This window comes from Monodelphis domestica, chromosome 3 (assembly GCF_027887165.1).
Source record: "Monodelphis domestica isolate mMonDom1 chromosome 3, mMonDom1.pri, whole genome shotgun sequence".
Taxonomy (NCBI): domain Eukaryota; kingdom Metazoa; phylum Chordata; class Mammalia; order Didelphimorphia; family Didelphidae; genus Monodelphis; species Monodelphis domestica.
Window position 1 is genome coordinate 73,948,925 of NC_077229.1, and position 272,870 is coordinate 74,221,794.

At 44.3% G+C, this 272,870-nt stretch overlaps 3 protein-coding genes across 15 annotated transcripts; 2 read left to right on the forward strand and 1 right to left on the reverse strand.

Moving 5' to 3' along the window:
* The first annotated feature begins 2,765 nt into the window (after window positions 1-2,765).
* KLHL26 (kelch like family member 26) lies at window positions 2,766-56,345 on the forward strand. Of its 5 annotated transcripts, XM_007489252.2 has the most exons (4): window positions 3,295-3,406; window positions 4,336-4,406; window positions 48,941-49,123; window positions 52,941-56,345. In XM_007489252.2, the coding sequence occupies exons 3-4, from the start codon at window positions 48,942-48,944 to the stop codon at window positions 54,523-54,525; spliced, it is 1,767 nt and encodes a 588-aa protein (XP_007489314.1). In that variant the 5' UTR covers window positions 3,295-3,406; window positions 4,336-4,406; window position 48,941; the 3' UTR covers window positions 54,526-56,345. The 5 variants fall into 5 exon arrangements, with proteins under 5 accessions (XP_007489313.2, XP_007489314.1, XP_056678128.1 ...); XM_007489251.2 differs by lacking the exon at window positions 4,336-4,406 and having other exon boundaries at window positions 2,766-3,406; XM_056822150.1 differs by lacking the exon at window positions 3,295-3,406 and having other exon boundaries at window positions 3,699-4,406.
* Window positions 56,346-67,238: 10,893 nt separating this feature from the next.
* CRTC1 (CREB regulated transcription coactivator 1) lies at window positions 67,239-205,269 on the forward strand. Of its 9 annotated transcripts, none has more exons than XM_007489256.3 (15): window positions 67,239-67,497; window positions 147,471-147,587; window positions 149,125-149,172; window positions 151,586-151,723; window positions 152,797-152,858; window positions 156,382-156,476; window positions 162,818-162,903; window positions 169,935-169,978; window positions 171,025-171,245; window positions 176,436-176,572; window positions 179,052-179,348; window positions 182,716-182,817; window positions 190,421-190,507; window positions 192,232-192,412; window positions 193,509-205,269. In XM_007489256.3, the coding sequence occupies exons 1-15, from the start codon at window positions 67,372-67,374 to the stop codon at window positions 193,718-193,720; spliced, it is 1,953 nt and encodes a 650-aa protein (XP_007489318.1). In that variant the 5' UTR covers window positions 67,239-67,371; the 3' UTR covers window positions 193,721-205,269. The 9 variants fall into 9 exon arrangements, with proteins under 9 accessions (XP_007489318.1, XP_007489319.1, XP_056678129.1 ...); XM_016432191.2 differs by lacking the exon at window positions 67,239-67,497 and adding an exon at window positions 144,277-145,639; XM_007489257.3 differs by lacking the exon at window positions 149,125-149,172.
* Window positions 205,270-205,454: 185 nt separating this feature from the next.
* On the reverse strand, window positions 205,455-218,927 carry COMP (cartilage oligomeric matrix protein). The gene is made up of 19 exons (XM_001370057.4): window positions 218,814-218,927; window positions 217,869-217,954; window positions 217,617-217,668; window positions 216,775-216,947; window positions 216,525-216,662; window positions 214,295-214,369; window positions 213,943-214,101; window positions 213,759-213,863; window positions 212,346-212,453; window positions 212,065-212,224; window positions 209,357-209,475; window positions 208,850-208,902; window positions 208,533-208,726; window positions 208,136-208,314; window positions 207,941-207,989; window positions 207,651-207,847; window positions 206,349-206,521; window positions 205,981-206,120; window positions 205,455-205,792 (listed from the first exon to the last, which is right to left on the reverse strand). Exons 1-19 carry the CDS (start codon window positions 218,893-218,895, stop codon window positions 205,746-205,748), a joined length of 2,289 nt encoding a protein of 762 aa, XP_001370094.2. The 5' UTR covers window positions 218,896-218,927; the 3' UTR covers window positions 205,455-205,745.
* Window positions 218,928-272,870: the final 53,943 nt, after the last annotated feature.

Consider the following 272,870-nt stretch of genomic DNA (forward strand, 5'->3'; position numbering starts at 1 on the left):
GCTGTGAGAAACACCTAGTATATTCATGATCCAAAAAGTCTCTATGGGGTAGAATGATGGGTCCAACCTAATCAAATAAAATGTAAAAGGGATAAATGTAAACTTTTACCCTTGGGTTCAAAAAATCAACTGTACAAGTACAGGATGTGAAGGTATAGTTAGTCATAGAAGCTCAGTGAAAGTCAGCAGTGGGATATATCATCCCCCAAAGCTATTGTAATTGTGGGCTGAATTAAGAAAGACATTATGTCCCTAATAAGAGAGTTGCTCTGGATAGAACATATCTTTGTTTTCAGTTTTGGAAGCCACATTTTAGGAGGGACCTTGACAAGCTGGAGTATATCCAGAGGATGTTGGCTGGGATGGCAACAGGACTGGAGGAAGAAGCCTGGGAGGAATTAGTTTGAGAAACTAGAGATCATTAGTTTGGAGAAGAAAGAACATGGGGAGGATCTGATAACTGCCTTCATGTCATATGGAAGAAGGATTAAATTGTTCTGCTTGGCCCTGGAGAGCAGAACTAGGAGCCATGGGTGGAAGTTAGTTGGAGGCAGATTTTGGCCCCAGGGAAGGAAAAAAAATTGGAAACTGAGGGAATGAAGAATTTCATGACTGAGGGGCCTGAACAGGGACTTTGGGGGACTGAGGGGACATTGAGGGATTGATTGGTCTGCGGGGGTCTCAGAAACTGAAGGGATAATGTAGCTGAGAGAGATGAGGATAAGGAATTGAGAAGATGGAAGGGTTAAGGAGAACAACCAAGACAGAGGGGACTGAGGCAGTGGATATGACAGATAGGAACCAAGGGTCTTTAGAAATATCGTAGATTGAAAACTGGAGGGGATTGTAGAAGTCATTTGATAATAAAAGTGAGCATTAATTAGCATTTTTAGGTTTGCAAAGCCTTATCTTTTTTGATCCTTACAACTATCTAGTGTAGAGGGTGCCATTACTCCCATTTTACAGATTAGACAACATCAATTGTTCAGGGTCATATTGCAAGCATTCTTCTAAGGTAGGATGTGAATCTAGGTCTTCTTGACTTTCAAGACCACCATGTCCATTGGGACAGGTTGCCTTGGGTCAAGTACAACACCTTGATTTCACAGATAAGGAGCAATGTTGGGCCAGAGAGATTGTGATTTGCCCAAGGCTACAGGGATGCTAAGTGGCAAGATGTGATTCCAGATCTTCCAACTCCAGAGTTTTTGCTTTTCCACTGAATCAGGATTGTGAGTAGATGATGAGAACTAAAAGCACAAGGAGAATAGGGTTATTGGGGAGAAGGAGAGGAGAGAGGGGCAGCCTACAGGAATGAAGGGTTGAGGGACTCTGGGACTGAGCCACCTCGCTGCCCCTCAACTTAGATTTTAAAAAGGCATAAAGTATTAACAGGGCAGCTAGGAGGTATAGTGGATAGAGTGCTAGGCCTTGAGTCAGGAAGACCTGAGTTCAAATCTACTCTTAGACACTAGCTGTGTAACCCTGAGCAAGTTACCTAACCTTGTTTTGTCTCAGTTCCTCATCTATAAAATGAACCAGAGAAAGAAATGGCAAAGCACTCCAGTATCTTTGCCAAAGGAAAAAACAAAACAAAACGACAACAAAAGGGTCAGGAAGAGTTGGACAGGACTGAACAAGATATTAACACCTTATCATGTATGATTACATCTAGTGATGGAATCCAAATTTCTCTCCACTCCATAGAAGAGGGAAACAAGAATGCAAAGGTAGGGCACAGAGGAGGAATACAAAAGCTTGGCACAGTTCTGTAAGAAGAGTGTCAGGAGAATTGAACCTCAAAATTAGCTAAGGCTGGCTATGAAGGCAAAGAGTAAAAAAAAACAAACCTTCTGAAGTTTTATTGTGAGAAAGAAAAGAAAAAGAAAAGATCCAAACACTGCCCTGCCTCTAGTTCCTCTCATTTCTTTCCTGGCTTCATCAACTTTGGTGACACTGGTTCCCTTTTCATCAAAGCATCCCTCAGGCACCTTTGCTTTATCCACACTCATAGTGGGCCCCCTAATTGTGGGTGTTTCCCAAAGGCTCTCAGCTCTCTGGTTCTCTCTCGGTGACCTTAGCAGCATGCATAGATTTGATTTTCTTCTAGAGATAGCTGACTGAGCTCTGATTATCCATTCTTCAACTGCCTACCTAACACTTCAAACCCAAAGTCCCCAAAGTAACTGTCACAACAGGTCATTGTTCCTTCCTTCTTTCCCTCCTCTCCAAAACGGCTCTCCTTTGCTCCTCTTATCCAATCAGTTCTGACTATTCCATTGGTCCATGGATCTTGTCAATGCTATATCCACAGAATGTTTTTACTTTATTCACGGAGACCCCTCCCTAGTTGAGGCTCTCATTACATTTTCCCCGGACTCTACACACGTCTCTCTTCCCCACATCTTCTACTCCAATCCATCCTCCACAGAGCTGCCAAAGGAGGCTCTTCCTAAAGCACAGGGCCTGCCACATCACTGTCTCACTCCACAAAACTTCAGTGACTCCCTATAACCTTCTGGGTCCAAATACAAACTCCTTTGTTTGCCATTTAAGGACCTTCAGGACTTGGCTCCAACCTACCTTGTCCTACATTCCTCCTGTCCAGGCATTCTTCCGCCTAGCCAGATTGGCCTTCTCTCTGTTCTTCCCATAGGTCACTCCATCCCTCCTCTCCGTGCCTTGCCATTGGCTGTCCCCATGACTGGAATGCTTAGGATCTCTAGCTAGCCTTGCTCGGTCAAAGCTCAGCTCCCACGAAGCCTTTCCTCCCGACTGCTAGAGGGATGTATCCCACCCAGGTTACTGTGTATCCACTTTGTATCGGTTTCTTTGTGTACGTGTTGTCTCCCCATCACATGCAAGTTTTCTGAGGACAGAGGCCATTTCCTTTTGGGTTTGTCTCCCCAGAGTCCTGCATATAATAAATGTTAAATGGAGAGAATATGAGGGGATCAAGGAGGAATAGCTGGGGGCCTCGGGGGCCAGCTGATTCAACCACCCTGTTTTTACTAATGGGTAAACTGAGGCTCAGAGAGGCGAAGCTACTGGCCTCAGGTCCCAGGACAAGTGAGCGGCGAAGACAGGATGAAGGGATCCATCGCCGGACGCTCGGCCGGGGCTGCGCACGGTGGGGGCTGCGCCCCATGCTGCGCTCCGCGCGTCCCTGCCCGTGCCAAGGCCGCTGGCTGCGCGCGGAGCAGCCGACCGGCCGCCGGGCGTCGGAGGCGGGACGCGCCGTCACTGAGCGCGGCGGCGGCGGCGGCAGCAGAAGAGGAGGCGGCGGCGGGAAGATGGCGGAGTCCGGCGGCGGCGGCGGCGGCAGTAGTGGCGGCGGCGGCAGCAGCGGCGGAGGAGGAGGCGGGGGCGGAGGAGGCGCCGAGCCCGGCCCAGAGCGGCCCCGCAGGTGGGTGCGCGGCGGCGGCGGTGGCCACAGTGTAGGCGGCTCGGGGCCTGGCCGCCCTCGCCCCCCTCCTCTCCGGCCGCCCCGTGCCGGCTCCTCTCGGACCGGGGCGGCGGGGAAGAGCCCCTCAGGTCCTGTGAGGACTCCTCCAATTGCGGCGCTCCCCCCCCACCCCCCCCACTCCCCACCTGGTAGGACCCTCCCAACCCCCCGCCCCCGGAGGCAGAACCCTCCCCTCTCCCCAGGACCGAACCCTTCCCCCGAAGCCTCCGCCCCCGACCCTTCCCTCCCTCCCCCGAACCACCAACCAGCAGGACCCTCCCCACCCCCCTATATGGAACAGGATCCTTGACTTTTCCTTACGGGACAGGACCCTTCAACCCTCTCCCCAAAGCCCAACTGCCATCAGGAAGAACCGTACCCTCTTTCCTTTCCCACTCCCTCCCCCTTTCCCCCACCAACCAGCAGGACTGCCTTCTCCACCCCTTCCTCTCATGCAGGCTGGGGTGCACCCTTTTCTCACCTCCTCCCCTTGGAGCAAGACCTTTCCAACCTTTTCCCACCTGCCCTCCAACTGCCAACAGGCAGGACCCTCTTCCTTTATTCTCTGGACCAGGGCCTTGGGAAGGGAGCATCCTCCTCTCCAGATCCCTCCCCCTCCCCCTCCTCACCTCAGTCTACAGGCCGGGCCTTCCCAGCCCTAATCAGCGATATCTTCTCTAATTCTCGGCCCTAACCCAAGAGTCTTCTTCCACTCCCTCCACCTTCACTTTCCCCTCGTCCCTCTTGGAGTGAGACCCCTTCCCCCTCAGGTGAGCCGGGACCCTCCTAGGCGGTGCCTTCCTTCATCATCAGGTCCACTCCTCTTCCTCCCCATCCCAACCCCGGGACCTCTGGGGCTGGAGGAGACACAGCAGCTTCTTTTCTTTAAGGTAATTCAAGGAGGACCTGGGACACTTTTTTGGACTGTTTCTCCCCTCCCCAACCACCTACTGTGAGGAAGGTAAACACTTGGTGTCCCTGCACTGGTCATTCAACACCTTCCGGGAACCTAGGTCCCATGTTGGCCTGGGGAATCTATGGGAACTTTGAATAAATTTGCAAATCTGATCACATAAAGTCCCTGTCTTCATGGAGCTCCCTCTCTGGGAGGGGGAGAAGACACCAACACAGCTCACTAATCTACAGCATTGTCTGATGAAGGGAGATGGGGCATCCTGAGTGATGAGGGGCATGTTGGGCTTCTTGGCTCAGGGAGCATTTACTTTGGGCCCAAAGGGATGCATCTTAAATAATGTTTGTTTGTTTGTTTTTTAAATAATTGGTAAATAAATTTAATTGGTATAGGGACCTGCCTCTCCAGATGCACTTGGGTAATTCTTGAAATTTGTAGCCTCTGAGAATTGCCTGGGCCACCCAGAGGTTAAGGGACTTGCCCAAGGCCATGGAGCCAGTATGTGTTGTTAGAAGCAACACCTGTGCCCTTAACTCTGAGGTCAGCTCTCTGTCTCCCTCTTCCTCTCTCTGTCTCTCCCTCCCTCCTCCTCCATGGCATGCATGCTGGAGAGGGCTGCTCTCCTCCCCCTCTCCACACTTACCTGAGGATATTTCTCCCATGTCCTGCCCCTTTGCCCAGCAGCCCAATGGGAGAGCTTCCTCCCTCCCCTGTCTGGGGAAAGGGGGGGCAGCTCATATGCAGTGGGAGGTGCAGTTTGGGCACTCGCTCTCAAAAGGTTCACCATCACTGGTCTAGGTAGTCTCTGGCCATAGTAAGCTTCCAAGAAGTGTTGATTTATTTGGGGGAGAGGGCTGTCTGCTAAGAATGGTCATCTTGTTTAGGCCTGTGTTTGGGTGGAGCACTCTACTGCTATTGCTAATTTGTTGAATGAATAGTGGTATCATGGTTAGCCAACAATTATTTATTAATTACTGTATTCCCAGCTGGATACAAGTGAAGTCAAAATGGCCCCTGTCCTCAAGGAGTCCTTCTTTTAATGGGGGAGAAAAGTGTAAATAATTTTCTATACACAAGATATATAGGGTATGTGGGAGGATCAAAGGTGATCCCTGAGGGAAGGTGGGGGGGTATTTTTGGAGGGGGAGAATAGGAAAGGTAGTTTAAAGAAGGGATTCAAGCTTTGAGCTGAGTCTTGAGGAAAGGAGGGGAGAGGGAGAGGGAGAGTGAGGGAGAGGGAGGGAAAGAGAAACAGAGAGAGGGGGAGAGGGAGAGAGGAGAAGAAGGGAGAGGTAGAGAGAGGAGGGAGGGAGAGGAAGAGAAGGAAGGAGAGAAGGAGAAAGAGAGAGACAAACAGAGACAGACAGACATCCCAGGCCTGGTGAATTGTCTGGTGTGACTGTGGAGTCTTCTTGTGAGAGGAGGCCATAGTTGCTGGATCTTAAAAGTGTGTGGAGGGAGGGACATCTAGGTGGTTCAATGGACAGAGACACAGACCTGGAGATGGGAAGTCCTGGGTTCAAATTTAGCCTCAGAAGCTTCCTAGCTATGTGACCCTGGGTAAGTCACTTAGTCCCAGTTGCCTAGCCCTTATCCTTCTTCTGTCTTAGAAATGATTGATACTCAATATCAATTCCAAGACAGAAGGTAAGATTAAAAAAAAAAGGGTGAAGGGGAATAAAATGTAAGAATACCGGAAAGGTAGGAAGGGACCAGGTAGTGAAGGACTTTAAATATTAGAACATTTAATATTGGCTTCCAGAGGCAATAGGGAGCCACTGGAGTTTTAAGGAGGATTGTGACCCCACGTTTTAGAGAATTCATTTTGGCAGCTGAATGGAGGATGGAGTGGAAGAGGGAGAGTGGCTTACCCCTTCTTAGCTGCCAGTGGCATCACAAACCCTTAAGTTTCTGTAGCAGTTTACAATGTGCAAAGCACCTTCCTCAGCATTCTTAGATGCTTTGGTTCTTTCAAAGATTTGATCTCTACCTTTCCATACCAGAGATGGCTTTTTGGCTTTGTAGGGCCAAAAACAATCATCAGTAGAGTTTTTTAGATAATTGTACTTCCTTTTTTGGAATGGGCAAGGGAAAAGGGGGAGAAATAGGAAAGATTGGTCTTTTTTTAAACAAAAGATTCGAGATTGCTTAATTTTTATGCCATTGCTGCACAACATTTGGTGAAATAAATTTCCCCACTGTAAAAGGGCCTCATGGCGCAGTGACTAGCCAGCCTTTTGTGATGAGTGTCTCTGCTTAGCTAGGCTCTTCTTTGGATGACAAGCAGTGGGGTTAGAAGCCAGGCCTGTGGAAGTCATTTAGTGGAAAGAGCACTGGTTTGAGTGAGAATCCCTGCCTGTGAGTGGCCAAAGTCTCTTAAGCTCTCTGGGCCTCAGTTTCCTTGTCTATAAAATGAGGGTGGGGTGGGTCTGATGGGCCCTCTCTAAATCTATAATCTTGTGACTAAGCCCAAGATTTTTATATGAGGCAGCTGAGTGATACAGGCTTGGAGTCAGGAAGACCCGAGTTTAACTCTAACTGACCCTGGTTAAGTCACTTAACCTCTTTTTGCTTCAGTTTGCTCAACTCTGAAGTGGAGATAATAGCATCTATGTCCCAGGGTTGTTGAGGGGATCAAATGGGATAATACTTGTAAAGCATTTAGCACAGTGCCTGGCACGTAGTGGGTGTTTAGTAAATACTCCTTTCTTTCCTCCCTTTCTCACTGTACTCGCTGCCTTTTCTCAAGGGACTACTTTAATTCCATCAGTAGCAATAACCATTTACTAACCACCTACTGTGTGCAAAGCACTTTTTTCCAAGAGTGAATGCATTCTCTAGCCCACTCCCCCAAAAGGTTATATAACTTGTTTGTTTTAACTTTTTTTTTTTTCCAACTGAAGGGGGAAAAAAGAAAAGAGCTCATTTTCCTCCCCATCTCTAGGGAACAACAAAAATCGGTTGCCTAGTAGAACAGTCGTTAATGGTTGAACCAAACCCTGCTGGAAACCTTGGGGAGAGTTTGAATGTAGCTGCTTGAACTGGGGGTTTTCGTAAGGGAGGTGGAGGCCCCAGTGCAGGTTTCCAGTCCTCCCCCTCTGCCCCGTGGGTCTTAGAGAATTCCGCACAAAAGACACTTGTTCTCCAGTGAACCTCCCCCTCCTTGGACCAGGAGGCGTTGATTGTGGCCAATGCTTCTCCAAAGGAAAGAGGATGTTTGCTTCGAAGACGGAGAAGGGGGTTTGTGGAAGGGAAGGAGAAATTCCCGGTGGAGTCACACCTCCTGAGCTGAAATACCATCTGAGTGAGGTACGGCAGGCAGCCGAGTGTCAAGCGCTCCTCTGGGTCTTTCTCGACATTAAGGCCTTTCAGATGTTCTCCGGCACTGGTGGCTGGAGGGGGCCCAGTTGGGCTGAATCAGACTATTCCTGGGTGGTGAGGAGAGTCAGGGGGCAAGCTAGGCCTGGCAGGCTGAGGAGATGCTCCTACTGAAGATGATCAGATGAAATGCCTTGGGCAGGGGGTGGTGAGAGAGGATAAAAGTGGTCTCGACGTCACTGATTGACTCTTCTTAAAACACAAGGAGAGACTGTGTTGGGATAGAAAGAGCTTCATCCTCGAATACCTCAGTCTCTGTGGGCAAATAACTCTCTCTTTCCAGACTCAGTTTCCTCATTCCTCATAAACCAGACCTTGTGATGCTGGTTCTACTTCCCTCTGGCCTGAGGGCTTAGGAATGTGCATAGCAGCACAGGGTTGCCAGCTGAGCTCATACAACCTGGGAAAAGGGCTCACCTGTATCTTAGGAAGCATCCTGGGACAAGGGAGAAAACCTGAACTTTGAAGTTGGAGAACCTGGCTTAAAATTCCACTTCTGTCCACCCTTTGTTGGGTGACCTTGGACAAGTCATTGTGGGTCTGAGTTTTCTTCTGTAAGGCTTGGACCTAATGGCTTCTTCCAGATTGGTCCAGCTCTATCTTTAAGCCTGTGAATCAGAACCAAGATAATATTGCTTTCTCTTCCCTTGCCTTCCCTTTGTAATAAGGGACTGCTTTGAATGGTAATTGATAATTAAAGATCAGGCTGTTAATCATCTTTCTTTCTCCCTACCTCCCTCTTCCTCCCTTCTTGCCTCCCCCTTTCCTGTTGATTCTCCTATTTGTCTCTCTAATCAACTCAAGGATGAGTTTATGATGTCTCAAATGAAATACTCTTACTCTTCTCTATCTTAAGTAAGGGATTTATTGGGGAAGACAGGGAAGGATGAGAAATGGAGGTAAGAGGGTTGGGGATTTCCCTAATACTACAATGAGTCTTAGATTAGAGGATGATGGAGTATTTCAATTTGGAGAAATGGGCTGATAGGTCTGGTAGTTCAGTCACTATCACAACAAAGCAAATCAGAGAGAGAGAGCTGGACTTTGTCCTTCTTTCTTCTGTCTTCAAAGCCAAAGACAACCTTCAGGCTTCAGTTCCTAAGTCAAGAGAACAACCTTTTTCCCTCTTTCAAGCCAAAAGGGTCCAGCCGTCAGTTGGTCTGCCTCCAACTGCTTCTCCCAGTCACATTCTAAATCAGAATGCTCTCATTTGAATGACAGATCATTAATCCCAGCTATTCCTGTCTTGTTGCATGCTTTCCCAATTTCTCTCTTCCACACCTTGTCTACCCTTCCTTTTTTCTTTCTCTTCTTTTCTCTTCTCTTCTCTTCTCTTCTTTCCTCTCCTCTCCTCTCCTCTCCTGTCCTCTCCTGTCCTCTCCTCTCCTGTCCTCTCCTGTCCTGTCCTGTCCTCTCCTCTCCTCTCCTCTCCTCTCCTCTCCTCTCCTCTCCTCTCCTCTCCTCTCCTCTCCTCTCCTCTCCTCTCCTGTCCTCTCCTGTCCTGTCCTGTCCTGTCCTGTCCTGTCCTGTCCTGTCCTGTCCTGCCCTCTCCTCTCCTCTCCTCTCCTTTCCCTCTCCCTCTCCCTCTCCCTCTCCCTCTCCCTCTCCTTCTCCCTCTCCTTCTCCCTCTCCCTCTCCCTCTCCCTCTCCCTCTCCCTCTCCCTCTCCCTCTCCTTCTCCCTCTCCCTCTCCCTCTCCCTCTCCCTCTCCCTCTCCCTCTCCCTCTCCCTCTCCCTCTCCCTCTCCCTCTCCCTCTCCCTCTCCCTCTCCCTCTCCCTCTCCCTCTCCCTTTTCCCTCTCCCTTTTCCCTTTTCCCTCTCCCTTTTTCCTTTTCCTTTTTTCTTTTTCTCTTATGTCTTTATATCAGTTCTAAGACAGAACAGCAGCAAGGACTAGGCAGTCTGGGGTTAAGTGACTTGCCCAGGGTCACACAGTGAGGAAGTATCTGAGGTCAGATTTGGACCAGGTCCTCCTGACAAGATAAGGTTCCTGATCACCTTCCCTCCCACTCAGCCCTGCTTCATAGACTCTTTGGTGTCACAGTTCACCTCAAATATTTATTAAGCACTTATTATATACAGAGCCAGGGGTAGAAAGATGAACTAGTAGGAGAGCAAACCATGCCTGGACAAAGAATTTATAGTAGAAAAATGTATAGGGGAGATCTAAACCAAATGTTCTGACAGGTCTGGGAGGGTGAGCAGGAGGGAAGGAATTGAAGAAGGCTCCCTTGGGGAGGTAGCACCACAGCTGGACCTTGGAGGAAGGGAGGGACCTCCTAGGGGCAGTATGGCACATTGTCAATAATTATCTATTAAGTGCCTGCTGTGCACTGGGGACTGAATTAAAGTGCTAGGGAAGCCAAGAGAGGCAAAAGGCAGCCTCTGCCCTCCAGGAGCTCATCTAATGGGAGAAGGATAAATTGGAGATGATCAATAGGGGGAAGCCATCAGAGTTAGGAGGGATTGGGAAAGGCTTCTTGCAGAAAGTGGGGTTTTATCTGGGACTTGAAGGAAACCAGGGAGAACATGCCAGGCATGAGGAACAGCCAGAGAAAATACTGGGAATCATCAGACAGAGTGCTCATGCAACCAACAGCATCACTGGGTGGTAGACTATATCAAAGGGGCAGGCAGAAAGGTTTAAGAAGTCTGGGAAGGTGCTGGTGAGGTCTAGGGTATGGAGGAACAGTGGAAAGAGCACTGACTTTCAAAGTAGGAGACCTGGATTCAAATCCTGTTTGCAATGCCTGCCATCCATATGACTTTGGGCAAGTCACTTCTCTTGGGTGGTCTTAGTTTCCTTATCTGTAATTGAGGGTTTGGACTCAGTGGCCTCCAAAGGCCCCTCCAGTTCAGGATGGTGACGTCTGTGGTCCAAGAGGGCTGGAGAGATGACAGGGTAGTGGGGAGAGGAAGCAGCTCCCAAACATGGGAGGATGTTGTGAGTAGAGAGAAGGGAAGGGCCGGAAGAGAACAGGGACATGGAGTCCTCCAGCTCTGGCTGGGTCTTAGAGTTCGGGAGAGAGGCTGTGAAAGGAGAAGGCCACAGAGTCAGGGGGGGAGACGGATTGACTCTGTGAGTGTCTACGCATGTCTCTGCTTCTGTGTGTGTGTGGGCACTTTCTCCCTGTCCCCTTAAGTTGCAGGGAGGCTCCATCCCTCCCAGGCCCCTTCTCGAACACTGGCAGGCACTGGAACCTTGGAGGGATGAGCAGGGGCTGGGTGAAGAGGGTGGGGACATGGGTGAGTGGAGGCCGGGCCCCTGAGCCGGCCCCAGGAGCGCGGTGGGCCCGTCGGCAAGGGCGTTGAGGACGTCCATGACAGCTGAACCTTGGGGATCTGGCAGTCTGACCTTCCCTCTTAGTGGGTAGCTCGGTGACCTTCTGCCAGGCATTTCCCCTTTCTGGGGCACAGCTTCTTTGTGAAAGGGAGGGCTTGGCTGGGAGGGTCTCTGTGAAGCCGTGTTCTGTAGTTGAAGGTCCAGGCTGGCACTGCCATTCGGTGTTCGAAGGGCCATCGAGCCGTGACGGCTGCTGTTCTGTGCTCCGAGAGCCCTTCCGGGCCTGCTGCTCTGCACTCTCTGTTCTCGGGGTCTCCCGGCCCGCTGTGAGGAGACGGCCAGGGGGGTAGCATGGAAAGAGCCCCGAGCCCCTGACTGAGAAGCCGCCTTGGTCCTGGGCCCAGACCTCAGGCTCCTCATTCACACAACGAGGGAGGTGGGAATGGGTGGGCTCCAAGGTCTCAGTCACTCGCTGGGCTGCGTTTTGGCCCTTTTGGCTCCAGCTTTTTTGTTTGTTTTGTTTTGTTCTGACGTGCCATGTAGCATAATTGAACCCGTATCATCTTAGTCTTGGTATCCGTTCTAAGACAGAAGAGTGCCAAGGGCTAAATGACTTATCTGGCAGTGGCATTAAGTGGCTTGCCCAAGTTCACTCCACTAGGAAGTAGCTGAGGCTAGATTGGAACTCAGGTCACTCTGTGCTACCTAGCTGCCCCCTAGGCAAGAACCATTCTGCTTCGTCCTGTCAGCCCCTTTCCCTATCTTCTCCTCAACAAATATCCTCAGTTCCTTCTGTCCATCCTCACCAAGATGCCTTGTCAGTGGGAGGAGGTGCAGAGGCAGGTGGAGGGGCCTCTAAAGGAAAGCTTTCTGCCAGTCGTCCTAGGAGATCTCCAGACAGCCGAAGTTGCTTTGGCTTGGGGGGGCTCAAGGAGGGCGATGCTCGGCCCGTTGGCAGGCTTCCTTTTCATTCTTTTGACTCAGCGGCCACGGTTTTCCGGATGGGAGTCGTCGTGACTGGAGGCCGAGGCTTTTAGGAGCCGCTCGCTGTCTCCAGGCAGCTGGCCAGGCGGTCTGGTGTGTTCCCCTGCCTTGATTCCCTGCCCTCGGTGGCATTCCCAGTCTCCCCCGGGCACGCTCCCAGGATCCCCGGTTTTGCAGGTGTGAGCACCCGCTCCCTGAGCTCAGACCTCAACGCCTTTCGAGCTTCAGGAGATTTTTTTGGTCCGTTGATTGGGCCATTTTTTTTCTCCCTTGATGGGTCGGCCTAGGATCGGGCCTTTCTGGGCTTTGCTGGGAGGGTCCTTGGATGACAGTCTGCGGCTGACAGGCATGCCTTCTCTCCGGGGCTGATCCTTGGAGCCTTTCTCACTTGGTGGGACCTGCCAGGGCTTGTCCTTGGCTGGCACAGCTTTCAGAAGCTCCGGGTTAGGGCCGTGTCGTGACGCGCTATTGGTAGATGTTGACAGAGTTGGTACATACGCACGTACAGCCCTCAAAGTAAAAGAAGTCGACAGAGCCCGTGAGCTCTCGAAGATATGGCTGTGATGCGAGGTGTCCCGCTCTCGCGCCTCTGTGACTGACTAGAAGAAGGGCATTGATAAAGTTGCTTTAAAAAACCAAAACGCCTTCTAGCTTAAAATCAGTACTAATTCCTAGCTGTGTGACCCTGGGCAAGTCACTTGACCCCCATTTCCAAGACAGAATTGATACTTAGTACTGATTTTTTTTTTTAAACCCTTACCTTCTGTCTTGGAGTCAATACTATGTATTGGCTCCAAGGCAGAAGAGTGGTAAGGGCTAGGCAATGGGGGTCAAGTGACTTGCCCAGGGTCACACAGCTGTGTCTGTGTGAAAAAGCTACGGTCTCAGGTCTCCCTAATTCTTCCCCTTTGTTTGGAACTTTTGACTGCCAGTGAGGTAAAGCCTATGGATTCCCCAGAATCATGTTTAACGACTCCTAAAATGATAAAGGATTACAAAGGAAGCCACTTATATTGGAATACAGTTATCAAAAATGTTAAAAACTGAACCATGGGCCACAGGTTAGGAGCCAAGACCCTCGACTGTACCATCAGATTTAAAGCCCATCCCTTGTGCGAGTTATTCCTACCGAAGGTCAGTAGACTGGTTGAACTACAGGCTCAGACTAGTGAAATCATTTTGGAATTGAAATGATAGCCGTAAGTGACCCTCCGGGGACTCCAACATCGTGTTGCTCTCTGGCTGGATCAGAGGACCCAGACTCACCCAGCAGGAAGCTTCAGGGTGGGGCATCAGATGTCCAGAGAGAAGCAGCTGTGGGTTAGACCCAGACGGCCATTCCCAGCAGTCCTAGACACATGCATGGGAAGAGGAAGAAGGGTGACATCATCCACCTGCCCCTAGAAGCAAAAGTCATTCAGCAAACAATTAAGAGGCTGTTTTGGACAGGGACAAATAAGGCCTTAGGGATGTGGGGACTCATGTACCCAGTGAAGTATGATAGAAGGGAAAATTCCAGGTGGGGATGGTGAGGAGGAGGGGTTGGGATCAGGAAAGTTCACTAGGAAGCAATGTCTGACCTAAACCTCTATAGGGCCTAAGAATTCTTAAAGGCAGGCATGAAGGGGAAGGCACGGGAAGGGCCTGGACAAAGGCAGAGAGATGGGAGATGGCATATTGAGTTCAGGGAATAGGTTCAAGAAACACTTTGGCTGGAATATCTTGTCTTTGAAGGGTAATGATATCAATAAGATAGGTCAAAACTTGCCTTTCCACATAACCTGTCCTGGGCTCTCTTCTCTTCTTCCTCTATGTTCTTGCAGTTGGCAATGTCATCAGCTCCTGTGGATTAATTTCCCACCTCTGCAGATGATTCTCTTGTTTGTCCAGCACTAGCTCCTCTCCTGTCCTCCAGGCTTAGATCTCCAACTGCTTGTTGGGTATCTCCAGCAGGATGTCTTAGAAACCTCTTAAACTCATGGCATGGCTAAAACTAAACTTATTATTTCCCCCAAACCTTCCCCTTTTCCTAACTTCCATATTACTTCCCAGTCACCCAAGTGTCATCTTAGACTCATCACCTTCCCAATCTGATCATTGCCATTCCTTCCTTCCTTCCTTCCTTCCTTCCTTCCTTCCTTCCTTCCTTCCTTCCTTCCTTCCTTCCTTCCTTCCTTCCTTCCTTCCTTCCTTCCTTCCTTCCTTCCTTCCTTCCTTCCTTCCTTCCTTCCTTCCTTCCTTCCTTCCTTCCTTCCTTCCTTCCTTCCTTCCTTCCTTCCTTCCTTCCTTCCTTCCTCTCCCCCTCCCTCCTCCCTTCCCTCCCTCTCCCTTACATTTTTATCTTCTCTCTTAGTATGGCTTCTAAGACAGAAGATTGTCAAAGGCTAGGCAATTGGGGTTAAGTGACTTGCCCAGGATCACCTAGCTAGGAAATGTCTGAGGCCAGATTTGAATCCAGGTCCTCCTGACTCCAGGTCTGCTACCCTATCACTGTGCTGCCTAGCTGTCCCCAAATCTTGCCCTTTCCATCTTCACTTCTCTGGCATGCAGCCCCTTCTTCTCTGATCCTGCCACCACTCTGGTGCAAGCCTTCATTATCCCATACCAATAGCCTGCTGGTGGTTCTCTTCCCACTGCAGTCTACTACTCAGCTGTCAAATATGCTTCCTTAAACTGTAGTTTCGACTCCTTTCTTTAGTGCATTCCAGTGGCCTCCTGTTAACTTATGTTCAAATAAAAAATGTTCTGGCTTTTAAAGTTCTTTATGACCGGGTCCCTTCCTACCTTTCCAGTCTCCTCTCCACATTCCCTCTGAGCAATGACACTGTCCTTGCTATTTTTTGAACAAGACACTTGTCTCTAGACTCCAGCTACTTTTCCTGGCCCTTCTTGTCTCTGCCTCCTTGATTCCCTGACTTTCTTCAAATCTCAGCTTAGGTTTCACCTTATTTTTGCACCCAAGGGGTCCTTAATGCTAGTGCCTTTCCTTTGGGGTTATCCCCAGTTGATTGTCTCTGTTAGAGCTCCACGAGAGCAGGGAAGGCTTTTTGCCTTTTTCAAAATATGCCCAGCACTTAATATAGTGCCTGCCTGCATGTAGTAGGGCCTTAATAAATGCATGTTGCCTTGACTTCAAATTAGATTGTGAGGAAACTTAAATGCCAAGCTAAAGAGTTTGTATTTTATCCTGTAAGCATTAGGGAGCCATTAAAAGTTGTCAGAGGAAGACGTGATATGGCCAGGTATTAGGAAAATGATTTTGGCAGTTTTGTGAAGGAGAAATTGAAGAAGGTAGAGATTGATGATGTGAAATCAGTTAGACTGGTGCAGTAGTTTAAGTGAAAGGTGTTGGATAGCCTGTTCTAAGGTAGTGGTTATGTGATTGGAAAAGGAAGTAGGTGAGAGATGATGAACTTGGCAACTGATTGGATGTGAGAGGGGAGAGAGGAAAGAAACAAAGATAGATGGACTCCAATTTTTTTCTTTAAAAAAAAATTAAACCCTTACCTTCTGTCTTATTATTACTAAGTAATAATAGTTCCAACGCTGAAGAGAGGTAAGGACTAGGCAATTGGTGTTAAGTGACTTGCCCAGGGTCACACAACTGGGAAGAGCCTGAGACTTGATTTGACCTGGCTTTCCATCCACTGAGCCACCTATTTGCTCCTCAAATTTTAACCCTAGATGACGGGGAAGATGTTAATGCCATTAATAGAAAAAAGTCTGTTGTTGTTTTTTTGAAAATTTTATTTAGTCAATTTAGATCATTGTTCCTTGGTTACAAGAATCATATTGTTTCCCTCGCCTCCCCCCACCCCTTCTTGTAGCCGATGTGCAATCACACTGGTTATTACATGTATCCTTGATCAGAACCTATTTCCATGTTGTTGGTGTTTGCACTAGGATGATCATTCAGAGTCTACATCCCCAGTCATAGCCCCACCGACCCATGTGATCAAGCAGGTGTTTCTCTTCTGCATTTCTACTCCCACAGTTCTTCCTCTGGATGTGGATAGTGTTCTTTCTCATAAGTCCCTCAGGATTGCTCTGGATCATTGCATTGCTGCTAGTAAAGAAGTCTGTTACATTTGATGTACCACAGTGTATCAGTCTCTGTGTATAATGTGCCCCCTGGTTCTGCTCCTTTCACTCTGCATCACTTCCTGGAGGTCCTTCCAGTCCCCATGGAATTCCTCCAGTTCATTATTCCTTTGAGCACAATAGTATTCCATCAGCAACAGATACCACAAGTTGTTCAGCCATTCCCCAATCGAAGGGCATCCCCTCATTTTCCAATTTTTTGCTACCACAAAGAGCGCAGCTATGAATATTCTTGTACCGATCAGAAAAAAATCCTTTGGGAAGAGGGGCAGATATTTTGGGGGAAAAGATGACCTTTGTTGTATAAATGTATTTAAGAAACCCTTTGAAATAAAGCGGAATTGCCTTGCAGTTCTTGGAGAGATGGGTCTTTAGTTCAAGGCAAAGGTCATGACTAGATACAGAGATTTGGGAGTCATCTGTGCAGAGGCTATAGTTGAATCCATGGGAGCAAATGAAATCACCAAGGTATAGATCTCAGAAAAGAACCTGGGAGGAAAAAGAAGATAGAGAGCCAAAATGGAGACTGAGAGTGATGACAATAGCTAGGGGGCGGCATAATGCTGGGCCTGGAGTTAAGAATACTCCTCTTCAAGAGTTCAAATCCAGCCTCAGGCACTCACTAGCTGTGTGATCTGGGCAAGTCACTCAAGCCTGTTTGCCTCAGTTTCCTCATCTGTCAAATGAGCCGGAGAAGGAAATGGCAAACTACCCCAATTTCTTTGTGAAGAAAACCCCAAATTAGGATCCCTAAAGGTCAGACACTACTGAAATAGAACTGAACAACAAGGATAAGTAAGGCAGGTCCTGAGCAGCACAGGAAACAGCAGCTGTAGAAGCTCCTTTAACATCTTCATTGTTGGACATCTTCTTTGAAGACTTCTGATAGTGGCAACTAATGAAGCAGTCTGTTTCATTATTGGATAGCTTGGATTATTAACAGGTTCTTTATATGGCACCCAGACCTGCTTCTTTATGACTTCTAACCAGGCTAGGCTGGAACCACACAGAACAAATCTGCCTTCTTACATGACTTCCAGTATTCGAAGATAGGAATCGTGCCCTCTCCAATTTCCTTCTCCACGCCAACATTCCCAGTTCCTTCAAGAGAATCATAAGAAGTCATAGTTTCCAGACTGTTTACCATCTCTCCCTGGGGTGCCCATGCCCATCCTAAAATGTAGACCCAGAATGGAGCCCAATGTTCCATACAGTTTTTGACCAGGGCAGAAAACAAGGGCACTGTCACCTCCCTTCCTAGGGGTGGGGAGGAGGGGGCTACTAGATTTCTATTCATGTAGTCCAAGGCTAAAGCCAACTGAGTTGGAATACAAGCTCCTTGAGGGCAGCCCTCTTGTTTTTGTCTTTGTATCCCCTCATCCCCTAGTTTAGTGCCTGCACACTTCGTAGATGATTCATGATTGTTTATTGAATTGAATGTTGGCTGTAGCCTGGATATAACCTTGGGATTTAAAAAATGAGTTATGCAGGCTGAAACTCCCTTAGACTCATGAACTCAAGCCCCCCTTCCTCCCCCTACATCTCCAGATTTCTGAAGAATGAGTAACTTTTGATAGTATCAGCCTCAGTGTCTGAATCACCTCCTTTTACAGTCGTAGAATTAGAAGAGACCTCAGAGGGTGTCAAGTCAAATTCCAGCCCAGATCGTGAATCCTGTCTAAATCTCCATAAGTTGGCATTGCCCTCCTCTCAGTGCCTTAGATTTTGCACCTGCACCCATCTATACCTCTTTGGACTTATTAAACTGCTATATTGGGGACCTTAGCCTGCCACCCCCTTGCACTTCTTCATAAAGAGAAGATTGCTTAAAACTGAGTGCCGATAAATAATTTATTGTCTGTACTAGCTTTTCTCTCTCTGTAGCATGGAAAACAGTAGGTATGTGTGGTTTTTTTCTTCGTTTTGTGGCCCTGGGAGGGAGAGCAGTATTACTGGTACTGCACATCCTTCTTGTAATGTCAGCCCCTAATTGTCCAGTGCCATACCCCAGCTAGTAAAGGCAGTGATTTCAGAGGCAGTAACTGGCACCTGAGGGAATTGAAGACCTTTCCCGTCAGAAAAGGCTTCTGCAATCGAACATGCTCAGACTGGAGAGAATCCTGAGGCAGGGGCCTTGCCAGCCCTTAACAGCCGGGGGTGGGGGGAGACAGAGCTGCGGAGACTCCAGGTCATCTGAGGATCTAGGAGGAAGATGGCTTCCAAGAGGAAGGATGCTGGACTCCACAGGGTTGGAGATGGGCGTGATATAGACAATATCCTGCTGCTCTTTTCTTTCCAAGGGATGTTGGGATTTGGAACAGCTGGCCAAAAAGGGCAGGTGGCAAAATGGCATTGAATCACCTAGAATCCCATTATTGGAATGGGAGTGTGGGGTTTGGGAAGGACTGTTCCTTCCTCCACCCACCATTATCCTAAAAATCTTCAAAGTATTCCATTTTTTTTTTTTATCAAGAGAAAGCAAAATTGGGCACCAGATCTTGGAGCCACCTCTCCCAGGATTGGGGGGGGGGTAGATCTCACTCAGCTGAAAAATTTCAGGGCTGGAGTTCAAGATATAACCCTGTATTTTAGTTAATGAGGTCTGGTTAGTGGCAGGAGCAGTCCCCCTCCATCCTCCCAGGCTGCCCTCATTCATGTACCCTGTGTCATGCTAGGGGCATGATGTTAAAGTTGGCCCTGCCTGCCAATTCGGGGAGACAGAAAATGTACAAATGTTTATTCTACAATTGAGTCACCCGCACAAATGATTGTGTGTTGTGTTTTTTTTTCCCCACTTTTTTTTTGCCAAGGCAGAAACTGAATGCCTTCTGAGCTGGAGGAGGCTTCAGACCCTGTAGTTTAAACTTTACTCATGCTTCTTCCAGGATTTTAACATTTACAACTGCTGAACTTTCACAGTCGGGAGCATAGGAAGTAAAATGACCTTTTCTCTGGAAAGTCTAAGTAACCCAATTGTGGCTCCTTGCGACCCCTTCATTGTTAACCAGGAGCAGACAGGGTTCAGTCTGGGGATAGTCATCTACCACACATGGCCATTTGGGAATTGATGATGAGTGCTCTTTAGAAGAGAGTTTAGAATGTAGACCGTTGAATGGTGGAGATGAAAGGAACCTTTGAACTTAGAACCTGAGAACTGGAAAGGACCCTTAGAATCTGCACAGGATTTCAAAGTGAGGGACCTCAGAAATCTAGCTAGTCTTTTCTTTTTTAATTTAAAAACCTTTCCCTTCTGTCTTTAGAATCCATACTTAGTCTCAGTTCCAAGACAGAAGAGTGGTAAGTGCTAGGCATTTGGGGTTAAGTGACATGCTCAGGGTCACATAGCTAGGAAGTATGAGATTTAAAGACCAGATTTGAATCCAAGACTTCCCATCTCTAGATCTGGTGCTCTAGCCACTGAGCTAATCTTTTCTTGAAGAACTCTAGGAGACAGCCTATTCTGCTTGGATAATAGTTGTATTTGTTACTTTTTTTTTTCACATTATGCCTAAATTGTCTCAGGGCAGAGACTATCAGAGCCAGGAGAGCCCTTGGAACAGGGATACATAAGGATCACTGCATATAGAAAGCCACATATTAACATTATGTTCTAGTGTATATTTTGTTTGGACATCCTGTTGCTATTTTGTTATATTTTAATCTAGTTCCCATGTTTGTCATCTCTGCTTTAGAACATAGTATGTCAGAGCTGGAAAGGCCTTTAGAACTCAGAATATCAGAACTGGGGGGAGACCCTTAGAACTCAGAATGTCAGAGCTGGGAAGGAGCTTAGAGCAGAGAATGTCAGAACTGGGAAGGAGCTTAGAACAGAGACTGTCAGAGCTGGGAGGGAGCTTAGAACAGAGAATGTCAGAGCTGGGAGGGAGCTTAGAACAGAGACTGTCAGAGCTGGGAGGGAGCTTAGAACAGAGAATGTCAGAGCTGGGAGGGAGCTTAGAACAGAGAATGTCAGAGCTGGGAGGGAGCTTAGAGCAGAGAATGTCAGAACTGGGAAGGAGCTTAGAATAGAGAATGTCAGAGCTGGGAGGGAGCTTAGAGCAGAGACTGTCAGAGCTGGGAGAGACCTTAGAATAGAGAATGTCAGAGCTGGGAGAGAGCTTAGAACAGAGAATGTCAGAGCTGGGAAAGACCTTAGAGCAGAGACTGTCAGAGCTGGGAGAGACCTTAGAACAGAGACTGTCAGAGCTGGGAGGGAGCTTAGAACAGAGAATGTCAGAGCTGGGAGGGAGCTTAGAGCAGAGACTGTCAGAGCTGGGAGAGACCTTAGAACAGAGAATGTCAGAGCTGGGAGAGTCCTTAGAACAGAGAATGTCAGAGCTGGGAGAGCCCTTAGAACAGAGAATGTCAGAGCTGGGAGAGAGCTTAGAACAGAGAATGTCAGAGCTGGGAGAGACCTTAGAACAGAGAATGTCAGAGCTGGGAGGGAGCTTAGAACAGAGAATGTCAGAACTGGGAGAGTCCTTAGAACAGAGAATGTCAGAGCTGGGAGGGAGCTTAGAACAGAGAATGTCAGAACTGGGAGAGTCCTTAGAACAGAGAATGTCAGAGCTGGGAGGGAGCTTAGAGCAGAGACTATCAGAGCTGGGAGGGAGCTTAGAACAGAGAATGTCAGAACTGGGAGAGTCCTTAGAACAGAGAATGTCAGAGCTGGGAGGGAGCTTAGAGCAGAGACTGTCAGAGCTGGGAGGACCCTTAGAAAAGAGAATGTCAGAGCTGGGAGGGAGCTTAGAACAGAGAATGTCAGAGCTGGGAGAGACCTTAGAACAGAATGTCAGAGCTGGGAGGGAGCTTAGAGCAGAGAATGTCAGAACTGGGAAGGAGCTTAGAATAGAGAATGTCAGAGCTGGGAGGGAGCTTAGAGCAGAGACTGTCAGAGCTGGGAGAGACCTTAGAATAGAGAATGTCAGAGCTGGGAGAGAGCTTAGAACAGAGAATGTCAGAGCTGGGAAAGACCTTAGAGCAGAGACTGTCAGAGCTGGGAAAGACCTTAGAGCAGAGACTGTCAGAGCTGGGAGAGACCTTAGAATAGAGAATGTCAGAGCTGGGAGGGAGTTTAGAGCAGAGACTGTCAGAGCTGGGAGAGACCTTAGAACAGAGAATGTCAGAGCTGGGAGAGACCTTAGAACAGAGAATGTCAGAGCTGGGAGAGCCCTTAGAACAGAGAATGTCAGAGCTGGGAGAGAGCTTAGAACAGAGAATGTCAGAGCTGGGAGAGACCTTAGAACAGAGAATGTCAGAGCTGGGAGGGAGCTTAGAACAGAGAATGTCAGAACTGGGAGAGTCCTTAGAACAGAGAATGTCAGAGCTGGGAGGGAGCTTAGAACAGAGAATGTCAGAACTGGGAGAGTCCTTAGAACAGAGAATGTCAGAGCTGGGAGGGAGCTTAGAGCAGAGACTATCAGAGCTGGGAGGGAGCTTAGAACAGAGAATGTCAGAACTGGGAGAGTCCTTAGAACAGAGAATGTCAGAGCTGGGAGGGAGCTTAGAGCAGAGACTGTCAGAGCTGGGAGGACCCTTAGAAAAGAGAATGTCAGAGCTGGGAGGGAGCTTAGAACAGAGAATGTCAGAGCTGGGAGAGACCTTAGAACAGAATGTCAGAGCTGGGAGGGAGCTTAGAGCAGAGAATGTCAGAACTGGGAAGGAGCTTAGAATAGAGAATGTCAGAGCTGGGAGGGAGCTTAGAGCAGAGACTGTCAGAGCTGGGAGAGACCTTAGAATAGAGAATGTCAGAGCTGGGAGAGAGCTTAGAACAGAGAATGTCAGAGCTGGGAAAGACCTTAGAGCAGAGACTGTCAGAGCTGGGAGAGACCTTAGAATAGAGAATGTCAGAGCTGGGAGGGAGCTTAGAGCAGAGACTGTCAGAGCTGGGAGAGACCTTAGAACAGAGAATGTCAGAGCTGGGAGAGACCTTAGAACAGAGAATGTCAGAGCTGGGAGAGCCCTTAGAACAGAGAATGTCAGAGCTGGGAGAGAGCTTAGAACAGAGAATGTCAGAGCTGGGAGAGACCTTAGAACAGAGAATGTCAGAGCTGGGAGGGAGCTTAGAACAGAGAATGTCAGAACTGGGAGAGTCCTTAGAACAGAGAATGTCAGAGCTGGGAGGGAGCTTAGAACAGAGAATGTCAGAACTGGGAGAGTCCTTAGAACAGAGAATGTCAGAGCTGGGAGGGAGCTTAGAGCAGAGACTGTCAGAGCTGGGAGGACCCTTAGAAAAGAGAATGTCAGAGCTGGGAGGGAGCTTAGAACAGAGAATGTCAGAGCTGGGAGAGACCTTAGAACAGAATGTCAGAGCTGGGAGGGAGCTTAGAACCTAGGATATGAGAGCTAGGAGAGTCCTTGAATTATAGAATGTCAGAGTTTGGAGTGTTCTTAGAATAGAGAACATCAGAGGTGAAAGTGAACTTGGTATTCAATGCCAGAATTTTAAGAGAACTTAAAATACTATGTCTAGATTAAGGGGAACCTTAGAATGAAACGTCCGAGTTGGAAGCAGGGTTCCAAAGAGACCACTTTAGGCCAAACCCCTTCGCTAATAAATCTGGGGAAAGAGGCAGAAAGGGGAAAGTCCTCTACCAAGTTATGACTGAGCCAAGACTAGGATTCAGACTTTTCTTGGCCTTGTCCAGAACCCTTCTATGTCTTGGAGCCTTAGCCTAAATCTTAGCTACAGAGTTTACCTGAGGAAGGAAGGGAGGGAAAGGAGAGCAGGATTTCCTGGTACTCACCACCAGCCTTTCACTGCCTGCTGCATGCTCATGTAGCTACTTGCCCATGCTGTAAAAAATGAAGAGATTTTACTTACGAAAGTGGCAGCATTTTCAAATCATTTTGGGGGTAAAGTGGAGGAATTTACAAGCCCCAGGGGAAGTGTTACAAAGAACAAAATCCTTATTCCTTGGCTTGGCTGGCATTCGGGGTCTTGCCTGGGCCAATTGCAGATGTGGAAGCCAAGGGCTGGGAAGGCGGGGATGGGGGGGATGGGGAGGGATAGGAGGTGTCTTGTGTCCTTGCAGGGCAGAATACAAAGGACTCTTGACGAGGAGTCAGGAGACCTGGGTTCTAGGTCTGGCTTTACCCCAACTTTTTGTGTGACCTAGCACTTAACAAAGTGTCTGACACATAGTAGATGCCTAATAAATGCTAGTCAACTGAGTGACTGACCTTGGCTGAGGCATTTTCCCTCTTCCCTGGGCCCCATGTTTTCTTCTTTATATAATGAAGAGGAAGAGGAGAGGATAACTGATACTTGAGTCATAGAATTGTAGCTCTAGGGTTGGAAGAGGCCTTAAAGACCACGGAGTCTAGCCCCTATTTGTTTATGGTTCTTTAACTGAAACACACAGAGTTGTTAAGTGACTTCCCTAGGGGTCACCCAGTTACAGTCTGAGTTAGGATTTGAACCACCATCTTCTTAGCTTCGAGTCCAGTATTCTGTTGACTATTCCATGTTTCTTCTCTTTTAGTTCTCATATCTGCATTCTGATATTGCTTCTGCCTTTGAAATTCTGTTTTCTGATTTCCTCTCCACCTCTGATGCCCCATGTTCTAAGCTCCCTCCCAGCTCTGACATTCCCTGTTCTAAGCTCCCTCCCAGCTCTGACATTCTCTGTTCTAAGCTCCCTCCCAGCTCTGACATCCTCTGTTCTAAGGACTCTCCCAGCTCTGACATTCTCTGTTCTAAGCTCCCTCCCAGCTCTGACATTCTCTGTTCTAAGCTCCCTCCCAGCTCTGACATTCTCTGTTCTAAGCTCCCTCCCAGCTCTGACATTCTCTGTTCTAAGCTCCCTCCCAGCTCTGACATTCTCTGTTCTAAGTTCCCTTCCAGCTCTGACATTCTCTGTTCTAAACTCCCTCCCAGCTCTGACAGTCTCTGTTCTAAGCTCCCTCCCAGCTCTGACATTCTCTGTTCTAAGGTCTCTCCCATCTCTGACATTCTCTGTTCTAAGAGTCCTCCCAGCTCTGACATTCTCTGTTCTAAACTCCCTCCCAGCTCTGACAGTCTCTGTTCTAAGCTCCCTCCCAGCTCTGACATTCTCTGTTCTAAGGTCTCTCCCATCTCTGACATTCTCTGTTCTAAGAGTCCTCCCAGCTCTGACATTCTCTGTTCTAAGCTCCCTCCCAGCTCTGACATTCTCTGTTCTAAGGACTCTCCCAGCTCTGACATTCTCTGTTCTAAGGTCTCTCCCAGCTCTGACATTCCCTTTTCTAAGGACTTTTCCAGATCTGATATTCCCTGTTCTAAGCTCCCTCCCAGCTCTGACATCCTATGTTCTAAGCTTTCCCCAGCTTTGACATCCCATGTCCTGAAGGCCCTCTCAGATTTGACGCTAGTTCAGTTCCATTCAGTGATTTCCTGCCTTCCCCAAGGGGCAGAAGCCGGACATCAGTGTTGCCCCCAGAGGTCTGAATTTGTTCCAGATCTTTTGGAGAAGGGAAGTGATACAGTGATATCTTCAGGGACATGGGGAGTAGGCATCAATCTGTGGGTGCCCTCCTAGTTGTGTGAAGTTACTACTGCCCCAGGGGTCTTTACTGCGCTTAGAATCTCTTGTCTCTGTCTTTTTGCCTCCCTCGTCTTTAACAGTACCTGCTTCTTAACAGCAAAAATTTCCAATACACCCACATGTTGTCTTGAGTTGCTATAACACTTGGTTTTCTGTTTTAAATTATCACTGGAGATTTAGGAAAATAACCGTTGTGATGAAAAAGCAGCAGAATAAGGAGCAAAATCGTTTACGCCCAATTGGAAAGAGCAGCTGCCCCTGGGCTGGGAATGGGATTCTCAGTGGGCTCAGAGGTTCTCTGCCCTGGTTTATTTTAGGGTACTTGCCATGGAGTCTGGCACCACTGGTACCTCATAGCTCTTGCCCAGTAGTATGAGAGTAGCTGGCAGTTCATTCTTCATCAATGTACAGAAGAGACCAAAAGAATCACAAGAGACCAAAGTGTGACCAATCTCTTGTGCTGTTAAATTCATAGAATGTCAGAGCTGAGAGATTCCTTAGAACCCAGGATGTCAGAACTGGCAGCGGGGGGCTTCTTAGAACCCAGGGTGTTAGAACTGGCAGTGGGGGGCTTCTTAGAACCCAGGATGTCAGAACTGGCAGTGGGAGGCTTCTTAGAACCCAGGAGGTCAGAACTGGCAGTGGGGGGCTTCTTAGAACCCAGGATGTCAGAACTGGCAGTGGGGGGCTTCTTAGAACCCAGGATGTCAGAACTGGCAGTGGGGGGCTTCTTAGAACCCAGGATGTCAGAACTGGCAGTGGGGGGCTTCTTAGAACCCAGGATGTCAGAACTGGCAGTGGGGGGCTTCTTAGAACCCAGGATGTCAGAACTGGCAGTGGGGGGCTTCTTAGAACCCAGGATGTCAGAACTGGCAGTGGGGGGCTTCTTAGAACCCAGGATGTCAGAACTGAGAAGGTCCTTAAGACATAGAGCTGGGAGCTTTGCCTCCAGACTATTGGGATTGTCCCCTTTCTTTTCTTCAATCTGGAAGAAGAACCCAATTTTTCTTGCTCCCACCAGCCTTTGGGGGTCAACAGCTGAATCTTGAGCTCCTTGGCAATTAGGTTTTTTTAAAAATGTCTTGCAGAATGTCAACATAGAGGTTTTCATTTTTCCTCCCTTCTCTCTTATGGCCACACAACCTCTGTGCAAGGTAGACAGAGTAAGTATTCTTCGCCCCACTCTATAGAGGAGGCAGCTCAAGGCCAGGCTCCCCAGTTGGTAGGTGGCAGGGCTGGACCTGGACCCCAGGGAGCCAGTCCCCTGTTTTCTGTCTCCCACTCTCTCTTTTGTCTCCCAGGCAGACTCTCTATGGAGCCTTCTTTTCATCCTACTTTAAGTTCCAGATAGAGGCAGTTTGGCTTGAGAAGGATGCTCTGCATTTGCTTTCCTTTGGCCCGAGGGTGGGAGGAGGAGAGGGGGAACGGAGCCCAGGGAACAGTTCAGAAATGGAAGAGTGTTGACATGACCTCAGCCACTCCAGCGTTCGTCAGAGCCATGTTTAACCTTCTTGCTCTCAAGTAGCATGCAGCAGTGATAGCAAGGTGCCAAAAATATGGTGATTTTATCATTTTGGGCTCGGAGCACAAAACCCAGAGCTGTAAAATATTATGGTAACCATGGTGATGGAGACTTATACGAGGGCGGCTGACTTTGTTTGGGGAGTCTAATTGTAGTGTCGGAATCAGACTTCTAATGTACCTCTTACACACGGCAATGCAAAGCACCGAAGGAGAAGGCTGCAGATGTACTTTTTTTTCCCTTTCTTTCAGCTTTCAAGGACTTGAAAGAAAGCAGTTTCTGATCAAGCTCTGGGTTGGGAATAAAGTTCTCGATTCTTCTTTGGGGATGTTCCCATTTTATCATGAAAGGCAGGATTATGCTCATGCACTCTGTATGCTGTAAGAAAGGATAAGACCCCAGGGTGCTTTTACTCCCAATTCTCTGGGCTTGGGAGCCATGAAACCCAAGTTCTCATCTTGAGATGGGTGGCTTTGAGCAAGTCCTCTTCCCCTTGGGCTTTACTTCTCTCTTTGTTAAATCATAGAACCCAGGGATGGCCAGGCAACATGGCACCATGAACCGTTAGATCTGAGAAGGACCTCAGAGACCACATGAAGAAGATGGTATAATAGAAAGTACTTGTACTTGGAATCCAGACCTGGGTTCAATTTCTCCCTCTTTTTTTTTAAACCCTTACTTTCTGCCCTAGCAACAACTCTAAGACATAAAGACAAGGGCCAGGCAAATGAGATTAAGTGACTTGCCCAGAGTCACAAGAACTAGAAAGTGAGGCAAGATTTGAACTCCCAACCTCTTAGCTCCAGACTTGGTGCTCTATCCAGTAGGGGCGCATAGCTGCTCCTAAATTATTCTTTTTCTGCTTACTCCAGGTAACCTTGGACAAGTTATTTCACTTACCTAGCTTGCAAAATGAGCGGCTGGATTAGATGTCCCAAGACTCTTCCGGTTCAAGAGCTCTGTCCCTGTCAAATAGTATTTCAATACAGTGACCTTGAACCCAGCTCTCTTGCACCTCTTCCCATTGTCCATCCTGGACAATCTCTGGGACTTCCAATTATGGAAGCAGCAACTTGTTATAAAGGAAAGAGTGTTGGTTTTAGAGTTCAGAGATCTGAATTCTAATCTTATCTAGCTGTGTGATTTAGGATGAATTATTTTAGTGTTTGGTGCCTTAGTTTCTCTATCTGAAAATCAGGGACATTTCTATTACCTCCTAGAATTGTAAGGAAGAGCTCCACACAAATGTGAATTATATGTAAGCTGTTGGTTCAGCCCCTGTAGGAGCTGTGATTTGATGCTCTCTGATACTTTCTTTAGCATCAGGGGCCAAGGTGGGGGGTGGGGGTGAGTAGCTGCAGCCCCTGGGAATTTCTTGCTGGCAGAAAGAGTGGCGAGTTTTAGGGGAAGCCAGGCCTGGCCCACGTTTCCAACTAGAGCTGTCCATCCCTCTGCATCACATTGATGCCCGCCATGATTCTTTTGGGAGAGAGGATACAGGAAGACTCAGTGGTACACAGTCAGTCTTGGGACAGTGCCACCCAGCTGCAGCCTCTTTCCGTCTTCCATGAGAGCCACATGGACAATAAAAACCAGAATTGGCTTTGGAAGTGGAAGTACTCGCAGTTTGGAGGGGAAGTAAGGGAATTTGAATGTAGGACAATATTTTAAAGGGGCAACACTGTCAAACTTCCCTCTGGCCCCTTGCGTTAGGCCTTCTGTGGGGGTGGGAAAGGATTTTTATAACCCCCCGAGGACCTGTTTTCTGTGAATTTTTCTGACATTTTAATGAAAAGAAGGGCTGGGGGAACAGCTTTTCAAAACCAAACATGACCGGAGGCTGGAGATATCTTGGGGAAAACCAAGGATAGCCACTTGGGCCAGGGAGTAGGCTGCGTGAGTCTAAGAGGTGGACATTTCAAAAATCAAAACAGATAGTTACAAATAAGGAGATTTGTGGGGTAAGGAAGAAGAGGGGTGCACGCGTGTGCGTGTGCGTGTGTGTGCGCATGTGTGCGTGTGTGTGTGTGTGTGTGAAGCAAGGATGTGTCAGGAACAGTGTGATATAATGAAAGGAGCCCTGGCTGAGTCCTGCTAGTGATGTGACTTTAGTGGAGTCATTCCTCCATTGTGATCCTCAGTCTCTTCATCTGTAAAATAGGTACTGTCAACTCTTTTTTACCTATTACAAACATGTAGTGATATAAAATGCTTTGTCAGCAGACAGTGCCATGCAGGTGTGAGATTATTATCAGCCAGTCCCCTCAGAGTTGAAGTTGTGGGTGGGGATGAGTAGGGAGGAGAAATGGTGAAAACATGATCAGGGAAACATGTTTGGTGCAGAAGATGGATCAGTCCCAGAACGAGAGTGATTGGTGTTCATCCCCTGTATTTTATTCCCTGAGATACATCTCTCTTTTTTTTTTTTTTTAAGGCAAGCAGGTCACACACCTAAGAGGTGTCTGAAGGCAGATTTGAACCCAGGACTTCCCAGCTCCAGGCCTGGTGCTCTATCCACTGTGCTGCCTAACTGCCCCTGTTCCATAGGTTCTAATCATCCTGGTTGCCCCTCTGTGGATGCTCTCCATTTTATGAATGCCCCCAAAATGTGGCGCCTAGAAGGGAAATCAGAATTCTCTGCGGGGTCTGACCACAGCAGAGTAGAATGGACCGCTCACCTCCTTGTTCCTGGAAGCTGTGTGCTTCAGTGTTAACTAAGCCAGCATCAGCTCTCCTGGCTAGCATCATCCCACAATATCTACTCCCTGAGCTTGCTAGCCACCAGACTTCCCAGGCGCAGTCCCCCTTCCCATCTTGTAAAGATCCACTATGTAGGCCCCAGTTTGAGAGTTAAAAGTCAATTGTGAAGTTGATTTTCTTAAACCAAAGTATAAGATTTTTCATTTATCCTTCTTAGTTTTTATCTTGTTGAATTTGGCCGTGGGTTTTATCCCATCAAGCGCTTTTTCAATCCTGATTCTGTCATCTTTTCTATCTTTCTCTTTTCCCTTTTTTTCCCCCTTCCAGATCTGATAAAGCTGACATCTGTGTCAGACCTGCCACCTTCAAGTTTGGGTTTCTTTGCTCAAGAGCTGTGTGAATCTGGGCAAGTCACCTCCCCCTCCTTAGACCTCAGTTTCCCCCGTTATAAAATGGAGATAGCAATACTTGTGTTGACTTCCTCCCAAGGCTACGATGAAAGAGTTTTGTTAAAACTCTTTATATAAATATAAAATGTTTATACAATAAAATAGAAATATAAAATAAAATAAATATAAAAGTGTAAACTGCTATTATAGTAGGAGCACCGCAATAATACGACTAAAGGGGACATCTGTGCTGGCAAGACATTAGTTTTCTGTGGGGGCCCTCAGTCAGGTTCCCTCCATGACCTCAAGTGCCACTTAGTAAATATTCGGGGATCGTACCAAATTGATTTTTCCTGACTCACGGGGGGATGACTTAACCAGGCACTTCATAATGACCAGGGGCAGAGCAGGACTGAGTGGGCTGACTTATGTTGGGAATACCGAGGCTCCTTCCTGTCCTCTTCCCCAGACTCTTTGACCAGCTTCCTGTGTGACCTTAGACACATCACTCACCCTCCCACTCCGGACCCAGGGTGTGGTCATCCCGTCTCCCAAGCATGCGGAGTGAGTGAGCGAATGGGCTACTGTGAGTAATGAGCCTTGGACTGTCCGAGGGCAGGCGGAAGCTAGAGATAAGCGTCCTAGACCAGAACTGAGCCCTGTTAGTCATCATGCCCTGGATGAAGCCAGAAATGTCACGGAATTAGAGAGGCTCAGTGGGAAGTGACCCCCGAGGTCATGGAATCCCAGAGCTGGAAGAGCTCAGAACAAGTGGGTTCCCTCCAGAGTGTTCTGTCAGCCTCCCCTCCAGCTACTCAGCTGCTCTGGAGCTTGCTGCCTCCTTGAATTTCTGAGCCGGAGGAGACCCTAGAGACCATCTTTACTCCCCGTGTTTTTTCCATGTGAGGGGGCCGAGAACTCAAGCGTGAACCCCAGAGGCTCCACCGGGCCACGTTCAGCCCCCTGACCTGATTTCCCTCTTGGAACGAGTTCAGGCTTAATTTCCGTGTCTGCTGTGTGTCTGGCACTGTGCTAAGTTGCAGGAGATAGGCCCTGCTCTCAAGGAGCTTACAGTCTAATGCGGGGACCAGACACAACTAGGCACAGTCAGGATCTTTATAGGAACAGCTGGGATCAATGACCTGTCTTAGGGGGAAGGCACTGGCTGGAAGGATGCCAGGGAAAGGCTTCCTGCAGGAGATGGGATTTTGGCTGGGACTTGAAGGAAGCCGGGAGGTACAGAGGAGGTGGCGCACATTCCGCAGATGGGGGCGAGCGGAGAAGTGCCCTGAACTGGGGGGATGGAGTGTCTGATGTGAGCCAGGGTCATGGAGTGTGTCGGGGCACTGAGGTGGGAGAAAACTGGAAATACGCAGGAAGGGGCCCGATGTTTCGGCCAATAGAGAGCTCCTCAGGAAAATGGCTTTGACGGCTCAGTGGAGGATGGACTGGAGTGAGGAGACACCCCATCCCTCAACAGAGTATTGCAGTGACCCAGGGGTGAGGGGATGAGGGCCTGCACCAGAGAGGGAAGGCAGTGTCAGAGCAGAAGGGGGGGCTTATGGGAGAGATGCAGCCAAGGTGGAATGGAAAGGCCTTGGCAATAGCTTGGATATGGGGGGTCAGAGAGAGTGGGAACCACAGCGATTGGGAGATTAGGAAAGTTTGGAAGGGGCCAGGGTGTGGGCGAGATATATGGAGTCTAGTCTGGGGCGCTTTGAGTTGAAGATAGCTACAGGATTTCCTATGTCTAACTGATCTCACATTTCTTGCCTTCACAATGGGGTGGGGGAAGGATGGAAGGGAGGGAGAGAGGTCGGAACTCAAAATTGAAACAAAATATCAAAAATAAATTAGATTAAGAAATATCTACCAGACTTCTGGTTCAAGATGTTGGAAGTGCAGGTCTAAAAGCCCAGGGAAGTTAGAGTTGGACAGATAGATCCGAATTTCAAATACATACCTAGAGATGATCATTGAATCTGTTGGGGCTGATGAGATCACGTGAACTAGTGTAGACAGAGGAGAGAAGAGGGCGCAGGAGAAAAGTTAGGGGGATACCCATGGGCAGTGGGGCTTAAGGCCTGTAGGAGTTTAGGGTCTCCCCTGCCTTGCTCCTTGGTCCTTTCTCTGAGTTGCTTCTGCTTTTTCTTCCTTTACCTTATGTCTTAGTATTGATACTAAGGCAGAAGGCCACATGGGCTAGGCATTTGGGGTTAAATGACTTGCCCAGGGTCACATAGCTGGAAAGTGTTTCAGGCCACATTGACCCTCCTTTCTCCAGGCCCTGCTCCATCCACTGCCTCTCTCTGAGTTTCTGACCTCCTCTCCCTATCTTCTCTACCTGTGCTCGTCTTGTGGGTCGAACATGCCAAGGGCCCTTTCACCCGTCAGAGCCTGGGAAATAGGCATTTTTAATCTGTTTGGTTTTTCCTGTGAGGCCTATTAGACTGATCTCTTTGAAGAAGTCATGGGTCTAATTGGGCTTCTGGAGCATGAGGTAATCAACACTGTAATCATCTGAGAATGGGCACATCTGACTGTCTCTCCATTTTTAGGGAATTCCTTCAGTGTGGTGTAATGGAAAGAGCACCAGATCTGGACCGAGGGCCTGAGGACCTGCGATGCATTCCCTCCCACTTCTCCTCCTCACTCCTTGTTGAACCGTGGCCAATTCCCAGAACCTCTCCGTGCCTCCCGTTCCTTATCTAGCAACTTCAGAAGTTGTATTAGATGATCCCTGCGAGGCCCTTTTAATAGCCATCCTTCCAAGCCTAATTCAAATGCCTCCTCCAGAAAGTTCTCCGAGACGCTTGCTTGTGCTAATAGCTTTGTCCCTCGCCCTTCATACACCACCCTGTTCTCTACCTCTTCAATGACGGTGAGGGAAATAAACAGATGGAAGTCCTTCTCTATCTAGTTGGGACTCACACCAAGACATGACCCAAGATGAGAACATGAGCTCGAACCAGAGTCATTAGAGAAGGTGAATCTTATTTCCCCCAAACATTATTTCAGTTTGAAATATTCATTATTCAGACTGTCATTGCTATGCCTGAAAACTCAGTTCATTTTCCTAAACTCTTAGGGGCAGCTGGGGGGTTCAGTGGATAGAGAACCAGGCCTGGAAATGGAAGTTCCTGGGTTTAGATCTGACTCATACTTCCTTCCTGTGTGACCCTGGGCAAGTCACTCGACCCCAGTTGCCCAGCCCTTACCACCCTTCTGCCTTGGAACTGAAACGGATTCTGAGAGAGAAGGTAGGGGTTTAAAACAGTTCGTTTTTCCTAAACACTTACGGGTGTGCTATGGGTACAGCACCGGGCTTGATGCTGGGGACTACAAATGCCTCAATGCAACAGGCAGCCCTTGCCGTCCGGGATGGAATCGGCCCTCGGGTAAGTCAGTAACAAGGTGCCTGGAGCCGAGAGCGAGCCTGCGCCGTGTTGTAGGGATATATGGAGGGATGAACCACAGGCAGGGAGGAGCCTGGGCTCAGGTGCATCCGTGACAGGCGGCAAAGCCAAGTGTGGGAAATGGCTAACAGCCCAATCTGCCTGGAGTGGAGAGTACGTGAAATTACGTAGTAAGACATGTATGGAAAGTTTGAATGGAGATAGTGGATGCCTTTTAAAATGCCAGAGTGTTACCCAAGTGGCATTTGGGAGCTACTGAGGATTGTTGAGTTAGAGAATGATGTGGTCAGGCCTGGCCATCAAGAAGAACATTTTGGCACCTGTGTGGACAATGGATTGGAGAAGGGAGAGACTGGACTCTGGGAGGCCAATTAGAAGGCTGTTGGGAGGGCAACTGAGTAGCTCAGGAGATCCAGGCCTAGAGATGGGAGGTCCTGGGTTCAAATCTGGCCTCAGACACTTCCCAGCTGTGTCACCCTGGGCAAGTCCCTTGACCCCCATTGCCTAGCCCTTACCACTCTTCTGCCTTGGAGCCAGTACACAGAATTGATTCTGAGACAGAAGGTAAGTAAGGCTTAAAAAAAAAAAAAGAAGGCGGCGGCTGTTGTAATCATCTGAGTAACTGAGGTATGGCCACGTGAGCCTAGAGAGAAGAGAATAGATGGAAGAGAGTATATTGATAGAATCAAGAAGATTTGACTTCTAGTTTTGGGGGATGAAGGGATAAAAATTCAAGAGTAACTGGAAAAAAGTGGGTTACTGAACCCAGGGCAGTTCCCTCAGGGCAGGGACGGTTTGTTTTTTCTCGCTATCCCTAGTACCTCTCAGAACAGAAGATCCTGCCTTTAGGAATCCAGAGGGGAGAGACCATCCAGCAAAGGAGACCAAAAAGCAGTGGGCAGTCAGGTAGTAGAAGACCCAGGAGAGGGCAGTGTCACAGAAGCCAAAGGAAGAGAGCATTTAGGAGGAGAGGATGGTCAACAGGGTTAAAGGCTGCAGAGAAGTGAGGTAGGAGGAGAATGGATAAAAGGTTAGAGAGTTTAATAGTTGAGAAATTATTAATGGGCCACCATGGAAAGAGTCATTTTCATTGTATGTTGGGGTCAGATGCCAGATTGCAAGGGATTGAAAAGCGATGAGAGGTGAGAAAATGATATTAATCGTTTGTTGATAAAGGAGAGAAGGAAGCCTTCAAGTACCTCCTAGCTTTACCTCTTTACCTGGTGTCCATGAATTTGTTTTTAAAAATATGTTGATGACTATATTGAAATATAATTGGTTTCTTTTGTAATACTACATATTTTATTTTCTAAATTTAAAAACATGAATTTGAAAAGGAACCCATAGGCTTCACAAGACTGTCAAAGGGGTTCTAGACAGAAAAAAAGAATGAATGTCTGACCTAAAAAGGATGCCACGGTCACATTAATGAATGAATGAATGAACAAAAAATAATTTATTAAGCCATTATTATGAGGTGGAAGAGTAAATCACTCCTCCCCACCCCCACCCCAAAATAGGGCTCTAGAAGAGAAATTTTGGAACAGCTTTTGTGGAGGGATCAATCAGGAATGTAAGAATTGTGTTGGGGCAGTGAGGGACTGGTTGAAATTAGATAACATCATAACATCTAAGGGTAACTGGCCCACTTGACGTGACTTTGTGACTTTCTCCAACAGTATTCAGTAGCATTTTTGTAAGTGTACAAAAAGGTGAATAATGTGAGTAACCCAACCCAAGGTTTAGGTTTGCAAGATGTGAGCAGTGATAATATGGAAGGAAGCGTGGGATTTGATGGTCAAGAATGATCAGTTATCATTGGATCCATGAATTAGAGGGTTAAACTATGAAGGGAGAAAGGTGGGAAGAGAAGGAGGCATATCAAGATTCAGTGAAGGCATATCCATGATTCAGCAAATCATGGAGTTGAGAATGTTTATGAATTTGGAGACCAAGGAGATGGGGCAGGGCATCAATACTGTCTTTTGGTTTTTTTAATTCTTAAATTTCTTCCCCCAGGTTACATGTTGATTCTGTTTTTAGTAACCGTTTTCTCACATTTTACAATCTATGTTCTCTCCCTCCCATGTCTCTCCTTTCCCCAAGAGGGCAGGTAATATGATATAGGTTGTACATGTGCTATTTGTACAATGCACATTTCCATGTCCATCATGTGAAAAAAGATGTATGTTGCTTACACTAGAGATAAAATTTTCATGGAGGAAATAAATTGAAGAATGGCATACTTTAGTCGGCATTCAGACTCCATCAGGCTTTTTCATCATGAGTCCCTTTGGAGTTGATGTAGATCCTTGATAATAGTTAATAATAATAATAATAGTTACATCATTCACTGTTGATCATCATACTTTATTGCCGTTACTGTGTACAACCTTCTTTTGGTTCCACTCACTTCACTTTGCATCACTTCATGTAAGACTTTCCAGGTTTTTTGTGATCATCTTGTTTGTCATTTCTTATGGCACTATCATATTCTATTAGAATCATATACCATAACTTGTTCAGCCATTCTCTAATTAATGGACATCCCTTGTTTCCAGTTTTTGCCACCACAAAAAGAGCTGCTATAAATATTTTTGTACAAGTATGCCCTTTCCCCCATCTTGATCTTTTTGGAATACAGAGTTAGTAGTGGTATTGCTGGGTCAAAGGATATACACAATTTTAAGGACCTTTGGTTTGGGTTCCAAATTGCTTTCTAGAATGGTTGTATCGGTTCACAGCTCCACTGACAGTGTGTTGTCATCCCAATTTTGCCACATTCCCTCCAACATTTATCATTTTCCTTTTTTGTCATATTAGCCAGTCTGATAGGTGTGAGGCAGTACCTCAAAGTTGTTTTAATTTGCATTTCTCTAATGAATAGTGATTTGGACCATTTTTATATAAGTAAAGATAGTTTTAATTTCTTCATCTGATAATTGCCTTTTTATATCCTTTGACTTCTTGTCAATTGGGGGAATGGCTTATATTCTTATGAATTTGACTCGGTTCTCTATGTAGTTGAGAAATGAGGCTATTGCCAGAAATACTTGCTATAAAATTCATCCTTCCAGTTTATTGTTTCCCTCCCAATCTTTGTTGCATTGGTTTTGTTTGTGCAAAACTTTAAAAATTTAATATAGTAAATCTTATCTGTTTTATATTTTGTACTGTTCTCTTTACCTTGTTTGGAAATAAAATTTTCTTTTAACCATAGATCTGACAGGTAAACTATTCTATGTTCCTTTCATTTGTTTATGACTTCACCCTTTATTTCTAAATCATGTCTCCATTTTGACTTTACCTTGGTATATGGTGTGAAGTGCTGGTTGGTGCCTAGTTTTCTGTCATACTGTTTTCAAGTTTTCCTAGTAGTTTGTGTTGAATAGTGTAAGGATAATTTTAGTGTTTTGACTTAAATCTAAATAATTGGTCACCAGGGATGATTCCCAAATAATAAAATACCCAAGTCAGCTGGGAATTATGGAGATTTTAATTAATATAGAGAGAAGGGATTAAGGAAAGGAGAGAGAGAGAATTAATTTAAACTGCTCTGGCTCAGGCTGAGCCAGGCAGTAGATAAAGGCCTTAGCCAAAGTGGCCTCCCTGAGTCTAAAGGAAAGGGAGTCAGTCTTATCACTCATCACGCGACTGTCTCCAAGGAAGCTCCAGTCCTCCACTGAGGACTCAATCTCCTGAACTGAGTTCAGAATCCAATTCTACTCCAAACTGAATTGCCTTGAACTGACTTTTTACCGCTCCTTTTAAAGAAATTTTCTCTTATGTCATCTCCCCTAAATTTTCACGCCTACCAATCACAGTAGACGTTTTTGTTTTTTTTTTTCCCCCAGGACTGCCCATTCTTAGTTCTCACCACTCTTTAGTTCTCACCTTTTCTGGATAGATTATATCTTTTGAGTACTTCACATTTCTTTGTTAAGCTTGCTTTTTGTGAGTTACTTGACCTTTTTGTGATTAATTTAACCTTTATAGATACTTAACACCCTTTTGTATTAGATCTAAAAAATAGATTTAGCTTAAGATTCTAGCTTCACTATAAGGTATGAGTTAAGTACCTTCATTGTTCAATCAGGAGTTTACAACTTTATCTTCTGCTAAAGTATGTCTAAGTATGGGTGGAGTAATGTAAAGTTCCCAAGACATTCCTGATTCTTGTTAGACCAAGTAAAATAAAATCTTCTAAAGTACAGTCTGAGTAGTTTTTAAGATTCACAATAGTGAGTTCTTCCAAAAGTTTGAGTCTTTGGGGTTATGGGCATTTACTACTGTGTTTTGAGCACCTAATCTACTTCATTGAACCTATTTCTTAGCCAGTACCAGATTATTTTGATGGTGGCTGCTTTATAATACAGTATGAGGTCCAGTACGACTAAACCAACCTTCTTATATTTAAAAAATTAGTTCCCTTGATATTCTTGGCCGTTTTCATCTTCAGATGAATTTTATTATAAATTTTCCTAGTTCTATTATTTTTGGGCAATTCCATTGGTATGACATTGAATAGGTAAATTAATTTAAGTAGAATAGTCATTTTTATTATATTGGCTTGGCCTATCCATGAACAACTAATGTTTTTCTAGTTGTTTAGATTTGACTTTATTTGTGTGAAAAGTGTTGTGTGGTTGGGATCACAGAGTTCCTGGGTTTGTCTTAGCAGGTGGACTTCCAGATATTTTATATTGTTTATAATTATTTTATTTATTTTTTGGTGTGATTTATCTAGAACTGAGAGAGGAAGGTTCAGGTCTTCCATTAGTATAGTTTTACTGTCTATGTAATCCATGAACTTTTACTAGTTCTCCTTTAGAAATTTGGATGCTATACCATTTGGTATATACATGTACTGATATTTCTTCATTGTCTATACTACCTTTTATCAGGATATACTTACCTTTCCTATCTCTTTTATTTTCTTTAAAACCCTTAACCTTCTGTCTTGGAATCGATACTGTATATTGGTTCCAAGGCAGAAGAGTGGTAAGGGCTAGGAAATGGGGTTTAAGTGACTTGCCCAGGGTCACACAGCTGGGAAGTGTCTGAGGTCAGATTTGAACCTAGGACCTCCCATCTCTAGGCATGGCTCTCAATCCACTAAGCTACCCATCTTCCCCCTCCCTATCTCTTTTAACTAGATCTATTTTTATTTTGGCTTTGTCATATATCATGATTGCAACTCCTGTCTTCTTTTTCTCAATTGATACCCAATAGATTTTGCTCCATATGCTTACCTTTATCCTGTGTGTGTGTCTACTGCCTCATGTGTGTAGGATTTTGGTTTCTAAACCACTCTGCTATTTGCTTCTGTTTTATGGGTGAGTTCATTCCATTCACATTCAGAGTTATGTTTACTAGCTGTGTATTTCCCAACATTTTGATTTCCACTCCTAGTCCTGCACTTTCTTCTTTCACTATTTCCTTCTACACCAGTCTTTTGTTTTTAATCAGTCCCCCTAATTCCCACCCTTATTTTGCTACCCCTTCTTATTCTCCTCTTATTTTTCTTTAGGGTCTTTTTAAACTACCCCCACACTCTCCCTCCCTTGTATTGCTTCCCTCCCCACCAATCTATTTCTTACCCTTCTACTTCTCTATAGGGTGCAAATCCATTCTCTGCCCCAATGGATCTGATTGTTCTTCCCTCTTTGAGTCAATTTCAATCTACATAAGTATTAAGTATTTCCTGTCTCCAACCTCTTTACCTTTCCAATGTATTGGTGTTCTCCCCCACTCCCGCCATGTGCTTCTTTATGAAATATAAATTTACCCCATTTTGTCTCTTTTCCCATGTCTCTTAGTATTAACCTCTTTTTTACCTTTAGCTTTATATATATATATATATATACATACTATATATCTTGACATTTTGTCCTATATTGTTTGTCACTGTTACCTCTAAGTATAATTCTTCTAGCTACCCAGGTGATGATAATTTTTAAGAGTAACCAATATCATCTTTTCTTATAGGACTACAAATCATTTTAACTTATTAGATTCCATAAAAAAGCCCCCCCCCCCCCCTTTACCTTTTGGTGATTCTCTTGAATTCTGTGTTTGGGCATCAAATTTTCTGTTTGTCAGGTCTTTTCTTTATGAATGCTTGGAAGTCTTCTATTTTATTAAATGACCATACTTTCCCCTGCAAAAATATAGTCAGTTTTGCTGGGTAGTTGATTCTTGGTTGTAGACCTAGTTCCCTTGCTTTCTGGAATATCATATTCCATGCCTTTTGGTCCTTCAGTGTAGATGCAGCCAGAGCCTGTGTTATCCTAACTGTGGTTCCATGGTATCTGAATGACTTCTTAACAGCTTGTAATATTTTTGCCTTGGTCTGGTAGTTCTTGAATTTGGCTCTAACATTCCTGGGCATTGTCAATTGAGGATTAAGTACAGGAGTTGATCTGTGGATTCTTTCAATCTCCACTTTTCCCTCTTGCTCTAGAATGTTGGGGTTGTTTTCTTAGATAATTTCCTGTAGAATAATGTCTAGGTTTTCTCTTTTGTCATGATTTTCCAGTAGTCTGATAGTTTTTAAATTGTTTCTCCTAGATCAGTTTTCAAGGTCTGTGGTTTTGTCAATGAGGTGTTTCATATTTTCCTCAAATTTTTCATTCTTTTGATTTTGTTTTATAGATTCTTGCTGCCTTGTGAAGTAATTTGCTTCTAGTTGTTGGATTCTAGTTTTTAAAGACTGAATCTCACCCCTGACTTTTTGGTCATCCTTCTCCTTCTGGTCTGATTTTCTTTGTAAGTCATCTTTTACCTTCTTTGCCTCATCTTTCATCTTCTTTGCTTCATTTACAGCTGGTTAATTTTGGCTTTCAAGACACTATTTTCTGTTTCCAGATGACTTATTTTGCTTTTTAAGTTTTTTCCAGTTGTCTTCAGCTTCTCTTAATTTTTTTTTTTTTTTGAATTATATTTTGAGTTCTTCCACAGCCTGTATCCAGTTCGCTGGAGTTTCTGTGTTTTTGCTTGGTGTTCCTTGGTCCTCCTCTGTTCCATTTGCTCTTTGTTCATTACCTGAATAGAAGCTGTTGATTGTAATTTCTTTTTTCTTTTTCTGTTGTTTACTCATATTTTTTCCTTATATCCCCCGTAATTGCCTGTAATCTTACTCCTTTGATTATATGCTGGATCTGTGGGTTTGGGCTCTTCTGTCCTAAAGGGGCTTCTTCTCTGCTCTGCTGATTGATCATGTTAGGCTGATGGTTTTGATAATCCCTGAGGTCAGATCTTCCTCACCTGGCAGCAGAAGCTGAAAAGGAGCTGGGCTTCCCACCCTGTTAACAAGGTTGTAGCCTGTAGTGGTTGTAGCCTTCACCATTGGAGCTTAATCAGCGAGGCTCTCAGAGAAGACTATGGAGGGGAGGGGTGTTGGAACTTGAGCTTTCCAGCCCTCTGAAGGCTTTTTATCTGCCCTGTTGATAAGATTAAGCCAATGCAGAGTTGATCTGCAGAGTTGGTTCCCTGAGGCCAAAACCTTGAGAAGGGGGTGGGGCAATATGGAGTATCTTGGCTGTGACTAGGCTGCTTTCTCTGCACTTCTTGTCCAGCACCCCCCCCCCCCCCCCCCCCCGTGTTCAATGCCTTGAGCCTGGCACAACTGTGCCAGCAAGGTACTCCCTCTGGACTAGCACAGAGATTCCAGTCATTGCTGGAGGCTCAGCACTATAGGTGGGTGAGAGGTCCTGGGACCTTCCTTCTTCCTTCCACTTAAACCTGTGTGTTCTAGAATTCAGGCTTTTTTGGAGCGTGCCTTTTAAGTTGGGTCCAACAGGAGGGTTCCCTAGCTCTGTTCTGTTGTTAGATTTGGTTTTCTCTCCCCTCTAAGCATTGTGTTTTTGATTGGTGTGGAAGGGTTTTCAGAGGTCTGGACTTTTGCTGCTTCTAAGCTACCATCTTGATTCTGCCTGTTTATAATTACTTTAAATGAGATTTCCCTGGGGGCAACAGGGTGGCTCAGTGGATTGAGAGCCAGGCCTAGAGATGTGAAGGTCCTGGGTTCAAATGTGGCCTCAGATACTTCCTAGCTGTGTGACCCTGGGCAAGTCACTTAACCCCCATTGCCTAGCCCTTACCACTCTTTGGCCTTGTAACCAATACACAGTATTGATTCTAAGATGGGAGGTAAGGGTTTAAATTAAAAGGATTTCCCTTTCTAATTCTTGATGCTGGACTTTTTTTGATAGTCTAGAGAAGTGCTGCTGATTTATGTGGGTTTATTTTATATCCTGCACCTTTGCTAAAGTTATTAGAGGTTTATAAGTTTTTTGATTGATTCTCTAGGATTCACAGCATTCTTTTGAGCCTTTGAAGTATAAGAGCAGGAGTTGAGGTGAAATGCAAGGCTGTGATTCAGGTTTTAAAAGGAGGAAGAGTGATCTGGGAGCCAGTTAGTGGCTGCTTTGTTGAGTGGCCTGGGGCAATGTTGATGGATAATAATGATGGTATTACTGTACTATTAGCATATGGTTGATCATGTTAATAACTACTAAGTACTCTCCTTACAGTAACCCTGTGAAACAAGGCAGCAAAGTAATATTACACCCATTTTACAGCTAGGGAAAGTAAGGTAGTATTATCTCTTACAATTCTAGCACCTGGGACAACCCCCACCAAATGTACCCAAGGGAGAAGCATAAAAAGTGCTGTCAAATCAGCTTCTTAAGACAACTTCTTTTTAGTGAGGGAAAGAACTAAAGGAGATTTTTTTTTTCAGCCTCCAGAAACAAGGCCCAGAGGCAGGGAGGGAGAATTGGAGACAGACTTTGGGATTTCTAGGGAGGTCACTGCTGGGTAAGGGAAGTGCCTGAGAGGTAGGTCAGAGATCAGCTCACTGGGAGTTCAGATTCTTCATCGTCTTCTTTTTTAACCTTTACTTTGTCTTAGTAACAACTTTAAGACAGAAGGGCAAGGGTCAGGCAATTGGGGCTAAGTGCCTTGCTCATGGTCATTCAACTAGGAATTAGACAAATCTGTCTGAGGCCAGATTTGAACCTAGGACCTCCCGACTCAAGGCCTCGGTGCTCAACCCTCTGAGCCACCTCTTTGGCCCTGGATGGCTTTTTCTCAGTCCTCATCCTTCTTGACTTCTCTGCAGTCTTTGATACTGATTATCTTCCTCTCTTTCTGTATACTTTCCCCTCTCCTGTAACTAATTCTTCTTCCCACCTGGTGGAAGATCCCAGGTGCTTCGGTAGCTTCTAAACTTCAGTGTCCAGGGATGAAGCCCTTGGTGCCCCACCCTATACCAATCAGTCAGCAAACATTAAGAGCCTGCTGTGTGCTGGGCTTGAGAAATTTTGACCCGAGTCAGACTTTGGCTCAAGCCTGGCCTCTGAGATATCCTGGCTCTGGAACCTTCCTTGTGTTCTAGGCAGCTCTGAGATTGGGAGAGGAAGAGAAGGAGCTGCCCTGCAGAGGTAAAGGGAGTTCCCTGATGGGCCAGGCAGCCGCAGGAGATGCCCACTGCTTCTGGAGTTAGAGGGCAGAAGAGGAGAGGGACTGAGGGATCAGGGAGGGAGAGCAGTGCCCGCCTTGGCACTGTCTGTGGATTCAGTAGGATGAGGGAAGGAGGAGGAAGATGGACTGAGTACCATTTAAAGAGGACCTTCTGCTCTTGGAGGTCCTGTGATGAGGGGAAAAGGGAGGAATCAGCCTATTTTCTCCCCAGGCCCCTTTCCTAGGACACAGTTGTTGCTCTAGCAAGTTACCAATGTTTCTCTTTTTCAAATAAAAATCCTTTGAAAATAGGATTAAATTACTTTTCCCCATCAACAGAGACAGCACAATGGCATAAGTGGACAGAGTAATGGAGTCCAAGACAGGGGACATGGGTTCAAATCCTACCTTATATATTCCTAACATAACTGTAGGCAAGTCGTTTCACCTTTCTCTATGCCTCAGTTTCTGCCACATAAAGTACTTTTTTGCAAACTTTTAGACTCAGAGCATTGGGTGTCAGTGATGATGGCTGCTACTATTTACTTCTCAGTCCCTGCTCTTACTATTCATGATCTTTTTTTAATCCTTCCAGCTGGGGTGTGCTTGTAAATATTTAGCAACCAGTTTGGGTGGGGGATATGCCAAGGACATTTTATTTTATTTTATTTCTAACATTTATTTCTTTGCCTTTGGTCTTAGAATTGATACTAAGTAGCAGTTTCAAGGCATCCATACAGTAAAGGCCAGGCAATTGGGGTCAAGCAACTTGCCGCGGGTCACACAGCCAGGAAGTGTCGGAGGCCGGATTTGTCAGACATTTTAAAGTTTAACATTATTAATGTTTCTTCCTTCACTTTCTTAAAATAAACAAATTTTAAAAAGTAAACTAAGCCCTCATCTTCAGTTTGCCAATTTCTGTGGAGTAGATGATGCTCACACTGAAAATTTAACAATTGTTCTTATCGTTGTTCAGTCTTCAATCATGACCCACTCTTCACAATTCCATCTGGTGTTTTCTTAGCAGAGATCCTGGAGTCGTTTGCCATTTCCTTCTCCAATTCATCTTATACAGATAAGGAGGCCAACAGGGATAGGGGTCACTACTAGTCAGTGTCTGAGGCCAGGTTTGAACTCAGGAAAAGAAGTCTTCCTGATTCCAGGTCCAGTACTCTATCCTCGCTGCCCTGCCTGGCATATAGGAACGTGTTATAGAAATGTTATTATTATTATTATTATTATTTGAAGTACATTTCAAGGAAGATACCAGACCTTTTGCTGGTGCCCCATCAGCGATAAGATACTGGGCTGGACAGACTGGACATCTCTCCCATATAGGAATGTCGATTGCTTTTTAAGCTGGTAGCTGGTGCCCTGACCCAGTATCAGAGACTCATAGGACCCCAAGCACTGCTGAAAGAAGTCTCAGAAGCTACCTGGGTCTGTCTTGGCTTCAGTCTACCACATCCGTGGCAGTCATCCGGCCTCTCAGAGAAGATCTCCAGCAGTGGCTCGGCCCACTTTTGGACAGCTCAGAATGTTAGTGAAGTTTTTCCTTAGCGACCTCTGGCCCCTTTGCTATCTTTCTGCCTTCTGTTCCTTGTTCTGGCCTCTGGGGCCTCCCAGAGCAAGCTTAATCCCGCTTCTGAATGGCTGTCCCCTAAAGTGATTTTGCTAAAGTTCAGATCTGCTCCCGGCCCCCCACCCAGTGAATTTTAGTGGCTTCCTTTCGTCCTGTCGAATACCAGGTTCTCTGTTTGGTATTCCAAGCCCTTCCTAACCTAGCCCCCTCCCAACTGTCCAGCCTTCTTCTGCCTTACTCCCATCACGCGCTCTTTGGCCTTCTGGTTATTCTGCGAACAAGACCTGCATCTCCACTGTAGGCAATTTCTCTGGCCGTCTTCCATGCCTGGGACACCCTCCCTCCTCTGCTCCAATAACTGACCTCTCTGGTTTCTTTTCAGTCCCAACTTTTTACTGGAAACCTTTCCCAAACCCTCATAATCCTGGTGCCTTCCTGCTTCTATTTCCTATTTCTTCTGAACGCAGCTCATTTGTACATGTGTTTTTGTTGTCAGGAGCTCCATGAGGCTGAATAAATGCTGACTGACTGCTTGAACTGCACGAAGACAGTGCTCTTATCACCAGGATAGTAGAACCATAGCATACCCATGCTGTCTGTGGGGTTCCCTGGGCAGAGGTATTAGAGTGGTTTGCCAATTTCTTCTCCAGCGAATTAGGCCAAACAGAGGTTAAATAACTTGCCCAGGATTACACAGCTTGTAAGGATTGGAGGTCAGATTTGAACTCAGGTCTTTCTGACTCCAGGTCCAGCACTAGGAGGCTTTTTATGAGCCTTCCAGCTCCAGGCCTGTGATGGCCTGTGTTCTGACCAGGCCAGAAGACAATAGGACTGTCCCCCGTGCCTCTTCAAGGCTACTAAAGGGCTCCTTAGCGTACCACTCCTTGTAGTCAGCCGCAGTCCGTTAAACTGCCAAACCTCCTTCAGACAAACTATTGGTCCGTCTGGCCACTCTTCCGCCATCTTGTACTTCTGACATTGATCTTTTGGGGCCAGGTGTAGAATTTCACATTTATTTCTATTAAATGTCATCTGATTTAATGCACTTCAGTGTTCTGGCCTGTTGAGCTCAATTGATCCTGACTCCTCTCAAGTGACAGCTATCCTTGCCAGCTTCTTGTGACATGCAAACTTGAAAAGAATGTTTTTATCTATGTCTTTTGATAAACAACAATAATAGCTAGAAAAATGATAACTAGCAGGATGGAGCTAGGAACAGATCCCTGGGAGACTACTCCAGAGACTTCCTTCCACATCACATTGAGCCTTTTGGACTCCTCTTTGGGGCTGGCTGCTCTGGGCTAAATTGTATTTTCATCTAGTCCATATCTCTGCGTCCTTCCCCCCAAGGATGGCCTGAAAGACCATCAAATACTTTGTTGAAATTTAGGTAAACTGTAACTCCAGGATTCCCCTGATTTTTCTCTCAAGTAGCTCTGCCCCAAAAAGGAAGTGGCTTAGTCTGGGGTGACATGTTCCTGAGAAAGCCATCCTGGCTTTTTGTGAGCGATTTTCCCTTTTTTAATTGGCCACAAACCTTCCTTTTAATAACACGGCCCTAGAATTTTGCCAGGAATTAGAAGCCAGACACTCAGACTTTGAACTAAAGAGTGTTTGATGATTCTGTTCTCTTCCAGTTTGTGAAGATTCTGTATCCCTAGTGGTCTCCAAGGCGTGTCAGAAGCTCCTGACTGTGGCTTAGGAATCACATCTGCCAGGGCTTTGAGCAGATTAGGAGACAGTTTGTCTGGACCTGGTGACTTTAATTCATCACTCAAACTACCCATTTTCTAATTAACATTATAGTTATTTTTATATATAATTCACGCCCTCCCTACCCCAGATTATAAGTGCCTTGAGGGAAGGGACAAGGCTGTTTTGTCTCAGAATATCTCCCATTGATGCACAATAGCAGGGCCTTAGTTGAGCACTCCCAGAGTTCAGAAAAGTTCTGAGGATCAGAGATCGAGAGGCAATAACAGAGTACATTTCTGGCCTCTTGGGAGAGGCTCCTGTGAGTGTTCAAGAAAGGAAATGATAAACTGATCTTTAAAGATGTCCAGAAGAGAATAGGCAGAAGGTCAGGAAGAAACACTGATGACTCAGGATAGCTCTGAAAAGAACATGTTGAATTTGTTATGGGCTTGGAGAGAGAAGTATATTGTATGTTGGTGCTGGGTGCTGTCCTCTTTTTCTTTTCTTTGTACATAGTAATGCTTATCTTTTATTGGGTATCTATTAAGTTCAGGATTTTATTTTATTTTATTTTTTGTCAATCCACAATCATTTAATTAAGATCTACAATGTGTCAGGTGCCCTGGGAATATCAAGAAAAAGCACAACCAGTCCCTGCCCTCCAAGAGCTGACATTTGAATGGAGATGTCCCCATGTACATGAACAGTTACTATAAAATCCATACCGAGCAGATGGAAGGTAACTCTAGAGGGGAAAGCACTAGAAGATAAACTCCCTGAGAGTAGAGCTTGCTTTCTCTCTCTCTTCTTTATTGTTCTAATAATTTTGACTTCTGCTTTTATTGTAATTTTACCTTATTTTCTTTTTTTCAACCCGTACCTTCCATCTTGTACTCAATACTGTGTATTGGTTCAAAGACAGAAGAGTGGCAAGGGCTAGGCAATGGGGAGTTAAGTGACTTGCCCAGGGTCACATAGCTAGGAAGAGTTTGAAGCTGGATTTGTAAATTTGAAATGAAAAAGAAAAAACTTTTTAAACACTAAAGAAAGGAAGAAATGGTATGTCAAGTTCAAAAGCAACTAGAGAACATTTTTTGCTTTTGTGTAAGGTATATAAAGGCGATTAATATGAAATAAGGCTGGAAATGGGTATTAGAATAGCTAAATGGTGAAGAATCTGAAATGCCAGGAGGCAAAGCTTACATTTTAGACAAGAGGCAATAGGGAACAAGAGAGTAACAAGTTATTCTTAGGAAGGATAATCTGGTCACTGTGTATAGGATAGATTGGAAAAGGGAGAGATGGGAACAGGGGAGTCCCTACTTTTTAAAAAATGTTGTTTTAAAAATCAAATGTAGAGAAAAGAGGGGGAATTACATTTTTAAGAATACATTTTTCGTTTTTATTTTTATTGTCACACAAAACACACTTCCATATTGGTTATTGTTGCAAAAGTAAACTCATATATAACCAAAACCCCAAAATAAAATCATAAATACACTGATGTGAAAGATGACTCCCAACAGTCCTTTCTCTGGATTTAAGAATACATTTTCAATAGGTCTTGATCAAGGAAGGATACATGTAAAACCCAGTTGAATTGCTCATTGGCTACGGGAGGGGGGGATAGAAGAAGGAAGGGAAAGAACATGAACCATGTTCTTTCATGGAAAAATATTCTAAATTAATTAAATAAATAACATTTTTAAAAAAGAATACATTTTCAAGCAGCTACTTTCTTCCTTGATTTCTGGGAGGTCCACTCAGGACTAAAGATCTTTTCTGGCAGATGGGATTGATTTAATTATTTTTCAAAGGGAAAGAAAATCTTTCCTCTAACTCTAAGGCTTCAGAATTCCATTCAATATTAAATGAGGTAGCTACCATAATACTCTCTCTCTCTGAAGATGACCACTTTTCCTACCCTACATTTGTTTGTGAAAATACTTGTCCATAGAGGCTGCCTGATTTGAGGTGAGCTCATTGGGAATCGTTAATCTTGGATTTGAGTCTCCAGCTTTGGGGTGACTCTTTAGGCCTGGTTCTGCCATGAACTTGCTGTATAACTTTGGGCAAGGCATTTTTCTTCTCCTCTCTCAATTTTCTCATCTCTTAACTGGGGTGCTCCAGCACTTTTCAGAGGTAAGGCACTCTCTTGGGTATATGTGTACCTTCTTATTGACTGTGGGTGCTGTTGCTATTATTATTTTGTTCAGTTGTTTTCAGTCATGTCTGACTCTTCATGACTCCATTTTGGGGTTTTCTTGGCAAAGATACTGGAGTAGTTTGCCATTTCTTTCTCAAACTCAGACGGAGGCAGACTGGTTAAGTTACTTGTTCAGGGTTGCACAGCTAGGAAGTACCTGAGGCTGGTTTTGAACTCAGGTCTCCTGGAGGTGGTATTCCATCAACTGTGCTGCCTTTATTATATATTATTTTTATTAATTTATTGTTTAATAGCTATAATGATTATTATTAGAAAATACATTGATCCCTCCTCTCTGGGAGGGCCTGGTCCTAGCTGTTGACAAGCTCCTTCTGCTGTCCCTTCCAAGGCACGTGGTGGATAGGACAGTCTTGCCAATTTAATTCTCTTGAAAAGACACTGGGGTGATTTATATCTTTTGGTCAAATGCAGTTGGAGGTGGTAACTGCCATGTGAAATGCTCAGCCTTAATGGAAATCTCACCACATCAGGGAAATTAATTTGGGAATTATTGGCCAAAGTGCAAAGAGCAGCCTAATGGAGAAAATTCATTTGTGTAGGCAGCTACCATGGCATAAGGGGGTGGGGGGAAGCGGGCTAATTTAGACACACTCTGATGGAGGGCTCCCCATGGATAAAATTATGGTTGCCTAGAGCTCCTAGCATGGGAAGTTGTTCAAGTTCTTCTAAGAATCCCAAGATTTCTGATCTGGAAGGAACTTTCAAAGCTAGGAAAGACTGAGCTAGAGAAGACTTTAGAGCAGAAAACATGGAATGTCAGGGCTAAGAGGCCCCTTAGAACATAGGACAGAGTATTAGAGCCAGAAGAGTCCAGAATATAGAATGCCAAGTGTGGGTCAAAGCCTGAAGAGCCCTTAGAACAGCAGATGTCAGAGCTAGATGGGATCTTGTATCCTGGAGCCTTACATGTGGGCAAGAGATCACTTCGTCCATTTTTCTCATTTCAGAGATGAGGAAGATCAGGCCCATACAGTGCAAGGGATTGCCCAAGGCCACATTCTTTGCTGACAGCCTAGAGAGTTCCACATTTCTAAAACCCCCGAGAGATCCCCCTCTTAGTCTGTCTCCTGAGCAGGCAGTAAAGGCAGGAGCTGTAGGTGGATGTACAGGTGAGGGGTGGCGATGACTTCCAGGGCAGTTTGAGAGTCCATGGAGTGTAGGTGGCCATACTAGCCAAGGGGAAGACAGGCCTTCCACATGGGACGTTCTGGAGAGCTCAACGTGACTTTAGTGCTACCTTTGGGAGTTCCTTAGGCTGTGAGGTTCCAGAAAGCTTGGGCAGGACCTCTGAAAGCTTTTACCTGTTCTCTCTGCAGCATGGCTGACAAAAATGGGGCCCTCAAATGCACCTTCTCTGCTCCTGGCCACAGCACAACCCTCCTGCAGGGACTCGCCACGCTCCGAGCCCAGGGCCAGCTCCTCGATGTCATTCTCACCATCAACAATGAAGCGTTTCAAGTCCACAAGGTGGTCTTGGCGGCCTGCAGTGACTATTTCAGGTGAGACCCAGCACAGCAGAAAAGACAGATTCCCTCCTCCTCCAGGACAGATTTTGTCTGCCTTGTTTTTGTTTTTTAATTAATTAATTTAGTCAATTTAGAACATTATTAAAATCATATTCTATTCCTCCCTCCCCTTTCCCCAAGCCCCCCCCATAGCCAACGTGCAATTTCATTGGGTATTGCATGTGTCCTTGATCAGAACCCATTTCCATGTTGTTGCTTGCACTAGGATATTCATTTAGGGTCTACATCTCCAGCCATATCCCTTCAACCCATGTACTCAAGGAGTTGTTTTTCTTCTGTGTTTCTGCTCCCACAGTGTTTCCCCTGAATGTGGATAATCGGCCTTGTTTTTGTGACCATTCCTGGCTCAACCCTTTTCAGCTAAGTCTTCTTGGCTGTTAGAGCACAAATCCAAAATGGCCTGGTGGCTGTGAGGATTTGGGGGCCTTTTTGTAGCCCCCTGCTCTCCCTGAGTGCTGGGGATGGCTCTCTAGAGGGCGAATCTCACGCCTCCTGCCAGTAACCTCGTCCACTGGCGTGGGTGAGAAGAGGTTGGCCTCTCTTTTTACTTCTTTGCCCAGTTTGCCCGATTTTGGTGCTCTAGGAGCATTGGAGTTTGGCGTTTGGTCTGGGCCCGCTTAGCCCTGTTGCTGGAGCCTAAAGCCCTCCAAATCTCCCTTATTTCTTTGTGCCCAGTCACTGGTGTACGTGGCTTCCTTCTCTCTAGACCAGGAGCAGCTTAGGAAGCTTGGAGATGTTCACTCCAGTACATTTTTGTTTGTGTGGTAGGTGTCTACACTAGGGGCCTCCTGGGAACACAGATGCTACAGGCGTTCATGAAACACCTTCTGTGTGCAGGGTGCTCTACCAGCTCTTTGAGCATGGACTCGTAGTAGTCTGTGCCCTTGGGAGCTTCATACACAGCATTACCTCCCAAGGGTATTAGAGTGTCTACTCAAGTGTGTCCTGGAAAGACTAAAGAGGCAGGTAGGTACTTCTTGGGTGGATCAGGGGAGATTTCCTTGATAAAGTGGACTTGGAGCCAGTGACTTCTGTGGCTTGCTGGGCTGCAGAGGCAGAGCTCGCCCCTGGAGGGCAGGAGGAGCATTCCCTGTTGCTCTGCTGAGCCGAAGGGAGCAGAACTGGGAGAGTCCCTGGGACTGGCCTGACAGTGGCTTCCTTCATTTTCTCCTCACAGGAATGCTGGAGAGGAGACAGAGGCAGGAAACTATTCTTCAGGGCTTATGCTTTGACTTTCTTTTTTTAAACTCATACCTTCTGTCTTAGAATTAATGCTGAGGTTTTATTGATTCCAAGGCAATGGGGGTTAAGTGACTTGCCCAGGTCATGCAGCTAGGAAGTGTCTGCGGCTGCGTTGGAACCCAGGACCTCCCAGCTCTGGGCCTGGCTGTCTATCCCCGGAGCCACCTCACTGCCCCAGGCCTTAATTTTGGAGAGGTGCTACACTATAAAGCTTAAGAAGGGAGCCTAATGGTTGTCCCTTAGACAAAGGGGTGATCAAAGAAGGAACAGAGTCGGAGTCCCTACTGCATTCCCCCTGTCTTGATGCTGGCTTTCCAGAAAGCTTCCAAATGCATCCAAACAAGAGCAGAAGTCACAGAGTGCGTTTGGTTGTATTCTGGTCCAGATCCAGCCCTCTGTGACCTTCGAGGGTAGGGAAGGGTCTGCCCCGTTCTCCTGGCACGAGCTGCTTATCGCTTTGGCTAAGAGGCTTAGGCCATCGATTCTGTTTGGCTGCATAAATCCCCGTGCCAGCCTGCTGCTGGGGCCCTCTTCAGGCTGGCTCCAGCTGCCTGCTCTATCTCTCTTGCCACGTTCCCACTGTTCTCAGAACAATGGCAGCCCAGCCAGTCTCAGATCCTGCTCTCTTTTCATTCTGGGTTGGGCCTTGGGAGAGTGGCACGTGACAGGGAGAAGTTAGAGATGCTTGGTCAGTGGCCAGTCTTTTGAAATAGGTCTGGCTCTCAAATTGATAGCCTAGCTCCTTTCTCTGCTGCCTGCCAGGACCACTGTGCCCAGCCAAAGACTGAAGGAGGAATCCTAATAATAGTCATTCCAATAGTAATGACAGTCACTGTTCACATGTTCCAAGGCCTTCTCTTCCAACTGCCCTTGGAGGGATGTCATACAGGTACCATTATCCCATCCTTACAGGGGAGGAAACTGAGGCTTGCAGTGGCTGTGGCCTGAGAAAATGTGCATTTATGGCACTGTAAAACCGGGCACCAAGGATACAAAGAGAAACAAAAACAGGTTCTGCCTTCAAGTTCCTTACATCCTGCTGACTGATTCCATGGTCACAAGACATTGTGTCAGAAGCAAGGCTTGAACTCGGCTCTCTCAGGTCTGGGCTCAGGGCTCACTCTTCTGTACCATACTGCCTTTAATTGAATTGATCATGAAGGATGGAGGGTGAGCCATGAGACAGCCATGGCGTCCTTGTCCTCTGGTTCGCCTGGGATGCTTTCACTCTGGTGTACGGTTCTTTAGACATCCCCTAGTAAAGGGGTCAGAGGTAAGAGGACCACTGAGAACCTGGCGCTTCCCTCAGAGCCTGGATGGGACCCAAGGGCCAGGGCTTCCTGGCATGGTCTTTTCCCTCATCCTACATCCTGAAGGATGCTCTCTGGGTCATGGAAGGCCCATTCTTCCATCAGGCAGCCTGGGGCCTCTGGTTAGTCCATAGAGTGGCTGTGGGAATGTTGCCCAAAATTGCTAGGAAGGACCTCAGAGGTTATTTAGTCCAAAGCCATACCTGAAACACAAACTGCCTCTCTGACAGTCCTGAGGCAGCACAGAGGAACTCTGACCTGGGAGTTCAAGGCCCTGGGTTTGAAGACCAGCTACTTTGTAGTGTGGCGGTTAGACAAATCTCAGAAGCTCTTGGAACTCCAATCTCTGCATCTGTTAAGTGGGTATTCTGATGGACTACCTCATGGGGTTGTGATAAGTAAGGTTCTTTGTAGCCCTTAAAGCACATTAAAAAAAGTGAGGCTTGATTGTTGTTCTCAATAACTTCTGCAAATGGTCCTTCAGCACATTCAGCATCTCCTCATCCACCTCCTGTATCAGGGAGCTTCCTCTCTCCAGAGGTCTGCTGGGGTGGGAGCTGGTGGGAGGAAATCATTGGCAACAGGGCTAAGAGGGCTTTTCCTTCTTTGACTCCTTCCTGATAATCCAGTCCAGTTCATCCGAAGTGTATGTAGTGCCCGCTCCCAAAAGGCCCCTAATGCCTGAGGCTGTCAGATGAAAGAATGACCAAGTCCCTGCTTTGGGGGCATTGGCTACTGGTGACCCTGGATGAATGAGAGTGATATGTTGGGGTGGCTGCTAGGCTCCCCACCCTTGCAGGTAGCAGCCTCCCTAAGCACTGGGGTTCTGGTGAGCCCAGGCCGTCCCCAGGCTGGGCTGCCCATGGGGCCACTTTTCCTGACCACAGGTCCCTGGATCTCGGGCTGACTTGGATTGGCTGGTTCCGGTGGATGGTTGGAAGCCTCTGTCTCCAGCTGCAGCTGAGTAACTGGAGTGGCCATTTAATAATTAACAGGCCAAGCAATGGAGTGTATCAAGCAGCAGGGCAGGACTGAGAGTTGCTGTTTCTAGGAAGATGCATGATTTGGGTGGAGTTTTTCTTCCTTTTTCACCAGACTGATGTTTCTGTGCTCTGCCTGGGCTTTCTCGGGCCACTGGTCCAAGTGACCAGCCTCTTCCCCACACCGCCGGGTCTCTCCTCTCTTATCCATGTGACTGGCAGCCGACCAAAACCCAAATTTTTGTTTTTGACCTTCAGGGCGATGTTCACTGGAGGGATGAGAGAAGCCAGCCAGGACATCATTGAGCTCAAGGGTGTGTCCGCCAAAGGCCTGAAACACATCATTGACTTTGCTTACAGTGCCGAAGTGACCCTCGATCTTGACTGCATCCAGGATGTTCTGGGAGCTGCGGTTTTCCTCCAGATGGTTCCCGTGGTTGAGCTCTGTGAGGAGTTCCTCAAGTCCGCCATGAGCGTGGAGACGTGTCTCAACATCGGCCAGATGGCCACCACCTTCAGCCTGGCCTCCCTGAAGGAGTCGGTGGACGCCTTCACGTTCCGGCACTTCCTGCAGATCTCGGAGGAGGAGGACTTCTTGCATCTGCCCCTGGAACGCTTGGTCTTCTTCCTGCAGAGCAATAAGCTGAAGAGCTGCAGTGAGATCGACCTCTTCCGGGCGGCCATCCGCTGGCTGCAGTACGACCCCACGCGCCGGCCCGGTGCCAGCCAGGTGCTCTGCCACATCCGCTTTCCCCTCATGAAGTCGTCGGAGCTAGTGGACAGCGTCCAGACCCTGGACATCATGGTGGAGGATGTGCTTTGCCGGCAGTACCTGCTCGAGGCCTTTAATTACCAAATCTTGCCCTTCCGCCAGCACGAGATGCAGTCTCCACGGACCACCATCCGCTCGGACGTGCTCTCCCTCATCACGTTTGGGGGCACGCCCTACACGGACAATGACCGCACCGTCAGCGGGAAGGTCTACCACCTGCCCGACCCCGGCTCCCGCCAGTTCAAGGAGCTGACCGAGATGGAGGTGGGCTGCAGCCACACATGCGTGGCGGTCCTGGACAATTTTGTGTATGTGGTCGGGGGCCAGCACCTGCAGTACCGGAGCGGCGAGGGGGCGGTGGACATCTGCTACCGCTACGACCCTCACCTGAACCAGTGGCTGCGCATCCAGGCCATGCAAGAGAGCCGCATCCAGTTCCAGCTGAACGTGCTGTGTGGGATGATGTATGCCACTGGCGGGCGCAACCGGGCAGGGAGCCTGGCGTCCGTGGAGAAGTACTGCCCCAAGAAGAACGAGTGGTCCTACGTGTGCTCCCTGAAGCGCCGGACGTGGGGGCACGCGGGGGCCGCCATGCACGGCCGGCTCTACATCTCTGGAGGCTACGGCATCTCGGTGGAGGACAAGAAGGCGCTGCACTGCTACGACCCGTCTGTGGACCAGTGGGAGTTCAAGGCCCCCATGAATGAGCCCCGCGTCCTGCATTCCATGGTTAGCACCAGTAGCCGCATTTACGCCCTCGGGGGCCGCATGGACCACGTGGACCGCTGCTTCGACGTGCTCGCCGTGGAGTACTACATCCCTGAGGCCGACCAGTGGACCATGGTGAGCCCCATGCGGGCAGGCCAGTCGGAAGCTGGCTGCTGCCTGCTGGAGAGGAAGATCTACATCGTGGGGGGCTACAACTGGCATTTGAACAATGTGACCAGCATCGTTCAGGTGTATAACACAGAGACGGACGAGTGGGAGAGGGACATGCACTTTCCAGAGTCTTTTGCGGGCATTGCTTGTGCGCCCGTCCTCCTGCCCCAGATTGCTGCCGTGCAGAGATAGCCCTGGAGGCTCCCCTAGCGCTGGCCGCCCTGGGTGCTCGTTGCCATCTGCACGGGGCTTCAAGTTCATGCAGTGGATGCTTTTATCTTGTCTTTGTTTGCCAATAGCAGCGCGCTGTGCCAAAGGCTGGGGGAAAGTCAGGGTCTGGGTCAGGAGTGTTGAGATCCAGTCCCTGGGGTCCCTCCTCTTCCTCTTGTCTGAGATTCTGGCAGCCAGGGTTGCTGAGAGCCCTTGCCAGGGCACTGGGCCGAACGTGTCATGGCTGAAAATCGCATTGTGGGCTGTTCCTCTCCCCCCATTGCCCTTCATTTCACAACACTATCTCAAATGAGAGAGAACCCATCAGACTTTTGTTTTAAGTTGTTGCTTTTGTTTTGCTTTTCGTCCTTTCTCTCAGTCCTGTGGTTTCCGAACGAGTCCAGACGTGATTTCATTAGTGTTGAGTGGCTCCCCAAAGTTAGTGGGATGCCTTTTCCCCCCATTCCAAGTTGCTTTGTGCGTGTGTTTCTAAAATAAATTTAACCAAAACTTTTATAACATACGGACCTCCAGGAGCAGAAAGAGACGACTGGAGACTGAAATAGTTGAGGTTTACGGATGATGAAAGCGCATTCTTGCCTCTCAATAAGTGATTTTTCCCCCTGATGCCTGAGATGCATGAAGATGTCTTTCTGCATAGTGTGGTGATGAGCGGAGGGGCCAGCCCAGTTCCCCTGGGCCCTCACTTCCCTCTCTTGAGGGCTTCATTCCGTAGCCTGCACCTGGCTCCCTGCCTGCTTTCAGAGCCAGCCAGACCTCCTCACCCACTTTCCTCAGTGCAAAATTCACAACCAAAGAAACCTCTGGAGATAACCACAGTCCTCAAAGGCCATTGGTGTCTGCTTGTTTTTAAATTTCATCCATAAATGCTGGATGGGGCCTTAGTGGGGGGAGAGAAAATGGGATCCATGGAAAAGCCCAAACCCTGGGCCCATTGTTCTCCTGGGAAAGCATGTCTGATTTTCTTTTAGTTACCTTCTCAGGTTCCCTTTTTCATCATCATCCTCATCCTCAACAACCTCGTAGAGCCCATCATTCACACTTGATAGCTCCCTAAGGTTTATAAAACACTGTCTTGGCAGCCACTGGGTAAGTACAGATATTTTATCCCCATTTTATAGATGGGGAAATGGAGGTTCAGAAACAAAGAAGTAGCCTGTTCAGAGTCAGGTAGGCAGTGAGTTGCAGAGTCAGGACTTGAACTTGGGACTGTAGGCTCCAAGCCCAGAGCTCACTCCTCTGGCTTGCAATCTCCTGTGGTGCAGCGGACAGGAATCCTTGGTATTTGGGGTCTTTTCCACAAAGATTCCGGCCCCCTTCTCAGCCACTGCAGTTTTGTTGTTTGAAACTCCACAGGATGGACGCTGATGTCTTATAAATAAAGATTTGTATCCTCTTGAGGCCATGTCGGCTGTCTCCTTTGCTACTAACACTGGTGGGCCAAGTTCTTCCTGTGACCAGGTACCATAGAAAGAAGAAACCTCCTTCTGGGCTAACTGTTTCCCCCAGGGTGTGTCCTCCTGCTCTCCTTGCTCCCTGGGGAGGAGGGACAAAGCAGAATTTGTGCCGTCCCAACGACGACCTCGGAAAGGTTCGCCGGTGCTTGGCCAGCCCTCTCAGCATGTCGGGGATCCTTGTCGCCTGTGTCCCGGAATGAGAACTGGGGTGGGGGGAGCCTCTGCCTGGCTAGGGGGCACTACTCATGCAGCTGCAGCCACCATAGCAATCCTTGCCAACTTTTGGAAAATGCAGTCAAATAAAATTCTTATCCAAGGGTGAAATCTCTGGCGGCAATATTATTTTCAGACTTTTGTTTTGGGAGGTTCATCTAGTGTCGGTTATGCTCTGTTGTTAAAATTCCTCTCCCCATTTTCGCACTGATCCTTTCTAGTCCCCACTCTACCCCCCTTTCTTCCTTGCCACCGGACCCAGAGAGGGGTGCCCCACGTGGCGCCACATGCCGATCGATGGGTGTCTGGGGGGCACGACTCCCTCCCTCCCAGTCCCAGAGCTGCCTTGGTTCTGGTTGCAGAGGCCTGGCGGGGTGGGGGTGTGAGTTCAGATTGGGGTGGCTGAAGAGGGGGAGGAGGCGGGGGACTGGCCCTGTCCCAGGAGGTTGAGGTTGGAGAAACTGGGCAGGCCCCAAACCAAGCATGAAGTCATTTGTCCTTCCATATGGACCGAAGGGATATACTGTGCAAGAGAGAAACAACCCCCCTTTTATGATCTGCCTCTTTCCTCCCTGATCTGCAGAGAACACGCAACTTATTGGTTACATGTTTTTCGAGAATGTTTGACATTCATGGACATTCTTCCAAGACCAATGCTTCTGGGATCATCCTCTGAAGCATGCATCCGCGCACGAGTCCCCGTGCCAGCAGGCTGGGCCCTCCCAGGCAGTGGGCCCAGTGCCCCAGCGGGGCCACGGGCAAGGGCCCAGAAAAGGGGAGAGGTGCCGGAGGGGGAGCGTAGCCTCCGGGTCCTGACCTTGGGCTCCCCGGAAACATTTGGGGTGTAGCTGGAGAGTCCCCTCCCCTCGAGCCACCCTTCTGGGGGGGAGCGGAGGAGGGCCGAGGGGGGACGGACCCCTGGTAAAGGGCGCCGGTAGCTTCGGCGCTGGGGCCTCCTTGCCAGGGCTGAGTCCCCCGGCTCAGCTCGCACCTCCGAACATCTTGTTCCCGAACAGCTGGCAGAGGTGTGGGGGCGGGGCCTTCCTATCTAGGGGCAGATCCATTACCCAGGGATTGTGCAGAACAGTCTTGCCTGGTTGGTGGAATGCCTTTCCCCCCTGGAAGAGAAGGGAAAATTATTTTTTGTACTGTAAACTTTAAAAGCTAAAAAGCTGTTTTCAATTTACCAGAAACTGGCTTAGAACTTCAACTTTGCAAACGTTTGTGTCCTTCAAAAAAAAACCCCCCAACCCACCCCAAACCACCAGCAATTGTTTTTCAAAGCCTTTCTCTCCATGTTGGTACACTGGGAGGATCTGGAGGCTGCTAGCCTCCTGACTGCCCCTGACCGCCGGTGCCGGGCCCAGGAATGGACGGCGCATTCTGAGTGGGGACGGAGGCTGCAAGAACGTTTCCAGTTCCAGATGTCCTGTTCCCGTGCAGCTCTGGGCTCAGCGAGAGCAGAAGCTTCCCCCTGCACCTGGGCTCTGGCTGTGGGAAAATGCAGGGTGTCCCTGGGCCAGCTTGTTGCAGAGAGAGCTCCCCTCCCACTCCCTTCCACCATCACCCCTCAAGCTGGCGCCAAATGTGGCCCTGCCTCTGCCGCGGCCTGGGAGCCCCCGTGCTGGGCGAGGGAGGCCACGTGAGCCTCTCTGGCCAGTCGGGGCCTTGGGGCCACAGGGCAGGGAGGAGAAGGGTGGCCGTGCCCCGGGGGGCCGGGCTGGGCCCTAGGGACAGCCTAGAGACCTGCACATTCCATCCCCCTCAGCGACGGGGTGAACAGACCTGGCCTCGACACTGGGCGGCTTCCCTTTCCCATTACCCATCATGCCCGAGAGCCTGCCTGCCAGCCTGTCACTATTAAAATAACAATCCAGGGCCATTATTGCTCGCAAACCTCCCTTCTCAGCCCTCCCATGAGGCAGCTGTTATCACCCCTGCTTTACCGATGGAGGACACAGGCTTGGGCAAGGAACTTCATGCCGGTGAGTTCAAGGAGGCCTAGAACTGGAAAGGGTCCTTAGAGGCTATCTAATAGAAGCCATAGCATAGAGGGAGAAACTGAGGCCCAGAGAAGTCCAGGTGACGTGTACAAGGTCATAAATGGCAGAGGCAGGATTTGAACCCAAACCCTCTGAATCCAGCACCAGGTCTCTGGATGGTATGGAATTAATAGGCCAGGCAGCCCAGGTCGGAGGTCCCATTCTGCCACTCACTGAGTCAGAAGATGGGAGTTGAGTCCTAGGTCTTGATGTTTCCAAGCTTCAAGGGCCTACGCAAATTTGTGCACACTTTTTATCTACCTTAACTTCCTCATCTGTACAATGGGGATACTAATATATTACTCACCCGGAGACGCTGTTAGTGAGCCTTAAAATGCTACATCAATGTGAATCCTTGTTTGACCCGAGCAGGTGGCTGTGGGCCGGGAGTCAGGAAGACCTGACTTCACATTCAGCCTCGGATACTTCTTTAGTTGCATGACCCTGAGCAAGTCACTTAACCCGTTTGCCTCAGTTTCCTCAATTGGAAAATAGGCGTAATAATAGCATCTGGCTCTAGAGGCATGTTGTGAAGATCAAATGAGATAAGAATTGTAAAGCTCTTAGCACAGGGCCTGGCACATAGTAGATGTTTAATAAATGCTTGTTCTCTTTCCTTCCTTCCTCCCACCCCAATGGTATAGACCTAGTGAGGGGCAAAGCTAAAACTCAAACTTGTTAGAGACAGCTTGGTAGGTGCCTCAGTGGGTTGAGAGCCAGGCCTGGAGACGGGAGGTCCTGGGTTCCAATCTGGCCTCAGACACTTCCCAGCTGTGTGACCCTGGGTAAGTCACTCAACCCCCATTGCCTAGCCCTGACCACTCTTCTGCCTTGGAGCCAATATCAATTCTAAGACAGAAAGAAGGTAAGAGGTTTTGGGTTTTTTTTTAAGAGACTCGAAGCACTCCAAGTGCTGCTCTTTTTGCTATATCCCAGCAGACTCCCTAGAGAAAGAGCTCCAGTTGTTGCTTGGTGTCTCCTTCATCCTCTAGTCCATCACCTTTTTCTGAGGTTGGGAACAGATTACTAGACACTTGGTCCCCAAGCCTTTAGTGTAATTGTCCCTTCTCTGATGTTCCCAGCATCCTCAAGGAGCCCAAACTGATGGGGGGAGAGAGAGACAGGCAGAGAGACAGAGACAGAGAGAAACAGAGAGAGAGACCGACAGAGAATAAGACAGAGACAGGCAGAGAGACAGAGACAGACAGAGAGACAGAGAGACACAGAGAGAGACAGAGACAGACAGAGACAGAGATAGGCAGAGACAGGCAGAGAGACAGACAGAGACAGAGACAGAGAGAGACAGAGACAGAGAGACAGAGACAGGCAGAGAGACAGAGAGAGAGAGGGAGAGAGAGGAGAGAAAATGGAAGTTCAGGGCTGGAGAAGGAGCTCAGGCATTCTGCCTCCTCAGCCCTTGCTCAGTTCTGATGACAGCACCAGCGACCCGGGCATCCCAGTGGTCAGTAGGCTTGGGTTCTGGGCTTCTCTTCCCCCTCTCCCTCCCTCCCTCCCTCCCACTGTCGAGGAAAAAAATCAGGCCTAGTGTCTGCTGCTGACAGCTTACTCTGAGTCATGGCAGCATTGCTGAGCAGAAATTGTGTTCCAGGCCTGGGAAGTACCTGGGCTGGCACAGGGAAGCCCACTAGAACAGATGGAACAGCCGTTCTGTGGACCCACGGACCGCCCACACTGCCCACCCGCCATTTGCTGCCACCGGGGAGCTGTCAGCTTTGGCAAAGGTGCTTTGGGTGCCTGGAAATGTCTGTAAAACAAGCTGAAAGTGAAGAAAAGGAAGGCCTTGCCTCTTTGTCCAGGGGGTAGGGGGGTGGGAGTTGGGGGGCTTCTTCCTTCTAGTTTTAGAGAGCATAACATTGTGACCTTTGGTGAGTCACCTCCCTTGAATCTATAATCTGTAGGATCTCATCAATCACAGATTATTAAGAGTTCAAAAGGAGTCTGTAACACAGAATGTCAGAGCTGAGAGAGCTCTTCTAACAAGAAGTGCCAGAGCTGGGAAATCCCTTAAAAACAGAGAATGTCAGGGCTGAGAGGGTCCTCAGAACAGAGAATGTCAGAGCTGGGAGGGAGCTTAGAACAGAGAGTGTCAGAGCTGGGAGGGAGCTTAGAACAGAGAGTGTCAGAGCTGGGAGGGAGCTTAGAACAGAGAATGTCAGAGCTGGGAAGGAGCTTAGAACAGAGAATGTCAGAGCTGGGAGGGAGCTTAGAACAGAGAATGTCAGAGCTAGGAGGGAGCTTAGAACAGAGAATGTCAGAGCTGGAGAGACCTTAGAACAGAGAATGTCAGAGCTGGGAAGGTCCTTAGAACAGAGGATGTCAGAGCTGGGAGGGAGCTTAGAACGGAGAATGTCAGAGCTGGGAGGGAGCTTAGAACAGAGAGTGTCAGAGCTGGGAGGATCCTCAGAACAGAGAGTGTCAGAGCTGGGAGAGACCTTAGAACAGAGACTGTCAGAGCTGGGAGGGAGCTTAGAACAGAGGATGTCAGAGCTGGGAGGGAGCTTAGAACAGAGAATGTCAGAGCTGGGAGGGAGCTTAGAACAGAGAATGTCAGAGCTGGGAGAGTCCTTAGAACAGAGAATGTCAGAGCTGGGAGGGAGCTTAGAACAGAGACTGTCAGAGCTGGGAGGGAGCTTAGAACAGAGGGTGTCAGAGCTGGGAGGGAGCTTAGAACAGAGAATGTCAGAGCTGGGAGGGATCTTAGAACAGAGAATGTTAGAGCTGGGAGGATCCTCAGAACAGAGAATGTCAGAGCTGGGAGGGAGCTTAGAACAGAGACTGTCAGAGCTGGGAGGGAGCTTAGAACAGAGAATGTCAGAGCTGGGAGGGAGCTTAGAACGGAGAATGTCAGAGCTGGGAGGGAGCTTAGAACAGAGAGTGTCAGAGCTGGGAGGGAGCTTAGAGCAGAGAATGTCAGGGCTGAGAGGGTCCTCAGAACAGAGAATGTCAGAGCTGGGAGGGAGCTTAGAACAGAGAGTGTCAGAGCTGGGAGGGAGCTTAGAACAGAGAATGTCAGAGCTGGGAGGGAGCTTAGAACAGAGACTGTCAGAGCTGGGAGGGAGCTTAGAACAGAGAATGTCAGAGCTGGGAGGGAGCTTAGAACGGAGAGTGTCAGAGCTGGGAGGGAGCTTAGAACAGAGAGTGTCAGAGCTGGGAGGATCCTCAGAACAGAGAGTGTCAGAGCTGGGAGGGAGCTTAGAACAGAGACTGTCAGAGCTGGGAGGGAGCTTAGAACAGAGGATGTCAGAGCTGGGAGGGAGCTTAGAACAGAGAATGTCAGAGCTGGGAGGGAGCTTAGAACAGAGAATGTCAGAGCTGGGAGGGAGCTTAGAACAGAGACTGTCAGAGCTGGGAGGATCCTCAGAACAGAGAGTGTCAGAGCTGGGAGGGAGCTTAGAACAGAGACTGTCAGAGCTGGGAGGGAGCTTAGAACAGAGGATGTCAGAGCTGGGAGGGAGCTTAGAACAGAGAATGTCAGAGCTGGGAGGGATCTTAGAACAGAGAATGTTAGAGCTGGGAGGATCCTCAGAACAGAGAATGTCAGAGCTGGGAGGGAGCTTAGAACAGAGACTGTCAGAGCTGGGAGGGAGCTTAGAACAGAGAATGTCAGAGCTGGGAGGGAGCTTAGAACGGAGAATGTCAGAGCTGGGAGGGAGCTTAGAACAGAGAGTGTCAGAGCTGGGAGGGAGCTTAGAGCAGAGAATGTCAGAGCTGGGAGAGTCCTTAGAACAGAGAATGTCAGGGCTGGGAGAGTCCTTAGAACAGAGAATGTCAGGGCTGGAGGGTCCTTAGGCCACAGGATGCCAGGGCTAGGAGGGCTCCATTCAACAGATCAGGCAAGCTTTTATGATGAGTGCACACTTAGAGTACAGGGATAGGTCTATGGCTTGTTGATGCAGGGAGCTCTCAGATGACGAAGCTCCCTTAACCCATCAATTAAAGTCTGTGCCTTCTAAACATCTCCCTGGATATTCTCAAGGTCGTGGTGCCCACCACCTGCCAGTAGGTTAGCAGTGCAAGCCTGGTGCCACCTGGTCTTTGTCCTCTTGCCTTCCCTTCTGGGTGGTAGTGGTCAGGCCAGCCTCACTGATGGTCCCAAGGGTTGGTTCCATTCCTTGTACCAGTTTGTAATTCCTGGGGCTAGGAGGAGAGAAGGGTCTGGCATGGTGAGTATAGACATATGCATGCGAGTGTAGATACCACCAGGCACTTTTTTGTGTGCAAATACCAGGCCAACGCTTATTACATCTGTGAATAGGATAGGGATTAGTCCTGTGACTCTTTTGGTGGAGGGAACTTCTAGTGAAGCTTATCAGCATCTTCTCTGCAACTCACAGGCTTAGAGAGCTGCCTGAAGCATTGCCAGGCTGAGTGACTTGTCAGCTTCACTCAGGGACCATGTGTCAGAGGTGGGACTTGAGCCCGGGTCTTCTCAATTTAAGCTAGCTCTCTCCCCACCCTGCCTCTCTTTAATGTATACAAACTAAATATGGGCAGCTAGGTGGGGCAATGGATGGAGTCAGGAAGACTCATCTTCACAAGTTCAAATCTGGCTTCTGACACGTACTGGCTGTGTGACCCTGAGCAAGTCACTTAACCCTGCTGGCCTCAGTTTCCTTGTCTATAAAATGGTTCGAGAAGGAAATGGCAAACCACTCCAGTATCTTTGTCCAAAACACCCTAAATGGGATCACGAAGAATCACCCACAATTGAAAAACTAGTGAACAATTGTGGAGAGGATTGTAGGGCAAAGGAGACAGGGTGTGAGGTGCTGGCCACTAGGAAGGAGGTGGAACTTCAGCTGAGCTGTGGAGGAGGTAGGGATGAGGAGGGAAATCATTTCAGGCCTGGAGGACAGACAGCCTGTGCAAAAGAACAGAGGAGATAGCATGCGGAGGGACAATGGTTTGGCCCCACTGAAGGGTGAATGAAAGGGAGAAAAATGTTACAGGGCTGAAGCCAGGCTGTCAGAGCCTACAGAGAACCGGGAGTCCAAAGCCCTTGGTTTGTGGATGAAGACTGAGGCCAAGAGACGGGGGAGTAACATCCTTGCCCAAGGTCACCGAGCTCTAAGTCAGAGGCAGGATGGAAACCAAGATTTCCCCAGGCCAAGTCTAGAGTTTACCCCCATGTTTTGCCTCACTTCTAGGGCTTTCTGGGTCTCGAATCTCCCTGGACTTTGCCCCTGGGGAGTATCCCAGAGCCAGATCCTCCGTGCTGGGGGCCCAGGTCTGGGCCCAATCTCCAAGGTCAGGCCCAAGGAACTGGCTGGACATTCACCCTTCTCAGGCTCTCAGCCCCCAGGGAGCTCCATTCAAGGACTATTTAGAATTAAAGGCTCAACATATTTTGAAGTTGGAAGAGCCTTTAGAGTCTAGTCCAAGCGTTCTTTGCAGATGGGGGGAACAGATCCAGAGAAGGATGACTTGACCCTGAACACCCACCCTGGTCCCTCTGGGCCACTCTCTTTCATTCCTTTTAACAAAGTCCCCGTCACCCCTTTTGGCCCCTCTTTCAGATCCTCAGCAAAAGGAGGAGGAAGTGATGGAGCCTTCCCGGCTCTGGCCTTGAAAGGAAGGAAATGCATCTTTTTCCTGGCCTCGTTACTTACTTGTGGGGCTGAGATGGTTTTAATTAGGTCTCCCTGGGCCCCTGTCTGGAAAGGAGCCTCCATCCAGCAGGGGATTCAAAGCCTAGTTCATGAACCTCTCACGTGTATGGATTTTAGCTCCAGGGGTTCAGTTCCTGGGTGACCCGAGGTGCAGCCCATCCATCCTGGACGGAAGATGTTTTGGTACATCCTGTTTCTATGCCTGTTCCTGGGCCAGAGTAAGGTGGAGATGGCCAAGAAGTGAGGATGCCTGAGATAGGTGGGGAATGGAGGGGGTGGGTGAGGAGAGAAGATTTCCACTCCTACCTATGCAGGCTGAGCTGGGTCCTCTCTGGATACTTCTCTCTCCACCTTCTGGCAGCTGTGGCTTCAAGTCAACAAACATTTTTTTTAGCCTGTGAAGAGAGCTCTGTGCTTGGTGCTGGGTGAGATACAAAGATATGAAGATGAATAGACCAGGATTCCTGCTCCCAAGGAAATTACAGTTTACTAATAATCCCCACTCTGGGGGCAGGTAGGTGGCACAGTGGATAAAGTCTGGTAGTCTTGGAGTTGAGAGGACCTGGGTTCAAATCTGGCCTAAAACTCTCCTGAGCTGGGTGAACTGGAGCAAGACACAACCCCAATTGCCTAGCTCTTACTGCTCCTCTGCCTTAGGATTGATACTAAGACAGAGGATAAGAGTTTTAAAAATAAAAATAAAAATTTCCCCCTGTGCATCTGCTGAATTTCTGCTCATCCTTTAAATTCATCTGAAAAGGCTTCAACTCATTGATTCAATTAGCTTTTATTAGGCACCTCCTTTGTGATGTGAAGTCAGCCAATCAGTCAAGAAGCATTTATTAAACTCATTTGTGCCAGGCTCTTTTCAAATATTATCTGATTTGATCCTTACAACACGCCTAAGAAAGCAGATGCTGTGATCATCCCCATTTTACAGTTGAGGAAAGTGCAGCAAATAGACAATAAGTGATTGTTCAGGGTCCTGAAGCTAGTAAGTATCTGAGATGACATCCTTCCTGTCACTAGGCCCAGTGCTCTCTCTACTCTACAACTGGCTGCCATCTTGTCCAATCATCTTATTTTATTGAGATCCAAATGTGAATAGGTGATTTGGATAAGGTCACACATGTAGTGTTAGAGGCCAGAATTGAACCCAAGATCGCTGACTCTCCTGTATCTCACTGCCTCCTTACTATATTGCAGGGGGGGACAATATGGTCATATTTTTTTCCTAGTTGGTAATGGCCATTCCCACTGGAGCTCTCATAGCACTCTGATTATACTTCTCATGGATGGTTTTGTATGGTAATAATTATTTGTGGATGTGCCCTTTCTTTCTGATGGACCTCAGTATAGGACTTTAGATAGTACTTCAGTAGGTAGTTCATAAATGTGCTGAACTGAAATATTATCAAGGGGATTGCCAGGTAGTACAGTGGATAAAGCACCAGGTTTAGAGATGGGAGGTCCTAATCTGGTCTCAGACACTTCCCAGCTGTGGGACTCTGAGCAAGTGACTTAATCTCTTTTGATGGCCCTTTCTGTCTTAAGAATAGTTACTAAGACTGGAATTAGGAGTTATATCTCTATTTCATGATGAATAATTATAACTTTGGCCTCTCCTTCCCCAAATGGGATGTGAGGGTGAGGGAACGAGCACTTATTAGAAGCCTACTATGTCCCAGGCACTGTATTAAGCCCTTTAACGATATGATCTTTATGGAAAGAAAAGGGGAGAGAGCAGCTTGCCTATCTCTGACCTTGAAAGAGAAGCAACATTTCCCTTTCCTGGACTTTTTACTTCTGGGACTGTGATGGTTTTAATTAGGTCCCCTTGGGTTTCTGACTGGCAAGGACAATTTTTGATCCTTGCAACAGCCCTGAGAAGAAAGTAGTGAGAACGGACTGTTATTTCTGTTTTGCTGCTGATGGAACTCAGAGAGGATCCTAACTTGCTCATAGCCACACAGCCACCCCTTCCCAGGGTGCTTTGAACTCCATGTGTTGAGAAATCTTTTCACTGGGCTAGATCATTTTAAAGATAAGGAAACTAAAGTGACTTTCAGCAGGGCTGACATTGGCTCAGGGTTTCTTGAGCTCTTTTTTTTTTTGCCTTCAAAGTCAGTCTATAAAAGAAATGCACACCAGAGGATAGAAGTTGTGTCTTAATCAACAGTTTACTCTTCTCTGAGGAACAGGGGCTTCACAGAATGGGCAGTGGTTTAGTTAAATTCTGGTTGAAAGATTGAGTTAATCCATCACTTGAGGAGCACACATTATTTTTTAACATTAACCTCCCCCCCCCCAACAAAAACCCTTTATCTTTAGTCTTCCAAGGCAGAAGAGTGTTAAAGGTTGGGCAATAGGGATTAAATGCCTTGTCCTTGGTCACATAGTTAAGAAGTATCTGAGGCCTTATTTGAAAACACTTAAAAAAAATTATTATTTCTCAGCTTTAGGTCCTATCAGACATTAGAGCTGGAAGGGACCTTAGGCTATAGAATGTCAGAGCTGGGAGGGACTTTAGGACAATTTCAAAGCTATAGGAAGAAACCTTTAGGCATAGAACGTTAGAGCTGGAAGGAACCCTAGACTATCAGAGCTTGGAGGGGGCCTTAGAATACAAGCCTGAATGATAACCTAGAATGTCAGTGCTGGGAGGGAATGCAGAGAGCATTCATCTTGAGCCCTAGTGGAGAAAGGTGTTAGAGGAAGAGTGGGGTTGTAGGGAGCCTGGAATGCTGATTCAGTAGGTAATGGGGAGCCCCTGGAGGTTTAGGAGCAAAGGAGTGACTCCACGATTGCTCAAGATGAGTGGGGAGCAATGAGGGATTGGAGACAGGCAGGGTCACCTGCTATGGGGCTGGCTGGAGGGAAGAGATGAGGATGTGAATTAGGGAGGTGGTGGGCTGTGGTGGGGTGTCAGAAAAGAACGAACAGATTTGAGAGCAGCAGCACAACGAGGAGGGGGTGGGGGTGGGCGCGAGAGCGCAGGTGGTCCAAAGAGAAGGACAGGAAGGCGCGTGCCCAAGCCCCCCGCGCTCCCCGCCCCAGTCAGGGTCTCCGGAGCCCGGGAGTACGCACTCGCGCACTCAGCCCTAGCTGCTGCCCCCAGCCGACAGACCCTGCAGGTCGCTGCCAACGAGCTCGATCCCGATCCCGATCCCGATCCCGAGGCCGAGTCCGTAGCGCCTGCGCCTTCGCGCCTAGTGCCCTCTTCCCCACCCCCCTTCTCTTGTAGCCTTTCCCCAGCCGCGCAGGCGTCTGGCCTCCAGCTCTGCGCGCGGCCTGGTGCGCTTGCGTTGGGGGTTCCCGCCGGTAGCGCCTGCGCGCTGTGGCCGCCAGCGGCCCGGCCCGGCGCCTGCGCGGTGGCCCTCGCAAGAGGAGGAGGAGGAGGAGGAGGTGGAGGAGGAGGAGGAAGGGGAGGAGGAGGAGGAGGAGGAGACGGGAGGGGAGGAGAAGATGGCGACTTCGAACAATCCGCGGAAATTCAGCGAGAAGATCGCTCTGCACAACCAGAAGCAGGCAGAGGAGACAGCGGCCTTCGAGGAGGTGATGAAGGACCTGAGCCTGACGCGGGCAGCCCGGGTAAGAGAAGCCCCCTCCTCACCCCCGCTTATCCCTCCCCTGCTCATCCTCATCCTCCCCCTCCCCGCCCCCCGGCGGAGGCGCGCATGGGAGGCGCGCGGGCACGAGACGGGAGCGCGCGCGGCCCCGACGGCCGCGGGGATGGGGGCGGGGGGCGCCGGGCCAGTGACCCACTCCGGGCTTGGGGAGCAGGTGGCCCCTCCCCCATGGGGTCCTGGGGGTGTGTGTGAACACTTGGCCCCTCCCCCATGGGGAGCTTCGGGGAAGCAGGTGGCCCCTCCTCCGTGGGGGTCTTGGAGGATTAGCGGGTGGCTCCTCCCCCATGTGAGTCTTGAGGGCGAAGCAGGTGGTCCCGCCCCTACGGATTTTTTTTTTTGAGGGGGCCAGCAGGTGGCCCCTCCCCCAGGGAATCGTAGAGTGGAAGCAGGTGGCCCTCTTCGAGTTTTTTTGGGGGGATGGCAGATGGCCCCTTTTTCCAGGGGGATTTGATTGGGAGAAGCTCCCCCCCCCATTCCTATTAGCATCCTGAGGTGACAGGTGTCCCCACTCCGGAGTTCTAAAGCTGAGCCTGGGCTAGGCTGAGTCAAGTTCAACAGCTACCCTAAGGGCACAACTGGCAGAAAAGCGCTAGTCAGGACATTTAAAAAATGTAACTTTTAATTGATGTACATATTTTGGTTACCAGAAAATTCTACTTTTTAGTCTATAGGTATGTGTTTTGTGCGAAGTCAAGTTCCCTGTGAAGGCTGCAAGCCTCTGGTGGACGTTACAACACTTGGGTTGCACCAGTGCTCTCTCTCCCATTCTGGGGGGAGAGGAGCAGGTAGCTCTGCCCCACCTGAGCTTTTGGGGGGCAAGTGCTTTCCCCTCCACGACTACACTGGCCCTAGAGAGGAAGCTCTAAGGAATTCCTGCAGCCTAGATCCCGATGGGTAGTTGTTGGGGTGAGGAAGAGGGCACAGATGCCTTCATTGGGTCTCATTCCAGAGTGTACCCTGTTTCCTGGGGCCAGGAGAGCCACCTTTGGTGAGTGCAGAGGTTCTTAATGCTTTTGAGTATGAGGACTCTTTTTAACATCAAAAATTTTCTCAGACCTCTCCACAAATTATATGATTTGTATCCAGTGATTTGAGAAAACAATGACAAAAATCCATTAATGACTATGTATTTTAATCACAACAGCAGCCAACATATTTGAAAAGAAGTAATACATATGTATGAAATATTTTTTCAATCTCTAGAAGTTGTGTTTGCTTGTTTATGGATTTGAAGACTGCCTTACATACCCTTCCTCTCAAGTCTGTTGTTCACAGGTTGGGAACTACTGGACTAGTTTTGAGTGAGGAAATCTGGTTGCTTCTCTCCCACCCACCCCTTTTGTTAATTGTATGTTTAGCCTTTTGGCAAACCTATACCTCAGTTCTTTCACCTGCCAAATTACAATATCTTCTCTGCTGCTGGCTCAGTGGGATTTTGAAGATAAAATTAGATGAGAGACTTTTGAAAGATTAGAAGTGATATAATAGAATAAGGTAATATTGTAAATCACTGTGTGCCTTTTACAGAGCATTGGGGGTTTCATGTGTTCTGTAGCTGGAAGGCTTGGAAGCTTAGGTTCATCCAAGCAGGGTCTGCATCTGGTTCATTTTATGGGCTATGGTAGCCCTCATCCCCTTAGTTTTGCCCTTTAGGATCTCCAGAGAGAAGCAGGAGTTTGCTGGTTACCTAGGGAAAGAAGAAGTTGTGGTGGAAAGAATGTTGGACCTGGAGTCTAGAGACTTGAGTTTGAGCCCCTTTTCAGAAGCAATTATCAAGCATTTATTAAGCTCTAACTGCTAGTCTGGCACAATGCTAAATACTAGGGGATACAAAGAAAGGTGATAAAAAAATTCATGCCCTCAAGGAGCTTATTTTCCAATATAAAGAAATTAACTCTGAATCCTTCCACCTTTGGATCCTTAGTTTCCTTGTTTGTAAAATGAAGACAGTATTTCTCCTACCTGCCTCATAGGGTTGTTCCATGAAAAATTAAAAAATGAATATAAAGTACTACAATTTAAAGTGTTATGTAAATACTTGTTATTGAAGTGGCTCCCCCTCCTCTCCCTTTCTCTTTGGATGCTTGAGCTGTGGATGAAGATGAGCTATTTGTATTATAGGAAAGGTATACAAATACCACTTTATATGTCTATATTCTGATGTTACTCCTGGGCTCAAAAGGAGGCTTAGTGCCTAGAGGCTAAAATGCAAAGGCCTCAACCTAGCACATACAGGGCCTATCTCCTGTGGCTTCTTTCATCTGACTGAACTAGCCTTGTTTCACATTCGTCCTCATGTACTCTGTATTTCCAGTCTACCCACTCACACTATTTCAGGGCCTGTAAACCTTTTGCCTGCTTTATTGAAATAGGCTCCTAATTGGCCTCCAATTCATTGCCCAAGTTCCTTACTCTAGTCCATCCTCCAGTTGCTGCCCAAGTGGTCTTCTCCAAGCATAGGTCTGACATGGTTCCTCCCCTTCTCAGTGAACTCCAGGGGCTCCTGATCCGTTGAGAAGAGAATGGAAACTCTTATGTTGGCCATTTGGAACTTTACTACCTGGCCACACTTGACTTTCCAGCCTTATTAAATCTTTCCCCTCCCATTCTGTTTTGGGCTACACCAGTGGCACATCCAACCTGGTGCCCTATCCCTCCTCAGTTGCTGTTGAACTGGTCCATTCTAGTTGTTGGCATCCTCTTCTTCCTCCCATTGGACTCTTGGAGTACCCACCCAGAGCAGCTCATGAACCGCTTTCTCTTGGAAGCCTTTTCCTGCTCCCTTTATGCCACTCCCCTCAAATTATCTAATTTTTATATTGTCTTGGCTTATTTAGGGGTATAGCTGTTTCATTAGAAAGTAAGCTTCCTGAAGGCAGAGATTATTTATTTTTATTTGTAACCCTAGTGTTTGGCAATAACAAGCACTTAATAAAGGAACATTCATTGATGATGATCATCTCCCACCTCCATGCTTTTGTGCAGGCTGTCTCCCATCTCAGTCAGTCAACAAACATTTACCAAGCACCTACTATATGCCAAGTATTGCGCTAAGTACCTGGAATACCAAGAAAGATGGAAGATAGTCCTTGTCCTCTAGGAGCTCCCAGTCCAATAGAGGAGACAATATGTATATAGACCAACTAGATAATTTGGAGATAATCAATATTATCAATAGATGGAAGGCAGTAACATTAAGAGGAGTCAGGAAGATCTTCTTATAGAAGGTGAGGGTTCATCTGGAACTTGAAGGAATCCAGGAGGCAGAGATGGGGAAGGAGAGCATTCTAAGCCATGAGGGTCAGCAGGAGAAAGTACCTGGAGTATCTTATTTGTCGAGACAGGAGGAGGCTAATGGCCCCGGGTGGCAGGGAATGTTCTTTTGAATCTCACCTGTTGAGGGCTTTCTTTTCAAGGGGCAGTTTATGTTCCTCCTCCTCCTCCTCCCTGAAAGCTCCCTTTCCTCCCTCTCAAACCCTTACCTTCTGGCTTAATATCAGTTCTAAGACAGAAGAGTGGCAAGAGTTAGGCAATGAGGTTTAAGTGATTTGCCCAAGGTCAGACAGCCAGGAGATATCTGAAGCCAGATTTGAACCAAAGCCCTTCAACTTCATGACCTGGCTCTGTCTATTGTGCCACTTAACCTAGCCCTTCTGAAACCTTCCTTGATCCCCTTTCATTTGGAAGTGATCTCTTGCTCCTCAGATTTGTTTTGACTAGATCTGTGATTTAATTGGTGTAGAGATTTCCAGGTGAGGAGCTCTCTCCTCCAGGGCTGATAGGAACCTCTTGTAATCTGTAATCTTTGAATGTTGTTTGGGGCCACTGAGAGGTAAAGTCTCAGAGTCCCAACCAGTGTATGTCAGAGGTGGGTCTTGTTTCCTGTGCCAAGCTGCCTTTCTTCCTCAGGTTTTCTTAGAGCACTTTGCATCTTTCTTCAAACTCCCATCCTTGTAGTATATCTGTTTGTGTGTATGCCCTAATCCTGTCCTCCTCCTATATTGTAAACTCTTTGGGGTGCAGGAGGGCAGAAGTATTTCTTTTCATCTTTATATCTCCAGGGCCCCATGTTGAATCTTATACCAAGAAGGTGCTTAATTAACTTTGTTGGATTTTTTATTTACAGCCATTTCCACGTCTTTCATATGCTCTGTGCTACCCTTTGCTGAAAGGAGAAACAGGCATTTTTGAAAAGCTGGCATGGCTAGATTGGGTCAGCAGAATGAGTGTTAGAATTTAGGGACTCTTGATTCACCTTGGATCCTGATCCAAGAGGATTGTGGATAGGATTTGAGAGCTGGGGCCAGTGGAGAGAGATTTTCAACCTCTAGCCCTCCCACTTTGGCCATGTGGGATGAACAATGTCTGTCTGTCTACTTAGAACAGGCATAAACTAAGTGAAGTCATGAGGCTGGAGTCAATAATATTGTTACTTTTATGTTCTACTAATTGTTATCTGTGGTAATTGGCACACTTTTAGATCTTTCTAGCCTTAGGGAACACCCTAATTAGACATTGTAATGTAATGAGTAAGACCACACCTCTATCTCTGTCATTTCTTTGTAGGGGCATCAGACCAGTTTTTTTTTTTTTAGCCTGTGTTTGTATGTGTGTGAATGGGAATGGTCAGAAAGGATAGATAAAGATAAGTAAGACTTCTTGACCATCTGCTGGTGTTCTCAGGGGCTAGGAGAGATTTTGTTTCAGCAGCTAGCTCAACTCTGAAAGAGATTGTCAGCATTTGTCTTATTATTGCATTAATAATGCCTTGCACATGATAGGGATTTAATTGAATTAACTTGAAAAGAAAATATAGGCTAGTTGATAGCTCTACATAGGAACAACAAACCTTAATGATGAATTGAATAGAAAGATGTTCTTGTATCCTTGTACTGAAAGCTTAGACTCATTGGATGCTGGTGAAAAGAATAGACCTTAGAACAGTGACAGTGAACCTATGGAACAGGTGCCAAACAGGGCACGAAGAGAGCTCTCTGTGGGCATGTGGCTGCCCCCTCTCTCCCCAGTTTGTTACTAGAAAGGCAGAGGGACTCTAGCGGAGCTTCTTCCTTCCCCCTCTCCATTGCACCTGTCGACATTTCTTCACATCCCCCACCCCTCTGCCTAACAGCCTAGTAGGAGCACAAAGGGGGTAAGGTGGGCAGCTCACAGGCGGCAGAGCTGGAGGGAAGCAGAGCATTCAGGCCACTCCCTTCCCCCTGTCTTCCCTTGCTGAGGACATTCCTCACTTTACCCACCCTTCCATCCAGCAGCCCAATGGGAGTGCTTCCTCCCTCCCCTTTGTGGGGTAAGGCGGAGGCAGGATGTGGCACTCAGTCTCTGGGGGTGAGGTGGGTATGGCACTGAGTCTAGGGGTGTGGAGGCAGGGCCTAGCACTGTCTCCAAAAGGTGTGCCATCACTGCCTTAGAACATAAAGATCCTGCCTTCCATGGGCAAGACTCCCTGGATGGAGAGTTAGGAGACCTGGGTCCCAGTTTCAGTTCTTGTCACTAACTAGCTGTGTGACCTGAGACACCGAAAGTGAACAGATTGGCCCTTGGGAACAGAACTCCAAAGTAGATTTAATGATAGCCAGCATTTATAAGGGCTGCAAGGTGGTATAGTGGATAGAGTTCTGGAAACACTCTTCTGCCTGAGTTCAAATCTGGTCTCAGACACATAGTAGCTATGTGACCTTGGGCAAATCACTTAACCCCATTTGCCTCAGTTTCCTCATATATAAAATGAGTTGGAGAACAAAATGGCAAGCCATTCCTGCATTTTTGCCAAGAAAACCCCAAATGGATCATGAAGAGTAAGACTTGACTGAAGTGACTGAACAACAACAACAAAATATTTATATGGTGCTTTAGAATTTGCAGTGTGCTTTATGTGGATCCTTATTGAATCCTGGAATTTGAACTTGGGTCATTCTGACACCAATTTTACTACTTAATCTGTATGTTTGTACTGCTTCTCTAAGATTTCAGTGCATTTTCACTGCTGACCTTGTCTATCTGTGTCCTCTGGGCCCTTTTAGATCTTACATTTTTTATTCTAAGGTCTCTCAGCTCTGAAGTTTTCTATTCTTTGTTCAAGGTCTCTTCCCAACTTGGACATCCCATCTTAGTGATTTCTTTAGCTTCTCTGGTTTCAATGGCTATCTTTATGCAGATAAACCAGAGCTATCTATCCAGTCCTAATCTTTACTAACTCCTGAGCTGACTAATCTTTTCACTAACTGCCAACTGCCTTTTGGACATCTAGAATTGGATATCTCTTATCCATCTCAAACTCAGCATATTCAAAGCAGATCTTTTCCCATAAATTCTCTCTTTCCCCCATCTTTCTGATCCAAAGACTTGTCAGACCTTGTTATTTCTATTATTATCTCTTCATTTTTGAAATTTATTTTTAATTTATCTTACTCTCTGTCAATTAAGTATCAATTCTAAGGCAGAAGGGCAGTAAGGGCTCTATAAATAGGGTTAGGTGACTTGCCCAGGGTTACCTAGCTGGAACGTGTCTGAGGCCATATTTGAACCTAGATCCTTCTGCGCCCAGGCCTAGTTCTCTATCCACTTGTCTTTACCCAGGTGCCCCTTCCCTCATCTTTTTTTACCTGAACTCCTACACTGGCCTGCTAGTGGGTCTCTGTCTCCAGTCTTTCCCTACTCTAGGCCATCTTCCACTCAGGTGCCAAAGAAGTTTTCCCAAGTCTCAGGTCTAACCATGTCACTCCCCTACTCGGTAAGCTTCAGAGGCTCTCTCTTCCCTCTAGGATCAAAAAGAAAAGTCTCTGTTTGGCATGGATAGCCTTTTCCAATTTGGCCCCTTTCCATCTTTCCTGGCTTTTTTTTCACTCCCTCTGTTCTACCTACACTGGTTTGCCTGCTAGTTCTTGCAGGTGATACTCATTTCCCAACTCTGTGTCTTCATGTTGGCTGTTCCTCCTGTCTGGAATATTCTCTCTCCTCTCTCCACATTCCTTCAACACTCAACTCAAATCCTACTATTTGGAGAAGCCCTTCTCTTTCTCCTTTTCTCCCTTTTTCAAATTCCTTACACCTTTCCTCTGAGATTATCTTCTGTTTATACTGGAGGTGGTTTGTATTTATGGAGTTATTTGTATGTTTTCTCTCCAAGTAGGTTGTGAGTTCCTTAAGGGCAAGGACAGTATTTTTGTCTTTCTTTGTGTCATCAGTGCTTAGATTAGTACCTGGCACATAGTAGGGGCTTAATAAATGCTTTTATTGATAGACTGTTCTGAGTTCTCAATACCTTTTTACCTCTGACATTCTGTGTTTTCTGTTCTAAGGTTCCTCGTCATTTTTACACTTATGTTCTGTATTTAAAAGTTACTTACAACTCTGATATTCTATGGCCCTATGACATATTTGTAAGGAGTGCTTTAGTTGAAGTCCTTAGAATTCCTTTGGGCCTGTGTTTGCTAAGTTGCTGTTAGAATGATTGGATGAGCCAGGATTGTGCCTTCTTTTAAATCACAGACTATTTAATAACTAACAGTTTGTGGAACACTTGTTCTAATGCATTCTGGGACTTTGAGTTTGTTAGTCTGGACATTTGTTTATTTTTTAAACCTTTAATTTCTGTCTTAGTAACAACACCAAGACAAAAAGGCAAGAACTAGGCAAATGGGGTTAAATGAGTTGCCTAGGACCATATAACTAGGAAGTGTCCGAGGTCAAATTTGAATCCAGGTCTTCCTGATTCCCAGCCTGATGCTCTGTCTACTGTGGCACTTTGCTGCCCCAGACACTTCTTACATGTTAAAGATTACAATTTCTTCTTGACTTTGGAGGGAATATAAGAAGAGACTGGTGTTGAAAACTTTGTCACCCTATAGCCAACCTATTGTTTGATCTTCTCTGGATTTAGCTAGATGATTTTGAGGTAAAGGTTATGGTTGCCACAAACCCAAAACATCAGAAGCCCAATTCCTTTTCTCTCCTGGTGAATTACTTCCCTTCTTTTCTCCATTGATGGCACTGTCATTTTTTGGTTACCCAACTTCACAGTCAGCTTTGCTCTTTACTTTCACCCCTCAAGGTCAATCAGTTCTTTTACTTTCTCAGGCTCTCTAGTGGCTATCCTTATTCTCTCTACATTTTTCACCTGGACTATTGCAATGGCCTTGACTTTCCAATCCTTCCTTTACACAGATGCCAAACTGATATTCCTAAAGTCAAGGTCTGATCATGTAATTTTCTATTTAAGAACCATCTGTGGCTCCCCATTGCCTTAGAATCATACAAACTTCTGTATTTGGCATTTCAAGCCTGCCTTTCCACTTCTCTATCTTTGCTTGCCCACCATCCATTTTCTACTCTAGCCTCACTAGACTGCTTGCTATCTCCTAAACATGAACTTCCATCTCCTTTGAAAAGATCATTCTCCATGCACAGAGTGATTTCCTTCTTTACTCAATCCCCTTAAAACTCTTAAAGTCTTTCTAGGGTCAGCTTAGTTCTCCTTCTTTTAAGGGGCCTTTCTTGGTTCCTGTAGTTTTTAATGCCCTCCCCTATACATCACTTTGCATTTATTTCATATATTTACCTTAATTGATTTATCTGTGAACATGGTGCATCTTCCATAGAATGTAAGGTCTTTGAGGACATGGACTGTCCCATTTTTCCATTTGTATGACCAGCTCCTAGCACAGTGCCTGGTATTCAGTAGGCACTTAATGTTAATTGATAGATTTTCCAGCTTGGTCATAGATCATAGATTTAGCTCTGGAAGACACCTTAAAAGCCTCTAGACCAGCCCTCTCATTTTGCAGATGAGAAAACAAAGTCACTTGCCCAAGTTGGCAGAAATGAGATTTGTACCTGCATCCTTTGACTCCAGAACTAATGCTCTTTTTGCTGTCCTGTGTGTTCTTGAGAATCTAAAGTCATTTTCACACTTCTATATGGCACCAGAACACTTTAATAAAGCTACTTGGTAGCATTCATAATACCCATCAAAATGAATTCTCCCTTTGATTAAGCCTTTGTTGAACAATACACTTGCAGTTTACATGGCCATCTAATGAGACTCTTCTCTCCAGAAATATTTGTGTTCTGTGAATTCTCTCTGACTACAGGTGAATTGGCACCTGGATGCTGGGTACCAGCATATGAGCAGGAGAGGCAAAGTAGGAAGTTTTAGCTCTGGACAGTTAGAAATGAGTTTAGATGTCTTTTGAACTTATTTAAAATTACAGTCTAAAAGCAAGATTCAGCTACAAACTAGAACTTTCTAAGTGTTGAACATTCTGCTTGGCTACCTGTTTTTTGATTTGGTAATATTTTGTTTTCACAAAAACAGTATTATAAGCCAAGTCCAAAAGCTCTCCTCCTTCACAGTAGTGGGCTGAACATTTTCAGTGTTTATTCTGGGGTCTACTGTATTCTTGGAGTCTTCAGATTAGAGGTGAGGTAGTATATCCCTTCTCTTACAGGCAGTTATATTCAAACTTTGAAGCCCAAAACTATGCAATGGTGATTTTCTAATCTTTGTCTTTCTTTGAGTTCAATTTAGTTCAACAAATACTAATTGTGAGGCCTTAGACTGTGTGCTAACATTAAATACCAAGAGGAAATAATACCACCTCCCCTCCTAGGAGCTTACAGTCTAGTGGGGGAGATAGGAATTATTCTTCAGTATGGCAGGGATCTGTGTTTTTCTGAGTTCATTCACTGATGCAGACTGCAACCCCTTTTTAATTTAATAGAGAGCAGCTCTTTGAGAGTTGCTGTTACTGAAAAATTTATCTTCCTGTAATCATACTGCTGATAGTAATGGGTAGAAGTTGTGGGAAGGCATGTTTTTTGGCTCTGTGTAAGGAAAAACTTCCTAATAACTGGAACTGTTCCAGAGTTGAATTGGTTGCCTCAGGAGGGTAGCATCTTCCTCTTCAGTGAAGGTCTTCAAGCACAGGTTGAATGATCACTTGTTCGGAATGTTGTATGGGATTTCCTGTACAGGTGTGGGTGGGACTGAGAACCCTTCCAGCTGAGTCTGTGACCCTATGATGGGAAGTGATGGGGAAAAGAATGATTCAGGAAAACCTTCATGGAAAAAGTGGTGCTTGGGCAGGGCCAAGAAGGGATGGATGATGGAGATGGGAGTAGGGGAGCTAATAGGTGGAAATCCACTCTAAACAGGGAAGGGATATTTTAAAGTAAGTGAGAAAGGGTTAACAGGGGAAAAGAGGATGGTGAGGAAGCTGGGTTATCATGTGTGAAGAGGAGCTGTATAAATAAGGGATTTGAAAATAATAACACTAATAGGAAACTGTAACATCTTACATAGTGGACCCTGCCTCTAACATACTGGCAAGTTGTTAAGTACCTACTGTGTTCCCAGTTCTGTGCTAAGTGCTGGAAATACAAAGAAAGGGATAAGAGAGCTCCTGCCCTTAAGGAATTCAGAATTGATTGGTGGAGACTACATATAAAATCAAAGCAAAAAAAAAAAGGAGGGGGAGATACTCTTGGGGGCATGAGGAAGCCCTGTAATAGGGACAGGAAATGATCTGAAGAGGTAGAAGAAATAGAGTTCATTTCATCTTGCAGGATGAGGAGTTTCTGGAGATCAAGAAATCCAGGAGAGCATATGGTTAGGAAGTGATGAGGTGAATGCCCTAGCTGCCCTCCTCAAGTGGAGGCTCTAGGGAAGCTCCCAGATGTTCACCTCCAGCCTCTCCCCCACAGCAGGGGAGGTAAGTAGCCCCAGGCACAGGGGTGCTGAGGAGGAATGAGTTTATGAGAGGATTTCATGCTCCAGAATGATAGATTTCTAGAGGTCAAGAAGTCTAGCAGAAAAGCCAGATGGAAAACAAACAGTTTTCTAGGCAAATTCTCTGAGTAATTTGCTGGAAGGTGCCTACCTACTTTGGTAAACTGTATATTTGGTAAAATATATCTGTAGTGCTTTGCAGTTTACCAAGCTCTTTCTTTGTAGTGTCAACATGGAATCTAGAAACCCCCAAACTTGTAGCCTAGTAAGATCTGATGAACTCTAAGTTTTAGGACTAGCTTGTAAGTTGGAGACCCTAAAGCTTGTCCTAAAACTTGGGCTTCATCGAATTTTACTAGGGTACAAGTTTGGGGGTTTCTAGATTCCATGTTGACAGTACCAAGGCAGGACCCCCTCACTTCTGGCTCTGAAAGACTCAACTAAAGTTCCCCCTTTCTCTGAAGTCTTTTTTTGACCTATCTCCTCCCCAAGCCAGTCATATCTTTCCTCCCAGCTCACCTTAAATCTCTTTGGTCTCTTTTGTCTGTTAATACCCATATGTGAACACATTGTCTCCTGTGGCTAGATTGTGAGCTCCTGGAGGGTAGGGACTCTTTGATTTGGCTTGATTGCCCCAGTGCCTTCCATAGTGCCTACATGCTCACTAAAGGTTTATTCATCGACTGATTGGAAAAAATCCGCCCATGTCAGTAGGATTATTATTATCCCTTTTTACAAATGAGCAAACTCACACCCTGAGTGGGTTGGAAATCAACTTGCCATTAGTCAGTCACACAACAAACCAGGCCTTCTGACTCAGAGGCCACTGCTCATTTGGAGGAGTCAGATGGTAGAGGCCTTGAGTGCCAGGCTAAGGAGCATCCTAGCCAAGGGAGAGAATCCTCTTACATGAATCTCAGATAAAAGGGAACTTGGGCATCTCCAGAAGAGCCAGGCTCACCCTCTCCTGACTTTTCCCCAGAGCAGCCCAGGACAGAGGTGGGATAGAGGGTTTTTATTAAAGGAATTTTAAAATGACAAACTTAGTAATTCAACAAAAACATTTAAAAAGAGACAACACTTAAAAAATGAAATAAAACTCTATAACTATAAATTGCAAACTGCTTGTGGTGTGTTTTAAACCATTGCATATTAACTTTAACTCAGTAACAAATAGGTCATTTGCTTCTATGCCTCCTTCCAACATCTTTTATTTATGTGCATTTAAAGAAAATCTGGTGCTGTGATGATTATTATTTATTTCTCTGTAGTCATAGACCATGTGGATCCTGTTCTGATTCTGCATTCTTTGCTCTCTGTGCCACTATTCCTCTGTAATCTTCATTTGTAATTTCTCACAGTGCAATAATATTTCATTATGTGGAAACATTGGTTTCTTTGGCCATCCCCCAGTTGTTGGACACATAGGTTACTTTCGTTTTTTGGTTATTAAAAATAAACTGTGATGAATACTTTACAGAGAGGCTTTTTAAAAATAGCATTCTTAGGGTCTAATCCTAATAGCAGTATCTTGTCATCTATCGATTTCCCTACTGCTTTTGGAATGGGTACATATTGTGCAAATTTCTCTTTTGGGACAAATTGTCAATCAGTGAATCAACAGGCATTATTGGGTGTCTGTCATGGGCCGGGCGCACAAGACTGGGTTTAGGGATACAAAGACAAAACAAAAAACCATCTAGCTCATTGGGGGAGATTACATGTATACATATATAAGCAGATGCAGATTAAATTATGAGGTAATTTGAGGGGAGGGGCACTAAGAGCTACATAAATCACAAGGGTCAATTTGGAGGTGGATTTGAGCTGAGCTTTGAAAAAAAATAAGGGATTTTAAGAGGCAGAGGGGAAGAGGGAGGGAGTGCATTCTAGGTAAGGCCTGAGAAAAGGGAGGCACTTCCTTTCTCCAGGGTGGAGTTCCTTTTTATGACCTTTGTGGGGCAAGAGGGGAGACACTGGTCAAGAAGAAAAGGTCTGAAGGTGTTTTTTTTTTTCATATTGCTAACATGGTGATGGCAGATTTCAGCTAAGATGTGCTTTTAATGAAAGACCTGTTGGAAAGTTAAGAGTATTACACAGTATATTCAGGGTGGTATGGAAAATCATCCAGTCAGCAAAATGGCATTGAATGCTTGCTGTGTGGTGTGCAGATGTATATGAGATTTCTTGCCCGCCAGGAGTTTAATATTTAGTTTGGGGGCCATGAGATACTGACAGAAATAATCATATTACAAGGCAGTGTCCTAAAAACCATTTGACATTTGGTGTCCACATAGTGTAGGGGGAAAAATCTTGGCCTGGCAGGCAGGAGACCTAAATTTTAGCCCTGGCTCTACTATTAATTCACTATGGTCAAGCGGAAATCAGTTAATCTCTGTGATTCCCAGGTTCCCCATCTATAAAATCATGGTTTGGGGTTCCGATGGCATTTTGTGTTGCTAAGTCCCCTCCAGCTCTAATATTTTGTTCTTCTGTGTTTCTACAAGAGATAGTGACTACAGGAAAAGGCTAGGGCATGGGCTCAGATCCGACTCCCTCTTTTGTTGTTCTCAGCTTTGGTTCCCATTCCAAAGTCTACCGGATGTGATTTCCAACAGTTGACCAGCTGTTTGAGGACCAGGCAGAAGTTGAGTATCTGGCTTCCCATATTGATTCCACCTTCCTCTGGAGCTGTCACACCTCAAGCTGGGTGGGTGATCCAGGTGCACAAACAGGGAAGCTAATAAAAGGCTCTGCCCAGGGGAGGTGTGGAGAAAGTCAATATTTATCATTTGCCGGATGTAAAGGAAGGGCTACCAGGGCAACATCTTTAGGTACTTCTGTTGACATATGAGAAGACTGATCCAACAGAGATTCCAGAACATTGAGGACATTTAGGCAAAATAAGAGGGCTACTTTTCTCCTGAAAATCTTCTAGGAGCTTTAGGTCTTATGGGACTGAACTTGAAAAATTGCTAGCCTGACTTTTAAGAGACAGATGACTTTCTCAGCTTTCTAGAAAAGAAAAATAGAGGCTAAAAGGCCATCTGTGGCTGGAAGACATCAATTCCCAGGGCCAGGTAAGGCTTCTAATAGATTAGGGTCCCAGAGGCTTCAAAACCCATCTGAAGCCATCACATCTCTGGAATGACTCCAGGAGTGCTAACTGACCTGGGCAGTGTAGTGTACTGGGAAGAGCCCTGACCTAGGAATGAGAAAAACTAGGTTCAGATCCCTTCTCTGATACTTATTTGCCATGTCATTTTAGACACATCTCTTTACCTTTTTAAGTTTCAGTTTCTTCATGTGTAAATTAAAAATGAGCACTTACTTATCTCCCCCACTTCCTAGGGTTTTGTATGAGAGAATAGTCTGGGCTCACAGTCCTTAAAGAACTGTAGATGCACACAGTTCTTATGGGATAGGCAAGAATCCCAGAGAATCAAGTGTGAAGAAATTGGAGCCTAAACTGGAGGAGATACCATGGTGGCTGAGGAGATGTAATACAAAGGAAAGGAGCCTCTGTTTAGGAGACAGGAGATCGAGCTTAAAATCATGACTTTGTTTTAGGCTAGCTGCATGACCTAGATCACTGGCATTCACTAAAATCTTGCCATGTAAAATTATGGATAATTCTTTAAGATCTCTTCCAACTCTGGGATTCTGTGATTTTGAGCCTTACATGTCCCAAGTGGGGCTTTTTCTCTCTTCCCACCAAGTGATGCTGCCAGACACTCAGAATTCTTTTCATTTAAAGTTATCCTGAGAATAAAAAGGGAATGTGCTTGAGTGGGAAGAAAGGAGTACCCTTCTGTATTCTTGGGTGGGATTATTTGAAAATACGATGACATTTCTATGTCATTATTCCAGAAATGTCTACCCATGGACTATTCTTGGATTAAGAAAAAAAAAAAGCACCAGAAAGCCCAAACAATTGGGAAAAACAAATGTTTCATGTATACATATATGTATATCAGTTGCTTTAATTAGTATATATTTTTATTTTTTAAAACCCTTACCTTGCATCTTATAGTCAATACTGTATATTGGTTCCAAGGCAGAAGAATGGTAAGGGCTAGGTAATGGGGGTTAAGTGACTTGCCCAGGGTCACACAACTAGGAAGTATCTGAAGCCACATTTGAACCTAGGACTTCTCAGCTCTAGTCCTGGATCTCAATTTATTAAACCACCTACCTGCCCTCAATTTATATTTTTAAAATGACATTTGAGTTTAAGTATAGTGTCCCTATCAGCTTGGAGTATCGTCCTCTGGATGGATGCTCTTATTGTTAATCTGAGACAGTTGTCGAATCATTGTGGATTGGGAAATGTTGTTCTAAGTAATCCAGTGCTGTGGAAAAGAAAAAAAAAAGCATTGGTTTTAGAAGCCTTGGAATTAAGTCCTGGTATCATGTACTCTTACTACCTTTAGGACCATCATGGACTCATTACCCTTTGTGAACATTAATTTCTCATTTTTTTTAACCTTACCTTCCATATTAGAATCAATACTATATATTGTTTCCAAGGCAGAAGAGTAGTAAGGACTAGGCAATGGGGGTCAAGAGACTTGCCCAGGGTCACACAGCTAGGAAGTGTTTTGAGACCAGATTTGAACCTAGGACCTCCCATCCCTAGGCCTGGCTCTCAATTCACTGAGCTACCTAGTTTCTTATTTTTAAGTAGAGCTGTTAATCTTGTACTGCCTTCCCCACAGAGATGTGAGGAAAGCACTTGGTAAAAGATCAAATGAGATAAAATATATATGGTGCTCTTCAGACCTTAACATCTTATATTTAACATGAGTTATTATTAAACTCCAGAGGCATCTAGGTGGCTCAGTGGATAGAGCTTTGGGCCTAGAGTCAGGAAGTCCTGAGTTCAAATGTGGCCTCAGACACATATTAGCCGTGTGACCCTGGGCAAGTCATTTAACTTCTGTTGCCTTAATCCACTAGAGAAGGAAATGGCAAACCACTTCAATATCTTTGCCAAGAAAACCCTGTGGGCATTATGGTCCACAAGGTCACGACGAGTTGGACACAACTGAACAATAGCATTATTAAACTATAAAGCATTATAGAAAAATGGACAATTATTCTTCCTATTATATTGACAGTCCAAAATGCCTCAGAGGCATTTAATAGTAATAAGAATGACAGTCCAGAACCATAAAATATTGAGTGTTAGCATGGTATAATGGAAAGAGCTCATGATTCAGAGTTTGTAGACCTGAGTTCAGATCCTGGCTCTGCCACTTACCTCTGGGACTTTGGACAAGTCATTGGGGGGAGTATCCTCTTCCCTCTACCTCTTTAGTTTCCTTGTTTGTAAAATGAGAAGGTTGGACTAGATAACTTATAAGGGCCCTTCCAGGTCTAATTTATGATACCATGAATTAGTATTATTAATTGTTCTAAATGAAACTGATTATCTCTTTATTATCAGCTGAGACCCTCGTTGTTTTCATTGAATGGATTGGGCTGGAAGCCAGCAAAAGTTGTCTGAATAAGCTTTGTAATGATTTTGATGACCTAGAGCACAGTATGTAACTTAGAGTGAGAGAGAAAAATACTCTTATTAAATGCCTTATTCTCTGATTTAGCAACTTGATAAGTGCTTTCAGTCTTTTGTGGAACCTAAAAGAGAATTTAGGTTCTAATTTCATAAACAAAATTATTGTTTTAGTTGTCTAGATTGTTATCCAGCTAATAATTGTAATTGTACCTAAAAGAGTGGCATGGTGCAGTCTGAGGCTGAATGTACCATGTTTTCCATCATAGCAGTGAACTCGTTGGAGTCAATTCCCATTTTGCCAGTCACTGAATAATTGTAGGGTATCCCTTAGTCTCATGCACTTTTTAATTGTTTTTGAATGTATTATTAACATTTGCAGAGATTTACTTGTGTGTGAAGTGATTTTGAGGACTTTTTGGTATCTTGTTTACACAGGAGGAAAAGAGAGGTTAGGAAAAAGTACTGGATATTTAGGGTTTCCTCATTCTGATCCATTTAAGTGTAAACATCCAGTTTGACTAATGTTCCAGGAAAGTTCTCTTTTTTGCCCAATTGGAAAAATACATAATTTATTTGAAAATTCAAAAAAGAATGTTGGGCTTCCTCCTCCTGATTGCCCTTCTTTCATTGGGTACCTGAGGCTACGTGCATGAGTAAGTCCTATTGCGGCAGAAAGCTTTGAGGAGAAGCGTCTGGGGAGCCAGTGTGCCTGGCACCAGGGGGTTGGTTTTGTAGGATCCCTGCCCTTCTGGTGTTGAGGATGTGGTGGGGCTGAAAGTGAAAGGGTTACTTATGTTCTAGGATCCTAGGAATTCACCATGGCATCAGATCACATGAAAATGAATTTCCCACAAGAGTTAAGTTACTGTTCCGGTACCTCTTTCAGAGAGAGTGTGAGTTTTGGAAGGGAAGTGGGCCATATGACCATGTCTCGTAGTGCTTCGTTCAGCTCAACAACAAGTAGACTTAGCCAGGAGTCTGTGAAGCACCCACCATGCACAGAACTCTGCACTGGGTGTTGAGACCGGGGGGAGGGGGGTCGAGAGGGGGAAATGGAGAGAGAGAGAGAATGAGGAGAGGGAGAGAGGCAATGGAGGGAGATGGGGGAAGGGAGGGAGAAAGAGCAAGGAGAGAGACAAGAGAGAGGGAGAAAGGGGAGGAGAGAGAGAAGGAGGAGGATGAAGACTAGGATAAGGAGGAAGAGGAAGAACTTGAGACAGAGGGTGCTATAGCAATACACCAATATTTTAACACAAAGTATATTGAGAGAAGTGCAGAAGAGGTTTAAATGAGTGCTTTGCCAGGTCAGGTAGGATTCCTAATTTATACCTGGGGGAATCAAGGAAGGATCTAAATTTTCTGCCATGAATGAAAGTATTTTGGAGCTGAGGCAGATCCTCATTTTCACAAAAGAAGAAATTGTGTTTTGTAATGTCATAGTTAGGAAGTGGCAGAGCTGGGACTTGAATTCAGGTCCTCAGACTCCCAGTTCAGTGCTCCTTCCTTGAAACCATTATATTTCTCCCTTCTACCAATTTACATCTATGCATAAAACAAGTCAGGTTCCCTGGGTGTTTAAGCTGCCTGAGTGAAGCCCTTTCTCAGAGCCCTAAAGTAGCTCCCAATTATCCCTTGAATGAGATGGGAACTATGTTTTTTTTTATTTATTCGTTCATTCGTTTTGCTTTAAGCTTTGTTGGTCACTTGTCACTCATCAATTACTTATTCTTGCTGTCTTACTCTCCTAGTCTGCACTTAATAACTGACATTTATATAACATGTTAAGGTTTGCAGAGAATCTTACATACTTTCTCATTTGATCCTCACAACCTTTATAGTTCTTGGACTCAGGTGTAAATTATTTCACTTTGCTGATCTTCAGATTCCTCATTGGCAAAATGGAGACAACAGTCTTTGTACTACCTACCTCACAGGATTGTTGTGAAGAAAGCACTTTGTAAATGTAAGGGGTTGTAGAAAAGTGAGTTGATATTCTTATTTGAGAAAATAAGAAAATGAATGCAGAGTTCTGCTTTTAAAAGTTGGCTAGGAGACTGGAAGTAGAATAATATTAATCTTTCTGTTTACAAATAGCTGAACTGGTGACTTCCCCTACTTTGCTTTTTCTTGGAAAAACATGGTTCCTGAGCCGTGGGAGAGGGCCGGCTTCACCTGCCCAGGAAGGTTTTCATCATGCACGGGAGTGAAATCCCATCTTGTCCAGATGTTGCCATTGGACCGGAACATGGAATTCAGAATGTGGGACAGGGATCGTGCTTATTCTCCTCAGGCTGTTCCTGTTACAGCTCCCTTCCACCCGCCCAGTGGAAATCCAGCTCATCCTTTAACACTCAGCTCAGCCTTCTCTGGCCTTCAGAGTCTAAATGAGCTTTCCCCCCACATAGCATTCTGTTTGCCATCTCCCATATGCATTTCTCATGTATCATTTTTACTATGGTTATTTATCATATCATAGTGTAACAGAAGGAGACTGGATTTGTTGGCTTATAAGGCTTGGATTTGAATCCTGACTTGGCTACTCCTAAATATGTCATTTTGGACAAGTGACTCAAGTTTTTTGAGACTTAGATTCATCATCTATAAGATGGAGATAATTTTCTTGCTTTTTGGCTCACAGAACATTTGTGAGGAAAGCACTTTTTAAACCTTAAAATTCCATGTGGACATGAATTGTTGTTGTTTGTCATCAGTGTAAAGAATATTATTCTTAGCCAACTATAAGATTTCAGGAGGCCCTAGGCTGGGCATTTGGCATCAATGAAGGGTAAGAGAGAGTGGTGCACCTCTTGTATCCAATCACTGAAGGTCATGGGATGAATGAATACATATGGAAGCACTTGAACAAGAGTCAGTCAGTGGCAGTTTGCAGCCTATTGTGCTAGGCAGCATACATGCCAGGCACTGAGCTGGGGCTACACAGACAAAAAAATGTAGTCATTTTCACTCTTAAAGAGGTTACATTCTGGGGGCGGCTGGGTAGCTCAGTGGATTGAGAGTCAGGCCTAGAGACGGGAGGTCCTAGGTTCATATCTGGCCTCAGATACTTCCCAGCTGTGTGAGCCTGGGCAAGTCACTTCACTGCCCCATTGCCTAGCCGTTACTACTCTTCTGCCTTGGAGCCAATACACAGTATTGACTCCAAGATGGAAGGTGAGGGTTTAAAAAAAAAAAAGAGTTTACATTCTGTCAAAGAGGACACAACAGGTATATCTAGCAGCATATACAGATGAGATATAAGATAGTTAAAAGTGAGATAATTATGAAAGGAGAGTATTGACATTAGGGTGGATCAGGAAAGGCTTTGTGTAAAAGTAGTGTTTTAATTACATCTTTAAGGAAGAGGGATTCTCTCAATTGGGTGACAGTAAGAAGGGAAAGCATTCTAGGCATGGAGTCAGGTTTAGCATGCCATATTAGTGGAAGAGAGAAGTTAGTGTGGTTTAGGGTACAAAAAGGAATCTTGTACAGTAATATCTGGAGGATAGGATGGGAGTAGGCTGTGAAGAGTGTTTATATAGGATCTTAGAAGTAATATAGAATTGCTGAGGTTTTTCAAGTAATCGAGAGTGACATGATCAGATTGATAGTTAAGGGAAAAAGCAGCCATATGGAGAATGGATAGGAGTGAGGAAAGATGCTGGGAGACCAGTAAGGAAGCTGTTGCAATAATTTAGGCAAGAAGGAATAACAGTGGCTAACATTTGTATTTATATAGTCCTGTAAAGTTTGCAAAGAGGTAATGAGGGCCAGAATGAAGGTGATGGCTATGTGAGTAGAGAAAAAGGGGTTAGAAATTTGTAAGAGATGTTGTGGAAGAAAAAAATGGCAAGATTTGGCAACTGATTTGTTATGTAAGGTTAGGGAAAATGAGGAGTTTGCAAAACTGGAAGAATGGTGATGCTTTTGACAGAAATAAGAAAGTTTGGAATAGGAATGGATTAGGTGGGAGGAGATAATGAATTCTGTATTGGATATGTTAAATTCGAGATCCACTTTGAAAAGTCCAATAGGGGATGTAGGACTGAAACTCAGAGGAGAGACTAGGGCTGGATATATAAATCTAGGAGTCATCTGCAGACAGATGATAATTAAATGAATGGAAGCAGACGAGGTCCCAGAGAGAAAGGAGAGGCAACCAGGATCAAGACTTGTGGAACACACATAATTAGGGAGTGTGATAAGAATGACTAGCCAGTAAAGGAGACTAAGGAGGAGGAGTCAGACAGGAAGAGAACCATGAGGAAAGTCTTATCTTAAAAGGTTGGAGAGGGGAAGAGAGTAGTCAGTAGAGAGATCAAGAATGATGAGGAGTCAGACAGGACCTTCCAATTTGGCCAGTAAGTGATCATTGTTGACTTTGGAGAGAGCAGTTTCAGTGGAGTGATGAAGAAATTAAAACAAGGACCTTACTTGTCTTGGAGTTTGGTTGAATAAAGGATATATAGGATGAGAACTTGAGGGGATAGTAGGGTTCAGGCAAGATTTTTTAAGCATAGAGAAGACGGAGGCATGTTTGAAGGCAGTAGGGAAGGAATTAGAAGGTAAGGAAAGCCTGGAAATTAGGGCTTGAGGAGAGAAGAGGAAGTTTAGAATAATTTTTATGGGGAATGAGATAAGGAATGAACTCGGAAAAGGGTAAAAGGATTGACTGAATTTCATGAAGGCATTGCTGAGGTTGTGACTTCCTTAGCTGTTTGTCAGTCTGAGTAGAAACATAGTTACACAGGATGAGGAGCCATGAATGGTGATCTATACTGTTGGAGGAAATTTCCCACATTGGTGGGATCACAGATCCATCAGTGTATCAAAATATCATTTTGTCACCCAGCTAGACTGTAGGCACCCTGAGGGTGAGAGACTGTGCCTCATTGTACCCACCCCAGCACTGAGCCTAGTACTTCTCATAAAGAAGGTACCTATTAAATGTTTGTTGAATTTTTAAATGAAACTTTAGTTTACCTATTTAGTTTAATTATTGTCAATGAATGTCCCAGATGATTTACAGTTCAGCCATCTCATTGGTCTGTACTGATAACTATGGATGGGAGAGTAGGAGATGGCCCTGGGTGACAGCTTCAGGTTGTTTTGGTAGAGGGGATGGGTATATCTTTGGGGATGCTGAAAAGAAGAGAAGGGCCAGTCCACCTGCTCCACCCCCAGCAACGGGTGGCGGCGGCTATGTTTAGTTGTTCCCCAAACTGTGTGGGGGCTGTTGGAGCATGGCGGAGGTGGTCACAGTTCCACCAGAAGTTGATTCTTCAAAGGAGAACAGCAGCCAGATGGCATGGTGGCTTTGCTGGGAGGTCCCTTCCTTAGTGCAAATACCTGCTCAGTTCTTCTGCCCTCCTGTGGGTATGTTATCCAAACCTTAGCCTCACCACTTCCTCCTCTGATAGCCAGCTTCAGCAATGAACGACTCATTGAATCATAGACTATCAACTTGAAAGCTCCTTAGAACATAGAATATCAGAGCTGGAAGGAACCTTAGACCATATTAAATAGAATGTCAGAGCTGGCAGAGATCAGTGAAAATAACACAGAATATCAAGTAAAATTAGATTCTTGACAGGTCACCTAGTGATCATGGGATCTTTCATTTTACAGAGGAAGGAACTGAGGCTGAGAGAAGAAACATTGACTGGCCCACTGAGTTAGTAGCAGAGCCAGGACCCAGAACTCAGATCTCCCTCCTGTTAACCTGATGCCTTCTGGAGGGGAAAAAAGGACTCTAAGGAGTTCTAATAGTTAAGTGTCTGGAGGAAGTACAGTAAACTTTGGGAATTTGGCTAGGGCCAGACCCATGTGCTATTTGGCCCATATGGATACTTTCTCTGTGCATTGTTCCTTATCCCTTGGATCCATTCCTGGTGCTGCATTCACACCTACATCCTTTCTTATCCTCAGGCTCATGCTAGAGATATTGTTTTAGTCTTTATGGTCTCCTGTGTAGGGAACTGGGTCAGGAGGCAGGAGATCTTGGCATGGGTTTCTATTTTGTCACTGTGGGGCAGCTCAGTTAGCTTTCCTTCTGTTATGCTTGGGTTAAATCATACTTGTCATTTTAGTACCTCCAGGGAATATTGGGAGGATTCATTTGAATATCTTGGGGTGGATTATTGGACTGAGGCCTGGTTTTGGAGCCAGAAGCTGGGCTAAGATGGCCTCCTCCCTCACTAGTCATGGCATTTGTGGGCTGGGCCTGAGCCCCTTCCCTCAGCTGCTGTTTCCTTCTTGGTACTGGGGGAATATTAATTTGGGTTCTATTCCTCCCAATAACCTTCCAGGGTTCTGGTGAGGAAAATACTCTGCAAATGAACTAAATTGATATAATTGTTGTTACTTCATGTAGGGTAGATTATGGGCCTTGTCCCTTTGGTTATTTATCTTCTAATATATGTATCTGTGTTAATGTTACATTTTTGACTTTTGATTTTAGAAAATGGGTTAATTAAGGTCAGGAACTGTGGTCATCCCTATTGCCTTTTCCAAGACAGTTTTAGTATGTATTTAAAAATTTTAAAATTTCTTAAAAAAAAACAAACCCTTACCTTCTGTCTTAGAATCAGTATTGTGTGTTGATTCCAAGACAGAAGAGTGGTAAGGACTGGGCAATGGGGGTTAAATGACTTGCTCAGGGTTACACAGTTAGGAAGTGTCTGAGGCCAGATTTGAACCTAGCACCTCCCATTTATGGCCCTGGCCCATTGAGCCACCTAGCTGCCGCCAAATTTAAAAATTTCTACAAACCTCTACCTTCTGTTTTAGTATCAATTCTAAGACAGAAAAGCAGCAAGGGCTAGGCAGTAGGAGTTAAGTAACTTGCCCAGGGTCATATGGCTAGGAAGTATCTGAGGCCAGAGTTGAATTTGAGTCTTCCTGACTCTGGACCTGGTACTTTATCCACTGTGCTACCTAGCTACCCTAGATTTGGTACATATTAACTGTATTACAAAATGGTGGAATGGAAATAAAGGCTGATGGTCAGATGAGGACATACAATTTCTAGTTGTATCTCTGCCCCCAAATCTGGCATTTTGTAACTCATTTCCTTCCCCTGTAGTTCAGGTCAGCTCATTCAGTTCAGTTTGATTCAATTGGACAAATACTAGGTACCTCCTTAGTAGAAAGCAATATGCCAGGCTCCCAGGGTACAAAGATGGTAAAGATATCCATAAGGAACTTGTTTCTCTCATCTGTGAAATGAGCAGTGTGTTCTTCCCCTCATTCTGGGAATTGGACTCACCCTTGTCCATCTCAATATCATCTAGTTCTCTCTGCTCTCTCTCCAACAACCTCTTACTCCTAATCAATAAAAACAAAAAAATCCTTGTATCTTGTGTATCTCTTGTAGTTCTCATGTGTTTAATTATGTTTACTTTTGCATTAAGATTCTGAGTGTATGTGTGTATTTTATTGTCTCTATTAGACTAAAGGCAAGGGCTGTTTCTTTGTATTTTCCTCTTGGAACCCCTTAGATGGATGTTCTGTCATGGGGCTCAGTAACATGTTCATTGTAGCATAGAGTTCTGCACATAGTAAAGGCTTAATGTATATTTGTTGAATTGAATTCAATCGGATTGAATTAGATGATTCCTTGAAGTCCCTTTTTAATCTCCCAAATCTGTGACTTGATGTGTGGTGACAATACTGAAGCCTTAATATTTATTGAATGTCAACAATGGAAATACCAACTGCCATCTTCTTTGGCTGGTGAAGCTCTCCCAAATGGGGATATTGTTTTCCTTCCTGAATAGCCCTTCAAAGAGAAATTTGGAAGAAACACCAGCCCAGAGTTACTTCCTAACTTATAGAAAGGGCAGGCCTACATTTGAACTTTCTTGATTTCAAGTGCTTTGAATAGTAGCTCTCATCTATCTAGCATTTTATGAAGTCCCAGGCAAGGACCAGCATCACTGTTTTTCAGGATAAGGAAATGGAGGCTCGGGGAAGTAAAATTACTTGTCCAAGGTCAGAGTTAGTGGAAAAAATCCAGGCTCAAAGCCAGAATCACTGGCTCCAAGGCCAATGCCATCTCTTCTGTGTTCTGTCTCCTATTTGAAGATAATTGGAATTCAAGCATTTAGTATGTCTGGTCCTAGAATGCCACCCTGGGGAGATTCTTTATTTCCTTTCCCTGTGTTAAATCTTTTTCTTCCTTCCTTCCTTCCTTCCTTCCTTCCTTCCTTCCTTCCTTCCTTCCTTCCTTCCTGCCTTCCTGCCTTCCTGCCTTCCTGCCTTCCTGCCTTCCTGCCTTCCTTCCTTCCTTCCTTCCTTCCTTCCTTCCTTCCTTCCTTCCTTCCTTCCTTCCTTCCTTCCTTCCTTCCTTCCTTCCTCCCTCCCTCCCTCCCTCCCTCCCTCCCTTCCTTCCCTTCCTTCCCTTCCTTCCCTTCCTTCCCTTCCTTCCCTTCCTTAGCTTATCTTTTTCTGTTTCTATCAGGTTTGGTTTTGAAAAATCAAGCACTGAGGATGTTGGTACCAAGCCAAATTGGAGCAGCTTGGGAGAGAGGGTTTGTTGCATCATGGTCTACTCTTGCTCCTTTGCTCGTGAACACAATCCCAGAAAAGGCATTGCTGTTGTTCACACAGTTCCCTGTGCCCAGAAAGCCCTCTTTCTCTTCTCTCCTCTCCTCACCCATATCCACCTGTTGAATTCTTGCCTATCATCTTTCAAGGCCTTGCTCTAATGCCACACTCTTAAGAAGCTTTCCTAAATGCCCCCAGACAGAAATAATCTGTTCTTCCTTAGGTTTGGCAACAGTGGACTTCCCTAATTATTTTGTCCATTTCCAAATCATAGTTCTGGTATAAAGATCTCATGTTTATGTAGATATTGCATCCCTATTGCTATGCTGGAAGTGACATGAGGTCAAGAACTGTGAGGTGCTACTGATGGTAATTAGATTTTTGAACATGAAAGGCAGAGATAGGATATAGTGTGCAGTCAGTGTAAATAAGGCTGCAGTTAACATATGGCATTTTGTGGTCAGGTGGGGAGGTTTAGGTTTGCTTTTGGTGAGCCTGTGGATGGTGAGCTTACTGAAGAGAGTTTGCCATATGATTTTAGAGTTCAAAGGAACCTTAAGACACAGGCATTTAGAGCTCAAGGAAGCCTTAGAACAAGACTGGTTTGAGTTGGAGAACTTAGAATATAGAAATCTAAGCACAAAATATGTGGGTCTTTCAAGGTTTAGTGCTGGCAGGAATGTTGGGGAAGGTATGCTAGAAAGGGATTGAAACTTAGATTCAGAATACTTGGTTTTGAATTCTGGTTCTCTTGCATGCTAGCTCTGCAACTGGAGAGCCTGTTTTCCTGAACTTGGATAACATGGGGGGAGATTTGCCCAATATCACCTATGTCTCAGGGTTGTAACCATTGAAGCAGCAGGTAGTTTTACCCAGTGGTTAACATGGACTAAGTTATCATCTGATGTTTGGGACTTGACAAATGCCTGATTTCCCTGGGCCTCAGTAGTACAATCAACAAAAGGGGAATTCAATTTCCTGCAACATGTGTCTGGTTATGACAACAAGAAAAAAGCTGATCTAATTATGATCTAAAGTGCCTAAGGGCTGCAGGGAGAGATTCTGTGCAAATACCAAGTAGGAGGATTTGTGTTCCCCTGGTGGCCCAGTATTGTTCATAACCTGTTGTCAATTTGCCTCTGTCACACACTTTTGGTTTTGTTGAATTAAAAAGATCAACCCCCTAAGGGCTTGAGAGCAAATTGACAATTAATCACAGGTGATGGTGGCCAGAAGTACTTTGGGTCTGGTTGAGGTGTATTTAACCTGGGTGAAAGGAAATTTTTCTGTCTATCTGGGAAACTAGCTCTTGGAATCTGCAGTATCTGGTAAAAGCTTTGTGTGAAGCTGGGTGCGTAAAGTATCAATCAATATTTTTGAGCACACACTCGGTGTTATGTGTTCCTGAATTTGAATGGCTGTAAGCCCTGATGAGAGTAGATTTTTTAAAGAGCCAGTCATGCTGGGGGAGCTAGGCAGCACAGTGGATAGAGTGCCAGGTCTAGAGTTGTGAGGTCCTGGGTTCGAATTTGGCCTTAGACACTTCCTAGTTGTGTGATCCTGGGCAAGTCACTTAACCCCCATTATCCGGTCCTTGCCACTCTTCTGTCTTGAAAATGATACTTAGCATCAAATCTTAAGTTAGAAGGTTAGGGTTAAAAAAGAAAAAGCCAGTGATGCTTGTTCTGTTCTCTTGTAGTAGGTTGGACTTGATAAGAAGGATTCCAAGTGTGAAAACAAGGTTTACAGTACATATCTTGTGCTGTTTTCAGGAAATGGACAGATACCTCTTTTTTCTTATAAAGGCTGCCCCCAGCTCACTAAATGGTAGAATCCAAAAAGTTCATCTGGAAAGAAGTTGGTTGTTTAGAACCTGAAAAGCACTTTCTTATAGAAATAATAACCATCAACAGCATGTTTAGTTTATATAGTCCTCAAAGGTTGACAAAATACTGTTTGCCTTATCTACTTGGAGCTTAATAAATAGGCTGGGAGACAGGTATGATTGTCCCCCTCTTACAGATGAAGAAACTGGGACTCAGACGCTAACATGAAATGATTGGCTGGGCAGAGCTGAAACTTAAATTCAGGCCCAAATCCTGCAGGTTGAGTTTCATTTCTATTAGGCTGAGGGACAGCCAGCTGTGGGCTGATTTAGAATGGCAAAATTTTGGAGCTAGACACATCCCTAGAGTTCAGTTAGTCTGAACTCTGCATCAAACAGGAATTGACTCATGTTTGGCATTACTGCAGTATGGAGACTCCTCTTGAACATCCCCAGAGATGGGGAACTCACTGCTTCATGAGACTGTTTTTAAACATCTCTAAATTTTTAGGATGCTCTCCTTTGTGTTGAGAGAAAACTGCCTCCTTGTAACTTTCTACCCAGTGGTTCTAGTTCTTTCCTTTGGGGTTAAGTAGAACAAATCTAATAATTCTTCCCCATGACATTTGAAATCATTTCCCCTTATCCTTTTCACCAGTCTTAAAAATCATGGGTTACTTCAACTCTCACCACCCTAAAGCATGGGGTTTTAAGTTTTTATAATGTTCCTTTGATAGGCTTCCTCTGATTACCTGCTAGTTTGTCATTGTTCCACTCTGAAATATATTATCTTGACCTGAACAGCCCAGAACATGAAGGGGAATAATTAGCAGCTAGGTGGCACATGGAACATGGTAGGCATATAATAATAGCTAGCATTTATATAGTGCCTACTATATCCTAAGCACTGTGCTAAACATTTTACAATTGCTATCTCATTTGATCCTCACAGCAGCTATAGGTAGGTGCTGTTATTAGTCCCATTTTATAGTAGAGGAAAGTGAGGCAGATAAAGGTTAAATGTCTTTACAGGGTCACATAGTTAATAAGTGTCTATAGCTGAATTTAAACTCTTTAAACTCAGGTCTTCCTGACTCCAAGCCCAGCACCCTCTCTACTGCATTATCCAGCTATATTTAATAAATGCTTGTTGATTGATTGATTCTTCATAATGAAATCACAGAGTACAAAATTTGAGAGTTGGAAGGAAATTTAGAGGCCCTCTGGTCAACCCATTCTGAATAGGAGTCCTTTCTATCATATGCCTAACCAGTAGTCATCTCACTTTGCTCAGAGGCCTGGCTCTCAAGGCAGTTCCACTTTTGGGGAGCTCTCATTTTTAGAAAGTTTTCATCTCTCTCATGGACGAGTGCATTTTCCTGCTGGGGGGTCTGCCTGTCTCAGATCCCTACCCATTCCAGTCCATCATCTGTTCAGCTACCAAAATGATTTTCCTTAAATGAGGGCTCAGAAAACTCTAGGAGCCCCCTCTTAACTCCACAATTAAATCTCCAGACCTTTTTATTTTTCCTATTATTCCCTCTAAGTTTAATTTCTCTTAAAAACAAAACAAAAACAAACAAACAAAAACAACAACAACAACAAAAAGCCACTTGAGGACAAGCCACAGTGGGGGTACAGAAGGGAAGGCTGAAGGTGGGGGTCATGCAGCAGAGCACCAGTGGATGACAAAGAGTCTACATTGAAGCTGTCCCAGGTAGATCCTCATCTTTGTGCTGTCACTTGTCTTCTGCACCCAGATCTCATTGTCACCAATAGAGCTGATCACACAGCTGATCTTAATGTTCTCTTTTGACTCTAGATAGATAGTTTGGCTCTTATGGTACCATCTTTTATCATAGTAGAGTTTGTCATCTTCTATCCAAGCTTCAAACCTTTGGGCAGGAGACTCTGTAGGTATAGAAGGGAGATGCTCTGGAGAAGAGGGAGATACTGGTCTCTTGGGTGATTTTAGCTTATTTAACACCCTGAGGTCCTCCAAGATTTGTTCATCTGTAGAGAAATTTATTAATTTGGAAGATCATGTTGAATTTGGCCAAGAGGGCAGCATAGGCGGAAGCCTGCCTCCTGAGTGGAACAGCATGAATGAAAAGCTGTTCCTTGGGAGGACAGTATGGATGGAAAAGCTGTCCCCCCCTATTCTTTTTTTTTTTTAAGGCAATGGAGGTTAAGTGACTTTCCCAGGGTCACACAGCTAGGAAGTGTCTGAGGTCACATTTGAACCCAGGACCTCCCATCTCTGGGCCTGGCTCTCAATCCACTGAACCACCCAGCTGCCCTCAATCTTCAGAGCTTTTGAAGCCCTTTATAACCTGGCCCCTTCCTGTTTTCTCAGTTGGCTCACACCTCACTACCTTCCTATTTCTGAGACAAAATCCTCTATCTTCGGACTAGTTCATACATTTTCTCTGGCTGTCCTTTGTGCCTGTAATGTTCTCTCTCCTCCTCTTCCTCTCTTGGCTTCCCTGGCTTCCTTCCAGTCTCAGTTAAATGCTACCTGGAGGTCTGCCTGCCTCAGATCCCTCCCCAGTTCTTGCTCTTGATCTTTAATGGGGGAGCAACATGCAGACAACTATGTAGAAACAAGATAGGACAGGATAATGTGGAGGTGGTCTCAGAGGGAGAGGACGAACATTAAGAAGGACTTGTAGTAGGCAGGAGGTATATGAGGAGCAAGAGAATTCTAGGCAAGAGGAACAGCCTTTGAAAATGCCCAGAGTCAGGAGATGGATGGTCTTGTGCAAGTAATAGCAAGGAGGCCAGTGTCACTGGAGTGCAGAGTGCATGGGAGAGAGTAAGATAAGCCTGAATGAAAGGCTTTGAATGTTAAACAGAGGATTAAAAAAAAGAAACTCCTCACTTTCCATTTTAGGATTAATACTGTGTATTGGTTGCTAGGCAGAAGAGCAGTAAGGGCTAGGCAATGGGGGTTAAGTATCTTGCCCAGGGTCACAGAGCTGGGAAGTGTCTGAGGTCATATTTGAACCCAGGACCTCCTGTCTCTGGACCTGACTCTCAATCCACTGAGCCACCCAGCTTCTACCAGAGGATTTTTAATTTAATGGTGGAGGTGATAAGGAGCCACTGGAGTTGATTGAATGGAGGTGGGCAGTAAAACTTAGTTAGATTTTTGCTTTAGGAAGATTAATGTGTGAATTTAGGAAGATTAATTATTAAGATTAAGAATGGAGGCTGAACTAGAGAAGGGAGACTTTTGGCAGGCAGACGTACCAGCAGGCTATCAAAGTGGACCAGGTATGAGGTGATAAAAACCTGTACTAGGGTAGTAGTATTGTCAGAGCTGAGAAGGGGCTATATTTGAGAGATTTTAAAAGATAGATTGGACATGGAAAGTGACAGAGAGTGAGGAGGTAAGGGTTACACCTAGGATGTAAGCCTGAGTGCCTGGGAGGATGATGCTGCCCTTGACTCTAATAGAAGATTTTGGAAGAAGAGAAAATTTAGAAGGGAAGATTATAAGTTCAGTTCTGGCATATTGAGTTTAAGGTATTGTATTGACTGTGCATCTACTTTTTAATGTCCTATAGACAGTTGGAGATTTGAATCTGGAGGTGAGGAGAGAAGTGAGGCCTGAATAAGTAGATCTAAGGATCATTATTATAGAGAAAATTAAATCTGAGGGAACTCTTGAGATCACCTAGTAAAATGGTATAGAGCGAGAAGAGAAGATTGACTAGAACAGATCCCTGAGGCACACTCATGGTTAGTGGGTGTGACCTGAATGAAGGAAGCAAAGGAAACTGAGAAGGAATGATAAGATAGGAGGAGAACCAGGATAGAGTAGGACCACAGCACTCAAGAGATGAGTATCAAGAAGGTCAAGGACAGTGTCAGAGGCTGCTGAGACTTTAAGATTGAGAAAAGACCATTGGATTTAACAAAATTAAGAGAACACTGGTAGCTTTAAATAAATCAATGTTGGTAGAACGATGAGGTCTGAGGCCACATTGTATGGAACCAAGTGAGAGGAAAGATAGTGTAGCACTGTTTTGTGATCTACTCCAGTTTTCCTTCAGCAGCCAGTAGGAACAAATTCAGGGAATGGTGGGAGGGAACCAAGGCTGGGACTTGTTGGGACAAGATCCTCGGTAGAGTAAAAAGGCAGAGGATGCCAAAGTAAAGGACAGTATAGAGTTGAACTGGTTCATCCAGGGGTTGAGATAGGGAGAGGATGAGTGACCTGTGCAAAGCCACGGCCTAGTTAAGAACCAAAGGGTTGAGAAAGTGGAGGTCATGGTGAGGAGGAAGAAGAGGAGGAAGAATAGGTAGATGGATTTTATTTTTTTTTATTTTTATTTTTTTATTTTTTTTTAAATTTTTTTTAAAATATATTTTATTTGATCATTTCCAAGCATTATTCGTTAAAGATCATTTTCTTTTCCTCCCCCCCACCCCCCATAGCCAACGCGTAAGTCCACTGGGCATTAGATGTTTTCTTGATTTGAACCCATTGCTTTGTTGATAGTATTTGCACTAGAGTGTTCATTTAGAGTCTGTCCTCTGTCATGTCCCCTCAACCTCTGTATTCAGGCAGTTGCTTTTCCTCGGTTTTTCCACTCCCATAGTTTATCCTTTGCTTATGAATGGTGTTTTTTTCTCCTGGATCCCTGCAAGTTGTTCAGGGACATTACACCGCCACTAATGGAGAAGTCCATTACGTTCGATTATACCACAGTGTATTAGTCTCTGTGTACAATGTTCTCCTGGTTCTGCTCCTCTCGCTCTGCATCACTTCCTGGAGGTTGTTCCAGTCTCCATGGAACTCCTCCACTTTATTATTCCTTTTAGCACAATAGTACTCCATCACCAACATATACCACAGTTTGTTCAGCCATTCCCCAATTGATGGGCATCCCCTCGTTTTCCAGTTTTGGGCCACCACAAAGAGCGCAGCTATGAATATTTTTGTACAAGTCTTTTTGTCCATTATCTCTTTGGGGTACAGACCCAGCAGTGCTATGGCTGAGTCAAAGGGTAGATATTCTTTTGTCGACCTTTGGGCATAGCTCCAAATTGCCCTCCAGAATGGTTGGATCAATTCACAACTCCACCAGCAATGAATCAATGTCCCTACTTTGCCACATCCCCTCCAGCATTCATTACTTTCCTTTGCTGTAATGTTAGCCAATCTGCTAGGTGTGAGGTGATACCTCAGAGTTGTTTTGATTAAGAATAGGTAGATGGAGAAGTGATTTCAGAACTCATGGGTTTGGAAGTTGTGCATTAGTGTGTGATGGCAAGATCGAGGGTATGGCCAACCCTGTGTGTAGCTGATGTGGAACGGAGGAGCAGGACATGGGAAATTAGTTATAATGTTGAGGCTGGTTGTTACGGTGTTTGAGAGCATATCAGTATGTATGTTGAAGTTCCCTACTATGAGAGGGACAAGTATTCTAACTTCCTCACCCAGTCCAGTGAGTTGGGGAAGTGAGTGAAAGTGCTGCCAGAGCTGGAAAAGGAGTCTTGGAAGGCTTTGTCATCAGCAGGGGCTGGGTTTGAGAACCAGAAGGCCTTACTCTGGCATTCAGGACTGCTTGCTTCACTTTATTTCGTGTAATGCTCCCCTTTTTACTCTCTGTGTCAGACTTTGTTTTTCCTTGGTCTCATCCCACCTTCTTCTGTGTGTTTGTGCCAGACCTCTACCTAGGTAGAGTCTCCTATTCCCTGGCTCTGTTGAAGTCCTTTCTTCCTTTCCTTCTAGATGCATTCAGGTTCCTTCCACCTCCTCCATGATGTCTTCTCTAATCCCTCCTAGCTGGAAAGTATCTGACTCCTCAAATTTCTCATTGTATTTTGTTTGGATTTCTCCTTCACATTCCATACTTAATTTAGAGACTTGTATTTGTTGATAAAACTCATTATAGGGTTCTCTGCACATAATAGTTACTTAATATATACTTAATATGTTTGTTTAAATGAATTAATGAATTTTACCTCCCCCCCATAAACACTTCCTCAGTTTTACTATCTTCTTATGTTGACTTGGCATTAAGGAAGGAACTAGTTCTCTGAAGTTAGAGTTATTGTTATAATCATTAATAATAATATTTATATAATGTTTTCATGTTTGCAAAACACTTTAAAAACATTCTCATTTGATTCCCATAACAACACTGAGACACAAGGTGCTATTATTAGCCTCATTTTACAGATGAGAAAATTTCAGCTGAGAAGGATAAATGACTTGCCCAAGGTCACACAACTAGTAAGTATCAGTAAGTAAGGCAGGATTTGAATGTAGGACTTCCCAACACCCACTCTAGTACTCTATCTGCTATGCCACCCAGCTAGAGAAGGGTAGACAAGACTATGGAGGAGTCTGTGGGAGTTCATCAAGCATCCTGCTTTTGCTAGGAGGAATTCTAAGTGGGGTTAGCTAGGTGACTCATTGGATAGAGAGCCAGGCCTAGAGACAGGAGGTCTAGGTTCAAATCTGATTTCAGACACATTCTTACTGTGTGTCTCTGGGCAAGTCAATTAACCCCCATTGCCTAGACCTTACCACTCTTCTGCCTTGGAGCCAATACATAACATTGATTCTAAGATAGAAAGTAAAGTTAAAAAAAAAAAAGAAGTGTAAGACGAAGGAATTCTAAGCAGACTTCCTTAACTTACAGACTTGTGGTTGGAGACAGAAAAGTTGGTTGGCATAATCCTAGTCTTTCTTGTTCTATTGGGTTATTGGGTGTAGTGGCGCTCTGAGAGTAGCTTATGTACCAGGGTTCCTCATGGTGAATGTAAGAAGGTTAGATGGAAAGCCACTATGTCAGTAATATTTTCACTAATGGAAAGGTTTTAATGCTGAAACACTTCACCTACTTCTAGAGATTCCTCGCCCCACACTCCCTGCTGGGGACATCAGCTGTCAGCATGGGGAAAAAAGCCTTAGAATAGCTAGGCCATGATAACTTGGTGATGTGCTTCCTGATTGTGAGACAGCTTGTTTGTTCTGTGCCTCACTGTATGTGGCATTGACTGAGAGTTGAAGAGTTTGCTCCATTTCTTGACTATCAGAACCATTGAACTCCTCTCCCTTCCAGCTCTTGTCAGACATTCAGTGCTTACTTTATAGAATCCCTCCCAGCTCTGGCATCCATTCTGAGGTCTCTGTAACTCTGATCTTCATGGATTTTAAGTCTAGTCCTGACCTTTAATTTCTAAGGCCCCTTCCAGCTCTGATGCTCTTTCTATGTGTGCAATTCAAAGGTTTCTCTCAGATCTGTCATTCTGTTTCAGGATCAAATGAGATTGTGTATACACACACAGAGTATATGTGTACATATATAAAAAATTACTTTGCTGTTTAGTTGAATTGAACTTTAAAGCATTATGTAGATATCAGCTATGACACTGGTGATGCCTCTTTTTGCCCCAACTTTCTCTGTTCTGTATTTCTAAGGCCCCTCACAGCTTTAATATTTTGTGTCCTAAGATTCCTTCCAATTCTGACATTCTGTGTTCTAAGGGCCCTTCTGGTTTTGACATTGTCCCATATTCTAAGATACTCTTTCAGCTCAAATATTCAGTAAAGTCATGAAAAGCATAGTTTTAAGCATGAGCTCTGAATATGAAGAGCAGGTGACATTTGGGGGCCTGGCCTGCTGTCTCAGTGACACTAGAAGACAGTATGCCATGTGAAGAGTTTGGAGGAATGTGTCTCGGTGTACATTGAGCTTCACTTGGACTAAGGTTATTCTTTGCTATTTTGTTTTTTAAAAAGCCAGTGTTAGTAGATTTGCCACCTGGAGGACTTGGGGGGGGGGAGTATTACTCTAGGAGCACAGGTTGCACCCAAGTCAGCCAAGGAGCAGCCTCCATGATTATGAAACATTTTTAATGTTGTTATATAACAGAATCGTCATTCTGTATCTAAAAATAACAAAATGGAGCATAAAAGCTATTTTGGTCTTGTTTAATGAGGGCATCTCCACTTTTGTTTCATCTTTCCTTAGGCTCTTCCATCTTAAGAGCAAGACAGGGTAGAAAGAGCAGGTATTTGAAAGCCATATGTCATCCTAGAATGCAAGAAAGGCTTTTTTTTTTAGTGAGCTTCATTTAAAAACTCATTTGTTTTATTTAGTCAAAAGTAACTTCTGGTCCGTGGTTCTAGAGCACTTTGCATTATCCCAGACTGGCCCGCTGGCCCCACCTCCAGGTACCCAGAAATTCTGTAACTTCTGAAGTCCAGTTTTAGGTTCTCCGTTTCATTATTAGTGGACAAACATTTTCCAGTTTGGTTGGCCACCTGTCAGAAACAAAGGCTGACATTTGCAAGACTGGCACTGGATCTGTGTGTGTTCCAAACACCGCACAAATCAGGTTTGGTTTGTATTGGAGGCTGGCTTCATGCCCAGGGCTAGAACAGCAGGCTAAGGATCAGTCCCTATTTAAAGGGGCTGGTTGGAGTAAATTTTGGTTTTGCTCTACTTTGTGTTATTCAATTGTGACTGAGTTTAAAATTAAACTTTAAATCATGTGTTCCTCTTTCCTGCTAAAAACATTAGTAATGTGGTTAAACAGTAGAAAAAAAACAATTTGTGAATTTAATGGCAGCATTTTTGAAATAAAGATGAAAAGATTTGATTTTGTGAATTTAAGGTGTATAGCAATAGTAATGTTTCTGTTTGTAGAGGATATTGTCACCAGTATTGGAAAGCTTCCTAAGGCACTTAAAAGTGTTCAGCCTTACTGACCACCCCAGAAAAACCAAGTGGATAAAGAATCTCTGTTGTCTGGACTATGACAGGCAATTGACTGGAAGTATCAACATGTAGTTGGTGATTAAACTTTCTACTTTGTTAGCAACGGAGAAACTTGGGGATGTTATAGTCATGATACTGTTTAAAAATGCCATAGGAGCAACAATAGAATCATGATTTTTATACTTGGAAGGTAGGAAGTTGAGGCCCAGAAAGAAGAAGGTCACAGACATAGCAAGAGGCAGAATTGAGCGTCTGCCTTTTTCCCATCCTGTCAGACTGGGCCTTATAGTGTAGGCAGGAAGTCTTGGGTTCAAATCCTGCCTCAAACATTTATTAGCTCTATGACCTTGGCCAAGTCATTTAATTTCTGTCTGCCTTAGTTTCCTTATTTTTAATATGGGAATAATAATACCATCTATCTCTCATTATTGTTGTATGGATAAAGTGAGATAATACTTGTAAAGCACTTTAAAATAAATGATAACTATTATTGTTGTTGTTATCATGTGTGGTCTCCCGGCCTGCGAGAGGCTGCACAAGGGGGAAAGATAGGATAGAGATAGAGAAGAAGTTTTTAACCCGCGAAGGGCGTGAACGAGCCGACTTTAGAGATGTGAGTAACTGAGTCAGTAGACGAATATTATTTGTATGAGCCACAGCTAAGCTCCGACCACTGGGTGTGATTATTCAGGCTGAAACCACCCAATGATCTCCTTTTAACACCGTACTGGTCAGAGGATAAAGCTAGTGCAGATGGAAAGGAGACTAGGAACTACAAGAGGTAGATAATGCTAGATAGCATTAGGAGAAAGAGAGGAAGTAAGGCAGGCCTGGACTAAGGACCAGGCCTTAGTAAGGCAGGCCTGGACTAAGGACCAGGCCTTAGTAAGAAAGATAGAGAAGAGAGACAGGGGAGAAGTTGCTACTTGCCAGACCCGGGGATCCTGAACCAGTGGGCGGAGCTTAGTGGAGCTGGTTTATTTATAGTCTTGCCAGCTCAATACATATTGAACAGTTACATGATACCTCAATACATATGGATGAGTTATCTGGGGTACCCCTATTGGATAATACAACCTATGACAAGGTGAAGGTGGGGTTATACTCCTCAGGTGAGTGGGACACAGGAAAGCAAGGTTTCGCGCCTAAACTTCAGCCATGCTGGCAATAAAGTTCATTGCCATGCACATAATGGCCATGTGCTCACTCACATTCCTGGTTTCCCCATAATGTCTATGGGCTGGGCTGCTACATCATGATTATTCTTATATACCACATCTAGAAGGGACTTCATGAAAATGCAGAATTTTAGAGTTGGAAGGGACCACAAAACTAAATTGTTAGCATTGGAAGGGACCTCAGAGATCACCTAATCAAGCCTCCTAATTTTACTGATGAAGTAAGGGAGACCCAGGAAGGAGAAGGGATTTTGCTTGGCATCACCACAGATTGAGTGTGTGACTGAGGCTCTCTCTGCCACACTTCACTGTTCTTATCAGAAATATGACATCCCAGTACGCTTAACAGTCTTATTCACATCCTGTAGATCATGATGTGATGATACCAATGAAAGCAGTGAAGTCTGGTTTACACAGCACTGTGCTTGCTGTGAGAATGTGGCATTTTGTTGCAGATGCTTAGAAGGTTTTACTTCAGTTTCATCTTGTTTCTCTTTCAAGTTCACCTGCACCAGATCAATGCTTCAGTGTTTAGGCTATAAGCAAAATATTTCCATTCAAAGAGCCAGTGAAATAAATCTGTTTCTGTTTCGTTGCTTAATGTATAAAGGATGGAGATCTAGGTGAAAAAAGATCAGTGTTAAACTGCAACCAGGAAGTGGCCTGGAATTCCATTTCTATGGGGCATGTGGGAAGAACCAAAAGACATCGAATAGTCTGATAAATATTTAACTCAGAAGCCGTAGAATAAATGTCTTAATGAGAGGTAGGTGCACAGTGGCTAGAGTCCACTAGTTTTTGGGTTGAAGGGTGGGTACTCCTTAACTTCCCAACTCCCCATACCATTTGAAAAAAAATTTAACTTTTTTTTTTTTGATGAGCCAAGAATGATTGTTCCATTTAAAATAAAATTTGAATGTAGACCAGTATTGTGAGATTGAAATAAAATTGAAGGAGCAGGTAGTTCTCAGTGGGTAGAGAACCAGACCTGGGTTTGAGAGGACCTGGGTTCAAATTTGACCTCAGACATTTCCTAGGTGTTTTCTCTGGGCAAGTCACAGCTCCAGTTGCCTAGCCCATACATTTCTTTTGCCTTGGAACCAATTTCAAGACAGAAGGTAATGGTTAAAAAAAAATTAACTTAGAAAGCCACAAATTAACATTATGTTATATTGTATTTTTATTTCATTAAAAAGTTCCCCAATACATTTTAGGGGTTTTGTTAGCTATCAGTCAGACTTCTGCAGGTTGCAGAGATGGTGGGGATCTGCATTGGTAGAAGGCATTTCCTCTTCAGGGAGTTCAACTATCAATGAAATCACAGTTACAGATCATCCTTATCTTAGTCACTCACCATCCCTAACTCTTAATGGCTGTGGTGGAAGGGAGGAGTAGGCAGGGGCACCAGATCTCTGCTTTCACTTTCTTCTCCTTCTTATGTCTGTGGAGTTGTCTTGTAGAATGAGAGTTAATCTTCTTGGTCTCAGGACAGAACTTCTCCGAATGGGTGGAAGTTACAAGAAGGCATTTTTTAGGGCCTGGAGAACTTCCTAACCCTCAGCCCTGTGGCATGATGGAAGGCAAAGACAGCACATTTTCCTTCCTTTAGAGATCTTGAGCAGTGTCTGGATGACTGATCACATTTCTTTTCAGGCATTTTGTAGTTGGGGATTTGACATTGTGACCTTAGAGAGAGCCTCTGACTCAATGAACACAGGAGAGCAGCCTGATTTATAGCGTCCTAAGATCATAAATCAGGGCTAGAAGGGAACTTGGAGAGACTCTAAGGCAGTTCTCTCATTTTATAGATGAAGAATCTGAAATCCAGACCTTGAGTGACTTGCCTAAGGCTATACTGCTAGTAAGGGAAAGAGCCTAGGGTTGAACTCCAGTGTGCTTTCCACTGTATCAGAGACAGGTTGGAAACATTGTGGATTACATTCTTGAATGTCATGGTCTAACAGGTCACTGGCATTTTGATAGTAGTTTACAGCTTATAAAATGCTTTTTATCACAAAAGCTCTGTGAACTAAGATGTATAAGTATATTATCCTAAAGAGTGAAGGGACTATTGAAATTGGGGCTGGAATCCAAGTTCTCATGGTTGTTGCTGGAGCTGGAAGGGATGGACCTTAGACATCATCTCTTTTATCCCCCTCATCTTAAAGAAGAGGAAACTTAGGCTTAGCAAAGGACAGGTAATTCCCTCCAAATCATAGAGTAATAAGGATAAAGTCAATACTCAAATGCAAATTCTTTGATGTAAAGTCTAGCTTTGTTTTTGTCATCTATTGTAGATTTAGCTAAGTGGAAAGGATCTTAGGGGCTGTCTATTTTAAACCCTTTCCCAGATCTCCAACATCAAGCCTCTTGGCTTGAATGACAGGGAACTAATTTTTTTCTGGAGGCAACCTTTTCTGTTGTGGGATAGATTCCCTATAATTAATTGAAATGTTTTCCTTTAATTCCCTGAACTTACAAACCCTAGTAATCTGTGGAGATCTGCTCTCTGAGTTCAGGAACAAGTCATTATTGGAGAGGATTGGCATAGGCTTAAATGTAAAATTCTCCACTCACTTTCAAAAACTCAGCTTCGAAAGTATAACATCAGAGGAGTAGGAGACTAGGCAGGTGTTTGTGTGTAAAGAAGCTAGAGGTTTTCATAGACTAGTCAGATCAATGAGTTGTTAATGTAATTCGGCAGCCAGAAAAGTAAGTTTGATCTTACTCTTTGTGAATGTAAAAGAACAGGAGAGGTTGGGTTCTGTTGTCCTCAGCCTTGGTCAGACCCCATTGGAAATATTGTTTGTTTTTAGGCCCACCTTTATGGAGAGACATTGACAAACTAGAAGGCTCAGGATTTGGGGGATGGGGAGAAGACCAGAAAACCTCCTGTAGGAGGATCATTGAATTGGAGATTTTTAGCTTGGAGAAGAAAAGATGTGGAGGCATATTTTCCTGCTTTTAGAGTTTGAAGGGCACTCTTGTGGAAGGTAGAAGGGAGTTAGGACTTCATTCTCTTTGGTCCCCAGAACTAGGGGCATTTGGTGGAAGTTTTAGGGACAGATTTTAATTGGCTGTAAGGAGACAATTTAAAAATCAAAGCAAACTCAAAGACAGTGGCCCACCAAAAGAGGTGGTAGATTTCCCCTTACTGGAGGGCTTTCGATGGAGACCAGATGATTGCTTGTTGATGTTACAGAAGAGATTTCCTGTTAAGGTATAGACAGGGCTTGGTGCCCTTTCCTTCCAGCTCTAAGATTCCAGGATTCTGAGATAGCCTCAGCTCTTATGAACAGTACCTACCTTCAGTTACTCACTTTTCAAAGTTTCACCTAAGTAGCATATGGATGTCCAAAGAACTCTAAGGATTTAGGAACAAGTAGGTAGATTTGTGGGATTAGTGTGGAAATTTTGACACCACTACTTCGCAAAATATGGTCATAGGGGTAGGTAATAGAAGTGGGGGAGTTGTACTGTCTCTCTATAGCCCTGAAATAGCTGTCTTTAGTCCTGGCCAATGTCAACTGGCTCAGCTGGATTAAGGGAGCCTGTGAGCAATCATCGTGAAAAGCCTAGCCTGGGGGAAACTGGGAGGCTGTGGGCTGCTGCTGTTGTGGCTGCTGCTGCTGTTGGAGCTGCTACTCAGGTAGATGAGAAATCTTCCAGAGGCTCAAAACACTTAGTTCCGCCCTTCTGAGAATGGCCTGAAGGACAGCTTGTCAATTGCAGCAGAACACACCCTCTCCCTCTCACTCCAGGGGAGGAGAATACCTCCATCCAGTCCATTTTTCAATCCAAGAGGCTCCAGTTAATAGAACTAGACCACTTATGGTCACTCTGGAAGCAGGAACATCAGAGATCATAAAACCAGCTCATGAGCATTCTTCACCTTTACTTAGAGAGTGATTATTCTGACAAAGGAAAAGAACTAAATCTCCAATGACTTTATTCTTCTTTTTGAATGATAGCATATAGTACAATGGACTCAAAATTAATAGAGCTGGTTCTAATCTTGGCCCCTTCACCTTCTAGTCTTTTTTCCGGAGGGCAAATCGCTTAGTGATCTATAAACTAGAGGTAGTAATACCTGCATTGCCCATCTCCCTGGGCTGCTTGAGAAGCAAATGTGATCATGACTATGAAAACAAGCTATAGGAGAACCTTCTCTTATACAGCAAAAAAGAATAAAGAAGGGGAAAAAAACATAGCAAAACTAATCAATATAGTGAAAAAGTCTTGACATTACATGCAGCAGTCTATACTCACAGCCCCCACACATCTGCAAAGGAGTCCTCGAGTTCCAAAGGAAGATTTTATTTGGTGCCCACCTTGTTTATTATAGTTTATCAGCATTGAGTTTAGATTATTTTGTTGTTCTTGCCATTTACATTGTTGTAGCCATTTTGTATATGTTGTTTTCTGGTTCTGTTTATTTCATTTTGCAACAGTTCACATGAGGTTTGCCCTGGTTCATTAAAATTAAAATTATTCATAATTTTTTATAAGAGTAATATTTCATTACATCGATATACCACAATTTGTTTAGTCATTCTCTAAACAGTGGTTATCTACTTTGCATCTAGTTCATAGCCCAGCCACAAGTAATTAGTATCTTTCTAGTTATCTAAATTGTTTCTTTAAGCAATATTTTATAATCATATCCATACAGGTATTGGGTTTGCTTTGGTAGACTGAGTTCCAAATATTCATGTATTTTGTTGTTGTTTTAAATGACACTTTCATTTTTATTATTGCCTCCTGGATTTTGTTATTACTATAAAAATACAGCTGATTTTCATGGGTTTACTTTGTAGCCTGAAACTTGATGGAAGCTATAATTTTCTCAGTTTCTTTGTTGGTTCCCTAGGATTTTGAAGATAAATTATTATGCCATTAGCAAATAGAGATTTGTCTCTTTTTGGCCCATCTTTATATTTTTAATTTTTCTGTCGTATTATTGCTATTGCTAGCAGTTTTAGAATTATACCAAGTACCAATGGAGAAAAGGGTGTACTCCTGTATTTCTAGGAAAGCTTCTAGTTGTTCCCTATTGCATATAATACTAGCTTTTTTTTTTAGTTTTAGATGGATATTTTAGAAAATACTTCTGTTTGCTTTATGCTTTGTAAGGGTTTTAGCATAAATGAGTGTTGTATTTTGTTGAAGACTTTCTTCATTTATTGATAGAACTAGGCCCATTTTAAGAAGGACCCTAGTTCAAATCCAGCTTTAGACACTTAGTAACTTTATGACTCTGGGCAAATTGTTTAACCTCTCTTTGTCATAGTATCTGTAAAATAGGGATAATAATAGCATCAATCTCTCAGGGTTGTGAGGATCAAGTGAGATAGTATTTATAAAGCACATAGCACAGTGCTTTGCACATTTAAGTGCTATATTAATATTAGCTATTATTATTATGTGATTTTAGATTTTTTGTTTTTAATATGATTGATTATGTTAAATGTTTACTCATTAGTCAGCCATCATTGAAATCTGATTTAAATAATTTTTTTGACAAGTTGCTGTAATTTTTTTTTGCCAGTTTTACTTTTAAATTGTTTAATTGGTACTCATTAATGACATTGGGGTTATAGTTTTCATTCTTTGCTTTATCCTTTCCAGGCATAGGTATTTAGAATAGTTCAGAAGAGTTCTTTTTTCCCCTCAGTTTTGTATGTGTAGCATAAATATTAATTATCCTTTAAAGATTTGACAGATTTATCCAGTAAATTCATCTGAACCCAGGTTTTTTGCCCTGTTCCCTCTTTGATAATTCTTTTCCAGCTAATTCAGGTTCATTTTCTGAGATTAGATTATTAAAGATCTCTTGTATTCTGATAATTTGAATATTATATATTTTTGTAGATAATCTTATTTCTTTTTAATTTACCCTGTATATGATTGCACATGTGAAATCTATATCAGATTGTTTGCTGTCTCAGAGTGGGAAGGAGGGAGAGAATTTGGAACTCCAAAACTTTAAAAATGAATGTTACAATTTTTTACATGTATTTGAGGGAAAAATATAAAGCATAAAGAAGAATTTACTATGTATGTAGTAGGTTCTGATAATTCTTTTAATTTCTCCTTGGTTTGTTTTGATTTTCATCGTGTTTACTTGAATTTTCTTTTTCAGTCAAGTGGTTAAGGATTTATCTCTTTTGTTAATCTTTAAAAAATAGGTCTTATTTTTATTTATCATTTTTATTGTTACTTTGTTTCCAGTTTATCTGCCCTCTAATTTTAAAGATTTCTTTTCTTCTTCTTTTGAGTTTATTTGATGGCTTTCTAATAAACTATATATTCAATTTAGTTTAATTCTCTCTTTTTCTATGTTCTTAACATATTTTAGAGGTATAATTATTTTTTTAAAGAGTTAGCTGCATCTTGGAAATTTTGGTATGTTGTCACCTAATTATTATTGTCTTACTTGAAGTTATTCATTATTCTAGTATTGTTCTTTGACCCATTTGTTATTTAGGATTCATTATTAAGTCTCTAATAATAACAACAACAATTAGAATAGCTAACATTTATATAACACTTTAAGGTTTGAAGAGCACTTTACACATATCTCATTTTATCCTTACTAATACCCTGTGAGACAAGTATTTATTTTTTAAATTTTCCTCATTTTGCAGATAAGAAAATTGAGATACAGAGAGGTGAAATGACTTGTCACATAGCTAGTGAGTCTATGGCAGGATTTAAAATCAGGTATGCCTGACTTCAAGTACATTATTACTCTTATCAGATGTACTATCTTTTTTTAATGGCATTATGGTCCATAGAAGAAATGCTTAGTATTTCTTCTTTTTAACATTTATTTTCAGTTTGTTCCTAAAGATATGGTCTATTTTGGGAAAGTACCATGGTTTTAAGAAATATGCATATTCTTCAGCGATCCCATTCAGATTTTCCAATTGAGCTTGAAAAATTTTAATTTTTTTAAATGAACAAAAATCTACTTTCTATTCATACTACCTCCTCCTTCCCACATTGGGAAAAAAAGAAAACGAAAACAGAAAATCTTCTAACAAGTATGCATAGTCAAGCAAAATAAGTTCCCACATTTACTGTGTCCTAAAATCTGTGTCTCAATTTGTACCTGAGCCCAGAAGATGGGCAATGTGCTTCATCATCAGTCCTTGGGGATTGCTGTTGGTCAGTATTTTGATTAGTGTTCTTAGTCTTTGAAGTTTGACTTATATTGACTTATATCAATCAATACCAACAATTTTGTTGTTATTCTACAAATTATCCTACTGGTTCTTTTAACTTCATCTTGTATCATTTCATACAAGTCTTTTCAGGTCTTTTTGAAACTACCCCTTTCATCATTTCTTATAGCACAATAGTATTGCATTCCATTCATGTGCCAGAAATTGTTCATCTGTTCATTCCTCTCTTGATGGTTTACTTTCTCTTGAGATTATATCTTATTTATCCTCTATATTTATTATATGTACACAATTGTTCGCATTTTGTCTTCACCATTAGAATATGATCTCCTTGATGCCTTGAGCTGTTTTTTGCCTTTCTTTTATCTCTATCCCTTAGCAAGGTACCTGGCACATAGGAAGCACTGCTATCTATGGTCTTTTTTAATTCAGTTAATTTTTTCTTCATGAATTTAGATGGTATGCCACTTGTACATATAGACCGAATAATGATATTGATTCATTAGCAATGGTTCCTTTAAAACAAAATATAATTTCCATGTTTCTTCTATTGATTTTATAAATTTTTAGTTTTCTTTGTCTGATAGCATGATTGTAATTTCAGCTTTAAAAAATTCATTTGCTATATAATAAATTTCAACATTTCATTTTGATTCTATTTGTTTCTTTTCTTTTTTAAATGTAGTTTTTATAAGCAATAGTTGTGAAGGGTTTGTTTCTTATCCACTCTCCCACTCCCTTTTGCTTTATTTGATTAGTCATATTTAAAGTTCTGATGCTGATAAGAGCTAGCACTTAAATAGTACTTTAAAGTTTGCAAAGTGCTTTATGTATATTCTCATTTATTCATCACAGTCACTCAGTTAAGTGCTATTATTATCCCCAGGATAAAACTGAGATTGAGAGGAGGTGAAATGACTTGCCCAGGGCCAAGTTTGAAGCAAGATTTGAACTCAGGGTTTCCTTAATTTCAGTTCATTGCTGTAGTCACTGTCACCTGTCTCAAAATTTATGAGTTAGACTTATGTTTTTATTCATTTGTGTCTCTTGTATAGTTTAAGTTTTTTTTTTTAAACTTCTTACGCTGGTAAATCAATTCTTTTCCCTAAAATTAGTCTTCCTTAAAGTACTTTGATGCAGCCCTTTTCCCACAGGCTCCTCTTTCCCTTACTCTTAACTCACATTTGTTATCTGTTTTTCTTCTAATTTTTGGAATTTTGGAATTTACATAAATTATTAATTTTTTCTTTTAAAAAGTCATTTGTCAGAGCAGCTAGGCTCAGATTCAAATATGACCTCAGATACTTCCTAACTTTGTAACCCTGGGCAAGTCACTTAACCCTCATTGCCTACCCCTTGCCATTCTTCTGTCTTGGAACCAATACACAGTATTGATTCTAAGATGGAAGGTAAGGATTTGTAAATATAAAAAATAAAAAAGTCATCTTAAAAATCTATTTCTTCCTTTTATTTTCCTCTCTAAGTCAAGTAGTTAGTTCAGATAGCTCACCTCTTTCCTTTCAACCGCTTTTTTTTGCTAGAAGTTTTTCTGTGCTTTTTCCTAAAAATTTCTTTTTCTTCAGCAATTCAATAATTAATTAAGAAATTTTATTCTCCTATTTGTAGCCTCTATTCTTATTTTATTCCTTCTAGTGATCCCCTCATTCCCCCAGTTTCAATCTCCTTTCTATTATTTCTTTCATGTTTTTATAGTCCTTCTTTTTTAAAGTAAAATTTTATTTTTTAATAAGTGAAAACCTGCCTTCTCTCCTATCTTCTTCCCCCCTAATGCCCACTGAGAAAGAAAGAAAAACAAAGCCTCTGTTACAAATATGAATAGGCAAGCAAAAATTTCTGCATTTGTTGTGTTAATCTGCTACCTGAGTCCATTCTGTCTGGAGTGGGTGTTGTTCTCCAACACCATGGTTTGTCTTTGCATTAATGAGAGTTACTACAATTTTCAAAGTTGTTTGCTTTTATTTTTTGTTGTTATTGTATATATTTTTCTCCTAGTTCTCCTACTTTACTCTGTATCAGTTCATATAAGTTTTCCCAGTTTTCTTTAAACTCAAGCCCTTCATTATTTCTTACAGAAATATAGTATTCTACCACATTTGTGTATCATAACTTGTTCAGCCATTCTCCAGCTGATGGGTACCTCCCAAATTCCAATTCCTTAACAGTAAAAAAAGAGATAAATTTTTTACATCAGGATCCTTTTCTTTCTTTGATCTCCCTGGAGTTTGGATATTGCTAAGTCAAAGAATAGGCACAGTTTAAAAGCTTTTTGGTTATACCTTTGAGTTGCTTTCCAGATCTGAGGGAGCTGTTCACAGTTCTACCAGTGATGAGTTAATGTACAAGAGAGTTCTGTGTAGTAATGCTAATTTGTGGTTTTCTAAATCAGTATTTAGTGCCAGGCATCTGTTTCTATTTGAGTTCGACACCGCTGATTTAGAGCATTTTTTCATGTTTATTGTTAGTTTAGTTTTCTTCCTCTGAATACTGCTTATTCATAGCCTTTGACCATTTATCCACTGGGGAATGGCTCTTATTCTTTTTTCAATTAAAAAAATTTATTATCATGTAAAACACCCTATCATATTGGTCATTGTTGTAAGAACATACTCATACAAAACCAAAACCTCAAAATAAAACTATAAATACACTGATGTGAAAGGTAGTATGCTTTGATCCACATCCAACTCCAACAGTTCTTTCTTTGGAGGTAGGTAGCATTCCCCATCCTGTCTTTTAGGATTGTCTCAAATTATTGCATTGCTTTGAGTAGCCAAGTTTTCAGTTGAACCTCATATAATATTGCTGTTACTGTATACAATGGTCTCAATGTTTTGCTTATTTTGTTCTGCATCTATTCATATAGATATTTGCTAGCTTTTTCTGAAATCATTTTGCTTATCATTTCTTATAGCGCAATAGTATTGCATCACTAACATTACCACAGTTTGTTTAGCCATTTCCAGTTGATGGACATCCCTTCAGTTTCTAATTCTTTGCCATTGCAAAAAGAGCTGCCATAAATATTTTTGTACAAGTAGTACATTTCTCATTTTTTGGATCTGTTTGGGATAAAGACCCAGTAATTGTATTATAGCCCTTTGGGCATAATTCCAAGTTACCCTCTAGAATGGTTGGATCAGTTCACAACTCCACCAACAATGTTTCAATTTTGCCACATCCCCTACAACATTTCTCACTTTCCTTTACTGTCATATTGGCCAATATGATAGGTGTGAGGTGGTACCTCAGCATTATTTTAATTTGCATTTCTTTAATCAAGAGTGATTTAGAATATATTTTTTTCATATGAATATAGATGGCATTGATTTCTTCATCTGAAAATTGCTGATTCATGTCTTTTGGCCATTTGTCAATTGGGGTGTAGCTTGTATTCTTATAAATATGACTTAGTTCTCTATAAATGTGAGAAATTAGGTCTTTATCTTTATTTGTTATAAAAGTTTTCCCCCCAGTTTGTTATTTACTTTCTAATCTTGGTTGTATTAGTTTTATTTGTAAATATTTTATTTGCCTTCTAATTTAATGTAATCAAAATTATTCATTTTACATCTTCTAATGCTTTCTCATTTGGTCATAAATTCTTCCCTTTTCCAAAGACATGCCAGGTATTCTGTGTTTCCCTAATTTAGTTATCTATCTAAATTATCTATCTAAGTCATATATCCATTTTGACCATATCTTAATGTAGGGCTGTGATGGTGAACCCTTGGCATGCATGCTAAAGAGGGCACATTGAGCCCTCTCTGTGGGTATGTGCACCATTGTCCACCAGAGTTTGTTATGAGAAAGGCAGAGGGACTTGGGCAGAGCTGCTCCCTTCCCCTTCTCTACCAGACCTGAAGACATTTTTTTTCATATCATTCACCTCTCTGTCCAGTAGCCCACTGGGATTACTTACTCCCTTCCCCTTCTCTACCTGGGCTGAAGAGATTTCTCATTTCATCTGCCCAGAAGCCCAAAGGGAGTGCTTTCTTCCTCCCCTGTTTAGGCTAAGGTCGGGGGGCACATGAGACACTTGGTGGGAATGGAGGGGGCACAATAGTGGTCTCTGGAGGGGGGCAGGAGGTGGAACACAGCATGTGGTATCTAAAAGGTTTGCCATCACTGGTATAGGATGTGGAGATACTGGTCTATACCTAGTTTCTACCAATTTTCCCAGAAGTTTTTATTAAGTAGTGAGTTCTTATTCCAAAAGCTGGAGTCTTTGGGTTTATCAAACACTAGGTTGCTAAAGTCATTTACCCCTATATATTGTTTATCTAATAATATAGTCCAATGATCTTCCATCTATTTCTTAGCCAGTACCAGATTATTTTGATGATTACTGTGTTATGGTACAGTTTGAGATCTGGTACTGCTAGGCTACCTTCCTTCACATTTTTTTCAATAGTTACCTTGATATTCCTTTTTTTTAATTGAAAAATTTTATTTAATTATTTAATTTAGAATATTCTTCCATGGTTACATGATTCATGTTCTTCCCCTTCCCCCCCAGCCAACATGCAATTCCACTGGGTTTTACATGTGTCATTGATCAGAACCCATTTCCATATTATTGATAATTGTACTAGGGTATTCGTTTAGAGTCTACATCCCCAGTTATATCCCCATCGACCCATGTGATCAAGCAGTTGTTTTTCTTCTGTGTTTCTGCTCCCACAGTTCTTCCTCTGAATGTGGATTTCTCCCAAGTTCCTCTGGATTATCCTGGGTCATTGCATTGCTGCTAGTAGAAAATTCTATTACATTCAATTGTGCCATAATATATCAGTCTCTGTGTACAATGTTCTCCTGGTTCTGCACCTTTCACTTTGCATCAATTCCTGGAGGTCTTTTCAGTTCACATGGAATTCCTCCAGTTAATTATTCCTTTGCACACAGTAGTATTCCATCACCAACAGATACCACAATTTGTTCAGCCATTCCCCAATTGAAGGGCATCCCCTCATTTTCCAATTTTTTTGACACCACAAAGAGCACGGCTATAAATATTTTTGTATAAGTCTTTTCCCCTATGATCTCTTTGAGGTATAAACCCAGCAGTACTATGACTGGATCAAAGGGCAGACAATCTTTTAAAACCTTTTGGACATAGTTCCAAATTGCCCTCCAGAATGGTTGGATCAGTTAATAACTCCACCAACAATGCATTAATGTTCCAATTTTGCCACACCCCCTCCAACATTTATTATTATGTCATGTTAGCTAATCTGCTAGGTGTGAGGTGATACCTCAGAGTTGTTTTGATTTGCATTTCTCTAATTATAAGAGATTTAGAACATTTTTTTCATGTGTTTATTGATAGTTTTGATTTCTTCATCTGAAAATTGCCTATTCATGTCCCTTGCCCATTTGTCATTTGGGGAATGTGAGTTTTTGTACAATTTATTTAGCTCCTTATATATCTGAGTAATTAGTCATTGTCAGAGTTTTTTTGTTATAGAGATTTTTTTTTTCAGAATTTGATGCTTCCCTTCTAATTTTGGTTGCATTGGTTTTGTTTGTACAAAACCTTTTTAATTTAATGTAATCAAAATTATTTATTTTACATTTTGTAATTTTTTTCTAACTCTTGCTTGGTCTTAAAATCTTTCTTTTCCCAAAGATCTGACAAGTATACTATTCTGTGTTCACCTAATTTACTTATGGTTTCCTTCTTTATATTCAAGTTGTTCACCTATTCTGAATTTATCTTGGTGTAGGGTGTGAGATGCTGATCTAAACCTAATCTTTCCCACACTGTCTCCCAATTTTCCCAGCAGTTTTTGTCAAATAGTGGATTTTTGTCCCCAAAGCTGAGATCTTTAGGTTTATCATAGACTGTCTTGCTGAAGTCACTTACCCCAAGTCTATTCTACTGATCCTCCTTCTGTCTCTTAGCCAGTACTATATTGTTTTGATGACCACTGCTTTATAGTACAGTTTAAGATCTGGTACTGCTAGGCCACTTTCCTTCACCTTTTTTTTCCATTATTTCCCCCGATATTCTAGATCTTTTGTTCTTCCAAATGAACTTTGTTATAGTTTTTTCTAATTCGGTAAAAAAATATTCTTGGTAGTTTGATAGGTATGGCATTAAATAAGTAAATTAATTTCCGTAGGATGGTCATTTTTATTATGTTACCATGGCCTACCCATGAGCAATTAATGTTTTTCCAATTGTTTAGATCTAGTTTTAGTTGTGTGTTGTGTGGAAAGTGTTTTGTAGTTATATTCGTATAATTCCTGTGTTTGTCTTGGCAGATAGATTCCTAAGTATTTTATATTGTCTAGGGTGATTTTAAATGTAATTTCTCTTTCTAACTCCTGCTGCCTGGATGTGTTGGAAATATATCCCTTGACATTCTTGATCTTTTGTTTTTCCAGTTGAATTTTGTTATTTTTTTTTTTAGTTCTAGAAAATAATTATTTGGTAGTTTGACCGGTATGGCACTGAATAAGTAAATTAACTTGGATAGAATTGCCATTTTAATTATATTAGCTCTGCCTACCCATGGGCAATTAATATTTTCCCTGACTTTATCTGTGTGATCTGACTTTATTTGTGTGAAAAGTATTTTGTAATTGTAATTCTAATTGTAAAAATCATATAATTCCTACATTTGTCTTGGCAAGTAGATTTCTAAGTATTTTATATTGTCTAGAGTAATTTTAAATGGAATTTCTCTTTCTATATATCTTATTGCTGAACTTTGTTGGTAATATATGGAAATGCTGATGATTCATTTGTATCCTGACTTTACTGTAATTGTTAATTATTTCAATTAGTTTTTTAGTTGGTTCTTTTAGTATACTCATCAACTGCAAAGAATGATAGTTTAGTTTCCTCTCTGCCTACTTTAATACCTTCATTTTCTTTTTCTTTTCTTATTGCTAAAGCTAGCATGTCTAATATAATATTAAATAATAGTAGTAATAATATTCATCCTTGCTTCACTCCTGATCTTACTGGGAAGGCTTCTAATTTATCCCCATTGCAGATTTAGATAGATAGTACTTATCATTTTAAGGAATGGTCTATTTATTTCTATATTTTTTAGCAGGGGCCCCCAAACTTTTTACATAGGGAGTCAGTTCACTATCCCTCAGACCGTTGGAGGGCCAGACTATAAAAAAAACAAAAACAAAACTATGAACAAATCTGTAGACCACTGTCTGGGATAGTGGAGGCTGCAGTGCTGGATGTGATGGGCCTTGTCACACCTTGCACAGGCCCAGCACTGCCACCACTATACAGGGCAGCAGTATACACAGTGTGGAATCCCCTCCTCCACATTGCCACTCACCATGCTGACGTCTTCCATTGTGCAGCCACATAATCCTTTGCACGGTGCCTCATTCTCATTCAGAACAAGGTGCCATGAAAAGAATTATGTCACCGGAAATAGTACTGTATGTGAGCAACTCCCCACTTTGCCACACTGCCACATACAGTGCTCCTCTCACTGACCAACAATGAATGAAGAGGTGCCCCTTTCAAAAGTGCGGTGGGGGCCGGATAAATGGGGGGGCATATAGCCTGAGGGCCATAGTTTGGGGACCCCTGCTTTTTAGTATTTTAAATAAGAATGGGTGTTGTATTTTATAAAAAACTTTTTTCTGCATCTATTGAGATAATCATGTGATTTCTGTTAGTTTGGTTATTGATATAGTCAGTTATGCTAATAGTTTTCTCAATAGTAAACCAACCCTGCATTCCTAGTATAAATCCCACCTTATCATAGTGAATGATCCTTGTAATATATTGCTGTAGTTTCCTTGCTAGTATTTTATTTAAAAGTTTTGCATCTATATTCATTAATAAAATTGGCTTATAATTTTCTCTCTGTTTTTGCTCTTCTTGATGTAGGTAATAGTACCATATTTGTGTCATAAAAATAATTTGGTAAGATTCCTCTATTTTTCCAAATAAGTTTATATGATATTGGGATTAATTGTCCTTTAAATGCTAGAATTCACTTCTGAATCCCTCTGTTGCTGGGGATTTTTTCCTGGGAGTTCATTGATTGTTCAATTTCTTTTTCTGAGATGGGATTATTTAAGTGTTTTATTTCCTCTTTGGTTAATTGGGGCAATTTATATTTATGTAACTAACATCCATTTCACTTAGATTGCCAGATTTATTGGCATATGATTGGGCAAAATAGCTCGATGATTGCTTTAATTTCCTCTTCTTTGGTGGTGAGTTCATCCTTTTCATTTTTGATACTGGTTATTTGATTTTTTTTCTTTTTAAAATCAAAGTAACCAATGGTCTTTATATTTTATTTTTTCATATAACCAGCTCTGAGTGTTATTTATTAGTTCAGTAGTTCTCTTACTTTCAATTTCATTAATTTCTCCTTTAATTTTTAGAATTTCCAGTTAGGTCTTTAATTGGGGATTTTTAATTTGTTCTTTTTCTAGTTGTTTTTTTTTTAGTTGCATGCCTAGTTCATTAATTTGCAACTGAATCTTTTTGTTTGTTTATTTTTGTGATTTTTGGTTTTGAACCCTTGCCTTCTGTCTTAGAATCAATACTAAGTGTTAGTTTCAAAGCAGAAGAGTGGTAAGGGCTAGGTAATGGGGGCTAAGTGACTTGCTCAGGGTCACATAGCTAGGAAGTGTCTGAGGCTAGATTTGAACCCTGGACCACCTTTGCCCCTGCTTAGCTCTCAATTCATTGAACCATCTGACTGCCCTGTCTTATCTTTATAAATTTGAATCAGTTCTATTTATATCTTAGAATCTTAGAAATGTTTTGGGAGACTGTACACCTGGGATTTTTAAGTTGTCTTTTGTTGTTCCTTCTTCAAAGTAAATGGCTTCAGATATATATATATATATATATATATATATATATATATATAGAGAGAGAGAGAGAGAGAGAGAGATCATGTGTTCTCTTAATGTCTTGCTTCTTTCTTTTCCTAGGTTATCCTCTACTTTAATCATCCAGTTTTTCATTTCTTTTTTTCCTTCTTTGGATAAATTCTCTACTCTAGATTAATTTTTTTTCTAATTTAGTTTTGTATTATTGCCCTGAATTATATAACTCATGATGTACACTCATATGTATTAGTTCACTCTTACAAATTTGAAATCTCTTTTAAACCATTCTGGAAGTTCTTGTTCCATGCTCTCTTGGAATTCTACAAGATTATGTGTTTGAATTGCTTAATTTTCCTTTGTCTTTTTTAAATTTAAAATAGTTTTGCATTATCTTTTAGGGCTTAGGGGTCATTCTTTCTTCTATTTTTAGAATTGTCTTTGTTGATTTATTTCCTTGTGCTCTGAGCTTTATTGCATTTTCTACTTCTAGAAATGTTGTTCTTTCAACTTTTTTTCCCCTTGTATTTTCTCATCACTTACTTTCTGACTCCTCTCCCTTTGCTGGTTTAGGATTAGGTTGAAGAGCTTAGTCTCCTGCTATATTGGGGGATTTCGTGTTCACCAATCTGGTCCCTGTCCTAAATATACTCTATGGAGACAGGACTGGCCCCAGCTGGTTTTCAGTCCCCTTTCTTTTAGGCTTAGTATAGCCAGGCATGCTGGCCTCCTGCCCCAGTTCCTCCCTTGGCTCTCCTCCTTTCCTTCTGTGGCTAGGCTGAATCAGCATCTGCTGTTTTGTTGTTGTTGTTGTTGTTTTTCTTCTCTTCTAGAACAGTATCCATAGACCTAGAGTTTTCTAACCTGTGAGCTGCCCCAGGCAGAAGGCAGCATATTTTCCTGTGTCCGTTCCTAGTCATATGGCCAGACAGGATCAATATCTGCTGCTTATTGTATAGTAAGGTGGTCAGGGCGGGAGGCTTATGGGCAAAGTCTCTGCTGCAAAGATGGGGCTCCCAATATGACTTCCAGGTATAATCTGGTAGGCTTGTTTGCATGTCTCTGCAGTAACATGGAGGCCTATTCTTAGTTAATGTTTTAAGAATTAGCTTCTCTTGTGTTAATTCACAAGGATTTTACAGTAGTGAGGGCCTTTCTTTTTTTGTCCCATAGATTCATCTATACTACTTCTGCCCTATATCCGATTGCTCTAAAAATAAGTGAGGACTAAAGAAAAGTGTCTAATTTGCCATCTTGTGGATGGGAACTATTATTATTATTAATGATATTAGAATCCTTTAAAAAGTCCTACACTCTTACTCCATGACGGAGTTAAAGCGGCTTTGAATTCTTTCTATCTCTCTCACTCCTTCCTTCCTTAATAATTTAAAATGATTTTGTAGAGAAACAAATCCATTGCAGAGACAGAAACATAAAAGTCCTAACTCCTGTGGGATATCCTGTAGCTCATGCTTGAATATCAAATTAAGAAATTCCTTTAAGTAACCAACTCTTTTCTAGCTCTTCATATGACCACCTGGTCTTGAGGTCCAGACTAGCTTTTGGGGGCAGACCAGGACTGGCTTGTAATTCTAAGCACAAACTGTCCTTGAGCGAGGTGGCAGTGGTCTAGGAGCAGAGCTGGGACTCAGGGAATCAACCAAGTTCAACTGGGAAGTATTGTACCTGGCATGTTGGAATGGTAACATGACTGTGGTTATCAAATCTATTCAGTTGATTGATAGGATAGGAGATGTGGTGGCATCTTTTCTGGCTCCTGACATTGTTCCTCTTTTGGAACTGTGCATGTCATTGTTTTTATACATCCAGAGGGCATCTTCCTTTACATCTGACTCAAATTGAACTGTTTTTTTCCCCTAGTATCATTCCCCTTACCGGTGCTGTGCAATCTGTCCACTTTGCTGGGAAGTAATCATCACACTTTCACTTAAGTAAGCTGGTGACTCTGAATTCTCAGTGACTATGCCGGCAAACTTTGGTTCCAGAGTTCCAACATGGTTTTATCATGTTGGAAAGGCTTTGAATAGGCTCCTCTAGGAGTCATTCATCAAAGGACTAACTCAGTTAAGCAAATAGAGGGTCATTATTAGCAGATTAGTTTTTGGATGGTAAAAATTCTCTGGTCACTCTAACTCACAAAATAGCAACATATAAAAATTTGGTTCTAGAACTTTGTGATTCTCTCCCACTGCAGCCTGTTTTTTGTTTTTACTTTTTAGTAAAATTTTATTGATATTTAAAATTTTTGTATTATCTAGAGTTCCCCCTGCTTCCCTCCTTTTCCCAGAGAGCCATTTTTAGAGACAAATAATTTTTTTTTAAAAGAGGAAAGACAGGGGGCAGCTGGGTAGCTCAGTGGATTGAGAACCAGGCCTAGAGACGGGAGGTCCTAGGTTCAAACCCGGCCTCAACCACTTCCTAGCTGTGTGACCCTGGGCAAGTCACTTGACCCCCATTGCCTAGCCCTTACCACTCTTCTGCCTTGGAGCCAATACACAGTATTGACTCCAAGATGGAAGGTAAGGGTTTAAAAAAAAAAGAGGAAAGAAAAAAAACTCAACCCAACTTAGTGAACCAGTCATCACATTGAAAAAAAGCTATTGGATTGCTCCACATTTGTGCTACCCAATCTAGATAGAGGTACAGGGGGAGGGTCTTCACTTCTCTTCCTTGGGACCAAGATTCTTTGTAATTCCATAAAATACAGTTTTGGTTGTTCTATTTATGTTGTTGCTGTTACTGTGTATATTAGTGGTATCAAACTCAAATAGAAATAGTGGGCCATATTGACTTAGAAAACCACAAATTAACATTATCAATGCTGAATTGTATTTTTATTTATTTTGTTAAACATTTCCTATTTGGGTGGAGAATTTTGTATCCCAAATTTGACATCTCTGGTATCTATTATTTTCCTGAATTAGTTAATGTGAATCTTTCCATGCTTCTCTATATCTGTCATGCTTATCATTTCTTAAAACACTGTAATATTTTATTGCATATACAAGACAAATACAAAACAAATTGAAGGTAGTTAGAGAGGGAGGACAAGGACATAGAAAACTCTGGAAAGGTTTTTTGTAAAAGATGCTGGTTGATATTTTTGCCCCAAGGCCTCCTTAATGGAAGGCAGACTGCCCAACTCACATAGACCTTCTCTAGCAAAAACCTGAAGTTGATACCTGACCAAATCATGATAAAGAAAAACCAGTGAGAGGTATTCTACTTGAGACTCCTGGAAAATCCCAACTTCTAGCCTTTCACCTCATACCATTAGCCAAAACCATTCCAACATCTTCATTTTAGTTTTAGGAAGCTTTTCAGCTAATAGCCTTGAGCTCTTGAAGCCCTGAAAGGGAAAGTCCCACTAAGCCTTTGGAATTAGCCACTGGAGATTAAATTTTCTTGAAATTTGGACTCAGAGCTTTAAAAACAAACTCCCTATCACAAAGATAAAGGTCTTGCCCTTTAAAAACTTCTACCAGGGACGAAAATTTGAAATCCCAAGTTATTGAAAGAACATTCCTAGAAATCCTTACTAGAACCATGAAAATTACTTGAAGGGAACCATCTTATGGCTACAGTTGCCTTGTCCTTTACCACCAGGGACTCCTGGGTAGTGTTCATGTACCAAGTGTCCATTCACGTAGGCTGGACATTCTCTAGAATTCTGTGGGACTTTGAAGACAGAGAGCAATAGCAGCATCTGCAGACTCCCCCCCCCACCCTGCTTTCCTCCCATTGGGACTGTGCTATGCTGTGCCAGCTATTGACAACTGCTTCAGACTCAGATTTAGAGGCAGTTGAACCTGAAGAATAGCTATTGCCAATTGCTTGGGAAATTGGGAGAACTTTCTTATTTGGGCAGAGGTTAGAAGAACTCCTGGAAGGCTTAGAATGAATGGTAGCATAAATACAGGGAAAAGCAAACATGATACTCTTCTAGCTACTAAAGCCTAGAACAGCATTGGTGCCCAAACTGCAACTTCAAGCTGCCTGTGAGCCTCCCCACCCCCTCATTACCCCAGATAGTGGAGGTAGGAAGTGCTCCAATTGGGTGGCTGGACAGAGGGGCAGGACATGCAAAAATGGCCTTGGGTGCCATGAAGAGGGAGAACAGAGCAGCTTCCTCTGGCACTCTGCTGTATATAGTGTGCCACACCTTTGCCAACATATGTCTAGAATCTTATTCTGAATGTCAAGAAGATACAGAAATCAACTGTGATGGAAGAAGGCATTCCTAGGAGTCTACAAGGTGTGTTAGGAATGTTGACTACCCAATACTCTCTCCTCTATTAAAGTCTCAAGTTTTCCTTTGGATGGAAAGATTGTCCAATATCTTCTAGAGTAGGGAAAATTCTGTGAGACTAGAGAGCTCATCAGCATGCTCTTCTGGGAGAAATATGGGTTCTTGACCCTGACTTTTCTAATGAGGATTTAATAGAGAAACTCTGAATTGTTTGATGACCCAGGCCTTTTACAACTACAAACTTAATATTAGTTTAGTTTAGTAATATATTTTTATTCCTCAAGAAAACCTCCAGGAGCCACCTAGGGAAAAAAGATGAATTACCAACTGACTCCTTTTGTGCAAGAGGGCTGCTATGAGCTCTCTTGATACCTGCCCTCATAATTTCAATATCAATGATCTCTATATTATTTATATTTTATGAAGCCTAAATCAGTAAATTATTAGTGGATAACATAAAAAAGAAATTTATTGAGAATTTGCTCATCTGCTAAATTAAAAAAAATAATAGCACCCAACCTCTCCTTTGGAGGGTCAAATGAGATAACATTTGTGGAGTTTTGCAAACTTTAAGTACCATACCTAAATGCTATTATTAGCTATTATTCTTGCGAAAGGGTGGTAGATTTTGGTTTTTTCCTCCTTACTTTCGTTTGCTCTTCAGAGAAGCTTACCCACATTACCAGCTTCTGAAACCAGAGGATACCTTTGAACAGAGGCATTTGGTGCCCAGACTGCTGGACAGCTAGCACAGTGCTAAAATATTTGGCATAGCAACAGCCCCATCAGCCCCAAAAGAAGATGGCCATAGTCTGTCTACTACATGCAGGTAAAGATAATTTATATTATCTTTAATACGTTCATACACACATTCATACATCCATAATACATGATATTAATCCATTTGTACATATAGCCAGGGCCCCAAGAATTCTAGTCAGTCAACAAGTACTTATTAAGGGTTAATAATATGTCAGACTCTGTGCCAAGTGCTGGGATACCAAAGATCTCTGCCCTCAGGGAACTCACATTCTAATGAGGAAGACAACATATAAACATAAATATATGTCTTAGGCAGTATATATATATATATAGTATATATTTAATAAATGTTTATTGGATTATCTTGGAAAAGGCATCATTGTTCAAGTTCATGTTCCTTTACTTTCTCTCTATCTCCTCTAATTTGCTTGTAAACACTCTGGAATCTGGCTTCTAATGTCATCATTCAACTGAAACTGCCCTCTCCAAAGTTACCAATGATCTAATTGTGAAATCTAATGGCCTCTTTTCAATTCTTATCGTTCTTGACCTCTCTGCAGCCTTTGACACTATTGCTCACTGAATCTACCCGGACACTTTCTTTCTGTTTTTGTGACACAGCTGCCTTCTGGAGATATTTCTAGCTGACTTCTCATTTCCTCCTCCTGGTTTCATGTTCCTCTCCTCCTTCAACACTTATCTTAAATCCCATAGTCTACAAGAGGGCTTTCCTAGCCCTTGGCCCCACCCCATTTCCTTCCTTTGATGTGACTTCTTTACTCTAATCTGTATAGATATTCCACATACATGTGAGCTCCATGAAGACAGGGACCTTTGGTATCCCCAGCACTTGGCACAGGACCTAGCTTATTAGTAACCCTTAATAAATGCTTGTTGACAAACTGGAAATCTTGGGGCCCTGTCAATTTGAACAGATGGGCAGATATATCTTTACCTGGATGTAGCAAACAAATTATGGCCATCTTCCTTTTTGACTTTAGTGGTGCTGCTGCCATGCCAAATGTTTTAGTATTGAGAATATTGTACTATCAAAGGCCATGGGTTAAGTGGCATGTTTTTTCAGCTTCCCCTTTTTATGAGCACAAAAAAGAAAACACTCAATTTAGAGGAAAAGTTCAATTGTTACAAAGTGTTTCAGTCTATGGATGGGGTGGGAGTGGGAAACATAATGTGTTATATCCCCAGATTGCCCTGGAGGGAGCAGCTGCTGTCACTGCAGGTTAGAGCTACGCTCTGTACTTCAGGATTTCATTTCCTGTGCCAGCCCCATTGGAGGAACAGCTGTGCATTTGGAGCCTGACCCTGCTGTCTGATCAGTGTTAGGACTGCAGCACAATCATTGACTTTAGAAATCTTGGCTTGTATGAGCCACTTCCTGCCAGTGACAGGGAAAAAACAGGGGAGAAGAAGAAGAGAGTACTTGTAGTTAGTGTCTTCTCCTCTCTCCAACCACTACCTCCCTTATTTTCTCCCTCCATCCTTCCTTCAGACCTCTGAGATAATGACAGAGATTTTTCCTGTGTGTTTCTTGCCTACCTTATCAGAAACTGGTGGCACTGCTGCTCTTTCTGCCCTACTATTGGGGCTCAGGATATGTCAGTCTCCACCACTAAATGAGATTCATTCAAACTGAAGAACTGTTATCACAGAGAGACAGCTATTCTTTGGGAGACAATTATTCTGTCCCTTTGTCCCTTCTAGAGGTAAGACTCTACAACAATTTGGTTTTCTCCACATCCTGGAAAACTTACTTTTTGAAAGATCATCTCAACCAACATTGACTTGTAGTCATGACATTAATATAGCATAACTGGATACTCCCCCACCAAAACCTTGTGAAACTATTGTAGTATTTATTGGTTAGTTCATACCTGAGGCTCAAAGGGCAAGGTCAGTGCTTGAGCCCAGACTGAACATCTGTCTACTCTCCTATAATATTGTTTTGCTGAAAATAATTCTTTTGCAGAACCACTTAATGATGTTAGTTGAAGTATTCTTGTGTAAGGTGAAAATACCTTCTTTGCTTAGATACTGCTGATATTTTCAGAACTGTACAAGGCTCCAGTGGAGTTTGAGATGGATGCTTTGCATCCATATGTAGCAATGTACAGACAACTTCTAAAGAATAATTCAAACTCTGGCTACTCAGGGTACTACTTGCTTTAAGTATCTGAATTAATTCCATCTTTTTAGAAGAAAGTCATTATGTCCAGTATATGGAACCTAATACAAATGTGGACCTTACCTGCATATAGATGGTGTAGGATTTAAATTAATATCAATAACTCCAAGTATTATATTTTATAAAGTTTATTAATAATCACTTGAAGTAGGAAGAAAATAAAACTAAAAGAAATAAAAGTTCAAACCTAATTATCTAATAAAAAGTAAACCCATGTATATAGATTCTCCTGCCTGGCATAATGCTACTTTCTCAGCCCAATCAGGGGAAAAGAGAGAGAGGGGTGGAGCTATGCAAAACTTATATCTTCCCTACATTAGAATGTAACATGAGAGGGAACATGGGAAGCTGGGATTTAGAGTTCTGGGGAGCAAATCCTCAATTTACAGTGGTATTCCTAAAAGTAAATCTCAGGGGGCAGTTAGGTGGCTTATTGGATAGAGAACCAAGCCTAGAGGCAAGAGGCCCTGGATTTAAATCTGGCCTTAGATATTTCTTAGCTGTATGATCATAAGCAAGTCATTTATCCCCAATTGCCTAACCTTTTACTCCTCTTCTTTCTTTGAACCAATACTTAGTATTGATTCTAAGCCAAAAGGTAAAGGTTTAATTGAAAAACCAACAAATCTTAGAATGTACAAAAAAAAAAACCTCAAACAAGATCATTTAAAAAAATCTTTGATTTTATTAATCCTATAATGTTGCATATTGTATCCTCTCCCATGCCTTGGTGATGATTTTCATGAATTCCTATAGCTATACAATTTCTTTATTTGGTGTTCAACTTTCTAGTAATGAGACTCCCTGAATCTTAGCTGATCCTTGATCGGCAGATATGAAATTTTTCAGTGTGGCCTTGGTTCTGTCAGAATGGTTGCTTTGTTTGCAGAGCTTTGGAGAAGACTTTCATTTCTATTTCACAAGAAAGCATCAGCACTTATATAGAGATAGAGAATTATGATTTAAAAATCATTACTGCAAAAGAGCTTTAAAATGTTTCTTTTCATTTAAATAAAGATGCTTTATCTCCTTATTACTGTTGTCTTTGTCATGAAGAGAACAGTTATAACAAAAATGAATGAAATTAAATGCATGGCTATTAGGTGTACTGAGTTTTGTGGGGAAAGCACCTAATTTGTGGGGAAAGCACAGCTTATGTTTCATCCAAAATGTTGACTAAAACAAAATGTTGACTAAATCCAAATCAGCAAGAATTTTTATTTTGCTTAGAATTAGGATGTGGGTGTGAAATTCATGAGCTACAGTCACTGCTTTCTAGAATTTCCCCCATTTTTCTCTTTGTTATTTGATATATGCTGAGAAAGTCCAAATAGCATTACATTGAACTGAAAGAGGGTAGTGGTGGTGGTGTATATATTAAATTGAAAAAGACTGATCCAGAATCCAGGGGTCACCTCTAGGACACATTGGATTATTGCTGGAAATGGAACTCTATTACTCTGAACTCAGATGTGCTGATTGAATTTATAGGGGAAGATTTTTATCCATGTTCTTTTGTGACCCCTACAAATCATCAGACCTCACTCCCTATTCTTCACTTAGGCTTTGGAAGAAAAGCTTGCAATTCAGGCTTTCTCTCGACCGTCTTCTCAGCCATCCCCAGAGGGCTCTCTGAAAGCCAGGGGAAAGGGGAGTTTACTTGATCTCAAAGACTGGGCCATGTGTCCACCTTACCATGTTATTCTGGCTCATGGAAACTACAAGAATGATCAGACATTTGCTGATTATTTCCTACTTAATTTTAATTAAAGTCATTAAATATTAATTAATATTATTATTATTATATACTAAATAAATTCATTTAAATGGCTCTTTGTACTGGTGTGGTTGGCTTAGGAGTAAGAGTAGCATGAAAAGATGTAATGAGCTTTATCAACTGAGGAATGCTTAGTTATAGTTGACCTCTCCTTTCTAGTAGTACCTTTTCTTCATCCTCAGGTCAGATACAAAGCATGTTCTAGTGAGATTTTGTTTTTCTGAGCTGCATCTCCTTCATTAAAATCTTTTTTTCCTTACCACATTATAGGATAGAGATGGCTGAGCTTTTAGAAGCTCTAAAAAGTCCTAGAAGACTGAACAAGTATCAAGGTGTGACTTTCTCTTGTCCAAGGAGCAGCCTAGCTGATTAAGCCTGGCTTATTACGAGGTTAGCCCACAGGAGATACATTTTTTTGACTACAACAATTTATAAATTAAGGTATAGAGAGATTGTACTCTTTTAAAACCAAACCAGTGTAATCACGTTGATTAAGCTCCTGCTGCATATGAGGCCCTATGTTAAGTACTGGGTATACAAAGTTTGCAATGTAATGGGGGAAGACACATAAGAGGAAGCTGGAAAGAAAGGGGGCAGGCCTGGGAGGGGAAACCACCAGGGAGCACCTGTTGTTGTCCAGGTCTGTTCATGTTCTGTCCTCTGTAAAGTAAGGCTTTGGGTGGTGCTCTACCCTTTAGACTTCCGATTAGAGGGGAGTGGAAGCTGAAGGAGATAGGAAGGTGCTGAATATAAACAGCTTCAGGAAGAGATTTCTGGTGATCAGTTTATCCTGGGAAGGCCATATTGTTCTATTGAACTGCAGCAGAGCTGCAGATGCACAGTGGGTTTTTTGAGGTTAAAGAAGAGGCAATATTAAATATTAATTATTTATGAATAATTTAAATATTATATACAACATAATATCTAATGACAATATATAATATAAACATTATAATAATTGTGACACTAGATTAGCCACAAAATGATTAGGGTCTTAGTTCTGGTTCCACCTATAACTAGCTGTGTGACCTTGAAGTAGTTTCAACTTGTTAATTTTAGCCCTTTGTTTCCTGATGTAATAAGAAAACTGGACTGAATGATCACCAAGACCCTTCTAATCATGATATACCATGATTCACCTATAACATATACTCTATGGAGAAGTTTGTTTCACATAACCATTTATTAAATGATTCTTTTTGTTTTTTTCCTTCAATAAAGCTATGATCATAATCTTTTTCTGTAGATTATTGAATTGCTCTGTATGAAATCTCTAGAATGCTAAAACTTCAGAGCTAGAGTCTAGAAAATGATTAAGAACATAGAATATCCTAGCAGGAATATTCTAAAGGATTCTAAAGATGAAAAAGAAACAGATTTGACAAAAGCAATATAGTAGACTAACTATGTGATATTTTAGAAAGAGGGCTGGATTTGGAGTCAAGAGGGACCTGGGTTCAAGTTCCACCTCTTATTTTCCTCACTTTCATGACCCTTTTTTTTTTTAAATCTTACCTTCCATCTTGGAGTCAATACTGTGTATCGGCTCCAAGGCAGAGGAGTGGTAAGGGCTAGGCAATGGGGGTTAAGTGACTTGCCCAGGGTCACACAGCTAGGAAGTGTCTGAGGCCAGATTTGAACCTGGGACCTCCCATCTCTAGGCCTGACTTTCAGTCCACTGAGCCACCCAACTGCCCCCACTTTCATGACTTTTTAAAAGTCATTTGACCTCTCTGAACCATAATTTCTGTATCTTTAAAATAGGGATAATGATCACTGTATTACCTGTCACAAGGTGGTAAAGATTAAATGGGATGCTATATCTTACAGTGCGTTGCAAATCTTTACACACATATGTTACATACATCTCTCTCTCTCTCTCTCTCTCTCTCTCTCTCTCTCTCTCTCTCAGGGACAATACTCTAGGTTTATAGGATAGCCAATGCAAAGGTCAGGAGATGGGAGTATCATTATGTGTGAAGGAAAACAGGAAAGCCAGTTAATCTCTACTGGAGAGTACCTGGAATAGAATAGTGTGGCTAGAAAGGCAGGATGGCAGGTTGTAAAGAGCTTTAAATGCTAAACAGAGGAGTTGATAGTTGATCCTCAAGGCCTGGAGTTGAGTTCAGGAGAATGACACTTGGAATGTCTTTACTTGGTTCGTGTGTGGAGGATAGAGTGGAACAGGGAGAGACTGGAGCTAAGTGCTTTGGGGAGTAGTGAGTTCTTTATTATTGAATATTGGAGATTCCAACTCAAGTACAGGTTGGACTTGATATTTTCTGAAAGCCCTATCCAAATTTGAATTTCTCTGAGCCTTGGATAAGAAAGGAGCTCAGCACATGGAATATGAGAGGGAAAGCCCAGAGAGGGAGGGAGTGGAAGTGACTAGCTTAGGTCTGCAAGTATAGTTAGTGGCAGAATCAATAGAAGAACCCAAGTGGCCGGACCTTGAGTCCAGTGCACTTCCACTGTGTCTGTCTGCCTCTTTCAGAAAGTTGAAGGAGATTCCTAAGAAAACTCAGCAAATGGAACTTGGAAATCCTACTAGGATGACAATCCTAGTAGCATTTTTCAAATGGTAGAACTTTCAACTTCTAGTTTGGTCATCTTCTTTAGAGTTTGTGCTCTTCCTTAACCTCCAAAAGTCTTATTTTCTTCACCTGTGAAATGAGAGGCTTGAACTTGACCTCTTAGGCCCTTTCTAGCTCTCACATTCTATGTTCAGAGGTCCTCTTGCTCTGATTTTCTACCTGCTAGCAACCTTTTTTTACTCTAAAAGCTGATATTCCTGTGGTTTTCCCCACTCTTGATTAGCAAGTGGCCAGGCCTACCTTGTGCAGCTGCCTGATATGATGTTACCATTTACATATCTAGAGAATAATAAAAAGAAAAAAAAGAAAAACCAACTCTGCTTCTTTCAGGGAAGTTTGTAATTTTCCTCTGAGGGGAGGGAATGAGTGGGTGGTTTGACTGCTGAGATTTTGTGATTCTGAGGATGCCATTGTGATCACAGCTGAAGTAGGCAAAATTTGTTTTTCATCTGAAAGCCTCCCTTCTCTGAGTAGAGGAGACACTGGAGAAGGGCAGCTGTGGGTAGGGCCACTACAATTCAGAATGGTTCACATTTGTGTAGCACTGTAATTTTCAAAGTGTTTTTCTTCTTTCTACTCACTCTGAGATAAGATGATTATTCTTATTTTATAGATGAGGAAACTGAAGTTTAGAGGCTAGAAGAAGCTTTGGGGATTTCCAGGACCCTCCTAATGCCCCTTCTCTGAACCAAAGCTTTTTGTACTCTGCCACTTTGAGGAGTAAATGGTATCTTGCTTATAATTATAACCTGGATCAGTTTTGATTAGGAGTAATAACACTTCTCCAATGTTTATTTTAAGGTTTCTAAAGTTCTTTCCTCAAAACTATCAGAGATGATAGGAAGCTTCTGGTTCTGATAGTTTTTGAAAGATGGGCTAGTTTCAAAACCCGCTTTCAAGGGAATGGCTATCATGATGTTTAATTCAAATGCCACCTTTTATATAAGGCTTTTCCTGGACTTCCCCTTAATTCCCAAAATTTTTTGTCTCATTTTATAAAAATTGTGCATGATGTGTATAGATTACCTCTTATATCTTTGTATCCTCAGTACCCAGCACAGTTCTGGGCACCTAGCAAATACATAATCAGAAATGTGCTGATGATTGTTGTTGGTAGTATTCATAAGCAGAAAAGTATATTCAAGGGGGCAGCTGGGTAGCTCAGTAGATTGAGAGCCAGGCCTGGAGATGGGAGGTCCTAGGTTCAAATCTGGCCTCAGCCACTTCCTGGCTGTGTGACCCTGGGCAAGTCACTTGACCCCCATTGCCTAGCCCTTACCACTCTTCTGCCTTGGAGCCAATACACAGTATTGACTCCAAGACGGAAGGTAAGGGTTTAAAAAAAAAAAAGTATATTCATAAACAGGAAAATCAGGATGCTTATATCTTTTTTTTTAAAATATATTTTATTTGATCATTTCCAAGCATTATTCGTTAAAGACATAGATCATTTTCTTTTCCTCCCCCCACCCCCCATAGCCGAGGAGTAAGTCCACTGGGCATTAGATGTTATCTTGATTTGAACCCATTGCTTTGTTGATAGTATTTGCATTAGAGTGTTCATTTAGAGTCTCTCCTCTGTCATGTCCCCTCAACCTCTGTATTCAGGCAGTTGCTTTTCCTCGGTGTTTCCACTCCCATAGTTTATCCTTTGCTTATGAATAGTGTTTTTTTCTCCTGGATCCCTGCAAATTGTTCAGGGACATTACACCACCATTTATGGAGAAGTCCATTACGTTCGATTATACCACAGTGTATTAGTCTCTGTGTACAATGTTCTCCTGGTTCTGCTCCTCTCGCTCTGCACAGGATGCTTATATCTTGTGATGGCCCAGTTTGCTTTTGTTTTCTCTCTGGGCCATAGGGCTTTTGCTTTTCAGAAGTTTGTGGATCTGGAGGAAATTCCAGGGGCCTTGACCCTGGGACCTGGCTCTGGTATTTTGAGGTAGTCCAAATAGAGTGGAATATGGGCTGTGAGGAGGACCTTGGGGCTTAAAAATCATTAGTTTTCTTTTTTTAGATCTGGTAGCCCTGGTAGGGTTGCTAAGTATGGTTCAAAGCCTAGTTTCCAGGTTTAATGTGCCTCACCAGATATTTGTTTAAGGACCTTTTAAAGGGAAGATAAGGGATAAAAGATAAATCAGACCAGGTACTTGCCCTCTTGGAGTTTCTCTTCTAACAAGTATATGACACATGTACATGTTTCACAACAGAATATAAAGTAATAAAGAGATAATCACAAAGTATTTTGCAAAGTCTGAGGAAGGAAAGATTACTTCTGAGGGAAGAGGCTGAAGAAAAGATCTTTGTTGTTCAATTTTTTTTCAGTTGTGTTTTACTTTTTGTGACCCCGTTTGGAATTTTCTTGGCAAAGATATTAGAGTAGTTTGCCATTTCCTTCTCCAGCTCATTTTACACATGAAGAAACTGAGGCCAACACAGTTAAGTGGCTTGCTCAAGGTCATACAACAACTACATGTCTAAGGCAGGAGAGGAATCCGTCCATACTCCATGCCTGGCACTCTATCTACTGTGCCATCTAGCTGTCCTAAAGGACTTGGGATCTGCAAAATCTTCTTAGAGGAGGTACCAATGGAGTAGAGTCTTGAAAAATAGATAAGATGTCAACAGGTGGAGATGACAGGAAGGGAATTGCATGTTGCTTAGTGAACAGTATCATCCAAAGGTTCACAGAATCATATAATGTTCGAGGTAGAGGACACCCTAAAAAGAGAGGCAGTGTGTTTCAGTGAGCAAGAACACTGTTTCTGAAGTCAGTTTGGTTGGAGGCTTGTCTCTGCAGCTTCTGTCTTTGGGACTTAGGGCAAGTGAGTCATATAGTTCCCCGAGGTCTCAGGGATTTGGGCTTTGAGGTTCATCCCTTCTAGCTCTAGATCTATGAACATTTAATGTGAGAGATAAAACAGAAACTCAAAACACTGAATATTAGAGCTCAAAGGAGCCTTCCCCCTGAATTTCTCTGATGCCATAATGATCCTTCTTCCTCTCCAAGCTGCATTCTAGACTTTCTTCATCTTCTTTTCCATGCCCTCTGACCTCTACTGTTTCCAAGTACTTTGGTCTCTCCAAAGCCCTTCCAATGCTCCCCTTAGAGCTTCCTTTTATGCATTGTTTTCTTTCTGTTAGGAGGGAAATCCCTTGAAGGTCCGTGTTTACTTTTTCTTTTTCTTTCCTGCACTTGGCATCTGGCACACAGTAGGTACTTAATGAATGATAGCTGATTGACTTGTGATTTTATAGAATGCAAGGGCTAATAAAAGACTCTTAAGATTATCTTGTTTTACAGAAAAAGAAACTGAACTCTAGAACAGTCTATTGCCCTTGTTTATATAACTGGGGTGTGGCAGAACTGGAACAATAATCCAAGTCTAATTCTAGGTAAATCTCCAAGAGTCTCTTTAGGCTGGTCTTTACCCCATATCACCTAGTCTGAGGCTATTCTAAAGCTAGAAAATCTGTGCAGCATCTACAGAAAACTGTTTTGTTATGGAAACTGCAAAGCTAGCAACTTTTGTGAAAACTGACTTCCTGTCTTCATCTGTTGTTAGAGGGTCATATCTCCCAGATCTTCTTAGAAGTACACTCCACCCTTATCGGAGGGAGTGTAGAGAAAGTACCTTGTGGAAAAGAGTGCTTCTAGTGCGGCTGAAGACCATGGGCCATATGTGCTGTGGCGATTTCCTCTGAAGGAAGACCTTTATTCTGAGTTTGCATTTGGCAGCAATTAGCTCCTAAGGAGGAGGGAAGCTGTAAACTCTCAGTTCCCAGAATCTTCCTCTCTGGATAAGGGTTATTAGGATTCAGTGCCAAGCAGATACTCTTTCTGTAGCTACCTCTGTTTCCAGAACACCATGGGCAGGCTGGAGCTATTGTGTTCAGTTTCCTTTTAGATTTTCCCTTTTGGATAATCTTATGTGAGTGTATATACATACACACATGTATATACATACACTCAGCTCTAAATCTTCTGTTACCAGTCATAGCCCATTAAAGTGCCAAGGAACCTTAGGATATAGGACATTTTGTACTCTGTCAAATGTGAATGCTTTGTTGGTAGATTTTGTTTCATGTATTTTCTTTGTTAGGGAGGGTTTGGTTAATGTAAAAAATCAAAAGTCATCATAAAAGTTTCTTTTAAAGTGAAAAAAGAAGAGACCTTAGTACCTAGAATATTAGAACTGGAAGGGTTAGAACAGTGTCAGAATTGAAAAGGACCTTTGTACACAGAAGATAGAATGTGAAAAATTCAAAGGGATTTTAGAAATCTAGTCCAACTACATCATTCAATTTAATTTAATTTAAATTTTGTTTTTTAGACTGTGTCTTCCTGCTCACATAAGTTACAAGTACAACAGCTATTTGTGGGCCTGATCCCACTCCTGATTGCCATGACCCCTGCCCTGCCCTGTTTGGGACCTATGCCTCCATAGGAGTTCTCTCCTAGAGGCTTGTGATTGGATACCCAAATGGCTTCACCCACTGCATCTTAGAACTCTATCAGTCTCTCCCATAGTAGAGATGATAGCTGTGTGTCACTACTCCAGCCCCTTCATTTTACAAAAGAGGAAAAATTAAGGTTCAGAGGGGCTTTCCCTGATTTCCCAAGGTGTTACAGTGCTATTTCCCATATGCCATCCCAAATTACTTTGTTTTTACTTTTTATATTTTTTATATACTTATATGTTTGCATATTGTTTCCCTCAATAGAATGGAAACTTCTTGAGATCAAGAATTGTTTTACTTTACTTTCATATCCCTGGCATCTAGCAGTTCTTTGCAATAGGGATAGGAATATAGTATCCTTTTAATAAATATTAATTAATTGATTAAGTGACTTACCAAAGGTCACATAGCAAGTTATTAATGGATACAGATTAGAATTTAGGTCTCTTGACTTCTAAGCACATTGCTATCCTATTTTACATAGAACAAAAGGTTATGTTCCTAGGGTTTGTAAGTCATGTGAATACCCTTCTCCGAGCCCTATAGTTATTTCCACTTATCTCCTGCAAGTAAAGGAAACTCCTGAGCTTTTAATATTTCCTATCTCTTCTTCTGTTTGCTCTTTTTTTTCCTTCCCTTCACTCTTGTTCCTTCCTTAGATGCCTTCTTGCCTCTTGTCCTTGTACCCCACCCTGGAGTCCCCATTTTGCATGGTCATATCCAGGAGCAGTTTCCTAGCCCCACTCCCCTGCTTCTCTACCTCATAAGCTCTCTCTACTTCATTCTCTAGAGCTGAGTTAGTCAAAAACCCAGCTTTCCCTTGCTGGTTCTAGGACCTTGAAGATTTTTGGGGCAGTGACCTCTTTGTTTTTTCATTTAGCAAACACTGTTGGATTATTATAGGGAAGGCATTGTGCTGGGCATTGAGAAAAATAGAGATCTAGACGATCTAGATAGCCTCCTCTGTATAAAGAAGTTAAAATCTACAAGTGGGCATGGTAAAGAAATAGCATAATTCAAAATAGAATGTGAGATGTGCTTTAGTTAGAGAAATTACTTTTGCCTTTGGTACTGTGTATTTCCACCATTTTTAACTCAGGAGTTAATTTGTCATTGTGTTTTTTTCTTATGGTAGCACTTTACTTTTTTTTTTTGAAAATTTAATTTAGTCAATTTAGAACATTATTCCTTGGTTATGAGAATCATATTCTTTCCCTCCCTCCCCTCCCTCCATCCCTTCCCGTAGCTGATGTGCAGTTCGTGTCCTTGATCAGAACCTATTTCCATGTTGTTGATATTTGTACTAGGGTGATTGTTTAGAGTCTACATCCCCAATCATATCCCCCTCGACCCATGTGATCAAGCAGTTGTTTTTCTTCTGTGTTTCTACTCCCACAGTTCTTCCTCTGAATGTGGATAGTGTTCTTTCTTATAAGTCCCTCAGAATTGTCCTGGATCATTGCATTGCCACTAATGGAGAAGTCCATTACATTCGATTGTACCACAGTGTATTGGACTCTGTGTACAATGTTCTCCTGGTTCTGCTCCTCTCACTCTGCATCAATTCCTGGAGGTTGTTCCAGTTCCCGTGGAATTCCTCCAGTTAATTATTCCTTTGAGCACAATAGTATTCCATCACCAACAGATACTACAATTTGTTCAGCCATTCCCCAATTGAAAGGCATCCTCTCATTTTCCAATTTTTTGCCACTAAAAGGAGCATAGCTATGAATAGTCTTGTACAGGTCTTTTTCCTTATGATCTCTTTGCGGTATAAACCCAGCAGTTCTATGGCTGAATCAAAGGGCAGATAGTCTTTTAGCGTCCTTTGGGCATAGTTCCAAATTGCCTTCCAGAATGGTTGGATCAGTTCACAACTCCACCAGCAATGCATTAATGTCCCAACTTTGCCACATCCCCTCCAGCATTCATTACTTTCCTTTGCTGTCATGTTAGCCAATCTGTTAGGTGTGAGGTGATATCTCAGAGTTGTTTTGATTTGCATTTCTTTAATTATAAGAGATTGAGAACATTTTTTCATGTGCTTATTAATCATTTTGATTTCTTTATCTGAAAATTGCCTAATCATGGCCCTTGCTTATGGTAGTACTTTAAAAAGAGGGAGGTTGCCAAACTAGAGTTACCAAAATGATGAGACCCAAAACTGTGCTCAGTGAGGATCATGTGAGGGAACTCAGGGTAGTTCCTTTTGGTGAATTGGACACTAAGTGGACAGGAGAGTGGAGTATGGAACACATATTCCTTTTCTTGAAATATGTGACATTTCATTGCGGGGAAGAGGGTATTGAACTAATTCTACTTGGCCTCAATGGGCACAAATAGGACTAATGGGTAGATTCTACAGAGAAGCAAATTTTAGGCTATTAAAAGAGAGAATTTCCTAACAGAGCCATCTGACAATGATTCCATTGTTGTCTAGTGAGCGTCCTATCTGTCACCAAAGGTGACTGTCCAACGAACATTGTCGAAGAAGACTCTTCTTCAGATCTGGGCTGGCTGAAGAACCTCTGAGGGTCCTTCCAGTGCTGAGAGTCAATATGTGATTTCCCTGGGGACTAATAAGGAAGACTGTATGTATTAGCAATATCTTTTTACTTCTCCATCAAGGAAAGTTCCAAACATTTGGTTGTCCAAGTTCAGCAATCAAGAAAACCTGCCATTAGCTTACTCTAATTTTGTTAGAGGGAAAAGCTGATGTTGCCATGGAAATAGTTTAGAGACTTGACAATAATCATACATAGTATCAAAAATAAGATTCCATCTGCAGAAGGACTGGAGCCTCTTGGAGAATCCAGCTGAGTCCTTGAGATCTCTAGATCTGTGTACTATTCTGATAGATTGTTCGCTGGCTTTTGTTTATTTTGGAAGAGCCCAGATCTTGGACTGACATTTTGGAAAAGGAATTGCTAGTAAAGGATGTAATAATTGGAGGACTTGCCCAGAGAGGCAAGTGACTTGTCCCAAGTCACATGATGACACACTGATAAGTGGGCAGAACTGGGACTGACTCACCAGTCCTCTAGTTCTAAGCTGAGAGTTTTCACCCTTGCTACCTTCTGCTGCCTGCTTTGGGAGTCAGTTCAGATTCTACTACTAACTTGTGTGATCCTAGACAATTCTCTTTTCCTTGTTGATTCTCAATTTCCTCATCTCTAAAATCAAGGAATTGTGTACTTTTTCTAAGTTTCTTTCCAACTTGAACTTTTTATGTCCCAAGGTACATTCCTCTGTTCTGAGGTTCCCCCAAGCTCTGAAGTTCTGCAGCACAAAATAAGGCTTTCAGAAATGAATGAATGGCTGGATGAAAGAAAAAAAAACATTTATTAAAAAACTGGTTATTTAGCCAGCCATGCATTTTGGTAAATAATGAGTTGGAAGTATCCCATGGATAGTTCATGGATATGTTCATCGCTTTCTGCTAGACTCCTAATAGTGGCATAGTATTGACCTTTGAGCCAGTCACCACACTAGAAAAATCATCCTTTGATTCTGCCAGCATTTGAATATTGAATAATTTGAAATTTCCTTTTCCTTTTCTTTTTTCCTCTTAACTGAAAATATCTAAAAAGAGCTTTTTTTTTTTTTAAAGCACAGGACAGCTTGGTAATATCTCTCTGTCTGCCCATTTATCTCCCTTCCCCTTTCCTGAGCCCAAATGCTTTTGAAGTGATCATTTTAGAAACTGAAATAGGCAGCCAATTTCATGGCTCTGAATTGAACACCTGATTTTCTGCTAGGACAAAGCGTGGTGGTCAACATAGGGAACAAAGTCTTGAATTGCATTGGCTTCTGACCCTTTAAATGGTGTTCTTCATACAGAATCACACAAAAATGGAGTGAAGAGCAGATGGGTAATGCTGCCAAGCTGCACTTGCTTGCTGATTTAGGACCTGGGGGGAAGGGGGTTTACACACACACAGCACACAGTCAGGGAAATGGGTTTGGAAGAGAAAGGAGAAGGAGGAAGCATTAAGCATTTACTGTGTGCCAGCACTGAGCTAATTGCTGATGATACAAAATCAGACTAAAAGAAAGATAGCCCCTGCCCTTAAGGAGCTCACATTCTAAAGGGAGAAGATAATACATAAAGATAGGGGCTAGGGAGAATGAAGGTACCCATTGGGGAGAATGAAGGTATTCATTGTAGGGAGTGATTTTGAAGTTTAGAAAGTCAGCAACCAGGCCAGGAGAGGGAATGGAGGGAGGCCAATCTAGGCCTCTTTACAAAATGGAGGCTCAAGGAGGAATTCACCAGTGGGAGAAAAGGGATATTCCATGGTGAGTAAGCAACAAGGGTAAGATATTCCAGGGCGAGGAGGTCCAGGATGAGATAGCAGTAGAGGTAAGATTTTGAAGACCAGGAGGTGAGGCGTAGGGCTGAGAGGGGAATGAAGTGGTGGACTTGAAATGGCCAGGTGGAAATACACTTTTAATACCTTTATGCAGAGAAAAAACCCCACAATAATTCATGAGTAGAAATGTGAGGAGGAGGTAAGCTATTCAAAATGCTTCTGCAAAACATAGTACCACAGAGTTTTTAAACCTGGAAGGACTCTCAAAAACAAATCACAGTTGGAAGGGACTTGAAAATGTAGTATGTCAGAGCTGGAAGGGACCTTAAAGCATAGAGGGTGTTGGGGAAGGAAAAAGGAACCATATAATTTATGAGCATCAATGTTTGGAGGAGCTGTGGTTCTCTATAGAGAACCTTAGAAATATAAACTTTACAGAGCTAGAAAGGGCCTTAGAATGTAGAATGTCAGCTGGGAAGATTCTTAGAATATTAGAGCTGTAAGGCATTTTTGAACATAAGATATCAGAGCTAGAAGGAACTTTTGAAAAAAAGAATATCAGAGCTAGGAGGGATCTTAAAGCATAAGATGTCAGAGTTTTAAGAGGATTTAGAACACATAATGTCAGAGTTGAGAGAGACTTTAAGATACTGAATATTCAAGTTTGAAAGGACTGTAAAACAAAAGATTGGAGCTAAAGGAAATCTTAGAGTTTAGACAACTAGGGCTATCTCCTGCCTTGGATTATTTCATATGTGCTTACTGTTTACATATTGTGTCTCTTGTGAGTTCTTGAAGTCAGGGAAAATTTTATTTTTGTCATTGTATCCCAAGCACCTAACACAATGACTCGCATATAGTAGTCACATATGTAATAAATGCTTGTTGAACTGATTTGAGCTGGAAATGTCCTTTCCATCATCAAACATAAAACATTAGAGGTGGAGATGATTTTGCAACATGAATTGTGAGACCTGAAAAAGATGTCAGAATATAGAATATTAGAGATAGAATGGCCTTTAAATGTCACTAATTCATTTATAATGAAATTGAGAATTAGTTTAACTGTTTAGAATTTTACAAATAAAGTTATTAAAATATCTATACCTTTGGACCTAAAGATTTTCTTGCTAAGGCGCATGCTTCAAGGTGATCATTGACAAAAAGAAAGGCATATATACACCAAAATATTTATGACAACTCTTTTTGTGGTAGCAAAGAATTGAAAACAGTGAAGATGCCCATTAGTTGGGAAATGACTAGACAAATTGTGGTACATGAATGTAATGGAATATTATTTTGCTATAAGACAGAGGTGTCAAATTCTCAGCAGTCCCTTAGAATCAGATTAAAAGGTATTTGGGAAATGTTTTAAAAAAAATTTAAAATTACATTGTGACACGTGTTAATTTGTAGTTTTCTAAGTCAATATATAACTCACAGGAATTGGTTTCTACTTGAATTATCACTGCTGTATAAAATTACAAATATGAAAGATTTCATAGTATCAGAAGAGTGAAGTGAGCAGAAACCAAGAAAACAACATATATACAATGATTGCAACAATGTAAATGAAAAGTTAGAAGTAAATATTGCAAAATTGTAAAGAACAAGTCTGTCCCAAAAGAGAGATATGAAAAGATCCTTCCGCCCCCTTTGCAGAGCTGAGATGTGATGGGTATGATTGCACATATTTTCAGACATTTTCAATGTATTGATTTCTCATTTTTCTTTTAAAAATATAATGTGTTATTTAAGATGGCTTGGTTGGGGAGGGAAAGGAATACTGGTATGTAAATTTTGGTGATTTCATGAATTTTAGAAATTTTGATGATGTCTTGGGTTCAAATTTGGTCTCAAGATACTTCCTAGTTGTGTCAGTCTGAGCAAGCCACTTAACCCCCATTGCCGAGCCTTTTCCTCTCTTCTGCCTTGGAACCAACTCCCAGTACTGATTCTAAGATAGAAGGTAATGGGTTTAAAAAAGAGAGAGAGAAAGAAAGAAAGAAAGAACTAGGGATATTTCATCTGGAGAAAACTTGGGGTGATGGAATAGGAGCATCCCAATTGATTAAAACTGCTTTGAAGGAATTTGCACAAAAGAGGCGGTCTGGCTATTGCCAGAAGCAATAGGCCCTTTTTTCCTGTGCCTTTTGATTTCCCACAAGGCCTAAATTGAGACAAGTCACCAAGTAATTATTAAGTGCCTACTATGTGCCAGGCACTGTGCTAAACCATGAGAATACAAAGGACAAAAAATAATCCCTGCCTTAAAGGTGCTTACAATATAATGGAGGTAGACAACATGCAAACAACTTAAAAATAAGATAGACAGGATAAATTGGAGATAATCAGTGGAGGGAAGGTACTAGCATTCAGAAGGACTGAGACAAGCTTCTTGCAGAAAGTGGAATTTTAGCTGAGACTTGAAGGAAGCGAGGGATTCCAGGAAACAGACATAATGAGAGAGAGGATTCCAGACATGGGGGACAGCCAGTGAAAATTTTAGATCTGGGAGATGGAATGCCTTGTTCAAAAAGTGGCAAAGAGGCCAGTGTTATTGCATGAGAGAAGACTGGAAAGGCAGAAGGGGATCTGTATATGAAGGACTTTAAAAATCAAACAGAAGATTTTATATTTGATCCTGGGGACTATAAGGAATCAATGGAGTTTGTTCGGCTTCCTCCAAATCCACTGCTCTTTCCACTGTGACACCAGGTTTTTCTTTGGAGGTGGTAAGTCTTTATCTTTTGGTGGACCCAGAAACCATTCAAAGACAAGTCTGATATAAGGTGGGTGGGGTTAGGGATAAGTTGTTCTACATTTGCTTTCAAACAAGGTATGACCATGGAGGAATGGGAAAAATAAGTAGCTTTGAAAGTAGTAAAAAACCTTACAAAGTACTAGAATATCTAAAGAGGAATTATTTTTAGGTCAGAATGGACCAAATAGAAATCAGTGATTACATGAGTCAGCCAATCATTAAAGTAAAATAAAAATATTAAAAAAAGAAAATAGACATTTTTTCTTTTCTTTTTTTAATCTCTTGCTTCATTTCTTCTAGGTATCCATGTAGTCCTTGTAGAAAATCCATTTTTTCCTTTGAGTTTCTGCTTACTAAAGTTATGGAATAACTCTCTTCCTTCTTTTTGGGGATCTCTAGAGTTACGATAATTTTTATACTGGTTTGTCTTTCATTTATTTGCTTGTCTCTCCACCTTTATTTTCTGAATGGAGGTTTTGTGTCAGTGCTAGGTTCTGTCTTATGCTACACTTTGAGGGGGATGGCTGTCCTGACTTTGTTTTGCCCTGGCTCACCTCAGTTTCTGTGCTGACCTTTTTCTCCCTAGGGTTAGTTCCACTTGGAGGTTCAGAGTTCTATATCTTCCTTCAGGTCTTTCTCTGTCATAGCAGGATAGAATGCTAGCTCTTGATCTGAGGAACATTGCTATTATGTACTAGTTTCCTCCTGGGACTTCCAAATTCCCCATCCATGGACTTTTTTGGCCACTCTGGAGCTTTCTGGTGGCCCTGGGGCTTTCTCAGGGCTGCCTTCTCCTTTTTGCTCTCTCTGAACATAGAAGTCTGAAGTTCTGTATGTATTTCTGGTCCATGTGGGTGATCCTGGGAGGCTACAGACTTGATTGGTTGTGCTATTGCTGTCCATTCTGGTGGTCTTATTTCCTATAGCCTATGGGCTTCTAGTTGGCTTTTTTTTTTTCAGTTTTGAGGTGGCAGAAGTTACTTATTGGGGTTACTCATCCTGTATGAATTTCAGGTTTTTATTGTAGTAGGTATGTGGAAGCTGGCCATCTTCCTCCTAGGCAGCAGCTGTCTTCCCAAGAAGGCCAGTGTATTTTAGTTTTACACATCTCTTTTTTATTTTTCTAATTTGGTACTGATTTTGATCTTTTCTCTAATAATGATGGCTGATTAAGAAATCACTCTCTATATCAGTAAACAGTCCTCATCATTTAGGACATATTTTTGATGATTTATTTGCCATTTGCTTTATCTAACATTCATAATATTATCTAATATTCATGATATATAAATGTAGGGCTTCTATATAGGTTACAGTTCTTTGGCCTCTCATGTTTTCCAGCCTTCTTTGGCTGTCTTTCACATGCTCACCCTTGCATGAACATCACTGAATATTAAAGAGTATATTCATCTGATTTAGAGAACATTTTAGAGTTGTTTCTATAATTTTCCTACTTTTTAAAAAATTCTCTAGCTATCTTCTTAATACATAAACTGCATGGTGGCAATGATGGTGATGGCAGCCTTTTTCTTATATTCTCCTATGAGCACTGCAATGTAAGATGACCAAGTAGCTCAAGAAATTATGTTTCTGGTTGTCTCCGATTACAATAAAACTAGCTCTACCAATTTCTTTACTTGCCTTTCCAAGGGGAACCTCTGTATCATCTTTTCCATATAGCTTCAACTTCCTTATATCTTCTGGTTTTATTTATAGGGAAAGCGTTAATGTGATATGATTGAGTTTGTCTAGTCATATGTTGACTCCAGATTTGAATCCTGCTTCAAACACTTAGTTGCTTTATGATCATGAGCAATTCACCTGATCTCTCCAACCCTCTATTTCCTCATCTGTAAAACCTTGATAATAATCCATGTACTACCTATCTCACAAGGGTGCTTGGTGCTTTACAAACAGCCTGATGTAATTTAGATCCCATGTTTACAGTCAACAGCTGAGCTTAGAGAAGGTCCACTTTCTGCCAGTTATGGTTCTGAAGTTCTTAAGGAAGTCAGCAAGAGAAGTTTGGTGGGATTGACTACTAGTGATTGAGATGCCTTATTTTTAAAGGAGATTGCTTTTGAATCTTGTTTGTGAGCAGCCTAAGGCTGCACGCAGAGTGAACTGGCAGCATCTGTTTGTGAGGGAAATTGAGACAGTTTTGTTGATATACACAGTGTTGTACCTTAGCAACCAAATCTGCATAGTGTCCAAGAATTGAACGTTCCGACTATAAGCAACTGATCACTACCCATCTTTGAGTGCCCTGCTAGAGGTGGAGAAAGTGAAACAAAGAAAGAACCCCTTAGTTCCTGGTGAGGAGTTATTGGCAAACTGGGGGTTGACCAGAATGGTCACCTATCTGTAAGTTACTAAAAATATACAAAGATCAATTGAAAAGATGCTTAGGTTGGAAAAGAATTTGGGGAGTAGGCAGGGGGAATGTGATCTTCATATTCAAATACCTGAAAGTTTATATGTAGAAGAAGGATTGGATTTGGACCATGTGGCCCTAGACCCCAGAACTAAGTCAATGAGGAGAAGTCATGGAGAGGCAGATTGTGCCGTAATATTAGAACTTCCCAATTCCATTTCAGTAGTCCTGAAATGGAAGAAGTTGTGTCTATAGGTAATGAATGTCCTGTCATTCCAGTAGAAGCTTCATGCTTGTCAGGGACTTTGGAGAAGACCATTCAGGCTTAAGGTAGTCCTTAGTTTAGACACACTCTGAAGTTCCTCTATGTTAATGTTACGTGATTCCAAAGGACTTCATCATGAACCATGCAGCCATGTTCCATAATTCCTTGGGGAGAGTGGTGAAAAAAATCTCAGAGAAAAAGATCTCTAAAGTCCTCTAAGCTGGGTGGGCTGGGAAGCAACATCTCCAAACTGACAATGAGGGCCTTAATGGCTGAGCGATGAGGAGCCTGACCTAAAGGAATGTGCAAAAGGCAAGGGAAAGGCAAGATGTTTCTTTGGTTTAAAGAGAGAAAACATGACCTAACCACAGGTGTGAGAGATGGAAAACAAGTGAAGACTTCATTCTTTATTGAACAGAGGGAATAGGGAAATCAGTAGATGAGGCAGGAAGATTTCTTTAGAAATATGCCCTTTGGTCTGATTAATGTACTGAACTGGACTGTACCTAGGTTTATGCATTTGTTTTGTTTTGAAAGAGACATGTAGTGCTTTCAAAGCATCTTTTCTACTTTTGGACTTTCTATGTCAGGGAAACCTGACTTAAACTGTTACTAATGAGCTTGCTTCTCTTAAACCAAAGTCTTCAAGTTCAGATTCTTCCTTATCTTTTTGTAACTGGCTTTAGTGGTGGGAAAAAATGACTACCCAAGGTTGGTGGGCCTTCTTTGTAGTAGTTCTCTCAGCTTGGTTGCATTTTGCATTCATTCAAAATGTTGAGGTGATGAAAAGGAAACCATACTCCTACAGAGTGGTGTACATGGGGGTCTTGGCCCCTGGCATTTTTTGTCTTCCTGGGGCAAACAGTCCCTGTCTCTGTCCTCAGTTTGCTTCTAACCTTTTCATTAGATTTCTGTAACAAGATGAAAGAGAGTGTCATTTTGTAGGGCAAGACAGCTGTAGCTGGGATCAAAATGAAAATAGAATCCCAGGAGGAACTAAAAAGCTAGAATATGGGAGTTTGAACTAAAGAATCTCAGAAATATCTTCCTTGCTAGCATCTCATATATATCATTGTTTAAATAGTCTATCCAGTAATTGAATTTTTGGATAAGACTCATAGAATGTAAAAGCCAGCAAAAGAACTTAGCAGATAGACCAAAAGATGTAAAATCTGGCAGCGGCTCTTGAACTTACAATAAGTTTCAAGAGATGGAGGGACCTTGGAACCTAAACTGAAGAATATTAGGAACTTAGGGGGTCATCTCATCCAGTTCCATTTTACAGATGAGACTAAACCCCCAGAAGGGGGCCAAGGATACACAATACATCAGTGATAGGACCAGGATTAGAATTCAGAGTTTTTGCCTCCCACTTTTTTCCTCTTCATACTATGTTGCCCCTTAGTTGTAACGTGCTTTTCTTTTAAATGGTCTTTCCAGTCAGGATGAGTTTCCTTTTTTTTTCCCTTTAATCTTGCATTTTATTTGGGGTGTGCTTGGGGACTTGAGCCCTCTCCCTGTTTGTTGCAGCTGCAGTATGTGTTTCTTCCTTTTAGTTACAGCTACAGAAAACACAGTATCTACAGCTGGGACAGAGCCGAGGCCAGTACTATGGAGGGTCCCTGCCCAATGTGAATCAGATTGGGAGCAGCTCCATGGACATGCCCTTCCAGGTGAGTGGCCTTTCCTGCTTCTGCCATTTAAGGGAGTTAGCCTCTGTCCCACACTCCAGTCACCAAGGGATTGGAAAAGTTGCCCCCTTGACCACTGAGAGCCTACAGAACCCAGGTTGGCTTCTGGGGGGTGAACAGTGCAGATCTGTTGTGTCAGTATCAAAAAAGGATGTGCATTAAGACATACATAAGTCTTTGGGGGGGGGGGTCACCAGATAATTGCCAGAGTCTTCTTCCTCTGGGGACAGGAGGAAACAGAGTGCAGCCAGGCAGGGGCTGTCTCTGCTCTGGCTAAGACTCCCTGGATCCTCCTTGGGTCTTTTCCCTGTCAACAGAATCCATAGTGAGAATGTTATTTGAACAAGAGTGTTTCAGCAGCCACTACACCTGTTGGTCAGTTTCTACCAGCAGCAGTAACTGTTTGGGGACTTTGGAACTTGGCTTCTTCTTTCTTGACTAATCCACAAGCCCTGTAATTCTCAGAAGAAAAACCCAGCAGCCTGACCCCACTTCTCTGCAAATATTTCTTGGCAGTTACCTCTAGTGAAGTCTCTTGTTACTAAGATGTCATTGCCCTAACAAATTATTCTACAGAGCATGTTCTAGCACCTAACTGTCTGTATTATAGATAATTAAAGACAAATTCCACTCACCAAAACAAAGGAAAAGCCTGTTTTCAGATCCAGCAACCTGGGTCTTGCTCATTCTTTCTTTTACTGACTTGCAGATGGAGGTGATGTATGTGTTGGGGGAGCAGTGTGAAATTGGGTCTTGGCCTGGGGTCCTATTGGAGAAGAATGCTTTGGGCTTTGCTTGGACAGAGGCATGACTAATTAGGAAATCAGTTGTTCTTTTTATGAGCCATACCTTTCCCATTGCTAGAAAATGGTATCAGCATGTATAGTATAGGCCTTTGGGTCTTTGGACTCAGCAGTCCATAATAACAAGCTAAGTAGAGAGTTGTGGATGGGGCTCATCTCAGGGACTCTCAGCCTTTTTCCCATGAGGAGCTCTTGACCCAGTTCCAAGTGACCTGTTTCCCCTCATTCCTCACCTCCAGGTAATAACATGTACAGAACCATTTACTTATTGATGTTTGTGTGATCACTCTACTGTATGCATTTGAATTAAATCATTTGGATCTCCTTAAAATGGTCTTTCCTAATTTCCCCTCCCACTTAACCCTTACCCCAGCAAATTTCCTTCTTGATTTTTTTCTGTTTTCCTTAGGTCTCTTCTTGCTGTTTACTATTTCATTCTCCCACAATAACAAGCATTTTTATGAAACTACTGAATACTACCTGGTCAGAAAGTTGAGGTTTTCTTTTGGGGCAGCCATGGTGCCACTCAGTTATCTCTTTTTCAGTTAGTTGGCTGCCTTTTCCTTAGGAGTCATTGCCAAAGGGTTGGGCAAAGCTGTGTGCTATGATTAGCAGGTGGGTGCAGGGGCAGGGATACAGACCCATGGGCCTACCCAAAGTGGGGAGGAGGGTAGATGAATGGGCTCTCTGAATGTTTCGGTTCTTTGCATTTGCAGCGCAGCGGAATTCTTGGAGAGACCTTGGGAGCAGCTCCTGTCTCTTTGGTAAACGTGTATTGAGGCTGGTGCCAATACGTATTTGGGACTGGCTTGAGATTCCCTGAGCAGATACGTATTTGGACACTCCCTGTTCTCTCTTTCTTGGTATGCGCCTTATTTGGTTGACGCACCCTTACAGCTCCCAAAGAGTTGTTCTGGTCTGTCAAATGACAATGGATTTGCTCCACATCCCAATTTTGGAAAATGCATATTGTTTAGATGATAGACTCTTTGGACCCAATTGCAGTCTATCCCACACTCCCTGCTTCCTTGATGGACAGCAGCGGTTCTTTCTGAGCTGTTTAGCCCATGGTTTAATCAGACAGCATCTAAGCATGTGCACCATGTTGGCATGTTTTTCTTTAAAAAATAAATCTTGGGGAAGAACTACTTTTCTTGTAGTTAACCTGGGAAGAATACAACAGCAGTTACAGAGTGACAAGACAACTTCCCTCTTCTCTCTGAGGCTTTCTCCCATGTCCACTCCTCCCATGCCTTGATTTAATCTTATAATCTAGTTTGTCATGAACCACTGTGAAAAGTTTTCTGGATTCTGACCTTATAAGTCAAACCAGAGAGTATCTATCCTAATGGGAGCCCCTAAAAGGGAGCCGGAAAATTTCCCTATAGAGGCAGGGGCTTAGAGGATGGTGCATTGATAGTCCAGTTGCTCCCAAATTCTTCATGGTTCTGGATTATAAGACAGGGACATAAACACGATGGGAGAGAGTGCTCCTTTGGGATTCTCCTTTATTAAAAGTACAGAAGAGGTATGTTAGGAGGGATGTTGGTGTAGAGGGAAAGTCAGGTTGCTAAATATAAGATCAAGTCTACAGAGAAAGAACAAAGCCTTCATTTGTGATGGAAGACAGAAATCTAAAATCATTGTTAGGTTTTACAAAATGGGAGCAGTATTTTATTATTGAAATAGATTTTTGCCTACAATTTTTTAAAAAAGCACACACAGCCTGAAGTCAAACCAGGTGGCGGCATAGAGTAGATTTTTTTTTTATTCAGGCCTTGAATGAAAGTAGCAAATTTAGGATTGCCAGACAGGTGGAGACCAAGGTCTCTTCTGAAGTCTTTTCTTGGCATGGCAAGAGAGAGGGAGTATATTTCATGTCACCTGATAGCAAGGAGCAGTTTGAGAGAAGGCAGGAGCCATTGTGTGCCCATGTCCCTTGGGTAGATATTATGACAGTGACCATAAGACACCATCAAAAGAAGATCACACATCCAAGCTTGGAAAAATCCACTGGGATGAAAGCCAGTTATCAGTTGCCAGGATGCCAGCCCTGGGGGAAAAAATTAGGGGTTATCTATCTGGCAAACATCTGAGACCCTCTAGCCTTGGTCTGTTAGAGTTAGGGCACTGGGGACAGATTGAGGAACACCTTTAGCCCAGCTAAATTGAAACAAAGCCATTTTATAGATCCAAGAGAAAAAAAGTCAGCAAAATATATAGTTTAGAAAAGTAGGCCTTGAGCTTCCTCTGAAGAGCTTTGGACTTTACCCAGAGCCTGGGAGCTATAGATACCAGCTGACCACTCATAGTACAAAGAACCTTGTGCCTTGTCAGGAACTTGAGAATAAATACCATGGTCATGGGTGGGGAGGGAGGAAGAGAATAAAGGAAGAAGCTAGGACTAGAGAGAGAGAGAGAGAAAGAGAGAGAGAGAGAGAGAGAGAGAGAGAGAGAGAGAGAGAGAGAGAGAGAGAGAGAAGAGAGAGAGAGAGAGAGAGAGAGAGAGAGAGAGAGAAAGAGAGAGAGAGAGAGAGAGAAAGAGAGAGAGAGAGAGTCACAACTCACCAAGGAGTTCCCCTACCTGAAGGTGGTGAAGTCACCAGGGCCATGTTTGCATTTCTCTTTGTCCCTCTTGCTGTCAGCTCTAGGATAGTAATCTACAGCTGGCTCCATCTGGATGCACGCTGCCCTGTGCATGCTTCCTGCACCTGTTCTAGCCCAGCCCTGCCCTACCTTGCCCAGTCCTACCTTCTTTTCCCATCCTTTCTCATGCACCAGCTCTCAACAGATTGCTGGGCAACTTTCTATTTTTTTCTGTTTCTATTGTTTCAAGCCTTTTCAAAAGGTTTGGGGGCCTTAGAGGGCTGAAGAAATGATGACTGTGGAAGATCAAATCTCATCTGTTTTTCCTTCTTTCTGCTTGGGATGCATTCTGCTCTAGAGCCCTTTGGGTATCTCCTGAATTTGATCCAGACCAGAAAAGGCTGGACATAGCTTTTAGAGGGTGGGCTGGAAGAGGGGGAAGTAAGAAAGGACACTGGGAAGGGAAATTTAATTCCCTTCTTTAACCAAATAGGGTGGAGGGAGGCTTGCTCCTCTCTGGCTTCTGCAGCTGGTAACTGTTGTATGGGTTTCTCTTTCTCTGTTTCCTCGCTCCCCTTCCTTCCTCCCCAGACTCCTTTTCAGTCATCGGGCCTGGATACCAGCCGGACAACTCGGCATCATGGTCTAGTGGACAGAGTTTATCGGGACCGCAACCGCCTTGGGTCTCCTCACAGGCGCCCCTTGTCAGTGGATAAACATGGACGGCAGATATCCTTTACGTTGGAGGGTTGGGGGGCAAAGCAACTGCTATAGAATTTGACAGTGAAAGACTTGGAAAATTCCTTAGAATGTAGATTATCATATCTAGAAGAACCATATCTAGAATGTTGGAGAAAGAAGAGTCTTAGAGCATAGAATGTCAGAACTGGAAGCATGGGATATTAGTACTAAAAAGGCTTATAGAAATCATCCACAATGATCCCTTCATATTACACTTGGAGCACCTGAAGCCCAAAGAAAAGAGGACACTTAATGGTAGAAGAATAGACCCTTGAAAGAACTTGCTGTGAAGGTGTATGATCAGCTTTTTTTCTCTGCCTCTTTTTCTGGGCTGACTTCCCCTGACCAGGAGTTCCCCATCATTGCTGTAGTGTGAACAGCATTAAAGTCTGAGGTTCTTAGGATCCCCTTAAAGACCTGGGCCCGAAGACTGAGAAACCCTTTCTTTAGTGGCAGTTTGAGCTTGCAGCCAGTCAGGAGCAGCCAGAAGAGTTGGCCTCACCAGAGCTCCCCCACCCAGGTGACAGTGCCATCAGTCTTGAATTCAGAATTGGGGAGGAGGTTAAGACCCCTAGGAAGGAGTCAGCTCAACCCAGACTCCCTGCTGCCCCAGTCCCAGATTTCATGACCACATTCCCCTTGCCTGGAAAGGCTGCAGCCCACACATGTGTGTTCACAGGAGGAGAGTGCTGAGTGGTAGGCGGAACAGAGTTGTATCACCAGGGAAAACATATTGTAGTGGTGGATAGGGAGAAAGGGCCCAGAGCCAATTTGAGAGGGCCAGGAGGAAGATGCCTCAGAGTTAGAGCAGCTCCCACTGTTTCCCAGCCGGGTACAAATGATGCATATGCTTGGTTTGGGAGTAAGGGACCCAACACTAAGTCCATTGTCTTTTCTTGTCAATTCACCACTCTAAACTAAACCGATCCTGCAGAGGATTTTCTGTCCTTTTGGCTGAAAACAGATTAGATCAGACTGGGAAAACTAGAGTTGTCCCTCGGGATTGAACATGGGCTAAACATGAGCTATTTGGTTGTTTTCCCCTTAAATCATCAAATCACGTGGACAGCTGTCCATATGGGACCGTCTATCTGTCACCTCCATCAGATACAAGCTGGAGAAGGTTAGTGATACAAGTTGTGTATACTGGGGTCAGGTCTAGGCTCAGGGACCCACCATAATAATCATGGGTTCAGGGAGAGCCGTGTCTTATCTGTCAGTCACTATGTGGTTCTACTCTGAGTTTCTGATGATGTGCCATTTTAGCTGCCATTCATGGCCCTGGCATATGCATGCTTAATTTATTTTGTTTTGCCTGACTTAAAAAAGTCCCATTCTGACAGCTTTCAACTCTGAGTCTGTTTCATTGGGTCTTTTCTGAAGAATGTATTAGCAAGCTTCTTTTTGCTATTTTGGAGGGCTGCTGATGCACACCTTGTTTTGTGAGGATTCTGTGGAGTTGGATACAGTGAGCTTGATGTTATGATCCAGGAAGACGAACCTGAGACTGGTCATCATTGTGTTTCCATACAGATATTGTTGGACTTGGTTCCTAGTGTTTATTGGTACCATTTCATCTTCTGGGTATTTTATACATTTGGTTAAGGGGTGATGTTTTCCTTTAGCTAAAATTGAGATACAAGGAGACTTGTCAGCCATACTGAGAACTCTAAAAGGGGGTCATAAAAAGAGAGTGTGTGTGTGTGTGTGTGTGTGTGTGTGTGTGTACACAGACAGACATTTATTAGTCCCCTTCTTTTACACCCCCTCCCTGCCCCAGTTCTGGTGTTTTCTTTAAGGTATAGATAGACATATCTGTAATATTGACTTGCAGGAAATTACAACCAAGGGTGGATTGGGAGAAAATCTCCTTAGGGCTTCACCAGAGGAAAGGGCCCCAGCAATTGAGTCAAGCAGCTATGTCACCTGATTCAATTTAGCAAACATTAATTAAACATGTTATGTTCAAGGCCTCATACTAGGTATTAGGGAGACAATGATGGAACCCCCCCAAAACTTACATTCTACTTGGAGGGGAAGTAAGCAATATGTCCAAAGATAAGGAGAATACAAGGTAGGGTGAGATTTGTGGGGAAAGAGGTCAGACAAAATGTACTAATAAATTAAGGAGGGAAAAAATATTTTCACTTGGGATGGTGCCTCAATTCTGTACAATATAACGCTAATTTATCCAGCTACTATGTTCTAAACACTGTTCTAAGTGTTGAGAATTACAGAATAAAAATATAACAGTCTTTGGCCTTGTGGTCTGCTAGGAGTAGAGGCAGATAGGATGATGCAGCATTTAAATTGTTAAGTATGTGCAGGATCTTTTAAGAAGGGATCGAGTACTGAGGATCAGCTTCCAGAAGAAGGTAGCATGTGAGAACAGTGAAAGTGGTTTCTGAGCTGAACCTGCATGAAGGGAAGGGCAGAGAGAGAGAGCAAAGAAAGCATCCTAAGCATCAGGAGGAAAATGAAACAAGGCATAAAGGTAGGGAAGGGATTGGAGGGATTTTGTGGAGTGTTCTCCTGTTTGATTTGGGTCTCCTTTGAATCTAAACTCTCCTCTTAATAATAATGAACATTTATATAGCACCTACCCTAGACTGTGCCTTGTGCTAAGAACATTACAAATATTAATCTTCTATCCACACAAATGCCAAAGTTGTATTCCTAAAACAGAAATTTTATCACTTCATTACTCAGAAAGCTCCAGTGGCTTCCTATTGCCTATGAGATAAAATATAAACTCTGTTGTTTGACTTCATAGTCTGGCTCCTATCTATCTTTCTAGGCTGAGCCATTTAGCCATTAAACATTTGGGGGGGGGCAGCTAGGTGACTCAGTGGATTAAGAGCCAGGCCTGGAAACAGGAGGCCCTGGGTTCAAATGTGGCCTCAGGCATCTCCCAGCTTTGTGACCCTGAACAACTCACTTAACCCCAGTTACTGTTCTTCTTACTATTCTTCTGTCTTAGAACGGATATTAAGTATCCGTTCTAAGACAGAAGGTAAGGGTTAAAACATTTTTTTTTAATTAAGAGTCTACTATGTGCTGAGCACTCTGCTAAGCCATGGGGATGCAAAGAAAGGCAGACCCTGCTCTCAAGGAGCTCCCAGTCTGATGGGGGAAGACAACATGCAGATAGTTGTGTAAGATGTAGATAGGGTCTGTGTCTTTTGTAATATAGAATCAGTCTTACATAATCAGGAGAAGAAAGGCACTAGAATGAAGATGGGCAGGGAAAGGCTTCATGAAAAAGGAAGAATTTAACTGAGATCTGAAGGAAACCAGAGAGGTCAGGAGGCAGTAATGAAGAGGGAGAACATTCTGGGCATGGGGTCAGCCAGAGCAAATTTCCAGAGCTGCGAGATGGAGGCTCTAGGGGAAGTAACAGCCAGGAGGCCAGTGTCACTGGGTTACTGAGCCCATAGAAGTAGGAGAAAGTTGTATGAAGACTGGATGGGAAGAAAAGGGCCAAGCTGGGAAGGTCTTTGACTGCCAGTTAAAGCACTTTATATTTGATCCTCTAGGGAATAGGGAAAGGCACTAGAATTTATTGAATAGGAAAATGATATAGTCAGACCTATATGCATTAGGAAGATTAACTTGACAGCTGAGTGGAGGATGAATTGGAATGGGGAGAGACTTGGGATAGGCAGGTGAAAGGGCAGGCTAGGGGCAGTGTCAGAGGTTGGATGGGGGCAAATGCAAGAGATGTTATGAAGGGGAAAATGACAGGATCCAACTACTGGCTAAATATAGGGAGAGGATGTGAAAAGGATAGGTGACCTTCCCCACCTGGGAAGGATGGAGGTGCCCATGACAATGTTGAAGAGGAAGTTCCAGAGGGGAAAGGATTTGGGGGAAGAGGAGTTAATGAAGTCAGTTTTGGACTTACTGAATTGAAGATGTTTATGGGACACCTCAGTTTGGCCTGTCCAGAGGATGGTGGAAGATGTGAGACTAGAGCTTGATAAATAATCTGAGAATCATCAGCATAGAAAGAATCATTAATTCCATAGAAGCTGATGAGATCATCAGGGAAAGTAGTATAAAGAGAGGAGAAAACAGGTCCCAGGACAGAGCCCACTTTAGTGGGTGATGTTAAATTGGACTCCCCTGCATATTCACCATTCCAGCCAACTGACCTACTTGTTATTCTCTGTATAGAACATATTGTCTCTCTCCCCTTACATGTTCAGTGGGACATATATGTGATGTTTTTCTTCCTCATCTTTGCTTCTTAGCATTTCCAGCTTCCTTCAGGGCTCTGATCCAGTCCCTCTCTCCAGTGGGACACTTTTCTGGATTCTTCCAGGTGTTGGTTCTTTCCTCTCCAAGAATTTTTCTTGTTTATATTTTGCATTTACTTAAGTGTGAATGTGTTTTTTCTCCACAGTAGAATATAAGCTTCTGGAGGACAGGAACTATTGTATCTCAGTTGAGTGTTGGGCATGTTTTAATAAATGCTTGTTGAATGGCATTGAAGTCTGGCCTTGGTATTTGTACTTTGGTTCTGTTCGGTAGGTTTCAATGGGGTTGGGGTTGGCAGAGCAGGGAAGGAAGTGGGGGGACAGACAGCAGGACAAATATCCCTTTTGAAGTTGAAGAAGCTAACAGTCTGTCTCATCTCCTGCCAGGACCAATTCTGACTCTGCCTTACACCAGAGCACCATGACACCCACTCAACAAGACTCCTTTGCAGGGGGCTCCCAAGACATCCAGCAGAAAAGAGGTAACTGATGGTCAACAGAGGGCCCTTTGCAGGAGTCCAGGAAGCCCTCTTGGTTTCTTAGCTCTGAAACCTGAGGTACCTGCAGTTATTAGCTTACTGGGCAGGCAGTTGGGTTATTAAGGAAGAAATGTTTCACAATGTATATGTAAATAGAAGGGTTGGTTTTTTTCAAATCAAAGGATGGACAAGAACCCTATTCTGTTGGGGAATTTTTTTCATACAGTTTTACTCTTATGTCTCAGAAAAGGGAGAGAATTATAAGAAGAGAAACTTTCAATATAGAAACAAGACATTTTGTAATACTTTGCAGTGATGAAGATGGGTACCTTGGAAAGCAGCAAGGTAAAATAGAATTCTGGACTTGAGATCAGAAGACCAAAGTTCAAGTTCTGACTTCCAGAGTTATTAGCTGTGTGACTCTGGGCAAGTCTTGTTGCCTCCCCTGAACCTCATTTATCTTGTCTATAAAATGGGCATAATAATGCCATTTGTATCATTTGCTTCCCATGGCTTTTGTCACCAAAGTGCTTCATTAGCTTTAGAACACTCTACAAATGTGAACTCTTGTTACTACTCACTTGTAGGGTTTCATATTCATCTGTGGAATGTTTCTTCTCCCAGCACAGACTTGAGTCCCTCTGCCTTAGCGGATGGGATTCATTTGGTATAATTCTCTTTGAAATGACATGTGGTGATTCTTAGAGAATACCCAGCTTGTTTCTAGACTAATACTCGGTGCTTTTCCTGCTCTATGGGGTCTTGTAGAGCTTGGGCTTTAAGTGGAATAGTCCATAGTGAATTCCACACCACAATGAGCTATCAGAGGAGGACTTCTGGGAAGGTGGTGATTGTTCTGACTCATGATTATTACTGTTAATATTTCATTTGCATGTGAGGTTCAAATAGAAATTGACCTTGGATAAGTTACTGTCCTACTATTGTTCCTTTATGTTCAGTGTTCTACAAACTTCTGAATAGATGCAAAAATACCTGCTTTTTGTAGTTGAATAAAAGTATGCAGATAGAAGATTATTCTCTGTAGGCTTACCAAAAGGACTGTGGGTGTTATAGCACCTCCACAGAGCATTATGATCTCTGTAAATCTCTCTTCTTTGAAAGCTTCTTGTTCTATGTAAGCTGAAGATTTCATATTGAGGATGATATAGGTATTAAAATGTTAAGTGTTTATCAGTCAGTGCCATGTGTGAGTGATTAGGGGTAACAGTTCTGTCTGTGGTCATGATCTGGGTCTGGCAGAAGTTGTTGGTCAAAACCTTTAGGATTTTTTGAGGTCTCTGTTTGCAATCATCTATCAGACCATGAAAGGGAGTGAGTTTCTGATGTATAAGCCTAGCCACCAGTCCATGTCTTGTTAGCTATTTGGCAGGTGCTAAATTTTAAAGGCATTATTGTCATCATTATTATTATATCCTTTTTATGTTGGCATTATTTTATCACCTTCTTTATGTTGGCAGATGCTATTAACCAGTGATTTTCTTTGACTTGCTTCACCAGAGTAAGATGGAATGATAGACTATTATAAGTTGGTTGAAAACCCACGTATTTCTAAAATTTTATTGATGCCCCCTTTTCCCTATTCATTTCTGGATTTGCTCCTTCTCCCTTCCATCTAATAAAGAAAAACTAAATTTTTCAAAAAGTTAAACAAAATCATCCACCACAATGAGTAAATCTGACAATATGTGTAGTATTCCACATCCATAGTCTCCCACTTCCCCTGAAAGGAAGGAAGTGTAGTTGTCTGTTCTTTTGAGCGAAGATTAATTATTATATTTATTACATTCTATTTCATTTTAGTTTTCTTTCTTTTTTTAAAAAACACTATTACATCATCCTGTCAGCTAATATCTATTGAATTAGAGGCAGCTAGTGTTAAAGAGGCAAGCATGCAAGACAGAAAGCTGATGAATTACACTAGGTGGCTCATGGAATAAAACAGTGGGTCTAGAGTCAAGAAGACCTGAATTCAAATTTGACCTTACTAGCTCTATGATCCTGGGCAAATTGCTTCACTTTGCCTTAGATAAATGGAGATAATAATAGCACTTATATCCTGGCATTGTTTTGAAGATAAAATGTGTATTTGTAAAATACTTAGCACAGTATCTGGCACTTAGTAAGTGCTATCTAAATATTTTTTTCCTCAGTCTCCTCTGACTGTCCATCATGTGCCAGTCAGTCAGCAAACATTGATTAAGTCCCTACTGTGTGCCAGGCATACTTCTGAGGTCTGGGGATACAAAGAGACTTTCTCTCCTCTAAAGGAGCTCTCAGTGTAATGGGGGAGCCAGTATGCAGACAACTATGTATGTAGAGCAAATTGGAGATAATTATCAGAGGAAGATAACTAACATTTAGGGGAATTGTGAAAGGCTTCCTGTAGAAGGTGGGGTTTTATCTGAGGCTTGAATACTGTGCTAGATGCTGAGTATATAAAATCCTATATGGAACAATACCTGATCTCTAGAAGTCTCTGTTCTATAGGGGGAAACAGTGTATATATGTATGTGCATATATATATATATATAGAGACAAGAACATGTCAGAATATAAGGTAATCTCAAGAGGGAATGACACTAGCATTAGGAGAGGCCTCATGGAGAAGGTGGCCTATGCCTGAACCTGGAAGGAACTAGACTGCCAGAGGTCATCATACCCTGACCAGTTGACAAGGTCACAGTCTGAGGAAGGAAGGTCAGCAAAGCAGACCCCAGAATGAGGGCCCCCTGCTGATCCCCCTTTGTGACTTCTTTCCCCAAATTTTCCCCACTAATGGACTTGTTATAATTATTATTCTCTCTCCAATACAGGAGAAATAACATGAGAGAAAATAGTTATAGGATCAATAAATATATACCCTACTTTAAGCCCCCTAGGTTATTACCCCCAAAAGATTGCAATTTTAGAATAAAAGCCCAAAGATTAGTGCCCATGACCTCTCCTTTCTCAAGCACAAGATACGCTTCAAGTCCCTATAATAAATGCTATAATGAATCTTGTCCTACAGTTGCCACACTCAAATGAATTTGTTGGAACAGAAGACAAGCAGCATCGTTAGACACTTCAAAGTAACACAAGAAAAACAGAACTTGTAAATTGAGGAAAACCCCAAAATTGGTCTGCCTAAAGTCCTCACACCTAGATACGAATATGTTTTGTTGTTCCTCTCGCAAGCAATTATGATGGATAGTGAAAGCTGACCAAAAGCACAATAATCCTCTCAGCAGGTTAAGGGGTACTAATCTACAAATGGCTTTATTAACATTAATCATATCTATCTATGAGTGTTGTAGATCTATCACAGAGTGTTGTAGAAACCTAGTAAATGATCATCGAATTCTTTGCTATAGTAACATCACAAGAGTGTTGGTTAGGTGATTTGATAATATCCAACCAAACTGAAGAATGTCACATACATAGAGAATTGATTATGTGTGTGTACCAAAAAACATATATAATAAACGTACCACGAAACTATGGCAGAGCATTGTATGTGATGCCTGCATACATGGGCTGAATGCACAGTGTGTCTCATCTCATTTATCCGACTGTGACGTCACACTTGGGCAGACAACCCTGGGTCCTCAGAGAGGCCGCTGGATGGACTCTGTACTAGGCGTTTCAGGCCTGGGGGCCAGCCAGCCTGTGCAAAGACACAAAGACAGGAGATGGATTGACCTGTGTGAGGATTGGCACAAAGGCTGGAGTGATGGGGAGCAATGTGTAGTAAGTCTGGTAAGGTAGATTCAGGCCAGCTTGTGGAGTTAGTTGAGCAAAGGATTAATGTGGTCAGAGCTCTGATTTAAGGAATCCCTTTGGCAGCTGTGTGGAGATCGGTTTGGATAGAGAGGGGCTTCAGGCAGGCAGGCAGAGCCACTGGTGGGCTATTGCAGGAGTGAGAAGTCCAGGACCTGGACCAGGGTGGCAGCAGTTTTTGGGGACTGAGTGTGGGTTTGGGGACAAATATGAGTCTATTTTGGATATGCTAAGTTTGAGATAACTACTATGTATCCAGTTTGAAATGTTCAGTAGGCATTTGGTGATGTGGGCGGGGAGCTGGGGAAAGAGATGGCAGCTTGGATGTATTGATCAGAGGTCATCTGCATAGAGACAATAATTGGAACTGTGGGATCTGATAAGGTTACCCAGAGAGAAAAAAAAAGAAAAAAAGAAAAAAGGTTACCCAGAGAGAGGAGAGAAGAGAGCCTAGGACAGAGCCTTGAAATACTCCCACAGTCAGGGGCTGGGATAGGGATGATGATGATGATGATCCCACAAAGGAGATTTCAAAGAATTAGTCAGGGAGGAGGAAATCCAAGAAGGGGCTGCAAAAACCCAGAGAAGAGAAGGTGTCTAGAAGGGAATCAGCTGTATCCCAGACTGCAGGGAGGTCAAGAAGGAAGAATATTGAGAAAAAGGCCATTAGATTGGCAATTCAGTCCTAACTTTGGAGAGAGCAACATCATAAGCATTGCAGTTTCATATACAATTCTCCTATTCTACATCATATAGGAGATGCTAATTTTACTTGGTGTTTGTCAAGTTCAGAATTTTAAAAAGGGGAAATCTTTCTAAAACTTTGGAGAGAGCAATTTCAGCTGATTGATGAGATTGGAAGCTAAAATGCAAAGGGGAGAAAATGGACGCTATGAGTAGAGGCAGCTTTTCTCATGAGTTTGGCTGTGACAGGATAGAGGGCGTAGGAGGGATGTAGGATGTTAGCTTGAGGGGATGATGGGTCTCAGTGAATATGCTTTTCAGGATAATGAAGACTTGTCTGTAGGCAGCAAAGGAGGAACCAGTAGATGGGAAGAGATTATGAGGGCCATTCAAGCCTTCCTAGGCTTCTCTGAATTCTTTCACCTGAATGTCCTTCATTTATTACAGGAAAATAATATTCTGTTATACTCATGGGGGCACATTTTGTTGAATCATTCCCCAAATCAATAGGCCCTGTTGTGTTTCTCATTTAAGGAAGGAAGGGAAGAAAGAAGGAAGGAAGGAAGGAAAGAAAGAAATGAAAGAAATGAAAGAAACAAGCATTTATTAAGCCCCTACTATGAATTATGTTAAGTGGCTTTACAGTTAATTATCTCATTTGATCCTCACAATAATCCTGGGAGGTAGGTGTTATTGTGACCCACATTTACATTTGAGCAGACAGAGGTAAAATGACTTACCTATGGTCACACAGTAAGTGTTATAGGTGAGATTCGAACTCAGATGTTCTTGACTCCGAGACCAATGCTGTACCCACTGTATGCACCTATTTGTCTTTACTACAAAAAGTGCTGCTGTGAATATTTTGGTACTTGTGGGGCTTTTTTTGTACTTCTGACTTCCTTGAGAATCTGCTATGTCCAAGTAGTAAACAATTTAGTGACTTTTCTCACCCAATTCTACACTGCTTTCTAGATATCATCAGTGAATCAGTGCGTGGGACTTGTTACAGCCCTTCCAGGATGGACTGGTTCTGTTTTGTCTCTTTTTTTTTTACAGTTTGATCCAAACTTCCTATTTTATAAATGAAGAAATCTGGGACTAGACAGGTTTAGGTGACTCATCTAAGGTCATGTAGCTGGGAATGAACTGAAGCCAGCTCTTAATTCAGGTCTTCAGAGACTCTTGAGTCCATTTCCTTTGCTGCTATATAATGCCCTGCTTCTAAGATACTGTCATACTGGAAGTATTCATCTCATTCCTTAGCAGCCATTTCTAGGCTCCTCTCCTTCTGTTGTTTCTACACAGAATGAGCCTGCCAGGAGTAGGAGGTTCTCAGCAGGAGGGGGCTAGAAGTAGCCCCCTCCCTCTTCATGAAAGGAAGCAGCTAGGGTTGTAGCCAACATCATATTTCAACAGGTAGGAATTTACCTTTTACTGCCATTCCCTCTTCTCATCACACTTGCCTGGGGACAAGAGGGTTTTTTTCCCTTGCTAACCTTTCTGGCATCAGGGTCAGTTCCATGGATTTGAAAGGTAAATAGCACATCTGGTCCACCAGATGTTCGGCATCCTTACTGGGTCAGAGTTGGTTAAACAGAGAATAAAGCATATACAGACCTTGCAGAGTCAAAGACTTAACATTTTCCAGCTCTTTTGATGCACATTGGTTTCTGTGTTTTTTTGGTACCAAATCCTTTTATAGAATTTTTTTCTTGCCCAAAGGAATTATTGTTGTTTCAGTAATTGCCATATATCCATAATCTGAATTAGAACAGTATCTGGTGCTATAGGTAAAATTCTTAAATAATGCAGTTTCTTAAGAGGTTTTGTCTCATAATCCTTCTTTTTTCTCCCTTCCCCCACTACTCTACCTCCAGTCTTATTATTGACAGTTCCAGGAATGGAGGAAACCACCTCTGAGACAGACAAAAACCTCTCTAAACAAGTGTGGGACTCAAAAAAGGTAAGAATTTACAGCAAATTGGGAAACCGAGCTTTCTTTAAAGCACAAAGCCTCTATGCTATAGAAGAAAGCTAGAAATGCCACTGGGTAGAACAAGACCTCTTAACCTGAGGTCCTCTGAGTGTTCTCTGCATAAATGCCAAGCAAACCATGAACCCAAATGGAAGAAAAATACATTTTTTGTTTTACTAGTATTATTTCTTTTTGTTATCTTCTGTACTTTATTTTCTGCATTTAAAAACATGACTCAGAGTAAGGCTCCCTAGATTTCATCAGACTACTGGCCTAGGGGTTCAGGGCACACAAAGAAATTATAAGCCCCTGGACCAGAACAACATCCAAAGGGCTCAGAAGCAAAAAAAAAAGCTATTGGGCAGAGCTATCCAATAGTGGAAGAGGCAGCTTGAGAAATAGTACGTTCCTTGTCTTGGTGGTTGTACATACAGAAGCTGGACAGTCTCTTGTCAAAGATGTCATAGGGAGGGTTGCTGGATAAAATGAGAGTTCCCTAAGAGACCTCTATAGTGGTTTTATCCAGTAGATAATACTGTTGAATGGGGATATGCCCCCTCCTCATTACCCTGACTCTAATGTTGGATGAGGAGAAAGATAACAGGTTTGGTTTTTTAGAGAGAGTGAGGTCTTAAAGGATGGGCAGGATTTGGATAAGAAGAAAAGAAAAGAAAAGAAAAGAAAAGAAAAAGAAAAGAAAAGAAAAGAAAAGAAAAGAAAAGAAAAAGGCCCTAAGGAAAATGTTGGCAGTTTATTGTTGTGCCATGCTGTGCTTTTCAGGTCCAGAGGCCAGGGTAGAGCTAGGTGCCTAGAGTGTATTCTGAGAAATACTTGATGATTATTTCAGGGTTGAGGTGGAACTAGCTGGCCTCATTCTGAGGCTCTGAGTTGTAATCATGATGAGCTGGTGCTTTAGACCTTAGACAAGATACTTCACTTAGATGAGCCTCAGAGATTTCCTCATCCATCAGATATGGGGCTCATATTGAATGATCTCTAATGCTGAAGCCCCGATTTCCTTCCCAGGAATATAGGGAAGGAAGGGGGCCATATCAGCTTCCAGTTTGAGTAAATGCATTAGAATATTCTGAACAGCTCAGGTTAGAAGGACCAGCCAACGAGGGTGTTCACAAACTTCAGTGTGAATGCTCTTGGAGAGGAGGTTGATAGGAAAGTGAATGTGTCTCAGGACAGAGTGAGCCAAGAAGGACAAATAGAACTTTGCCTAGGTCCAGACTAGTTTAACCACTTCTTAAGAGCAGTCTTTAAAGTTTGCTAGTCTCAAATGGGCTCATTGTTTTGTTCATTCTGCATTCAAATAATTGCCCAATCATACCATCAGCAAGCATTTATTGAGGGAGAGCTTACCATATGCCAGGCACTGTGCTGGGCACACAGAGTCAGAAATGGACCAGTCCCTGCCCTTAAGGACCATATGTTCAATAGAGGGAGGAAACACAGACATCTACAAGTATATACAAAATAAATAAATTCAAAACAAGTAGAGGGGAATTTGAAGGCGAGCCATTGGCATCCAGAGAAATCAAGGAAAGACCCACATAAGAGGTATTCTCTGAGCTCAGCTTTGAGGGAAACTATAGATTCTCAGAGATGGGAGGAGGGAGAACAGTCCAGATGTGTGAGACAGCCTGGGCAGAAGTGGGGAGGTGGGAAATAAAAGCCCCTGGGTAAGGAGCAAAAGAGCTCCATTTTGACTGAACTGCAGCACATGGGAGACAGAATATGTTGTAAGACTGGAAAGGTGACTGTAACCAGATTGTGAAAAGTCTTGAATGGTAAATAGAGACATTTTGTCCTAGAGGTAATGGAGACCCTTGGGATTTAGTGAGCAGGGGAGTGTCATGGCATCTTGTTGCTTAGAGGTCACTTTGGCAGGTGTGTAGAGGAGTAATCAGAGAACAGAGGTGCCACAGACAGATCACAAAAAGTAACCCATAGGAGAGCTGCTTTTGCAGGTTGAGTCGGCAAAACCTGGCAGCTGATGGACCATGTAAGACACACAGAAAGACAAGGGAGACTCACAGAATACCAACCAAGGTGATCAAAAGGATGATGATACCTTCTGAAAAGGAAGGTTTGGACAAATGATGGCTTTGGGTACAGGGGCAGAAGATGATGATGAATTCATCTCTGGACACATGTTCAGTTTACAGTACCTCCAGGGCATCCAGTTTGCCGTGCCAACAAACAGCTGATGATGTGTCAGGAGACATATAGGTCTGGAGATGAGAGTGGAACTCATGAGAGCCAATAAGATCACCAAAGGAGTGTATAGAGTGGAAAAGAGGACCTGGAACAGAACCTTTCTATTTATCCATGATTAAAGGATAGGCTGGAGGTGATAGTCTAGCAAAGGAGAATGAGAATGAGGAGGAATTAAACCAGGAGGATATAAACCAGGAAAGAGGTCCTTCCAACTGCAGGTGTGGCTCTCTATCCATTGAACCACCTAGCTGCCCATGGTTAGCAATTTCAAAGACTGCAAAGAGATCAAGAAGAACGAGAAATCAGAAGAGGCCATTGGATTTGGCAATTAGATCACTGGTTACTTTGAAGAGAGCAGCTTCAGAAGCCAGACTTAAGAGGGTCTAGAGGAGAGGGATAGGAGGGGAATTGTCAATAGCATTTCCTATAATTTTGTCTCTGAAGGAGTCTCTGAAGGAGGGATACACAAGGTAGTATCCCTTAAGGAGTTTTCAGAATAGGTGAGGTATCTGCATGCTTGTAGGCTGGGGAAAATAAACACAAATTAGGGAAAAATTGGAGACAGAGACAGAGAGAAAGGAGAGGGGGATAGAGAGAGACAGAGACAGAGAGAGAGAGCACAAAAAGAGATGATGGTGGGGCATTCTGCTAGGTATGTCACTCAATATCTCTGTTATTGTAGACTTGTCTGAAGACTGCTTAACTAACACTATACCTAACAGTGTAGGCACCTAACTGATAGTTCATTAGTTGATCCCCACCTCCATTCTACCACCCACCCCCATAGAAAAGGGATCATGACTTTTCTGAATCCCTTAGCACAGAGCCTCGAATGCAGGAGGCATGTCAGAAATATTCAGCTGAACATTGAATTGTTTTAGGAGCAATTCCTTGAGGAAAACATCAACCCCAAAGAACAGCAGGGAGCCAAGGTATGCTCATCAGGGACCAGCTGTGTTGGAGCTCAGACCACCACATGACTTCAATGTAAAAAACATGGGCTCCATTTCTCAGCTTTGCTATAGAAATCAATTCAGACAACCTATTGTGGCTTTCTGTCTGTTTTTGCTGTTTTGTTTTTTTAAAGCTTGAGGCGTTTGAGTGGTACTAGAAATATCAACTATTATTAACACAGCTCTGGCCTACAAGAACATCTTCTCAAGTGTTTCGGGGAAGAGGCTGGTTTTTCAGATGAACTCTTCACAAGGATTTCTGGTTACTTCTAGAAGAGCTGTTTCTGAGTTAGGACTGTTTTTCAAAGGTGCCTGTCATTGTTCAGCAGTGCTCGGCACCAGTACCACAGCAGCCTCCGGCATCACTAACAGAGATAGCATTCAAGCATTTCCTCTGAGGCTTGGGAGCCCAGGGCTCCTCCTGCAAGGCATTAGTGCCCAGGCTTCCTCCTTCAACTTCAGGCCATTTCTGCTGACTCAGGAGGGATCACTGCTCAGTGGGATGGGCTTGTCGTGAGATCTAAGCCACCACCATCCAGACTGTGGTTTACAGCACTGAAAGGCAGCCTGACATAGGGGGAAAGATACCACCTTCTCAAGACCTAGGTGTGTCCCCGAGCTCTTTTCCTTTCTTTCTCAATGCCTTCCTCTCTTCCCCAACCCTTAAACTCAGGGATATTAGTTTAGATGTTGCTGCCTCAACAGACACCTTGGCTTCCTAGCTCATCAACCTTCTTAAATTCTATAGCCTTTACCTTCACTTTACCCAGACACACACAGATGGTTACACTCTCGTTTTCATTATCACCCTACAGCTGCTCATACTCTGTCTAGAACTCTGAAATACTTTTCTCCATCCTTAGTGCCTAGCCTCCCATCACACTGCTCATTGACCTCACTCCTCCTAAACTTTTCTTTATCCTTCTGGTGATCTTCAGTCACTCCCCCCTTCCCTCCCTTTCTGATTGGTCAGCTCTGCTCTGGCTTCCCTTTCCAGTATTAACCCATTGAGTTTCACACTGTCTTCTAACCCTCAAAGCCCTGCCCACCTTATCCTTGTAGCAGTTGTACCTTTCCAAACTGCAGCCCTGGTTACTCACCAGCATTTGCCTTCTCATTTCTTCTCCTGTGCTGCAAAACCAAAAGCAGAGTGGTGTCTCCCAGTGGTGTCATCTCAGTCCACTACAGATCTATGCTTCTGTGTGTTGAGTCAGAGGCCTTGGGTCCAGTCCTGTTGCTTATCCGCTGTGGGGCTACATTACTGGGACTCTGTGGATCTCATTTTCCTCACAGACAGAGTGAAGATGTTGGATTAGATGACCTCTAGGGTCCCTTTCTGCTCTTAAATCCACTGTGTCTGTAAGAATGAGTTAACCTCTACTGGACCTTCACTATTGCAGGCCAGTCTTTTTACTCTTCTTTCATCAACTCTGTCACACTCTCTAAGGCATCTGTTCAAAATCTTATTTTCTTTTCTCAAGCCCCTCACACCACCCCCTCATTTTCAGCAAAGGACCATATCCAGAAAATAGAAGCCGTCTGTCCCAAGTTTCCTTTTCTCTTCAGTTCTACACCTCAAATCTCTTCAATAGCATCCCTATTTCTCTTCTTTTGCTTTAGGCCCAAAGGAGAAAGTGGCCATGCTCCCTATGCCCTTAATTCCATCTTCTCCCTTCTCCTCCAGGAGTTGGCCCCTTCTGTTAGCCTGAATTTCTTTCTAACCTTCAGACTCTGTCATCTGATGAATCCTTCTCTGATATCTAAAACTACTTCCAGATATCCCCCATCCTTAAAACAGCCTCCGGGGGCTGCTGGATGGCTCTCAGAGAGCCAGGCACAGAGACCTGAGGTCCTGGGTTCAAATCAGGCCTCAGATACTTCCTAGCTGTGTGACCCTGGGCAAGTCACTTAATTGCCACTGCCTAGCCTTTTGCCTTAGAACCAATATACAGTATTGAGTCTAAGAGGGAAGATAAGGGTTTAAAAACAAACAAAGAAACAAAAATAAACAGCCTCTACTTGTCCCTACCTTCCCCTCAATTGATTATCCTGTATCTTTGTTTTCTTTCTTGACCAGATTCCTAAAAAAAACTCCCTATACTTGGGCCTTTACTTCCTCACTTCCCACTTACTTCTCAGCCCCTTGCAATCTGGCTTCTAAGTCTATCTCTACTGAGAATGTTACCTCCCAGGGTCACCAGCCATGTCCTACCTTTTAACTCCAATGCCCTTTTTGCATTCATCCTTCTTACTTCTTGGCTGTGTTTGACCCCATTGACAACCCTCTTTCTGGGTATACTCTCTTCTCTTCCTTTAGTTTTCTTGACACCATACTCTCCTGTTTCTCCTCCTCTTATAATCCTTCTCGGTCTTCTTTGCTATTCTACTAATAGATAATCTTTGGGAGGTATATTTGATGGATAAATGATAACTAATGGATCAGGTAGTTATCTTCTTTTTGCCTACCTTCCTCCCTTTTATACTTCCCTTCCTCCCCTCTTCTTCCCTTCAGTTTTCCCTTCCCCCTTTTTCTTCATCCTGTTTCTAAGTCACTCAGGGTGAGCTATGATGTTTCAGAGGAAATACTCTTTTCTCTTTTTTATCTCAAGTTAAGGGTTTATTGGAGAAAATAATACTTTCCATTCTAGCCAGACTGGCCTGTTTGATTTTTTCTGAACATGGCATTCCCTCTGTGCCCTTGGGCCTATGCATAGGCTGGCCGTTATGCTGGAGTAGTACCCCTATTCTAATTCCTCTTATTGTTGGTACTCTACTTGGTAATGCTTTGTATTTATTTTGTCTGGACTTCCATGAGTACACATTCTTTCGTTCCATTAGAATGTAGGTTCCTTGAGGGCAAGGACTATGCTACCCAGTAACAGCACAGTGACTAATACAGAGTAGGTATGGAATAAATGTTGAACTGAACTGCTAGGGCTCAGAGCTAAACAAGATGAGATGCTTCTATAGAAACTGTAGATGCTATTTTTATCCTGGGTTACCTTTAGCCAAAACATCTAAATCCACGGGCTCTGCCTATTGCTCAGAGGGGCTTAATTCTGCCAACTGCCTCTTCACTCTTTCTCACTGTGGGCACAAATTGACTCAACTCCATGCTACATGCAGAGAGTAATCAGAAATGCCCTTGTGAAGTTTTTTCTTGGGAGCTCCTGCCCTTCCCTAGAAGGACTCTTTTTTTCCTGATGATGTGAGTTTCTGATGTAGAGAGAAACAATGCTCCTCTTCCTTCAGTGCTCTGGTCTGAGGTAGGGGTTTCCTAGCATTGTTTTCCCTGCCCAATAGTTGGGCAAGGGACAAGTGCCAGCTCCCAGTCTTTCTGACCATCTGCTGCTCTAGGTATTTTAGAGGGAAGAACTTAAAGACATGAATTGGTCTATTTCAGAAAGACCCTGGTCCTGGGTCTTTAGGAAATCAAACAACTTCTTTATGGTGCCCTCCTCCCCTCAGGGGAAGCCAGAGTTGAGGGCCCAGGATGTGGTCTGAACACTGCCATATGTCTCTGAAGCAGTGCCACAAATGCATCAGGAGTGGGAAAATGCAGGCTTTAGGGGTTTTGCATATGGGTTCAAGGCCTGTTCTCTCATACTTGTGGACAGCGTGACATTGGACATATTACTACTTCTTTCTAGGTTGCAGTTTTCTCATGTGTAAAATTATAAGAGATGGTCTCTAATGTGCATCTCTAAAATTCTTAATTTGGTTAACTTAGAAACAGGGTCACAGAAGGCCAAAGAGACTGGGTTTGGTGACACTGAATATTGAGGAATGCATGCTGCTTTCTTGAGCTAGGTTTCATTGTGATCTTGTCTTTTATTTCAGACAGGGTCATCAAGGCCCAAGTCCTGTGAAGTCCCAGGAATCAAGTAAGTCTTGAGTATGTCTCACTTTATGCAAATGTGGGTCTGTGTGTGCTCACACACACATGCACGCACGCACACACAGAGCGCTTTTGTGAGGAGCAGAGTTGCTCTCTTAAAACATATCTGCTTAGGGACAGCCTCTCCATCCATGCTGTCCCCATGGAGGAACAGCCTTTCCTTTCATGCTGTCCTCCCAAGGAACTGCTCCCCACCTTGCTGTTCTACCTTGCTCTCCTCCTGGCCACTCTCAACATTACTTTCTAAATTAATAAATCTCTTTTTGTTTTAAGCTAAAAAAAAAAACAAACCAAAAACACATCTTCTTAGAGGCCAGATTTAAGCAGCAAACTTTGGCAGGTGATGAGAGTCTGCACTGATTAGAGCAGGCATGCTCACTCTGGAAGGCCTAACTTCAAGCTGAGCTGTGCCCATGTTTCTGGAAACCAGAGGAGTGGCAGCGGTGGCAATAGCCACCCCCTGTTGCAGCTCTCAGCCCTGTCTCAGACAGCACAGAGGGCTGCTAACAAAAGGGGTGATTACCCCTGTTTATATATGACACAGGCTTCAAGAAAGCTAGTTTTCTGGAAAATTGCTGAAATGGCTGATTTTTAAAAAAATATAGTCTATATTCCCAAAAAAGAAATTTCTTTGAAAAAAAAAATAAGGTATATAGTTGGACACTAGCAACTAGGTACTCTCTGAGTCTAATTGGGGGAAAAGTACAGTCTGAATTTAGCCTAATATGATAAATGTACCTAAAGTGATGTTGCATCTAAAAGCATTGATCTGAGTTCTCCTGTGGTATTACTTTGTGAATGAAGCCTTATGCCAGTTGCGAAGAATTACTAAACTGAAAGTTAGGAGGTCTAGGATTTAGTCCCAATTCTACTAATGTGGTTCAGTTCTCTGGGCCTCATTTCCTCTTTGAATAAAAAAGTTGTAGTATATGATCTCTAAGGCCCTTCCTGTCTTAGACACTCTTAAGTTCTAGAACCAAATCTTTAGAGCTCACCCTTGCTGTTCTCTGTGTGGTCTCTCCCTTTCTTTAGCATCTTCCCATCTGCTGACCAGGAAAACACTACAACCCTAATTCCTGCTACCCATAACACAGGGGGCTCCCTCCCTGACCTGACGAATATCCATTTCCCTTCACCTCTCCCAACCCCTCTGGACCCGGAAGAGTCCACATTTCCAGCCCTGAGTAGCTCCAACAGCACCGGCAACCTGGCAACCAACCTGACCCACCTGGGCATCGGCACTGCCAATCAGGGTAAGGGCTAGACCTGAGGGACTCTTGGAAAGGATAGGAGTCCTGATCCAGGTGTATGGCATAGTTCATGTAGACACCCCTAAGTTTGGACAGTACAGTGATGAGGTGAGGGACTGAGGAAGAGATTCCATTGGGTATGCACATAGATACAGTTCAGAGTTTTTCAGGTTGAAGGGTGTTCTACAGATGTGGGCGTTTTGATGTAATGTGCATCTGGAGATAGTCGTTTAGAAGTTATTCGTTTACTTAGAGCAACGACAGCCCATTAGGCAGGTGAATATATCATCCCAGAAGCCTGCTGAAAAGAAAGCTCTGAAAGAGAGCTCTGGCCCTGAATTTTCATGGAACTTTCAAAGAAATCTCCAGGTCTGGAATTGCTCTGTTGTTTTCTTAGAGAAGAAGGGAGGTGACAGCCCTTTGCTCTGGTCAGCTCACATCTGGAGTGTTGTGTTCAGGTCTGGGAACCACATTGTAAGAGGGATGTTGGCAAGCTGAAGTTTGCCCAGAGGCAGATCATCAGAATGCAGAAGCAACCCAGAACCTTGCCCTGTGAGGGTCAGCTGGAAGTGGGGGTAACTTAGATGGACATTCAATTGTCTTTAGAGGTTTCAAGGGCTTTCTAGTGAAAGAAGGGGTAGACCTATTCTGCTTAACCTTATATGGATGACCTGGGGTGGGAGAGAGGGGAGAATTATAAGGAAGCAGATTTAGAAGTTGTTATATATGTTAAAAGTTGCTTTAGAGGATTGTGTTAGCTGGCCTTTGGAAGCTCTTCTATCCTAAGACTGTATGACTTGTGGAGGGATGTGCCTGGCTTATAAGCCTTTGAGCACACACCTTGGTCCTAAATGTGGTTGCAGGGCACTGGAGGTCCTGCTGTGTCACTGGATTCTGCACTCACTGGGTTTTAGACTATGTACACTGCCTTGAGGATATTTCTAGAACTTGTTTCTTTTTCCAAGGACAGAGCCTCTGAAGGCCTGCTGGGCCACACTTCCTTCCTTTGCCTACTTGTCATTTATGAATGTGATGAGGACTTGGCCCTTTGGGACCAGATTGAGGCTCAGATGTTTTGAACTTGGTGCTCAGAGCCCAGAGCATTTTCCAGTTGCTTTGTCTGAACCATAAGAAATGTCTGAATTTGGAGTCAGAGATTCTGAATTCAATTCCCTATTTTGCTTCTTAACTCTTTCTGACCTTGGACAAGTCTCTTACCTTCCCTGAGCCTTAGGTTTCTATGTGCATGGGACATTGTGATCTCCAAGATTCCAAACCTATGCTACTGAGAGCAAGCCAGTGAGGTCCTTTCCCCTTCTGGTTGCTGCCACGCAGGCCTGGAGGATGTGGAGATGTCGTGATGAGAAGGGCTTTCTCATTAGATGAACACATTGCCCTGCACATTCCCATGAAGGTCTGCTCACTCCCAGTAGAGATACTGTGCGGGAGGTCTGGAAGTCAGATGGGGGTTCACTGAGTCTCTTGATCTCTTTCTACAGACACCTTCTACTTTCTGTTCCTCGTTTTATCAGTTAGGATCTGCAGCAGCCTCCAGCAGTGTTCGTTCAGTGCATTTGCCAGAGTGCCCTTGGCAATCCTTTCAAAGCACTCCCAGGGATAATGTACCTCCAAACTGTACTGAGTCTAAACAAATGGAGTAGAATATACACATATGAAAATAATAGACTTGAGAATGTTGCATTGTACCTAGCAGGAGGACTCACACACTGAAGAGCAGCCTGGTTGTTAGCGTAAGAAGCATAGAATCTCATAATGTTTGACATATGTTTGATTGTTTGTGCATTTGCCAGGGAGAACAGGTCACTTGGCAAGGTTTTTTGCATTTTAAATCAAGCGAGAGCTGCTGGCCTCTGGCACATACTGTACTTACCACCCAGACCAGCCACTCAGGCCCTTGGACAACAAAGAAGAAAGAGGTCTGTGTCTCCAAGATGACAACTCAGCTCCTCTCTGGTTTCTGTCCTCTTTTGTTGAAATCCGGCCCTCAACCCCTCATTAGAAATGGAAAGGCTCCCAAATTTCAGGTTGGGAGTAGGTGGATGGGTTGGGAGTATGTAAAGACTAGAGAGTGGAAGAGTTCTCCAGGGCAGGGGGATTTTCTGGGTGGCCCCCTTGAGCAAATGTTTTGTGCAGTCATTCAGAGCAGACTTGCTCCTCCCTTGGTGTGGAGTAGAAAGCGTATTTAAAGTCAGAAGACCTGTTTCTTATTGTCTGTGTGACCCTTGGGCAAGTCCCTTAGCCTCTGTAGGCCTCAGTTTCCCTATCTGTAAAGCAATTGAATTGGGCTGGTCTCTAAGATCCCTTCCAACTCCAGATGCTAAAATCCTTCTGCCATCTCTAGGACTCCTCTTGAGTTCTTCTTAGTCATCTTTCAGAGAAAAGGTGAGTTATTATAGTTAGTTCCAAGCTCCAAAGTCTACCTGTATATTCAAGTTGTATTTCAGGTTGTTCTAGGGAGCTTGTGAAGCTACTTCAAACTTGGTTTGCAGTCCAATGTTTAGCCCTCCTCATTTAGAAGCCTCTATGGATTCAAATATGATGTCTTCCCCCTCCCCCTCCAGGCCCCTTAGAGACAGTTTAGTGTAATGGAAAGAATCCCAGCCTGGGAATAAGAAGACCTGGCTGGCTTTAGGCCCCAGCTTTTTTCGTATTTGCTGCTTGCTCCTTAGCAAAGCATACCTTTTGTCTCAGTCTCAATTTACCTATGTGTACAATGAGAGATTTTCATCTATATTGGGACTTCTTAATATCATATCCCTGAACTTATTTAAAAAAATATTTTGACATCTGTATTTCAAAAGAATTGACTTCCTTGTAAGCCTTTATTTTATTTTATGCCTTTAAAAAGCTTTGTTCAGAGAAGGGCTCTTCTCTGGGCATCACCAAGTGGCCACTGTCAAAGGGGTCTAGAACTCCAATGAGGTGAAAAATCCTTGTTCTAGATCCAGTTCTAAAGGTCTCTTTCAGCAGTGAAAATTCTGTGATTTGTCAGGAGAGCTGGGAAAACTGGGAAGCTGATGGCATTTGGAGTACATGAAGTGGTCTTTTGTAGACTCATTTAGATGGCAGAATGATGGAATGAAATACACAAGGTATCAAGAGCCCTAAGCTTGAGACTGTCACTGATGAGCTAGCCATGGGACTTAGGTCCAATCATTTCCCTTCTCTATACCTGTTTCCCCCTCTGTAAAATGCAAGGGTAGATGAGATAAACTCTTGTGCAGATCTTTGTCCTTCTCCAGACTGAGCCCTCTGACCCATCTGGCCCAACATAGTTGTGTGCTGCCAGAGTTACTGTTGTAAGGTGAGGAGCCTTAGACCCAGAGACATGACCCCTTCGAGATTCCCTGAGGAAGACAAAGGCAGTGCATTAGCATAGACCCTTAAGTGATGGTAAGATTGAGATCCCTAATCTGTGCCCAGGCTCATGCTTCCCAAGTTGATAGTTTTCCAGAGATTCTGTTCTTCTGACATCACCTTTGAACACCCAGCATCCCTTCCATGTCACCTCACAAAAGGAGGCTGGTTTGACATAAGGATATACTAGGCACTGAACTAAATATGCTGAAGGATCGTGTCTGGATGAAGGCCTCTGTTTCATATTTCTTCAGATGTCTTAGACCATCAACTCCCTGCATTCCTGTTAGTTAATTGAGGTGGGTCTTCTTTCTGCCACACTGTGACTCTGCTATGCTTTAGGAGGCTGCCTTTATGAAATGCTGTGGCCAAAAAAAAATGCATTCCCTGGCAGCCTCCTCTTAGGTGATGAGTCTCTTCTTACTCTCCTAAGCTAGTCCTCCTACGACAGACGCCTAGCCTTCCCCTGGTTGCTACTCAAAGCCTTTCTAGTGGGTTAGAACTTGCAAAGTGTTGTGCTCAGCTGACAGGGCTTCAGAGAGCCCAGAACCATGCCCACACCTTGGGGAGGTTTCACAGGAGTACGATAGGATCTTTTAGATCTAGACCAGACATCCTCTGGTTAAATGACAGAACAGTAAATAGTGAGGGGGATACAAAGGAAATCTAGAAAGCCCTGGATAAAGTGGCATGAGGCAAAGTCAACAATCCAGAACTAGTCTTCCTGCTGACTACAGTTACAGCTAACTGACGAAAGGACAGCTAAAGGTAGCCAAACCTGAGACAGATTTGGAATGGATCAGAGATTTAGTAGGAACCTGGTACACGCAGCAGATCCATTTTACATTGGATTAGTGTTTGTTCATTTGTTTGGCTTTTATTTTGTTAAATATGGGAGATTTTTTATATGAGACTTTATTTTTGTTGTTCGATAATTTACTGTTTTGTTGGTGGATATTCAGAATTTTTGTAAAAAGCTAAGAAATTAAGGTTGCAGAGAAGAGCCTTGAATTTGGAGTCAGAGGGACCTGAATTTAAGTCCAGGCTCTGCCAATTACTTTCTGTGTGGTCCTGCTCAAGTCACTGCTCTTTGGACCTTATTTCCCATAGCTATAAAAAGAGGATTGGGCTAGATATTGTCTCAGGGCCTTCTCAGCTTGGCCATTCTGTGTTCTAAGGGCCCTCCCAGCTCTGGCATACCATTTCCTAAAGGCCTTCTCAGCCCTGGTTTCTAAGGGGTCCTCCAAGCTCTGACATTCTCTGTTCTAAGGGTCTTCCCAGCCATGACATCTTGTGTTCTAAGGGCCCTCCCAGTTCTGGCATTCTTTGAAGCTGTACAGTTGTTTACTATCAAATACTTTTCATATACTTAGAGGATAACTGATCTTTTTTAGGTCCTATAAGTTAGGAATGACCTTGTGGAGAACTTTGGTAGTGATTCATATTTCAAACAGAGTTTGGGCTATGTGATCTCAGCAACTTTTTTCATCTCTGTGAGTCTATAATTCTATGGCTTAAATACCTTTGAACGGAGTAGGGTTGATTTAAAGGGTGCCTCTGCTCTTATCACTGCTCAATCCCAGAGATTCTCTTGTCCCTAGAAGATCATAGAGAGCTGAACGATTCAGCTATTACAGGTGCTAGTCACAGGGTCCATTGTGCTGGTATAGTCACTGGAAGATTTGAATTTTATTTTTAGCCGGAGGGTGTGTGGGGTGTGAATTGTTGAGATCCCATCAGGACCTATGTTCAAGATAATGAATCCTTGAGGGCTCAGGGCCCTGGCCCATGAGTTGGCTGCTTCTTGAATTTCAGGCATGTCGGCAACTCAAGGTTCCTCACAGCAGCACCGTCAGTCAGCTGTCAGCCCCCTCTCCCTGAACGCGGAGTCAAGACGGCAGCAGACCCAGCAGATGTCTCCTACGCTCTCCCCTCTGTCGCCAATCACTCAGGTACACGGGAGCCTGCTACCTTAGAGAGAGCACTTTTGTTAGGCCTGGACATGAAGAGAAGAAAGATGATTTGTGTTGTCAGAGTTTTAAGTATTTGATCCTAGATTCAGAAGCGACCCAGCTTTGGGGGCAACAGTGTGGTGAAGTGGAGAGAGTCCTGGAGTGGAAGACAAAAAACTTGAGGTCTAGCTCTGCTGCTTATGAATCATTTTGAACTTTGAACCTCAGTTTCCTCATCTGTATAATGGGCACAATAATACTGATAGAGCTTTTGTGGTGATAGTACTTGATAAAACCAAAATACCATAGGAAAGAATAAAAGCTATGTTAATTTAATAAATGCCTTCAGTGTATCCTGTAATATAGAGGTATCTTCATATAGAAAATGGCCTGGACTTAAGAGTCAGTGGACCTGTGTGCGGTGTTCTGATCTCAGCCCTTCCGCTAGTGGGTGGCTTTGGACAAGTCATGTTCCCTCTACCTTCTTACCCCTTTCCCAAGGCCTCAATTGCTACATCTTACACGTTATATAAATGCTAGCTTTCTCTAATATGGGAGAAATGGACTAGATAGCCTCTAAGGCCCCTCCCAGTCCCAGCATTCTAGGATTCCTCATAATACTCTTGGGTTCAGATGTTAAAGACCCCTCTTAATCTAAGCCCATAACTACTACATGCTCTCAAAGGTACCCTGCGCTGGCTGTAGGTATCCAGGACAGAAAGTCAAATGTGTTCTTGCCATGTGGCTCATTCATGTTGGGCAGATGTGATGAAGGGCACTGGCAGCCTGTACTCCCAGACAGACGGTGGTGTGGAGCTCTGGGGCTCGCTCTGTCTACCTCTGCTGATGAGTACAGCCACCTCTCAGTGATGCCCAGGGAAGAATGTTAATAATTGGGCTTTATCCAGCACTTCAATGTCTGCAAAACACTCTGCAGACATTATCTTATCTGAGCCTCACAACTGAGGAGTGAGGGCCTCTCTGGTTTATGAGGAAACAAGTGGAGACAAATGAACACCTTGCCCTTTGACTATGTTGCCAGTGTCAGAGGTGAGGCTGAAACATCCCTTCTGATGGACAAGTACAGCCCTGTCCACTAGGCCGAGCCATCTCTCCAGTATATGGCGGGGGGATCGCTGACCATTTTAATAACTCGCAGGTTTAAGATGTTTCTCGTTTGATGCTCCCCAGAGCTATGAGATAGAATTAGTATTCTCATTCTGCAGATGGGAAACTGAGGCCCTATACCATTTGAATTTGGAGTGCATTGTGTGATTATCTTTTCTCGGTAACTGAGCCTTCCCAATGGCTTTTTGGCTAAGATTATGGTATATGTTCATGCCCTGGTGAGCACTGAGTGTCTGTGAAACCAAGAGGACAGCTTGCTGGCCTTGGGAATCAGTCAGGAAGCCCTGAATTCAGATCCTGCCTCTGATATGTACCAGCTGTGTGACCCTCAGCCAGTGTCTTCATGACTCTGAGCCTTTATTTCCTCATCCTTAATATGGGAGGGTGAGACTCAATGACAGTGAAAATTCCTTTCAACTTTCAAGTCTGTAATCTCATGAGATAGCTCCCAAACCTGGCCCCAGAGAGTGAGGAGGGAGTCACATTAGCAGCAAAAACACATCTGTAAGCCAGTCCTTGTGAGTATAAGAGAACACAAACCTTGCTGTCAGGCCCTGAGCCAAACCAGGCCTCAGGAAAGAGCTGGTAAAAGATAGCAAAGATGAAGGCTTGAGCACCCCAAAGGAATGATGAGACTCGGCATGGAGAGGGCAGACACCTGATGTGTGAGGGTGGGCTCTCACCCAGCAGCAGCAGCTCCCTTTTCTCTAGCTCCTTCCTATTTTCAGAGCCCTTCCCTCATTCCTGGGGGAGAGTCACGCAGAAGACCTCATTTTACAGAGGTTGTCCCATGGCTAGTGAGTAGCAGGCCTCTAGCACTGACATCAGGGCTCAGCCTCTACTGGACTGGGAATCAGGAAACGCCCGCTCTCTTCCCAGGTCTGCCGCTTAACAGCTCAGTGACCTTGGGCAAATCTTTTCCCCACTTGGAGCCTGTTTTCTCCTTTGTAAAAAAAGGAGCAATATTTGCCTGACTGGCCTGATAGGGTATTGTGAGGGTCAGAGGACAGAACGGTTGGAAAAGGGCTCCGTACAAGGTAAGGCGCTTTAGAACGATGAACTATGATTCTTGTTGTCGTTATTGTCCATGCCATTTTACAGATGACGACATTGGCGTCTGCAGATCAGTGCCCATTCCAGTGGGCTTGTTGACTCACAGACAAGTGGCAGACAGAAAGTTCACATTCCTCTCAGCTTTGGAGATCAGCTAGTCAGCCCAGAATCACATACATTATGTGTGGATTGGATTTGAAAGGTGCTCACTTGCCCTCACTGCCCATTGTTGTAGTTAGCGGATGCTCTTTGGGGAACAGTCTGACATCTTTTGCCATTTTGTGTCTCCCCTTTTCAGGCTGTGGCTATGGATGCCCTGTCCCTGGAGCAGCAGCTCCCATACTCCTTTTTCACTCAAGCAAGTTCCCAGCAGCCTCCACCGCCACCCCAGCAGCAACAACAGCAGCAGCCCCAGCCGCAGCAACCCCAGTCCCAGGTGCCAAGCAGCCTCTCCCAGACCACCCCCTTAATGCCGAGCTCTGGTTTACAGCGGGGGCCACCACTACCCCCTCTCTCAGTCACAGTACCATCTACTATCCCCCAGTCCCCTCCAGGAAACCAGGCCCAGCCGTCGATGGGAATAGACATCGCCTCGGTAAGCTTGTGGTACCACGGGCTCAAGACAGACAGCACTGGGCTGGGCAGGAGGGAGGCTGGGGCCTTGGAGTCTAACTAGCCCCTGACCCTGGGGTGCAGGGGAGCCTTCCTCTACTCTCTGCAGAGCCCTTCTGGCTTCTCACAGTTGCCTGGCTCATGCGCATTTTCAGTCTCTTACACTTCATTTTGGTGTGTCCTAAGAGTTGTGATTTTGTCGGTTGGGTGCAGCTGAAGGCCCTTCTGTGACCCCTTAGACAGCATGTGATTTCTGATGGTCAGCCTCTAGAGGCTGGGACAAATCTTTGTGTACCCAGCCAAGTGGGTTGTCCCCCCACCAAGCAAGTGGCTTCCATTGGCAGGATAGTTAAGGAGGTGGGACCGAGGCCACTGAAGCTGGTGCATGCAAATGGAGGGGCAGCCAAAGTGGGAGAATATTGGGGTGGGGAACAGGGGATGTCAGGGGAGTAAAACAGGTGCTTAGCTGAGCTAGCAAATGCAGTGAGATCCCTGATCCCTCTCCACCCTTTGGGTACTGATGGTCTTCTGTTCACCAGCAGCTGCAGAATAGAATTGATTGGGGCTCAGAGCTCATTAGAATGAGCTGTTTGTGATCAATTGTGGCTGCTGAGTGAGGAACGACTTGTAACGTTTGTCAAGTTCCTAATTTTAAACACAGTGAGTCACTACTATGCATCTGATAATGGCAGCTTCTTAAAATTAACTCAGTGTTTTTTCTGGCTCAACCACATCCAAACAGTTGTCAGAAGTTAGCACTGGGCTGACATCTCACTGAATAGGCAGATGGGTCAGTGTAAGGTCCTGGGCTTGCCAGCTCTGGAGAGGAAGCCCTTAGTATGATGTTTTCTTTGCAAGAATGGGGAAACTTCTGTTAATTGGCACTTAGAAGAGCTAAGGGCCATCTCAAGTGCCTGGAGCTTCCCTGAAACTTTCAGGTAGAAGGAGCTTAGTAAGAATAGGAGAGAAAAAAATATCTGAGCAAGCTGTCCAACTACAGTACAAAACCCAAACCCTTTTCTTTTGCTAAATGTCTCGCAAGAGAAGACAAGAAGTACTTTTCTCCACCTTGGAGTGCCCACCAAAACTTGAGGGTTTGACCATATCCCATTTCTGTCCCCATCATGTGATTAATTCTTAAATGTCCTCAATTGGGTTATAGTTGGGGCAACTGGGTGGCTCAGTGGATAAAGAACCAGATCTGGAATCAGGAGTCCCTGCATTCAAATCTGGCCTCAGTTACTTCCTGGCTGTGTGACCCTGGGCAAGTCACTTAATACTGTTTGCCTAGTCCTTGCCTTTCTGTCTTAGAATTGTTACTAAGACAGAAAGTAAAGGTTTGAAAAAAGGTTATAGTTATGGGGCAGTGAGGTTGTACAGTGGTTAGAGTGATGAGCTTTGAGTCAGGAAGGCCTGAGTTCAGATCCAGCCTCAACCACTTATTAGCTGTGTGACCCTGAGCAAGTCACTTAACCCTGTCTGCCTCAAAATAAATAAAAGTTCATATTTATAAGGTAAATAATTAGAAAGCGATAGAACAAGAATCATGGCTTCTTAGCTCCAGAAAGACACAGGAGTGAATAGAGCTTCCATTTTCTCTTGGCAAGAGAGACCTCCATTTCACGTGAATTCTCTGACAAGGTCATAAGAAAGGTGGGATCCTTCCATCAACAGAGAATATGGATTTGGACATAAAGAAAAACAGGACGAATCTGAACCTGTATACTGGCCCTTCCTAGCTGGGAATTTGTGCAGAATCAAATCCAGATATTCTGTACTTGCCTTTGATTTTTCACACATAAAAAGAGCCCAAACCTTCAAGTTTTCATTTTCAAGTATTAGAAATGAAGCAAAGACAGGGCTATAGATTGGACCTGTGATTTCTTTGGCATAAGGAGTTCCCAAATAAGGAAGCTCCCTCTTCCAATGCATGTTAGCTAGTCTTAGTTACTTAGAGCCCCGAGTTTTAAGTGACTTACCCAGGGTCACACAGTCTCCATGTGTCCAAGGCGGAATTTGAATCCAGATCTTTCCAAGATGAGCTCTCTCTTCTCAACATCACTCTGCCTCTTGTGGAAAGGATAACATGACTAAATCTGTGACATTTTCAGGTATTTCCCAATCAGTAGATGGCACACTGAAGGGGTCTTTAGGCCCTTGGGCATTTCTATCACTAGTTTCTGATAGAAGCTCTCCTCATCTTGAGCAGACCCAAGAAGAGTACCTCTCCTGCCCACTTAATTAATGCTGATTATTATTTCCCAGTGAGTGGGCCTGCTCCCACAGGGCACATTACTGTCTCCTAGGAAGCCATGCGTGGAGGTAGTTTGATTGCCTGCAAGACTTCCCATTTGCAAATAAACCATTTGGGCCTGAATCCTAGTACAGTGTCTTAGAAGACCTCTGGATGGTTGGGAATCTCCTGAAGAATGCTCTTCCCTAGGATCTTGGAAGCCTTTTTCAGAGTAGCTTCTGAGAGATTGTGAGAAGTCTTTTGACCCTGAGCCCTTAACCTAACCCTTAATCATTCTGTGCTTGAATAGCCTGTCTGCCTAAGCGTTGACAGCAGCCTCTAGGAGGAAAAAGTGACCCTTTATAAAAAAGAAATAGCTTTCAAAGAACAGGTCAAAATGTAGTTGAATATAAAGGGTGGGATTTTCAAAGCACCATTAGTATAGTCTCTAGGTGGGAAGGGTATTGTAAGCATTTGGAGTTAGTATGTATCAAACTAATTAAAATAGAGATCTGTATATATGCTTGGACTTAAGAGCGATGCCCAGCCCTGTCCTTGAAGCAAAGGAGGCTGGGGGGAGGGGTAAGGAGTACAGGATGGGGCCAGGGAGGGGGCTGGGCTATAGTAGAGGTAAAAAGTGTATGGAAAGTTTGGACCCTACCCAGCTTCTCTTGGCTAGCAGGCTGTATACATAGTAGAACCCCTTTATGATCTACTATTGGTGATATCACTCTGATTCCTACCTTGTAGCCAGATGGGTTATATCTAAATCAGGCTTTTTTTTAAGCAGTGTTCTGAGGGAATGTGAGAGTACAGCCAAATCCATGTAGCCAGAAAATAAAGTTATAATGGGGTTCTACTGTCCTGAATGAGCCATATAAAGACCATGGCCTTTGAAAACCTGCACTGACCATCTGGTCCCTCAAGCCAACTCAGGCCAGCTTGTGGTGCAAACCTGGGTGTTTCTTGGTAGAGCCCAGAGCTCTTGGTTGCTGTGACAACTTCATCATCCTAGCTTAGAATTGTTGATGACCATTTCCAGCTATGCACCAATAAATATATAACCTTTCAACCTTCCATCGATCCCATGGGTCTTTAATTCTGTGTTGTTCTGTAGGGTTCACTCCAGCAGTACCGCAGTAATGCTGGCTCCCCAGCCAACCAGTCTCCCACCTCTCCTGTCTCCAATCAAGGCTTCTCTCCTGGCAGCTCCCCTCAAGTAAGGGACTCTGTGCTTCCACAAGCCTTGCTTCTCGTCTCTAGTGTGTCCATTGCCAACCCATGGTCACTCACTGTCACTGTCTGTGCTTCATGCTTCACTGATGTCTCATCCTGTCTGGTCCCACTCATACAGAATGTTTTAGCTGCCAGAAATGTCCACTCCTTTTCATTCATTGGGAGAGGTACTCTGGCTTATTGACCAGAGTTTTCTATCCTTTGGGAGAACTCAAGAACTGTGCCTCACCTAAGGCTATTCAGTCTAAGACAAATTAATAGCAGTTGAATGGGGAAGTGTTTGCTTGGGATTTTGACAAGGAGGATGTCAAAGCTAGTGACTGTTGAATTAGTCACGGTTATCAGAATTATAGCAGCTTAGTTCTAGAAGCTACATTAGGACAGAAGTTCTGTTCTGGAAGAGCTCTTAGCTTCTGCCAGGGCTGGGAGACCAGCCCTGTTCTTGTGTTCTCTCATGGTGCTCCCAAATCCCACTGAATAGATGGCATTGTAGGTTCTAGAGACTTTACAAGTGATATCGACTTACAAATAGTTGGGGGGGGGTAACTTGATTGTGTTAGCCATGACCATTGTAATGCTTCTGTCCTTTCTACAATCAGCATTCAGCCCAGGTATTATGGGAGATTAAAGAAAAACACTCCCATGAGCCTTTTCTGCCCTAGGGACCAAACCTTGTATAACTGAGGCCTCTGGGATTTTAGTAGTGGCAGCTTCTTGGCCTGAATCAATCCAAGAAAGGCTGAGAGCGAGGGAATCTTCTGCTTGTCTCTGCTGTGTGTCAGGCACAATTGCTGGAAGAAGAGAGATGAGGCAAAGCTGTCGATGTCAAGTTATTTGGGTTTCCTAGCATCACAGGACAATAAAAACAGCCTACTTTTCTGTACCAGCTTCTGACTTATAAAATACACTTTCCTCACAATGACTGAGGGAGAAGAGCTGGTAACAGAGTCCTTGTCCTCAATTGATATCTGAGGAAATGAGAACTCAGAAGAGAAAAAAGACTTGCCTGAGGCCAGTGGCAGAGCTGGGGCACAGCCCAAGTCTCAGGACTCTGATGCAGGCCTTCTTTCCTAGATGCTGATGCTTCTGTCAGCTGTGAACCCTACAAGCCTCAAGAACTCCATACCATCCCAAGCCTCAGCAACTGGGTCTGGTCGTTCAGCACTCCACTGCTGCTTAGACCCAAAGCTGTCTCCCAGATTTGGACCCATGGGCTTGCATCTCTAAATATAGGCCCTTGTCCATTTTCTCTGTACCCATCATCCAGGGGTTTCTTGCGGATCTGAGGATTTACTTCCCTTTGGCATCACCCCAAGCCACAGCTAGTTCATCAAGGGGTTTTATTCACAGAGGAATAATAACTACCAATACTAGCCCATGTGTACAAAGTCCTTTATAATGCACGAAGTGCTCTTTTCATAATAGGACTTTTGAGATCTGTATCGTTGGAGGGAACTTTCAAATTGATAATGTTACAGATCCATTGGAATAATTTTAATAAGAGCCATGTGAGTCAGTCAGGTTAGAGATATTATCTATACTTGTCAAGTGAGAAAACTAAAGTCCAGAGAACTTCCCCACAGCCAGACTGCTAGTCAAAAGTAAACCCAGGGCTGCTAAAGAATTAAATTACTATGGAGATATCTCTATAGGGTGCAAGAATACTAAAACTCCCACAGAGCATCAGAGTATCTGCCCAGGGCCTGATTGATTATCTCTAATGCTTCATGACTATGCTACTCCTCTCCAGGCCTTTGATCCAGTTGAATGGTTGCTTCATGGCCATTGGCCATGGTGTATCCAAGACCATAGAGCCTTTCCTACCAGAATGATACTCTCCTTTCCAGTTCAACATCTGGATTCCTGATTTTAGTTATTAGTAAGTTTGTACCACCTTCTTCAGCCAATCAGGAAGCCTCCTCAATATCACCCTGGTCCTAGTGTTCCATCCCTCTCTCAGTCACTTGTCACCATTCCGTCTCTCATCCAGAGGCATCTCAGAGACAGACAAACCCACAGACCAAAATAGCATCCAATACTGTAAGCATCCCCAGAGTTCATAGAGTTTGCATATCACCCTTTACAGTGGTTCCCCAAAAGGATCCTGCCTGCCTTATTTTTTTCTGAACAGCTCCTTGATCAAGACATCGACACTGAAACTCTACAACTTTGGGATGTCTAGTGTCATTTCTTACAGGCTAACAAGAGAAATGAGGATCATCTTCTTGCGGTAGAACACAATGTACCATTCTTCTGCCTCTGCCTTTTGAAAGGTTGGCTGCCAGTGTTTGACTTTATAGGAACCAGCACAGCCCATTTTAGGGTTGTCCAAACTCAGGGTAAAGTAGGCAGGGTTTGAGCCTTTCAGCTCCCTCTTGTTCTCCATCAAGTACTCATTCTTTTTCTTTTCTCTAAAACCAGTCTAATAAAATTGTTTCTTAAGGTTTCACCCCTACCCCGGGGATTCCTGGAAAGGATATCGATTAACTCAAAGGGCAGCTCTACTAGTAGATTTTAAGATCCTGTTACATCTGGGTGGGGAAGCCCTTTATGCCTAGGTGGGGGAGTTTCTAGTTCTCATAACTTCATGCAAAGATGTGAGCTTTTCCTCTATCAGGTCCTAAAGGCTGGCCCTGGCTAGGCCCTTTGTTTTTCCCACTTTTCTCCCTTCTACCTGTCTTTGACTATGTCTCTATTGAACACCTCCTCCTGAAGACAGGAAGGGAACATACAGAAGTCTTGTCCAATAACCATATTTACTCAGTGGTTTGCTTGAGAGTTGTTTTGGAAAACTGGAAGATGACAACCCATTAGGTACATGTGACTTAAGTCATTTCATTGGAAAGAGAGTTTGGCCAAGTGCCATCCAGACAGCACCTAATAGCTGTCATGTTCTCCACTAGGCTTTAGGATGACAGCTAGAGGAACAGCAGACATCCTTTTTAGACTTCCTCCCTTAGACAATCATCATCTGATATGGCTACCCCTTTAGAGAAATGCAGTCTACCTATTTCAAGCTTTCTGATTCAGATGAACAGATTTGTGAGGGATGTGCCTTTAAGTTCTTTAAGTGAGCTACTTTTCTCTCTCCATTTTGTTTGCTGGTTAGGTCCTTTCCTGGCACCCATTTCTCATCAGGAAGGGGCTTTCCTGTTGAAAACCTTTACATAGTGTTGGTCAGCCTAACATCTGAATGGTCTGCCATTAACTGAATGCTCTGTGCTCTTTTCTAACCTTCTGGGTTTTGTCTTGTTTTTGTCTTGGAAAGATACACTTAAAGAAAGGGCAGGGGAAGAGTAGAATTCAAATAGCTGAAGCCTGTGTAATGTGATATATCCATCTAAACCATGCCTTTGGACAGGGGAGTTAGGGTCACTGTTCCATCTGAGCTGGAAGGGAGCTTAGACTCTAGGACATTAGAGTTGAGTGCAGCTAGAACTCATGTAGTTCAACTCCACATTTTCCAGATGAGAAAACTCTTTGGCCCAGAGAGGGGAATTTATTTGCCCATGGTCACTCAACTGGTTAATGGCAAAGCCAGGCCTAGAACTGGGACTTCACAGTGGTGTTCTGCTTGCCTCAATGGTCTTTAACTCTTTGTAAGCACAGGGTGGAAATGAGGAAAGAGTTGTTTTAGCAGAAGACCTTTTCTGTCCACCTGAGTTATTATCCTCAGAGCCTGAGGCACTATGGTAGTGAGATTTCAGCTTGATTTTCCTTGGGGTTGTCTCCATGTAGTAGACAGATTGCTTGGCACAATTAATTTCTTGCCCCAATCCATACAGCCTTCCTTTGTACCACATGATTCAGATTTCTCTAGTGAGTAAGTGTGTGAGGGTCAAAAGTCTCCTTGTTGGCCGACCTTTGCCCTCACCTTCATGACTGCTGGTGGGTAAATATCAGAGCAGAGGCAGTGATATCCTCTTGAGCCCTTTTTTTTTTTACCCCCAGGGAGGTCCCAAACTCTCAGGATCAGCCTTCTTTTGTGCTGAAACCAGCACTTTCCATCATCTTGTTCCTGCTAACCAAATAGGTTCCAGTTTGAAGAGATTATGTCTCTGCCCACTCTTCTATGCTCAGGCTGTTTTCTGAGTCTGTATGATTCAGCACTGAGGAGAGCCAGTCCCAGAAAACTCTGAAAAGAAAAGTTATCTGTTCCTAGTTGCCCCTTACATTTGTACTTTGTGACAGTAAAGATGGTAGAGCTGACTGTGGGTTAAGTTTGGGATGAACTTGTATCATAGGAGTGGATGAATCAGATACTTTTGGGATTTAAGTCCTTGTCATTCAGGTTTAAGACAAAAACAGAAATCAGATTCTAACTGGATGATGAGGTTAAGGAAATACCTTACAGCTATGGCTCCTCTACCCAGCCTCCCTTCCAACTCCTGCCTACTTGACACTCCTGGTGGTGCCTGCTTGATCTGGTCTTTCCTTCATACTTGGTTCTAGCCTATCATGTCCTGATAGCTCCTGATCAGTTTGGTTCTTTCCAGCTAACAGTTAAGTTGAATGATAGCATAGAGCTCATCTACTCTTTGTGGCAGCTATTGGCCCAAGTACAGAGCAGCCAGTTTACAGACTGTTCTCCCCCATGCCTTTGGAATAGTTAACAAAAATGTGTATTAGTCACTTTCTGGATACTCTGGACCAAATCCTAAAAAGCCAGGTTATATAAACTTGGCATCAACCACCCAACCTACAGGGCCTTTGGGAATTTTAAGTGCCTACTGTGTGTGCCACAGAGCCCTTTGTTGGAAATGACAAGCCAAGCCATGTCCTGGGTTCAAGGTAGCTAGATACTGGTGCATTCTGCCGTGAGATCGTGGACAATAACAAGAGAAACTTGTAACAATTCATTCACTCACCAAGCATTTATTAAGGGTTTACTGTAAGGTGAGCTATGGGGCAATAGAAAGTTGTCCCTACCCTAAAGAAGCTTGTGTGATTTTTGGACTATTCTTTGATCAGTCTCTGAGACCAAAACTTTGTAGAAATCACTAGTCTCAGTTTCTCCTCCCTGTCAGCTCTCTTTTCTATCTAGTGATACATTCCAGAAGGTGGCCATGCTGTTCTCTTTCTCTACCCATCCTCACTGTCTTCTTTTCTTTGAGACATGCTATCCTCCTGAGTAAAAGTGGAGGCAAAACCAAAATGATGGTCAGAATTGTTACTCTATCCAAATCAAGCTAGCCACTTGGCGTAAAGTCAAAGCTCTGAGTCTAAGGGCGCCTTAGATTCCATCCAGCTCAACCCCTCCCTGAACAGGAACATTCTCTCTATGATGACCTTAATAGCTGCTTCTCCTACCTTTCGTTGAAGCCCAGGCAAATGTCTTCATTGGGATTTAGGTGGGAGACTGTAGGCAAAGTCCCATTGAGAATAATATATGAGAAGTCCTTTGCAAACTTTAAATCACGATAGAAGTATCAGCTATGATTATTCTGAAACTAAATGAAAAAGAAGAAAAGCTTCTTGAAATCTCAATATTTTTGAACTGTAAGGAAGCTGCATCAGAGATCATCCAGTCCAACTTTATAAATGAGCAAACGGAGACTCCTCAGAAAGAGGAGGAGGACATACTCAAGGTCATATTCCTAGGAAGTAATAGAGTCAGGATTTGAACCCAGGTCTTTCCCCTTTAAATCACATGCTCTTTCCATTACGCTATGCTGATACCAATAACACCCCCATTCAGCAGCCTTTTGGGCTGCATAGGCCCAAATACACATCTGAGTTTAGCTTGAGAATTGTCATCCTAAATTCCTGCAGTGCTTTTTCTCAGAAAAGTCGGGCCCAGTCCTTTCCAACAGCACCCCATCCCAGTTTTCCTGGTTTTGGAATTTGACTGGAATTCTGTTCAGCTGTAAGGCTAGCTAGTGCAGGTTATTATTTTCTAGATCTTCTGTGTAAATAGCTTATATTCTGGGGAATCTCTGCTATTCACCTCCTGCCCACCCAGAGAGCACCTGGTTCCCTCCTCCCCAGCTCAGCCTTGGCCTGCTTTGATGATCAGGACATGAATTGTTCCCCCCCCCCCCCCAACCACAGGTCTCCAAGCATGGTGTGGGCGTCTTTCGGCAGGCCCTGCTTGTGGGGAGACAGATTTCCTTTCTCTTATTTTAATAGCTCTGTCAAGGCAGGTGTTCTGCTTATTTTACATTGATTTCCTCTTACAAAGAGCTCTTGGAAAGATTTGTAAAAGAGACATTTGTGGAAGTTTCTGGCTGACATGGGGTGGAGGTGTATGTGTGTGTGCCCAGGCACAAACTCGAGAGGCGAGGTTTCTGGAAGGAAGTTTGCTGTGTGTTCTCTTAGCCCTTGTTCACTGATAGGACTCCATGGCCTCCAGCTATGTGCTTGTATCCTGTGCTTGAAGTCTTTGCAATGTGGCCACACAGCAGTGTCATTCTGTTCCTGTTGGACCATTATATGTTCACACTCACTAGGTAGGCGATGGTTGCTAAAGTTTATGTCTTGATCATTGAAGGAAGAATTCTCTTCTCTATCCCTTGGTTGGATTTCACTAAATTTAACTGTGAATTTGTCAAGAGTCCACTGATGGAGGGAAGTGACAGGGAGATATATTCCAGTTCCAAATAAAGGAGAGCTTTGTAGCTCCCAAATACTGGAAGAGCCTGCCTTTCTTGGGAAGCAGCGAGCTCCATGTGGCTGGAGCTTCTCAAGCCAATGACTTCTGAGCTCTTATCCAAGTCTAGGATTCAGTGAGGCTAGAAGCCATGATGGCATTATACCCTCATGGGATCCTAGGCCCACTCTCTAGAGCTCATCATCTTGATACACAGGACATAAGGAGGAGGAGCAGCTATGGTTTAGCAGTTCGAGGTGGTCCTTGGGAGTGAGAAGGATAGACTAATAACCGAGAACAAGGTCTTAATAACAAGTTTCCTGCAGTATCAGAAATTATAGATAGGACAGGTTCCTTCTGAGTAGCTGAGCTCAGTGTCACCCTGTTGTTCGTCTGTTTCTGTCCTTGAAGTGTCGCATACAGTTTGGGAAGTTGAACATGGCTTTAGTAGCCAGGCTGTTCTCTTTGGAGCACATGCTAGGCACTCTTGAGGGCTGAGCTCCCTTTCTGAGCCAGTCACAGCCACTAACTGGCAGTCCCCAGAGGGACTCTGTGGCCTTATCTGGGGAGGCCATGAGGTCAGAGGCTATAGAGGGCCCATTATCTCAAGTTGTGCCTGGGTTTGGTTTTCAGTGCCCACCTCTGCAGAGAGGATGGGGAGTCTTGCTCTTTGCCCCCAGGGGGAGAATATTGCTGGGGGTGGGGGGAGACATGGCTCTCTTCACATCAGCAATCATAGTACTTGGCTGGTTGTATTTTCAGTGAACAGTGACTTGCACCCAGTGGAATCTAAGCTCCTTGAGGGACTCTCTTGTTTTTGTCCTTTGTTTTGGCCATAGTCAGGCCAGAAGACTGCATCTAAAAAGTGTGAGCCTTGTTGGTTAGGTGGAATGATCCAAGCCTGGAGCAGAGCTGCTCTTGGCAGCTTAAGCAGCCTGTTACCTCTTCAGCGGCGTGCGGGGGATCTCACCACAGCGGGACTCTCTTTTGTCTGCAGCACTCTTCTGTCCTGGGCAGCGTCTTTGGGGACTCCTTTTATGATCAGCAGATGACAGCGAGGCAGGCTAATGCCCTGTCCCATCAGGTGAGCCCTGCAAGCTTCCTGCTTGGAATGGCATGCCCACTTCTCCTGGCTACAATAGCAAGCCGCTTTCTGCCTCCCTCCACAATTGTGGCCACAAGGCCTGATCCTAGGTTCAAGGTCCTTTTTTCCTCCAACCAGTGAATTCTGGCATTTCATGTAGCAGAGTTGGAATGTGAAATGGAAGTGTTGACAGCCAGAAAAAGACCTTTGATATCACTTAGTCTAACAGGGAGACCCATAGAGGTTTGGTGACTTACTCAGGGTCACAAACTCCAGACAGAATGGCAAAATCAGTATTAGAACCCTAGTTTCCTGAATCCCAGACCAAGACTTTTTCTAATATATCACACTAAGTAATAAAGAGTTTTAGGAACTTTTCTCAACACTCAGCCAGTTTCTTATAGGAAACAGCATGAGGTTAGGGTTAAGAGTAGATGTAGTCAGAGGGCCTGACTTCAAATCTCAGAGTTGCCACTTATATCCTGTGTAAACTTGGGCAAATGGCTTCTCTGCTTGGGCCTCAGTCTTCTCATCTATTAAATGCTAGTTTGCATATTAGATAGAGGATTAGGCCTGGAGTCAGGAAGACCTAGGTTCAAATAAGAGTGTAGACACTTCGTAACTATGTGACTCTGGGCAAGTCACTTAATGCCAGCTGCCTAGTCCTTGCTATTTGTCCTTCTGATGCTAAGACAAAACATAAAATGAAAAAAAAATTAAAGCCTCAACCCCTGAGGTTCCACTGCTCAAGATCTGTTTCTATGATCCTTTGACCTTCTTGGGCCTCAGTTTCCTCATCTGTAAAATAAAGTTATTCTTGATGGCCTTCAAGATCCCTCTACTTCCAGGTCCAACTAGGCTTTGAAATGAGAGTCAGTAAAATGTGGCAAAGAGACTCCTTAATTTTCTGACTCAGAATCCAAGGACCTAGGTTCAGGTGCTGACTCTACCATTTTATAGTTTTGTGACTGTGGGTGAATCATTTAACTCCTCATTCAGGGTGAGTGAGTTCTGGTTCCTAATTTGCAAAGTGGGCCTGGATTCCTGCTCACTTCCGGGTGAATTGTGAAGGGTCAAGTGAGGCAGTGTCTGAGATGTTCTCTGTAAGTATGGGTACAAAGGGAAACTGTTGGTTTGAATCCCAACTCAAAGGCATCAAGGGCAATGGGTACCATTTGAGTAGTTTTTGTTTTTCTCCCTCAGGCAAATAGCACACCATTGCTGCACCTTGTCCTCTGAGGTGCATGAGAGAACAAAAGAAAGGAGAGGGGTCTGAACCAAAATTCAGATGATGGTGGGGAAGCTGTGCCCATACCCCTCTCATAGAAGGGCACTGCTGTGTGTAGATTTATGTGATGGGCATGGTTGCCTTTTTGCCAGCCTGGGTCAAGAGATGGCAGAGAACAAGGCTTTGCCAGTGCCTATTCTCCTCTTTCCTCTTCTGGAAAGAGCTTAGCAGACTGTCTTCTAAGGTCATTTGCAGTTCTTGAAAAAGATCAGCAGGACCCATCATCATCATTCATTCATTCATTCATTCAACAAGCATGTAGGCCACTTGAATTGAATGGAAAAAGACGGGGGTAAAGAGTCCAAAAACCAGTTAGAGCATGTACTTACTTGTCCTCTGGGGATGAATTGTACATTCAGTCTGAGCTGGACATGGCAGCAGGATTCTCTGGCCTGATGTGGTTGGGGTAATAGTTGCTCTATGCTTTGATCTTCAGCTGGAACAGTTTAATATGATTGAAAACGCTATCAGCTCTAACAGCCTGTACAGCCCCTGCTCCACACTTAACTACTCACAGGCTGCCATGATGGGACTGACAGGGAGTCACAGCAGCCTTCAAGACTCACAACAGCTAAACTATTCAAGCCACGGAAATATCCCCAACATCATCCTTACAGGTAAGCTTCTCCCTCTCCCCTCAGAACCTGAGGCCAGACTTCCACAGTGCTTCTTTCTCTTTCTCTGAGATTGCTAGCCATCATCATCATCTGCCCTACCCATCAGCACCATCACTTCCCCCAACTCTCAGCACCAGCATTATGATCTGTCATCACCTATTACCACCATCCATCACTGTCATCATCACTACTATTTATTTATTTTTTTAACTCTTTCCACCTGTTTTAGAGTCAGTACTAAGTATCAGTTCCAAGTCAGAAGAGCAGTAAGGGCTAGGCAATAACAGTTAAGTGACTTACCCAGGATCACACTGTTAGAAAGTGTCTGAGGCCAGAGGACCTCCCATTTATAGGCCTGGCTCTCTATCAACTGAGCCACCTAGCTGTCCCATTGCTACTATTTCTTAATCATTTAACTACAGTTCTATCACTCTGCTAGTTGTATTTTTAGTGAAGAACAAACTCATACCCAGTAGAATATAAGCTCCTTTAGGCACTATTATGTTTTTGTCTATCTAATACCTACATGATGCTTTATACTAGTAGGTGTGTAATGAATGTTTGTTGAATTGTGCTAAAACAAACATTTTCCTTCAAGACAAAGAAAACCAATGTATTTTGTATAAAATGCTTATGCATCTGTAGAAATACATTTCAATGTTACCACTTGCATAAACATTCTCTGATGCTATGTAATTTTTGTGTGTGTGTTTTTAGTGTGCATATATGTCTGTCTTTCTATCTGCAGGCATAGGAACGAGTTGAGATGGGATTTAGGGCTTGGAATTGGCTTTATAGCAATATGGCAAAACTTTTGGGGAAAGTGACGTATACACTATACTTTAAAGACTGGGTGACTTGGGCCCCAAGGCTTGAGGTATACATCTCTTCAGGTAGCCTCATTCCCTCTGGTCCCAGAGAAGCACTGTGAAAAGTCCAGGCACCCAGTTAGAATCTCCTTTTTCAGGTATGGCAAGAAACATCCCATGAGCTAAGCTGCTCTCCCTGAATCATTCTTCATTTTTCTTTGGATAGGGAATGTCATGTGTTGGGGTAGAGAAGCTAATCCTATTTTTGTATCTCTTCTCCCATCCAGTGACAGGAGAGTCTCCTCCCAGTTTATCAAAAGAACTGACCAGCACTTTGGCAGGAGTTGGCGACGTCAGTTTTGATTCCGATTCCCAGTTCCCCCTGGACGAACTCAAAATTGACCCTTTAACCCTAGATGGACTTCACATGCTCAATGATCCTGACATGGTCCTCACTGACCCTGCCACAGAGGACACTTTCCGAATGGACCGGCTGTAGGGCGTGGACATCCATGAGCCTAGGAACGTGCCACCTTCCTGGTGTCCAGCCGAACTGAATACAGCCCTCGGGTCAGTGGTGTCAGATTCCACGGTTCCTGAGAGCAGTCGCTCTGCCCCATTCAATTGAGTAAAGCTTGTTGTTCTAAGCTTGCAGTGCTGCCACCCCCTCATCCCTTCACCCCCAGCCTCACCCCCTGGTGCCATCTTGGACCCTTTGGTTCAGTCTACTCGTTGCCATTGAATGAGTTTGGATCCCGCATCCGCCTTCCCGCCCAAGTCCCAGCGTGAGGTTGTGAATTTGTTCTTGCACTAGGAGGGGGGTGTATGTGGTCACCAACATGAAGCAGCGTGACCACAGCCTGAGCAGTCTCTCTCTGTAAGATACCAAAACCATTGGCCGGCGTCCATGTGCTCCTCAAGTTGCCATTTCTGCTCTTGTCCCCTCCCTCCCTCCCTCCTTCCCTTTTTCCCTCCCTTCCTCTCCTGCCTCCAGGCTCTCAGTCTCCAGGCTGATACTCTGGGGCTACTTTCAGACCCAGAGGTGGAGAGCAGCAGAGCTCTGGGGGTTCTGCCTCCCTGACTGCTTGGTTACAGCCGCTTCATAATGTAATGGCGCTTCTAAATGTGTGGGTATGCCTTGTGCGTTTTCTGATTTGTTTCCTCACTGGTTCAGCCCTCACTGCCTTTTCTCAAACCCTTGGTGAAACCATGTTCTCTGGGACACAGGGAGCAACAGCCAAAGCAGGCACCCCACCCCCAAGAGTGCTTTGTTGGATGGTCACTTCCTTCCCCAACCCCACTCCCAAGAGAAAGAGAGAGAGGAAGAGAGGGCATAAAAAGGCAAAAAGAAACACTATTTTGAGAGATTTCTTTTTATATTTCTGAGCACACAAAAAGTACTATAATTCATTACCTGGTGAAAATGAAGGAGAGAACAGAAGATTTAAAGCAGCTACAATGGCTTCTGTGGCCAATGTTAGACTCAGTCGTTTTCCTTTTCCTCATTCCTCTTCCCTGCCCTCCATCCCTACTGACACCCCCACTCTCACCCCCATGCTATCCCTGCCAAGACTTTCCAGTCTACCCTGTTTGTACAGTTCCTGGGCAGGAATGGAGGGGGTCTCTTTCCTGTGAGGAGTCCAAGGAAAGGTGGGACATTTTTGGACTTATTTTTTATTATTGTTCATTACCTGTTATGTGTTCTCAGTTAACTTTACATACTGTTATTTAAGGAATTTGTGATTTTTTTTTCTGTTTTTGTTTTGTTTTGTATTTAAGTATTTGGATAGTTGAGATGTAACCAAACTCCATGGAGCCAATGATGCTCTGTATGATGTCTGTACAGTGCATCCACTTGTGTTTTTATTCCCAGAATGATATGCAGTAATAATTATATTTTTAAACCAACTGGAATTTTAAGCAACTCTCATCCAGAAACAATCACATCTAAGTCTGAATCTAAATAAAGAATGCTACCTTTTCAGTGTCTCTGAATAAGTGGTCAGGCCAGCTTATAACTGCAGAAAATGGCAAGTTAATCAGGGCCCTGTCAGGCAGGGGGCTTTCTGACAGTCTCCTCAGAGGCCTGCCCCACTGGGCTTTAGTGAAGTCATCAGTGAAGATGGTCAACAGAAGTCCTAGAGTGGAATCTGGCTGAAGGACCCTACAGAGAATCCTAGACTCCCACATGTGGTGGTGGGGGCTTAGAAATCTCTGGCTTTCTGAGAAATTCACCTTTCTTGTCCTGGACTGGACCTCTTGGGCAGGTAGTCTGCTGAAGCTTATGGAGCCCTTCTCAGGATCATGTTTTTAAACACAGAAAATATATGAGATTATAAAGGAAATAAATTTTATTGAAATAGAGTTAGCAAAATATTTTTAGAAAACAAATTCACTGACACCAGGTTAAGAGCCTCTGATCTAGTCTGACATTCCCCACCCCCAAATCTACAAAGAAGGAAACTGAGGCCTGGAAGGTCAGGGATTTCCTTGAAGGTTCCACAAAAAATCATGACCACAGCTAGAAACCAGGACTTCTGTTTCTGGGTCAATTGCTCTTCCCTCTGCACCATGCAAATTCCCAGCCTCCCATAAGTTCCTGTGAAACCTCCATGTAGACTTGGGGCTTGCCAGACCAGGCAGGTTATGGAGGATTATGAAAATTCTTGAGCCTTTGAGGTTTTGTTTTGTTTTTAACTGTTTACCAAGGATCCCAAAGCCCTGTGTCATGAAAAGTTTGATGGTTTAGGTAGGTTTGTCTTCATTCAACAGTCTTTGCCATGACAGGACTTGACAGATGATGACTTCTTCCCCTAGTCCCTGATCTCTTCATATGAATTATATTATTTTTAGCTAGTTGGTAGTAAATACTCATGAAGGGAATGCACAGAAGGCAGCTCATTCAGATATAATATACCACCTCCCCCAAATAAAAAAGCCTTTTAACTTTTCTCATGGAAGAGTTAGTTTTGTGTTTCCTCCCTACCTGTTCCCCACCCTTCCCCATACTGCTGACCAAAATGCCATAGGGGCACTTACTGTCAAATTCTACTCTTTTTCCTTCGAGGAGTACTCCTTGCTCCACCTCTTTTTAGAATGATCTGGGAGCGTCCAGGCAGAATAGCCCTCTAAAGCAACACTTTGGGGAGACCAAGAAAGCCATGAGTTATAGCTAGATTTCTGTGTGCTTCAAGAAACCCAGGGGAAGCTGGTCACAACCCTGAGACCAGAGCTCTTTTAACCATACCTCTGTCCATGCTGGGCACAACCTTCATTCTCCATGCTTCTGGGCTATTTTTCTAACCATTTGCACTTAAGATGACATGAAGGGTTGGGGGGGAGGGTGATTCTTGTTTTAGAATATGAACTTCCAAAACATGAATTTCCCCCCTCCTTTCTCTCCTAAAGAACTGGGGTGACGGGTGGGGAGGGCCCTTTGTCTCCTCCATTTAAGGCTCAAGAAAATCTTGCCCCATGCGGCCATGCTCCAGGCATCTGCTTGTTTTCCTCTGCTAATGCTGTGTTTATTTTTTCTTTTCTCCACTTCTACCTCCCTTATCCCCCCTCCCCCCAAAATGATCATTTCCAATGGAAGAGGCATACACCCATAAGAGCTTGAGTTACTTTCATAAAGACGATCACAGTCCTTTCCTTCAGAACAGCCAAAGGTATTGTGCAAATTTTCTGTGCTTCCTGCAAGTTTCGTTGCTCTCTGATAGTTCTGTTTGTTCATTTACTCGGTGTCCCCGCCCAGTCGGGCTAGCCAAACCTCGTGCACGAAAAATGCTTGTTTGTGAGACGTTATTTTTTTAAACCACTGTCTCTTAATGAAGCATCCAGTTTGGAAGGCATTTGTCTGTTCAATTCACTAACCAGATTGTGTTGTGGATAGTTTTTTACAGGGACATGATGTTGCTAAACGCTACCTTGGAGAACATGGTCTTTTTTTAAAAAACAAAAACAAAAAAACAAAAGACAAAACTACATGTATATAAGAGAGTTTGTTTATTATTAGACTTGTAAGTAGAACTTTTAAAAAAATGGCCTTAATAAAATAACCCATCTGGATGCAATTCTCAGACAAGGCATTGGGGACCATCTAATTTAGCCAATATCTATCTGTCTCTCTGTCTTTCTCTCTGTCTTTCTCTCTCTGTGTTTGGTCCCTTTCTGGAGGTGCGTGATGTGGAAGGGGATGACAGGCATAGACAGGAGTCTCTTGTCTCCAGTCCCAAAGAGAGAGAGATAGCCTGCTACTTGTATTAACCCTTTGAGAAGCTGAATGGCACACTGGGCCCCATCTTGGTAACACCCTGAAGATATGAGATTGTGCTGCCAGAATATCCCATATCCTCCATCACTGGGGCTATGGGTGAGACCAAGAGGGTGAGACTTGAATGGTTTGATCAAATGAGTTTTTTTCCTCTTTGTCAATCACCACATAAGCTTTTGTATTTAAAAGTCTCTTTGGAAAATTTATGGTTTGGGAGCAGTTTGGGGGCCCTTCCTTGACTGGGCACTTGGAGTCCAGATGAATGGGAAGAGGGTCATAAAAAGAAGTAGCACCAGGGACTGGGATGGAGGGTTAGGGAATAGGGTTCAATTTTTAGCCACCAAAGAAATGCCAGTGGGCCTCTGCTCACAGAACCTTGGCTACTAATAAGAAGGGAATTATTTGAGTGGAGAAATATGTAACAATTTGGCTTTGATTTTGGTGCTGAGGACATTTGAATAGTGAGTCTCCCAGGGCATTCATTCTCTCAGTCTCAAAGGGTTAATTCTCCCCCGGTTGCCCTACCAGTGGCTCTCTAGGAGGTTTTTCTAACATTCTCCCCAAGAAAGATTGTTGTTGTGTTTGCCAATCTTTTTCGCAAAAAAGCAACCAGCCAATGGAAACTGCATTCTCATCATGTAGAAAATACTGTGACTTCAAAGAAACCCTGTAGATTTTGCTATTTATTGCCGTTTGGGAATCTTGGGGGTGGGTGGGGGTGTTGTTTTGCATCATGTATATAGTACTGATGTCTGCATTCTCTGTAAATCTGGATCGACACCGGCTGACTTTTGTGCCGCCTGCATGAGACCTGCATGGGACTGGAGGCAGCAGCAGGACACATGTGTCTCAGGGCTGCGCCCGCATGTTAATGAGCTCATGACCAGTGTCCTGTACTGCTCAAAACCTTTTCCTGGACAGAGGGAACTCCTGTGACAAAAAGCTTTTTTGAAACTCCTCCTGTAGAGAGAATGGGAACTGCTATGGCTCCTGTACTCTTAAGCCATAGAATCTCAGAACATTTGAGATGGCAGGACCCTTAGGATATAGATCATCAGAGTTGGGAAGGCTCTTAGAGCACAGAATGTCAGTGCTGGGAAGGTCCTTAGAACATGGAATGTCAGAGCTGGGAGGACTCTTAGAATAGAGAATGTCAGAGCCGGGAGGACCTTCAGAACCCCAAATGTCAGAGCTGGGAGGAATTTCAGGTTTAGAATTAACAGGGAAGTACCTTAGTGATCACCTAGTGACTAGATTCTAGTCCAACCCCCTTATCTTATAAAGGAAGAAACTGAGGTCCAGAAGAAGGGGATGATTTACCCAAGGTTAAGCCTCTTAAATAGTAGCATCGTCAGAACTAGAACACAAGGACTGTTCTTCCCTAAGTCCACCCTCTTTGACATAGTTTTTTTTTAAGTGTTTTTCTTTCTTAAATGAAATCAACAAAATCAATAACTCCCTCTCCCTTCCCCAGTCAAAAATTAAGAGCACCTGAACCCAGGCTTCTTGGATGAGGCTAAGGTGGTTATCGAGGCACTGAGAAGCCTTCATTTTTGTGAGGTCCCCAGGGCACAAGATTTTTTTCTTCTCCTGATATTAGCTCCTAAGTTCCCTCCAGAAGGCTAGACCACATGGTGCATCTCTAACACAGCTCTCCTAGGAGCACAGGATAACAAAATGGCCACAGTATTTGGAAGCCCTGTTGACCACTCTTCATTGTCCCTGTACCATTTGGGATACAGTAGAAATAAGCCTGATGAATGCTATCCCCTCCTGCTCCTTACCCCCACTCCAGGTTTCTTATATTCAACCTATCAAGCTGTTGATTTCCAGAATCTTTTGGCTTATATATTTCCTACTCTGGATTCCATATATTATGGGGATCCTCCCCACCTGCAGGAGCACTCTTGGACCATTGAAGTATTCCCTTAAAATACACCCTATCCCAAACAAACAATCTCTGGACTCTTTCTTGCTAGTTTTATATCAGGGTCTTGAGCTACTCTGAGGAGGGAAGAAGAAGGGTGGCAAAGCATTCGTTCCCCAAGAAACATTGAACTCTTTGCCTCATCCTTGTTAGTGAATCCACAAATGCCGAATCCCCAACGTTTCTGTTACCCCTTTCCTGTTGAATGCTGCTCATTAAGGACACAGATGTTTGTTTTTTCTAGGGCCCCATACTATAGGGAACACGGAGGTGACTGACTAAGGTGTCTTTCCCTCTGGGAGCTAAGAAGCCAGTGGGAAGATTGTTCTATAGGCAGGACCAGCCCCTTCCTTCCTTTGGATCTGCTTTTTGTACTCCACAGGAATGAGAAAAGCAGCCAAGTCAGAGAGGTGGGAGGGACAATGGGGTACTCAGCATTTCATCAAATGCTTGACTGTTGTCTCAGTGGAAGGTTAGCTGGACAGGTCTCCCTCCCATATAAGGACATGGCAGTGGTCATCTACAGGGTCCTGTGGGCTCAAGGACAGTAGAGTAGGCAGTAACCCTGTGGGTAGTTACTACATTATTTTGAATCACTCTCACTTTGTAAGTAAGGAATTAGAGAGACAGAGTGCTTGTGACTTGCTCATGGTCACACACACAGCTAATAAATGTTGGAGCTAGGGTTTGAATCTAGGTCTCTTTACTCTAAATCTAGGTCATACAGGGTAGACCATGACCTTTTTGACTGTATCTAGTCCATGTTGGTTTTGGGTAGGGCAGGGGTGAAACAAGGGCCTGACTTGGAGTTCTGTCAGAGATATCTCCATTGGGGCCATTTGCTTCCTCTGGTTGGAATTAGACTTGTTGTGTTTGATCTCAGAGACCAGAATTGGACCAGTGAGGGGGAAATCACAAGGAAATGGGGAGAGCGTCCTAAGAATTGAAGCTATTACACAATGGAATTGACTATCTCCAGATTTAGTGAATTCTCTGGACCTTAAAAACGTGCAGGCAGAATTGGTATGAGGAAGCACTTGTCCCAGACGTTATACCTTTGATCTTTGAGGACTCTTGCAGCTAGGGAATTCTGTAGTCTCTATGAGAGTTGGGTCGACTTCATCCTGGAGGAGATACCCAGATAACCAGGGAGGGGAAGAATTTTAGGGAAATCATCAGAATCAGAAGGCCTAGCTCATTTGGGTTGGGGCTGGACTGTGGAGTGTGAGGAGGTCCTTCATTTCCTTTTCCCTGTCTCTTCTTTCCACATGCTCTGTAGAGATAAGATGATAGTATGGAAAGGAAATGAGGTTTAGATAGGCCAGATTCATGCCAGGTTCAGCTCCCAACTGTGAACACAAGGATGGTACCAGAGCTCTATCTGTAAAACAAGGATGTGGGCCTGGGTCAGGAATTCTTAACCTTCTTTGTGTCTTAGGCTTTTTTTTTTAATGCATAAAATAAAAAATAAATCAGAAGATTACAAAGGAAACCATTTATATTGAAATACAATCCCCAAAATATTTTAGAACAGATTCGTGAACCCCAGGCAAAGAACCCCTGAACTACATGCTCCCTAAGGCTCCTTCCATCTTTAAATCCTATGGTCCTGTGGAAGAGAGAACTGGCTGTGGGGCAGTTTAGTGGCTTAGGGGATTGAGAGGCAGGCCTAGAGACAGAAGGTCCTGGGTTCAAATCTGGTATCAGGCACTTCCTAGCTGTGTGACTGTACCAGTCACTTAATCTTCATTGCCTAACCCGTACCACTCTTCTGCCTTGGAACTAATACTTAGTATCAATTCTTAAGACAGAAGGTTAAGAGAGAGAGGAGGGTTGGAGAGGGGACTGGCCAGCAAAATGACTGAATACCCTTTCCCAAGAAAGCTCCCTTGTCAGGTAGTAGAGAGCTGTGCCTCTGCCCTGCCCTGCCCTGCCATGGTAGGGTATGGAGAATGCCACATGTGCCACAGAATACCCACGTGGCTATGAGTGTGTCATTCAAAGTCTCCAAGCCTCCGTTTTCTCACCTGTGAAGTGAGGCAAATGGAGATGACCATCACAGATTTAAACCGAAGATCTTCCTGTGGTTTTTCTTCTTCCTTCTACCCTTGCTAAAGTTAGACCCTAAGGAGGTCCATCTTGATCTCCTCTATATCAAGGTCAGACAGCTACTCTCACCTGCATTCAGGATTTCTATCTATGGAAAAAGAATCTTGGAATCTGGATATCCCGGGCCCAGATCAGAGAGGAGAAAGAGAAGTGCGTGGGAAAGAGAAAACTTTCCTTTGCCAAAGCAGCCAACACGGGGCTACTGAGGCCTGTTTGGTTTGAATCCCAGCTCTGTTACTTCCTGACTTCAGTGAGTCATGTCCTCTCTCTAAGCCTCAGTTTCCTCATGTGTTAAATGGGGGAGTTGGATTATAGATATCTGAAAGGCTCTTCTGCATCTGCATCTCATTAATAAAGTATCCCCAATATATTCTGGTGAATTGCCCTTGGAAAAAAAGAGACACCCCAACACCACCACCACCTCGGATGCTTTCGAGGCTTCTTGTGGCCTTCTTGAGGTTTGGCCATTCTCCCTGGAGTCCAAGGAGACTAGTTCAGCCTATTGACTGGCACTGCTCTCCTCTGTCCTCTGTCTCAACACTTCTTCCCGGGAGGCAGTTGAGTGAAAAAGTCTGATGTAAACCATGATACGAGGTCCTGAGTGCACAGTAGATACTGTCAAGCCATTTTCGTGAGTTAGGAGGAGCTTCTTTGGCATTGTTTTTTGCTGGTCTCGGATAGTTTAGGCTTCTTTCTTCAACAGGGAAGACTACTGGCTGCCCCTTAGAGCTGCAAAGACACTGGCCACACCCTATCTCCCATCCTGAAAGTGAAGCTGAGTTGAGGGACCGGGGATGGCTTTGCCCATCTCTGAGGCCCCCTCCTCCAGGCTCTCTCATGCCTTAGATACTGTGACTATTGCTGCAGGAAGCAGCTGGCATTGTGGCTGCCAGCCCCTCTCCCCCTGCCCTCCCTTTGCCTTATTTGCAGGGACTTTGCCCAGCCCTCCCTTTTGCTCCTCTGGCAAAGGGGGTACAAATGATGTTGTGTCTGGCTGGCTGTGGGTGGCTCAGGTGCTGCTGCCACCTCCCACCTCTCAGGAGCGCATCTCCTCATTGAAGGGGCAAGAAGGAGACCAGAGTCTGTAGGCAGCTGCTCCAGGCCAGGAGACTAGGTGTTGTTGAAGGCCTGCCCTTAGCAGCCAGTCTTAAATGGGCTGGTTGTGATCGCGCGCCGGGCCACAGCATCCCGTATCCCAGGGCTTCGGAGCTGGACGACACTTCAGAGGTGATCTCATCCTGTAGAGAGGAGTTGAGACCCGGGGAAAGAAGGCCACCTGCCCAAGCTCGTTCAGATCCCAAGTCCCAGAGCCAGAGTTTGATCTGTGCTCCCCTCGGCCCTTCCTACATGAGGATAAGTCGAGCTCCTTTTGTGCCCCAGGAGGCGATGAAGCTTGCTTCCTTAGCAGGGCCTGGCTTAACATGTGGGAACGGGCATGTCCTCAGTCCTTGCACCTCAACCACAGAGAGCGGCAGCCCTTATTCTCCTTCCCCATCCCCACCCTCACCCCCGGCCACCCTTTGAGCTCGCCCAACGCTCGTATCCCCCGTTGTGGGAGACGTCTCCCATTGCCCTCCTGCTCTGCGATCCCAGCACCCTGGCATGATCTGCTGTCAGCATCTGCCCATGAAGCTCTGCTGAGCAGAGCTGGGCTTCCTGCCTGAGGGATCTCCCAGGACTGCCATCCATCTAGTGGCAGCTCCCAGAATTTCAGTCCTAGCACCTAAGAGGAAATGTTGGGCTGGCCTCCTCAACCCAAATTAATTTACAGATCAGCTAGGCCAGCCTTCCCTGGCTTACAAGCAGAAATGAAGAAATAACTAAGCCCGGATCACTCTGCAGGCCGGTGGTCAAGAGCAGGACCCTCCTGACTCACCTGGCCAGAGGCCCTTCCAGGGCCTTGGCTATAGCCTCTGTGTCACAGGGCACCTGGGCGTGGGCTGGCCTGGCACAAGTGCCCAGGTTCTCATGAGGAGAGGAGAGATAGCCCATGTGGAGATGGAAACTCAAGGAAGGCAGCATGGTGAGGTGGGAGGAACCTTGGGCTTAGAGTCAGGAGTCCTGAATTCTGTTCTGACACTACTTAGAGCCTCATTAGGTAACTCTGGGAAAGTCTCTTCCTCCTTGTGACCTCAGTTTCTTCAACTATAAAAATAGAGGGTTGTGTTTGCCAGTGTTTAACGTGTCTGACATTCTAGAATGCTAAGCCTCCTGAGAGGAAGCCCTAGATTTTTAGGGGGATGCCGTCTGCCCATCTGCTAGCTTGCATGGTCCCCAAGCCTCGTGGCACTCATTCCACCTCCAGGGATGGAAGTCCTTTCTGCCTGATATCTACCCTTTGCTCGGAGGAATTCATGGCCAGGCAGAGAAACAAAGTTCTGGTGAATCCACAAATTGGAGAATCAGCCCCCAAAGGATAGTTAGATGTATTTTTCTCCGCTCCCCTTCCTCCATCTCCTCACCTCAGTTGGTCCTAAGTGCCCAGAGCTCAGAGGACCTAGGGACTAAGCCCCTTCCCTGCTCCCTTGCTAGAAATTGGGGGCTGGTTCTCCCCATTTTGCCAAGGGAACAACTGAGACCCACCCAGTCAGTGGCAGGAACTTAGACTGGGCAAAAGGGAGAATACATAGGTAGAATCCCAGAGTCCTAAGCCACAATACCTTGCCCCCAACCCTTTGTCATACTGTTGTTAGGTAAGGGGCCAGCCTTTGCCCACAAAGGAATTAAGGTGGTACACAGCTGGGCCCTTGGGCCCAAGGAGTTTTGGAAACAAAGAAAATTGAGACTCATAGGGCAGGAGCCCTGGAGGTCTCATGAGGAGACCCCAGCTCAGTCCGGCAAAAGGAGTACATGAGGGGGGCTTTCCTCTCTTTGTTCTTGGAGCCTAGAGGCTTCCCAAGGGCAGGGCTTCATGCCCCAGTTCCCTGGAGCTGCTGGTCAGGCCTTAAATACTCCTCCTCCTCAGCCCTTGTGGCCACATCCAGAGAAACGGGGCTGGTTGGTCTAATCACCCTAACCACTTCCAAACCCCTCACCCTATTGGGAAGGGCTCCTTCAGGTGCTGACCTTGCCTCTCTCCAATCCTAGGGCCATCCTGGCTTGAGCAGGGAGGCCTCATTTTCATCCAGCCTGGCTGACTGGAGGGGCAGGGGATGGGTCAGTGTCGGCGCATGGCCCTGCCTTTGCTTCCTGGGGACGGGAGCAGGAGGGCGAACTCCGAATGAGGCCAAGCTCCCCCCCAGGCTGGGTGAGTGGTTGATGACCCAGCTTCTCTGTTGGAGTCCATCCCCAGGAGTCCTGAGCCCCTGATTGCCTCTAGCCAGCAAACAGGAAAAGGAGTCTGGGGGAGGAATGAGTGGGATTGAGAAATGGTGACAAGCTGCCTCCTGGAGGGTTCAGCATCTTGTCTGTGCCCCTGAGGACTTGTGTCTGGTCTCACTGATATATGCAAACCCCTTCTGTCCACCGTCTGCACCCTCCGGCCCCCGGGCTCCAGAGGCTTCTGGGCTCTGCTTTCTTGGTAGGTCGAGGTGGGAGTTTGGAGGTGGCCCCCATTTGTGTCTGCACCCAGGCCAGGCTGCAGGCGCCCGGCCCTGCCTGGCCAGCCCATCTGGACTGTACCCGGGCTCCCTGGCCCCAGCCCACTTCAGCCCTTTTCTCTTTTTCCTGTGGACGCTTTTGTCTTTGTATCTTTGCATTCTTTGTAAAGGAAATGTAATAAAATTCAAATGTTTTCGTCTCCGGCTGGTCCGTTTCTCTCTTCTGGCCGCAGGTACATACACGTATACCAGGGGCCCACACTAGCCCATGAGCAGACCCCCAGTGCCCGCCACGGACACCCCAGTGCCCACATGCTGCAGATCGCTGGGGCAGACGGTCTTGCCGAAGCCCCCTGGACCCTCCCAGGACGGATGACAGGGGCAGTGGGAATGAGCTGAGGTCTTTATTGTCTTTCCTGCTTGCTCTCTTCCCCCTCCTCTCACCCTCCACTGGGGGGGAGAGAGGCAGCCCCTCAGGGTCTCCCCATCCTCATTGCGGGGAATGCCGGCTCTGAGGCTGTGGCCGTGGGGCCTCCGCTGACCTTGCCGAGGGCCCGCTGCTGGAGGGGCCGACATGTTCTTGTCCTGAAGCCCTGGGCCAGGGGGTTAGTGGTGTGCTACGTACGGGGCTTGGGGGACGTTGGCCCGAGCAGCTGGCCACCCCCTTCCTGTGGCTTTAGTTCTGTTGCAGACGATAGGCCTCGTAGTCCTCGGGAATGGTGTCTGCAAAGACAGGAGCCCCGGGGGCTGCTGAGATTCTGGCCAGGACCCCATCCCTCCTCCCCCTCGCCTCCGCCCGAGCTTGGGGCAGCGTACACTTACGGATCCCTGGGGTTCCCCTGGTCCCCCTTGGGGTGTGCCTGCCCTCCGGCCCCCCATCCGTCTCCCCGGGCACCCTGGCGCCCTCATACCATTACATCGGTAACGGAGATTGGCCCAAATGATGTTTTCCTGGGAGAAGCAGAAGACGCCGAGGCGGCCTCCTCGCATGGTCGTGTCCAGCACCACGTTACTGTCGGCCACGAGCTCGGGCCCCTCGTAAAAGCGGACCCTGGGAAGGGAGCACAGGACTCGGGCAGGTCCCTCCCCCTCCCCCACACGCCCTCCAAGTCCACAAGGGGGCCTAGTTCTCCCCTGGGCGCGGGAAGGGACGAGAGCTTCAGTCGAGTCAGGGAACGGTCAGAGCTGCGCAGCGACCCTTTCTGGAGTCTTGGGGAGAGGTCCCAGGGGAGCTCGGAGGCGGGACCGAGTCAGGGTGAAATTGGGGGGGGGGGCTCACCGGATGTAGCCCACTTGCGGCCGGTGCTGCAGGAACCAGCGATAAGACGTCTTGTCCTTCCAGCCCACGTTTCTGGGGTCTTTCCAGAGCAGCTTCACCTGGTCGGTCGTGTCCCCTGTGTGCCACAGGGCATTGCGCAGCTGCTCTCCGGGGCCCGTGGACGACTTCACGGCCTGCACACAGACGCACTCGTGAATTCGAGGCTCAACCCGGCCTCCGCTACCTTTGGCTGCTCCGTGTGACTTGGACTAGATCTGGGTCCGGTCTGGGCGGAGGGGCCGGAGCTATGCTTGCAGACCGGGGGGAGCGTGGACTGTGTTCCCCTTTCTCCCACAGGCCTCGGGGGGGGGGGCACGGAGACGGTTTTTTGTGATGTGGGTCCCACAGCCTGGGTGGCTCGGGGGAGGGGGGGAACGGGATGAAGTTTGGAGTTTGAGGCCAGGTTTGGAGATTGGGTTTTGGGTTAGAATAAGGCAGAAGAGGGGGAGGAGGTGGGTGGCCAGGGAGCAGCCAATTTGGGGGGGAGCACAGGTGGAGATATTCAGAGGGGGGTCCAGTTCAGTGGCCAGTGGGTGACGACTATGGGGTAGATAGGGTGACCTCAGGCTGTGTTTTTTTTAACCCTCACCTTCTCTCTTAGAATCAATATTGATTCCAAGACAGAAGAGTGGTAAAAGTTGGGCAAATAGGGGTTAAGTGACTTGCCCAGGGTCACTGAGATTGGAAGTGTCTGAGGCCAGATTGGCACCCAGGACCTCCCCTCTCTAGGTCTGGCTCTCCATCCACTGAGCCTAACGGTCCCCAGATTCCGAGCCTCTTTAGGGGCTCTTTGGGGTAGAGATTTGGAGTCTGGGAGGTCTCCTGGGCAGGGACAACGCAGGAGCTTCTTGGAAAGACTCTTGGGGCCAGGGTACAATCCCATTGATGCAGATGAGAGCACTCTCTCCCTTTAGTTCATTTGTGCCTTATTGGGAGGTCTTGTTTTATCTGAGAATTCTTTCCCGACAGTGACCAATATGGAAGTATGTTTGGCCTGATAATATATAGCCCAGACCAAATTGCTTACCAGCTCGGGGAGGGGAGAAGGAAGGGAGGGGGGGAGATCATTTGGATCTTCTAATCTCAGAAAACATATGGGAAATTGTTACTACGTGGAATTGGGAAAATAAAATGGCTTTTTAAAAATAATAAAGAAAGGCTCCCAGAGGGCTTTAAAGGGGTCTCTGGTGGGGGCCCTGAGGTGTTGTTTGAAGGTCCCCTGGAAAAGTTTGGGGCCTGAGATGGGCTGCAGGGGGAACCCACCTTGAGCTGAATGCCAGGTTCAGCCACAGCTCTGAAGGGATTTGCCTGCCAGTATGTCTGTTCCATCTGTTTCCACATGACCACGTAAAAGCTGGAGCTGTCCTGGTAGCCAAAGATGAGACCAGCATAGTCATCGTCGGTGAGGGTGTTCACGTGGAACGTGCCTTCGAAGTCCACGCCATTAAAGGCTGTGTAGCCTGGGAGAGAGAGGGGGGTTCTGGGTTCAGCATCGGGGAAGTCCCAGGCCCTCCCCTTTCTCCCCCAAGACCCTGCCTTTGCCCCCTGCTCACCCACAGCCAGTCCAGGGTCACTGTTCATCGTCTGCACGATCTCCATCCCCTGCAGAAGGGGAGATGGGGAGGTAAAACTGAGGCTGGGCTCTGCCCCACTGATACCCCTCTCCCTATCTCAGCCCAGCCCAGCCGGCACCTTCCTTCTTGCCCCTCCTTCTACCTCAGGCCCCATCCTGGAACAAAGAGGCAGACCTGATTGAGAACCACCCAATTGGGGTCTATCTGCGCATCTCCCTCGGGGTCCAGAACAACAGTCTGGAAGGCTCGGAAGTCTGTGAGGGTGACCTCTGCGTTCTCTGGGCACACGTCGATCTTGTCCACAACCTTGTCTGCATCAAAGTCGTCCTGGCACGCATCACCTACCCCATCGCCTGCAGACGGACGGGGAGATGAGCGCTGAGCCTCCGGGTCCAAGATGAGGCCCGGCGTGTCCCTTTGGCGATCTCGCCCAGAGGAGGGCCAGGACCATACACCGTCCCCTCTCCTCCAAGCCAGAAGCCTGGCTTCCTCCTCTCCCCTCCCAAGACGTGCTCAGTCCTCTTCTCTGGATCCTCCCACGGCCATCCCTTCCATCCCACCCTCGGCTCACCGTCCGCATCCTCCTGATTCGGGTTGGGGACCAGGCGACAGTTGTCTGGCCCCGGGGCACGGTGGTCTGGGATTCCATCATTGTCATCATCGTCATCACAGGCATCGCCCTGCCCGTCCTTATCCGTGTCCTGCTGAGAGCTATTGGGCACGGTGGGGCAGTTGTCCCGAGAGTCCTGGTGCCCGTCACCGTCCCTGTAGGAAAGTGGGACCGAGGCTCGGACACTGGCCGGCTGCCATCCCCTGCCCTCACCTTCCAGCCCCTTCCCCGAGCCGGACCTCCCCCACCCAGCTGTGCAGCATCCCCAGTCTCCTTACTGGTCCTGGTCACTGTCACAGGCGTCCCCTACTAGATCGTGATCCACATCTCTCTGAGGAGGCAAAACCCCCAAAGTTTGGAGAGCCAGCCACGGACTGAGCTGTTCCTACCCAATCCTTTCCCTGAGGCCACCCGCCTGCCACGCTGGCAACCTCCCATCTATCCTTTGTGGCCAAGATCCAGTGGCTCCTCTAGTGAAGGAAAGGGGAGGAAGGAATCTGTTCTGCTCAGGGATCGGGGAGCCTCTAACCTGGCATTAGCTGGAGATTTTATTCTGGCCAGAGATTAAGGGTGGGAGGGAGTGTCTAAACTAGCCAGGGATCAGGGGGTAGGAATGGTTAGAGGTTGAAGATTCTAAATGGCCGTGGAATGGGAAGGGAGGCTCATTGGTGCTGCGATGGAGAGAGCTAGCCTGGTCAGGACTTGGGGCCTCTAAGCTGCTCAGAGATTGGAGGATTCTAACCTGACCCAGGGAAATGTCACCCAGTCAGAAGGAGGAGACTCACCTGGTCAGCATTGCCCTTTTGTGGACAGTTATCACAGGCATCTCCTACCCCATCTCTGTCACTGTCCCGTTGGTCTGGGTTGGGGACCCTCGGACAGTTGTCAAGAGCATTCCGGATCCCTGAGGAGAAGTGAGAAGGGCTTACACTAAAGGACAGGAGGGCTGGTGCTGGGGCCAATTTCAGGGCACATGTGGGGAGGTAACCTCAAGCCAGAAGAGCCTGGGAGCCTGGTGGACTCACGACAGATCGCTGAATCCCAGGGGCCTCGTTGTGCTTCTTAAAGGGCTGTTTGGGTATCCCATTGACATTCCTAACACTCAGCTGGCATTTATGTAAAGCCCCTTAAGATCTGCCAAGAGTTTCAACATGTGTTACCTCATTTTATCCTCACAGCCCTGGAAGGTAGCTGCCATTATTGTCTCCATTTTACAGATAATTAAACTGAGGCTGAGAAAGGTTAAATGACAAGGTCCCACAGCTAGGAAGTGTCAGAGGTGGGATCTGAACTCAGTTCTTCCTTGTTCTAAGCTCAGAAATCCATGCCGTGTGCCTCTTAAATGGGCATCCTCTCCTGGCCCTTCTCTTGCTTTACCTTCCACTCCTTAAGTGTGAGCATCACCCATGACACTGACATTGACCCATTCTGTATGGAATCACAAGGTTTGAGATGTGTCAGCTCTACTCTAACCTCAGAGACCAACTGGTCCAGCCTGTATGATTGAAAGCCTGTTACCCTAAAAAGAACTACATATCCCAAGAACCCACTGACTTCCTGTCATTGCATACTTCCTGTAGACAGAGGATAAAGGGCGTGGGCTTTGGAGGCTCCCACTCTCTGAAGTAGAATCAGCATTGATAGTGGTGAGTGGGATTGACTAAAAAATGGCTAACCAGCCATGGGCACGTGTCTTTATTTTGTATCTTCTTTATTCCTTGATTTCTAGTGATCATTAATAAATCTCTTAAGATATAATATTATTATTGAGATTTAATTTTAACTTTTACAAGCCCAAAGCTGAAAAAGATTCACGTCTACAATGCCAATGTCTCTCCTGCCCTCCAGGCCTAAATCTCTGAGAAGATATGTTGAACAGAGGGGGCAGCTGGGTGGCTCAGTGGATTGAGAGCCAAGCCTAGAGATGGGAGGTCCTAGGTTCATATCTAGCCTCAGACACTTCCCAGCTGTGTGACCCTGGGCAAGTCACTTGACCCCCATTGCCTAGCCCTTACCACTCTTCTGCCTTGGAGCCAATACAGTGTATTGTATTGGTAGGGTTATAAAAAAAAAAAAAAGATATGTTGAACGAGGTCCAGTAGACATCTGAAACTGAACTCTGTTTCCCCTTCCCTACTCCCCCACTCCTTTCCAGCTTCCTATGTCAGCAGGGCCGCCATTTTCCAGACCTGAATCCTAGATCATTCTGGACTACTCACACTCTCACTCTCTCTGGCTGCCCTGCCCTCAAACCATATTTAACCCTTTGGACTCTTGTCACATCTCAGAGTTAATGCCAAACAAGATCTATCACTCGAGCCGTGGTCACACCCTAGCAGAGGATGATGGGAACCCAGGCTCCTTACTCTTCCCCAGGGTCATGTTCACTTTCTGGGCTCCCATCTGACTCATATACTTTAAGCCCACTAAAACCTCCAGATCTTTTTCAGATGATCAGCTGTCTAGCCACCATCCCTCCATTGTGTACTGGAGAGCTTGAGTTTACCCTCTGCCTGGACTATCATGGCAGCATTCTGCTTGGGGCCCTGTCTGCAACAAGTCCAAAACCCACTTCCAGTCCAGTCCATCTTCCATTCAGCTGTCAAGGTCATCTTGCTGAAGTGCATCTCTGACTGTGTCATCTCCCTTCTATGATATACTCCTGTGGCTCCCTATTACTCTAGCTCAAACATCAATTCTTCTTTTTGATTTGAAGGCCTTTCATAACCTGATCTTCCTGCCTTTGCAGTCTTCTTCCATCTCACCTCCATATTTTGTTGTTACTCAATTGGGTCTGACTCTTCATGGCCCTATTTTGGGATTTTCTTGGCAAAGATTCAGGAGGGTTTTGCTATGTCCTACTCTAGTTTTACAGATGAGGAAACTGAGGCAAATAGGGTTAAGTGACTTTCCCAGGGTCACACAGATACTAACTGGGGCTGGATTTGAACTCCTGAAGCTTCCCTCAGCCCCACATCCTCCCACCTAGTGATCCTGGCTGCCCTCCTGGCTGCCCCTCTCACAAGACACCCCCATCTCCAGAATCCAGGAATTTTTACCAGCTGTCCCCATACCTGGAATGTTCTTTCTTCTCCATCTTCTTTAAATTTCTAAGTTAAATCTCAGCTCAAGTTCTAGGCTGCAAGTCTTTCTGAGATCCCCTTAATGCTAGCTGGCACCTTTCCTCTGGCGATTAGCTCCAACGTGCCCTTTTTCGACAGCCTGTTTGCTATCTGTCTGTTGTCTCTCTCATTAGGCTGGAAGGTCTTCGAAGCCAGGGACCATGTTTGCCCCTCACTGGGTCTCCAGTGCTTGGCACAGAAAATGCTTAATCAGTGCTTGCCAACCATTGACTGACTTCTCGACTTTAAGTGTCCGAGTTTGGGGAGTCTGAGGTCAAGTCCCAGGCCAGGGAAAGGAAGGAAAAGTGGCCTGGACTCTCAGCCTGGTCAATAGACCACCCCAACCCACTCTGCCCCGAGCCCCAGCTCACGGTCCCCATCGATGTCGTCGTCGCAGGCATCGCCTCGGCCATCCCGGTCCGTATCCCTCTGGTCGTCGTTCTTCTCCCCACGGCAGTTGTCACAGGCGTCGCCCCATTTGTCTCCATCACTATTCCGCTGGTCTGGATTCCGAACCAGGACGCAGTTATCCTGGAGGGCAGAGAAGAGGAGGTGGCCGAGCCGTGTGGGTTGCCCTGCCCTGCCCCTCCTCACCCTCCCTCCCTTTTTCCCAGGCTCCCTTCCTTGCCTTGCATCCCACCCTGCATCTCACCTGCTCATTGAGCACTCCGTCCCCGTCGGCATCTGGATCACAAGCATCCCCGATGCCATCTTTGTCAACATCCTCCTGGCCCGAGTTGGGCACCTTTAGGCAGTTATCCTGGGGAAGGATGAATGGGTGAGAGCCCCTGGGGGTGGGGGAGAAGGGCCAGGGAGGGAGAGCTGGGAAGGGTGAGACTCAGGTTGAAAGAATTCTTCTGCCCCGAGGGTGTGTGTGTGTGTGTGTGTGTGTGTGTGTGTGTGTGTCTGTGGTGTCTGTGTGTGTGTGTCTGTGTGTGTGTCTCTGTGTGTCTGTATCTGTGTGTGTGTCTGTGTGTGTCTGTATCTGTGTGTGTGTCTGTGTGTGTCTCTCTGCGTGTCTGTATCTGTGTGTGCCTGTGTGTGTGTCTGTGTGTCTGTATCTGTGTGTGTGTCTGTGTGTCTGTATCTGTGTGTGTGTCTGTGTGTGTCTCTCTGCGTGTCTGTATCTGTGTGTGTCTGTGTGTGTGTCTGTGTGTCTGTATCTGTGTGTGTGTCTGTGTGTCTGTATCTGTGTGTGTGTCTGTGTGTGTCTGTGTGGTGTCTGTGTGTGTGTGTATCTGTGTGTGTCTGTGTGTGTGTCTCTGTGTGTCTGTGTGTGTGTCTGTGTGTGTCTGTGTGTGTGTGTGTCTGTATCTGTGTGTGTGTCTGTGTGTGTCTCTCTGCGTGTCTGTATCTGTGTGTGTCTGTGTGTGTCTGTGTGTCTGTATCTGTGTGTGTGTCTGTGTGTCTGTATCTGTGTGTGTGTCTGTGTGTGTCTCTGGTGTCTGTGTGTGTCTGTATCTGTGTGTGTCTGTGTGTGTGTCTCTGTGTGTCTGTGTGTGTGTCTCTGTGTGTCTGTATCTGTGTGTGTCTGTATCTGTGTGTGTGTCTGTGTGTGTGTCTCTCTGTGTGTCTGTATCTGTGTGTGTCTGTGTGTGTGTCTGTGTGTGTCTGTATCTGTGTGTGTGTCTGTGTGTGTCTGTGTGTGTCTCTGTGGTGTCTGTGTGTGTGTCTGTGTGTGTGTGCGTGTGTGTGTGTGTGTGTGTGTGTGTGTGTGTGTGTGTGTGTGTGTGTGACTGGGTCATAGATTGTTCAACAAACATCCAGGGACTTGAATGGGCCACAAATTGCAGAGACAGATTTTAGCCCAGCGTCAAGAAAACTCCCTCATAATCACTGTCCAAAGGCAGAACACCCTGCTTGCCCGGCCGGATGACCTGGGAATGAGGGATATTGCAGAGGGACGCCCTGCTTAGGGAGAAGTTGGACTCATGGCTTCTGGAGCCCCCTCTCTCCAGTGGTGGGAAAGGGATGACGACATCACTTCAGACGGAATTCTGGGGGGTTGTGGGAAGGGGGACCGCCCAGAGGAGAGGAGGAGGAAGGGCCCCTTCTCCCAGCCCACCTTTCGGCACTTCCTGTCGGGGCACCGCAGCTTCTCATCCGGAAAGCCGTCCAGATCTGTGTCCTTGCCACACACGAGCCCGTTGCCAGCCCAGCCCACAGCACACTGCGAGGGGAGTCCGGGCTCAGCTGGGCTCGTGGGCCTCCAGTCTGAACCTCCCCCAGCCCTTAGGCCCAGGCCTCACCACACAGGAGGTAGAGCCGTCCCTCTCCAGGATGCAGTCGGCATTTTCATGGCAGGGACTGGGCTCCCCATTAGGACACATCCGTTGGGCCCTCCTCCGGCAGCCAGAGGCTTGATCCCCTACAAAACCGGGCTTGCAGGGCCCACACTGGAAGGATCCCTGCCTCAGGACCCAGGGAAAGGGACAGCATCAAGGCTGGGCCCTAGGACCCCCCCCCAGACCCTGGGGAGCCCAGCCCCTCCCAGGGGCACCTTCCCCAGAGGGCCTCAACCTGGCTCCACTCTCCCATCTCCCCACTCTTCTCCCCTCCTTTCTCCTGGGCCATTCCCCTTCCCCTCTCCCAGCCCCTCACCCGAGTGTTGGTGCACAGCGAGTTGGGAACACAGTTGTGCTGGCCCGTCTCACACTCATTGATGTCAGTGCAAACCTGCAGGGGGAAGCACAAGTCACGATTCTACCTGAAGATGCCCACTTCTAGGGTCCCTTCCCTTTGCCCCCACTCAGGCCTCGGGGTCTCAGGGCTGGAAGGAACCCCAGAGACGTAAACAGGAATCTTGCCTTCCACATTCTAGTACCTCTAGGGATGGGGAACTCACTACTACGAAGCAGTTCACTCCTTTGGGGCATTCCTCATCTCGAGGCCATTTTTCTAATCTATCTGAATTCCAGGACATCTCTTCAATGCAGACCCAGCTCGCATCCCCACCTTTGCCCGGGCATCATCTTCTAATGTCTGGGCTTTCTACTGATAGCTTAACAGGCCTCCCACCCGCCACTCCCCAGCCCCAGACTACAAACACAGCTTCTCATAGGCCAGACTTTGCTCCCTTTGTACCAAAGGGAAAGTTTCAAACTCTGTAGCCTACCGTTCTAGGCCCTTCCTGCCCCGGCCCCAACCTCCCTCTGCCTTAGCTAGAAACACCCTTGGCTCCAGACATATTAGAACACTCAGACTGTTCCCTCTGTCTCCCGGCCATCTGTCCTGTCAAACCCTAATTTATTCATCCTTCAAGGCCCAGCCTGAATGTGGAGGTACTTTGTGTAAAGGATCCAGCCCAATTCCCCAAAGCCTGGCCCAGGAGAATCTTTGGATTGGAAGTCACAAGCCCTGGGTTCTAGTATACACAGTTCTGGCTGTGTATCTCTGGGCCCAGACATGACATAAAAACGAGGAGTTTAGACTTTATGATTTTGATAGCTTTCTCCCAGCTCTGATGTTCTGTGTTCTAAGATCCTTCCTAGCCATCACATTCTGGACTCTAAGGTTTCTCCCAGCTCTGACATTCTCTGTTCTAAGCTCCCTCCCAGCTCTGACATTCTCTATTCTGAGGTCTCTCCCAGCTCTGACATTCTCTGTTCTAAGCTCCCTCCCAGCTGACATTCTCTGTTCTAAGCTCCCTCCCACCTCTGACATTCTCTGTTCTAAGCTCCCTCCCAGCTCTGACATTCTCTGTTCTAAGGACTCTCCCAGCTCTGACATCCTCTGTTCTAAGCTCCCTCCCAGCTCTGACATTCTCTGTTCTAAGGACTCTCCCAGCTCTGACATCCTCTGTTCTAAGGGTCCTCCCAGCTCTGACATTCTCTGTTCTAAGCTCCCTCCCAGCTGACATTCTCTGTTCTAAGGTCTCTCCCAGCTCTGACATTCTCTGTTCTAAGCTCCCTCCCAGCTCTGACATTCTCTGTTCTAAGCTCCCTCCCAGCTCTGACACTCTCTGTTCTAAGGACTCTCCCAGCTCTGACATCCTCTGTTCTAAGCTCCCTCCCAGCTCTGACATTCTCTGTTCTAAGGACTCTCCCAGCTCTGACATCCTCTGTTCTAAGAACTCTCCCAGCTCTGACATCCTCTGTTCTAAGAACTCTCCCAGCTCTGACATTCTCTGTTCTAAGGACTCTCCCAGCTCTGACATCCTCTGTTCTAAGGGTCCTCCCAGCTCTGACATTCTCTGTTCTAAGCTCCCTCCCAGCTCTGACATTCTCTGTTCTGAGGTCTCTCCCAGCTCTGACATCCTCTGTTCTAAGCTCCCTCCCAGCTCTGACATTCTCTGTTCTAAGGACTCTCCCAGCTCTGACATCCTCTGTTCTAAGGGTCCTCCCAGCTCTGACATTCTCTGTTCTAAGCTCCCTCCCAGCTCTGACATTCTCTGTTCTGAGGTCTCTCCCAGCTCTGACATTCTCTGTTCTAAACTCCCTCCCAGCTCTGACATTCTCTGTTCTAAGCTCCCTCCCAGCTCTGACATTCTCTGTTCTAAGCTCTCTCCCAGCTCTGACATTCTCTGTTCTAAGCTCCCTCCCAGCTCTGACACTCTGTTCTAAGCTCCCTCCCAGCTCTGACATTCTCTGTTCTAAGCTCTTTCCCAGCTCTGACATTCTGGGTTCTTATAAAGGCCCTATAGCTCCTCAGGTTCTAGTCTGTTCTAAACTCTGCCTCCTGGTCTCTTTATATCAAAGAACTGGGAGTCCCCTAGAACTCTCATCTTTGCCCTCTGGCGGACTACATCAGTGAATGAGGAGAGCAGCCCAGGCCCAGGCCCAGGCCCAAGACGCAGCCGCAGAGCCCCTGGTGATAGAGGAAGGACACGTACCTGCTTGTTGGCTTTGGCAAAAGCCAGGCCCACGCCCTCGTGGACGGGCCCGCTGTACCCCGGGGGGCAGGCTTCACAGCGGAATCCTGGGCTGGTGTTGATGCAGCGGACCCGGGGATAGCAGGGGTGTGCATTACACTGTGGGGGGTGGGGCGGGCGCGAAGTAAGGGGGCGGGGAAGTCACCTAGGACTAGCCCAGCTCCTCCTGGCGCACCTCCCCTCCCCCGCCCCCAGCCCAGATCCCACCAACCTCGTTCACGTCGGTGCAGTGCGATCCATTGCCGGAATAGCCTGGAGGGCAGGGCCCACAACGGAAGCCGCCCCCTGGGGTTTCGGTGCAGGTGACCCCTGGGAAGCAGGAGTCTGGCTCGCATCGACTCAGAGGCCGCACGCTTGTCCATGGACTAGTCACGGGCTGCATGCCTGGGTTCAAGGGGAAGGGCGGAGGGGAAAGACCCAATCAGAGGCCCGGCCCCCTCCCCAGCTCCGATCCAATGCATAGGTTGGCCCCACCCCTAGCTCCCAGGCCTTTTCCACCCCACACTGGCTGCCTGTCCGAGTCTCTAATCGTGTCTCTGTATGTCTGTGTCTCTGTCTCAGTCAATTTCTGTGCCTGGCTCTGTCGGTGTCTCTCTGTGTCTCTGAGACTGTCTACATCTCTGTATCTATTTCTGTGTCAATGACTGTATGTGTGACTGTATCTGTCTGCGTATGTATCTTACTGTATCTGTAACTGTATCTGTGTCTGTGTCTGTGACTGTATCTCTTTCTGTGTCTCTGCTTTCACCTATTTCTTTGTGGGTCTATTTCTCGAAGCTGTCAGTCTCTAGTCCCTTCTCTTTCAGCCTACCTTGGTCCAGTTTTCCTGTGTCTTATCTGCTCGTCTCCTTTTTCCCACTTTTTGTCCCTCCCTCTCCCTCCCATCCTTTCCTTCTCCTCTCCCCCGCCCCCTTCTTTCTCTTTCTCTTGGTCTCAGCCTTCCTTCCTGTTCTCTTTGTTATCCTTGTCTTTCTATCTCTTTCTCTCCATCTCTTTCTGCCTTCCTTGCCGGCCCTTGTTCTTCAGCCCGGAATGACTATCCGTTGGCCTTACCACAGGCATCACACTCCATCACGGTATTCTTCAGGAATGTGATTTCTTTGATCTGGAAGAGATGAAGAGAAGTTGGCCGGGGGCGTTGAGGGAAGTTCACTTGGAGAGATGGCTGGCAGGACCGGAGGGAAGGGAAAAAGAGCCTCCTCTGCCCTCCCCTCCTTCGGGTCATGAAAGGCTAACACTAGATGGTGTTTCCATCCTTGTCCTGGGAAGAAAGGATGTCCTGGGGCACCCGGGCAGCCTACTCACCTGCTGTTTCAGGAGTTCCCGCACCTCCTGCAGCACCAAATTGGTTTCCTTCATCTCCCGGAGCATCTGGGGCGCCACATCTCCCCCTGAGCAGAGAAGGGCGCTATTGTAGTGCTGGGCAGAGCCTGGGGGTGTTGGGGTGTCCGGGAAAGGCAAAGGTGTTGCCTTTGAGGGGGAATTCTAATCATTAGAGCTGTCCAAGCTGGGTAGGCACTGTACTGGGGACTCTCACCTTGGGGTGTCAGCCCGGTCCTTGGGAGGGGCCAGGGATTCTATCGAGGGCTCAGACGCTTTGGCTAGGGGCAGTTAGAGGAAGGGGAGGGAGAGCTGAGGTAAGGGGTGGGTCAGGGACCGCTGATGGAAGCAAGAAGATGAAGCACCGTCCACTGGCCGATGGGCTGAAACCGCCAGAGGCACGGCACCTCTTTGACGCGTGCTCTTTCCCTTTCCGGCTATGTTCCCCCAGCCAAGTCCTCAGCCCTCAGCCCTCTCCCTAGGAGCTTCTTTGTGTGTCTTAGCCCCGGCCCGCAGCCTTGGGGGCTTAGCCAGGCTCCTTGGGGTTCCTTCAGCCTGGCACTCTTGGCCCGAGGGTTGGGGTTTGAGTGGGGGAAGAGTGGCGTCCCCCAGGGCCCTGATCTGTCTTCCCTCTCTATACCCTTCCAGACTGAAGTCTTTGGGGAGGGGAAAGGTGCTGGGGCTCCAAGGGACACAGCCTGTGCTAGTCTTGGGGACCCCGAGGGCATCTCCCGACCTAATGCTGAAGCCGTACTGGCTTGGCTGCGGAGGTTCGGGGTGTGGCGCGAGGGTACCAGTCGGTATTTTCTGGGAGCGCCCCTCTCAACTCCTTGGGGCACCGCTATCCCAAATCTTAGGGCTGGAAGGGACCCCAACTTTCCTCAGGTCTGTGCGCTCAGCGGATGTGAGGGCTAGGGGCGTCCCGCTTACCCACTGGTGCCTGTCTCTGACCCGTGACGAGGTGGCAGGCGAAGGCGAGAAGCAACAGCCCAAGCGAGGGGGATAAGGGCATGGCTGCGGCGACTTGGACCGGGCTCAGGGCTTGGGGAGGGGGCTGCGCTGAACTTTGGCGGGCTCGGGGTCGCGACTGGGATTCCTCGCTATTTTAGACGGCGGCGGCGGCGGCGGTGGCAGCGGCGACTCTTCTCCCTGTGCGCTCCCTCTCTGCGCTATTTATGGAAGCCCGTCCTCTCCTCCTTGGCCCCGGGTCCGGGCCGCCGGACGTCACGGCGGGCCAGCCCAGCCATGCCCAGCCCCTGCACCGCTGCAAACTTGCCAAAGGTAAACAGGCAGCGATGGAGTCATCGGAGGAGCGTCCCGCCCCGCCCCACCTGGCACAGCCTAGGGGAACGCGCTGTCCGCTCCATTTCTGGCCTTGCTGACCCAGAAGACCCTCTGCCCCAACGCCATTTCCTTATGCGCAGCGGAGCCACCTCGGAGAACCTGGCACCTTTGCTCTCACCCCTCCATGAACCGAGTCCATGCCAGCCCGCCGATGTGGGGAAATGGAGCAGTTCAGAGCTGAGCTGGCAGCAGGGGGCGCGCCGGGATCCTGGGTCAGGGGGTCAGGGAAGGGGGCCTCCCACGTCTCCCCACCTCTTCTCTCAGCGTGCCCGTGCTGACCTCTCCCCAGCCCTGGACCAGACGCAGCCCACTGGAGACTCTGAGAATGCCCTGATTGAATGGATCCCTCTGCTGGCGAGGACCCTCGGCCCTGCACAAGAGGCCATTGATCACCCACCTTTGTCGGGCGCTGGAGCCACCATCCTCTTTACACACCTGCACCCTCTCACGTCCAATCAGGTCCCAACTCCCACGTGCTGGCTCCCTGCTTCCCTGCGCTCTTTATGGAGACGATCCTCTGCTCCGTGGCCGCGAATCCTGAGCGCGGGACATCACGGGACAGCCCAGCCCCCCGAGCTGCTGCCTCAACAACCGGGACTATTACAACGACCTGGTCGTGGCTCTCTCCCTCCCCCACATTCTCCCCATCTAACCCCGACTTACAAGGCCGCGGGGTTATTTCCCGCCGCTCCTTTCGTTCAGTCCCGAGCACTAAGCACAGTGCCCGGCACAGAGGATTCTCTGCAAATGCTAGCTGACTGACTGATGGACTGAGACGCTCATTTACCTGCTTGGAACCAACATTTTCCGCAGCTTCCCAGGGATCACGGGAACAAGTCCAACTCCCACAATGCCCTCCGCATACTTCTTCAGCCTTAACTCCAACCGTACCTGCCCCGTTCCTCTTCAGGCTCTCTCCCATTTGACCACACTGTACCATGTTGTGTGGTCCCCAACTATCATAGCCTCCCTCCCCTCCATCTTTGCCAGCTGAATCTGGCCCATCTTTTAAGGCTTAAATAAATGCCACTTCCTCCAGGAAGACCTCTTTATTCCTACTCTAGCCCACTGCGGCTTTTCTTAAACTGGAAGCCATATATCTTCATCCTCTGACCTTTCTAGATTTCATTTGCCCTTATTATATTGTCTTGTATTCATATTCTGTATGCCCCATTCTTAGACAGTGCCAAGCTTGACCAAGTACCCTGTTTGGAGTCGGGAAGACCTGAGTTCAAATCCTACTTCATACACTATGGGCTTGGCCAAGTCACTTAACCACATCAGCCTTAGTTTCCTCACCTGTAAAACGTGGAGATTAGAATCAATGGCCTCTAAATGCAACTAGAAATCTATGACCCTATGAAGAATATGGGCACAGCTTGGTCATCTCTCTTCTTCCACCCTTGATATCCAGGAGCCTGAATACAAATCAGCCTCTCAATGATTGTGAATTTGAGAGGGGTTTAGGGGGAGGGAGGGCAGGGAGGGAGAGAATATGAGAAAGTGGGGTTTGGACTGGGAGGGAGAAAAGAAAGGGTCTGGGGTGAGAGAGATGAGGGAAAAGGAAGGAGAAGGGACAGGGAAGGAGCAAGAGGGGATGAGACAATAGGAATTGGACTGGGTGGGAGAGAGGAGAGAGGAAGAAAGGATGGGGAAGAATAGGGAAGGGAGAAGTCATGGGGAGAGAGGAGATAAGAGGAAGAAGAAAGTGGGGAGAGAAGATACAGGGAGGGAGAGATGAGAGAATGGGAATTGGACTTGGAGGGAGAAAGGGAGAAGTCATGAGAAAGGAGAGAGGATTGAGTAGGAAAGAAGGAGAGGAAATCAATAAACATTTATTAAGTACCTACTATGTACCAGGTACTGTGCTAATCCCTGGAGAGAGTATTGAGTAGGATAGAAGGAGAGGAAATCAATAAACATTTATTAAGTACCTACTATGTGCCAGGTACTGTGCTAACCCCTGGAGAGAGGTAAAAGACAGTTTCTACCCTCAAGGAGCTCATAGTCTAATGGAGGAGAAAGCAAGCAAATAGATATAGAAACAGGGTACGTTTTTGTCATTTAATCTTGTGTCACTCTTAATGGCCCTGTGGACCATATCATGCTGATGCTGTCCATAGGCTTTCTTGGTAAAGATACTCGAATGGTTTGCCATTTCCTTCTCCAAAGGGTTAATGCAAACAGGTATTAAATTACTTGCCCAGGGTCATACAGTTAGTGTTAGAGGCTGAATGTGAACTCAGGTCTCCTGACTCCAGGCCCAGAGCTCTATCCACTGAACCCTCTTAGTTGCCTCATATAGAATAAATAGGAAAGGGGGCAGCTGGGTAGCTCAGTGGATTGAGAGCCAGGTCTAGAGATGGGAGGTCCTTGGTTCAAATCTGGCCTCAGACACTTTCCAGCTGTGTGACCCTGGGCAAGTCACTTAACCCCCATTGCCTAGCCCTTACCACTCTTCTGCCTTGGAGCCACTACACAGTATTGACTCCAAGAGAGAAGGTAAGGGTTTTGTTTTGTTTTGTTTTTTTAAAGAATAACTAGGAAATACATGGAAGGCACAGGAAAGGTTGGGAAAGGCTTGCTTCAGAAAGCCAGTGGGTAGAGTTAAAGAGGGAGAACATTCCAAGCTTGGGGGTCAGTCAGAGAAAATGGATGGAGTGTCTTGTTCTTGGAACAGCCAGGCCAGTAGTATCACTGGATTGAAGACTGTGCTTGGAGAATGAGGAGTAAGAAGCCTGGAAAGGGGACTTACAGGCTGGGTTATGAAGGGCTTTGAATACCAAACTGGGCATTTTCTATTTGATCTTGGAGGCAATAGGGAGCCACTAGAGTTTATTGAGAGGGAGAGGATGACATGATCAAACACTTGCTTTAGGAAAATCACTTTACTGGCTGAATGGAGGAGGAATTAGAGCAGGCAGACCCACCTGCAGACTACTGCAACAGTCCAGGCTTGAGGCCAGTGGTCGAGGCAGAAGAGAGAATGAACTGAGTGTATTCAAGAGCTGTTGCAAAGGTGAAATCAGCAAGTCTTGAGATGTTTGAAAGACAGATGAAGATGTGCCAGAGACCTCCAATGGGCAGGATAGGTAGATCTGAGAATCGTCAGCAGAAATAAAGGCATTAAATCCATGGGAGCTGAGGAGATCACCAAGTGAAGTCAGAGAGAGACAGAGAGAGACAGAGGCAGACAGAGAGAAAGACAGAGACAGAGGCAGAGACAGAGACAGACAGAGAGAAAGACAGAGACAGAGAGACAGAAAGAGAGAGACAGAGAGACAGAGACAGAGACAGAGACAGAGAGACAGAGAGACAGAGAGAGAGGAAGAGGGAGAAGGGAATGAAGGTAGGGAGAGAGAGAGAGAGTGAAGGAGAGAGGAAGGGAGGGAGGGAGAGAGAGAGACAGAGACAGAGACAGAGACAGAGACAGAGAGACAGAGACAGACAGAGAGAGAGGAAGAGGGAGAAGGGAATGAAGGTAGGGAGAGAGAGAGAGTGAAGGAGAGAGGAAGGGAGGGAGGGAGAGAGAGAGACAGAGACAGAGACAGAGACAGAGAGACAGACAGAGACAGACAGAGAGAAAGACAGAGACAGAGAGACAGAAAGAGAGACAGAGACAGACAGAGAGAAAGACAGAGACAGAGAGACAGAAAGAGAGAGAGAGACAGAGACAGAGAGACAGAGACAGACAGAGACAGAGAGAGAGGAAGAGGGAGAAGGGAATGAAGGTAGGGAGAGAGAGAGAGTGAAGGAGAGAGGAAGGGAGGGAGGGAGAGAGAGAGAGAGAGAGAGAGAGAGAGAGAGAGAGAGAGAGAGAGAGAGAGAGAGAGAGAGAGAGAGAGGGAGAGAGAAGGAGAGAGGAAGGGAGGGAGAGAGACAGAGAAAGAGACAGAGAGAAGAGGGCTCAGGTCAGAGCCCTTGGGGACACCTATGGTGTCAAGGTATAAGCTGGACTGGGACCCAGCAAAGGAGACTGAGGAGGAGCAGTCAGATAGGTAGGAGGAAAACTAGGAGATGGGGATGTCCCAAAAATCAAGGCGGGGAGAGACCAATTAACAGGATGTCAGATGATTTGGGGAACAATGAGTTTAGCCTGGAGCTGGGACACGTTAACCTTGGCATCTCAGGAGTTGTCAGACATCAGATTTGTTCTAGAGGGATAATGCATTTCTCTGAGTTCATCTTAGAATCTCTCTTTTTAAAAAAGCAAAATAAAACAAAACCCTCACTTTCCATCTTAGGATCAATACTGTGTATTGGTTCCAAGGCAGAAGAATAGTAAGGACTAGGCAACGGGGGTTAAGTGACTTGCCCAGGGTCACACAGCTAGAAAGTATCTGAGGGAAAATTTGATCCCAGGTCCTTCTGACTCCAGAGCTGGCACTGTGCTACCTAGCTGCTACTCTCAGGTAAGGAGTCTTTAACATTTTCAAAGCCCTTATGTGACCCTCATAATAACCTTGCAAGGTAGGTGCTATTATTAACCCTGTTTGAGGAAACTGAGGCAAGCAGATGACATTAAGTGACTTGCCCAGCATCACATGGCTAGTGGGTGTCCGAGGCTCAATGCACATTCAGGTCCTCCTGGCTCCAAGACTATCCACCATACCACCTCGTTGTTTCCTAAGTAATCTAGAACCCTGTTCATCCGTTATTAAACTACAAGGTTTAGACAATAAGTGACACGGAAAGAGGGAAGATTACTCCAAGGTGGGAAGCTCAGGAAAGACGGGCCCCTCCTTCTCAGTCAGTATGTCCTACAGGGCTCTGCTGCTCCTCTTCTCCCTCTGCTCTACTTGGTGATGTCGGCAGCTCCCATGGGTTGAGTGTCTCCATGTTGATGATTCCCAGAACTGGGCTTCCCTCTGGTGACCTCCAGCCTCACATCTCTGACTGCCATTCAGACATTTCCAGCAGACATCTGAACCTCAACATGTCCAAAACAACTGGCGATCGTTTCCCTCAATCCTTCCCCTTTTCCTTATTAGTGGGGAGGGCACCACCACATGCCCTACTCACTGAACTCCCGTGGCTCCCTATTACCTCCAGAATCAAACACAAAATGCCCAGATTGGCATTCGAAGCCCTTCCTAGGCTAGTCCCCTCCCACCTTTCCAGGCTTCTGACACCTGGACACACAGACACTGGCCTCCTGGCTGTTTCCTGAACCAGACCGTCCATCTCTCAGCTCTGGGAATTCATTCTCTCTGGCTGTCTCCCATGCCGGGAACTCACAACTCTTTAAGAGTTGAGGACTCTGAGAAAGAGGAAGAGAATCCATCTTGTTGCCCCAGAGGAAGGCATGGGGTAGGGGTGGGCTCTGAGGGAGGCATTAGCCTGGTCAGCCCTCCAGAGACCTCTGGCCACCAGGACTCCTGGGTCGCAGCTGAGGATGAGGGAGGCTGGAGATGAGGTGATGAGCCAGACAGACTCCTCAGAGGCGTGTGTGGCTGCTGAGATGTCAGTGTTGCCTCAACCTGCCCCATCTGAACAGCACTTTGCGGTGGGGTCCATATCTCCTGGCCAACTGGGAATGGGTGAGCCATCGTCCTGGTGGCGGTCATCCTCTGCTTGGAGAAATGTACAGCTTCTGGAAGGACCGTCCTCTGCTGCCAGGCAGCACCAAGAGCTGCCAGTCTCTAACCTCACGAGCATCCATGACTAAACATTGGTGCCCAGAGAAAGAAACTCAAAACCAGAGGCAGACTCTTGGGCTTGGTGTCTGGGCAAGCGCAAATACTATAGCTGGGTGGTACAGTGGGCAATTCAAATTTGGTCTCAGATATTATTAGCTGTGTGACCCTGGGGAAGTCATTGCTATTTGTCTCAGTTACCTCATCTGAAAATGGAGACAATAAAAATACCTACCTGTCGGGGCAGCTGGGCAGCTCAGTGGTTATTATTATTATTATTACTCTACCATAAGTGCTGCTCATGGGAGATAAGGAAAATTCCCCTGTCCCCACTGGAAGTCCAAAGGGAAGTCACACATCCCCAAAAGCCAAAGACAGAGTGAAGAATTTGCCTTTTCCTTTGAAAAGCTATTATTGGGTGGGGAGCTCCTTTCAGTCTTCAACACAGCTCCTTCCTCCCAGATTCCAAACTCCCACCCAGGGATCAGAGCTAGGGCCCAGAGGAGCATCTTCAAAATAACCCAAGTGCATGCTGGGCTTCGGCAAAGGGCCTGCTGAGAGGGACTAGGGGCAGGCTCTGCTGCATCAGAAATGCCCGTGTCTGGCAGATTAAGGGGGGAGAGGAAGGGAGCTCTCCTCATTATTCCTGTTACATTGGATCGAGAAAAAAAAAATTCTGTAATTTTCTATTGCTCCTCTGTCTGCCTCTCTGGATCTAAGCCAGACAAGGATAGAGGTAAGGGAGAGGGCGTAATAAGGTGTAATAACACCCACCATTAGCTAATGACATTACAGAGGGTGATGGAAGAAGTCCAAGACAGGAACTCAAGACCCAGACCTGAGATCTCCCCTGAAGTCTCTGTGTGGCCTCGGATAGGTCTCTTCCTTCTCGGGGTTTCAGTTTCCTCCCCCTTTAAAAAGGAGTACTCCTTTCAGCTCTGACAGTCTGGGTTCTGAGAGAGATTCTTAACCTTTTCTGTGTCCTAGACCCCTTCTCAGAATCATCAGAAGAAACACTAACTTTCCATTAGAGGTTAATGAAAATAAAATTGTATTTTCCCCCATCTGAATTCATGGAGCCTCTGAAATCTAGCCATGATACCAGGTTAAGAACTCCTCCCAGCTCTGACATTCTCTGTTCTAAGGACTCTCCCAGCTCTGACATTCTCTGTTCTAAGCTCCCTCCCAGCTCTGACATTCTCTGTTCTAAGGACTCTCCCAGCTCTGACATTCTCTGTTCTAAGCTCCCTCCCAGCTCTGACATTCTCTGTTCTAAGGTCTCTCCCAGCTCTGACATTCTCTGTTCTAAGGTCTCTCCCAGCTCTGGCATTCTCTGTTCTAAGCTCCCTCCCAGCTCTGACATTCTCTGTTCTAAGCTCCCTCCCAGCTCTGACATTCTCTGTTCTAAGGTCTCTCCCAGCTCTGACATTCTCTGTTCTAAGGTCTCTCCTAGCTTTGACATCCTCTGTTCTAAGGGCTCTCCCAGCTCTGACATTCTCTGTTCTAAGGTCTCTCCCAGCTCTGACATTCTCTGTTCTAAGGTCTCTCCCAGCTCTGGCATTCTCTGTTCTAAGCGCCCTCCCAGCTCTGACATTCTCTGTTCTAAGCTCCCTCCCAGCTCTGACATTCTCTGTTCTAAGGTCTCTCCCAGCTCTGACATTCTCTGTTCTAAGGTCTCTCCTAGCTTTGACATCCTCTGTTCTAAGCTCCCTCCCAGCTCTGACATTCTCTGTTCTAAGGTCTCTCCTAGCTTTGACATCCTCTGTTCTAAGGGCTCTCCCAGCTCTGACATTCTCTGTTCTAAGCTCCCTCCCAGCTCTGACATTCTCTGTTCTAAGTGTCTTCCCAGCTCTGCCATCTTGTTTTCTAAGGCCCCTTCCAGCTCTTGCATTCCCGGCTCTCAGGGCCCTCTAAGCTCTTACTGTTTGTGTCCTAAGAGCCCTCCTCTGTATTCTAAGGTCCCTTCATAGCTTCCACATTCCATGCTTTCTGCTCTGAGATCTCTGCCAACTTGGGCATGCTGCCTTCAATGATAACAGTGAACCTAGTCAGGGCACTGAGGCAGAGGCCATAGGAGTTGGCTGCTGGCTGCCCTTCTCTGCGCTTGGAGAACTGGCTGGGGTGGGTTGGGGGCCAGAGGACCCTGCTTGGTGGCCCACCAGCCCCGGGCTCCCACCTTCTGGAAGGCTGGCCCGGAGAGTGGAGGCAGTCCATTAGTCCATTGAGGCTCCTGTTTTCCTTGGCCATCACTTCACCTGCTGCCTCTGACTCAGGGGCTCACTCTCTACAAAACCACAGCTCTGCTGCTACCCAAATGCCAGCGGTCAGGCGGTGTGCACAGGCACGCCCTGGGAAATGCTTGCACCCCACGTAGGCTCACAGGAGAATGCCCACACGCACAGGGGCAAGTCACGAGAGCACACGCTCCGTCACGGACACCCCGTGCTCAGAAGACCCCTGTGCTCGCCCAGAGAGCAAGAGCTCTGAGGACCACACACTAGGGAGAGACATGGGGAGAGTGCTGGGATTCACAGATACACTGTTCCCAGGAGAAGGGAAAAGGGAGGAAGCCTGATTTAAGTACCTACTCCATTCACCTAGCACAGGTCCTCCTAGTAGGGGCAGCTGAATGAGACAGTGGATAAAGTACTGGGCCTAGAGGCAGAAAGTCTTGAGTTCAAATCCTGCCCCAGACTCTTACTCATGGTATGACTCTGGCCAGGTCACTCTATTTATGTGTGCCACAGTTTCTTCATTTATAGAATGGGGATCATAAGAGCAACTCTAGAGCTGTGAGGATCAAATGAGATAATAAAGTGCTTAGCACAGTACTTGGTATATAATAACACTCCATAAATGTTAACTATTATCATTTTTGTTTTTTAATCCCTTACCTTCTGTCTTAGAATGAATACTGTGTATTGGTTCCAAGGCAGAAAAGCAGTAAGGGCTAGGCAATGGGGGTTAAGTGACTTTCCCAGGGTCACACAGCTAGGAAGTGTCTGAGATCAGATTTGAACCCAGGACCTCCAATCTCCAGGCTTGGTTCTCTAACCACTGAGTCACCTACCTACCCCATATATGCTCACCAGGGGACACAGGATGACCTGTCTGCACAGGAGTTCATGCTTGAATGACCTCATGAAAGCATGTCTATTTATACAAGGACACCCCCGCCCCCAAGTCCCAGGTAGTCATACAGGACAAGGACTCAACCAAGAGCATCCTTTCTGGATAAATCCCTTTCTCTTCCCCTACCGAGTGATGTATCCCTGGTAACAAAGGAATAAAGAAAGAGTAGAGAACATGATCTAACAAAATCAAGTGGCTCATGAGCTGTGTCTGCCTTTTTATGCAATGTTACTTTTCCTTAGACCCCCCACTTCAACAAAGAAGAAAAGGAAGTACATCTTCTAGCTTGAAGGGCCTTAAAATCTATCAACCAAGGGGGCAGCTGGGTAGCTCAGTGGATGGAGAGTCAGACCCAGAGACAGGAGGTCCTGGGTTCAAATCTGGCCTCAGACACTTCCCAGCTGTGTGACCCTGGGCAAGTCCCTTTACCCCCATTGCCTAACCCTTACCACTCTTCAGCCTTGGAACCAATACATAGTATTTATCCTAAGAGGAAGGTAAGGGTTAAAAAAAAATCTATCAACCATGTACAAGGTCTGCTGTTTTCCTTGGAGCGGGAGTGAACCTTGTGGTTTAATTTCCATTTCCTTGAATGTGGTCATCTGCATTTTAAAAACATTTAACTTTAACAAGTCTTCTGTATTTGGACCAAATTGCCAGTCATTGGAATTTGAAGATTTTATTTCTTTTTCTTGGAGCCCCAGGACCTGCTTTAAAGGGCATCGGATAAGGCCAGAACAAGGTAAATTAGAAGGGGCCCTCAAAGGAGACTAAGGAAGCTGATGGTCCCATCTGAGAGAGTGTTCTTCCTTGCTCCATGGGTCCAAACAGTGACTGGATGACTGTTTGTCAGGCATCCAGGCTTCCTTCACTGTGAGCTCCATGGCTGTTCTGTTGAGCTTCACAGTCTCCAAGGCTGGCTTGTTCAGCCTCTGCCTGGCTACTTAAAAAACTCCAAAGAGAAGTGGCAGAAAGCTGGATTTGGAATCAGAGCTTCCTGTTTAATCATGGATAAATTGGTTGGCTTCTTTGGTTCGGCTTCCTCATTTGTTTGTAATATCCTTTTTTAGTTCACTCCCTTGATTTAGCCTGACACTGACTAGCTGGTTGGGTTCTAGAGGAGTGACTACTATTACTTACAGGCTTCTAAGAGTAATCCTGTGAGAGACTATCCCAGTGCTGGTTTGTGAGCCCCCATTGGCATGCTTTTTCTTAACTATCAGCCTACTGACTGAATCTTCAGCAAATGACATAGTGGGAGCAGTCGTAAAATACAAAGTATTGTTTGTCCCTAAACTTGAGGCTCATTTATATATAATAATATATAATATATAAATATTATGGAGTCCTTGGAGGCTAAAGGGAAGATGTATGGGAGATCAAACATGTATTAAAGTACGGAAGTAGTTACACATATGTAGGGAACACACAACTCTAGACCTACAATGCCTTGGTGTCCATTCTTTCTTTGGAGGGTCCTCTCAAATTTTAATGCTAGCGTGAGCCAATTGACTGCTTAGCTGGTATGTTTGGGGAGAGGAGGTTCAGACCTAATGCAGTATCTTTTTCTTTTTAACCCTTACCTTTCATCTTAGAATCCATATTGTGCATTGATTCCAAGACAGAAGAGTGGTAAGGGTTAGGCAATTGTCTTGCCCAGGGTCACAACTAAGAGATGCATGAGTTCAGATTAGAACCCAGGACCTCCCATCTCTAGACCTGGTTCTCAATCCACCGAGCTACCTCATTGCCACTTAATAGAGTTTCTATATAGCATTTACCTCCATCAAGTTCATTTCCAAAGTCAACTTGACCAATTGGTGGATAGGTGGGCATCTGTGCTATTTTTAGGCTGGGTCAAGCTGGTCCCTTGGGATTTCACTCCTCATTGTGCTGGAAAATTCAGGCATGGAGTCTGCTCTTGCTTGGACTTCTAGTGATTTGCTCTTCTAGTCATTTGAAACTCACACATATCATGAGTTTGTGAGTGTGTGTGGGGATAACCCTCCCTGATTGCCTTGACCTAGGGAGGGAAAGAGCTCACATAAATTGGCACAGAACCCAGAATGCCAATTCATGGGCCCGTCATGATCTCCAATGGCCCTGAGGCCTCTCTCCAACCAGAGGTTTATGACATGTCTCTCCCTTCAAGCACCACCAGGAAGGAAAAGAACAGCAAGATCTTTGCTTTGGCTGGTTGGCGCCTTTTGATCTCACCCCAGTTTCGGTTCTTTAACATGTGGCTATCCATGCTGGCTTTCTTGATATTCCTTGACTACAATTCTCCATCTCTGTCTCCTTTACCTAGAATGTCTCCCTTCCCTCTAACACTCAGCTCCAATCCCACCATCTGCTGAAAATCTTTCCTGGTTGCTCCCATTGCTAGTACCTTCAAACTGAGACTACCTTCCATTTACTTTCATTTTTTAAATAACCGCATCCATCAATCCTGTGAGATCCCATCAGTTTTGGCGATCCACCTCATCACTGCCCTCTGATCCTTTGACTGAAGATTGGAGCCATGAACTTCAAAACTTCCATTTAAGGAGGGAGATTAGCTCAGAAAGTCTTATTTCTCTAGGATTTGAGTGTTAACACATGTATAACCCAGTGAAATTGCTTGTCAACTCCAGGAGGTGGGGAGGGAAGAAGGGAGGGAGACAACATGAATCATGGAACCTTGGAAAACTTATGTGTAAATTTGTTATTGGAATAAAATAAAGAAAAAATTAAAAAAAAAGAACATCTGATTTCTCAACTGGCTGTACTACTCCAGGACTTTCCAGCTCCTTCTTAAGGTACTTCCCCAGTCCTCCCTCATTTTTCAGTTTCTTTTTTTGTGTGTTATCTTCTCCCGTTAGATTATTATAAGTTCCTTGAGGACAGGGCCTGTATTTCTTTTCTTTTTTATATTTGTATCTCTAGCATTTAGTACAGTGCCTGGCACATAGTAGGTGCTTAAAAAATGTTTATTGACTGACTAATCTGTATATGCTTTATATGCATGTATGCATTTATGTATATATCTATGTATGTGGTCTTACTTAGGCTGCTGTCTTCCCTCATTAGAATATGAGTTCCTTGAGATAAAGGACCATATTTTTCCTTTTCTTAGTATTCCCAAGTGCTTAATACAATGCCTTGCCCACAGTAAGAGATGAATAAATGCTTTTGACTGACCAACTGCTTAGGGAAAACCAATTTGAAAAATCGAAAAGGTGCTGGAAGACTGGAGTTCAAGAGAGAGAGGTTAGGGAAGGATATATAGATCTTGGAATTATTTACATAGAGATGAAAATTAAAACAATGGGAATTGGTGAGATCACCAAACAAGATGGTATTAGAGCAGTGATGGTGAACCTTTTAGAGCTGGCATGCCAGACCCTGCCCTACCCTAGACCAAATGCTGTGCCCCTCTCCCCCTAAGTGCTAGATGCATCCTGCCCTCCTTTAACCCACACAGGAGAGGAATAAAGTGCTCCCATTGGGCTTCTGGACAGAGGGGCAGGTGAACTGAGGAATGTCCTCAGCGAGTGTAGAGAGGGAGAAGGAAGTGGTCTAAGTGCCCTGCTCCCCTCCAGCTTTACCACCTGTGAGCTGCCCACCTTACCCCCTGGGTACTCCCATTGGGCTGCTGGGTAGAGGAGGGAGGATGTGAAAAAAATGTCATCATGCATGGTGGAGAGGGGGAGGGGAGCAGCTCCACCAGAGTCCCTTTGCCTTTCTAGTCATGAATTCTGCAGGGGGATGGAGGGCTAGCCATGTGCCCACAGAGAGGGGTCTGTGTACCATCTTTGGCACCTGTACGATAGGTTTGTCATCACTGGTATAGAGAGAGAGAAGAGAAGAGGGACCAGGGCAGAGTCCTAGAGGGGACATCCACAGTTAGTGGACAAGATTCTAGCAATGGACTGAGAAGTAATATTGAGACAGGTAGGAGAAGAAGCAGGAGAGAAAAGTGTCATCAAGCCTAAAGAGAAGATAATATTAAAGAGGGTGACAGAGTGTCATAGATTACAGAATATTAAGAATTAGGATGATAATTGAGAAAAGGCCACTAGATTTGGCAATTAAGTGAACATTGGTAACTTTGTTTACTTAAATTTTATTTAATTGATCAATTAAGACAATTTTCCCATGGTTACATGATTCGTGTTCTTTCCCTCCCCTCCTCTCACCCCCCTCCCAGAGCCAATGTGCAATTCCACTGGGTTTTACAAGTGTCATTGATCAAGACCTATTTCCATATTACTAATATTTGCACCAGGGTGATCATTAGAGTCTACATCTCCAGTCATATCCCCATTGAACCATGTGATCAAGCTGTTGTTTTTCTTCTGGGTTTCTACTCCCACAGTTCTTCCTCTGGAGAACATTGGTAACTTTGGAGAGAGCAATTTGAGTTGAATGATGAGCTTAGAATCAGACCATAGAGAGCTTAGAAGAAAGTGAGAAGAAGGGAAGTGGAGGCACCAATTGTAGATAGCTTCCTGGACTAGTTTAAAAAGGAGAAGAGAAATACAGGATGCTAATTAGCAAGAATTATCTAATCATGTGAAGTTTTTTTTTTTTTAAGGATGAAGGAAACATGAATGTGTTTATGAGAAACAGCTGGAAGATAGAGAGAAAATGAAGGGTTAGAGAGTGGGTAGATGGTAGTGAGTATAATATGCTAGAGAATATGGAAGGGAGAGAGATGAAGGGTACATATTGAGGGATTTGCCTTGGCAAGGAGAAGGTCACCTCCTCATGTGAAAAAGGACTAGAGGAGGAGATGGAAGAAGAGATTTTCATGATGAAAGAACTGGAAAAAGCCTTATTTGGGGAGGGAAGGGCAGGTTCTCAGCTGAGAGAGTTGGGGCAGGGGAGAAAGTGTTGGGGGGACTGGAGAAAGGATGAAAAAGTTTGGAATAATCATTATGTCGGGTGAGGTAGCGAATCAGTTAGGGAGGTATAAAAGCATTGCCTTCCTGCAGTGAGCACCCACTTGAAATTATACAACATACAATTTGTAGTGGATGTGATCAGAACAGTTTTGTGATTTTCCCTAGCTTAGCTCTACAGTGCATGAAAAGTAGCAAAGGTGGTAGATGATTGGAGTAATCCAAGGCTGGAGTTTGGCAAGGTATGATTGATGAGGAAACAAAGAAGCAATGGACTGCAGTATAGAGGATTGGGTGAAGTTGAACTGATTCATGGAAGTGTCTAGAGGAAAAAGAGAAGAGAGTGTAGCCAGCGTAGGGACCATGACCTTGGGAAGAACTAAGGGCTGGAGAGAGTAGAGGTCACAGGGAGGATGAAGAACGAGGTTAGAGGTCACAAGAAGGGAAAGACGGCTCAATAAGTGAACTTGGTCAAATAAAAGCATTTTGGAGTTCGTGGACATGGAAGCAAAACGCTTGTGGATGGTGGCAGTGGGAAAGGACACGAGAAGATTAGTATTTGCTAGTGTTTTCATGAAGCAGCTTCTATTCCTCCACCCACAACATGGTAGCTGCCATGTCTTTTGCTGCATCCTGTCCTGCATACCAAAAACATTTCCATGTGGAAGGTGTCACCATATCTCTGTTGCATGTCCGTGCTGTGTTAGGACAAAGTAAGCTTCCTCTTGTTATCCATCCAATGACTTTCAAATGTCTCATTTCAGTTCGCTATTGAATCTGAACGAAGAGAATGCTGGGGTTAGAGCCTTGTCCAGCGAAGGGTACAGCCATCTCTGTGTACGGCTGGGGTTGAATGGAGGAGGAGGTCATGGAAATTGAGTAGACTGAGTTAATGGGAAGGACCGAGCTTTTGTCTTTCTTTGTAGCATCACTTAGCGCAGTGCCTGGTACAGAGCCAGAGCTGAATAAATGCTTGTTGAGTATTTCCAAACTAAAGTGGCCCTCCTTGGCATCATTCCCTCTATTTGACCCAGAGGGTCAGAGATTGTCTTTGCTTTTTGTATTTGCATCCCTAGTGTGTGGCTCATTGCTGTTCAGTTATTTCAGTCATGTCCAATTTTATGACCCCATTTGGGGTTTTTTGGCAAACTTTTTTTGGAGGTTTGCCATTTCCTTCTCCAGCTCATTTGACAGATGAGGAAACCGAAGCAAATGGGTGAAGTGACTTGCCCAGGGTCACACTGCTAGTAAGTACCTGAGAGCTGACTTGAACTCAGGAAGATGAGTCTTCCAGACTCCAGGCCTGGTGCTCCATCCACTGCACCACCTAGCTGCCTGTAGTTAGTGCTTAATAAATGCTTTATCCTCCATCATTCATTCAGTGTGACTAGAGGTATCTACACCCTCATGGATCTTATAATCTGCTAGGTGGAGACAAAGCACATAGGGGTGGTGGCCAGGACGATTACATAGGTGGAGACATGATTTGGAAACAGGACCCAGAAGGCAAGGACAGCTGAACAGATATTTCATGTTTGCTTGGACTTGTACCATCTGAGCAACTCTCCAGGCCCAAATCTGACCAGCCAGGGGATGGGCTTTCTTTGGTTAATCAATTCTCCAATGTTTTGGTCACCTTTGGACCCTTTTACACTCTTAAAAAATTATTGAGGGGGCAGCTGGGTAGCTCAGTGGATTGAGAGTCAGGCCTAGAGATGGGAGGTCCTGGATTCAAATCTGGCCTCAGATACTTCCCAGCTGTGTGACCCTGGGCAAGTCACTTGATCCCCATTGCCTAGCCCTTACTGCTCTTCTGCCTTGGAGCCAATACATAGTATTGACTCCAAGACGGAAGGTAAGGGTTTAAAAAAAATTATTGAGGATCATCCAAAAAGCTTTTGTTTATGTGAGTTTATCAATCGATTTGTCAATAAACATGTATGAAGCTCCATGAACTGGAGTTACAAAAAGAGACAAAAACCATCCCTGCCTTCAAGGAACTTATAATCTAAGGGAGGAGGCTATAGGCAAACAAATATGTACATACGAGCTACATACAGAATAAGTAGGAAATAAGTAACAGGGGGAAAGTTACTCGAATGAAGAGAGGTTGGGAAAGGCTTCTGGTCAATCAAAAATAGGACTAAAGGTAACCAGGAAGTCAGGAGGCAAAGATGAGAGGGGAGAGTCTTCCAGGAATATGGGGGATCCAGAGAAAATGCCCAGTGCTGAAAGATAGATGTTTTGTTCGTGGAACAGCAGGGAGACCAGCATCACTGGATCCAAGAGTGTATGACAAGGAATAAGGTATAGGAAGACTGGAAAGGTAGGAGGGGGTAAGGTTATGAAGGGCTTTGAACACTAGATATTTATTTAATCCTGGAGGCAATAGGGAGCCACTGGAATTCATTGAGTACAAGTGCCATAGGCATGCTCAGTTTGGTCCCTAAAATGATCTTCCTGATCCTGGTGAGTGGCCTCCATTTTTATCTATTGATAAATGAAAACATCTTAGTGTTTGCATGAAAATAACTTTACTTCGATCACCCCCTTGAAGGGATCTCAGGGTCCCCCGGTGGTCCCCAGACCCCATTTTGAGAACCATTCTTTAATCTTTTAGCAATGGAATAATCTGGGAAGTGAGCGTCTCCTCTGGGAAACCGTTATAAAGGAAATCCTCCTCCCTTGGGTGGCTGATACCAGAACCTCAAACCCAGAAACTCTCAATCCATGAGGTCACTCCAGGTTGGAACGCATTTCTCAGAATGGCGAGTCACTTACCTGTGTTCCAACAAGGAAACAGAAAGGTAGAAGGAAACTGGAAACTTGAGGTCTAGTCTTGGCCCCAGCTACGCAAGCCCATGTTCCTGCTGCCATGTGCTTACACTGCAAGCTGCCATTGGCATTTGAGAGAAAAGAAGTGAATTCTTCTCTCTTCCCTTGCTGGAATTCCAAGGCAGAGAAAGCATTGTGCCCAAAAGAACATGGAGACCTTTCTCTTCTCTCCTCTTAAAGACCACAGAGAGGATGACTCTTCCTGACGAGAGTCTTGAGACCAGTCCAAACTCACTGGCTCATTCCTACAAAGCATTTCTCTCTTAGCCCAGAGGCAGAATGTATGTTCAGCTCTATGGGAGGTGCCCTAGTTCAGCAAATCTGAGGCTCCTGAGATCACCCCTGCTACATTGATTGATGAACTTCGCCCCCTCCCCATTTGGTCACTTCCTACTAAAGCATCCCCCCCTTCCTTGTAACAAATGAATATAGTCACACAAAGCAGTCTAACACATTGACTGTGTCTGAGAATGTATGTGTCATCATTCACCTCAGTTCCATCCCCGTCTGCCAAGAGGCCAGAAGAATGCTTACCCAGAAGTCATCCAAAGTCATGGTTGGGTGTTGCATTGACCAGAGGTCTGGAGATTCTCAACGTTGTTTTCTTTTCCATTTTTGTGGTCATTGTGGAGATGGTTCTCCTGGATCTGCTCCTTTTACTCATTCCCTTCACACTAATCTCATTCCTTCTACCCACTTTCCCATTGTTTCTGTTGAGGACACAACCCAGGAGTCATTCTCACTCCTCATCATGTTGTTCAAGGCAAAATCTTGTTCTACCCCCACAGCATCGCTTTCTCTCTACTCTGTTCTGGACTCTCCTCTCTTTTGGCATGGACTATTGCAACAGCCTCAGCGGTCTCCCTGCTTCCACTCTTTCCTCTACCTTCCACCTTCCAATCCCTGCCCCTTACAGATTGGTATCCCTCAAACACAGGCTTGATTCTGCCTCTCTTGGCCTCAGAATCTTCAGTAACATCTCTGGCTCTAAATCCATAGTGTGACTCCCATCTACCTGTCCAGCCTTACTGAATACGAGTCCCCTCCACGCAAACTCCAGTCCATGCCAAATCATCTGCCAGCTATTTACCTTTTGTAACAAGTTGCATCAGTAAACATTTTTCAGACATCTACTTGGCACTGGGCTAAACGGTGGGCAGAAAAAGAAAGGCAAGACAGTGCCTTGCTTTCAAGGAGATCACAGTCTTATGGGTGGAGACAATGTGTAGACAGCTATGGACAGGCAAGGTATATGCAGAACAAATTGTAGATAATCTCAGAGGGAAGGCACTAGCAATAAGGCAATTGGGAAAGGCTTTGCAGAAGGTGAGACTGTAGCCAAGATTGGATGAAAGCAAAAGGGAATTGCTCTAGAGCACAGAGATGGAAGATGAGTGACATGAATGATAAATAGTCTGGCTAGACCCCAATGGGTATGAAAAGAAGCAAAGCTAGAAAGGTAGATAGGAGGAATCTAAGATATAAAAGGCTTTTAAATGTCCAACAGATGGTTTTATATTTGATCATGGAGCTAATAAGGAGCCACTGAGAGAACTCTTTTCCTTTTAAAAATTTATCATACACTGCTGGTGGAGTTGTGAATTGGTCCAACCATTCTGGAGGGCAATTTGGAACTATGCCCAAAGGGCGCTAAAAGACTGTCTGCCCTTTGATCCAGCCATAGCACTGCTGGCTTTGTACCCCAAAGAGATAATAAGGAAAAAGACTTGTACAAGAATATTCATAGCTGCACTCTTTGTGGTGGCCAAAAATTGGAAAATGAGGGGATGCCCTTCAATTGGGGAATGGCTGAATAAATTGTGGCACATGTTGGTGATGGAATACTATTGTGCTCAAAGGAATGATGAACTGGAGGAATTCCAAATGAACTAGAATGACCTCCGGGAAGTGATGTAGAGTGAAAGGAGCAGAACCAAGAGAACATTATACACAGAAATGGATACACTGTGGCACAATCGAATGTCAATAGATTTTTCTACTAGCAGCAATGCAATGACCCAGGACAATGCAGAGGAACTTTTGAGAAAGAACACTATCCACATCTAGAGAAAGAACCGTGGGAGCAGAAATGCAGGAGAAAAACATAGATTGATCACATGGTTTGATGGGCACATGATTGGGGTTTTGATGTTAAAAGATCACTCTATTGCAAATAGGAAAAACATGGAAATAGGTTTTGAACAATGATACATGTATAGCCCAGTGGAATTGCTTGTCAGCTCCAAGAAGGGGGAGGGAAGAGGGGTGGGAAAAATCATGAATCATGTAACCATGGAAAAATAGTCTAAATAAATAAAAATTTCAGCATAGTACTTGAGAGACAGAGACATAAATGAGAGACAGAGAGAGGTAAAGAGACAGAGAAGGAGATATTGAGAGAGAAAGAGGAAGAGGGAAGGAGAACAGAGAGAGACAGAGAGGCAAACAGAAGAGAGAAAGAAAAGGTTGAAGAGAAAGAGAGAATTTAAAGTTTGGAAAGTAGTTTCCTAGGGGGCAGCTGGGTGGCTCAGTGGATTGAGAGCCAGGCCTAGAGACGGGAGGTCCTAGGTTCAAATATGACCTCAGACATTTCCCAGCTGTGTGACCCTGGGCAAGTCACTTCTATTTTGTTTTCACTCATCTGTGTACATGCTCTTTCTGTCTACATACATTTCCTCCCCCACCCCACTGTAGAAAGTAAGCTTTTTCAGGACGGGGATTGCTTTTCATTATCTTGTCTTTGTCACCTTAATGCCTGGAACATGTTAGATCAGTGATGGGCAACCTTTTGAACTTGGTGTGTCAAAATTCCCTAAAAAAATGAGCATAACTCAGGTGATGTCACTTCAAGAAAAAAACATAATTTTGCAATATTTATAGTTTAAATAACAAAAATGTGTTATTGTAATATATAACTGTATTTAATAAACCAAAAACCAATTATTTAACTTACCTGCTTAGTGACTTCTTTGTTCCTCTGTCAGTCAGTTTCTTTTGTTGGTCTTGATATTATTTAACTTGTGTGGGGTGCCATGAACTTAGATAAATGAGGGGGAGGGGGAATTCTTTAACTAACCTGCCTATTAGTGACTTTTTTGTTGCTGAATTTCATTGGCTAAATCTTCAATTAAAGGTTGGTATTTTGTACACTTCAAGCCCAAACAAGCACTACTAACTTCATCTGTCAATCTGTTTCTTTTGTTGGTTTTGATATTATTTAACTGCCCACACATGCTCCTCCTCCCTGCCCCTGAGGGAGTTCTATGCACCCCAGCCCCTGACTCACACTGTCCACCACATGCCCCTGACCCCCTTGGCCACCAGCACTGTGGAGCAGCCCTCCTTCCCTCCCCCCTGCCAGGCGTGTCATCAAAATGGCTACATGTGTCAGTGCTGACATGCTTGTCATAGGTTCTCCATCACAGTGTTAGATACTTAACAAATGCTTGTTGATTGGGGGGAAAGGATACAAGGTAGAATCTACAAACTCTAAATCAGTGAGTTTGACTTTAATTCTTTCCAAAATTCTGGAATATACTATTAAAGGGGAAAGCTAACAAACTATGTAAGGAAGCAGTGACTACTAAGAGCCAATCTAGCTTCATCAATACTAAGTCACGCCAGACTAACCATTATTTCCTTTTTGCACAGGATTACTTTGCTGGTGAATCAGGAAAATGTCAAGGATGTATTTAACTTCGATTTTAGCAAAGTATTTGACAAATCTCTTGTTAGGTTATTGGTGAGAAGATGAAGAGATATATGCTCAGCAATAAGTGATTATAGAATTATAGAATAGAATATATATAGAATATATAGATTATAGAATGACTAAATGACCAGATTCAAAGACATATCAGTTTAGAATGACAATTCTAAACAATGTCAATTTAGAAAGAAGTGGAGAAATAGAGTGGGTTGTGAGACAAATAGCCAGAAGGCCACTGTCACTGGAAGGTAGAATATGTTGAAGGAAGTAAGATGTAAGAAGGCTGAAAAAATAAAAAAAGTAGGAAGGGGTCAGATTATGGAGACTTTAAAAGTCAGAGTGATACATGTAACTCCTAAGACCTTTATCATTATTACCACAACTAAAATGAGTTTCTACCGATGGAGGACATGGATATGAGTCGATTATGTTAAATGATCTCCAATAAAATGAGTGGCGAGAAAGAGGGATGCACTAGGAGAAGAAAGAATTAGAACAGGAAATTTTTCCTCACAAAAAGAGATGTGCAAGGAAGAGCTTTTATAGTGGATGGGGAAATGGGGTGGCAGGCAAGGCTTGAGCCTCACTCGCAATCGGAATTGGTTCAAAGAATGAAGAATATAGATTTATAAAAATAAGATCATTCTCCAACTGATAAATGGTCAAAGGATAAAAGTAGACAACTTTCAGAAGAAAACATCAATGCTATCTATAGTTACATGAAAAGATGCTCCAAATCATGAGAACATCAGATTAGAGAAAGGCAAATTAAAATAATTCTGGGATTCTCATTTATCAGAAATAAATTCTGGAGGGGAGGAGGGAAAAATAGGTACACTAATGAATTGTTGGTGGAGTTGTGAACTGGTCTAGCCATTCTGGAGGATAATTTGGAACTATGCCCAAAGAGGTTTAAAATTGTGCATACCCTTTGACCTAGCAATATCACTAGTAGGTCTGTATCCCAAAGAGATCAGAGGAAAAGGAAAAAGACTTATATGCATAAAAACATTTATAGTAGCCCTTTTCATGATGGCAAAGAATGGGAAATTGAAGGTATATTCATCAATTCAGGAATAGGTGAACAAGTAGATAAAGTACTTGTGTGCTACAAGAAATGTCAAGGGTGTGGTTTCAGAAAAACATGTCAAAACTTATATGAACTGATGCAAAGTGAAATGGGAAGAACTAAGAGACCATTGTACACAGTAATAATAATGCTATAATGATAATCAACTGTGAAAGACTTGACTACTCAGATCAATATAATTATCTAAGACAATTCTAAAGGACTCATGATGAAAAAATGCTATCCACTTCCAGAGAGAGAATTAATGTACTCTGAGAACAAATTGAAGTATAATTTTCTCACTTTTTCTTGTTTTAAAAAATGGCTAATATGGAAGTATATTTTGCTTTATTTCATATTTATAATTGATATCATATTGTTTGCCTTCTTGGTGGGTGGGATGGGGTGGAGGAAAGAATGAAGAGAATTTAGAACTCAAATTTTAAAAGAAAAGAATGTTAAAAACAAACAAATTTTTAAATGCTTTAAAAAATAAAAGTCAAACAGAGGATTTTATATTTGATTCTGGAGGTAATAGGGAGCCACTGGAGTTTATTACAGAGAAAAGAAGATATGGTCAGAGTTGTACTTTTAGGAAGATGACCTGAATAACTGAGTGGAGGATGGAATGGAGTAAGAATTTGGACTTGTGGCAGGCAGACCCACAAGTAGGATACCACAGTAGTTCAGGTATGGGATGAACTCAAGCTCCCAAGTACACAATGGAGGAATAGTGGTCAGACAATAGTTCATCTGGAAAAAGAGCTGTGGATTTTAATAGATTGCAAGCTCAATGAGACCACAATGTGATATGGTGACCCAGAAAGTGATTATGACCTTGGGCTGCATGGAGGCACAGTATATAGGAATAAGGAACCTGCATTCCTACCATCCTGTGTGAGGGTCCAGGCACATCTAGAAGTTTGGGTTCAGTTTTGGGGTGACTTTTTAAGGAAGGAATTTAAAAAGCTTTAGAGGAAATCAACCAGCATAGTGAAAAGTCTTCCACCACATAAGTCTGTTGAAGAGAGCAAAGATGTTTAGCCTGGAGAAGAGAAGACTGGACTTGAGTTGATGCTGGGAGGAGTGGGGATCAACAGGATGGGGGTCTTTAAAAATTTCTGAAGGATTGTCAAATAGAAAAAGATCAGCCTTGTTCTGTTTGGTCCCAAGGACAGAAACAGGAATCATAAGGGAAAGTGATAGAGGGTAAGATATAGGCTCAGAATTTCAAAGAATTGGAATTATGGAAGGGTGGAATGAGCTCTGCTGGGAGGAAACTTACACTGGTTCCTTTCATTGGAGGTCTCCAAGCAGAAAATAAACAAGTACTTGTCATGTACTCATGTGGAGGTGATTGTTGTGCAGATAATAGGTTGTATTCTTGGAGGTGCCTCCTACTTGTGACATTTTTTGTTCTATCTTTTAAGATTTTTTTATAGCTCTGACATTCTAGGGTCTAAGGGCTCTTCCAGATCTGACATCCTGCATCCTCAGGACCCTCCTGGTTCAGACATTCTGTTTCTGAAGGTCCCTTCCAGCCCTTAAGTTCAAAGGTCATTTTCATGTCTAAAATTCTATTCTTCCAGTGTTCTTAAACCACTTCCCTTCCCAGTAACGCTCTCTCCTCTCCCTGCCTTCACATAAATGTCTCCCTCATAACAAAGAAAAACAGTTTAGATGGAAAAAAAAAGTCACAGCCACTGCAATTGGCCATATAGGCTGCATTCCATCCCTGCATCCACAATGTTTCCACCAAGAAGTTGTAGGCATTTATAGATTGGTCTGGACAATCCTTCAGTGTTCTTTTCACTTCTATGGTTGTTTACACTGTGAATATTGTCATTTTATGTAACATTCTGTGTCATAAGGCTCCTTTGGCCTCTGACATTTTTTGGCTCAAAGATCCACTTATTTCTGACACCCTAGGCTCTAAGGACCCTCCCAACTCTTGCATTCTTTGCTCTAAGGTTTCTCCTAGCTCTGACACCCTGGGTCTAAGGGCAAAGATCTGGGACAATCCTGAAAGGTGACAGGGAATGCTATCCATCTCCAGAGAAAGAGCTGTTGTAGTTGTCTCCCAAGCTCTGAAATTCTATGTTCTAAGGGTCCTCCCAGGCTGGATATTCTGTTTTCTAAGGGTCCTTCTTGCCCTGACCTTCTGTTTTCTAAGGACCCTCCTAGTTCTGACATTCTATGTGCTATGATCTCTTCCAGATTTAAAATCCTATGTTTTAAGGTCACTTTCATCTCTAAAATTCTATTTTCCAGTGTTTTTCAACCACTTCCTTTCCTAATAAAGTTTCCTCCCTCCAGTCCCCCTCCCCCATAAATACCTCCTTCATGACAAAGAAAAACAGTTTAGATGGGGAAAAAGTCATAGCCATGGCAACTGGCCATATATAATGCATTCTACCCCTGAATCCACAACATCTCCACCAAGAAGTTGTAGGTATGTATAAAGATTAGTCTTGAAAAGTATTGTGATTTCCATTTACATGGTTGTATACATTGTTATCTTGTTTAACATTCTCTAATAGCTCTGACACTGTGTCCTAAGGACCTTCTCAGCTCTGACATTCTCTGTTCTAAGCTCCCTCCCAGCTCTGACATCCTCTGTTCTAAGCTCCCTCCCAGCTCTGACATTCTCTGTCCTAAGCTCCCTCCCAGCTCTGACATTCTCTGTTCTAAGCTCCCTCCCAGCTCTGACATTCTCTGTTCTAAGGATCCTCCCATCTCTGACATTCTCTGTTCTAAAGTCTCTCCCAGCTCTGACACTCTCTGTTCTAAACTCCCTCCCAGCTCTGACATTCTCTGTCCTAAGCTCCCTCCCAGCTCTGACATTCTCTGTTCTAAGAATCCTCCCAGCTCTGACATTCTCTGTTCTAAGGTCTCTTCCAGCTCTGCCATTCTCTGTTCTAAGCTCCCTCCCAGCTCTGACATTCTCTGTTCTAAGGATCCTCCCAGCTCTGACATTCTCTGTTCTAAGCTCCCTCCCAGCTCTGACATTCTCTGTTCTAAGCTCCCTCCCAGCTCTGACATTCTTTGTTCTAAGGTCTCCCAGCTTTGACATTCTCTCTTCCAAGCTCCCCCCTAGCTGTGACATCTCTTTTTCTAAGAGGCCTCTCAGTTCTGGTGTCCTATGTTCTATGACTTCTAAATATTGCCCAAGAGTATCTTTATAAATATTCACAGGGTCTCCTTCCTACTCAAAAAACACCTTCTCTTTGAAAAATAAGATGAGATTATAAAAAAAATTCAGAAAAAATTGGAAAGATCTGTAGGAACTGATGCAGAGTCAAATAAGCAGAACTAGGAAAACTTGTATACAAAAACAGCAATAGTGGATGATGATTATCTGTGAAAACTTGGTTACTTTCAGCAATGCACTGATCAGGGACAATCCTGAAAGACTTATGCTGGAGAATGCTCCAGAGAAAGAACTGTTGGAATCATCTTTCACATCAGTATATTCATAATTTTATTTTGGGGTTTGAGTTAGGAATGACTTTGCTCTTACAATCATGATCAATATGGAAGTATGTTTTACATGACAATAAAAATAAAATAAAATAAACCAGTGAGGTTATAAATTCAATGTCTTGAGTCTTGAGCATGGGTGAGCAAATAGAGAATTGGTCTCAGGGTCAAGAAGACCTGAGTTCCAGTCCTCCTCTGATTTCCTTATTGCCTCTCCAAGAACACCCCTGCTTAACCTTTCAGGATCTCAGAGTAGCTCTCTAAAGCTCTAAGTGTCTCCAAAGTTAGAGATCTGCATTGGTGGGGAGAATTCTCTTAGAGGGAGTCCTTCACACTAATCAAACAGGAAAACATCTTCATTTGACTCTTACCCCATCCCCTCAAGCTTATCCTCTAGTTTTCTCTTTTACTGCCAACCTGAAGAAAGCTGCCTCCATTTCCTCTTCTCCCACTTATTTCTCGGTTCCATTCCCTCCCCCAAATCTGACTTTCCACCCTCACCACCATGGCTCTGAGGGCAACCAGGACTTGGTCCCAGGGTGCTGAAAGCACTTGGGGAAGGGAAAGGAATACGTCTTTCTCTGGAGCCTACTATGTGCCAGGCACTGCATTAAGCACTTTACAAATATTATTTCATTTGATCCTCATAACAGCCCTATGAGGTTGATGCTGTTATAGTTTTCTAATTAAAGAAACAGAGGCAAATAGGCACCAAGTGACTTGCCCAAGATGATCAAGCCATGAAGTGTCTGAGGCTGAATTTTTCTGACTCCAGGTCCAGGGTCTCTCCTCTGCTCCACTGACAATAATACCCAGATAATGAGAATGTTTAGGGGACAGCTGGGTGGCTCAGTGGATTGAGAGCCAAGCCTGGAGAGAAGAGGTCCTGGGTTCAACACTTCCCAGCTGTGTGACCCTGGGCAAGTCACTTGATCCCCATTACCTAGCCCTTACCACTCTTCTGCCTTGGGACCAATCCACAGAATTGTTTCTAAGGCGGAAGGTGAGGGTTTAAAAAATGTTTTTCAAATTAGATTCTAGGATGTCTTCCACGGTTGTCTTCCATACTCGCCCTGGGCACATTTTGTAGTCTTTGTCTCAGCAGAGGGCACCGTGTTTATTAGTTCTGGTTCTGTAGGGCAGGAAAGAACTTGCTGGCTCCTTCGCTTGGATGCCTCAGGGTGGAGGTATTTGAACTTTGAGGGGATGGCTATGTGGAGGGAATCAGAGGGAAGGGAAAGATGCCTCCCAGGAGGAGATTCGGGCATGAAGGTGAAGCACGAAAGTGGGAATGAACGAGTACGATGGGGACAGCCCCGAGCAGACAGACGAAGCCTGGGACAAGAGGGAGCTGCAGACCTTGCCTGGATCTCATAGAAGCCAACGCTGGGATGCACGGGGGAGTGTCGGGAGAGGGGACGGGGACTAAGCCACGGGCAAGGGCCACTTTGGGTGGTGCCATTCCTGTGGACAAGCAGCCTCCAAGACCTCAAAGAAAGACTCGGTTCTTCTGGTAGCCCAGTTTGGGGATGAGGAGAGGGGAAGCCAGAAGGGTGCCACACAAGCAGGGGAGGCCGAAGACCATATCCCTGGGAGGGACGGTCGTGACTCTCTGCTGACTCTACTAATAACACTAGCAATAACTAGCACTTCAAGATGTGCAACGCGCATCTCCTTTGAGCTTCACAATCCTGTGAGGTTGGTGCTATTGTTGTTTCCATTTTACAGATAGGGAAACTGAGAGCTTACACCGAGTAGGTTTCTGAAGTAGGAAGTCAACCTAAGTCACCCTCCTCCAATGCCAACGCTCTATTCACTATGCTGCAGAGCTGCTTTGCCTCAGTTTACCCATCTGCAAAATGAGAGTTTTGGCCTTGATAGCCGTGGAGCTTGTGAAGTCTTTGAAGGCCTTGTCTTGAGCACGGGGCCAGCCATGCTTTGGCGGGGGCCTTTCTGCCACCAGGCACTGATGAGCTTAGCAGACGGCCCAGCTTGGCCTGGGAAGGCCTGCCAGTCCTCCTCTCCACCCTGGGGCCTGCGGCTGGGCCCCACCCACCCAGGAGCTGCTCCCCAGACCTTCCCAGGAAGAGGCTGACATATTTTCCTCTACGATTCATGCTCTTTGGGCCTGAATGGCAGCAGGGGGCCTCCGGCCTGGGAGGCAGCTTGGGGATTGGAGGCAAAGAGGGAGAAGGTTTGGCTGGGAGGTTGGGGTGGGAGGTGGGGTGAATGCCTAAGCCCCCCTAGAAGAGCTAATCTCCCCACGGCCCAGGGCAAAGCCCTCATTTCCAGGAAGCCTCTTGCCTGGCCTGCTTCCATGGGGCCCCAGGGGGACTGTAACACAGACACCAGCCCCACTCCTCAGCTGGCTTGGCTTCCCCTGTGAGGCCCGGCATCTCTCCCGAAACCACCAGGCCTTGGCCAGCACTGGAGACATTAATGAGGGAACCAGGGGGAGGGGGAGTGACAGAGCAAGGGGGGGAGATCATAAAGCACTAACCCAGTGGCCAGGGGAATGAGGCTAATGAGGACCCCAGGGCACCCTAAAGCCAGAATGGGCACTGCCTGGGCTTAACCCCTTGCAGTCAGTGACCCCACACTGGGAGGCGGCTCATCGTAGAAGGAAGAGACTGAGAGTCTAGAAACCTGGGGTCTAGCCCAGGCCACCAGCTGACTCCATGACCCTAGCAAGCCACCTCTCTCTAAGCCCCATTTCCCCTTGTGATGCTCACATGAACTTTAAGGTTCCTTTCCAATTTTTCACATCCTCCCTTTTAAGCTCCCTCCCAGCTCTGACATTCTGTTCTAAGGACTCTCCTAGCTATGACATCCTCTGTTCTAAGGGCCCTCCCAGCTCTGACATCCTCTGTTCTAAGCTCCCTCCCAGCTATGACATCCTCTGTTCTAAGGGCCCTCCCAGCTCTGACACTCTCTGTTCTAAGGTCCCTCCCAGCTCTGACATTCTCTGTTCTAAGGACTCTCCCAGCTCTGACATTCTCTGTTCTAAGGTCCCTCCCAGCTCTGACATTCTCTGTTCTAAGCTCCCTCCCAGCTCTGACATTCTCTGTTCTAAGGTCTCTCCCAGCTCTGACATTCTCTGTTCTAAGGTCTCTCCCAGCTCTGACATTCTCTGTTCTAAGGTCCCTCCCAGCTCTGACATTCTGTTCTAAGCTCCCTCCCAGCTCTGACATTCTCTGTTCTAAGGTCTCTCCCAGCTCTGACATTCTCTGTTCTAAGGTCTCTCCCAGCTCTGACATTCTGTTCTAAGCTCCCTCCCAGCTCTGACATTCTCTGTTCTAAGGTCTCTCCCAGCTCTGACATTCTCTGTTCTAAGCTCCCTCCCAGCTCTGACATTCTCTGTTCTAAGGTCTCTCCCAGCTCTGACATTCTCTGTTCTAAGGTCTCTCCCAGCTCTGACATTCTCTGTTCTAAGGTCCCTCCCAGCTCTGACATTCTGTTCTAAGCTCCCTCCCAGCTCTGACATTCTCTGTTCTAAGGTCTCTCCCAGCTCTGACATTCTCTGTTCTAAGGTCTCTCCCAGCTCTGACATTCTGTTCTAAGCTCCCTCCCAGCTCTGACATTCTCTGTTCTAAGGTCTCTCCCAGCTATGACATCCTCTGTTCTAAGGGCCCTCCCAGCTCTGACACTCTCTGTTCTAAGGGTTCTCCCAGCTCTGACATTCTCTGTTCTAAGGACTCTCCCAGCTCTGACATTCTCTGTTCTAAGGTCCCTCCCAGCTCTGACATTCTCTGTTCTAAGCTCCCTCCCAGCTCTGACATTCTCTGTTCTAAGGTCTCTCCCAGCTCTGACATTCTCTGTTCTAAGCTCCCTCCCAGCTCTGACATTCTCTGTTCTAAGCTCCCTCCCAGCTCTGACATTCTCTGTTCTAAGGTCTCTCCCAGCTCTGACATTCTCTGTTCTAAGTTCCCTCCCAGCTCTGACATTCTGGATCCTAGGTACCATCATAGCCCCGAAGCTCTACATTCTGTTTCTTAGTATCTTTTAGTTTTGACATTTTAGGTTCTAAAGTCTTTCCCTAAGAATTCACGAGGATATAACTCTATAATCATCGCCTTCTGCTTTGATTCTGGCATCCGAGAAGGGATATGAGCCAAACCTGCTTTCAGAGGGGAGGAGAGGTGACCTTGCTTCCAGGGATGCCTGCTCACTTCTGACCAGAAGGCCTTCCACTGAGGGATCCTTGGGAGGGGTCCTGGGTCAAAAACAATAGCATATTAGCTCTCTTGTCCGTCTGGACAGGGCACCCTCCTTCCTCCAAGTCTCCCTCTAAGTAGTCAGTGACAGTCAGTCTCACGGCAAAGACAAGAGAGGAAAATTGTCTCTGGCCTTAAAGAGTTCAGTCTGGACTAGGAGAGAAGAGATCTGGGTTCTAGTCCTGGTTCTGGGTGTCTTGGAGCTTTGGACATTGACTCTAAGGCAGGGATTACTTTTTGCATCTCTTTGTAACTCCAGTGTTTAGTATGGTGCCTGTCTATCCTAGAGCTTATGAACTAGTTAGGGAGATGGATTTCTCCCATAATCTCAGAATGAGTCGTAATAGTTGAGAGAAAGGATATCACTGGTACCATATGTCAGCCTGACTGACAAGGGCCCTGACCCTAGACAAATGAGTCTCAGGGTCAAATGGGGTTCGAGGAATGAGGGGTGACTCGTCTGGGCCTGGCCTGATGGTGGGTGGTCAAGTCACCCTTCACTGGTTCCTGGTCAGGGAACCATATGTCAGTCCTGGCTGATGGGGGTCCGACTCAAGACAGATGAGACCAGAGTGAAGCAAAGCTTTATTTATTTATTCCTTTTTTAAATTTGGAATATTTTTCCATGGTCATATGATACATCCTCCCCACCCCTCCCCCAGCAAGGCTTTATTTAAAGAAAAAGGGGGGAAAGGGGGATGGGAGGTTGATGGTAGTAGGAGTGGCAGTGAGGGAGGGAAGGATAGGAGAGAAGGGGGAAGTTAGGTGGGGGGAGGAGGGAGATCAGTGCCAGCAAAGATGGCTGCTGAGCCTCCACCAGAGTTGAGATGGGTTTAGCCTCCTGTAGGATGGCTGTCTGGCATGAGGTAACCTGGATTGCCTCTATTGGTTCAGGTGAGATTACTTGGTTTATGTTCATTGGATGATCCTGAGAGGGTTGTTTTTTGGTTTCCAGGCTTGTGCCCAGTGATGCAGTACAGGCTGAGGGACAAGATTTTGGTGTTCTGCCAGGTACTGTTGAGGCAGTTTCTGTCCCAGGTTTGGGCAGGTGCTGGGAGAAGGAGAGCTTTGGACCCATGATCTGTCAGGACTGAGGCAGTCAGGATGATCTTCCTGGAGGAGATGGAATTCCAGATCTCCTAGGTTGCTTCTTGGAGAGTTTCAGACCTAGCCTAGGGAGTGTCCTAATCTTAGCCTGTTGGAGAGTGTCCTCCACCCCCAGGCTAAGATTAGAGCAACAGCGTGGGGCTTGGGCTGGACATTTCAGGTCAAAGAACAGGAGCCCTTTTCCCATACCCAGGCCCCACCTCTGGAATCCAGGGAGCAGAAGTGGAGTCTGGGAAGCCAGGCAGGGATGGAGGAGCACGTCTTCTCTGGTTTCTCTTTCCAGTCCTCTGAAGCTCTACAGACATCACTGGCTCCAACTCCAGGCCCTGAGTTTGCCCCACCTCCAGCTGTGGTCACAGACTATGTCTGGCTTGTGTCTGGGCAGCTGGACTCAGGGCTCAGGTCCACTATCTCACCAAGGGGGAAGGAAAGCATACACAGAGAAACAAGTGGCACCGACACCCACACACAGGAAGTTCACAATGCCTAGTAAGGTCCCCAGCTTGGAGAAGAAAGCAGAGATTTCACTGTCTTTGGCCCCTTGGCCCAGGTTGGTTCCACACAGAGTCTGTCCTGGAAAGGAAGGAAGGGTTTATGGACTAAAATCTTAACTCTCCTGCTTGGCATTTAGTGCCCTGATTCACAATGTGGCTCCAGGCTACCTTTCCAGGTATAACCTGGCTTTCTAGCCAACTTTGGGGAATCTTTCCTAATCAGTCAGAAGATGCTGATATCATATGACTGCGAGAGAAGTAGGCTTGGTATAAGAGCTTTGGAGAAAAGTGATAGGTAGGCTTCTCTTTCCATTTCTAGAGTGGATTGTGCATTGTCCCAGAATCTCTCGATGGCCATCTTTGGGAGGGAGGGATCAGCTCCAGCCCATCCAAGGGGAAATTCCCCAAAGTTTCTAAGGAAGCAAGCTGGAAAGAAGAGATATGTTGAGGAGCCATCTTTCTCCTCCATGTCTGCTGCATCCACAAGCTGTTTCTTCTCATGTCTAGAATCAGTCCCATAAGGAGTCTTGACCCACATATGTGTTTTCTCAAGGTACAAAAAGAAGAATATTGGGGCAATTAGATGACTTGGTGGATAGAGAGCCAGGCCTAGAGATAGGAGGTCTTGGGTTCATATCTAGCCTCAGATATTTCTGTGTGACCCTGGGCAAGTCACTTAACCCCCATTGCCTAACACTTACCACTTTTCTGCCTTGGAACTAGTACACAGTATTGATTCTAAGATGGAAGGTATGAAAGAAAGAGGGGAAGGAAAAAGAAAGAGAGGGGGAAACAGGGGGGAGAGAGAGGGGAAGAGAGAGAGAAATGAAGAAAGAGAGAGGAAGAAAGTGTGAGAGAAAGAAAGAAAGGAACCAAGACAGAAAGAGAGAAAAAGAGAGAGGGAGACAGGAAGAGAGAGAGAAGGAAAAAATAAAGAAATAATTCCAAATCCAAATCCAAAATTCTCATACAAATCCTGCCCTTGATGCAGTTGAAGGAGTCAGCATTCATTCTATAATTTGAATAGTCTAATGAAAAATTCCCTGGACCTGGCTAAAAACTTTGGTTACCCAGAATTGTTGATTTTTCCTTTCTTTCATGCACTTAGCTCAAATTCCTCTTCTTAACTGTTCTTTCTACATGACACAATAAGTATGGTACCCTGGATTTTTGGAGCATGAGGATCTGGGTTCAAATCCTACCTGTGTGACTATAATTTCTCTGGATCTCAGTTTCCACATCTGTAAAATGAGAGAATTGAACTAAATGACCTCCAAGCCCCATTTTAAGATCTAAAAATATGGTCCTATGATGATGGCTGCTCTGGCAGTTTTCATGCCTGGAATGCCTAGCTTGGTAGATTTCTTTGCTTCTTTTGAGATCTAGCTTAAGTGCCCAACTCCTACTCAAAGCCTATCCAGATCCCTCTCTATTTCAAGTGCTCTTCTCCCTCCCACTCCCCAATTCTTTTTCTTTTTACTCCTGTTTGTTTATGTTCTTCTCCCCATTAGAATATATGGTTTTCTCCTAGAGTGTAGACTATTGCATTATTATCTCTGTATCCTAATACCCAGCACTGACCCAGAACTTAGTCACCTAACAAGTGTTTGTTGAATGAATAGATAAGGGTATAGTAGCCCTGGAATGCTCTAGGCTCTCAAAGTCCTCCCTATTGGCTTCACCCTTCAGGCATTGTCTTTAGAAGTCTCCTGTAAATCATGGGTCAAAGAACATCTACTCTCAGAAGTGATTTAACAAAGAAAATTCACAACCTGTGAAAAAAAGGTTGGAAGCTGGAAAGATGAAAGCCAGAGGACTTAGAAGGCTTATGACAGTTACTGATAGGACTTTGTGACTATTTGATTGCTGTTCAGCCCATTTGTTAGTCAAGTCTAACTCTTTGTGATCCCCATTTTGGATTTTCTTGGCAAAGATATCAGGATGGTTTGCCATCTCCTCCTCCAGCTCACTTTACAGGAACAGGAAACTGAGATAAACAAGGTTAAGTGATTTTCCCAGGTTACACAGCTAGGAAGTATCTGAGACTGGATTTGAACTCAGTTCTTCCTGACTACATGCCTGGTGCTCTAGCCACTGCACCATCTTGGGTAATTGATAGGAAGAGAACTTTGAGATTTTAAATTTGCATGACTGGAGAAGATGGTCCCCTCCCTCAAGTCAAGTGAACAAGAATCAATTAAGCATTTTCTATATGCTCTGGTTACTCTGTTCTCTCTCTCTAAATTGTATTTAATCCTATTCTGCATGTGCTTCTGGAAAGGAGTTGGCTCCTGGAAGTCTAAGACTTCATCTGATGTCCCTAAAACTGATATTGCCAGTAAGATCAGAAGCAAACGAGGATGCCCATCATCACTACTACTATTTAATCTTGTGCTAGAAACGTAGCTTTAGCAATAAGAGCAGAAAAAGAAATAGAAGGAATTAGAATAGGCAACAAGAAAACAGAGTTGGCATTCTTTGCAGAAAATATGATGGCATAACAAGAGAATCCTGGAGAATCAATAAAAAACCAATTGAAACAATTAAGAACTTCAGCAAATTATATGATTTATTACTTGTTGATTTGGGTTGTAGAGATGAGTTGCAAGGATTTGACAGGCAGGCCATGAGACACAGAATCCCAGAGAACCTTCAGAGATGGCAGGGGAAAAGTTCCAAACCATTGGGGAGACAGTTTACTTCACTTGGGAGTCTGCAGCTGAAAGGAAAATATATCTGAGCTCTTGTGGACACCTTTGGATCATCCTACAAGCATCCCTCTGAAACAAGAGTGGATAGGAGTTTTTTAATACCCTTAGGTGGACTAAGGGACAATATTGGGAGCTCCAGCCATTCTCTGGACCATCTAGGGCTCCTCATCCGGACTGCAGCCAGAAGACTCTATATGTAAGATCTCTGCACTTTCTGTTGGACTGGCCCTTAGGAGTTTAGGATGAGATAAGACAAGATTATTAGTTAGATTTAAACTAATAGATTAAGTTGTAAGACCGCCTCTCCTCCCTCCTTTCCCAAACCTCTAATATCTGTGGGATAAAATAAAAATATTTATATGTTAATCCCTATGTGTTTTCCATCCCAAACCCCTCCAAATTAATATTGTTATTTCTGGGTATATACTTTGGGGTTTTGGTTCTATAAGATATATTTGCTTACAAAAATGAGTAATATGGAAATATGTTTTTTGTAATTATACACATATAACCTGGATTAAATTGCTTCTCAGCTCCAGGAGAGGGGAAGGAAGAAGAGAAGGAGATAATATGGAACATGACTTTGGAAAACACATGTAGAAATTTGTTATTAAAAATTTTTTAAGTTTTTAAAAAGTTAAAAAAACAACTTCAGGAAAGTCACAGGATACAAAAGAAACCCACACAAATCATGAGAGTTTCTACTTACCACCAACAAAGTCCAACAGCAAGAGATAGAAATGGAAATTCTATTCAAAATAACTCTAGATGATATAAACTACCTGGGAGTACACCTACCAAAACAAACCCAGCAACTATATAAACACAATTGCAAAACACTCTTCACATAGATAAAGTCAGACCTAAACAATTAGAAGAGCATTAATTGCTCATGGATAAGCCAAGCCAATATAATAAAAATGACAAACCTATCTAAATTAAATGACCTATTCAATTCTATTGACCTATTCATGCCATTCTACCTAAAAATTATTTCACAGAGCCAGAAAAAATATTAACTAGAAGAACATCTGGAAGAACAAAAGGCCAAAAATATCAAATGAAATTTTAAAAAATATGTAGATTTCAAACTATACTATTAAGCATTAATCATTAAAACAATCTAGTACTGGCTAAGAAATAGAATAGTGGATCAATGGAATAGGTTAGGTAATCAACATACCTAATGTCCATAGCAACTTAATGTTCAATACCCCCCAAAGATCCAAGATTTTGGTGAAAAAACTCACTATTTCTCCAAAACCGCTAGGAAAACTATAAAACAATATGGTGGAACTAGGCATAGACCATCATCTCCTACCATACACCAGGATAAAGTCAAAATGGATCTAGAAATCTAGAAATAAAGGGCGACATCAAAAACAAATTAGAACATAGAAAAGTTTACCTGTCAGACATTAATATGGAAAGAATTTATGACCAAACAACACAGAGAATATTATAAAAATGAAATAGATAATTTTGATTACATTAAAGTTTTTGTATAAAATAAAACTAATGCAACCAGGGTTAGAAGGGAAACAACAAATTGGGGGGGGGAGAATTTTATAGCATGTATCTCTGATGAAGATATCATTTCTCAAATATATAGAGAAGTAAGTCAAATTTATAAGAATATAAAGCATTTCCCAACTTAAACTAGTCAAAGTATATGAACAGGCAGTTCTTAGATGAAGAAATTAGGACTATCTATAGTCTTATGAAAAAAATGCTCCAAATCACTATTTATTAGAGGAATACAAATTAAAATAAACTCTGAGACACTATCTCACACCTATCAGATTGGCTAAAATGACCAAGAAGGGAAACAATAAAATGTTGGAGGTGATGTGGGAAAATGGGGAAATGAATATGTTGTTGGCAGAAATGTAAATTCTTACAACTTATAGGGAACCACCCTCAAAGAGCCATGAAACAATGCATAACTTTTCATTCAGCAATAACACTACCAGATCTGCATCCCAAAGAGGATGGAGATAAGGGGACAGGACCTCCCTGTCCAAAAATATTTTTAGCAGCTTTTTTGGTAGTGGCAAAGAATTGGAAATAGAATTTGTCTATCACTTGGGTAATGGCTGAACAAGTTGGAGTATATGGTTGTAATGAAATACTATTGCTTCACAAGAAATGACAAATGGGATGAGTTCAGAAAAAAGCTGGAAAGACATATGAAATGCTGTAAAGTGAAATGAGCAGAACTAGGAGAAACAAAAATATTACACAATGATCAACTGTGAAAGTAGACTATTGTCAGCAAAGCAGGTTCCCAAGATATTCAAAAGGAACCCATGATGAAAAATGTTATCTACAGCTAAAGACAGAATTATATGTAGCTGATTGCACATCAAAACATGCCATCTTCTACTTTATTTCTTTCATGAGTGTTTTTTTATTGAATATGTGATTTGTGTCTTCTGTTGTGGTATGAGCATTATGGAAATATATATTGCTTGAAAGCATTGGTATAACCTATAGCAGACTATTTATCACCTTGGGGAGGGGGCAAGGGAGGGACAGAATCTGAATTCTAAAATGTCAGGAAACAATTGTCAAAAATTGTTTCTACATAATTTTTTAAAAAGAAAAGAGACTGATAAATTATTATTAAACTAACTGAAAGATGTGAATAAACTAGACAGTCACTTTAGAAAGTATGAAAAGGTAAGTCACACTTATTCTGAATTAAGAAAGGGAGCAAAACTATTAGACAATCGTAGGTGATGCCCCATCCTATGACCTTGGAAGAGAGAGTAGAAGAAGAGACTAGTTCCTTATCAATATGAGACACATGGAGCTAGAGAAGGGGGATGCTGTAAAAAGCTACAGGGAGCTAGAAGAGCAGAAGGATAGGCAGGAATAACTGCCCAAAAGACAGGGTGAATATCTCTGGGAAATCTGGGAAACTCTTGAGCAAATCAAGAAGTATAACAAGATAGAAGCTATGTTGCCATAATCTGCAACCTCTCTACCCTTTACATATCCCAAAAAGAGCCCCCAAAGACCCACTTTTTATTTCTCTCCTTGAACTTCTTCATAGGAACCTGATCCAATTCTGCTAATTGGATTGTAATTATTGGGAATTCAGTTGGGAAGAGTCAAATTATGGGAAAATATTTCTAGGGGAGAGATAGAGACAGAGCTAACCCTGAGATGTTTTGCCAAAGATACTGTCTCTGGCTGGGGGCTCAGAGCTATGAAAAATGTAAAGGAAGTTACTGATTTTTTGATACTATGTCACAGAATGGCAAGGAGCATTTGTACTAGGAAACCCATTTGAGGAACATAGCAGTTGTAGGGTGAGAGGTAATTAGGAGTGTTTAAATGATGCAGATCACTACATCATTAATACTGCTACATGTATATGTTTTTACCCCCAACATAACGAACTTCTTGAGGATACAGACTTCATTTTTTTTCTTTGAATTCCCAGCATCTAACACAGTTCCTGACACATGGTAGTCACTTAACAAATACTTAATGGGAGCAGTTAGGTGGCTCAATGGATAGAGAATTAGACCTGGAGACAGGAGATCCTGGGTTCAAATCTAGCCTCAGATACTTCCAAGGTGCATGACCCTGGGCAAATCACATAACCCCAGACTAGTCTTTACTGCTCTTCTGCCTTGGAAACAATACTTAATATAAATTCTAATATAGAAGGTAAGGGGTTCGCCTCATGCTCTCAAGAGGGACTTGATCTAATCAGTTTGGTGGAGGTGGCATGAGGTGAAGCCAGGAGACTATTGCTCAAGTGGTCTTAATTTTGTTAGATAATTGGGTTTTTTATTTCTATTTCCTTTTTATTCCTCCTACCTCAAGTGATTATGAATAAATTCTATAAATTATTTTTAAAAAGAAGGTAAAGGTTTAAAAATAAAATAAATGCATATTGATTAAATGTTACCCTCTGCAAAAATAATAAAATTTCCAAAAGGGACAGGTTTGGAGAAGAAGATAATGAAGTCAGAATTGGAAATGTTAAGTCTGAGATGCTTATACATTATAAAGAGCTTTAAAAGCCAAACTAAAGAGTTTAGATTTGATTCTGGAAATAATGGAGAGCCAGTGCTGAGTTAGATTTGCGCTATAGGAAAATCACTTTGATAGCTGAGTGAAGGTGGCTAATACTCCAGAAGTGAGGTGATGAGGATCTCATTAAGGTAGCAACAGGGTCAGAGGAAAGATGGAGGTATAGATGAGAGATTTTTTAAAGGCTGGATCAACAGGACTTGGCAAGTGATTGGATATGGGGAGGGGAATAAGAGAATGAAAAGTTGAAGATGACAGCTAGGTTGCAAATTTGATTTAGTGGGATCATGGTGGTACCCTACACAGTAATTGGGAAGTTGGGAAGAAGAGAAGATTTAGGGGAAAAGATAATTCAGCTTGCTTTCTATCATAGAGGCACAGCCATTTCCCCATTCCCCGGTGGCTCACTCACTAAGGGAAAATGGGGAGACCAGCAGGGCTCATATTTCAAGTAGTGGAAGTTTCCCCCTCTTTCTTACCTCTCCATAGGACTCCTGTACATCTTGGCTTTCAGTGGAAGGGAATTCCTTCTGGAGTCAAAAGTCCTTGGGGAATTTAGGTTAACTCTGGGTAATGCCTGAATACTCAAATTGCTATTCTACAGAATCTTCATGGAAATTTCCCAAAATAGAAAGGACTCTGCAAATTATTGTCCATACTGAAACTAGACTTCAATTCTTAGGGAAATTATAGGGAAGATTCAATAAAGAGATGGTTGATGACCATCTAGAAAAGGATCCTAACAAAGCAGCTTTTACAAAGAATCAGATTGACCTCCTCAAGATCAGGTCATGCCAAAAAAAAAAAAAAAGACCAGATCATGCCCAAATAAACTTATTTCCCATTTTTTTTGACAAGCTTGCCAAATCAAGAGGATGCTGTTACAAATCTTAATTAGATTTTAGATGTTCTCATACTAATTTTGTGGAAAAGATGGAGAATTACAAACCAAATGATAATACAATTAAATGAATGAAGAGCTAAGAAGACTCAATATATTTTGCTAGGTTTCTCTTTGATAGTTTTCTCCTTGCTTGGAGGAGGACAGTATATTTGCAAGTATCTCCCTCATCCATTTGACCTTCAAATTTAGGCACGAAGTCTTTGGTATCTATCTTTCCTTAAAAATTGTATTAATTGCAATGACCCAGGATAATTCTGAGGGACTCATGAGAAAGAGCACTATCTACATTCAGAGGAAGAACTGTGGGAGCAGAAACATAGAAGAAAAACAATTGCTTGATCACATGGGTTGATGGGAATATGATTGGGGATGTAGACTCCAAACAAACACACTAGTGCAAATATCAATAATATGGAAATAGATCTTGATCAATGACACATGTAAAATCCAGTGGAATTATGTGTCAGCTATGGGAGGGGAGGGAAAGAACATGAATCTTGTAACCATGGGAAAATGCTCTAAATTAATTAATTAAATAAAAATTTCCAAATTTAAAAAATAAAAGACCAAGGAAAAATTATATTATTATTATTATTATCATTATCATTTTGTTCTCATATTTCTCAAAGGAGTTCAGACAGAAATATTCCAGGGAAAAATTGTTATCTTCCTGTTATTCTCAGGAGCAGCTAGGTGACTTAATGCCAAGCCTGGAATTAAGAAGACTCATTTTCCTGAATTCAAATCCAACCTCAGATGCTGTGTGATGCTGGGAAAGTCACTTCACTCTGTTTGCCTTGGTTTCCTCATCAGTGAAATGAGCTGGAGAAGGAAATGGAAAACTGCTCCAGTATCTTTGGCAAGAAAACTCCAAATGGGGTCATGAAGAGTTGGACATGACTGAAACAACTCAACAATAACAAAAATTCTGAGAGACAACACAGGGTAGTTAGTTGCTAGAGAATTGGCCATGGAGCCAGGAAGATCTATCTGTCTCTGATAGGTACTGGTTGGGTGACCCTAAGGAAGTCACAAAACCAAGCTCTCTGTGCCCTAGACAATTCTCTTTAAGACTATAAAGTGCCAACTGGCATCGGTATATTGTTTCCTATTCCAGTGAAATCATAGGTCCAGTTCCTATCCTTGTTTAATGTTTACAGTCTATTGGAAAGGTTCATAAAATAACTGTGTTTTGTAGTTGAAAGTAATTCAACTATGATGTAAGCTCATCCTTTGTAGGCTTAGTGACAGCATCCTTGGTAGAACTCCAGTAGCAGACAAGATGGCAGGGATGGCATACACATCAAGTGGTTTCTAACAGATTCTGATCCCCTCTGCTAGATCTCTATGATTTGAAATTTTTTCATTCCATGGGGTGTAGAAATGATGAGTCTTTGGTGAATGGTAACATCTATTAAAAACATTGATTGTGGAAAAGAGTTCATTTTTAAAAATTAATTTATTTAGTCAATTTAGAACATTATTCTTTGGTTACAAGAATCACATTATTTCCCTCCCTCCCCTTCCCCCACCTTTCCCGCAGCTGATGCGCAATTCCACTGGGTTTTACATGTGTCATTGATCAAGACTTATTTCCATATTATTGATATTTGCATTAGGATGTTCATTTAGAGTCTACATCCCCAACCATATCCCCTCGACCCATGTAATCAAGCAGTTGTTTTTCTTCTGTGTTTCTACTCCCACAGTTTTTCCTCTGAATGTGGATAGTGTTTTTTTTTTCTCGTAAAGAGTTCATTTTTGATAAAGACCTTGTTCCAATAGTTTGTTGGTTGAGTTCTCCAGGATATTCTGAGGACTAGATTTGTAGTATGGGGATTGGTCATCTGTCAGTTAGTCAATCAATCAATAAACATTTTAAAGGCCCTACTATGTGCCCAGCATTATGTTAAATGTTCCATAAAAGTCCACAAAAGATAGTGAGTTTCTGATGTATAATTCTAGCCTGTATTAAATCTTGTTATCATAATCAACAAACATTTGTTAAGTACTTAATAAGTGCCCAGCATTGTGCTAAGTGCACATACAAAGGAAGTCAGGATGATGTATTCTGTAGGTAGCAAATTTGTATTGCTTGAAGTAATGTATTGTATAATCTCTATGGCTTCCTTGTGTAATCAATACTGATGATTATTCCAGGATCTAAAAGAGAGGAAGAGGACAATTAAGTGACTCCGTAGATAGAGTGCCAGGTCTTGGAGCTGGGTTAGCCCTGGGTTCAAATCTGGCCTCTGTCTTTTCCAAGTTATGTGATCCTGGGACCCAATTGCATAGCCCTTAACACTCTTCTGTCTTAGGATTGATAGTAGGACAAAAAGTAAGGGTTACAATTTTTTATATATATAAAAGAAGGAAGGAGGAAAGGAGGGAAGGAAGTAAGGAAAGGGGGCAGTGAGGTGACTCAGTGGATAGAAAGCCAGACCTGGAAATGGGAGAACTTGGATTCAAATGTGACCTCAGATGCTTCCTAGTTTTGTGACCCTGGGCAAGTCACTTAAACCCAATTGCCTAGCCTTTACCTTCTGTCTTAGGATTGATACTAGGACAAAAAATAAGGATTAAAACAATTTTTCTAAGCCTTACCTTCCCCTCATTTTAGAATAAATACTTTATATGGTTCCAAGGCAGGAGAGCAGTAAGGGCTAGGCAATTGGGGTTAAGTGACTTGCCCAGGGTCACACAACTAGGAAGTGTCTGAGGCTAGATTTGAACCCAGGACCTCCCATCTCGTGCTCTCAATCCACTGAGCTACCCAGCTTCCACCTAATTAAAAAAAAAAACAAGAAAGGATGGAAGTAAGGAAATGGGACAGCTAGGTGGCTCAGGAAACAGAAAGCCAGTACTGGAGATGACCCCAGACATTTCCTACCTGTGTGAACCTGGGCAAGACACTTGACTCCAATTGCCTAGCCCTTACCGCTCTTCTGCCTTGGAACCTTTACTTAGAATCATTTTACTTACTTATTTACTTATTTACATTTTATTTACTTAGAATCAATTCTAAGAGAGAAGGTAAAAGATTTTTTAAAAAAGTAAGGAAACAAACATTTATTGATCACCCACTATGCGCCAGACACTATATTAAGAACTTCACAAATATTATCTTATTTGATCCTTACAACCTTGGGAGGTAAGTGCTTAGTACGATCCCCATTCTAGGAAACTAAGGTAGAAGGATCTTAAGTGACTTCCCTAGGAACACAGCTAGTAAGTGTCTAAGGTTGGATTTGAACTCAAATCTTCTTGATTCCAGGACTCTATCCACTATACCACTTAGCGGCTTCTTAGATATAACTCTTCTGTAACTTCTGATGGCAAGTCTCAGTCTTTATTGCCCCGAGAAATCTCTTCATTTCCACAAATGGGTCTATGTGAGCCATCCATTTGTTCCATATTCATCCATTGCTCCAGTGTTGGCTGAGTCACCTGGGGAGGGTGTCTTGTCTTAGCTCCTTCAGAGGCTCTAGCAAGAGTTTTCTAACATTTTCTTCTACATTTGATAAATCCACTGGCATGTACCTGTATGTCAGCCTTCCTGTTACCATCCCCCCTCAAATCCCTGACCCACCGAATGTGTCACAGTGGAAGGAAGAGAAAGGACAGGCAAAAGCAGGATAATGTAATCAGGACCATAAATGGATAACAGGGACTCAGTGTGCTCTGAGACTACTATGGTAGCCATGAAGGCATGTCAGGCCCCTGAAACCCTGGCCAGTCAAATCAAATTCTAGTCATATCCCTTGACAAAAAGAAAAAAGATGGGGCATTGTTATCCTCAAAACACCAAAGTTGATAACCCTTAAATCTGTGAATGAGAGACAGAGACAGACAGAGACAGAGAGAGGCAGGGAGGCAGAGAAAGGGGGAAAGAGAGAAAGAGAGAGGAAGGGGGAAAGAAAGAGAGAGAAAGGGAAAAGGAGAGAGAAAGGGGGAAAGAGAGAAAGAGAAAGAAAGGGGGAAAGAGAGAAAGAGAGAGAAAGGGGGAAAGAAAGAGAGAGAAGGGGAGAGAGAGAAAGGGGGAAGAGATAGGGGAGAGAAAGGGGGAAAGAGAGAAAGGGGGAAGAGAGAAAGGGGAAAGAGAAAGAGGGAAGAGAGAGAAAGGGGGAAAAGGGGAAAGGGGAAAAGAGAGAGGAGAAAGAGAGAGAGAGAGAAAGAGAGAGAGAGAGAGAGAGAGAGAGAGAGAGAAAGGGGGAAAGAAAGAGAGAGAAGGGGAGAGAGAGAAAGGGGAAAGAGAGAAAGAGAGAGAAAGGGGGAAAAGGGGAAAGGGGAAAAGAGAGAGGAGAAAGAGAGAGAGAGAGAAAGAGAGAGAGAGAGAGAGAGAGAGAGAGAGAGAGAGAGAGAGAGAGAGAGAGAGAGAGAGAGAGAGAGAGAGAGAGAGAGAGAGAGAGAGAGAGAGAGATGCTCTGGTCCAGGCCCCTAGAAATCCCTGACTGAATTCCATTCCAGGGATGGACCGATGGCCTCTTCTTCTTTTCTGAAAGATGTCTGGGGAGCATATTGGGCAAAGAAGGGTCTGCCTTCCCCCTAAGGAGCAGCAGAGTCAGGAGAGAAATGGGTAGTCTATGCTGAAGGCCTGAGGCCAAACACATCTATATGTTTCTGGAGCATAGTCTTGCCAAGTAAGTGGAGGGAACAAGGAAATGGGGCCTGTCTCTGGTCCAAGTTTGCTGGGGACTGAGAGTACTCTCCATAGCCAGAGTGGAAAAAGCGATGGTTGGGTTTGCTTGCTTAAAAAAAGAAACAACAACCCAGCAGCATCTGGGGCCTGGCTCCATCCGCTAAATACCGTCTGGATGGCTGGTGGGAGGGAAGGTGAGCAAACCATCTTCGAGACTGGGCTCTTTCTGAATGAATAGCTTCATCAGTCCCAAGTGGCTGTTCTTCTTCTCAGAAAGGGGTGGAGTCTGGAAGGGGGGGATTTGGGGGATTAGGCTCAGGTTCCCAACAGAAAAAATTAAGCAACAGCTAGGTGGAAGGAATTAGGGGTGTTTAGCCTAGAGAACAGAGTCTAGGGGGTCAGGAAGGATGTTTTCAAGCATCTGAAGAGGAGGGACGAGCTTTTTTTTCCACTTGGCCCAGAGAGAACAGGGAACAGTGGGTAAAAAGATGCAAGGGCAAATTGAGGTTTGATGTCAGGAAAAACACCCCAAGAATTAGATTGTCCCCAAGTCAAATGAGCTGTAAAGGGAGCTATGAGCTAGCTCCTTTTCAGGAGAGGCTGGGAAGCCAAGACTGGATAGTCACTTGTCAGGGATGTTGGCAGGAGATTCCTTTTTGGGGAGTGGGTTGGACAAGATGGCCACTGAGGCCCATTCCTTCCCTACAAGCCAATGGTTCTATGATTTGTGATGAGGTTTACAGAACTCCTCTTCCATAAGGCATTTGCTGATTAGTCCCCAGACTGTCCGATTCCTAGGAAGTCAGAGGAGATCCCAGATTTAAAACAGAGGATGTCAGAGCTGGAAGACTCCTCAGAATGCAGAATGTCAGAGCTGGGAGGAACCTCAGAATATAAAATGTCAGAGCTGGGAGGGCCCTTAGAACACAGAATGTCCGCGCTAAGAGGGACCTTAGAACACTGGGAGGGCCTTATATCTTGTAGAGATGAATCATTCCCAATAGGCGGTTGTCCCTTCTACATCCCCCTGACAGAGGTTCATCCATCCTTTTCTTGCACATTTCCAATGACAGCAAATTCAATATCTCCCAGAACAGACTGTTCCTTGTAAAATAACTCTAAGCAGGTAGCTCCACCTTTGTCCTGAGAGAATCCTGAGAGCACTGGCAGCACTGTTCCATTTTTTTAGGAGAGCAGAGAACCTCACGTCCGCTGTTAGAACAGGAAATAGCTGAATAGGGCACATCCATCCACCGTCCTCCTCCTTCCGTCCCCCCTGCCCAAGAGGCTCCCTTCTGACTTGTTGTCAGTCCCGTCCCGCTGTGTGGACTCCTGGGATCTCTTCTCCAATCCCTGTTTAATTGAGTTTTCTAATAACGTTTATGTTTCCTGTGGTTTGATCCAGAATGTGCAACTGACTCTGACTCACTACAAAGCCTCTCTTCATGGCATCTCTCTTCCCTTCCGTCCCCATTTCTCTTCCCATTCCCACATATGCCGTTCTCCCTAACGTAAGTCTTTTCCTTCTTCCCCTACGACAGACTTTCACCTATTGAAAGATAGCAGCCGTGAGGCTGGATTATGACTTGTCAGGGATATTTGTCGGGGGAAGCCTTGATCAGGTGCAGGTAAGAGCAGATGCCTTCAAAGGTCCCATTTGGAGCCTTCTCCTCCTCGAGGTTAAACATTCTCCTTTCCTTCTACTAGCCCTCGTTTTCGCCTGGCTTTGGAAGTCTGGTTCTCATCTAAGAAGCTAGTCAGTGACGATGTGTTCATAGGAGAAGGCTAGAAGGTTATTCTAGACAAAATCAGTGTCTTCCTCCAGGGATGCTCCAGAAGTGGTACCTTTTGACCTTGTTTTGACATCCTGGTGACGTTGATGGTGGAAACGTAGACACTGTTGGCATAGTATGATGTGGGGATGTCAAGGGGGGTGATATGGGGACGCACACAAGAATTCCCATCTACATCCCTCTCTCCACCATATTTCTGGTATGGACAGAAGGCTTGATGACCCCCTGCCCTGCCTGCCCCAAACTTGACATCCTCCACCCTCTTGCTGCCATGACTATGTCTCCTTGAGTTGCTTCTGGGAAAATCTGGATAGGCTGGCTGAGAGGGGAGGCTTCAGGGTCAGGCTGTAGGCCAAGGATGGAAAGAACTAAAGCCAGCCCCTCGGCCTCCTAACCTCACCCCCAGTTCAAGGAGGGAACATGTTCCTATCCTATGAGTCTGCCTTGTGGGGAGAGCTGAGCTACGTAGCCGTAGCTCATGAAAAATCCATCTGGGGATGCCACCGCCAAAAATATTATTTTCGAGCTAAATGCAGGCAATGCTGATTTTTGCCAGGAACCAGGTTGGACTCCAAAACAGACTGATGAGTGTCTCAAATAGCCACTGAGTCCTTATTTCTGTGTTTCTTACCACAATCCTCGGCCCAGCTCATCTGGCCCAAAGAATCCCAGAATACTTAAGTGAGAAGGAATCTTAGCATATAAATCATAGAATCAGAACTAGGAGAACCCTTAGATCATAGACTATCAGCTGGGAGGGTCCTTAGAAGACAAACATCAGAGCTAAGAGGGCTCTTTAAAACATGTGATGTCAGAGCCAAGAGGGCTCTTAGGACCTGGAATGTTAGATCTAGAAGGAACCTTAAAACTTAAGCTTAAGAGCTGAGAATGGCCTTGGACCCTAGACATGGAAATTCAAATCTTGAAAGGACTTATAAAGCAAAAGGTGTCAGAGGCAGAACATAAAAGGGAGAAAGAGGGGAGAAAACTATCAATAAGTATCTACCAAGCAATAATAGGAACTAACTACAAAGCAGGAAAATTAGCAATAGGGAAACCCAATAAGTTTTTGGACTAGCAATTTTTTTAAAGTTCCAGTAATAAAACCTATGCTTTAGGATATGTCTAGATACAAATGCCCAAACTATAGGTACAACTAAAATAAACTAGAGGTCCTAACTCAAAGAAGAAAATTCTACTTCATAGAATCTTTGAAAGTTGGCCATTGGATCCCAAGGTTATACATATGACTATGGTAGTGTAGACCTTCAAAAGGAACAGAAGCCATTTAAAAAAAGAGGAGTAGGGTGGGAGAGGAGCAGCATTGCATATTAAGACAGTATACTTACATGATGAAATCCAGGAACCAGGAAGGAAAAGCATAGTGGAGAACATTTGGGTGAAGGTCTATGGAGACAGAGAGGTGATATTGTCATCAGAATATACTACAGACCACTTGGACAGAAGGAGGAAATAGTGGAGACGCTCACAAGTCTAGCACAGAGGAATAGTTATGGGTAGTGGGAAGGTATAAATTATATGAATCTTTGCTGAAGCTCTTTGACAAAAGTAGAGCAGTTAATAAATTATTGGCTGCCTTTATAATAAATTAATCCACCAAAAGATCAAGAAACCAAAAGAGGAAATGCCATTCTGGACCTGATTCTTAGCAACAAGGAAGAATGGGTTGCTGAAGTTGAAATGATAGGAACATTAATGGAAAATGACCATTTCATGTTAGAGGAGAGGAAATCTGGGAATGATCAACAGACTTTGATTGTGAGAGAACAGATTTTAAAGGGTTCAGAGAAAGGATACATAGGAACTCAGCTCCTAAAATTCCACATGGTAAATCAGCCCAGGAAGGATGGGAAGCTATCAAGAATGGCATCGTGAAGATACAATGAGAAGTAATTATGATGCTGAGAAGAGGTAAAGGGGAACTTGCCTAAAAAGACCCAAGAGCATTACAAAGGGAACTTACACACCAAGTGAGGTTTTTTAAACCCTCACCTTCTATCTTAGAATCAATAATGTGTAATGGTTCCAAGGAAGAACTGTAAGGGCTAGGCAATGGGGATGAAGTGTCTTGCCCAGCATCACGCATTCAGGAAGTATTTGAGGCCACATTGAACCCAGGATCTCCAATCTCTAGGCTTAGCTCTCAGTCCACTAAACCACCTACCTGCCCATCAAATGAGATTTTTGAAAGAAGTGTACAGAAGATGAGAATGAAAGCAGGTAACAATAGAAAATGACAAACAATAAAAACAAACAAACAACCTTAGGATGAGCTGAAGTTCCAAAGAAAAGCCAAGGATTACAAAAACTTGAAAAAAAAATTAGATAATGGACTTTGCTACTAGTAGCAATGCAATAGGCCAGGATACTCCTGAAGGAGTGGGGAAAGAACGCTAACCACATTGGGAGAGAGAACTATGGGAATAGAAATGCAAAAGCAGAACATATGACATCACTGATCATATGTATATATGGGTATGTGATTTGGGGTTTAGGCCTTAAAAAATTGCTCTATAGCAAAAAAGAATAATATGGAAACAGGTATCAAGTGATAACATGTGTATAACTCAGTGGAATTGCTTGTCAACTCTGGAGAGGGGAGGGAAGAGAAGAGGAAAGAAAAGGAATCATGTAAACATGAAAAAATAATTTTAAAAGAAAATTAAAAAAAAGAAAAATATATTAGGGAAAAAGAGGAGACTCAAAGAAGAGATAGGAGCATTGTTCAGGATGAATGAACTAACCATAAATGATGATGAAGAAAAGACAGAATTACTCAACTCTTCAATCAATCAATAAACACTTATTAAGCCCCTACTAATGAGCAGCTAGGTGGCCTGGTAGATAGTGCCAGGTCGTCTGGAATCAGTAAGATTTGAGTTCAAATCTAGGCCCCAGACACTTACTAAATGTGTGACCCTGGGAAAGTCACTTAACCCTTTTTGCCTCAGTGTCTTCACTTATAAAAATGAGCCAGAGAGGGGGCAGCTGGGTAGCTCAGTGGATTGAGAACCAGGCCTAGAGACTGGAGGTCCTAGGTTCAAATCTGGCCTCAGACACTTCCCAGCTGTGTGACCCTGGGCAAGTCACTTGACCCCCATTGCCTAGCCCTTACTACTCTTCAAGGTGGAAGGTAAGGGTTTATTTAAAAAAAAAACGAGCCAGAGAAGGAAACAACTCTAGTATCTTTGCTAAGAAAACTCCTAATGGGGCCATGAAGAGTCAAAAAATGACTGAACAATAATCCGATGGGAGATAGCATGGAAACAAATATACGCAAAGAAAGCTGTGTGCTGGAAAAACAGGAAATAATTAAAATTGGGAAACTCTAGTTCTTTAATTCTCAGCCAAGGAGGATAACCTCTAGGCTGGGAGGCATAAGGAAAAAAAAAAGAGTATGCGGCAAAAAGAGGGATTTAAAAGGGAAGGAAAAAGGATTAAAAACTTGTGATTTGGCTCCAGGCAAGGAAAAGAGAAGAGGATCAAGGGAACAGAATAGATTATATGAATCATAAAACTCTGGTACTGTTGTTACTACTAAAAACAATAATATTAAGCCAACATCTTAATACAGTACCTACTACTACGTGCCAGGTACTTTACTAAGCACAGAACAATAATTATCTCATTTGATCCTTGCAATAAACCTGAGAGTTAGGTGCTATTTTTATCCCTACAGATGAGGAAACTGAGGCAAAAAAAGGTTGAGTGATTTGCCCAGGATACACAGCTAACAAGGGTGAGAGATGAGATTTGAACTCAGATAAGCATACTCTTCATTCAACACCCTCTTCTTTGTACAGAGTACAAAGCAAAGAGAAGAAAAATAGAGTAAGATAGAAGAAAGAACCCAGTTAATAATCGTAACTGTGAATGTAAATGGGATGAACTCTCCCATAATATAGAAGAGAATCCCAAAAAGAATTAGAAAGGAGAATAGATTGTTTACAAGAAAACCATTTAAAACAGAAAGATACATATAAAGTTAAAATGAGATTTTGGAGCAGAATCAGCTTTAGCTGAAGTAAAAAAAAAAAGACAGAAGCAGCAGTCATGGTGTCAGAGAAATCAATAGCAGAAAACAGACTTAATTAAAAGAGATGTAGGTGATGGTGCAATGGGAAGAGCTCTGAGTCTGGAGTCATGAGGATCTAACTTCAAATGCAACCTAGACCCTTACTAGCAGTGATAAAGAGATCAAGGACAGCCAGGTAGCATAGTGGATAGAGTGCCAGGCCTGGCATCAGGGGGACCTTGGCTCAAGTCTTATTTCAGATTCTTTCTAGTTGTAGGACCCTGGGTAAGTCATTTAACCCCAATTGCTTTGTCCTTATCCCTCTTCTTTGTTAAAATTGATTCTAAGACAGAAGTAAGGTTTTTAGAAGGAAAAAGGAGAAAGATTTTCAGGGAAATTGCATTATACTGAGAGGTAAGAGAGCACCTTGATGAGTTCAAGTTGCTAGACCCTAATGAACTATTTTTTTTAAACCCTTACCTTCTGGCTTGGAGTCAATGAACTATTTCTAAGAGTATTGAAAAGAGAAAACCAGGCAGATGGGATTCCTGAGTCATTATTAGAGGGTTTGTTTTTTTTAAAGATTTTGGAGGAAAGCAAATGTCCAAATTAAAAAAGAAAGAAAGAAAGAAAGAGTATAAATGTTTGAATTTTACTTCTATTCCTGGCAAAATTTTAGAATGTTATAATTAAAGGGATGGTTAACAAACATCTGGAAAAGGAAGCAATGATCATAAGGAATCAGTATGACTTTATCAAGAATAGATCATAGGAGAGTAAACTTATCTTTTTGGATAAGGTTTCTAGAATTATTTCTCTTACTATGACTAATTTACTAATTATTATTTCTATTACTACTATTTATTTACTAATTACTGTTACTATTACTAATTTACTAATTGCTATTACTAATTATTACTTACACTTACTTACTTCCTCCTTTCTATTCCCCCACAACATGCCCAGCTCACCTTCTTTTTCACTTACATATCTCTCCTATAATATCTTCTTAAGTTGCTTCTCAAGCACAATCTTTGTTGGGAATGTGTCATGGCCTGCTCACACTCACCATAGTCCTTTGGGGGGTAGTCTGTGACTCACAGCCTCTCCAGAAAAATATTGCTATTAAAAAAGATGGAGGGGGCAGCTGGGTAGCTCAGTGGATTGAGAGCCAGGCCTAGAGATGGGAGGTCCTGGGTTCAAATGTGGCCTCAGACATTTCCTGGTTGTGTGACCCTGGGCAAGTCACTTGACCCCCATTGCCTAGCCCTTACCACACTTCTGCCTTGGAGCCAATACACAGTATTGACTCCAAGATGGAAGGTAAGGGTTTAAAAAAAAAAAAAGATGGGCCTTTGGCCAGGGGTAAGCTTAGGGTCATCAAAAGCCCTCTCTCCTTCACTTGTTCAGTTCTGAACCCACCTCATTGTCCATATATAGTACTGGTCCTAGATATATGTGCTAATAATGAACCAGCTCTCTGGACCATCTATCCAATGACACATACTCACCTAGACAACAGAAATCCTTCCTCCATTTGGGTTTCTCAAAGATGCGTAGTTAATTTTAATTAAATTTAAATTCTCTTGGGTCTCATTTAGGAGGTTCTGAAGGGTTCCAGGGCTTTCTGAAATGAGCACAGTGACATTCACTAAGAGGAGAATTAGCAGTAAGTACATTCTCCTTATCTCCATCCTCTTCCTCCTCCCCCTTAACAATCATTTATATAACATTTTAAAGTTTGCAAACTATTGAACAAATATTATCCATTTGATCCTTGGGGAGTAGATGCTATTATCATCCCAATTTTGCATGTGAGGAAATTAAGGTAGATAGAGGTCAAGTGACTTGCCCAGGATCACACAGCTGGGAAGTGTCTGAGGCCAGATTTGAACTTAGGACCTCCCATCTGGTTCTCAAACCACTGAGCCACCCAGCTGCCCCCTTCCATCCAGTATCTTTGCCCAAAATAAAACAAAACAAAACAAGTTGGTCATGAAGAGTGGACACCATTGAAAACAACTAGACAAACATCCAAACAAAAAACATGGTAGGAGAAAGCTAGAGATAGAGTTGAGCTTGATAGTGCTGAAGCATTTGACAAAGTACCTCTGGCTATTTTTTTTAAGGACAAAACAAAGAGATACAGGCTAGACAATGGAACAATTAAGTGGATTTGAAAATATTTGCAGGGCCAGATGTAGGAGTCATTAATGGCCTCCTGACAACTTGGAAGGAGGTCTTTAGTGGTGTGCCTGAGAGAACTGTGCTTGGGCCAGTATTGTTCAATGTTTTTATCAATGACTTGGATAAAGACATGGAAGGCATGCTCCTTGGACTAAAAGATGATCCAGAGGTGGGAGGGCTGGCCAACACCCTGGATGACAGTCAGGGTCCAAAAAGAACTCAACAGGCTGGAACGTTGGACTGAATCTCTCAAATTAAATCCAGTAGACACAAATGGAAAGTAACAGAACCCTCGAGTCCACCTAGTCCCGCTTGTACCTGGATAACAGTCCTCTAATAACATCCTCCGTAATGTGCCACCTATCCTTTGCTTGAAGACCTCTGATGATGGAGAGCCCACCACGCCCCCAAAGCGGTCTGCTCAATTTTAGGCTGACTCTGATTTTTAGAAAAATGTTTCTGATCTACAGTCTGGAGTTGTTTAACATTTTTCAAAGATGTGGATAAAAAACATGAATCAAAATTACAAATTATTTTTTAAATTCCAAAAAAAATTACAAATGTAATGTAAGGAGGGAACAGTAACTAGCACAACAGATGAGTTTGAGGTTTCAAAGAGATTTTGGAAGACTATAATATTGGATTGGTTTTAATAAAATGAAATTTAATGGTAATGAATGTAAAGTCTTAGACTTGGGTTCAAAAAATCAATTTCATGAGTACAACATAGGGGAAATGGGACTAGACAGGTGAGAAGCTCAATACAAGTCAACAGCATGATGTGGCAGTCAAATCAACTAGCATTTCTTAAGCATCTGCTATATACCACATTTTTATACATATATATAAATACATAAATTTTATACATATATATCAAATATATATATTTTATATGGTATATTATATATACCACACCATATATTTACCACATACTGAGGTAAGCATTAAGGATTTAAAGAAAGGCAAAAAGAGAGTAGCTGGGTGGCTCAGTGAACTGCCAGGCTTAGAGACAAGAGCTTCCAGGATCAAATCTGGCCTCAGACACTTCTTAGCAGTGTGACTGTGGGTAAGTCACTTTACCCCAATAGACCAGTCCTTCTTGTTCTTCTGTCTTGGAATTGATACTAAGACAGAAGATAAGGGTTGTTGTTTGTTTGTTTGTTTGTTTGTTTTTAATGGGCAAAGGACAGTTCCTACATTAAGCAATTCAAAGTCTAATAGTGGAGGTAGATGAGGGTGGGAAACCACACACAAGGTGTTGTTGTTTTAATCATTTTCTGTTGTGTCCAACTCTTTGTGACCCCTTCTTGGGGGATTTTATGGAGTGGTTTACCATTTCCTTCTCTAGCTCATTTTACAGAGAAGAAAATTGAGGCAAACAGAATTAAGTGACTTATACAAGGTCACACAGCTAGAAGATTAACTGTATAAAACATATTGTATAATGCTAATATAAATATTAACTATGTATAAAAATGTTAAAATATATATAGGATAAATTGGAAGTATCAACAGAAGATGGGATTTTATTTTATTTTATTTTCAACCCTTACCTTCTTGGCTTGGAGTCAATACTGTGTATTAGTTTCAAGGCAGAAAAAGGGCTAGGCAATGGGGGTCAAGTGACTTGCCCAGGGTCACACAGCTGGGAAGTGTCTGAAGCCAGATTTGAACCTAGGACCTCCCATCTCTAGGCCTAGCTCTCAATTCACTGAGCCACTCAGCTATCCCTGGAAGATAGGATTTTAGCTGAGGCTTACAATCTTAGGCTGAATTCAAAGAGGCCAGGACTAAATAGGTGCTTATTCTACTGTCTTCTGCCCTGGTCTGATTATATCTAGAATATTGTATTTCATTCTGAGCACTATATTGTAGGAAAGACATAAGTTTATTAGGGCAAGATGGAGACAATCCAGAGAAGAGCAAGCAGGACAGTGTTTTCCTTTCAGAGGAGGATTATACCTGGGGGGAGAGAAGGAGCATTTTCAGAAATGCCTGTGATGTCAAAACAAAGGCATCAATAAAATTTATTTTTTAAAAAACAATAAATGCAATGATCTTTTCTCAGAAGTCATCCAACTGGATTTCTCAGCAGCTTTCAACACTGTCAACTTCTCCCTCCTCTTGGGTATGCTTTCTTTACATGGCTTCCAAGACTGCTCTTTCCTGGTTCTTCTCCAGGTTCTCCTCATGTCCTATGAAGATAGGTTGGAGGAACTGGGCATGTTTAGTCTAGAGAAGACTTGGGTGGGAGAGAGGACACGATAGCATTTATGCATTTGATGGGCATCTCTTTGGCCATGGTCTGGACAGCCTACTTAGCAGTCTTGGGGCCCAGGTGAGAAACCATGCCCTGCAAGTTTGAACCCTTCCTCTTTGGATATCACCATCCACATCCCTCCAACTTTAGCAACTGCTTCACTGCCACCCCCAAACACACACTATTTCACACTAACCCCACACTTTCTTTTATTCCCGATTCCCCATTCATCTTCTTAACAACTTCTCCCTCCCTCCCCTACCTGGCAATTTTCTCTGAAATCAAATCAATCCTGCCTTTGTTCCTAGAAGGGATGTGTCAGTCTACATGCCCTTACAGCACCTTTTCACAGCTCTGTAACTAAATTCCTTTCTTTTTCTTTCCTTCTCCCTTCCTTCCATCCTTCCCTTTTTACTGTCTTTCTATCTTTCTTTCTCTCTTCCTTCCCTCCTTCCTTCCCTCCTTCTCCCTCCTTCCCTCCTTCCCTCCTTCCCTCCTTCCCTC

Excerpts from the sequence above, each read along its gene's own strand:
- COMP (XM_001370057.4), bottom strand. The coding sequence starts at position 218,895 with ATGCCCTTATCCCCCTCGCTTGGGCTGTTGCTTCTCGCCTTCGCCTGC. Across the intron at positions 216,948-217,616 it reads GATGGAGTGTGATGCCTGTG|GCATGCAGCCCGTGACTAGT; the intron begins GTAAGGCCAACG and ends CCTTGAACCCAG. Across the intron at positions 207,848-207,940 it reads TGACCCTGGACTGGCTGTGG|GCTACACAGCCTTTAATGGC; the intron begins GTGAGCAGGGGG and ends TCTCTCTCCCAG.
- CRTC1 (XM_007489256.3), top strand. The coding sequence starts at position 67,372 with ATGGCGACTTCGAACAATCCGCGGAAATTCAGCGAGAAGATCGCTCTG. Across the intron at positions 176,573-179,051 it reads CTCTGTCGCCAATCACTCAG|GCTGTGGCTATGGATGCCCT; the intron begins GTACACGGGAGC and ends TCCCCTTTTCAG. Across the intron at positions 190,508-192,231 it reads CTAATGCCCTGTCCCATCAG|CTGGAACAGTTTAATATGAT; the intron begins GTGAGCCCTGCA and ends TTTGATCTTCAG.
- KLHL26 (XM_007489251.2), top strand. The coding sequence starts at position 2,928 with ATGTTAAATGGAGAGAATATGAGGGGATCAAGGAGGAATAGCTGGGGG. Across the intron at positions 3,407-48,940 it reads GGCCCAGAGCGGCCCCGCAG|CATGGCTGACAAAAATGGGG; the intron begins GTGGGTGCGCGG and ends TTCTCTCTGCAG. Across the intron at positions 49,124-52,940 it reads GCCTGCAGTGACTATTTCAG|GGCGATGTTCACTGGAGGGA; the intron begins GTGAGACCCAGC and ends TTTGACCTTCAG.